The sequence below is a fragment of the Bombina bombina genome, chromosome 4 (assembly GCF_027579735.1).
Source record: "Bombina bombina isolate aBomBom1 chromosome 4, aBomBom1.pri, whole genome shotgun sequence".
Taxonomy (NCBI): Eukaryota; Metazoa; Chordata; class Amphibia; order Anura; family Bombinatoridae; genus Bombina; species Bombina bombina.
Window position 1 is genome coordinate 979,013,002 of NC_069502.1, and position 250,284 is coordinate 979,263,285.

The window sequence follows — 250,284 nt, forward strand, 5'->3', positions numbered from 1 at the left end:
TCCTCTGTCCAGAGTAAACGACAAACAGGGAAGAAGTTTGACGAAAATCTTTAGTTGCCTGCAAATAGAACTTCAGGGCATGGACTACGTCCAGATTATGCAAAAGTCGTTCCTTCTTTGAAGAAGGGTTAGGACACAATGATGGAACAACAATCTCTTGATTGATATTCCTGTTAGAAACTACCTTAGGTAAGAACCCAGGTTTAGTACGCAGAACTACCTTGTCTGAATGAAAAATCAGATAAGGAGAATCACAATGTAAGGCAGATAACTCAGACTCTTCGAGCCGAGGAAATAGCCATCAAAAACAGAACTTTCCAAGATAACAGCTTAATATCAATGGAATGAAGGGGTTCAAATGGAACGCCTTGCAGGACGTTAAGAACTAAGTTTAAGCTCCACGGAGGAGCAACAGTCTTAAACACAGGCTTAATCCTAGCCAAAGCCTGACAAAAAGCCTGAACGTCTGGAATTTCTGCCAGACGCTTGTGTAGAAGAATAGACAGAGCAGAAATCTGTCCTTTTAACGAAATAGCGGATAAGCCCTTTTCTAAACCCTCTTGTAGAAAAGACAATATCCTAGGAATCCTAACCTTACTCCATGAGTAACTCTTGGATTCGCACCAATACAAATATTTACGCCATATCTTATGGTAAATTCTTCTGGTAACAGGTTTCCTAGCCTTTTAACGAAATAGCGGATAAGCCCTTTTCTAAACCCTCTTGTAGAAAAGACAATATCCTAGGAATCCTAACCTTACTCCATGAGTAACTCTTGGATTCGCACCAATACAAATATTTACGCCATATCTTATGGTAAATTCTTCTGGTAACAGGTTTCCTAGCCTGTATTAAGGTATCAATAACCGACTCCGAGAATCCACGCTTTGATAGAATCAAGCGTTCAATCTCCATGCAGTCAGCCTCAGAGAAATTAGATTTGGATGGTTGAAAGGACCCTGAATTAGAAGGTCCTGCCTCAGAGGCAGAGACCATGGTGGACAGGATGACATGTCCACTAGGTCTGCATACCAGGTCCTGCGTGGCCACGCAGGCGCTATCAGAATCACCGATGCTCTCTCCTGTTTGATCTTGGCAATCAGTCGAGGAAGCATCGGAAATGGTGGAAACACATAAGCCATGTTGAAGACCCAAGGGGCTGTCAGAGCATCTATCAGCACCGCTCCCGGGTCCTTGGACCTGGATCCGTAGCAAGGAAGCTTGGCGTTCTGGCGAGACGCCATGAGATCCAGATCTGGTTTGCCCCAACGATGAATCAGTTGAGCGAAGACCTCCGGATGAAGTTCCCACTCCCCCGGATGAAAAGTCTGGCGACTTAGAAAATCCGCCTCCCAGTTCTCCACGCCTGGGATGTAGATTGCTGACAGGTGGCAAGAGTGAGACTCTGCCCAGTGAATTATCTTTGAGACTTCCAACATCGCTAGGGAACTCCTGGTTCCCCCTTGATGATTGATGTAAGCCCACAGTCGTGATGTTGTCCGACTGAAATCTGATGAACCTCAGAGTTGCTAACTGAGGCCAAGCTAGAAGAGCATTGAATATTGCTCTTAACTCCAGAATATTTATTGGGAGGAGTTTCTCCTCCTGAGTCCATGATCCCTGAGCCTTCAGGGAATTCCAGACTGCGCCCCAACCTAGAAGGCTGGCGTCTGTTACAATCGTCAAATCTGGCCTGCGAAAGGTCATCCCCTTGGACAGGTGGGGCCGAGAAAGCCACCATAGAAGAGAATCTCTGGTCTCTTGGTCCAGATTTAGTAGAGGGGACAAATCTGAATAATCCCCATTCCACTGACTTAGCAGGCACAATTGCAGCGGTCTGAGATGCAGTCGCGCAAATGGTACTATGTCCATTGCCGCTACCTTTAAGCCGATTACTTCCATGCACTGAGCTACTGACGGGTGTGGAATGGAATGAAGGGCACGGCAAGCATTTAGAAGTTTTGATAACCTGGCCTCCGTCAGGTAAATTTTCATCTCTACAGAATCTGTAAGAGTCCCTAGGAAGGGAACCCTTGTGAGTGGTAATAGAGAACTCTTTTCCACGTTCACCTTCCACCCATGCGACCTCAGAAATGCCAGAACTATCTCTGTATGAGACTTGGCAGTTTGAAAACTTGACGCTTGTATCAGAATGTCGTCTAGGTACGGAGCCACCGCTATGCCTCGCGGTCTTAGTACCGCCAGAAGTGAGCCCAGAACTTTTGTAAAGATTCTTGGAGCCGTAGCTAACCCGAAGGGAAGAGCTACAAACTGGTAATGCCTGTCTAGGAAGGCAAATCTTAGGTACCGATAATGATCCTTGTGAATCGGTATGTGAAGGTAGGCATCCTTTAAATCCACTGTGGTCATGTACTGACCCTCTTGGATCATGGGTAGGATGGTTCGAATAGTTTCCATTTTGAATGATGGAACTCTTAGGAATTTGTTTAGGATTTTTAAGTCCAAGATTGGTCTGAAGGTTCCCTCTTTCTTGGGAACCACAAACAGATTTGAATAGAATCCCTGCCCGTGTTCCGTCCGCGGAACTGGGTGGATCACCCCCATTAGTAAGAGGTCTTGTACACAGCGTAGAAACACCTCTTTCTTTATTTGGTTTGCTGATAACCTTGAAAGATGAAATCTCCCTTGTGGAGGAGAAGCTTTGAAGTCCAGAAGATATCCCTGAGATATGATCTCCAACGCCCAGGGATCCTGGACATCTCTTGCCCAAGCCTGGGCGAAGAGAGAAAGTCTGCCCCCCACTAGATCCGTTTCCGGATAGGGGGCCCTCTCTTCATGTTGTCTTAGGGGCAGCAGCAGGTTTTCTGGCCTGCTTGCCCTTGTTTCAGGACTGGTTAGTTTTCCAGCCCTGTCTGTAACGAGCAAAAGCTCCTTCCTGTTTTGGAGCGGAGGAAGTTGATGCTGCTCCTGCCTTGAGGTTACGAAAGGCACGAAAATTAGACTGTTTGGCCTTTGATTTGGCCCTGTCCTGAGGTAGAGCATGGCCCTTACCTCCCGTAATGTCAGCGATAATTTCTTTCAAGCCGGGCCCGAATAAGGTCTGCCCTTTGAAAGGAATATTAAGCAATTTAGATTTAGAAGTCACGTCAACTGACCATGATTTAAGCCATTGCGCTCTGCGCGCTTGGATGGCGAATCCGGAGTTCTTAGCCGTAAGTTTGGTTAAATGTACGACGGCATCAGAAACAAATGCGTTAGCTAGCTTAAGTGCTTTAAGCTTGTTCATAATTTCATCCAATGGAGCTGTGCGAATGGCCTTTTCCAGAGACTCAAACCAGAATGCCGCTGCAGCAGTGACAGGCACAATGCATGCAAGGGGCTCTAAGATAAAACCTTGTTGAACAAACATTTTCTTAAGGTAACCTAATTTTTTATCCATTGGATCTGAAAAGGCACAACTATCCTCCACCGGGATAGTGGTACGCTTAGCTAAAGTAGAAACCGCTCCCTCCACCTTAGGGACCGTCTGCCATAAGTCTCGTGTGGTGGGGTCTATAGGAAACATTTTCCTAAATATGGGAGGAGGGGAAAAAGGCACACCGGGTCTATCCCACTCCTTGCTAATAATCTCTGTAAGCCTTTTAGGTATAGGAAACACGTCAGTACACACCGGTACCGCATAGTATCTATCCAACCTACATAATTTTTCTGGAATTGCAACCGTGTTACAATCATTCAGAGCCGCTAATACCTCCCCTAGCAATATGCGGAGGTTCTCAAGCTTAAATTGAAAATTAGAAATCTCTGAATACAGTCTCCCTGGATCAGATCCGTCACCCACAGAATGAAGCTCTCAGTCTTCATGCTCTGCAAATTGTGACGCAGTATCGGACATGGCTCTCACATCATCAGCGCGCTCTGTCCTTAACCCAGAGCTATCACGCTTGCCTCTTAATTCTGGCAATTTAGATAATACTTCTGTCATAACAGTAGCCATGTCTTGCAAAGTGATTTGTAAGGGCCTCCCTGATGTACTTGGCGCCACAAAATCACGCACCTCCTGAGCGGGAGGCGAAGGTACTGACACGTGAGGAGAGTTAGTCGGCATAACTTCCCCCTCGTTGTCTGGTAATAATTTCTTTACATGTAAAGATTGACTTTTATTTAAAGTAACATCAATGCAATTAGTACACAAATTTCTATTGGGCTCCACATTGGCCTTTAAACATAGTGAACAAAGAGATTCATCTGAGTCAGACATGTTTAAACAGACTAGCAATGAGACTAGCAAGCTTGGAAATACTTTTCTAAATAAATTTACAAGCAATATAAAAAAACTCTACTGTGCCTTTAAGAAGCACAAAAAGCTGTTACAGTTGAAATAACAATGAACCAAAATAGTTATAGCAACCAAATTTTCACAGTAAATGTATTAAGTTAGCAAAGGATTGCACCCACCAGCAAATGGATGATTAACCCCTTAATACCCAAAAACTGATAACAATTTAATAATTAACGTTTTTATCACAGTCAAACACACTGTCACAGGTCTGCTGTGACTGATTACCTCCCTCAAAATGAATTTTGAAGACCCCTGAGCTCTCTAGAGACGCCCTGGATCATGGAGGATGAAGTAGGAAGATTGTGACTGAATTTTTACTGCGCAAAAAAGCGCTAAAATAGGCCCCTCCAACTCATATTACAACAGTGGGGAAGCTCAGTTAACTGTTTCTATGCAGAAACAAAAGTTAGCCATGTGGTAAAAATCATGCCCCAATAAGTTTTATCACCAAGTACCTCACAAAAAACGATTAACATGCCAGTAAACGTTTTGAACATACATTTTAAAAGTTATGAAGTGTTATTAATAAGCCTGCTACCAGTCGCTTTTACTGCAGTTAAGGCTCACACATTACTTCAGTATTAACAGTATATTCTGAGTCAAATTCCATTCCCTAGAAAAATACTTCAGTGTACACACACTCCTCAGCCTAATACCAGTCGCTACCACTGCATTTAAGGCTGAACTTATATTACATTGGTATCAGCAGTAATTTCTCAGTCAATTCCATTGCTTAGAAAAATAATTTACTGCACATACCTCGTTTGCAGGGGGGCCCTGCATGCTATTGCCCTTTTCTGAAGTTACCTCACTCCTCAGAATGTGCGAGAACAGCCAGCGGATCTTAGTTACGTCTGCTAAGAGCATAGAAAACTCAGGCAGATTCTTCTTCTAATGCTGCCTGAGAAACAAACAGCACACTCCGGTGCCATTTAAAATAACAAACTTTTGATTGAAGAAATAAACTAAGTTTAAAAACACCACAGACCTCTCACAACGACCTATCTTTAGTTAGGTTACAAGAGAATGACTGGGTATGACATGTGAGGGGAGGAGCTATATAGCAGCTCTGCTTGGGTGATCCTCTTGCAACTTCCTGTTGGGGAAGAGATATAATCCCATAAGTAATGGATGACCCGTGGACTGACTACACTTAAGAGAAAAACAAAACAGAATTTATGCTTACCTGATAAAATTACTCTCTCTTGCGGTGTATCCAGTCCACGGATTCATCCTTTACTTGTGGGATATTCTCATTCCCTACAGGAAGTGGCAAAGAGAGCACACAGCAAAGCTGTCCATATAGCTCCCCCTCTAGCTCCACCCCCCAGTCATTCGACCAAAGGTTAGGAAGAAAAAGGTGACTGTAGTTTAAACAAAAAAAAAATTACCTGACTTAAATGCCAGGGCGGGCCGTGGACTGGATACACCGCAAGAGAAAGTAACTTATCAGGTAAGCATAAATTCTGTTTTCTCTTGCAAGGTGTATCCAGTCCACAGATTCATCCTTTACTTGTGGGATACCAATACCAAAGCTTTAGGACACGGATGAAGGGAGGGAACAAGACAGGTACCTTAAACGGAAGGCACCACTGCTTGCAAAACCTCTCCCCCAAAAATAGCCTCCGAAGAAGCAAAAGTATCGAATTTATAAAATTTGGCAAAAGTATGCAGTGAAGACCAAGTCGCTGCCTTACAAATCTGTTCAACAGAAGCCTCATTTTTGAAAGCCCATGTGGAAGCCACTGCTCTGGTAGAATGAGCAGTAATTCTTTCAGAAGGCTGCTGGCCAGCAGTCTCATAGGACAAACGGATGATGCTTTTCAGCTAAAAGGAAAGAGGTAGCAGTCGCTTTCTGACCTCTCCTCTTACCAGAATAGATAACAAACAAAGAAGATGTTTGTCTGAAACCCTTAGTTTCTTGTAAATAGAACTTTAAAGCACGAACTACATCAAGATTGTGTAATAGACGTTCCTTCTTCGAAGATGGATTAGGACACAGGGAAGGAACAACTATTTCCTGGTTAATATTATTGTTAGAAACAACTTTAGGAAGAAAACCAGGCTTGGTACGCAAAACTGCCTTATCTGCGTGGAACACCAGGTAAGGTGAATCGCACTGTAAGGCAGATAATTCTGAAACTCTTCTAGCAGAAGAGATAGCTATCAAAAACAAAACTTTCCAAGATAACAACTTAATGTCTATGGAATGTAAAGGTTCAAACGGAACCCCTTGAATAACTTAAAGAACTAGATTCAAACTCCATGGCGGAGCCACAGGTTTATAGACCGGCTTGATTCTGACTAAAGCCTGAGCAAACGCTTGAACGTCTGGTACCTCTGCCAGACGCTTGTGTAACAGGATAGACAAAGCAGATATTTGTCCTTTTAAGGAACTAGCTGACAATCCTTTCTCCAATCCTTCTTGGAGAAAAGACAATATCCTGGGAATCCTAATCTTACTCCATGAGTAACCCTTCACACCAACAAAGATATTTCCGCCATATCTTATGGTAGATTTTCCTGGTGACAGGCTTTCTAGCCTGAATCAGAGTATCTATAACTGACTCAGAGAACCCCCACTTTGATAGAATTAAGCGTTCAATCTCCAAGCAGTCAGACGTAGAGAAACTAAATTTGGATGCTTGAACGGACCCTGTATCAGAAGATCATGCCTCATTGGCAATGTCCATGGTGGGACAGATGACATGTCCACTAGGTCTGCATACCAAGTCCTGCGTGGCCACGCAGGCGCTATCAGAATCACCAAAGCCTTCTCCTGCTTGATTCTGGCAACCAGACGCGGGAGGAAAGGAAACGGTGGAAAAATATAAGCCAGATTGAAGGACCAAGGCGCTGCTAAAGCATCTATCAATACCGCCTTGGGATCCCGGGACCCATAGAGAGGAAGTTTGGTGTTCTGATGGGACGCCATCAGATCCAACTCTGGAGTGCCCCAAAGCTGAGTCAGCTGGGCAAATGCCTCCGGGTGGAGTTCCCACTCCCCCGGGTGAAAAGTCTGACGACTTAGAAAATCTGCCTCCCAGTTGTCTACTCCTGGGATGTGAATTGCTGAGAGATGGCAGGAGTGATCCTCCGCCCACCTGATTATTTTGGTTACTTCCGTCATTGCTAGGGAACTCTTTGTTCCCCCCTGATGATTGACGTAAGCTACAGTCGTGATGTTGTCCGACTGAAATCTGATGAATTTGGCCGCAGCTAGTTGAGGCCATGCCTGAAGAGCATTGAATATCGCCCTCAGTTCCAGAATGTTTATCGGGAGAAGAGCTTCTTCCCGAGACCATAAGCCCTGAGCTTTCAGGGAGTCCCAGACCGCACCCCAGCCTAACAGACTGGCGTCGGTCGTTACAATGATCCACTCTGGTCTGCGGAAACATATTCCCTGAGACAAGTGATCCTGAGACAACCACCAGAGAAGAGAATCTCTGGTCTCCTGGTCCAACTGAATTTGAGGAGACAAATCTGCATAATCCCCATTCCACTGTTTGAGCATGCATAGTTGCAGTGGTCTGAGGTGTATCCGAGCAAAAGGGACTATGTCCATTGCCGCTACCATTAGTCCGATTGTCTCCATGCACTAAGCTACAGATGGCCGAGGAATGGAATGAAGAGCTCGGCAAGTAGATAACAGTTTTAACTTTCTGACCTCCGTCAGAAATATTTTCATTTCTACCGAGACTATCAGGGTTCCTAGGAATGGAACTCTTGTGAGGGGGAGAGAGAACTCTTTTTACGTTCACCTTCCACCCGTGAGACCTCAGAAAGGCCAATACGATCTCCGTGTGAGACTTGGTTCTTTGGAAAGTCGACGCCTGAATTAAGATGTCGTCTAAGGCGCCACTGCTATGCCCCGCGGTCTTAGAACCGCCAGGAGGGACCCTAGCACCTTTGTGAAAATTCTGGGAGCAGTGGCCAACCCGAAAGGAAGAGCCACAAACTGATAATGCTTGTCCAGAAAGGCGAACCTGAGAAACTGGTGATCTTTGTGGATAGGAATGTGCAGATACGCATCCTTTAGATCCACGGTAGTCATGTATTGACCCTCCTGGATCATTGGTAAAATTGTCCGAATGGTCTCCATCTTGAATGATGGGACTGAGGAATTGGTTTAGAATTTTGAGATCCAACACCACATTCACTTTACCCTCCCGTAGAGAGACCCTAGTGCTCAGAGCCGGCAAAGAGAATGACTGGGGGGTGGAGCTAGAGGGGGAGCTATATGGACAGCTTTGCTGTGTGCTCTCTTTGCCACTTCCTGTAGGGAATGAGAATATCCCACAAGTAAAGGATGAATCCGTGGACTGGATACACCTTGCAAGAGAAATAATAATTCTGCAGGTAATTGATAATAAAATGTTTTGGAATATATTTCCAGTGTTTTTGCACAAAATACAACACCTTAGAACCCCAGAAACCCTCAGAATTTATATGTTAATTTACCTACCCCCCTCAGCAGCTCCTATGAGGGTACTCCAACAAAAAAAGAAAAGTACTGGCGCTAAAGCAAGGGTTAAGAAATAACTCAATAAGTATAGAGCAAATGCTCACATAGGCAAAAAGCCTAATAGTTAAAGGGCCATTATACACATTTTTTATTTGCATAAATGTTTTGTAGATGATCTATTTATATATAGTCCATAAAGTTTTTGTTTTTACATGTATAGTTTTCCTTATTTTTAAATAACATTGTTCTGATTTGCAGACTCCTAACCAAGCCCCAAAGTTTTAGGAGACTACCGTCAGCTACCTTCTCCAGTTTGTTCCTGTTTGTGTAAAGGGTCTTTTCATACGCAAAAGAAGGGGGAGGGGGGAGTGTCTTATTTCCCACTTGCAGTGGGCTTTCCAGCTACCTTTTCAACACAGCTAAACTGAGAGCTTCTAAGTTTTTAAACAGTTTTATACTGGATTTTTATATCAGTATCTGTGCATCATATTCTTTATAGTAGTGTCTTTTACATGCAGTTATATGAAAATGAGTGTACACTGTTCCTTTAATAAACATGTATATATGGATAAATGTATAAAATTTACACACATTTCTAAAGATGAGCTCGAAAGAAGCAGATTACAATAGAAAATATGTAGCTTATTATATGTAATTTATATAAATATAAGAAGCTAAATAGCATATAATATTGGGATTAAAAGTACATATCACTTCACTTGAAATAAAAGTACATATCACACTTCACTTAAACGTATCTAGTAAAATCATAGCAATAAAAACGTAGCAATAAAAATCGGAGTATACTCAAATTTATAGTCTAGTTAAAAATTGCATAAGTAAAAAATAAAGTTAAAGTGAATGTAAATTTTGGTGCTAGAGTGCCCAGTTTTTAAAAAATTAGATTAAAAACAGGGGCATTTTGGTTCATCAAAATTAACATTTCACTCGTGTTGTGAAAAAATACTTACCTTTTAAACTTGACAGCCGTTCCAGCTTCCTCCGCCTGTCGCAAAGCCTTTTCCTGGGTCTAAAATGAGGAATCCGGCTTCCTCCAATTACGGCGTTAAACCAGACACTGATTCCCCTAGGGGGGAAGCCGTGATTGGAGGATGACCGATCCATCATTTCTGACGTCAGAAATGGCTTGCGACGACCGGGGGAAGCTGGAACGGCTGTCAAGTTTTAAAGGTAAGTATTTTTTCACGAGTGAAATGTAAATTTTGATGAATTAAAGTGCCCCTGTTTTTAATCGAATTTTTAAAAACCAGGGACTTTAGCACCAAAATTCACATTCACTTTAATATCATAGCATAAATGTCACAATGAAACAGTGTCTCGAATATACAGACAATCATGCTATATGGCATTGGATCGATCTGAAATCATATGAGAGCGGTACCTTGGTATATAGGGGGAGCAATGTCCGTGTCTCCAAATAAATAGCTATGCCCTGGAGTCACCACTTTATATTCAGGCGACCCCTATGTAGTGACTGTAGTGTCTACTGTTGCCGTGGTCTGGCGTATCGTGAAGTACCGATCACAGGGTTTTGACGAGTATTGCTGCTGGCGTCTTCAGCTAGTGTCTGTGCTTGCGGTGACATCCAGCTCTATTGCCCACGTCTGTTAAAGTCCTGCAAAGTCTTGGTCACTTGGTTCATCTAACCACGTGATATGACGACTGGTCCAGCCAACGTTTCCAGCTGACATTGCCGACGTTTACAGCTGATGTAGGAGCTTGTGGAAGTAACCTGCTCTAGACACAGGGGGTGGGCGGTGCATAGATCTGAGTGCCACTGCTCTGTAGAAAGTAAGATCCTTATGTTTAGGCAGCTGGTGTCTGAGCTTGTGGGAATAACCTGCTCTAGACACAGGTGGTGGGCGGTGTACAGATCTGAGTGCCACTGCTCTTTAAAAAGTGAGTCCTTTTGTAAAGGTGGATTCAAATACAACTTCTGAAGTCTCAGCTATAAACTATTCCCAGCAGATGCTTGGGTATAGATAATAGTCTAGAGGTGGGTGATAAAATAAATCACCTTGCTATAGTAACACAATTAACGCATTTCTCCCCTCTCTTGGGGCTTTTTCTAGGGCATAGCTATTTATTTGGCGACACGGACATAGATCCCCCTATATACCAAGGTACCACTCTCATGAGTTCAGATCGATCTTTCAGCATGATAGTCTGCATATGAGACACACTGTTTCATTGTGACATTTATGCAATATTAAAGGGACACTCAATCAAAATTAAACTGTCATGATTCAGATAGAGCATGCCATTTTAAACAACTTTCCAATTTACTTCCATTAACTAAATGTGCAGTCTTTTTATATTTAAAATTTTGAGTCACCAGCTCCTGCTGAGCATGTGCAAGAATAAATGTGTATGCATTTGTGATTGGCTGATGGCTGTCACATGGTACAGGGGGAGTGTAAAAAGACAACTTAAAATTGTCAGAAAAAAAAAAATCTACTCATGTGAAGTTCAGACTAAGTGCTAATGCATTGTCTTGTTATCTTGCATTTGTTGATTATGCAAATCTACTGTTTTGACTGGTCCTTTAACTTATTTTTTACTTATGCAATTTTTAACTGGACGTTTAGGGATTATTATACTATTCATTTGAGTATACTCCGATTTTACTAGATATGTTCAAGTGAAGAGTGATATGTACTTTTAATCCCAATATTATATACTATTTAGATATGTAGTTTATTATTTCTAATAATTTTTATATTTTCTATTGTAATCTGCTTCTTTCAAGCTCATTTTTAGAAATTATTGTGAATTTGCTATATTTATTTATCCATATATACCTGTTTATTAACTATTAGGCTTTTTGCCTACATGAGCATTTGCTCTATACTAAGAGTTATTTCTCAACCCTTGTTTTAGCGCCAGTACTTCTTTGTTTGTTATCCTATTTCTGGGGTCACAGAGAGGGGGCTCCACCTGTACTTGGCATTGGGTAGATTTTAGCACCAATCCTATTCCCTTCAATCACCCTATGAGGTTACTCGCTCACCTCCTGGGCATAAAGGGTTATAACTGGAGCAGATAGCTTGTAAGGTCTGGAGACAGGCCCAGAGTAAATTTCCAATCACTGGGAGATCTGGTGAAGGAGAAAGGGCACCAGGGGGGGGGGTGGCTAAGGGCCTGTGAGAAAAAACATTTTAATGAATAACCCCCCAACACACACACTTTGATCCCTTTGGGGTAATAAGGCAATGATAAAGAGAGGGATTTTAACAATGAATTCTATATTTTTTGGTGTTAAACACATAGGTAAAGTGCAATATGTAAATGCTGAAAACCCCCAACTATGTAGTACCTATATTAAAAAAAAAAAAAAAAAAAGGAGTACTAGAGATAGTTCGTGGACTGCAGCGCCCTTCCCACTTACCATCTTACCACCAAGAATGCTGATCCAGCAGAGAGCCAATCCATGCAACTAAATATACTGCAGATACTTGGGGATATACCAGCTACCCATCAGGGGCAGGCTAAGAGACGTGGTCCCTGTGACGCCTGATGGAAATTATGGCTGGGATATTTACCAGTGAGAGTACTGACATGCCATAATTTAGGTATTTCTTTACCCCTGCTTCACTCAGAATCTTTGAGAAATTATCCTGAAGTCTTTCATAAGTGAAGATGGAAGAGGGTTACTGGGTCTCAAGTCAGGTCTGAGCTCCCAATAAATAGGATAGAAAATAAAATCTTGCTTGCAGTGCACCTCTCTCCACAAAGGTCAAGAACAAAAGTGGAGAGAGGAGGTGGGAGGGATTAAAGATCTTGTGAGGGTTCTTGACCTCCTCCTGGTGGCAGGTAATATATCCCATATGTTATGGACACCCATGACTCATCTTATGAAAGAAAAATGTACTAATATAAATGGGTAATAAAGGGATTATTTATCTTTTTAAAACAAAAATGTTGAACTAGACTGTCCCTTTAAATTAGAATTATTTGAAATACATTGTTACATAAACTTGTAGCACACACACATTAAAAGAAAAGATGTTTCATTAAACTATTGCAACATGAATTGTTTTTTGCATTGAAAGAAAACCAGGTACCTTTTTTTGTTTCAATAAATTTTTCATAGCTGTCAGGAAAGTCATCGTCAGTCTTAGATTTTTCAATAGGAGGTACAACTACTTCTTCCTCTTCCTCCTCTTCATTAAACCACAGTTCCTCATCATCGTCTAACGCTCGTGCATCTCTACGAAATCTATTGCTTCGCAATATTGATGGTACACTACAGAAAAAGAAAAAAAAAAGTTAGAAACAAATTTTTACTATTGTTATGGTGTTCATAAAATCTAAACCCTATACCAAACTTTGGTCTGTTTAAAGGGCAATTATAGTTTTTAACTCTAAGGGTTAATTAACAGTTCATGGCAAGCTTACAATTTCTCCAAATACACATCTATTACACGTGTTACACGCCGTTTCAGAACAACAACTTTTTTTCAGTCATGGGACTGCTATTGAAATGCATTGAAAAGCAGTGCACTAATTAAAATAGCCAGTAGGTGGAGCTGTCCGCTTGTGTTTCAGCAAAGTTAAGCAAGTTTAACAGCGTGAAATTGATCTGTGTACACAGATCAGACAAGACCAATCTAGCAAGATCTTGCAGCCACTTCCCTATTATCTTGCTGTCTAGCTGCTTGAGGTGAGGGTGCCTAACTGTCTATCACTGCAGATTGAAATGCATATATATGCAATATTATCTAACATGCTAACAATACAGGGAACTGTTTGCAGAAAAATGCAAGTTAAAAAAACGTTTTTGTTCATTAAACTTAGTTTGATGATACAATCTATATTAAGTTTATAATGCTGTTTATTTTTAAAACTTTGAAATGAAGACTTTAAATGCTAATGTATTAGGTCTTACTTATGACAATTTTGAGAGGGACCTGCAACCCAACTCCCTCACTTCCCATTGACTTACATTATAAACTGGGTTTCAATTTACAACGGTTTCGATTTACAACCATTCCTCCTGGAACCTAACACAGGCGTAAACTGAGAGCTATAGATATATAACATAATTTATGCTTACCTGATAAATTTATTTCTCTTATAGTGTAGTCAGTCCACGGGTCATCCATTACTTATGGAATATATCTCTTCCTAACAGGAAGCTGCAAGAGGATCACCCAAGCAGAGCTGCTATATAGCTCCTCCCCTCACATGTCATATTCAGTCATTCGACCAAAACCAGACGAGAAAGGAGAAACCATAGGGTGCAGTGGTGACTGGAGTTTAATTAAAATTTATCTTAAATATAAGAAAAGAGTCTGGACACTATCTCACCCTCTTAGCCTTTCAAGTAAGACTAAGATCTCTCAACTTAGTCTAATTAATTTTTATTTAGGAACTACAGGAATACGAAAGGCGCTAGGAAGCTGAAGGTTAATATAGATGAGTCAAAAAAATATTTGTGACTATTCGTGAATTTTGGAGAATTAAAGATTCGTTGTTTAACAAGGTTTAAATATGGGTGAATTGTATCACATATGTAGTAGAAACAGTTATTCATATAGCAAATTCCGTTAGGATAATCAACCCAACAACTAGGTAAAATAAACAAATGAGATTTAATAAAAAGATTTTTTGCATATAAAAGATACAGTAAAATACGGTTGTGGCCACAACTACAATAAAAAATGATATTTCGAAGACAGTATCAGAAATATACACAGTGAATGTGTTGTCTTTTCAAAATATTCCTTATAGGCTTTGGACTGACAAATCGTTTAGGATTTATGATTTTGAACACTTAATAGTGGAAATAAACATTAGTAGCTAAAAAATTATGCAATCAATAGTGAAGTATAGTATTTGGTAATGTAGATATTTAAAAGTCTTATGAACGATAATCCTAAATTAATTTCTTGGTAATTCCGGTGGTGTTAGTGCTTTGTATCAACGTTCCAAACACTCCTATGCTGATAGCACAAGATGTTACAAGTGATGTGAGAACAAAAACAATTCTTCAGTGTCAGGTTTTTTTCAAGTGATGCAATTTGTATCCAAAATAAAAGGTGACTTTTCTCAATACAATTGTTACTTGTATCCAAGTGTAACTTTTTTTTCTAATGTGTAACTTTTTTTCCTAATGTGCAGTGTTGCTCCGGTTATATGATATATACAGCTGTGTGTTGCGTGGGAGACGATAGTTGGTTCAAAGTCAGTTGTTAATATTCCTATGAACGAAGTGCAATAGATATGGCTTGAGACAGACTTACCTGGCTGCGCTCCCTGGCCGGCGTTGTCCTTGCACGGCGGAAGTACTCGCAGCCGCTTCACTGTCGGATATAGCCCTGTTGATTCTCCGCTGGTTTCGTTAGGTGCTAATGCTGCGTGATATTCCTCCTGTAGTTGGCAGCTGGCAACTATCTTGGGATGGGTGAGTTGCAAACAACAACAACTAATCCACAGATACTTCTACGCGTTTCAGCACACTTGGTGCCTTTATCAAGATATTTTACTGTGGATTGTTTGGAGCCTTTTGAAGTGTTTTCGGTACCCGTATGTAGGACCCGTATGTAGAAAACATGGTCTTAAAGGTAGTTGTATCGTTATTTCTAAACAAGACTTATATGTTTAAAACAATATCAGTACTTAAAGGGACATTATGAATTTTCCTTAACTTAAAATTTCACATTTTTTGCTATTTGAATATTGTTTTGATTTCCTTTGTTAACCAACAATTCAAATATATTTGTTGAATAGAATAACTTTAAAATAAACTTTACTTGTATATTATGGTTTATATAAACGGGAAAAGATTGGTTTAAGATCGGGAATGGATGGTGTTAAATCGCAAACAAATGGTATATCTATAAACCTGTTTAATTGTTTATAGTGTATATATTTAAGAATTCTTACTTTGCCTAAGTTTTACTATTCAGAGGTTATAATCAATTTTGGCATATGTATCGGAGATGTATCCAGTTGTTATATGGAATTAATTTTTATTTTTTAGATGAATTCATTTGAAAGGGGTGATGAAGGACTAGTTCTATAATGCACCCTTCGCTTAAATAAAGGGATTGAGATCTAATTCTGTGTTGAGCCCTCCTGGTATTAGTGATGAAAAGTTTACTATCAATTCAGCTTCTACTAAGAGTAATTTTTTTGTTGTGTCCCCCCCTCTTTTAGATACTATTTTCCTAAGGCCCCAATATAATAACCCTTTGGTGCTCTGATTATGTTCTTTTTTGAAATGTAGGGATAGTTGGTGATCTTCAAAGCCTCTTTCAATATTATTCAGATGTTGTCTTATTCTATCTTTGAGGGGTTGTCCCGTTTGGCCTAAATATTGTTTTTTGCATGGACATTGGTTAAGTAGACCACATTTGTGTCAGTACATTTTATGGTGTCTTTAATTTTCAATTTGAAACTAGAGTTTGTAGATTCAACCATTTTGCTCCTCTTACTGAATTTACAGGCTTTACATTTATGGCAAGGATAATATCCTTCAAGATTATTCCCTAGAACATCTTTGTTCGATTTACCTTTATTATATTCACTAGGGGCTAGTATTGCCTTTAAATTTTTACATTTTCTATAAATGATTTTGGGTTTTGATTGTGCAATATCATTTAAAAATGGGTCTTTCTGGATATAATGCCAGTGTTTATACAGAATTTTTTTGACACTCTGGAAATCTGCAGTGTATTGGGTTATAAATGCTGTCTCATATGACTTGAGTACACCTTGTGGGGTGCTTCTGTCTTTTGTTGTTAATAGAACTTTTCTGTCAGTTATTAACGCAGTATTATGTGATTTCTTTATCAGTTCTTTGTCATAGCCTCTTTCAATGAATTTGTTTTCAAGAATAGTTGATTGTCTCTTGAAATCTTGTATATCAGAACAGTTTTTTCTAAGTCTCATAAATTGACTTTTGGGTATGTTGAGTTTCCAGAGATCGTTGTGGCAGCTATTGAAGTGTACATAATTATTAGAATCTACTGGTTTGAAGTAGGTTTTTGTTTTTATTTGATTTTCCATAATTTCAACTGTGATATCTAAGTAGTTTATAGATTTGGTATTGTATTCGTATGTAAAAGAGAGACCCCACAAGTTATTATTTAGGTCTTGCATGAATAAAATAAGTAGGTCTATACCACCAGCCCACACAAAAAAAAGGTCATCTATATATCTCTTGAAGAGTAAGAGGTTTGCGCTCCAGGGGGTTTCAAGAATATTAGTTTGTTCGAATTGACCCATAAATAAATTTGCGTAACTGGGCGCAAACCTCGTACCCATTGCTGTTCCCTTTTTTTGTAGGAAATAATTTCCATTGAAATTAAAGTAATTGTTTTTTTAAATAAATTCTATACATTTGAGAATGAAGTCTGATTGTTGAATTGGTATGGAATCATCATTATGAAGAAATTGTTTCACTGCATTTATTCCTAAATTATGTTGGATATTGGTATATAGTGAACTTACATCACAGGTTACCAGAAGTAAGTTCTCATTCCATTCTATATGATTTAGTATATTTAGAAAACGTGTAGAGTCTTTAAGATGTGTAGGGAGTTTTTTAACATATGGTTGTAGAAATCTGTCTACATACTGGGAAAGGTTGGATGTTAGAGAGTTGATACCTGAAATGATAGGCCTACCTGGGGGTTTACTGAGGGATTTGTGTATTTTAGGTAAATAGTAGAATATAGGGGTTACAGGATTGGTTTGTTTTATAAATTGTAGTTCTTTATTATTGAGTATGTTCTCTTTCTTTGCCTCAAATAGTATTTCGTCTAGTTTTATCATCATGTCTTTAATTGGATTTTGGTCTAGTTTTATATAGGTTTCTTTGTCGTTTAGGAGTCTATTGGCTTCCTCCACATAATCAGCAGTGTCTAGGATTACTACTCCTCCCCCTTTGTCCGCCATTTTTATTATAATGTCAGGGTTATTACTTAATTCCCTAATTACGTCGTTTTCTTTTTTAGTTAAGTTGAATTTTGTCCGATTTTTTCCATTGTATTTATAAATTTCATCTTTAAATGCTTTTTCAAACAATTCTATATATTTTCCTTTTTCTTGGGTTGGGTAAAAATTAGACTTTGCCTTCAAATCTGTATGTGTATAGGCATCTCTTAGAGTATTAGTGGGTATCCTATTCATCTGGTTTTCTATTGGATTTTTCATGAAATATCTTTTTAGGGTAAGTTTCCTTACATATTGATTTATGTTTACAAGAGTGTTGAATTTATTTAATTTGCTAGTGGGTGCAAATGAAAGTCCCTTACTTAAGACTCTTTCCTGTTCTCTATTTAAAGTTGTTTTACTAAGGTTGAAAATCCCTGCAGTGTTAACTATCTCCACCTTTTTTCCATTCTGTTTTCCTCTCCCTCTCTTTCCTCTAGTCTTCTTTTTCCTTTTTGAACCCAATTTCTCTCTGGGAAGTGTTCTGTATTTGTGCCCCAAGATGTACCCTCTGCGGCTGGGCCCTTGCCTAAAAAAAGAGTTGGAATTTTCCATGCCTTCATTATTGTCTTCAAACAGTTTAAATCTATTCTCTAATTCGATAGGTGCAGCTGTGATGTGTGGTTTATTTGTTTCTGTGTTAGGTTTGGTTTTCCTGCTATTATAGGTATTATCCCCTGTATTAGATTGCTGACCTCTGTATTGAATAGTGTTTTCTTGTTGTTTCCAAATTTGATTTTGTTGCCTCTTATTATAATTGGTCCTATTCCAATTTCTTTCCTGATTTCTATTCTCATTCCTATAGTCGTTTCTATAGTCATTTTTATAATCATTTCGATATTCGAAATTTTTATAATTATTATGATCGTTTCTGTAGTTATAATGATCTGTTCTCTCTCTTCTGAAAAAATCATTTTGATTGTTATGGTGATTAGTGTAATTGTGATAATTGTAGGGTCTATCATATCTAAATTGATTTCTATACTGATAATTTTCTGTGTACGTCGGTTTATGATGGAAATTGTGAGGAGGTCTTGTGTATGATGAATCTTCCTGATATCTCCAATTTCTTTTTTCTGGATTTATATTTTCATATGTTTTAGTATTAGATTTATTTGCTTTCTTAAATAAATGTCCTGTTGTGATATTTTCAGTTGTATCTAAATTTGTAGTATTGGTTTGTGTGTTGCTAGGTGTATAAGATTCTGAATAGTCTTGTTCATCTCTTTTAAATTTTCTCCATTTTGTCTCTAGAATATTATTCCTTACATTAGTTATATTTGTTATTATTTCTTTCTGCCTTTCTTTTATCCTTTGATCATCCATATGATTAATCAATTTTTCTTTGTACTCATTAATATTTTTCCCTATATTTTCCAACGATCTATTTCTAGATTTTATCAGTATTCTGAGAAGATCTAATGATGCTTTTTCTAGTGTTTCATACCATTCTTTATTGTGATCATCTTCTAATATGAATGTACAGTTTTTCTTTAACCTTAGGCCTCTTGGGACCATATCTTTGTCTATATATTTTTGTGTAAAAGTTAACTCAGCTTTCAGTTTGATCTCTTTTACTAAGGATTCCTCTAATTTGTCCATTATTTCTCCATTATTGCTAGGTATATTGTCTTGTATAGTACTGGGTTGTATACCCATACTGCCTAATATATCATCTCTAAGATTAAAAATATCCATTTTTGGATATTTAAGGAGAATGTGTCAGACAGACAAATGAGAGATACAATTCTATCTTAAATATAAGAAGAGAGTCTGGACACTATCTCACCCTCTTAGCCTTTCAAGTAAGACTAAGATCTCTCAACTTAGTCTAATTAATTTTTATTTAGGAACTACAGGAATACGAAAGGCGCTAGGAAGCTGAGGGTTAATATAGATGAGTCAAAAAAATATTTGTGACTATTCGTGAATTTTGGAGAATTAAAGATTAGTTGTTTAACAAGGTTTAAATATGGGTGAATTGTATCACATATGTAGTAGAAACAGTTATTCATATAGCAAATTCCGTTAGGATGATACACATTTTCTAAATATACTAAATCATATAGAATGGAATGAGAACTTACTTCTGGTAACCTGTGATGTAAGTTCACTATATACCAATATCCAACATAATTTAGGAATAAATGCAGTGAAACAATTTCTTCATAATGATGATTCCATACCAATTCAACAATCAGACTTCATTCTCAAATGTATAGAATTTATTTTAAAAAACAATTACTTTAATTTCAATGGAAATTATTTCCTACAAAAAAAGGGAACAGCAATGGGTACGAGGTTTGCGCCCAGTTACGCAAATTTATTTATGGGTCAATTCGAACAAACTAATATTCTTGAAACCCCCTGGAGCGCAAACCTCGTACTCTTCAAGAGATATATAGATGACTTTTGTGTGGGCTGGTGGTATAGACCTACTTATTTTATTCATGCAAGACCTAAATAATAACTCGTGGGGTCTCTCTTTTACATACGAATACAATACCAAATCTATAAACTACTTAGATATCACAGTTGAAATTATGGAAAATCAAATAAAAACAAAAACCTACTTCAAACCAGTAGATTCTAATAATTATGTACACTTCAATAGCTGCCACAACGATCTCTGGAAACTCAACATACCCAAAAGTAAATTTATGAGACTTAGAAAAAACTGTTCTGATATACAAGATTTCAAGAGACAATCAACTATTCTTGAAAACAAATTCATTGAAAGAGGCTATGACAAAGAACTGATAAAGAAATCACATAATACTGCGTTAATAACTGACAGAAAAGTTCTATTAACAACAAAAGACAGAAGCACCCCACAAGGTGTACTCAAGTCATATGAGACAGCATTTATAACCCAATACACTGCAGATTTCCAGAGTGTCAAAAAAATTCTGTATAAACACTGGCATTATATCCAGAAAGACCCATTTTTAAATGATATTGCACAATCAAAACCCAAAATCATTTATAGAAAATGTAAAAATTTAAAGGCAATACTAGCCCCTAGTGAATATAATAAAGGTAAATCGAACAAAGATGTTCTAGGGAATAATCTTGAAGGATATTATCCTTGCCATTAATGTAAAGCCTGTAAATTCAGTAAGAGGAGCAAAATGGTTGAATCTACAAACTCTAGTTTCAAATTGAAAATTAAAGACACCATAAAATGTACTGACACAAATGTGGTCTACTTAACCAATGTCCATGCAAAAAACAATATTTAGGCCAAACGGGACAACCCCTCAAAGATAGAATAAGACAACATCTGAATAATATTGAAAGAGGCTTTGAAGATCACCAACTATCCCTACATTTCAAAAAAGAACATAATCAGAGCACCAAAGGGTTATTATATTGGGGCCTTAGGAAAATAGTATCTAAAAGAGGGGGGGACACAACAAAAAAATTACTCTTAGTAGAAGCTGAATTGATAGTAAACTTTTCATCACTAATACCAGGAGGGCTCAACGCAGAATTAGATCTCAATCCCTTTATTTAAGCGAAGGGTGCATTATAGAACTAGTCCTTCATCACCCCTTTCAAATGAATTCATCTAAAAAATAAAAATTAATTCCAAATAACAACTGGATACATCTCCGATACATATGCCAAAATTGATTATAACCTCTGAATAGTAAAACTTAGGCAAAGTAAGAATTCTTACATATATACACTATAAACAATTAAACAGGTTTATAGATATGATACCATTTGTTTGCGATTTAACACCATCCATTCCCGATCTTAAACCAATCTTTTCCCGTTTATATAAACCATAATATACAAGTAAAGTTTACTTTAAAGTTATTCTATTCAACAAATATATTTGAATTGTTAATTAAAATTTAGATCTGCCTTAAAGACAGGGCGGGCCGTGGACTGACTACACTACAAGAGAAATAAATTTATCAGGTAAGCATAAATTATGTTTTCTCTTGTTAAGTGTAGTCAGTCCACGAGTCATCCATTACTTATGGAATACCAATACCAAAGCTAAAGTACACGGATGAAGGGAGGGACAAGGCAGGAACCTTAAACAGAAGGAACCACTGCCTGAAGCACCTTTCTCCCAAAAATAGCCTCCGAAGAAGCAAAAGTGTCAAATTTGTAAAATTTTGAAAAAGTGTGAAGTGAAGACCAAGTTGCAGCCTTGCAAATCTGTTCAACAGAGGCCTCATTTTTAAAGGCCCAGGTGGAAGCCACAGCTCTAGTAGAATGAGCTGTAATCCTTTCAGGAGGCTGCTGTCCAGCAGTCTCATAGGCTAAACGTATTATGCTACAAAGCCAAAAAGAGAGAGGTAGCCGAAGCCTTTTGACCTCTTCTCTGTCCAGAGTAAACGACAAACAGGGAAGAAGTTTGACGAAAATCTTTAGTTGCCTGCAAATAGAACTTCAGGGCACGGACTACGTCCAGATTATGCAAAAGTCGTTCCTTCTTTGAAGAAGGGTTTGGACACAGTGATGGAACAACAATCTCTTGATTGATATTCCTGTTAGTAACTACCTTAGGTAAGAACCCAGGTTTAGTACGCAGAACTACCTTGTCTGAATGAAAAATCAGATAAGGAGAATCACAATGTAAGGCAGATAACTCAGAGACTCTTCGAGCCGAGGAAATAGCCATCAAAAACAGAACCTTCCAGGATAACAGCTTGATATCAATGGAATGAAGGGGTTCAAATGGAACGCCTTGAAGAAAGTTAAGAACTAAGTTTAAGCTCCACGGCGGAGCAACAGTCTTAAACACAGGCTTAATCCTAGCTAAAGCCTGAACGTCTGGAACTTCTGCCAGACGTTTGTGTAGAAGAATAGACAGAGCAGAAATCTGTCCCTTTAACGAACTAGCAGATAAGCCCTTTTCTAAACCCTCTTGTAGAAAAGACAATATCCTAGGAATCCTAACCTTACTCCATGAGTAACTCTTGGATTCGCACCAATATAAATATTTACGCCATATCTTATGGTAAATTGTTCTGGTAACAGGCTTCCTAGCCTGTATTAAGGTATCAATAACCGACTCCGAGAAGCCACGCTTTGATAGAATCAAGCGTTCAATCTCCATGCAGTCAGCCTCAGAGAAATTAGATTTGGATGGTTGAAAGGACCCTGAATTAGAAGGTCCTGTCTCAGAGGCAGAGACCACGGTGGGCAGGACGACATGTCCACTAGGACTGCATACCAGGTCCTGCGCGGCCACGCAGGCGCTATCAGAATCACCGAAGCTCTCTCCTGTTTGATCTTGGCAATCAAACGAGGAAGCATCGGAAATGGTGGAAACACATAAGCCATGTTGAAGACCCAAGGGGCTGTCAGAGCATCTATCAGCACCGCTCCCGGGTCCCTGGACCTGGATCCGTAACAAGGAAGCTTAGCGTTCTGGCGAGACGCCATGAGATCCAGATCTGGTTTGCCCCAACGATGAATCAGTTGAGCAAAGACCTCCGGATGAAGTTCCCACTCCCCCGGATGAAAAGTCTGGCGACTTAGAAAATCTGCCTCCCAGTTCTCCACGCCTGGGATGTAAATCGCTGACAGGTGGCAAGAGTGAGACTCTGCCCAGCGAATTATCTTTGAGACTTCCAACATCGCTAGGGAACTTCTGGTTCCCCCTTGATGGTTGATGTAAGCCACAGTCGTGATGTTGCCCGACTGAAATCTGATGAACCTCAGAGTTGCTAACTGAGGCCAAGCTAGGAGAGCATTGAATATTGCTCTTAATTCCAGAATATTTATTGGGAGGAGTTTCTCCTCCTGAGTCCATAGTCCCTGAGCCTTCAGGGAGTTCCAGACTGCGCCCCAGCCTAGAAGGCTGGCGTCTGTTGTTACAATCGTCCAATCTGGCCTGCGAAAGGTAATCCCCTTGGACAGATGTGGCAGAGAAAGCCACCATAGAAGAGAATCTCTGGTCTCTTGATCCAGATTTAGCAGGGGGGACAAATCTGAGTAATCCCCATTCCACTGACTTAGCATGCACAATTGCAGCGGTCTGAGATGCAAGCGCGCAAATGGAACTATGTCCATTGCCGCTACCATTAAGCCGATTACTTCCATGCACTGAGCTACTGACGGGTGTGGAATGGAATGAAGGACACGGCAAGCATTTAGAAGTTTTGATAACCTGGCCTCCGTCAGGTAAATTTTCATCTCTACAGAATCTATAAAAGAGTCCCTAGAAAGGGAACCCTTGTAAGTGGTAATAGAGAACTCTTTTCCACGTTCACCTTCCACCCATTCGACCTCAGAAATGCCAGAACTATCTCTGTATGAGACTTGGCAGTTTGAAAACTTGACGCTTGTATCAGAATGTCGTCTAGGTACGGAGTCACCGCTATGCCTCGCGGTCTTAGTACCGCCAGAAGTGAGCCCAGAACTTTTGTAAAGATTCTTGGAGCCGTAGCTAATCTGAAGGGAAGAGCTACAAACTGGTAATGCCTGTCTAGGAAAGCAAATCTTAGGTACCGATAATGATCCTTGTGAATCGGTATGTGAAGGTAGGCATCCTTTAAATCCACTGTGGTCATGTACTGACCCTCTTGGATCATGGGAAGGATGGTTCGAATAGTTTCCATTTTGAATGATGGAACTCTTAGGAATTTGTTTAGGATTTTTAAGTCCAAGATTGGTCTGAAGGTTCCCTCTTTCTTGGGAACCACAAATAGATTTGAATAGAATCCTTGCCCGTGTTCCGTCCGCGGAACTGGGTGGATCACCCCCATTAGTAAGAGATCTTGTACACAGCGTAGAAACGCCTCTTTTTTTATTTGGTTTGCTGATAACCTTGAAAGATGAAATCTCCCTTGTGGAGGAGAAGCTTTGAAGTCCAGGAGATATCCCTGAGATATGATCTCCAACGCCCAGGGATCCTGGACATCTCTTGCCCAAGCCTGGGCGAAGAGAGAAAGTCTGCCCCCCACTAGATCCGTTTCCGGATAGGGGGCCCTCTCTTCATGCTGTCTTAGGGGCAGCAGCAGGTTTCTTGGCCTGCTTGCCCTTGTTCCAGGACTGGTTAACTTTCCAGCCCTGTCTGTAACGAGCAACAGCTCCTTCCTGTTTTGGAGCGGAGGAAGTTGATGCTGCTCCTGCCTTGAAGTTACGAAAGGCACGAAAATTAGACTGTTTGGCCTTTGATTTGGCCCTGTCCTGAGGTAGAGCATGGCCCTTACCTCCCGTAATGTCAGCTATAATTTCTTTCAAGCCGGGCCCGAATAAGGTCTGCCCTTTGAAAGGAATATTAAGCAATTTAGATTTAGAAGTCACGTCAGCTGACCAGGATTTAAGCCATAGCGCTCTGCGCGCTTGGATGGCGAATCCGGAGTTCTTAGCCGTAAGTTTGGTTAAATGTACGACGGCATCAGAAACAAATGCGTTAGCTAGCTTAAGTGCTTTAAGCTTGTTCATAATTTCATCCAATGGAGCTGTGCGAATGGCCTCTTCCAGAGACTCAAACCAGAATGCCGCCGCAGCAGTGACAGGCGCAATGCATGCAATGGGCTGTAAGATAAAACCTTGTTGAACAAACATTTTCTTAAGGTAACCCTCTAATTTCTTATCCATTGGATCTGAAAAGGCACAACTATCCTCCACCGGGATAGTGGTACGCTTAGCTAAAGTAGAAACTGCTCCCTCCACCTTAGGGACCGTCTGCCATAAGTCTCGTGTGGTGGCGTCTATAGGAAACATTTTCCTAAATATGGGAGGAGGGGAAAAAGGCACACCAGGTCTATCCCACTCCTTGCTAATAATCTCTGTAAGCCTTTTAGGTATAGGAAACACGTCAGTACACACTGGTACCGCATAGTATCTATCCAACCTACATAATTTTTCTGGAATTGCAACCGTGTTACAATCATTCAGAGCCGCTAATACCTCCCCAAGCAATATGCGGAGGTTCTCAAGCTTAAATTTAAAATTAGAAATCTCTGAATACAGTCTCCCTGGATCAGATCCATCACCCACAGAATGAAGCTCTCCGTCTTCATGTTCTGCAAACTGTGACGCAGTATCTGACATGGCTCTCACCTCATCTGCGCGCTCTGTCCTTAACCCAGAGCTATCGCGCTTGCCTCTTAATTCTGGCAATTTAGATAATACTTCCGTCATAACAGTAGCCATGTCTTGCAAAGTGATTTGTAAGGGCCTCCCTGATGTACTTGGCGCCCCAAAATCACGCACCTCCTGAGCGGGAGGCGAAGGTACTGACACGTGAGTTGAGTTAGTCGGCATAACTTCCCCCTCGTTGTCTGGTGATAATTTCTTTACATGTAAAGATTGACTTTTATTTAAACTAACATCAATGCAATTAGTACACAAATTTCTATTGGGCTCCACATTGGCCTTTAAACATAGTGAAGAAAGAGATTCATCTCAGTCAGACATGTTTAAACAGATTAGCAATGAGACTAGCAAGCTTGGAAATACTTTTCTAAATAAATTTACAAGCAATATAAAAAACGCTACTGTGCCTTTAAGAAGCACAAAAAGCTGTCACAGTTGAAATAACAATGAACCAAAATAGTTATAGCAACCAATTTTTCACAGTAAATGTATTAAGTTAGCAAAGGATTGCACCCACCAGCAAATGGATGATTAACCCCTTAATACCCAAAAACGGATAACATTTAATAATTAACGTTTTTAACACAGTCAAAACACACTGTCACAGGTCTGCTGTGACTGATTACCTCCCTCAAAATGAATTTTGAAGACCCCTGAGCTCTCTAGAGACGATCTGGATCATGGAGGATGAAGTAGACAGATTGTGACTGAATTTTTACTGCGCAAAAAAGCGCTAAAATAGGCCCCTCCCACTCATATTACAACAGTGGGGAAGCTCAGATAACTGTTTCTATGCAGAAAACAAAGATGGCCATGTGGTAAAAATCATGCCCCAATAAGTTTTATCACCAAGTACCTCACAAAAAACGATTAACATGCCATTAAACGTTTTGAACATACATTTTAAAGTTATGAAGTGTTATTAATAAGCCTGCTACCAGTCGCTTTTACTGCAGTTAAGGCTCATACATTATTTCAGTATTAACAGTATTTTCAGAGTCAATTCCATTCCTTAGAAAAATACATTCAGTGTACACACACTCATCAGCCTAATACCAGTCGCTATCACTGTATTTAAGGCTGAACTTACGTTACATTGGTATCAGCAGTATTTTCTCAGTCAATTCCATTCCTCAGAATAATAATTTACTGCACATATTCGTTTGCAGGGGGGCCCTGCATGCTATTCCCCTTTTCTGAAGTTACCTCACTCCTCAGATGAGAACAGCCAGTGGATCTTAGTTACGTCTGCTAAGATCATAAAAAAGCAGGCAGATTCTTCTTCTAATGCTGCCTGAGAACAAACAGCACACTCCGGTGCCATTTAAAATAACAAACTTTTGATTGAAGAAATAAACTAAGTTAAAAAACACCACAGACCTCTCACAGCGACCTATCTTTAGTTAAGCTGCAAGAGAATGACTGAATATGACATGTGAGGGGAGGAGCTATATAGCAGCTCTGCTTGGGCAATCCTCTTGCAGCTTCCTGTTAGGAAGAGATATATTCCATAAGTAATGGATGACCCGTGGACTGACTACACTTAACAAGAGAAATAGATATATTTTAAATATATTTTTCCACTGCCCTGCACACTGAAAGTGACAATTCAGCTTCCAATAATATCCTGTAAATCGTATGACCAACATGTAAGTCGAAGCATGCACAATCAAACGTTTCTCTAGCTCCTTACAGCTTCAGCAAAGAAGAGCAGGCTGCAAAATGTCAAAGGCCGATCCAGGCCCCTCTTAGCACGTTTACGAAGATGCTGATCGGCAATGGTTGCTATGGCAACATTTGAAGCGGCATCAGAGCTGATAACTCAGCAAAAAAGGAGCTTCACAGTGTCAAATTGAATCTTGTTTTTGAAATTGCCAAATTAATTGAAAAGCCTACAATTGCTGTTATACTTTCCTTTTGACTCTATTCTCCTTGGCTGACTTTACTTCGGATTAAATCCCTTTGCAGCAACACACAAATCTCATAACTAAAAGGCAGCTGTGTATATTTATAACCGTGTGCATTCATTTTATTTTTAATATTGTTAGCAATAAGCATCTGGCTCTTGAAGATTGTGAAACTGACACACTAACAGAGATGGTATAAACATTGCTAAGGGCAACCATTTCCCCTACTAACATCATTTGGCTTTCACCGAGTTCCACCGTCAGCTCGATATTATGTGCGCACACCCATGTCTGATAAGCAAGCAAATGCTGATTGGACTTGCAAAAAGAAGAAACATTTTTGAGGGTGTTTTGGTACAGCTCGTTGTGAGACTATTTTTCCAACTTTTAAGTTGGTTTTACAATATAAAAAAACAATTTATGTAAGAACTTACCTGATAAAGTCATTTATTTCATGGTGGTGAGAGTCCACAAGCTGTTACACGTATGGGATATACATTCCTACCAGAAAGAGGCAAAGTGTCCCAAACCTCAAAAGCCTATAAATAGCCCGCCCACCTCACATACCTCAGTTTATCATAAAGCCAAGTGGTGAGGTGTTTAAGGAGTAAAGCCAAAAAGGGGAGGAACAGGAAGAACAAAACTTTAAACAAAAAAAAACTAAAAAAACTAAAAAAACATCCCATAAATTATGTTTTCAATTTTTCCAAAATGCACAAAAAACGTTAAATTATTCCCAAATTTAACTCCATATCGTTGGTTAATCCAAAAATTACTGCACCCAGAAGCAAGGGCAGAAATAAGGCTTTAGAAGTACTTATATCAACATGTAGTCAAAAGATAGATAAAAATACACTCTGCACCTCGCCACAGCTCTGCTGTGGCGCCTACCTGCCCCCAGGGTACTTCGAATCAAGTTTCTAACCCTTCAGACCAGGAGCCCCCGAGTTACTGTTTGCTGCTGCGAAGCCTGAAGAAATTGCGCCAAAATAAGCCCCGCCCCTTAAGGTCAAAAGTCGGAGTAGGCCCAAACCCCACCACATGGAAATGCAGTTTTGCACTAAAGTAAAGATACACACACAATATAACCCTCAAGCATAAAACTAATAAGTTTTAAAAAAACATAAAACATTGTTTTTTATATTGTCTCCCATGTCACATAATGCCCAAATATCAACTAATGATAAATATAAAATAGGGACTCCAGTTACACCCCTCTTATTAAAATAGGTTTTACTGCTTACCCCATTCCCATACAGGGAAATAATGCCAGCCAGTTCTGATACACCAAGTCTCCTCAGAAAAAAAGGCTGCATATACCTTAAAGTGAATGTAAATTTTAATGCTAAAGTGCCCGGTTTTTAAAAAATTTGATTAAAAATAGGGGCACTTTAATTCATCAAAATTTACATTTCAATCATGTTGTGAAAAAAACCCTTACCTTTTAAACGTGACAGCAGCGCCAGCTTCCTTCGGTCGTTGCAAGCCATTTCTGATGTCAGAAATGATGGATAGGTCACCCTCCAATCACGGCTTCCCCCCGGGGGAATTAGTGTCTGATTCAATGCTGTGATTGGAGGAAGCCGGATTCCTCATTTTAAACCCAGGAAGAGTCTTTGCAATGGGTGGAGGAAGCTGGAGCTGCTGTCAAGATTAAAAGGTATTTTTTTTTCACAACAGGAGTGAAATGTAAATTTTGATGAATTAAAGAGCCCCTGTTTTTAATCAAATTTTTAAAAACCGGGCACTTTAGCATCAAAATTTACATTCACTTTAAAGGGACAGTCTAGAATAAATTAAACTTTCATTATTCAGATAGGACTTGTAATTTTAATCAAATTTCCAATTTACTTTTATCATCAAATTTGCTTTTTTCTCTTGGTATTCTTAGTTTAAACTAAACATAGGTAGGCTCATATGCTAATTTCTAAGCCTTTGAGGGCTGCCTCTTATCACATGCTTTTAAAATCTCTTTTCAACACAAAGACAGAAAGTACACGTGGGCCATATAGATAACACTGTGTTCAGGCACAGGGGGTTAAGATTTAGCACAAAACAATGCTAAATTTAAGACAACAGATAATAAACAGTCAGTGTCATGTGATCAGGGGGCTGGAAGAAGGTTCCTAGATACAAGGTAATCACAGAGGTAAAAAGTATGTTAATATAACTGTGTTGGTTATGCAAAACTGGGGAATGTGTAATAAAGGGATTGTCTATCTTTTAAAACAATAACAATTCTATGGTAGACTGTCCCTTTAATGCTGCTTGTAGCATGAAACCGGTCTCCACACTGAAAATGTCTCATGGTTACCTTCAGAAGTCTTGTGGGAACCAGCGTGGATCTTAGTTACAAATGCTAAGATCATCAAACCTCAGGGCAGAAATCTTCTTCCATATCCCCCTGAGGAAAACAGTACACACCGGTACCATTTAAAATAAAAATCTTCTTGATTGAAGAAACTAAAACTAACACCTCACTTTACCATGTCTTCCTAGTATAACAGGCAAAGAGAATGACTGGGGGTGGAGGGGAAGGGGAGGGGCTATATATACAGCTCTGCTGTGGTGCTCTTTGCCACTTCCTGTTAGCAGGAGGTTAATATCCCACAAGTAAGGATGAAATCCATGGACTCGTCATATCTTTGTAAAAGAAATGTATGCGCATTAATGCACATTCAATTTTTTTTGTTTTAATTCTTGATAATTGTTATATTTCTAATTTTAAATAAACTAAGTTACCTAGCAAACCCAGCAAGATATTTAAGCTATGATGTGGCAGGTGGAACAGCCAAACACCATATGCCTGCCCAAATTAAAAGGCAAAGAGAATGACTGGGGGTTATGGGAAGTTACACTTAACAGCTTTACTGGGGTGCTCTTTGCCTCCTCCTGCTGGCCAGGAGTTGAATATCCCACTAGTAATTGGAACAACGTCGTGGACTCTCCATGTCATAGAAAAGAAAGTATATTGCACACACCGGCATGCACTAATTGAATACAAATTTAGAATGTGCATGCAAGAGAAGCATTTTGCAATGAACAATGCAACAGGTTATCTAAGGTGTATAAATGCTTTTTTCCCTCCAATGATTTCTCAGAACAAAAATAACCTTTGCTAAGCAAGCACATCCCCACCCATATTATGGCAGGAGCATGCATGGTTCACACGCATATACAGTAGGAGAGAGATACAGTAACCTGCATTTAATCTACAAAGTTCGGCTCTTTGCTTTAGGTAATTTGGTATGTATTCTGACAATTTAAATTCTAAAACCATCTTTCAATAAGATATAAAATAATTTTAATCCCCACTTTGCGACCAAATATTTATACTGTAAACATGATTATGCAGCCATTTATGACAGCTGATACCTGGCTCAGTTTTTGAGTCTAATATAATATATAATTGTGGGTTGTTTTTTTTGTTGTTTTTTTTAAATGCCTCTCACATCCAACTGAACTTTCAAAAAGAAGTATAACTGCTGATCATATTTACTACCCTACTAAAACAAAAAAACAGACATGTAAACAGAAAATTACCTGGTCAATTTTTGACTTTGCCGATCTTTCTCTTGTTCATATTTAGTCTTCAACCCTTTAAATGTTTGAACATATTCAATGGATTCAAGTGCTTTATAAAAGTTTTCTACTATGTGTGATGTAAGAGATTTTATATCCTCCTGTAAAAGACAAAAATAACTACTCATGTAGATTATACTTTGTGTACAGGAGTTTAGTTGTTTTCTTAATATTCCTGAAAAGTTGAATTTGGTAACTCATTTAGCAACAAGGCTCTCAAATGAGTACTTTTATTATAAGAGTATTGGGCTACATTCAACTTGCAGGGTTTTGTGTGTGTTTTTTGTCTTGTTAAAAAGGTGCCAGGTAAAGTGGCACTGTAAAATGTTACAAATAAAATACACAGGAAAACAACAAAACAGGCTGAGGAGGGGCTGTCGCAGTTTGTTCATAACATGATATGATTGTAGGGAACTGTAGGCATATACTGCAGTGAAATGAAAGCCCAACATGGCTGCAGGTTGCAGCATTTGGCTATTTTCGGAGCTGGATTTGTTGTTTGCGTCAAAGTGCAAAACAAAGTTCTGTGAAAATCCAGATCTTTGTGTGTTGCACTTTCCCACGAATGATCACAGGTGAATGCAGCTGCCCACAGTCATATCCAGTATTCATTTCATAAATGAATAAATGCACATGCCCACTAAACAGAATATGGATTAATTACTGTATAGACACTATCATCTGCTAGATATTCTAATACACCGGTGCATCAGTGCTTTCCTTTTCACAACCTAGACATTTTCTGATTTTGTAGTTTTACTACATAAAGGAAACCTCAAACAGAAATGAACCAGATCCTACACAATTCACTGATTTAGGCATGTCTTAATCCCATCTCTGAGCTTCAAATAATTTTGGTGCATGGACACATTTCCTGACATCTTTAGGGAAAAGATAGAAATAAAAAAAATATCTTGATTTTCTATGTTCTCTCATTCCACCTACAAGAGATCGGGCCATTCACTTAGCTACAATAAAATAGACTATTAAAAAAAAAAAAAAAAAAAATGAATAATCACAGTACTTACCACTCTAATAAATTCAAAAAGCTCAATTATTGCAGAATTTAACAGGTTATATCTGGTGCCGTTGTCCAGAAGGGCATTAATAACTGGCTCAAAAAGGTTTCCTTTTATGATATAACGGTTATAAAATTCATCTTTCAAACCTATTATTCGCCTCATGAAACGTAAAGCACCTAGTTAATGAAAAGGGTAAAGTTAAATCTATTCATTTTATCAGTATCAAAAATACATTCAGTCTTGATGTAAGATTTGTAAGAGAAAGATAAAAAATAAAAAAATATATCAATACAAACTGTAATTACAATTATACAACAGATACTACCGTAAATGCTGGAATTGTCAGACAAAACTATACCTTACATGATTAATTGCATTAAAAGAGAATTAAACGGACACTGTATACAAACATAACTGACGGAACAGCAAATATATGATTTTTTTTAAATGTTTACAGAAATTCCTACACACATTTATATATAAATATGCAAAAAGGTTAGAGCATGTGCGATTTAACAGCAAGCTTGTCACTTTACCTCTTCCTAGTATAACACAGGCAAAGAGAATGACTGGGGTGGAGGGGAAGGGAGGAGCTATATATACACACAACTCTGCTGTGGTGCTCTTTGCCACTTCCTGTTAGAAGGATAATATCCCACAAGTAAGGATGAAATCCGTGGACTCGTATCTTGAAGAAGAATATATATATATATATATATATATATATATATATATATATATATATATATATATATATATATATATATATATATATATATATATATATATATATATATATATATATATATATATATATATATATATATATATATATATATATATATATATATATAAAAATTAGAGTCAATGGGAAAGGCACTCCATATACAAATGTAGCAACTTCCAGGGTGCACTTCAAAAAAATCATCAAATATGCATATGGAAAAAAAGGCACTCACTGGTTCAGAATAAAATATAACATTTAATAGTTTAAGTTAAGAATGCATGACGTTTCGGAGGCATTCCACCTCCTTTCTCAAATGCATGATACAAACAGTTTGAATGTATAAAAAGCAGTTTTCTGTGATGTAAAAAAATGACAAAGATAAATCATTTCAGAACTTTTCCACCTTTAATGTGACCTATAAACTGTACAACTCAATTGAAAAAAAAATGAAATCTTTTAGGTAGAGGGAAGAAAAAAATATAAAAATAAAATATGGTTGCATAAGTGTGCACACTTTGACGCACCTTTTGATTTTATTACAGCACTCAGTCTTTTTGGGTATGAGTCTATCAGCATGGCACATTTTGACTTGGCAAGATTTGCCCACTCTTTGCAAACACACTCCAAATCTGTCAGATTGCGAGGGTATCTCCTGTGCACAGCCCTCTTCAGATCACCCCACAGATTTTCAATCGGATTCAGGTCTGGGCCATTCCAAAAAACTTTAATCTTCTTCTGGTGAAGCCATTCCTTTATTAATTTGGATGTATGCTTTGGGTCGTTGTCATGCTGAAAGATGAAGTTCCTCTTCATGTTCAGCTTTCTAGCAGAAGCCTGAAGGTTTTGTGCCAATATTGACTGGTATTTGGAACTGTTCATAATTTCCTCTAGTTTAACTAATGCCCCAGTACCAGCTGAAGAAAAACAACCCCAAAGCATGATGCTGCCACCACCATGCTTCACTGTGGGTATGACGTTCTTTTGGTGATGTTCAACCAAACATATCTTTTGGAATTATGGCCAAAAAGTTCAACCTTAGTTTCATCAGACCATAACACCTTTTCCCACATGCTTTTGGGAGACTTCAGGTGTGTTTTTGCTAAATGTAGCCTGGCTTGAATGTTTTTCTTCGTAAGGAAAGGCTTTCATCTTGCCACTCTACCCCATAGCCAAGACATATGAAGAATACGGGAGATTGTTGTCACATGTACCACACAGCCAGTACTTGCCAGATATTCCTGCAGCTCCTTTAATGTTGCTGTAGGCCTCTTGGTAGCCTCCCAGACCAGTTTTATTCTCGTCTTCATCAATTTTCGAGGGGGGATGTCCAGTTCTTGGTAATGTCACTGTTGTGCCATATGTTCTCCACTTGATGACTGTTTTCACTGTGTTCCATGGTATATCCAATGCCTTGGAAATTCTTTTGTACCCTTCACCTGACTGATACCTTTTAACAATGAGATACCTCTGATGCTTTGGAAGCTCTCTTGAGACCATGGCTTTTGTTGTGGGATGAGACTAAGAAAATTTCAGGAAAGACCAACTAGAGCAGCTGAACTTTATTTGGGGTTAATCAGAGGTACTTTAAATGATGGCAGGTGTATTCTGACTCCTATTTAAACTTGATTTTGAATGCGATTGCTTAATTCTGAACACAGCTACATCTCCAGTTATAAGTGCACACTTATGCAACCATATTATTTTAGTTTGGGTTTTTTTTTTTTTCTTCCCTCCACCTAAAAGATTTCAGTTTGTTTTTCAATTGAGTTGTACAGTTTATAGGTCACATCAAAGGTGGAAAATGTTCTGAAATGATTTATCTTTGTCTCATTTTTTTACATCACAGAAACCTGACATTTTAACAGGGGTGTGTAGACTTTTTATATCCACTGTGTATGTGTGTATACATATATAATTTTATTATTATGGTGGTTTGCCCTGGTTTAAAGCATTTGAGGGGTACCTATCTGCCAGTTTGTACGTATGCTGCAGTACGACGTGTGTACGAAAGTATTATACTTTTTTTTTTTTTTAAAGAGAAAAAGTAGCTTGTAAGGTTAAGTTTAGCTGTAGTGTAGAGATTAACCTCCCATTTGACAACTCATACCCAAACAGTTCTCCAACCTCCCTCATTCCCCTGTGGTCACCATCATCTTAGGTACTGGCAGCCTGCCAATATGACGTGTTAGGGCAATTTTTTAAGTTTTTATTTTCTGCAGTGTAGGATCTCTACTTACCCTCCAACCTCATTGATCCCCTCCCCCACCCATAACTAGTGTGCGCCATCTTAGGCAAGTACCAAGCTTTTATATATTTTTAACTTTATTAAAAAAACATAATTTATGTAAGAACTTACCTTATAAATTAATTTCTTTCATATTAGCAAGAGTCCATGAGCTAGTGACGTATGGGATATACATTCCTACCAGGAGGGGCAAAGTTTCCCAAACCTCAAAATGCCTATAAATACACCCCTCACCACACCCACAATTCAGTTTAACGAATAGCCAAGAAGTGGGGTGATAAAGAAAGGAGCGAAAGCATCAAAAATAAGGAATTGGAATAATTGTGCTTTATACAAAAAAATCATAACCACCACAAAAAGGGTGGGCCTCATGGACTATGCTAATATGAAAGAAATGAATTTATCAGGTAAGTTCTTACATAAATTATGTTTTCTTTCATGTAATTAGCAAGAGTCCATGAGCTAGTGACTTATGGGATAGCAGATACCCAAGATGTGGAACTTCCACGCAAGAGTCACTAGAGACACAACACTCCAAATAGCAAATTCTTTATTTAGGACATAGTAAAACAGCGACGTTTCGGGATTAATTTCCCTTAATCATGCATGGGTTAATACACAGTGTTATGCAAACTTTTATACCCTTTGTATTGGCGCCAAATGGCAACTTTTCATCACTTAATGCCTCTCTGACACCATCTAGTGGTGACAACATGCATGACTATACAACATTAAAATAATTAGATTAAAAACAAAAAATGTTACAAAATTGTTACACTATTGGTACAGAATAATGCTACTTGAGGTAGCCCTCAGTTTACGCCGGGGTTAGGTTCCAGAAGGAATGGTTGTAAATCGAAAGCGTTGTAAATTGAAACCCAGTTTATAATGTAAGTCAATGGGAAGTGAGGGAGATAGGTTCCAGGCCCCTCTCAAAATTGTCATAAGTAACACCTAATTCATTATTTTTAAAGCTTTGAAATAAAGACTTTAAATGCTAAACAGCATTATAAACCTAATAAAATAATCACACAACACAGAATATATAATAAAACTAAGTTAAATGAACAAAAACATTTGCTAAACAGCATTATAAACCTAATAAAATAATCACACAACACAGACTTCACTTGCATTTTTCTGCAAACAGTTCTTTCTATGCATTCCAATCTGGACTGATTTATAGACAGGAAGATCTTGTTCCTTTGAAATCTGCTCGATAGCTCAGGTCTGGTTAAACTGATTAATTTCAGCTTCTTAGCTTTGCTGCAACACAAGCTGACAACTCCATCTACTGGCTATTTTAATAAATGCACTGCTTCTCAATGCTTATCAATAGCAGTCACATCACTGGAAAAAAAGGTTGTTATTCTGAAACTGTGTAAATTGAACCGTTGTAAAACGAGGGCCACCTGTATAAAACATATTATATGTGTACATACTATGTATCTTATTCAGAATTAAACGCTTATTGTGGGGTTTCCTAAGTATATCTCAATACTTTTTTACAGGTATACAGACATATCCAACTCTTTATTTAAACCTTTGGGGATCATGGTTTCCAATTTATGTATCCACCAGGATTCTCTTTGTTTGAGTACTTTCTCCCTATCCTGTCCGTTTCTCTGAATTTTTACATGGTCTATAATTTGCCACCTCATCTGGCTGATGTTATGCCATTTTGTAATAAAGTGGCTTGACACAGGGGCTTCAGTGTTACCGCAACGTATATTTGAGCGATGCTGGATCATTCCATCTTTTACCTTACGAGTGGTCTCGCCAATATAGAACAAAGAACATGGGCATTTAATGAGATATACCACGTAGGTGGTATCACAAGTATAATAGCCATTGAATTCATATTTTGTACCTTTATATGGGTGGTGAAAAAATTTACCTTTTATTATAGAACTACAACTCATGCAATTCAGACAGGGATATGAGCCCAAATTTTTCTTGGTGATACAGGAATGTACAATATTTTTACTAGGACCCACATCAGATTTTACCAAGTGGTCCCTTAAGTTTTTTACTCTCCTATGGGCTATAAGTGGAGGGTTCTTAAATATGGATACCTTCTCATTACAGTCCCTCAGCACGTGCCAATGCTTACGTATGCTTTTTGAAACCTCTTTACTGAGTGGACTGTATTGAGAAATGAAAACCATTCTATTATCCTTATCTTTAGGGTTACTCATTACTTGTTTTCTTTGAGAGATATCTATTTTCTTTTCTTCAATTAATTCTTTTGGATAGCCTCTATTCAAAAACGTATTGGACATCTCCTCAATCCTCAGATTGCATTTCTGCTCATTGCTCACAATTCTCTTTACTCTGAGCAATTGACTCTTTGGGAGAGATTCCACCAACGGCCTGGGATGAAAGCTGTCGAACCTTAAACGTCGCTGTTTTACTATGTCCTAAATAAAGAAATTGCTATTTGGAGTGCTGTGGACATTACCTGTTTGTGACTACTGTGAGGTGAATAGGCAGTTCATCGGTCTACACAAGTGTTTTCCAGAGTCACTAGAGAGGGAGGGATAAAAAAGACAGCCAATTCCGCTGAAAAATTAATCCACTACCCAAATCAAAAGTTTCAATTTTTATAATGAAAAAAACTGAAGTATAAGCAGAAGAATCAAACTGAAACAGCTGCCTGAAGTACTATTCTACCAAAAACTGCTTCTTGAAGAAGAGAAAACATCAAAATGGTAGAATTTAGTAAAAGTATGCAAAGAAGACCAAGTCGTTGCTTTGCAAATCTGATCAACAGAAGCTTCATTCTTAAAAGTCCAGGAAGAAGAAACTGACCTAGTAGAATGAGCCGTAATCCTCTGAGGCGGGGATTAACCCGACTCCAAATAAGCAAGATGAATCAAAAAGCTTTAACCAAGATGCCAAAGAAATGGCAGAAGCCTTCTGACCTTTCCTAAAACCAGAAAAGATAACAAATAGACTAGAAGTCTTTCTGAAATCTGAATAGCTTCAACATAATTTCAAAACTCTTACCACATCCAAAGAATGTAAGAATCTCTCCAAAGAATTCTTAGTATTAGGACACAAGGAAGGGACAAAAATTCCTCTACTAATGTTAAAATTCACAACTTTATGTAAAAATTGAAAAGAAGAAGACAGCAAAACCACCTTATCCTGATGAAAAATCAGAAAAAGGAGACTTCACAAGAAAGAGCAGATAATTAAAAAACTGTTCTAGCTGAAGAGATGTCTAAAAGGAACAATACTTTCCATGAAAGTAATTTAAATGTCCAAAGAAAGCATATGCTCAAACGGAAGAGCCTGTAAAGCCCTCAGAACCAAATTAAGACTCCAAGGAGGAGAAATTGGCTTAAATGACAGACTTGATACGAACCAAAGCCTGAACAAAACAATGAATAACAAAGATTAGCAAATTTTTCTGTGAAAACAGCACAGAAAAAGCAGAGATTTGTCCTTGCAAGGAACTTGTAGACAAAAACCCTTATCTAAACCATGCTGAAGAAACTATAAAATCCTAGGAATTCTAAAAGAATGCCAAGAGAATTTATGAAAAGAGCATCAAGAGATGTAAATGTTTCAAACTCGATAATAAATCTTACTAGACACAGATGTACGAGCCTGCAACATAGTATTAATCACTGAGTCAGAGAAACTTCTATGACTAAGTACTAAGCGTTAAATCTCCATACCATCAAATTAATAATTTAAGTTCCTGATGGAAAAAATGAATGTTAAGATATAAGGTCTGGCCTTAATGGAAGTGACCAAGATTGGCAACTGGACATCCGCACAAGAACCATATACCAAAACCTGTATGGCCATGCTGGAGCCACCAGCAACACAAAAGATTGCTCCCTGATGATTTTGAAAATCATTCTAAAAAGAAGAACCAGAGGCGAAAAAATATAGGCAGATTGAAAACTCCAAGGAAGTGTCAAATGCATACACTGCTTCCGCCAGAGGATCCCCGGACCTGAATAGGCCCCTGGGAAGTTCCTTGTTTAGATGAGATGCCATCAGATCTATTCCTGGAAGCCCACACATCTGAACAATTTGAAAAAACACATCTGGGTAAAGAGACCATTCTCCCGGATGTAAAGCTTGATTGACAGAGATAATCCGCTTCCCAATTGTCTATACCTGGGAAATGGACCGCAGAAATTAGACAGGAGCTGGATTTAGCCCAAGCAAGTATCCAAGATACTTCTTTCACAGCCTAAGGACTGAAAGTCCCACCCTGATGATTGACATATGCCACAGTTGTGACATTGTCTGTCTGAAAAACAATAAACGTCTCTTCAAAAAGAAGCCAAAACTTAAGAACTCTGAAAAATGCACGGAGTTCCAAAATATTGATTGGTAATCTCGCCTCCTGAGATTTCCAAACCCCTTGTGCTGACAGAGATCCCCAAACAGCCTCCCAACCTAAAAGACTCACATCTGTAGTGATCATGGTCTAGGTTGAATGAACCGAAGAGACCCGTAGAACTATATGATGGTGATCTAACCACCAAATCAAAGATAGTTGAACATTGGGATTCAAAGATATAAAAAGTGATATCCTAGAATCCCTGCACCATTAATTTAGTATAAAAAACTGGAAAGGTTTCTTATGAAAATGAGCAAAGGGAATCGAATCCTATGCTGCAGCCATAATACCAAAAACTTCCATGCATATAGCAACTGAAGGAAATAGAGACTGAAGTTTCTGACAAACGAAACCCAATAAAATTGTCACTTGTCTGCTAGAGACAAAGACATTGAAACAATCTATCTGGAAACCTAAAAAAAAAGGTGACCCTTGTCTGAGGAATCAAGGAGTTTTTGATAAAAAGATCCTCTAACCATGTCTTGAAGAAAAAACAAAAGTTGAATCATATGAGATTCCGCAGAACGAAAAGACTGAGCCAGTACCACGAGACCGTCCAAATAAGGAAACACTGAGAACCTTGAAAAGATTCTTAGAGCTGTCGCTAGACCAGAAGGAAAAGCAACAAATTGGTAATGCTTGTCAAAAAAAACATAATTTATGCTTACCTGATAAATTTATTTCTCTTGTAGTGTATCCAGTCCACGGATCATCCATTACTTATGGGATATTAACTCCTCCCCAACAGGAAGTGCAAGAGGATTCACCCAGCAGAGCTGCTATGTAGCTCCTCCCCTAACTGCCATTACCAGTCATTCGACCGAAAACATGCAGAGAAAGGAAAACCATAGGGTACAGTGGTGACTGTAGTTTAATGGAAAAATTACCTGCCTTAAAGTGACAGGGCGGGCCGTGGACTGGATACACTACAAGAGAAATAAATTTATCAGGTAAGCATAAATTATGTTTTCTCTTGTTAAGTGTATCCAGTCCACGGATCATCCATTACTTATGGGATACCAATACCAAAGCTAAAGTACACGGATGACGGGAGGGACAGGCAGGCTCTTTATACGGAAGGAACCACTGCCTGAAGAACCTTTCTCCCAAAAACAGCCTCCGAAGAAGCAAAAGTGTCAAATTTGTAAAATTTGGAAAAAGTATGAAGAGAAGACCAAGTTGCAGCCTTGCAAATCTGTTCAACAGAAGCCTCATTCTTAAAGGCCCAAGTGGAAGCCACAGCTCTAGTAGAATGTGCTGTCATTCTTTCAGGAGGCTGCTGTCCAGCAGTCTCATAGGCTAACCGTATTATGCTACGAAGCCAAAAGGAGAGAGGTGTAGCCGAAGCTTTTTGACCTCTCCTCTAACCAGAATAAACGACAAACAGGGAAGACGTTTGTCGAAAATCCTTAGTTGCCTGTAGATAAAATTTCAGGGCACGGACTACATCTAGATTGTGTAGCAGACGTTCCTTTTTCGAAGAAGGATTAGGACACAAAGATGTAACCACAATCTCTTGATTGATATTCCTGTTAGTGACCACCTTAGGTAGGAACCCAGGTTTAGTACGCAGAACTACCTTGTCTGAATGAAAAATCAGATAAGGAGAATCACAATGTAAGGCAGATAACTCAGACTCTTCGAGCCGAGGAAATCGCCATTAAAAACAGAACTTTCCAAGATAACTTGATATCAATGGAATGAAGGGGTTCAAACGGAACCCCCTGTAAAACATTAAGAACTAAGTTCAAACTCCATGGTGGAGCAACAGTTTTAAACACAGGCTTGATCCTAGCTAAAGCCTGACAAAAAGCTTGAACGTCCGGAACTTCTGACAGACGTTTGTGTAAAAGAATGGACAGAGCTGAAATCTGTCCCTTTAAGGAACTAGCGGATAAACCCTTTTCTAAACCTTCTTGTAGAAAAGACAATATCCTCGGAATCCTAACCTTACTCCATGAGTAACTCTTGGATTCGCACCAATATAAGTATTTGCGCCATATCTTATGGTAAATCTTTCTGGTAACAGGCTTCCTAGCCTGTATTAAGGTATCAATAACTGACTCAGAAAAACCACGTTTTGATAAAATCAAGCGTTCAATTTCCAAGCAGTCAGCTTCAGAGAAATTAGATTTTGATGTTTGAAGGGACCCTGGATCAGAAGGTCCTGTTTCAGAGGTAGCGGCCAAGGTGGACAGGATGACATGTCCACTAGATCTGCATACCAAGTCCTGCGTGGCCATGCAGGCGTTATTAGAATCACTGATGCTCTCTCCTGTTTGATTCTGGCAATCAATCGAGGAAGCATCGGGAAGGGTGGAAACACATAAGCCATCTCGAAGGTCCAAGGTGCTGTCAAAGCATCTATCAGAACCGCTCCCGGATCCCTGGATCTGGACCCGTAACGAGGAAGCTTGGCGTTCTGTCGAGACGCCATGAGATCTATCTCTGGTTTGCCCCAACGTCGAAGTATTTGGGCAAAGACCTCCGGATGAAGTTCCCACTCCCCCGGATGAAAAGTCTGACGACTTAAGAAATCCGCCTCCCAGTTCTCCACTCCCGGGATGTGGATTGCTGACAGGTGGCAAGAGTGAGACTCTGCCCAGCGAATTATCTTTGATACTTCCATCATTGCTAGGGAGCTTCTTGTCCCTCCCTGATGGTTGATGTAAGTTACAGTCGTGATGTTGTCCGACTGAAACCTGATGAACCCCCGAGTTGTTAACTGGGGCCAAGCCGGAAGGGCATTGAGAACTGCTCTCAATTCCAGAATGTTTATTGGTAGGAGACTCTCCTCCTGATTCCATTGTCCCTGAGCCTTCAGAGAATTCCAGACAGCGCCCCAACCTAGTAGGCTGGCGTCTGTTGTTACAATTGTCCAGTCCGGCCTGCTGAATGGCATCCCCCTGGACAGATGTGGCCGAGAAAGCCACCATAGAAGAGAATTTCTGGTCTCTTGATCCAGATTCAGAGTAGGGGACAAGTCTGAGTAATCCCCATTCCACTGACTTAGCATGCACAATTGCAGCGGTCTGAGATGTAGACGTGCAAAGGGTACTATGTCCATTGCTGCTACCATTAAGCCGATCACCTCCATGCATTGAGCTACTGAAGGGTGTTGAATGGAATGAAGGACACGGCATGCATTTTGAAACTTTGTTAACCTGTCTTCTGTCAGGTAAATCTTCATTTCTACAGAATCTATAAGAGTCCCCAAGAAGGGAACTCTTGTGAGTGGAAAGAGAGAACTCTTTTCGTTCACCTTCCATCCATGCGACCTTAGAAATGCCAGTACTAACTCTGTATGAGACTTGGCAGTTTGAAAGCTTGAAGCTTGTATCAGAATGTCGTCTAGGTACGGAGCTACCGCAATTCCTCGCGGTCTTAGTACCGCCAGAAGAGCACCCAGAACCTTTGTGAAGATTCTCGGAGCCGTAGCCAATCCGAATGGAAGAGCTACAAACTGGTAATGCCTGTCTAGAAAGGCAAACCTTAGATACCGGTAATGATCTTTGTGAATCGGTATGTGAAGGTAAGCATCCTTTAAATCCACTGTGGTCATGTACTGACCCTTTTGGATCATGGGTAAAATTTTCCGAATAGTTTCCATTTTGAACGATGGAACTCTTAGGAATTTGTTTAGGATCTTTAAATCGAAGATTGGCCTGAAAGTTCCCTCTTTTTTGGGAACCACAAACAGATTTGAGTAAAACCCTTGTCCTTGTTCCGACCGCAGAACCGGATGGATCACTCCCATTAATAAAAGATCTTTACGCAGCGTAGAAACGCCTCTTTCTTTATTTGGTTTGTTGACAACCTTGACAGATGAAATCTCCCTCTTGGGGGAGAGAATTTGAAGTCTAGAAGGTATCCCTGAGATATGATCTCTAACGCCCAGGGATCCTGGACATCTCTTGCCCAAGCCTGGGCGAAGAGAGAAAGTCTGCCCCCCACTAGATCCGTTCCCGGATCGGGGGCCCTCGATTCATGCTGTCTTAGGGGCAGCAGCAGGTTTCCTGGCCTGCTTGCCCTTGTTCCAGGACTGGTTAGGTCTCCAGCCTTGTCTGTAGCGAGCAACAGCTCCTTCCTGTTTTGGTGCAGAGGAAGTTGATGCTGCTCCTGCTTTGAAATTACGAAAGGAACGAAAATTAGACTGTCTAGCCTTAGGTTTGGCTCTGTCTTGAGGCAGGGCATGGCCTTTACCTCCTGTAATGTCAGCGATAATTTCTTTCAACCCGGGCCCGAATAAGGTCTGCCCTTTGAAAGGTATATTAAGCAATTTAGATTTAGAAGTAACGTCAGCTGACCAGGATTTTAGCCACAGTGCTCTGCGTGCCTGAATGGCGAATCCGGAATTCTTAGCCGTAAGTTTAGTTAAATGTACTACGGCATCTGAAATAAATGAGTTAGCTAACTTAAGGGCTTTAAGCTTGTGTGTAATCTCATCTAATGGAGCTGATTCAAGTGTCTCTTCCAGAGACTCAAACCAAAATGCTGCTGCAGCTGTGACAGGCGCAATGCATGCAAGAGGTTGCAATATAAAACCTTGTTGAACAAACATTTTCTTAAGGTAACCCTCTAACTTTTTATCCATTGGATCTGAAAAGGCACAGCTATCCTCCACCGGGATAGTGGTACGCTTAGCTAAAGTAGAAACTGCTCCCTCCACCTTAGGGACCGTTTGCCATAAGTCCCGTGTGGTGGCGTCTATTGGAAACATCTTTCTAAATATCGGAGGGGGTGAGAACGGCACACCGGGTCTATCCCACTCCTTAGTAACAATTTCAGTAAGTCTCTTAGGTATAGGAAAAACGTCAGTACTCGCCGGTACCGCAAAATATTTATCCAACCTACACATTTTCTCTGGTATTGCAACTGTGTTACAATCATTCAGAGCCGCTAACACCTCCCCTAGTAATACACGGAGGTTTTCCAGCTTAAATTTAAAATTTTAAATATCTGAATCCAGTTTGTTTGGATCAGAACCGTCACCCGCAGAATGAAGCTCTCCGTCCTCATGTTCTGCAAATTGTGACGCAGTGTCTGGCATGGCCCTAATATTATCAGCGCACTCTGTTCTCACCCCAGTGATCACGCTTACCTCTTAGTCCTGGTAATTTAGCCAAAACTTCAGTCATAACAGTAGCCATATCCTGTAATGTGATTTGTAATGGCCGCCCAGATGTACTCGGCGCTACAATATCACGCACCTCCCGAGCGGGAGATGCAGGTACTGACACGTGAGGCGAGTTAGTCGGCATAACTCTCCCCTCGTTGTTTGGTGAAATATGTTCAATTTGTACAGATTGACTTTTATTTAAAGTAGCATCAATACAGTTAGTACATAAATTTCTATTGGGCTCCACTTTGGCTTTAGCACAGATATCTTCCTCTGAATCAGACATGTTTAACACACTAGCAAATAAACTAGCAACTTGGAAATACTTTTCAAGTAATTTACTATAATATGAAAACGTACTGTGCCTATAAGAAGCACAGAAAAAGTTATGACAGTTGAAAATTAATAAACTGAAAAGTTATAGCATCAAATCTTTGTAAAAAACACAATTTTAGCAAAGGATTGCTCCCATTAGCAAAGGATAACTAACCCTGATAGCAGGAAAAAAAAAAAAAAAAATACAGAAATAAACTTTTTTTTATCACAGTCAACTACAATCTCACAGCTCTGCTGTGAGTGATTACCTCCCTCAAAACAAGTTTTGAAGACCCCTGAGTTCTGTAGAGATGAACCGGATCATGCAGGGAAGACAATAAACTTCTGACTGAATTTTTTGATGCGTAGCAAAAGCACCAAAAAAGGTCCCTCCCCCTCACACATAACAGTGAGAGAGATCAGTAAACTGTCATAAATTAAATAAAACGACTGCCAAGTGGAAAAAAATAGTGCCCAAAACATTTTTTCACCCAGTACCTCAGAAAATTAAACGATTTTACATGCCAGCAAAAAACGTTTAACATTAATAAATTGAGTGTTATTAAAAAGCCTGTTGCTAGTCCCTGCAAATTAGGCTAAAGTTTTATGCATACAGTATAATTCCAGTGAAGTGCCATTCCCCAGAATACTGAAGTGTAAAATATACATACATGACAGCCTGATACCAGTTGCTGCTACTGCATTTAAGGCTGAGTTTACATTATATCGGTATGGCAGAATTTTCTCATCAATTCCATTGTCAGAAAATAATAAGCTGCTACATACCTCTTTGCAGATTAATCTGCCTGCTGTCCCCTGATCTGAAGTTTACCTCTCCTCAGATGGCCGAGAAACAGCAATATGATCTTAACTACTCCGGCTAAAATCATAGAAAAACTCAGGTAGATTCTTCTTCAAATTCTACCAGAGAAGGAATAACACACTCCGGTGCTATTATAAAATAACAAACTTTTGATTGAAGGTATGAAACTAAGTATAATCACCACAGTCCTCTCACACATCCTATCTATTCGTTGGGTGCAAGAGAATGACTGGTAATGGCAGTTAGGGGAGGAGCTATATAGCAGCTCTGCTGGGTGAATCCTCTTGCACTTCCTGTTGGGGAGGAGTTAATATCCCATAAGTAATGGATGATCCGTGGACTGGATACACTTAACAAGAGAAAAGAGAATCTCAGAAAATGAAAATAATCTGAATGAAAACAGAAAATGAAGATATGCATCTATTGTAAACAAATAATGCCATCACTGACCAAAAAGGCAGAATAGACCATATAAACGCCATTCTAAAAGATGGTACTCTTATATGACAATTCAAAAAGATTTTCTATCTTTGGGATAATGAATAGTTTTGAATAAAACCCCCAAACCCTGTTCCTAAAAAGGAACTGGTATAAATACCCCAGAAAACTCCAGGTCTGAGCAGCGCCTTGAGCCCGAACGGGTGACCAGCTGCGCTTCACAAGTACCCAATACATACAGGACTGAAACACACTTCAGGAAAGTGTGAGCCTTTACTGGAATAGCTGGAATATGTTAGAGAAAAAATACTTCTCACAGACGGTTTTACTCTGAATCCAATTCTGTATCCAAATCTAAGAAGTTTGGACCGAATTGAACCAAACAAATTTAAAAAAAAAAAAAAAAAAAGTCTTAACCTGCCCCTTACCAGCTAAGCTGGAATAAGAACTGTACCTATTTGCAAATTTGGGGAGCTGACTTTGATTTTTTAAATGGCTTAAATTGAATGAAGAAAACTTCCAATTATAAACATGATACTTGGGGAAGAATTTAGAATTCCGTTTTTTAGTAAGAACAAAAACTAATAAAAGCTTAAAATTTAGCCTTAGAACTCAATCTTGAAGAATTTAATCCAATTGTGAACCAAATAATTGATTACCTTGGAAAAAAAGAAATATGGAATTTAGAAATCAAATTAGCATTCCAAGATTGAATCACAAAGTTCTTCTAGCTAAAAATAGCTAAAGACATAGATTAAACCTCATTTGCCAAAATATCAAAAAAATGATGACAAATGAAATTATTAGCATGTTGATCAACTTAACAATGCTAAACAAAACATAATCCGATACTTGTTGCACTAAAGTATCCAACTAGAAAGTTGAAGCAGTTGCAACATAAGCCAAATAAATTACAGGTCTAAGAAAAGTACCTGAAAATAAATAATTTTCCTTAAATAAAATACAAGTTTCCCAAGGAAAAAAATAAATACTATTTGCTATAGGAATAGTAGTATGTTTAGCAAGAGTAGAGATAGCCCCATTAACTTGGGGGATCTTCCTCAAAACTTAAAACTGCCGGCAAAGGATACAATTTAAAAACCTTAAAGAAGGAATAAAAGATTCCCGGCCTATTCCATTCCCTAGTATCAGGAACTGGAAAAAAAACCTCTGAAGAAACCACAGAAGGTTAATAAGCAGAATTTAAATGTTAGCTAGTCTTAAAATCAAAAGAACTAGTTACTTCAATATCCAAAATAATCAACACCTTTTCAACAAAGAACGAATGTACTCTATTTAAAAATAAAAAAGTAGATTTGTTAGTGTCAATATCTGATGAAGAATATTCTGAATGAGAAAACACACCATCAGAGAAGGATAATTCAGTATGTTGTTGGTCATTTAAAACTTCATCCACTAAATGGGAAGTTTAAAAAAAGACCTAAAATTTTTATTAGAAGGCGGGATAGCAGACAAAGCCTTTATAATAGAATCAGAAAAATATTCTTATAAATTCCTAAGTATATCTTGTACATAAGATGTAAAAAGAATAGCAATAGATAATGCATAAATACTAATGGACTCTGCATGTAAAAGTTTATCATAAAAACTTATTACAGACCATAGCTAAAGATAAACATTCATAATATTAAAATAAATGAACTTAGCTTTGGTAGGACTGATATTAGTCATCAGGAATCCCTCAGTATTTTCTGATACAGGAACAGTTTTTGAAATATCTTGCAATATGTAATAGAAAAAAACATATAAAGCAAAATTATCAAATTCCTTAAATGACAGTTTCAGGAATCGGAAAAAATGCAAAACAAGCCTCTAGCAACCAGAAGCAACAAAAAAGTGAGACTGAAATAATGTGAAAAAAACTGGAGCCAAGTAGGACTCCCACATTTTTTGGCGCCAAGTATGACGCACATATTTTTTGGCGCCAAAAAAGACGCCCACATTTTTTGGTGCAAAAAACGTCTAACACACATGCGTCAAAAAATGACGCAACCACGTGAAAACTTCCGGCGTCAACTACGGCGCCGGAAATGACAATTTTGCACCAAAAAAGGTCGCGCCAAAAAGGACGCAATAAATTGAAGCATTTTCTGCCCCGCGAGCCTAACAGCCCGCAAGGAAAAAGTCAATTTGACATTTTTAAAGGTAAGAAAAATATTTATCCATATGCATTTTCCCAAAAAATGAAACTGACAGTCTGAAAGAAGAAATACTGATTATCCTGAATCAAGGCAAATATAAGTTTAAAACATATTTAGAACTTTACATATAAAGTGCCCAACCATAGCTTTGAATGTCATAAATAGAAATAAGATTTACTTACCCCAAGACACTCATCTACATATAGTAGATAGCCAAACCAGTACTGAAACTGTAATCAGTAGAGGTAATGGTATATAAGAGTATATAGTCGATCTGAAAAGGGAGGTAGGAGAAGAAATCTCTACGACCGATAACAGAGAACCTATGAAATAGATCCCCTAGAGGAAGACCATGGTATTCAAATAGGCAATACTCTCTTCACATCCCTCTGACATTCACTGCACTCTGAAAGGAAAACCGGACTTCAGCCTGCAGCGAAGCACATAACGTAGAAATCTAGCACAAACTTACTTCACCACCTCCATGGGAGGCAAAGTTTGTAAAACTGATTTGTGGGTGTGGTGAGGGGTGTATTTATAGGCATTTTGAGGTTTGGGAAACTTTGCCCCTCCTGGTAGGAATGTATATCCCATATGTCACTAGCTCATGGACTCTTGCTAATTACATGAAAGAAATAACAATTCTGTAGTGTAGCGGGCCTGCTCCCCCTCAAAGCTATCATTTAGTAGGGCCCTTTCTCCCCTCTACTAACTTATTGTAGAGAAGCAGATCCCTCCCACTGCAACCTGATGCAGAGGGGAACACAGTACCTCTCTGCATGGATCTTCTGCACTGTCCCACTTGTGGGAGCATGCATAGAAAGCACAATTGCGCAGCTGTCAATGAGACTGACGCAGAAAGAGCCTGGGACATCAGTGCTGGTCGTTAAGGGCTTAACGACCAAAGTAATGGGGTTCATTACGAGTAGTAAAATCTTTTGCAATATAAAGGATAGATTTCAAATTTTTACTGTAATTTAAATCTGAAAATGTGTTTTTTCCAAATTCTTCAAAGGATTGAAAATGTACACTGCACACTCCACAAGCCAAACCCACATATCTGTTCCTAATAGTCTTCAGAAAGGGTTATCAGAAAAAGGGCAAAATATAGGCTTTGCTACAAAATGGCACTAACAAGCCTTGACTGCAAGTCCAGATTTAGCTCCTCCACATAAGAGTGGTGGAGGAAATTGCCCAGTTAAAAAAAAAAAAAAGGAAATTTATGCTTACCTGACAAATTTATTTCTTCTACGATTCGATGAGTCCACGGATTCATCCTTACTTGTGGGATATTATCCTCCTGCTAACAGGAAGTGGCAAAGAGCACCACGGCAGAGCTGTATATATAGCTCCTCCCTTCCCCTCCAGTCATTCGACCGAAGGTTACAGGAAGAGAAAGGAAAAGCTAAAAGGTGCAGAGGTGACTGAAGTTTTGGAAAAAAAAAAATAATCTGTCTAAAATAACAGGGAGGGCCGTGGACTTGTCGTATCGTAGAAGAAATCAATTTATCAGGTAAGCATAAATTTCCTTTTCTTCTACTAGATACGACGAGTCCACGGATTCATCCTTACTTGTGGGATACAATACCAAAGCAACAGGACACAGATGAATGGGAGGGACAAGGCAGATGTCTAAACGGAAGGCACCACTGCTTGAAGAACTTTTCTCCTAAAAATAGCCTCCGAAGAAGCAAAAGTATCAAATTTGTAAAATTTGGAAAAAGTATGAAGGGGGGACCAAGTCGCAGCCTTACAAATCTGTTCAACAGAAGCATCGTTCTTAAAAGCCCATGTGGAAGCCACTGCTCTAGTAGAATGAGCCGTAATTTTTTCAGAAGGCTGCTGTCCTGAAGTCTCGTATGCCCGGCGGATGATGCTTTTCAGCCAAAAAGAAAGAGGTAGCCGTAGCTTTTTGATCCGTACGCTTTCCAGAATAAACAACGAATAGAGAAGACATTTGACGGAAATCCTTGGTCGCTTGTAAGTAAAACTTCAAGGCACGAACCACGTCCAAGTTATGTAACAGACGTTCCTTCTTAGACGAAGGATTAGGACACAAGGAAGGAACAACAATTTCCCGATTAATATTCTTATTTGAAACAACCTTAGGAAGGAATCCAGGTTTAGTACGTAAAACCACCTTATAAGAATGGAATATAAGATAAGGCGAATCACATTGTAATGCAGAAAGCTCAGAAACCCTTTGAGCAGAAGAGATAGCAACTAAGAACAAACATTTCCAAGATAAAAGCTTAATATCCATGGAATGCATGGGTTCAAACGGAACCCCTTGAAGAACATTGAGAACTAAATTCAAACTCCATGGCGGAGCAATAGGTTTAAACACAGGCTTGATTCTGATTAAAGCCTGACAAAAAGACTGAACGTCTGGGACATCCGTCAAACGCTTGTGTAATAAAATTGACAAAGCAGAATATTTTCCCTTTAAGGAACTAGCTGATAATCCCTTCTCCAATCCTTCTTTGAGAAGGGACAAAATCCTAGGAATCCTAACCCACCAATAAAGATATTTATGCCATATCTTATGGTAAATCTTTCTAGTGACAGGCTTTTCGAGCCTGAATCAAAGTATCAATGACCGACTCAGAGAATCCCCGCTTAGATAAAATGAAGCGATCAATCTCCAGGCAGTCCGCTGCAGAGAATTTAGATTTGGATGTTGTTATGGATCTTGAATGAGAAGTTCCTGTCTCAATGGCAGTTTCCACGGTGGCAGAGATGACATCATGTCCACTAGATCTGCAAACCAAGTCCTGCGTGGCCACGCAGGCGCTATCAGGATTACTGAAGCTCTCTCCTGTTTGATTCTTGCAATCAGACGAGGTAGGAGAGGAAATAGAGGAAACACGTAAGCCAGGTTGAACGACCAAGGTTCTGCTAGAGCATCTATCAGTACAGCTTAGGGATCCCTTGACCTGGACCCGTAACGAGGAAGTTTGGCATTCTGACGAGATGCCATCAGATCCAATTCCGGTGTGCCCCATTGACGAATCAATAATGCAAACACCTCCAGATGGAGTTCCCACTCCCCCGGATGAAAAGTCTGACGACTTAGAAAATCCGCTTCCCAGTTCTCTACTCCTGGGATACAGATTGCAGATAGGTGGCAAGAGTGAGCCTCCGCCCATCGGATTATCTTTGAAACCTCTATCATCGCTAGAGAACTCTTTGTTCCCCCTTGATGATGGATATATGCTACAGTCGTAATATTGTCTTAGATATAGATGACACATCAGCAGACCAAGATTTAAGCCATAACGCTCTGCGCGCTAAAATGGCAAAGCCTGCATTTTTCGGCGCTAATTTAGCCATTTGAAAAGCAGCATCGGTAATAAAAGAATTAGCTAGTTTGAAAGCTTTAATTCTATCCAAAATATCATCTAATGGGGTCTCAACCTTAAGAGAGACTCCTCCAGAGCCTTGAACCAAAAAGCTGCTGCAGTAGCTGGAACAGTGCATGCTATAGGTTGTAGAAGAAAACCCTGATGAATAAACAATTTCTTTAAAAGACCCTCTAATATATTTTATCCATAGGATCTTTGAAAGCACAACTGTCCTCAATTGGTATAGCTCCCTCCACCTTAGGGACCGTTTGCCAAGAATCCCAAATGGTGCCAGATATGGGAAACATTTTCTTAAAAGTAGGAGGGGGAGAGAACGGAATGCCTGGTCTATCCCATTCCTTAGTAACAATGTCCGAAATTCTTTTAGGGAATGGAAAAACATTAGTGTAAGTAGGTACCTCTAGATATTTATCCATCTTACACAATTTCTCTGGTGGTATTACAATAGGGTCACAATCATCCAGAGTCGCTAAAACCTCCCGGAGTAACAGGCAGAGTTCAAGCTTAAATTTAAAGGACATCACGTCCGAGTCTGTCTGAGGTAACATTTCCTGAATATGAAAGCTCTCCCTCAGAATGCAATTCCCCGACCGCCAAATCCGTACACTGTGAGGGTACATCGGAAATGGCCAATAAAGCATCAGAGGGCTCAGCATTTACCTTAATACCAGACCTACTGTGCTTACCTTGTAAACCTGGCAGTTTAGATAATACCTCTGTAAGGGTAGTAGACATAACTGCAGCCATATCTTGCAGAGTAAAAGAATTAGACGCACTAGAAGTACTTGGCGTCGCTTGAGTGGGCGTTAAAGATTGTGACACTTGGGAAGAATTGGATGGCATAACCGGATTCTCTTCAGATTGAAAATCATCCTTAGACATACTTTTATCACGTAAAATAGGTTCTTTGCAATGTAAGGCCCTTTCAGTACATGAGGGACACAAAGTGGGGGTTCCATAATGGCTTCTAAACACAGAGTATTGACTTTCCTCAATGTCAGACATGTTGAACAGGCTAGTAATAACCACAAAAAGTCTTGAAAACACTTTATTGGGAAAAAAAAAACAATTTTGAAAAACAGTACTGCGCCTTTAAGAAGTAAAAAAGCGCACAATTTTTCCAAATCTGCTTTAAAATGCTATAACGCTCACAATTTTAGCATATATCTTATATTGTAGCCTAAGATTGCACCACAAGTAAAAGGACAAATTAACCCTTTATAAGCAAAACGTTATTCCAAAACGTTATAAAAAGCAAACAACCCCATGTGCCTACCTGTCCTCAGGGGTCTGAGAAATCTCCCTATGACTCCGTTAGCCTGTCTTCAGTTTGGGCCCAACCGGAGCCGAGTTTGCTGCCTTCATGTGAAAATCAACTGCGCATCTGAGGCGCGAAAATTAGGCCACTCCCATCATATGTGATGTCTCCCAGCCTAAAAAAACGCTATGAAGCAGTATAGGAACTAGCCATGTGGGTTCTTGTATCCCAAATAATATAAGCCATGTGAAAACCTCCAATACAATGCCCAGTAACAATGAACATAAAAACGTTTCTGCAATAAAACATTATGTTGCCCCAGTGTCTAACCATGCTGCCATCCTTTGCTGCATTTAGCCCAAAAAACATTCATACACAGGTCTCCAGTAATACCCTTTCTTATATATAGTATTACTGCTTACCCCTTCCCTCATGGGAACTATGTCAGCCTGTTCTGAAATATCACAGTCTCTCCAGAAATAAATGGCTGAACATACCTCAATGCTTGTAGCATGAAAAACGTTCCCCACACTGAAGCTTCTCTAGTACTCCTCAGCCATTCTGTGGGAATTCATCTGGATCTTAGTGACAACTGCCAAGATCATCAACCTCCAGGCAGAAATCTTCCAGTCAAAGTCAAAATAGTACTCACCGGTACCAGTTAAAACAAAAAAAAAAAAATCTTGCTTGAAAAAAATAGAAACTATCATTTTTAACACCTCTTTCACTTTACCTCTTCCTATTACTAGTATAGGTAAAGAGAATGACTGGGGGTGGAGAGAAGGGAGGAGATGGAGATAGATATAGATATATATATATATATATATATATATATATATATATATATATATATATATATATATATATATATATATATATATACACAGCTCTGCTGTGGTGCTCTTTGCCACTTTCTGTTAGCAGGAGGATATCCCCCCACAAGGATGAATCCGTGGACTCTTATCTAGTAGAAGAAAAAAAAATCATTTTCTGATAACATTAACATATTAGTAAAAACATGTAATAAAGGCTTTTTACTGATTAGCCTACAATTTTTTCACAAATTAATCCATATCCATAAACAGTTTACATTCTGCTACTTCATTTGTAGGGAGTGTAAAACTAAAAAAAGGTAATTTGTTTTAAAAAAAAAAAATGACAGATCATTTCATTTTTACACTATAAAGGTCTCTAGAACATTTAGAATGATGAAAGGCTGAACTGACACTTCCAGGAGCTGACTGAACATATTTACTGTACAATCATTTGTTGGTGATCTATCTTGTAAATGAAAATGTGTACAGGACTCACATTTAAGGAACCAATTATTAAATGCTATTTCAAAACACAAACTTACAAAGAGCCAAAAAAGTATGCTTTGAGTTCATAAGGATTAACACTCTTCTTAGCAAATCCTTGTTCATTATGTAGTTTTTGATGTGATAGGTATGATGTTCCACACAAAATGTGAGCAACTCCAAAATTAAGGCAAGCAACTGGGCTGTCTGGTAATTATCTGAAATAAACAAAAAGCTGAATTAGTGATAATTCTTAGGGTGGTTCACTATCTTTCACAAGCACCCACATTAGACTTCTATTTACCAAAATTCCTAAATTAATTTAAAGGGGCAATAAACAATTATTACCGTCCCCCTAATAACAGCTGGCCTCAGTAGAAGCAGCTCTCTTCTAAAAGTACATCACTAAGCTCAAATCCAATTAGAGTAATGCTTTCTGCTCTATTTACTATCAAGTAGCATGATCCTGCACTGGATCAGGGTTTCTGCTTAGGTGAAATGACTTCTACTGAGAAACAGGATGTTATTGGGGGGGGGGAAGACTCAACTCCTTGCGCCTAGGAGGCGGCAAAGAATCCCAAAAACTCGAGTATTTTATCCCTTCCACCTCATTAATAAGCAAGTCTTACGTATATAGCCAAGTACAGAGAAGTAAAAAGGTAGGAAAAAAGAGAGTAGGGAAATGAGGTACAAAACTAACTGCAGCCAGAAAAAAAAAAAAGATACAAAATAACAACTAAAATAAATAGGGCAGGCATGGTAGACTTTCACCACCTCAAAAGAATTAGGTAAGCATAAATGTAGTTTTCTTTTGTAATGTGGCGAGCCCACGAGTCCATTACTTCTGAAAACCAATACCCAAGCTGTGTTATCCACAAGTAATGAAAGGGGGGAGAGAAAATCAAAACTTTTGAAAAGGCAGTCATCTAAGGGTATAGAGGTGCGTGAGGACTAGACAAAAAAAACTGCCGTCTTAATTTGAATAAGGGTGGGTCGTGGACTCTCCATGCCCGGAAATAAATTTATCAGGTCAGCATACATTTTTTTTTTTTCCTTTCCTATGGCAAGGAGAGTCCACAAAACATTCTAAATTACTAGTGGGAACCAATACCCAAGCTAGAGGACACAGAATGAATAGGGAGGGAGAACAAGACAGGCAGACCTAAACTTAAGGCACCACCGCTTAAAGAACCCTTCGCCCAAAAGAAGACTCAACTAAGACAAAAGTATCAAATTTGTAGAATTTGGAAAAAGTATAGAGGACCAAGTGGAAGCTTCATTTTTGAAAGTCCATGAAGAAGAAACAGCTCTAGTGGAATGAGCCGTAATTATCTCAGGAGGCTGCTATCCAGCTGTCTCATAAGCTAAAACGGAAAACACTTCTCAGCCAGAGAGAAAGAGTGGTAGAAGTCCAAAAGACAAAAAGGAACAACAATTTCCAGATTAATATTGCGATCAGAGACTACCTTAGGGAGAAACTCCAGCTTAGTACAAAGGACCACCTTATCAGCATGAAAAATAAGGTGACGGGAATCACACTGCAGGGCCGAAAGTTCGGTAACTCTGCAAGCAGAAGAAATAGCAAGAAGAAATAAAACCCTCCAAGATAGTAATTTAATACTAACCAAATGCATCGGCTCAAACAGAGCCTGCTGCAAAACTCTAAGGACAAGGTTAAGACGCCAAGGAGGAGCAAAAGATTTAAACTCAGGCCTGATTCTGACCAAGGCCTGAACATCTGGCAGAACTGCAAGACGTTTATGCAGAAGAATAGACCAAGCAGAAATCTGACCCTTCAAAGTACTGACTGACATCTCCAGGCCCTCCTAAAGAAAAGTCAAAATTCAAGGAACCGTTACTTTGTTCCAAGAAAAAAATTTTGAATCACACCAATGGAGGTATCTAGACCATATCCCTATGATAAAATTCTGCGAGTAACCGGTTTACGAACCTGAAGCATAGTATCTATGACTGTCTCAGAGAAGTTACGTCTAGCCAAACTTAGACGGTCAATCCCCAAGCAGTCGGTTTTGAATGAAGAAAGGGACCCTGAAGTAGAAGGTCCTTCCTGAAAGGTAACCTCCATGGCGGAAGAGATGACTGTCCCCAGATCTGCGAACCAGATCCTGCGAGTAAAAAACAAAAACAAACACACACCCCCAGGAGGTTGAGAGGAACGGCAGGGTACTGCATGGGAAGCTTGAGGGGAAAGCTGAGGCGTAGCTAGGATAACACTATCCTGAGAGACAGGAGGCTCAGGGAGAGAGACATCTTATCTTTAAAGTCTTATTTAAAACATAAAGAGCAAAAATGTACAGAAGGAATTATCTTAGCCTCCAAACACAATAAGCATTTTTCAAATGAATCAACTTCAGTATTAGTGTACATAATTGGGTATTGGTTCACAAAAAAAAAAAAAAAAAGCCAAATTAAGTTTATTTATATGAAGCAACATAAATAAGCACTTAAAATCCTTAGCTCTGCTGTGGTCTTACCCCTCCAGAAGTTGCAATCCCACTAGCACAGAAAACCAGACACACCCGATAGCAATAAAACACCTCCTTGTTAACAGCACAGCCCAAAATACACTTGCCACTGTAGATAGAAGAAAATGCAGCCTCCACACTGGCCGCGGAAAACTCCGATCTGAACAGAGAAACCGAAAACCAGAAGTTCTGAGGAGCGGTCATGTGACCGTAATAAAAATTTTTTTATTTTTTTTAAATTGCGCTAAACAAAAAACGGCGCAAAAACCAACAGCAGCACAGCAAAAGTGATAAGCTGAACTGAAAAGTAATTGCAACAAGTAAGAAGTAAAACAAACACCCGTCAAACTTCATACACTCTCCCATCTCTGAGCCCCCAATAAAAAATTATACCTCTTCTCACATAAAAGCAGTGCCCCTAAAACAGATTCAAATACTGTCCACAAGGATTTAACCTATAGTGCCGGTACCTTGAAACCTAGAAGGGAAAACACTTTCCTGTGGATCCTGCTCTGTCAGGCACGAGCTGTTTTCTAAGGTGTGGCAGCTTCACCATATCTACCAGTGACCTATAGAAAAGAAAGAACAGAGTAACCAACCCTGGCTTTCTATAATAGGAGTAGCAATAATGTTAGAAGTTTAAGCAAAGACCACCTAGCCGTCTAACTGCTAATAGCCACCATTACTCTTACTAAAGAGATTGACACGGACACAGCATAGCCCCAATCCTTGCTTGCAGGGAAAAGTACCCATTAAAAGGATTAAAATCTTCACACACCATCTTCGCCATCCTCCCTTGATCAAGGCAAAGATGATGACTGGGGGTTATGGAAGTGATACTTAAAGGGACAGTCAACACCCACATTTTTGTTGTTTAAAAAGATAGATCCTTTTATTACCTATTCCACAGTTTTGCATAACCAACAGTTATAATACATGTTTTACCTCTGTAAATACTTTGTATCTGAGCCTCTGCAGACTGCCCCCTTATTTCAGTGCTTTTGACAGACTTGCATTTTAGCCAAACCGTGCTCACTCCTCGGTAGACACGCATGCGTGAGCTCAATATATGAAACATGAACACCCTCTAGTGGTGAAAAATTGTCAAAATACATTTACATTAGAGGCGGCCTTCAAGGTCTAAGAAATTAGCATATGAACCTCCTAGGATTAGCTTTCAACTAAGAATACCAAGAGAACAAAGCAAAATTGGTGACAAAAGTAAATTGGAAAGTTGTTTAACCCTTTGAGTGCTAAGCAATTCCCACCTGGGTGCTAAGATTTTTTTTATTTTTTTTTAACTTTTTTTTTTTTTAACTTTTTTTTTTTTTAGACCCCAAGACGTACACTGTTTGAAAGGTTAGGCGATTACCTTTCCAATGGTGGGTCTTGGGGGTCTGTAGCTGCTTAGATGCCTGAGATACAGGCTTCTAAGTAGCATGCCCCCTGCTCCTATACTTAAATAAATTTTCGCGGTGACATCACCACATTTGCGCGTGACGTCACCACACAAAACGGGAAGCCCCAGATCTCCCTCAAGGTGGGAGTGCGCTAGTGACGGCTCTGAGCCGTCATTAGCACTAAAGTGGGAAACTGAAGGCTCAGAGCTGTCATTAGCACTCAAAGGGTTAAAATCGCATGCCCTATTGAATCATTTAAGTATTTTTCGGACTTGACTGTCCTTTTAACCGCTTTGCTGGGGTACTCTTTGCTGCCTCCTGCTGGCCAGGAGTGAATATCCCACTAGTAATTAGAATGTTTCGTGGACTCTCCATGCCATAGGAAAAAAATTAGAGAAAAAAAAAAGTTATGCATAAAAAAAAAAAAAAAAAAAACACAATTTATGTAAGAAAACTTACCTGATAAATTCATTTCTTTCATATTGGCAAGAGTCCATGAGCTAGTGATGTATGGGATATACAATCCTACCAGGAGGGGCAAAGTTTCCCAAACCTCAAAATGCCTATAAATACACCCCTCGCCACACCCACAATTCAGTTTAACGAATAGCCAAGAAGTGGGGTGATAAAGAAAGGAGTAAAAAGCATCAAGAAATTTGGAAATAATTGTGCTTTATACAAAAAAATCATAACCACCACAAAAAAAGGGTGGGCCTCATGGACTCTTGCCAATATGAAAGAAATTAATCAGGTACGTTTCTTACATAAATTATGTTTTCTTTCATGTAATTGGCAAGAGTCCATGAGCTAGTGACGTATGGGATTGCAATACCCAAGATGTGGAACTCCACCCAAGAGTCACTAGAGAGGGAGGGATAAAAATATAAATAGCCATTTTTCTCTGAAGAAAATATCCACAACCCAAAATCTAAGTTAATTCTCATTAAATGAAAAGAAAAAAAAAAACTTAAAACATAAGCAGAAGAATCAAACTGAATCAGCTGCCTGAAAAACTTTTCTACCAAAAAACTGCTTCTGAAGAAGCGGATACATAAAAAACGGTAGAATCTAGTAAATGTATTCAAAGAAGAACAGGTTACTGCTTGCAAATCTGAACAACTGAAGCTTCATTCTTAAAAGCCCACGAAATGGAGACTAATCAAGTAGAATGAGCTGTAACTCTCTGAGGCGGGGCTTGACCCGACCACAAATAAGCTGAATGAATCAAAAGCTTAAAGGGACATAATACTCATATGATAAATCACTTGAAACTGATGCAGTATAACTGTAAAAAGCAGACAGGAAAATATCACCTGAGCATCTCTATGTAAAAAAGGAAGATATTTTACCTCACAATCTCCTCAGCAGAGTAAGTTCTGTGTAAAAAGTTATACTCAGCTGCTCCCAGCTGCAGGTAAAAAAGAATAAAAAAAAAAATGAAATTAACTGCAGCCAATCAGCATCAGCAGTGCTGAAGTCGTGAACTCTTACTGTGATCTCATGAGATTTGACTTAACTTTCATGAGATTTCATAGTAAGCTTCCTTTACCTGATAGGGGATGAGCTTTGTGAACTCTCATATTATTTCACCAAAGCTGTCCCAGGACAGACCTACTAATATGCTGCTTAGAAATCCTTTACAATGGGATGTGGCTACTGAGGAACTTTTGAGGTAAAATATCTTTCTTTTTTTTACATAGAGATGTTCAGGTGATATTTTCTAGTCAGCTTTTTACAGCTATACTGCATCACTTTCAAGTGTTTAAACATTTGGGTATTATGGCCCTTAAACGACGAAGCCAAGGAAAAAGCAAAAGCCTTCTGATATTTCCTAGAACCAGAAAAGATAACAAATAGACTAGAAGTCTTCCTGAAATCTTTAGTAACTTCAACATAATATTTCAAAACTCTTACCATATCCATAGAATGTAAGGATTTCTCCAAAGAATTCTTAGAATTAGGACACAAGGAAGGGACAACAATTTCTCTAAAAATGTTTTTAGAATTCACAACCTTAGGTAAGAATTTAAATGAAGTCTGCAAAACCACCTTATCCGGATGAAAAAAAAAAATCAGAAGAGGAGATTCACAAGAAAGAGCAGATAATTCAGAAACTCTTCTAGCAGAACAGATGGCCAAAAGGAACAACACTTTCCAAGAAAGTATTTTAAATGTCCATAGAGAGCATAGGCTCAAATGGAGGAGGCTGTAAAGCCTTCAAAACCAAAATAAGACTCCAAGGAGGCGAGATTGAATTAATGACAGACTTGATACAAACCAAAGCCTGCACAAAACAGTTTATATCAGGAAGCTTATCAATCTTTCTGTGAAAATGAGACAGAAAGAGCAGAGATTTGTCCCTTCAAGGATCTTGCAGACAACACCTTATTTAAACCATCCTGAAGAAACTGTAAAAATCTAGGAATTCTGAAAGAATGCCAAGTGGACATATGAGAAGGACACCATGCAAATTAATCTTCCAAACTCGATAATAAATCTTTCTAAAAATAGATTTACGAGCCTGTAACTTAGTATTAATCACTAAGTCAGAGAAACCTCTATGACTAAGCAATAGGCGTTTCATTTCCATACCTTCAAATTTAATGATTTGAAATCCTAACGGAAAAAAACCTGTGAGACCATGCTAGAACTACCAGCAATACAAATGACTGTTCCATGAAGATTATGGATATCACTCATGGAAGAAGAGCTAGAGGCAGGAAAATATAAGCAGGTTGGTAGCACCAAGAAAGTGTCAACGCATCCACTGCTTCCACCTGAAGATCCCTGGACCTGGACAGGTACCTGGAAAGTTTCCTTGTTTAGATGAGAAGCCATCAGAACTATTTCTGAAAGACCCCACCACTGAACAATCTGAGATAACACATCTGGAAGGAGAGACCACTCCCCTGAATGTAAAATCTGACGGTTGAAAAAAAATCTGCTTCCTAATTGTCTACACCTGGAATATGTACCAAAGAAACTAGACAAGAGCTGTATTCTGCCCAAAAAAAGTATTAGAGATACTTCTTTCATAGCTAGGAGACTGAGTCCCACCCAGATGATTGACATATGCCACAGCTGTGATATTGTCTGTCTTGAAATCAATTGAATGGTCTTCTCTTCAACAGAGGCCAAGCCTGGAGAGCCCTGAAAATTGCACGGAGTTCCAAATATTTATTGGCAATCTCGCCTCTTGAGATTACCAAACCCCTTGTGCTGACAGAGATCCTTAAACAGCTCCCCAACCTGAAAAGACTCACAACTGTTGTGATCACAGTCCAGGTTGGATGAACCAAAGAAAACCATAGAACTATACGATGGTGATCTAACCACCAAGTCAAAGATAGTTGAATATTGGGATTCAAGGATATTAAATGTGATATCCTAGAATAATCCCCGCACAATTGATTCAGCATACAAAGCTGGAGAGGTCTCATATGAAAACGAGCAAAGGGATCGAGACTGATGCTGCATACATGAGACCTAAAACTTCCATGTATATAACTACTGAAGGAAATAATAGAGACTGAAGGTTCCGACAAGCTGAACCCAATTTAAATTGTCTCTTGTCTGTTAGAGACAGACATTGACACAATCTATCTGGAAACCTAAAAAAGGTGACCCTTGTCTGAGGAATCAAGGAACTTTTTTGGTAAAATGATCCTCCAACCATGTCTTTGAAGGAACAACAGAAGTTGGATCATATGAGATTCTGCAGAACGAAAAGACTGAGCAAGTACCAAGATATCGTCCAAATAAGGAAACACCGAGAACCTTTGAAAAGATTCCTAGAGCTGTCGCTAGACCATAAAGGAAGAGCAACAAATTGGTAAAGCTTGTCTAAAAAAAAAAAAAAAAAAAAAAAAAAAAGGATCTCAGAAAATTAAAATAATCTGAATGAAACAGAATATGAAGATATACAACCTGTAAGTCTATTGTGGCCATATAATGCCCTTGTTGAACAAAAGGCAGAATAGACCTTATAGCCACCATTCTGAAAGATGGTACTCTTACATGAAAAATCAAAAAAAAATTAGATCCAAAACTGGTCTGAATGAATTTTCTTTCTTTAGGACAATGAATAGTTTTGAATAAAACCCCAGACCCTGTTCCTGAAACGGAACTTGGATGAAAACCCTAGATAACTCCAGGTCTGAAACACACTTCAGGAAAGTCTGAGCTTTTACTGGGATTGCTGGAATGCGTGAGAGGAAAAAACTTCACAGGCGGTCTTACTCTGAATCCTATTCTGTACCCCTGAGAAACAATATTCTGAATCTAAGGATTTTGGACCAAATTGATCCAAACAACTTAGAAAAATCTTAATCTGCCCCCTACCAGCTAAGCTGGAATATGGGATGCACCTTCATGCGGACTTGGGGGCTGGCTTTGATCTCTTAAATGGCTTGAAATTATTCCAACTTGAAGAAGGCTTCCAATTGGAAACATATACCTTGGAAGGAAAGAAAACAGAAATCTGGACTTAGAAATCAAATCAGCATTCCAAGATTTAAGCCACAAAAAACTCTTCTAGCTAAAATAGCAAAAGACATAGATTTTAACATCAATTTTGATATAAAAAAATGGCATCACAAATTAAATTATTATCATGTTGAATCAAGTTAACAATGCTAGACAAATAAGATACATGTTTCCCATCTAAAGGATCTTTAAAATAAATACTATTTTCCATAGGAATAGTAGAACGTTTAGCAAGAGTAGAGATGGCCCCATTAACTTTGGGGATCTTTTCCCAAAACTCAAATCTAACTGCTGGCAAAAGATACAATTTTAAAACCTTAAAGAAGGAATAAAAGTACCACCAAGCCTATTCCATTCCTTAGAAATATCAGAAATAGCATTAGGGACTGGAAAAGAACCTCTGAAGTAACCACAGGTGGTTTATAAACAGAATTTAAATGTTTACTAGCTTAAAAATCAAGAGGACTAGTCTCCTCAATACCCAATATAATCAACAGTTCATCAAAGAACAAATGTACTCCATTAAAAATAAATAAGTAGATTTGTTAGTGTCAATATCTGATGAAGGATCTTCTGAATCTGATAGATCCTCATCAGAGGATAATTCAGTATGTTGTTGGTCATTTAAAAATTCAACTATATGAGAAGTTTAAAAAAAAAAAAGACCTTTACATTTTATTAGAAGGCGGGATGGCAGACAAAGCCTTCTGAATAGAATCAGAAAAATATTCTTATAAATTCACAGGTATATCTTGTACATTAGATGTTAAAAGAATAGCAACAGACAATGCATTATTACTGATGGACACATTCTCTGCATGCAAAAGTTTATCATGATAACTTATTACAAACCAGAGCTAAAGATATAATCTCCAAAACATTACAATAAATGAACTTAGCTTTGGTAGGACTGATATCAGTCAGCAGGATTCCAACAGTGTTTTCTGATACAGGAACAGTTTGAGACATCTTGTAAATGTAAGAGAAAAAACAACATATAAAGCAAAACTATCAATTTCCTTATATGGCAGTTTCAGGAATGGGGGAAAAAAATGCAAACAGCATAGCCCTCCGACATAGAAAAAAAGGCCAGAGGCAAAAGAAATGGGGTCTTAAATAATTAATATATTTGGCGCCAAGTATGACGCACAACAGAAAAATATTTTTTGGCGCCAAAGACGTCCAGAAACTGGACATTAGCGTCATAGATGACGCAACCTTGTGAAGGACTCGGCGTCAACTAAGACGCCGGAAATGACGAATTTGCGTCACAAGCGCAACTTTCGCGCCAAAAAAATCTTGCGCCAAGAATGACGCAATAAATTTTGGCATTTTGCCCCTCGCGAGCCCAATATAGCCCGCAATTTAAAAAAAAGTTAATTTGAAAAAGACTAAACCACAGGTAAGAAAAAAAAAAAAACTTAAAAATGCATTTCCCAGATATGAAACTAACAGTCTGCAAAAAAAGGAAATATACTGAAACCTGAATCATGGCAAATGTAAGTACAATACATATATTTAGAACTTTAAATAAAGTGCCAAACCATAGCTGAGAATGTCTTAATGAAACATACTTACCAAAAGACACCCATCCAGATATAGCAGATAGCCAAACCAGTACTGAAACGAGAATCAGTAGAGGTAATGGTATATAAGAGTATATCGTCGATCTGAAAAGGGAGGTAGGAGATGAATCTCTATGACCGATAACAGAGAACCTATGAAATAGATCCATGTTAGGAAGACCATTGCATTCAACAGGTGATACTCCCTTCACATCCCTCTGACATTCACTGTACTCAGAAGAATCAGGCTTCAAAAAAGCTGAGAAGCGCATATCAACGTAGAAATCTTAGCACAAACTTACTTCACCACCTCCATAGGAGGCAACATTTGTAAAACGAAATTGTGGGTGTGGTGAGGGGTGTATTTATAGGCATTTTGAGGTTTGGGAAACTTTGCCCCTCCTGGTAGGATTGTATATACCATACGTCACTAGCTCATAGACTCTTGTCAATTACATGAAAGAAAAGGAAAGACTGAACATCACATGATAAATTTGTTAAAAATGGATTATATAGAGCATGTAATTTTAAGACAAAATCATTTGCATTTTAAAATGTACGCTCTCTGTATCTTATTGAAAAATAATATGCAAATATCTGACACTATTGGGAGCTAAGTCTTGATAGTGGCAACGCATTTGTGTGCCTTCATTGCCTCACCAGATGTGTTCAGCTAGCTCCCAGTAACGTAATGCTGCTTTGGAGTGGACTTTAACCCCTACAGAATTTAAACACATAGTGGTCGATCATAAGCCTTTAAGAAATGTTTATTAAATAACAGATCTACAAAAAACACCTGAAACATTAAATGGTGAATTTTGTAGAAAAATTTAAAAAAACTTTTCTAAAAGATTGTGATATAGCCCATAGTTATATACAAGCAATAGTGCAATAATAAAATGCTCTAACATTTTTATATTCCTTTACGAAATGATCAAGTAATTAAACTACACATAAGCACTTACCAGGACATATAGTGGTAGACTTGGTGGATCCAACTGTACCTAATTAAAAAAAAAAAAAAAAAAAAAAAAAAAAAAAAAAAAAAAATTTTTAGTAAAAGTGAGAGGGAAAAACTATTATAGTAAAAGCTATCCGCATATAAAGCAGATTTTGAAAATGTCACTACCAAAAGTAGTTTTTAAGTGTAACTATTGGCTGGCAGGCTAACAACAAACATTAACGGGACAGTCAACCACTTAGGAAGTGCCTGCTAGATTTTTTTAGAGACACCACTGAGTACTTGTGAAAGTGAAGGGCATCCTACAGACTCCTTTAAATTAACATGGGGGAAAAAAATATATATTAGCCAATTTGAACTTATTTTTGGCAAACATTTTAGCCGGGTAAAAAAATCCATTGGTATAACCGTGCAATTCTGAAGAAATGCAACAAGTAACAGGCTGCAAATTATATCATGCTGGTTCAGCTACCTCACCTTTTTCCAGTTTATCCTCGGAAGTGTTAGCCAAGAGTGGAGCAGTGAGGACGTGCATGCAATGATTGTAAAAGAAGTTTAAGAACTCACTCTTCTCTGTTTTCTACAGTATGGGGGGGAAAAAAGTTATTAAACACAAATACATTTCACCACAATCATTTTTGCTACAGAGCATTTTCTTACATTAGCAGTCGCCAACATATTTTCTGGGTCAATCAGTGTCCGTAGAAGTCCCATTAGCTGAACTGCACCACCAAGTTCAGGGTCTGTGTCACAGATCATTTGCTCAATGACAACATTAATAAGAAGAATGTCCTAAGGGGAGAAACAAACAAATTAGTCTATGAAAGTCGCTTTGGCTTCTAAATACTTTGAAAAAGCATTCAACTTTAAATGTGACTATTTCCTCTCTCATGTACACTTGGTGAAAAAAGCTAAGAAAAAAATAAGCCAAGCAGACTACATGATTCAGCACTCATTAAAAAAAAATTATCAGATAAAAAACTGTTCTTGCATTGGTTCTTTAAAGGTTTTTCTCTCGCTTTTCATACACCATATAAACCACATTACATACGTGAAATTACTCAAAAATTAAATAGGTAAAAGCTAATCGATTAATGCAACATTCCAACTGATAAATAAAATAAAAAGGAAGGTCATCACTTACATCATCACTCTGCTGAGCTTCTTGCATTACAAACTCACGAACCATAGAAGGACTAAATTCTACCAGATAAGAAAATATATCTGTGGCAGCCGACCTGACCTGCAAGTCATCCATGCCCTGTAAAAATGCAGAATCATTTGAGCATTCATTATTCCCAGATTTTACTAATAATATGATTATATTAAACATAAAAAAGCACAAGCACAAAATCAATTCAAGGATAAAAATATATTAAAACACATGTAAAAATCTCATTTACTAGAAGCACAAAGTGCAGACATATAAAATGCCAGATTCTGGACAGTCAGAGTGTGTCACAGTCTGGAGTCTGATTGTAATCTTATCTGGATACAGCAAACGATCTCCTGGTACTGCGAACCTTAAAACTTCATAGTTGACTTTTGTTTTGCAACGATGGTGGTGAAATTTAGGACGTTGGGGAAGGGATCTTGGAGAGGGAGGAAGGTAGGATATCGAGGGGGGGTGGGGCAGCTACACTACAGAAAATGTGTTGGTAATAAAAAACTGGGTGCCAGTACCCAAGATGGTGGCAAATAGGTAGAGGTGGGGAGGGTTAGAGAGATGTATTGGGGGGGGGGGGGATCAGGGAGGTTGGGGGCTAAGAGGGGATCCAACACTGCAGAATCAAAAGGGGGGGGGTTAAAAAAAGAAATGAAAATGCTTTTTTTTTTCGTACTGGCAGACTTTCTGCCAGTACTTAAGATGGCAGTGACAATTGTGAGGTGTGGGAGGGAAGAGAGCTGTTTGAGGGAGGTCAGGGGGTGGGATGCGTCAGGTGGGAGGCCGATCTCTACACTAAAAGCTAAAATTAACCCTACAAGCTACTTAATTAACCCCCTCAATGCTGGGCATAATACAAGTTTGGTGCGCAGCGGCCTTATTACCAAAAAGCAATGCCAAAGCCATATATGTCTGCTATTTCTGAACAAAGGGTATCACAGAAGCTTTTACAACCATTTGTGCCATAATTGCACAAGCTGTTTGTAAATAAATTTCAGTGAGAATTTTTTTATCGCATTTGGTAGGGAAAAGGTGGCATGAAATACACCAAAATGGGCCTAGATCAATACTTTGGGTTCTCTACTACACTACAGCTCAAATTAACCCTACAAGCTCCCTAATTAACCCCTTCACTGTTGGGCATAATACATGTGTGGTGCGCAGCGGCATTTAGCGTACTTCTAATTGTCAAAAAGCAAGCACAAGCAGTTTGTAAATAATTTCAGTGAGAAACCTAAAGTTTGTGAAAAAGTGAACAATTTTTTATTTGAGCGCATTTTGCGGTGAAATGGTGGCATGAAATATACCAAAATGGGCCTAGATCAATACTTTGTATAAATAATAAATACATACATACATACGTGAAGGGTTATTCAGGGATTCCTGACAGAAATCAGTGTTCCAATGTAACTATCGCTAATTTAGAAAGTCCATTTTATGGCCAAAAAAACGGTATATAATGTGTAGAATGAGTAGGAGAAAAATTACAGCTGAACACAAACACTGCAGAAATATAAATATAGCCCTGGTCCCAAACGGTCAGAAAATGGAAAAGTGCTGTGGTCCTTAAAGGACCAGTCAACACTGTAGATTTGCATAATCAACAAATGCAAGATAAGACAATGCAATAGCACTTAGTCTGAACTTCAAATGAGTAGTAGATTTTTTTCTGATAATTTTAAGCTGTCTTTTTCCACTCCCCCTGTACCATGTGACAGCCATAAGCCATTCACAAAAGCACACACACTTATTCTTGCACATCCTCAGTAGGAGCTGGTGACTCAAAAACTTTAAATATAAAAATGACTGTGCACATTTTGTTAATGGAAGTAAATTGGAAAGTTGTTTAACCCCTTAATGACCACAATGTACCCTGTATGTCACTTGTCGTTAAGGGTTTTTCAGGACATAATAGCACAAGTCTAGCAAGAACATGCTATTAATGCCCTCCCTCCAGCAGGCTTTGTGGAATAGAGCAGTCTCAACGCTGGTGGCAAGACCGCACTATAAAACAATCAAGTCCCAAAAAAAGGCCAGCGACATACAGGGTACGTCGCTGGTCCTTAAGGGGTTAAAACTGCATGCTCTATCTGAATAATGAAAGTTTAATTTTGATTGAGTGTCCCTTTAAGGGTTTAAGTAACATTTAAAAAAATAAACATTCTAAAGTATTACACTGCCCTTACCCCAGCTACTTCATAATGCCACCCCTGTCTTTTTTTTCCTGTGGAGAACACTGGGGTTTGTGGAGATGGGTTATTTATTCTGTGCACTAATTATTTTCTGGTTGGAATTTCATAATGTTTTTTAAAAAAATGCTAATAAATTAACAATGTTTTGTACAAATTATAATACAGACAACATGCGCGCGCACACACACACTCTTATATTACAGTAGTGTGCAAATTAATTTGTTTTATTTTTTTACATTTTCAGATATTTTATTTCTGTAAACGTATGTACACTTATATTACCTATCATTAAGAAATTGTGTCCTCTTGCTGAAATTACCTCCTGAATACATTTTGGCATTGACTCTACCACCAAATATTTTTTACTTCATTATCGTTGAACTACACTTATAACTTTTTAATCAAGCGTTCTTTTGTTCAACAGTTCATTTTACCAAGATGTTTGTTTGGAATGCTCCACAAATTTTCAATTGGGTTTATGTCTGGAGAATTGCCAGGCCAATCAAGCACATTGATTTGTGTGTTCTAGCATGAACTTCTTGACAGCTTTTGAATTCTGGCCTGGGGTTCAGGTGGTGTTGAAAAATCCCTGCAAAGATATGCAGGATTGGTACAACTCTCTCCAAGATTTCAAATGTAATTTGATGAATTTATCATACCATTAATTGGAACTAGGCTCCTAGTACCACTTGCTGTGAAAAAACAAACACACCAAAACATCAGTTTAGTGTCTGTTGGAGATGCATAGCTTTTATTGGTTCAAAATTCCTTCATATGACACTTTGGTTTGTAACCTTGAACAACAAAATGTGGCTCATCAGGGGTCCAGCCCAGGCCAAATGTTTTTTCTTTATGTTAGAGGTCAACATATGCTTTTTTTATTGGCTCTCTCGCATTCTGTCCAGCTTCAAGAAGCCTATTCCGTACAGTTGAAGCATCAATGTCAATTCCAGAAGTCAAATCTCTCTGAAGGTCCTTGCTAGATTTTGTTGGGTGAATTTTACTGTTCCAGAGTAGAATTGTATTAGTTCTAGGGGTGGTTTTTCCACATCTTCCATTCCCTATTCAAGGCAACGATCCTAAATCGTTGTGTACCCTAAGGATTCTGAAAATTCTAGTTTTCCCCACACCGAAGGCAGAAAAAAAATCTCGCAGTCACAGATGTGCTATGTTTGAGAGCAATACTTTTTGTCTGTTTCCGTGGAGTGATGCCCATTTTCACATAAACAAGAACAAAACATATCCCACAGAGAGCACAAAAACTAACATGCACCTGGTACAGACACCAGTCCTCATCTGAAGTCGCTATCCTTTGTCTAAAACCAGATAAATCAGTTTGAGCTAGTCCATGTCAGACTCCAACAGATCATGGCAGTTAAAACCAGTTTGAGCCAATACCTTTCAACCACCTTAAAAATCTGTGAGAATATGAGCTTGTCCCAATTAGTTTGCACACTACTGTATATAAAATAGGAAAAAAAATGTTGGTGCCGTAAGCATCGTAGTTGACACACAAATCCTAAATATTAAACATTGGCAAATTAGAGACATGGTGGAATTTGACAAAATCCAAAAGTACTAACCATCACAATTTCCAGGGCAGGAAGAATTCCTAGGTTTGCCAAAGTTTTGAAAAATGCATCTCTATTCTGTGGCTGTAATGTCTGAGAAAACGCACAGAACTCCTTAAAAAAGTTCACCTAAAACAATACCACAAAATGTTAATATGCAGCCAAAATGCACATGCGATAATAATGTAAATACATTAGAAGAAAAAAAAAAAAAAAAACATACCAGTTCTCGTCTCTTGTCATCATCTGTAGCTTCATCTGTTAATTGTGCAAAAACTTCAGATAAAAACTTTTCATCTTCCTGTAGTAAAATAAATACATTAAAAGATGAATAAGCAGCCTTTTCACAAACCCATACAAAAGCTTAGAAAAAAATTCCTTAAAATTCTTAAAAAATCCAAAAAAATAAAAAAAATGTCAGCATCAAAACTATGTATACAAGATATTCACTTTACATGTTTTTAAATGCATAAATCAATCCTATATGACTATACCCCTTTTATTGGAAATAAAAAAAAAACATTCAATTTTAAATAACTTTCTAATTTACTTCTATCAAACTTTAAGTTGCATGGTCTGTCTGAATTACAAAAACATAATTTATGCTTACCTGATAAATTTATTTCTCTTGTAGTGTAGTCAGTCCATGGGTCATCCATTACTTATGGAATATATCTCTTCGTAACAGGAAGCTGCAAGAGGATCACCCAAGCAGAGCTGCTATATAGCTCCTCCCCTCACATGTCATATTCAGTCATTCGACCAAAGCAGACGAGAAAGGAGAAACCATAGGGTGCAGTGGTGACTGTAGTTTAATTAAAATTTAGGTCTGCCTTAAAGACAGGGCGGGCCGTGGACTGACTACACTACAAGAGAAATAAATTTATCAGGTAAGCATAAATTATGTTTTCTCTTGTTAAGTGTAGTTAGTCCACGGGTCATCCATTACTTATGGAATACCAATACCAAAGCTAAAGTACACGGATGAAGGGAGGGACAAGGCAGGAACATTAAACAGAAGGAACCACTGCCTGAAGTACCTTTCTCCCAAAAATAGCCTCCGAAGAAGCAAAAGTGTCAAATTTGTAAAATTTTGAAAAGGTGTGAAGCGAAGACCAAGTCGCAGCCTTGCAAATCTGTTCAACAGAGGCCTCATTTTTAAAGGCCCAGGTGGAAGCCACAGCTCTAGTAGAATGAGCTGTAATCCTTTCAGGAGGCTGTTGTCCAGCAGTCTCATAGGCTAAACGTATTATGCTACGAAGCCAAAAAGAGAGAGAGGTAGCCGAAGCCTTTTGACCTCTTCTCTGTCCAGAGTAAACGACAAACAGGGAAGAAGTTTGACGAAAATCTTTAGTTGCCTGCAAATAGAACTTTAGGGCACGGACTACGTCCAAATTATGCAAAAGTCGTTCCTTCTTTGAAGAAGGGTTAGGACACAGTGATGGAACAACAATCTCTTGATTGATATTCCTGTTAGTAACTACCTTAGGTAAGAACCCAGGTTTAGTATGCAGAACTACCTTGTCTGAATGAAAAATCAGATAAGGAGAATCACAATGTAAGGCAGATAACTCAGAGACTCTTCGAGCCGAGGAAATAGCCATCAAAAACAAAACCTTCCAGGATAACAGCTTGATATCAATGGAATGAAGGGGTTCAAATGGAACGCCTTGAAGAACATTAAGAACTATGTTTAAGCTCCACGGCGGAGCAACAGTCTTAAACACAGGCTTAATCCTAGTTAAAGCCTGACAAAAAGCCTGAACGTCTGGAACTTCAGCCAGACGTTTGTGTAGAAGAATAGACAGAGCAGAAATCTGTCCCTTTAACGAACTAGCAGATAAGCCCTTTTCTAAACCCTCTTGTAGAAAGGACAATATCCTAGGAATCCTAACCTTACTCCATGAGTAACTCTTGGATTCGCACCAATATAAATATTTACGCCATATCTTATGGTAAATTTTTCTGGTAACAGGCTTCCTAGCCTGTATTAAGGTATCAATAACCGACTCCGAGAAGCCACGCTTTGATAGAATCAAGCGTTCAATCTCCATGCAGTCAGCCTCAGAGAAATTAGATTTGGATGGTTGAAAGGACCCTGAATTAGAAGGTCCTGTCTCAGAGGCAGAGACCACGGTGGACAGGACGACATGTCCACTAGGTCTGCATACCAGGTCCTGCGTGGCCACGCAGGCGCTATCAGAATCACCTAAGCTATCTCCTGGTTGATCTTGGCAATCAAACGAGGAAGCATCGAGAATGGTGGAAACACATAAGCCATGTTGAAGACCCAAGGGGCTGTCAGAGCATCTATCAGCACCGCTCCCGGGTCCCTGGACCTGGATCCGTAACAAGGAAGTTTGGCGTTCTGGCGAGACGCCATGAGATCCAGATCTGGTTTGCCCCAACGAAGAATCAGTTGAGCAAAGACCTCCGGATGAAGTTCCCACTCCCCCGGATGAAAAGTCTGGCGACTTAGAAAATCCGCCTCCCAGTTCTCTACGCCTGGGATGTAAATCGCTGACAGGTGGCAAGAGTGAGACTCTGCCCAGCGAATTATCTTTGAGACTTCCAACATCGCTAGGGAACTCCTGGTTCCCCCTTGATGGTTGATGTAAGCCACAGTCGTGATGTTGTCCGACTGAAATCTGATGAACCTCAGAGTTGCTAACTGAGGCCAAGCTAGGAGAGCATTGAATATTGCTCTTAATTCCAGAATATTTATTGGGAGGAGTTTCTCCTCCTGAGTCCATAATCCCTGAGCTTTCAGGGAGTTCCAGACTGCGCCCCAGCCTAGAAGGCTGGCGTCTGTTGTTACAATCGTCCAATCTGGCCTGCGAAAGGTCATCCCCTTGGACAGATGTGGCCGAGAGAGCCACCATAGAAGAGAATCTCTGGTCTCTTGATCCAGACTTAGGGGGGACAAATCTGAGTAATCCCCGTTCCACTGACTTAGCATGCACAATTGCAGCGGTCTGAGATGCAGGCGCACAAATGGTACTATGTCCATTGCCGCTACCATTAAGCCGATTACTTCCATGCACTGAGCTACTGACGGGTGTGGAATGGAATGAAGGACACGGCAAGCATTTAGAAGTTTTAATAACCTGGCCTCCGTCAGGTAAATTTTCATCTCTACAGAATCTATAAGAGTCCCTAGAAAGGGAACTCTTGTAAGTGGTAATAGAGAACTCTTTTCCACGTTCACCTTCCACCCATGCGACCTCAGAAATACCAGAACTATCTCTGTATGAGACTTGGCAGTTTGAAAACTTGACGCTTGTATCAGAATGTCGTCTAGGTACGGAGTCACCGCTATGCCTCGCGGTCTTAGTACCGCCAGAAGTGAGCCCAGAACTTTTGTAAAGATTCTTGGAGCCATAGCTAATCCGAAGGGAAGAGCTACAAACTGGTAATGCCTGTCTAGGAAAGCAAATCTTAGGTACCGATAATGATCCTTGTGAATCGGTATGTGAAGGTAGGCATCCTTTAAATCCACTGTGGTCATGTACTGACCCTCTTGGATCATGGGAAGGATGGTTCGAATAGTTTCCATTTTGAATGATGGAACTCTTAGAAATTTGTTTAGGATTTTTAAGTCCAAGATTGGTCTGAAGGTTCCCTCTTTCTTGGGCACCACAAATAGATTTGAATAGAATCCCTGCCCGTGTTCCGTCCGCGGAACTGGGTGGATCACCCCCATTAGTAAAAGGTCTTGTACACAGCATAGAAACGCCTCTTTCTTTATTTGGTTTGCTGATAACCTTGAAAGATGAAATCTCCCTCGTCGAGGAGAAGTTTTGAAGTCCAGGAGATATCCCTGAGATATGATCTCCAACGCCCAGGGATCCTGGACATCTCTTGCCCAAGCCTGGGCGAAGAGAGAAAGTCTGCCCCCCACTAGATCCGTTTCCGGATAGGGGGCCCTCTCTTCATGCTGTCTTGGAGGCAGCAGCATGTTTCTTGGCCTGCTTGCCCTTGTTCCAGGACTGGTTAACTTTCCAGCCCTGCCTGTAACGAGCAACAGCTCCTTCCTGTTTTGGAGCGGAGGAAGTTGATGCTGCTCCAGCCTTGAAGTTACGAAAGGCACGAAAATTAGACTGTTTGGCCTTTGATTTGGCCCTGTCCTGAGGTAGAGCATGGCCCTTACCTCCCGTAATGTCAGCTATAATTTCTTTCAAGCCGGGCCCGAATAAGGTCTGCCCTTTGAAAGGAATATTAAGCAATTTAGATTTAGAAGTCACGTCCGCTGACCAGGATTTAAGCCATAGCGCTCTGCGCGCTTGGATGGCGAATCCGGAGTTCTTAGCCGTAAGTTTGGTTAAATGTACGACGGCATCAGAAACAAATGCGTTAGCTAGCTTAAGTGCTTTAAGCTTGTTCCTAATATCATCCAATGGAGCTGTGCGAATGGCCTCTTCCAGAGACTCAAACCAGAATGCCGCCGCAGCAGTGACAGGCACAATGCATGCAAGGGGCTGTAAGATAAAACCTTGTTGAACAAACATTTTCTTAAGGTAACCCTCTAATTTCTTATCCATTGGATCTGAAAAGGCACAACTATCCTCCACCGGGATAGTGGTACGCTTAGCTAAAGTAGAAACTGCTCCCTCCACCTTAGGGACCGTCTGCCATAAGTCTCGTGTGGTGGCGTCTATTGGAAACATTTTCCTAAATATGGGAGGAGGGGAAAAGGGCACACCAGGTCTATCCCACTCCTTGCTAATAATCTCTGTAAGCCTTTTAGGTATAGGAAACACGTCAGTACACACCGGTACCGCATAGTATCTATCCAACCTACATAATTTTTCTGGAATTGCAACCGTGTTACAATCATTCAGAGCCGCTAATACCTCCCCTAACAATATGCGGAGGTTCTCAAGCTTAAATTTAAAATTAGAAATCTCTGAATCCAGTCTCCCTGGATCAGATCCGTCACCCACAGAATGAAGCTCTCCGTCTTCACGTTATGCAAACTGTGACGCAGTATCTGACATGGCTCTCACCTCATCCGCGCGCTCTGTCCTTAACCCAGAGCTATCACGCTTGCCTCTTAATTCTGGCAATTTAGATAATACTTCTGTCATAACAGTAGCCATGTCTTGCAAAGTGATTTGTAAGGGCCTCCCTGATGTACTTGGCGCCACAAAATCACGCACCTCCTGAGCGGGAGGCGAAGGTACTGACACGTGAGGAGAGTTAGTCGGCATAACTTCCCCCTCGTTGTCTGGTGATAATTTCTTTACATGTAAAGATTGACTTTTATTTAAAGTAGCATCAATGCAATTAGTACATAAATTTCTATTGGGCTCCACATTGGCCTTTAAACATAGTGAACAAAGAAATTCATCTGAGTCAGACATGTTTAAACAGACTAGCAATGAGACTAGCAAGCTTGGAAATACTTTTCTAAATAAATTTACAAGCAATATAAAAAACGCTACTGTGCCTTTAAGAAGCACAAAAAGCTGTCACAGTTGAAATAACAATGAACCAAAATAGTTATAGCAACCAATTTTTCACAGTAAATGTATTAAGTTAGCAAAGGATTGCACCCACCAGCAAATGGATGATTAACCCCTTAATACCCAAAAACGGATAACATTTAATAATTAACGTTTTTCTCACAGTCAAAACACACTGTCACAGGTCTGCTGTGACTGATTACCTCCCTCAAAATGAATTTTGAAGACCCCTGAGCTCTCTAGAGACGATCTGGATCATGGAGGATGAAGTAGACAGATTGTGACTTAATTTTTACTGCGCAAAAAAGCGCTAAAATAGGCCCCTCCCACTCATATTACAACAGTGGGGAAGCTCAGAAAACTGTTTCTATGCAGAAAACAAAGATGGCCATGTGGTAAAAATCATGCCCCAATAAGTTTCATCACCAAGTACCTCACAAAAAACGATTAACATGCCAGTAAACGTTTTAAACATACATTTGAAAAGTTATGAAGTGTTATTAATAAGCCTGCTACCAGTCGCTTTTACTGCAGTTAAGGCTCATACATTATTTCAGTATTAACAGTATTTTCAGTCAATTCCATTCCTTAGAAAAATACATTCAGTGTACACACACTCATCAGCCTAATACCAGTCGCTATCACTGCATTTAAGGCTGAACTTACTTTACATTGGTATCAGCAGTATTTTCTCAGTCAATTCCATTCCTCAGAAAAATAATTACTGCACATACCTCATTTGCAGGGGGGGCCTGCATGCTATTCCCCTTCTCTGAAGTTACCTCACTCCTCAGATGAGAACAGCCAGTGGATCTTAGTTACGTCTGCTAAGATAATAGAAAACGCAGGCAGATTCTTCTTCTAATGCTGCCTGAGAATAAACAGCACACTCCGGTGCTATTTAAAATAACAAACTTTTGATTGTAGAAATAAACGAAGTTAAAAAAACACCACAGACCTCTCACAGCGACCTATCTAGTTAGGCTGCAAGATAATGACTGAATATGACATGTGAGGGGAGGAGCTATATAGCAGCTCTGCTGGGTGATCCTCTTGCAGCTTCCTGTTAGGAAGAGATATATTCCATAAGTAATGGATGACCCGTGGACTGACTACACTTAACAAGAGAAATACATTTTTGGGGTTTCATATTCCTTTAAATATAAACGCCTGGCCACCTCTGCCAATACCCATACACTAGTCTAGAACCTTCTGATAATGTATTACTGGTGAGTGTTCAGGGGATTAAATTAGTTTTTTTTTCTTCCTAGAACATTTGTAGCATAATGTAGTGCCTTTTTCCATGTGCATTTGAATTGGCAATCCAATGACATATCCCTATACAGCCAACTTGTTTCTTGTTGCCCTTCTGCACCTGAGAGAGGAAGAAGCAGTGGGCATACCACAACCCCCCCAGGAGTACCATGGTCATCCTCCCGGACTTCATAGGACAAATAACATGAGCCTTACACACTGAAACTCATTTTGGTCAGATTTACACATCAAGTCACTGTGGAGCACTGCTTTACACAACCTTTAGAGCTCGATTTGTGAAGCCCTTCTCCTTCCTTTAACTGCAGGTTCTCACAAGAGAACCTGCAGTCACGATTTATCAAGCAGCGGTCATCAGACTGCTGCTTCCCTACCGTCTTCTTCACCTCTTAGGAGAATTTCAATCACCACGGTCTCGCCTCGACCAGGCTCCTGCCTGCGCGTGATTGGCTGTGTGCGCAGGATTTATGTGAGTGTACAATAGCGCTCGTGTGCAATGATAAATTCTGGCAATGGATTGCAGCTATCCAGGGGAGAGCTGGGGCGGACAGGAGCTAATATGTACACCCCTGTCTGCCCTTGATTGATAAACAGAGCCCTTAATGGCAACCTCTTACATTTAAAGGGGCATTAAACAAAAAATGTCAATCATGAATATGAGAAAATACTATATAAAATATGTGGAAAGCATGTTTTACATATCCACACTTTGTTAGTTCCTGGTTGCTAATTGACTGGTAAGGACCCTACTTGTAAACAACGGCATGCCTACAAACATAAAAATAGGGAAGTACTTTATTTTGTTATGAAAACCGCAGCACAGGAAGTATGAGGGAAGACAATCATCCTATCTACATAGGCGAAAGGAAACATTAAAAAATATATAGCATACACAACAGACTGCAAAATGTGAAACTAACATTTCAGCGAAATTAAATATATACAAAACTTTTTTTTTATCATCATTAGCAACAGGTGATAAATTATGGTTATGTATATGCAGTTTAAATTCAACTTAGTAGGAAATGCATGTTGTATACTTAGGTCACCTCACAGGTAGTGAATGTTTTTAAGAGTACACAAACTGGCAATAGTCTTTATTTAAAGTGAAAGTAAAGTCAGTGGTAGCGCTATTCAGAATTCAAAACTACATTCAAAATAAAAGGATGTATAATTCATCATTTTCTAACGTTTGTTTTTTTAAATACCTTTTTTTCCTTATCCCTTTTGCACAATTCTCTCTGCGTTCCTCCACCCGCGTTAAAAAAAAAAAAAATCCTGTTATAGTGATGAATGGATCGGTATCCAACCGACTGGTTCCCCCATTGGTGTCTCGGGCACCAAGAAAAAAGCGCACGGTTTGTAATACGCATGCAGCTAACTCAGAGCTCATTCTGTCTCTCAAAGCGTGTTCATGCTAGCCGCATGCACATTACCAAAAGGTAATCCCCTACTTTGGTCAGATGGTTAGTCTTTGGGGAATCCCGCAATGCAGACACTGTTCATACAATCTATGCTGAAATACTAAACAATGAATCAAGTGCTTCATTGTTCGTATGTATCTCAGCGTAGATCATAATACTGAGAATGCGCAACATTTTCGTTGTTGGGTACGAGCGCGCATCCTTACACAAATGAAGGGTCTGACCGTTGATCAGTTTATACAGCATAAACCTGGAAGAAAGCAAGGGGGCGGAGGAACAGACTGCATAATGCGATCTGTAAAAGTATTATCTAAATATACTTTAACTTTTCCAAAAAAAAAAAAGTTAGCGACTTAAATAGTTAATAGGCAGGTTAACTATTGCTCGATTCTAGTGCACCTACATTTACTTTCACTTTAAATAAAAAAAAAATGGCATAAGAATTTTTTAATTTATTTTAAAGGACCCCTCACTGCAGTAGAACTGCATAATTAACAAGTGCATACTAAAAAAAAAGACCATTATTTACTACCTACTCAATGTTTTTTCTGACATTTATTTTTTCTCCCATTTCACGGCCCCCTGCATCATGTGACAGACATCAGCCAATCACAGACTAGTATAAGTATACCCTGTGAGCTTGTGCACATGCCCAGTAGGATCTTCTTCCTCAGAAAGTGAATATAATAAGACTGTGCAAAATTTGATAATAAAAGTAAATTGGAAAGCGTCTTAAAACTGATGCTCTTTCTGAATCCTAAAAGGTTACTTTGACTTTAAAGGGACATTGGAGAAATTAACATTGATTTATAAACAGGTTTAAGAAATGGATGATTAACGATTTACTGCATTTACAGTGTGGATTCATAAGAAACAAAAAAAAAAAAACTAAAACAGATTCATTTTTTTCTTTTAAATACAGTAATAAAAGCATAATTGTTGAAACATAGTAAAGTTTCATAACAGAAAGAAAATAAAAACAAAGTGCAGTCAAGGGAACCAAACTGTTTGGTTATTCACCCTAAAGCAGAATGGCAGCGAATTTGTTATGAGTGGCCCGACAAGAACACTTAAGCCAAAAAAAATGCAAACCCACGCTAAAAATAAAAAACAATTGTTACCTTAACCTCTTCACACCCTTAGGACGTTCCATGCCATCATAACAGCACTGGGCTTTAAACGCCTTAAAGATGGCATGGAATGCCCTAGCTTTTTTGGCGTCCTGCAGCCTCCCCCTTTTGTTTTATGGGAAATTAGAATGGGGGGGGGGGCCTAGCATTGTAGGCAGTCCCCCATGACCTGATCCCAGCCTTGAAATCACACGATCGCATGATTTCATTATTCAAGTAAGTGTTTACATTGGAGAGTTAGAGATTGTTCTATTTTCAGAGCTACATTATATAGATTATGAAAAGGGAGCACAATAAATAATGAAACAACTTTGCAATGTATATTTATGTATAATTAAACATTTTATATAAAATCTCAAGGTGTTTACTGTCCCTTTAACTGCTGAGCATTTGCTAGAAGCTGTTTTTAGATGGTGCTCATATGTAGGTCCTACTGTAGGTTATTTTCAGTGAGAAACCCCCACATATTATATTTTTTTTCCAGGAGACCCAGCAGATTCAAACTACACCAATATTTTATGTATATATCATGATGTGTAAGAAACCTGCAACAAAAGTGTGAAAAATGCATTTTTGAAAATAAACAAAGGTTATAAACTGTGTGGGTTTGCATTCCCCCCCAATAAACATATAAACATAAATAAGCTCAGGGCCAGACTGGAAAATCAGACCGGCACCAGCAATCCTTCCCAGCCAATAGCCCAGGTTGCGACCATTCACCCCCCACGGCACTACTTACAAATCAGTCATAGTTCATACTTTGTGCACGAAGCGTGGCCGCGGCCTGCAGCTCGGCTCCCACCTCTCACTGCTCAGAGCACACGCATCATTCCCCACTCCTTGTGGTGCGGTGATAATGTTGAGCAGAGCAGCCGGCCATTTTTGTAAAATATGAGCGATGTGCACACAAAGCAGCGGGTCGTTCTGCGACACCAGCTGGGCACATTTATTCACGCAAGGTAACCATTACCACCACAAAGTGATCACCAGGCTATTAAAACATAGGGGCTTAGGGACTTTAAAACAAGGGGTCTTGGCAGTCTCTAGGCCTAAGCTTTGTTTAAAGGGACATAAAACCCATTTTTTTCCTTTCACAATTTAGATAGAATATGCAATTTTAAAAATGATTTACTGCTTTCAGAGGTCATTGTAGCCACCCTGTACTGTTCCCTAATTCCTGGTGGCCTAGGGCTCCGGCATCGCCTGGCATTAATAAACATGCATTTATTTGCTCAGAAGCTCATAGGAGTCCCTATGTGCAGACCAAAGTTAAATAACAATACCAAAATGCCCTTATTTATAATCAGGATAACTCCTTTTTACAACTTTTGAGGGAAAACATTTATTACTGAAAAATAAATTAATTAAAATTGAAGTTAACAGTTTTTGTTACCAGGTTACTTGCACAACATGATATATACATTGTATAAATGGTAGTTTGAATCTGCTGGGTCTCTTTAAAAAAAATAAAAAAATAATATATAGGATATATGTGTGGGTTTCCGACTGAAAAATGGTCTAAAGATCAGCACAGGGGTAGAAATGGCTCAGCAGTTAGACTGCAGAGACAGGCACACAACGTAACCTGACCTCCCGAGCATGTGCACATGCCAACACTTAGCCCCAGGGAAAATAACCACACCCTGAAAAGAACTCTCATGGTAACTGTATAAACCCAGGAGCAGCAGTGTTCATGTCTTTTAAAGTGCCTCCTTCATAAAACCCACATTTCTTTCCTGTAATTGGCAAGAGTCCATGAGCTAGTGACGTATAGGATATACAATCCTACCAGGAGGGGCAAAGTTTCCCAAACCTCAAAATGCCTATAAATACACCCCTCATTACATCCACAATTCAATTTACAAACTTTGCCTCCTATGGAGGTGGTGAAGTAAGTTTGTGCTAAGATTTCTACGTTGATATGCGCTTCTCAGCATTTTTGAAACCCGATTCCTCTCAGAGTACAGCGAATGTCAGAAGGATGTGAAGGGAGTATCACCTATTGAATACAACGGTTTTCCTCTATTTCATAGGTTCTCTGTTATCGGTCGTAGAGATTCATCTCCTACCTCCCTTTTCAGATCGACAATATACTCTCATATTCCATTACCTCTACTGATACTGTTTCAGTACTGGTTTGGCTATCTACTATACGTGGGTGGGTGTCTTCAGGTAAGTATGTTTTAATTACTTAAGACACTCAGCTATGGTTTGGCACTTTACATATTTATATAAAGTTTTAAATATATGTATTGTACTTATATTTGCCATGATTCAGGTTTCAGTATATTTCCTTTTGCAGACTGTCAGTTTCATATCTGGGAAATGCATTTTTTTAGAAATTTATTTCTTACCTGGGGTGTAGTCTTTTTTCAATTGACTGTCATTTTTCTAAATCGCGGGCAGAATTAGGCTCGAGAGGGCGCAAAATGCTAAAGGTTTATTGCGTCTTTCTTGGCGCAAGATTTTTTTGGGCGCGAAGTTACGTTCATTGACGCAAAATCATCATTTCCAGCGTCTTAGTTAACGCCGGGTCCTTTCACAAGGTTGTGTCATCTATAACGCGAGTGTGTCGTTTCCGGACGTTTTTGGAGCCAAAAAATATATATATTTTTCTGTTTGTTGCGAGTCATACTTGCTGCCAAATATTTTCATTATTTTAGACCCCATTCCTATTTGCCTCTTTCTATGTCAGGGGGCTATTCTGTTTGCATTTTTCCCATTCCTGAAACTGCCATATAAGGAAATTGATCATTTTGCTTTATATGTTGTTTTTTTCTCTTACATTTGCAAGATGTCTCAATCTGTTCCTGTCTCAGAATTCACTGATGGATCCCTGCTGCCTGATAACAGTTCTACCAAAGCTAAGTGCATTTGTTGTAAACTTGTGGAGATTATACCTCCAGCTGTGGTTTGTAATAGTCGTCATGATGAACTTTTACATGCAGATAATGCATCCATCAGTAGTAGTTCATTACCTGTTGCTGTTCCCTCAACATCTAATGCACAAGATATACCTGTAAAAGTAAAATAATTTATTTCTGATTCTATTCAGAAGGCTTTGTCTGCCATTCCACCTTCTAATAAACGTAAAAGGTCTTTTGAAACTTCTCATAAGGTTGATGAAATTTCAAAAATGACCAGTAACATACTGAATTATCCTTCTCTGATGAGGATCTGATTCAGAAGATCCTGCCTCAGATATTGACACTGATAAATCCTCTTATTTAAATTGGAGTATATTCGTTCTTTGTTAAAAGGAGCGTTTATTACATTGGATATGGAGGAAACTAGTCCTCTTGATATTAAAACTAGTAAACGTTTAAATTCTGTTTATAAACCTCCTGTAGTTATCCCAGAGGTTTTTCCAGTTCCTGATGCTATTTCTGATATGATTTCTAAGGAATGGAATAAGCCTGGTACTTCTTTTATTACTTCTTCAAGGTTTAAAAAAATGGTATCCTTTGCAAGCAGTTAGATTGGAGTTTTGGGAAAAGATCCCCAAAGTTGATGGGGCTCTCTCTACTCTTGCTAAACGTACTACTATTCCTACGGAAGATAGTACTTCTTTTAAAGATCCTTTAGATAGGAAACTTCTTTGGCCTGCAATTTCTTTGGCTGATGGTGCGCTAAAGTATCCAACCAAAAAGTTGAAGCAGCTGCAACAAGTATCGGATCATGATTTGTCTAGCATTGTTAAGTTGATTCAACATGCTAATAATTTCATTTGTGATGCCATTTTTGATATCAAAATTGATGTTAAAACTATGTCTTTAGCTATTTTAGCTAGAAGAGCTTTGTGGCTCAAATCTTGGAATGCTGATATGACTTCTAAGTCCAGATTGCTATCTCTTTCTTTCCAAGGAAATAAATTATTTGGTTCTCAGTTGGATTCAATAATTTCAAATGTTACTGGGGGGGAAGGGAGTTTTTTTTGCCTCAGTATAAAAAAACCTAAAGGGTAAATCTAAAGCTTTTAACCGTTTTCGTTACTTTCGTCAAAATAATGAACAGAAACCTAATACTTACCCAAGGAATCTGCTTCCAATTGGAAGCCTTCTTCAAATTGGAATAAATCCAAGCCATGTAAGAGATCATTCCAGCTCAGCTGGTAGGGGGCAGATTAAAAATGTTCAAAGATGTTTGGATCAATTAGTTCCAAAATCATTGGACTCAGAGTATTGTCTCTCAGGGGTACAGAATAGGATTCAGAGTAAGACCGCCTGTAAGAAGATTTTTTTTCTCACGCATTCCGGTAAACCCAGTAAAGGCTCAGACTTTTGTGAAGTGTGTTTCAGACCTGGAGTTATCAGGGGTAATCATGCCAGTTCCGTTTCAGGAACAGGGTCTGGGATTTTATTCAAATCTTTTCATTGTCACAAAGAAAGAGAATTCATTCAGACCAGTTTTGGATCTAAAGATTTTGAATCGATATGTAAGAGTACCAACTTTCAAAATGATGACTTATAAGGACTATTCTGCCTTTTGTTCAGCAAGGGCATTATATGTCCACAATAGACTTACAGGATGCATATCTTCATATTCCGATTCATCCAGTTCATTTTCAGTTCCTGAGATTCTCTTTTCTAGACAAGCATTACCAATTTGTTGCTCTTCCTTTTGGCCTAGCGACAGCTCCAAGAATCTTTTCAAAGGTTCTAGGTGTCCTACGCTCTGTAATCAGAGAGCGGGGTATTGCGGTTTTTCCTTATTTGTACAATATCTTGGTACTCACTCAGTCTTTACGTTCTGCAGAATATCACACAAATGAACTAGTGTTTCTTCGAAGACATGGTTGGAGGATCAATTTACCAAAAAGTTCTTTGATTCCTCAGACAAGGGTAACCTTTTTAGGTTTCCAGTTAGATTCAGTGTTTAAGACTTGTCTCTAACAGACAAGAGACATTTGAAATTGGTTGCAGCCTGCCGGAACCTTCAGTCTCAGTCATTCCCTTCAGTAGCTATGTGCATGGAAGTTTTAGGTCTCATGACTGCAGCATCGGACGCGATCCCCTTTGCTCGTTTTCATACGAGACCTCTCCAGCTTTGTATGCTGAAACAATGGTGCAGGGATTATACAAGGATATCACAATTAATATCCTTAAATCCCAATTTTCGACTTTCTCTGACTTGGTGGTTAGATCACCATTGTATAATTTTAGGGGCCTCTTTCGTCCGTCCAACCTGGACTGTGACCACAACAGATGCAGTCTTTCAGGTTGGGGAGCCGTTTGGGGATCTTTGAAATCTCAAGAGGCGAGATTACCAATCAATATTTTGGATCTTGGATACTTGTTTGGGCGGAATCCAGCTCCTGTCTAATTTCTGTGGTTCATATCCCAGGTATAGACAATTGGAAAGCGGATTATCTCAGTCGTCAGACTTTACATCAGTGATAATGGTCTCTCCAGCCAGATGTGTTTTCTCAAATTGTTCAGATGTGGGGGCTTCCAGAAAAAGATCTGATGGCATCTCATCTAAAACAAAAACCTTCCCAGGTACCTGTCCAAGTGCAAGGATCCTCAGGCGGAAGCATTGACAACTTCCTGCTTATATTTTCCCGCCTCTAGTTCTTCTTCCAAGAGTGATCTCCAAGATCATCATGAAGCAATCGTTTGTGCTGCTGGTAGCCCCAGCATGTCCTCACAGGTTTTGGTATGCGGATCTTGTCCGGATGTCCAGTTGCCAACCTTGGCCACTTCCACTAAGGTCAGACCTATCTCAAGGTCCATTTTTACATCAGGATCTCAAATCATTAAAGGGAAACTCAGGTCAAATTAAACTTTAGTGATTCATATAGAGCATGCATTTAAACAACTTTCCAATTTACATCCATTAAAAAAAAAAGTGCAGTCTTTTTATATTTACACTTTTTGAGTCACCAGCTCCTACTGAGCATGTACAAGAATTCACAGAATATACGTATATGCATTTGTGATTGGCTGATTGCTGTCACATGGTACATAACTTTAAAATGTGTTAGAAAAAAATCTAATACTTATTTGAAGTTCAGGCTAAGTGCTATTGCATTGTCTTTTAATCATTCATTTGTTGATTTAGCAAATCTGTTGTATTGACTGGTCCTTTAAATTTGAAGGTATGGAGATTGAACGCTTAGTGCTTACTCAGAGGTTTCTCTGACTCAGTGATTAATACTATGTTGCAGGCTCGTAAATCTGTTTCTAGAAAGATTTATTATCGAGTTTGGAAGACTTACATTTCATGGTGTTCCTCTCAAATTCTCTTGGCATTCTTTTAGAATTTTACAGTTTCTTCAGGATGGTTTGGATAAAGGTTTGTCTGCAAGTTCCTTGAAAGGACAAATCTCTGCTCTGTTTTATTTCACAGAAAGATTGCTAAACTTCTGATATTCATTGTTTTGTGCAGGCTTTGGTTCGTATCAAGTCTGTCATTAAATCACTCTCCTCCCTGGAGTCTTAATTTAGTTTTGAAGGCTTTACAGGCTCCTCCTTTTGAGCATATGCATTTTTTGGACATTAAACTACTTTCTTGGAAAGTGTTGTTTCTTTTGGCCATCTCTTTTGCTAGAAGAGTTTCTGAATTATCCGCTCTCTCTTGTGAATCTCATTTTCTGATTTTTCATCAGGATAAGGCGGTTTTGCGGACTTCATTTAAATTCTTACCTAAGGTTGTGAATTCTAATAACATTAATAGATAAATTGTTTTCCCTTCCCTATGTCCTAATCCTAAGAATTCTTTGGAGAGATCCTTACATTCTTTGGATGTGGTAAGAGCTTTGAAATATGTTGAAGCTACTAAAGATTTCAGGAAGACTTCTAGTCTATTTGTTATCTTTTCTGGTTCTAGGAAAGGTCAGAAGGCTTCTGCTGTTTCCTTGGCTTCGTGGTTAAAGTTTTTGATTCATCAAGCTTATTTGGAGTCGGGTCAAGCCCCGCCTCAGAGAATTACAGCTCATTCTACTAGATCAGTCTCTACTGCTTGGGCTTTTAAGAATGAAGCTTCAGTTGATCAGATTTGCAAAGTAGCAACTTGGTCTTCTTTGCATACATTTACTAAATTATACCGTTTTGATGTATTTGTTTCTTCAGAAGCAGTTTTTGGTAGAAATGTTCTTCAGGCAGCTGTTTGTTTGATTCTTCTGCTTTTGATTTAAGTTTTTTCACTTTCATTTATGAGAATACACTTATTTGGGTTGTGGATTAATTTTTTTTAACGAAAAATGGCTGTTTTTATTTTTATCCCTCCCCCCTCTCTAGTGACTCTTGCGTGGAGTTCCATATTTTGGGTATTGCTATCCCAATACGTCACTAGCTCATGGACTCTTGCCAATTACATGAAAGAAAACATAATTTATGTAAGAACTTACCTGATAAATTAATTTCTTTCATATTGGCAGGAGTCCATGAGGCCCACCCTTTTATGGTGGTTATGATTTTTTTGTATAAAGCACAATTATTTCCAAATTCCTTTGTTGATGCTTTTTACTCCTTTATCACCCCACTACTTGGCTATTCATTAAACTGAATTGTGGGTGTGGTGAGGGGTGTATTTATAGGCATTTTGAGGTTTGGGAAACTGTGCCCCTCCTGGTAGGATTGTATATCCCATACGTCACTAGCTCATGGACTCTTGCCAATATGAAAAATGAATTTATCAGGTAAGTTCTTACATAAATTATGTTTTTTTTCTTTTTGCCACCAATCAGCAAGCACTACCCAGGATCTGAACAAAAAAAAAACAAAAAAAAAACAAAAAAAAAAAAAAAAAAAAAAATCGGGCCGGCTCTTAAACTTACATTCCTGCTTTTCAAATAAAGATACCAAGAAAAAGAAAATTTAATAGGAGTAAATTAGAAAGTTGCTTAAAATTCTGTTCTTCATATATCCCTTTACTTTCATGATTCAGATAGAGCATGCAATTTTAACCAACTTTCCAATTCACTTCCATTATCTAAATGTGCACAATTTGTGATTGGCTGAAAGCTGTTCCGATGCAGCGGGATGAAAAATTTAAACTAACTTTGAATTTCAAATGAATAGTAGATTTATTTTTTTCTGACAAATTTTCAAAACAGTGATTTTGCTTTCTCTTATTATACATTTATGGTTTGTTATTCAACTGTCTTTAGTTGGCCTTTAACCCCTTCCCGCCATTAGGACACTGCGCTATCCTTAAGTCTCTGCAGCTTTCTAAATGGGATCAGGGACGGCGGGCGTGCCTAGCATCATAGGCAATCCCTGTTGACCAGATCCCATCATTGAAATCAAACAAATGCATGAATGATAGTGTGACATAAGCGACATATCAATATTTGTGTGATATACTTGTTAAGGATGGTGGTGTTTTTCTGTCCATCTCCCTAGAGGCTGGAGGGGTTTCACATGGCTAGTATAAGCACGGACAACTAGAAGATAATATATAATCAGCTAAGCTTTTCTTAAATATACAAATCAGCTAGGTTGTTTTTAATTACACAATGGCCAAAAATTATAAAAAAAGATGGCACTGGCATTGGAGGGTATACTACATTTGCCGGACATCTTATTCTTAAAAAGGACCAGTAAATACAGTAGATTTGCAGAATCAAAATGCATGATAAAAAGACAATGCAATAGCAATGTAATTTTCAAAGTTATGTTTATTTCCACTCCTCCAGTATAAGGTCAGTCATTAAAGAGACAGTATACACTCATTTTCATATAACTGCATGTAATAGACACTACTATAAAGAATAATAATATCTACCGAAACTGATATAAAAATCCAGTATAAAACCGTTTAAAAAAATAAATTTACTTAGAAGCTCAGTTTAGCTCTGTTGAAAAGGCAGTTGGAAAGCCCACTGCAAGTGGGAAATAAGACACTCCCCCCCCCCCTTCTTTTGCAAATGAAAAGACCCTTTACACAAACAGGAGCAAGCTGGAGTAGGTAGCTTACGGTATTCTCAAAACTTTGGGGCTTGGTTATGAGTCTGAAAATCAGAGCAATGTTATTTTAAAAAAAAAAAAAAAAAAAAAAAAAAAAACACTTTATGGGCTATATAAATAGATCTACAAAACATTTATGCAAAGAAAAAAAAAATATAGTGTATAATGTCCCTTTAATGCATATACGTATATTCTGTGAATTATTGCACATGCTCAGTAGGAGCTGGTGTCTCAAAGTTTAAATATGAAAATTATAAAAATACTGTGCACATTTTGTTAATGGAAGCATATTGGAAAGTTGTTTAAAAATTGCATGATTTATCTGAATCATGAAAGTTAAATTTTGACTTTAGTTTCCCTTTAACTATGAGAACTATGAGTAGAGATATGCTCTTACAAAGTTTCTCTTATTTAACCTGATTGGAGCTTTCCACTCTCTTTACAGCCCTTCCAAAAACCTAGGGCTGAAACTCTGCTGCTTGAACAATGTCCATACAGACTAACCTGGAAATCACAGGGCTAAATAGTTAAAAGGAAAAGTATACTATAAAATAGTTTTTCCCTTAATTTGTTACCAATTACTTTTTTTACCAGCCACAGAGTATAAAATATATGACATTTGCTCTTTTTAAGGTTTGTGTATATGAATTAGCCGACTGTTTTGAAGCCACAACCTAATACAATGGGTTGAGCTTGTAGGTATAATCCGATCTCATCACTTTACCCCATTGTGTAAATATACCTGCTTCTTTTTCTTATATCTGTCCATAAACCAATCACCAATACTTGGAGCGAACAATGTAAATTTAACATTGTATCACCTTATCTCTTATATAACCCACTGGGAGTGGGTATTTCTTCTACTGGCTGTGTAAATACAGCTTGGCCTGAAAGCCAAAAAAAACTTTCAGGATGGGTGGGGATACCACAGGCTAAATAAACTAATTCAAATGCCAATATAAGGGTAATGGAAACACTTGTAAACAATTTAATACAGTCCAGCAGGTAAAGTGGATAATTGGAAACAAATTAAAGGGGAGACATTTTTTGAGTAAACTGTCCCTTTAAAGTTAAAATTAAATGTAAAAATTAAACTTTCATGATCCAGATAGAACATGCAATTTTACACTCCTTTCCAATTTACTTATATTATCAAATTTACTTTGTTCTCTTGGTATCCTTTATTGAGAAGTAAATATAGGTAGGCTCTTAAGAGCTGAGGAGTGTGCATATGTCTTTAGTACTCTATAACAGAAGTGTTTTGCAACTTTTGTAACTGTTATTCAGTATCGCAAAACACTGCTGCCATAGAGTACTAAAGACATATGCACACTCCTGAGCTCTTATGAGCCTACCTAGTTATGGGTACCACCACTGAAATCTACCTTTCACTTCATTCCAGTGCTGACCAGTCTGCAAATGTGCAGTAACTCTCCTTCAGACAACTGCTGTGTAACCCAGGTTCCATAATGGCAGCAGAAGACACGGCTCAAAATGTAGTAACGGTAAAAGCAAACATTTAAAAAAGGGACTTTCTAAAGCAAACATTCCATGCTCTAAATGGTTAGAACATGCAATGTTTGTGTTACTGATCATAGTTAGCTATGTTCTAGTTTCTATTGTTGTTGTAAACTGGTGGCAACAGCATGCTTCTTCATTATACGAATGTTGTATTTTACCACCAGTTTACAACAGCAATGGAAATTAGGACTGTTTAACTCCTGGAAAGGAAGTTTAAAAATAGTTAACGTGCCAATTGGGAGATGAATAGACCAATGCATTCATTACATAGTCTATATTTCTACACCACCAGATCTAAAAGTCTAAAATGTATTAGGTGTATATTAAAAAAAAAAAAAAAAAAAAAAAAAAAGAAAAACCACACACCTTCCTTCAAAAGTAGTGATTTCATAGGGATAGAAAAAAGGACGTAGCACAAAACAGACATCTAGACAGTAAAACAATAACATTACCAAACCACTATGGTTTACTAGTAGTATGACAAACAGCTATTAAAATGTAAATAGCAACAATACAGCCACTGTGCAAAATGAGAGCTCTGAGCTTCCAGTAGCCACTGAAATTGTTAACCACAGAAAACTAAAACATAATGAAAGTATATTGCACACACACATTATATATATATATATATATATATATATATATATATATATATATATATATATATATATTTTCATATATTCAAAGTGCTTAATAATGTCACTTTAAAAGATAACACATTGGTTAATATCCTCTATTTTTCCGGCCCAATAGCCCTTGCAGCAGTGATTTCACCCCTTGATTGCCCATGTTTTCTTGACAAGCAAAGGTTGAGGATTACATGCAATAGTGTGCTATTCTGCAGGAACTTAATGTGTTAATGTGTTTTCATGGACTGCAAACCCTTATTTTTGCTAAGAAATCACCTATAATGCCAACAGCTTAACCCCTTGCTTAAAAAGGGATATCTAGTTAAAAAAAAAAAAATGAATTGCTCTTATGCTTTGCAGCATTTTATTTGTAGCAAAAATGACCCATAACTGCATCTAACCAACACAAAATGCATTAAACACACAAAGGCTGCACAGTCATGCTGTTGAACTGGTTGTGAGAAGGGCTAAGCTTGTAATTGGCAGCTACATATGAATGCCAGTCCAGATTGGTTAACTAGCTGTGCCCTGCTCAGAAAGATTTGTGTATGCTCTTTTCATATAGATACATATTTTAAAAGAAATGTATTAACAGAAGCAAACCTGAGCAACTGAAAGGAAGACATGCTTTCTTAGTTTAGTCAGCTGTAAAAAGCTGAAGTTAGAAACAAACATTTCCTTATTGATCTATTTTTACACGTCGTCATAAAATATTAAATTATTGATGGCAGATGTGTAAAAAAAAAAACAAAAAAAAAAAAAGATTTCACAAAGATTGTGTTAAACAAAATCATGATTACTTCCCAATAAATGCATACTTTTTTTTTTTTTTTAAACCCACTTACTTGCAACATGCTGACAATCTCCACTTTGTTGAAAAAAATGAACGAAGTTAGAGTAGAAAGAAAATTTTCTTCAAAGACTGAAGGGGTAGGCAAGATGACATCCTGAATGTACTGCACCCTGTACGTTTGATGGATTTTTTGCCTAAGTTCAGAGTCTGTTATGGGGATTACTTCCTTAAACTTTGCAGTTTTGGTCAAAAATTCCCGGTGTCTTTTTGGCTGAGCCAAGGCTGGATCATACTCTAGACACCCCACAACATCCATAATACACTCGTCCGAAAACATCACCTCAAACAGAGTTGCTTTATTGAGAAATAAAATTCCTCTTATAATTTCATATAAATGATGTAAGCCTTCAGCATTGTCCAAATTCTCACAGGTTTGGAAGAGTTGCAATAGTTTTTTGATGTAACCCTCATTTTCCAAGGCTAGAGCTAGCTTTTCTCTACGGATGGGTGACGAGAGAACAGAGGTAACTAGGTCAGCAATCTCTTCGAGTTTATCGAGTTCACAAGTAGGAAGATCGATTAAGTTACTAGTTTCAGGCATCTCCTCAAAGCGTTCTTCTTCTGACTCATCAATAGGATCTTGTGTAACTTCCACAGATGGATCCTTCCCTTGAACCTATCAGATAAAGGAAACAATTTATTTGGTTCAGTATGAATAGTTCACTTCCGATTACAGAATGATTTTATATTTTGCTACAACCAGAGATCATTAAGCGCTTAACACCGTTAGGAAGATGTGTGCAAACACATCAGCACTGGAATGCAGTGAAAGCAAGATTTTAATATGGTGGCATGACTAGAGGGAGGCAGGGAATAACATCAATACTTTGCTTATAACATGAATTTGGTGTTTAATTTCCCTTTAATTCATACATAAAATTTCACACATACCATGGCTCCTACAAGCACAAACTATTAAAGATCTTTATAGAAACGTTCAAAGGTGGCCCCTTATTTAGGCACATGAAAAAAAATCACCTGTATAAATTAAATTTTATAATATAAAGTTTGCTTTTAGTACAGTTTCTTGAGTTTCAAATATCAGAGTATTAGTTTAAACTTTGTGAGTTTTATGTTCATTTAGCTAAAAAATGCTTCTAATAGATGGATACAAGCTTCAGTACTTAAAAACGAATATGTAAATGCTAGTTTAGTTCTATTCTTAACTTAGGAGAAAAAAAAAAAAAAGTATACTCCCCAGCAGCAATTAGTGAGTTAGGATGACACTTGCCAGTTACAAGAAGTAGTCTTGTAAGACTTGATAGGCCATGGCTAAAAAGACCAGGTACTAAATGATTACCAGAGCATAAACAGGGCATTTAATTAATGCTGTTTATTGATATATTAAAACTGGTTACAAACCTACCCGCCACACTTAGGAGTTTCTTATCACCCTCTAATCTTGGTGCCACGCTGTTTGCTTATAGGTTCTATTCTGAATCCAAAGAAATGGAGAGCAGTTAGCATGTATCCCCCCTGCTACAAAAGGTAAAAATAAAGCACCAAGGTGAGCATGAGCTGCAACAGACAGAAGGGAAGGTGATACTTGGGATCAGATAAAACCTGTATACTAAACTGAATGGAGCGTGGTGTAGACGATCAATTTACTGTAATGCTACAACACAATATATTACAGAACAAATCTCAGTGGCTAGTGTCACCAGCATTTTTTATTAGATAACCTACTAGATATGAGTCAATAAAATGCATGAGTCAGTAAGCATAGGGTACACACACTCACCTGTAACCTCAACAGCACTCACTGCACATGATCCGAGTACTAAAGATTATATACCCAGGCTTACAAATGCACTTTACACTAACCGTTGCTACAAGAGACAACAAAATGTTACCATCCGTTGCCTTTAGCAGATATTTATTCTACATTAATTGAACATTAAGAATATTCTGTTTGCTGTATGATTTTATATAAACAGTTATATTTGTTACTTTAAAATGTACATATAGGTAAGGTTTATAAAACAACTGACATCCCAGCAGTAAAATGCATTTTATAAGCATTGCGTATATGCACAAACTCTCTAGTCATTTGTGCTGCCATCTTGTAATCTATCTTTCCTTAAAGTGCTGACCTGTTTGCAGTAACTCCAGATACCTGCAGTGTAACCTAGGTTCCATAATAGCAGTGCCCATGATTAGAGGGAAGTGCATAAAATGCATTTAGTGTTCAGTCTCCATTTAAAAACAGCTGAATGGGTGACATTCCTTATTCTATGTTCAGGAAAGGCTAAAACAACCAAAAATGCAGCGCCTCTCAGGGGATATTTTTCCCTAAACTTATTTTCTTCATCCTGCTGAGATTATGTAGAAATTAAAAAAGGGACAGTCTAGTCAAAATTATTAAACATTCGTGATTCAGAAAGCATGCAATTGTAAGCGACTTTCTAACTTCCGATTATCAATTTTCTTTGTTCTCTTAGTATCTTTATATGAAAAAGCAAGAATGTAAGCCTAGGAGCTGGCCGATTTTTGGTTCAGAACTTGGGTAGCGCTCGCCAATTGGTGGCTACATTTAGACACCAATTAGCAAGCACTACCCAGATGCTGAACCAAAAATGGGTTGGCTCGTAAGCTTACATTCTTGCTTTTGTGCACAAGAATGTGTCATTTGGTATATACGTTTAAATTGTGCGTACGTATTTGATGATTTTTTGCAATATGTTTAAAGGGATACTGAACACTTTTTCATTTATTTAAATTTTTCTTGTTATCTTGGTATCTTTATTTGAAAAAGCAGGAATGTAAGCTTACAAGCCGGCCCATCTTTGGTTCAGCACCTGGATAGCACTTGTTTATTGGTGGCTAAAAGGTAGCCACCAATCTGCAAGCGCTATCCAAGGTGAAACAAAAATGGTCCAGCTCGTAAGCTTACAATCCTGCTTTTTCAAAGATACCAAGAAAAAGTGAAAAAGTGATAATAGGAGTACATTAGAATGTTGCTTAGAATTTCATGCTCTATCTGAATCATGAAAGAAATTTGTTTTTCAGTATCCTTTTAAAAGGAAAAAAACTTTTATAATACACTGATCCATTTAACTGTCATTATGGTATATGTTATGCAGCTGTGTTAAGTCTGCAGTTCTAAACAAATCAAATGCACACCCATTAGCATTCAAAAGAAGAATCTCAAGTTAGCATGGCATATTAGCTGCACCAATACTATACTTTTGAAAATAAAAATACCTGGCAGATTTTTTCCCAGATCTCATCACAGCCAGCCTTTTCTTGAAAGCTTAGAGCCAAGTCATAGTTTTCTGCTTCGGACCAAACAATCAGGGTATCCTGGAATAAAGTGAACATTATTTAAAATAAAGCAATGCTAACAATGAAAGTATTAAAAAAAAATTCAGGTTTAGATAGATCATACAAATTAAAAAGACTCTTCAATTTACTTCTGTTCTCAAATTTACTTTGTACTCTTGGTATCTTTTCTAGGTAGGCACATACGCAGCAGTGCGCTACTGGAAGCTAACTGGTGAATTGTGGTTACTGCGTTTAGTTCGGTTCCAGTAGTGCATTGCTGCAGTGATAATGCTCCGATATTGTCCTTTGCGAGAGCAGGATTGCAAGAAAGAAGCAAAGCAAGCCAACCTGGATATGACACCCCCCCTTATGTAAAGGTTACAATCATGCATAAGATGCATTGGAAGGTGATTTCTGAATAAAGGTAGTGGCCAGCTCCAATCCTGTTTAGAAGTCGATAACATTCTTCAGTTAACCAAAATTAGATATGTTCGCTACGTTCAATGACTAAAAGTTATATTCCTCCGTTCAAAAAAGATCCTTATCTGCACATTTAGCATAGTACCCTGTGCTGCAAGCAGCACTGAGATCCTCAATTACTAATCTTACATTGTGACCATACAAAGTGCATTTGAACTAATATAGTAGAGGACTAACAAGCTTGTGAGTAGTTGACAAGCTGGCTGTATGCGTTTGTATTATTTAGGTTTCTGAACACATGCTTTATTCATTTCGAGTTTTCCACATCTTAGCCAATAGCCATGCGGGTCAGCTGGCGCCAAGCTGGATACCCCACACGGCTATTGGCTAAGAAGTAGAAAATTCACCGCACAGCAAAATAGCGTTCTGCCGTGGGGTGCCCGAGGAGCTCAATGCAAAGAATGCTTCAAACAAATAAAGGAACTTACAGTATGAAGTATTTTATACTTCGTGACTGAAAGTCCCCTTTATTTGTTCCACTGGTAAATTCTAGCGTTTCACAAACGCTAGGATTTACCATCACTTTAAGCAAACATTAGCTAATATTAAAAATGTTACATTTTTTATTGCACAAATTATCATTAAATGAATTTATGTTAAATAATGCAATTGAAAAAAATATTACACTGCCCCCCGGCTACTTCATAATGCCACCCAACTGACAAAAGAGAACACTGTGTAAGATGATAGAAAGATAGATCAGAGAGAGAAGTGCACTCACAGGAACGAACAACCGGCTAAATACTATTGTTAGCCTGTTCTAAGGCGTTTTACCACATAGGTGCAGCTTCTTTTAGCCCAGTAATGCTTTTCACAGAGTAGAACTTTCCTGTAGTATCAGTCTGATCCTGCCTATTACGGTCACTCCAGCGCCGAAATACCAGGCAATCCTCTCTGAACAAGGAACACAGCAACTCCAGACGATAGTTTCGGCCTTCATTGTGCCTCATCAGCGAGGTGTAGCCATATTCCTCTAAGCACACTGAGCAAGGAGTCCACGTCTGGTTTCCCGGGCTGAAACAATCGTCTGGGGTTGCCGTTTTCCTTGTTCAGAGAGAAATTGCCTGGTATTTTGGCGCTGGACTGACCGTAATAGGCGGGATCAGACTGATATACTACAGGAAAGTTCTACTCTGTAAAAAGCATTACTTGGCTAAAAGAAGATGCACCCAGGTGGTTGGTATGTATGTATATTTTTTTATTATTATTTATTAAAAATGTATATATTACCTATCTCCACCAATCAGCAGCTAGGACCCAATAGTGCATTGCAGCTATTAAGCCTACCAAGCTATGCTTTCAACAAAGGATACCACAAAAATAAAACAAATTAGAGAATAGAAGTAAATTTGATATGAATTTTGAAAAAAAAAAAAAAAAAAAAAAAGGAAGAACAATTTATCTCTTACCTAATAAATTCCTCTCATGATAAAGAGTCCGTCCATTACTCCTGGAAATTACCTTTCCTACCACAAGGAGGAAGCAAAGATTACCAAACCAAAGTCTCATGGAATTTATCAGATAAGAAAAAAAAAAATCTTTCAAATAGGTGATGAGACCATAATCCATTACTCCTTTCAACTATTACCCAAGCTGCAGCAGAGGCCACGAGTAATAAAAGACAAAAAGGGAGGAACAAATATCCCTTTACCAAAAGAAAAAACACCCAAAAACAGAAAACTCATTTTGATTATTTTTTTTAGAAATGTAATAAAAAAAATAAAAAAAAAACAATCCCAGAAGACTAGAATCCTAGACAGAAACAGCTGCCTGAAGAACTTTCCTACCAAAAGCAGCTTTAGATGAAGCAAAAACAAAAAATAGTAGAATTTAATAAAAGTATGCAAGAATGACCAAGTAGCTGCCTTGCAAATTTGTTCCGCAGAGGCCTAATTCTCCAATGCCCAGGAAGTGGCTACAGAGCCAGTAGAAGGAGCTGTCACACACTTAGATTAAACAATTCATGTGACTTATGTAAAAGCAGGTCAACTCCACTTAAGAGGCCAGAGCAACAGAAAAATGCCTTCTGCACCTTGTACTTACCAGTGCAAGTGACAGGAGCGAGCTGCACTTAGTGCTATGGCGCGGTCGGGCCGGGCTGTGACTATACAGCTGGCCCGATGCGCTGACTAAATATAACAGACCCGCTCAGCAGAGAGCGGGTCTGTAAAAGCTCCATTTTTTTAACAAATTAAAAGGTAAAAAAGGCATTTATAGCTATAGCACCTAAATAATGTTATATAATTCTGCACTATGTGCAGAATTATATAACATTATTTTTAAGGTTTACTGTCCCTTTAAGGCAGAAAAAAAGGAAGTTTTTAAACCAGCCTTATTCTTATGAAAAATTAAATGAGGATTAGAAGAACATGCAGATAACTTTTCCATCAGATGAAATAGCCAAAAGCAATAAAGTTTTCCAGGAAATAAGCTTAATATCCACCTTCCAAGCAGAGAAGTAGGTTTGATCACAGGCTTTAGTCTAGATAAACACAAAAAGTGTCTAACACTCACTCCTGCAAACGGTGCACACTGAGGGGGTTCTGTACTCACCCCAAAGGGAAAAAAAAAAAAAAAAGTCCAAACAGCAGCACTAATGATCTCATACAAATAGATTTATGCCATCAAAACCAAAGACCATCAGCACGACGTTTCAAACATTGTGCTGATGGTCTTTGGTTTTCATGGAATTAATCTATTTGTTTGAGATCATTGGTACTGCTGCTTTGACTCTTTATTCTAGGTAACACTTTAACAAAAATCTATGCGAATAAGGAAGATTGTTCCTTCACAGGAAAACTGCTAAAGAGAGCAGAAATCTGACCTTTTAAAGAACAGAGACCTTTCTGCAAGCCATCTTGAAGAAACTGAAGAATTCTAGGACTCCTAAAAGAATGCCAAGAATAATTATGAAGAGAACTAGAGATAAAGGCTTTACGAACCTTATAATAGATTCTTCTAGTAACCAATTTCCTAATTTGAACAAGAATACTAGACTCAGAAAAACCTCTCTATCCGTTAAAGCCATCAAAGCTTAGAGATTTAAGATCTGGATGGAAATCGGGACCTTGAGACAGAAGATCTTTTCTTAAAAGGGCTGATAACTGGACATCTGAACCAGATCTGCAAACCAAAACTTTGAGGCCATTTCGGAGCAATTAGAATCACTGATGCAGTCTCCTGCCTTATCTTGGCTATTACTCTGGATAACAGAACCAGGAGGAAACACATAAGCTAGTGGAAACGACCAAAGCATTATCAAAGCATGTGTCTCCAAAGCCCTTGGATCCATGGACCTGGAGAAATACTGAGGAAGTTTGTGGTTTAACCTGGAAGCCATGAGTAGGCCCCAAAGATTCACAATCCGACTGAATACATCTGGATGAAGAGACCATTCCCCTGGAAGGAGTCTCACAACTGAGAAAATCTGCTTCCTAATTGTCCACTATTGGAACATGAACAGCAGATATATGGCAATGATAATTCTCTGAACTTCCTTCATCGCCAAGAACTCCTAGCCCCCCCTTGACGATTGATATAAGCCACAGCTGAAACTTTGACTGAAACTATCCTTAACTGGGGCCAAAAAAAAAAAGGTCCTGTGAATTTGTGAATTGCACAATGTTATTAAATATTTATTGGCAACCTGGCCTCCCAGTGTGCCCAAACTCCTTCAGCACCCCAGTCGGACAGGCTTGCATCTGTCGAAATTAAGTCAGAGGAAGAGCAAAACTTGCTCCTTGAGAAATGTGCTGGGCAACTAACCACCACAGGAGAGACTGCCTTACAAGAGAACTCAGGGAAATAATTTGCAAAAACTGTGAGTGATCCCTGCTTCACTGAATAGCATCACCTACAAAATCATGAGAATTTTTAAGTAGCTCTAAAAGCTCTTAGATCAAACTCATCTAGAACCTAAAACAGTGATTCTCTAGAGATAGCAGCTGATACAGCAATAGCAACAGCAGGTTTAAAAATATAACCAGAATGGAGATAAGATTTTCTTAAAGAGGAATCAAGCTTCCTAGCTAAGGTAGAAATATCATCCACATTAGGGACAGTGTCAAAATGCTTATACTTTAGACTGAAAAGGACAAATTCTCCAAGATTTAAGAGAAGGACTAAAAATACTTAAAGGCTTAAGCCAATACTTAGAACAAATTTTAGAGACAGCCATAGAAATAGGAAAAAATTCAGACAATTTATCCTGATATTTTAAATAAGTATCTAGCTGACCCTTAGAAGTCTGCCCAGCAGAAGTATCTGAAGCCTTCAAAGTAAGCAATACTTCTTAAAGCAAAAAACAGATTAACTCTTGAATAAAAATAAAGAGGGAGATCAGTATTAAAAGCCTGACAAACTCCCCAAAAATCAGATAACACTTCCCCCTCAGATATAACTGACTTACAATGAGATTCATAAATACCAGCACTCGTAGAAGGCAAATCAGACACTGACCTTTTTCTTTTAAAGGACGAAGGAAAGGGAACCTATCAGATCTGCTAGAGTGGACTTTATGTACTCCCCTCAGATAAAGAGAGGGTCCATATGCTCCTGTAAAGGACAGAATGAGAAACAATCCCTTTAGAAGCCAGATGCAATAGGTTGGTCACTAGAGATACATTTTTGATGACAAGCATTACACAACTGTGCAGGAGGGAGAACCTCAGCCTGTTTGCATAAAACACATTAACATCCCTCTGTGCTCAAAGTATATGTGCTAATGAAGCTAGCACTAACAAGCTGGCCAAGGGCATTCTTGATGTTGCCATCATAAGATACAGCCGCCCACTAAAACAAACTGATAGCGTTATCAGTAGAAGGTTTTAAGCATGTCCTGGAGAAAGAAAAAGACAAAAGCAAAGAAAGTTTCCTGTACTAAAATGTCAGAAAATATCTTTATCCTTTTAGATAAAAAGGATAAAAATAAGCTTAATGCCCAATTCTAAAAATATGTTCCTTATGACTAAGTCAGTAATGAAGAGGGGAACTCCAGGGTCCTTACCAGAAAACCCCAAAATAAAAAAAGTCTTGCACATCTTCATTCTTCACCTACCTCCAGCGGAGGTAAAGACAAGATCACGATAGAGGTGGGAGGGTTTTTATAGAGCTGAAGTTTAATAGTCTTTTCCTCCTCCTAGTGGAAGGAAAGGTAATTGCTAGAAGTAATGGATTGTGGACTCTTATCACCTATATGAAAGAAAGGGTTTTACGTCCCTTTAAAGCGTTAAAGGACCAGTAAACACAGTAGATTTGCATAATCAACAAATGCAAGATAAGACAATACAATAGCATTTACTCTGAATTTCAAATGAGTAGATTTTTTTCAAACAAATTTTAAAGTTATGTATATTTCCACTCCCCCTGTACCATGTGATAGCAATCAGCCAATCACAAATGCATATACGTATAGTCAGTGAATTCTTGCACATGCTCAGTAGGAGCTGGTGACTCAAAAAGTGTAAATATAAAAGACTGTGCAATTTTTTTTAATGGAAGTAAATTGGAAAAATGTTTAAAATTACATGCTGTATCTGAATCATGAAAATTTAATTTGACCCTAAAGTGTCCCTTTAAGAAGAAAAAAAAATTGAGGGAAGTGATCAGTATAACCCGCAGGAAAAAACTTTCACTAATGTATGAAACTTGTCATGCACATTTTATTTTTTAACAGACGTTTTTCTAGGAGGGGAAAATGCCCCCCCATTTAGTTTGCACATGCTGATTAGAGAGAGAAAAGAAAAATGTACCCCCATAGTTTTTCCTCCACATGGAGCAGCAAAGAATTTGTAAAAATGGCTTATATTTCGGCTTCATATGTATCATACATACATTCCTTTCCAAAGTGCTGTAAACCTCAAGACTGTTTGGTAGGTTTAAATTCGATTTTAACAAAGAGGCACAAAAGCGCAATGATTACTACCAGACTTCTAATGCACAGCACATACATTTTTTGATTAATCAGTGGCACATTAGTGAAAATGACCAACTCATGTGTCCCTCAGCAGCCCCACACGTTTCACAGCTGATGCCGAAAGACCTACCAGCATTTACTGGAGGGTATCTCAGACCAGGAGACTGTACCTTCACAAGAACAGAGCACCATCACTAAAAACCTTGGAAATGCAGTCATTTGTTTCCAAACAAACACATTAAAACATTGGACATTTTGAAATTACACCTACTCATCTCATCCCAAAGTAAGTTAAAGGGACAGTCAAGTCCAAAAAATTTTTTTAAAATATGGCATGTAATTTTAAACAACTTTCCAATTTACTTTTATCAACAATTTTGCTTTGTTCTCTTGGTATTCTAGTTGAAAGCAAACCTAGGAAGGTGCATATGATAATTTCTAAGCCCTTGAAGACTGCCTCTATTTTATTTAGTTTTCACAGCAGGGGAGAGCAAGCTCATGTAGGCCATATAGATAGCATTGTGATCACGCCAATGGCTAGTGGCAGACACTGCACTAATTGGCTAAAATGCAAGTCAATAGATAATAACTAAAAGTCATGTGATTAGGGGCGGTCAGGAGATGCTTAGATACAAGTTAGTCACAGAAGTAAAAAGTGTATTAATATAACAGTGTTGGTTTTGCAAAACTGGGGAATGGGTAATAAAGGGATTATCTATATTTTTAAACAACAAAAATTCTAGTGTTGACTGTCCCTTTAAGTAATTACTATAAATCTCTGAACCTCATTTATAAAGAAAAAAAAAAAAAAGAAAAAAAATGTACTTTCACAGAAATCATTTTTTTTTAATCAAAAAAAAGAAAAAACAAATCCCTTAGAAGATAGCTATGTGCTTCCACATCTACAGGGAAGATACACCAAGACACAAGCTAAAAAATGCAATTAACATAAAATTAGTAATGTCTCATACACAAACTTTGTAATCTACTGTTATGTATTTTGTCCACTTTAATTTGGAACACTGACGAAAAAAAAAATTGTGTGTTTGTAATTGTCTCCAGCATACTGTACGATTCTTTAGCCTGAGTGTAACATAGTGAGCGCTTGATCAGATAAAATAATTATACTCTGGGTCATAACCCTGGACTGCAAATCCTCTTCCTGCCACACATCATGCTTATAAAGCAGTAAAAAAGAGAAAAAGGAGGGAATTTTGGTGCATTGTACTAGCTGAGAAGAATCACGGATTTAATTTGTTTTATGCAGAAAACATTGTTTAAAAATGTGTGGTAAAGTTGTTGAATTAAGATAACATATACAGTTGCAATAACACAAGGTAACGGGCAGAACAAGAGTGCGCTTTGCAGGCATTTAAAATGGATAACTAGGTCACATATTCCACACTTTTCAAGTGGTACTTTACAGACAACAAGATGTTAAATGCAGGGCCTTCTTTTCTGAGTAAAAGAGGTGCTGAATCATCTGGAGAACTCAGAGAATGAGACGAAGTAGAGGGAACAAATGAGAATAAACTGATTTTTTTTTCCCTGCTAATGTGGAGTCTCAAGCTGCGCTTGGTCTGAAAGGATATTACTAGGCCAGATCAAAAACTTGCACACTGAGAAAGAATGAAAAAAGTGTTTCTCCTTCACATCCAGGACACAATATAGCAAGAAACAACTCTGAAGCCAAAAATTGTCTTTATAAAGTCTGACATGACAATCTTGCCAAAGCGGAGAGCTTTAGGTGATCAAGCCCTAAAGTTAGATTTCGGCAAGTGTGTTTCTCAGAGAGGCCGATATCACAAGAACGTCATCTGACTAGTGATATATTTCCACACATTTAAGTTCTGCAATGGGTGGTCACTAAAGACTTATGTGAATGTTCTTAGTGCAGTGGAAAATCCAAAGTGCAGAGACAAAATTTAAAATGGTCATTCATATTCATTGGCGAAAAGGTTTATGTAGATTGGAAAACAGAATATGAATATATTCAGAATCATCTTTGAGGTCTACTATCCCAAAAAAACAACAAAAAAAACCAATTTAATAATAATCTTGGCGGAATCACACTGATGGATGTTCGTAAAGAATCTGTTTAACCTTTGTGTTTTCATACACTTATATGATGCATTGAAGTCCAGGGCTGTCTGCCATGAGAAACCTTTTTTGGAAATCTAGAAGTCAGGTATAGAATCCTGTTTGCTTTGCTGAGGCAGAATCTTATGAATGGTTTTGGCTTTGAGAAGCCATAATGCAAAATTGAGCATTAAAGGGATACTAACCCCAAATTTTTTATTTCACGATTCAGATAGAGCATGCAATTTTAAGCAACTTTCTAATTTACTCATATCATCAATTTTTCTTTATTCTCATGTTATCGTGATTTGAAAAAGCAGTAATAAAAAGGTTAGGAGCTGACCCATTTTTAGTTCAGCACCTCGGTAGCTCTTGATGATTGGTTTGCTACATTTAGCCACAAATCAGCAAGTGAAAAAATGGTCCGGCTCTAAAGCTTACAGTACTGCTTTTTCAAATCAAGATAACATGAGAACAAAAAAAATAATAGGAGTAAATTAGAAAGGTGCTTAAAATCTCATGCTCTATCTGAATCATGAAAGAAAAAAATTGGGTTTTGTATCCCTTTAATCTTTTTGTATAGGGATTGAAGGCTGGATAAAATTACTGGCAGAGAATTGAATTTGATCAATTAGACATTTTTTTATGAAAGCCACAACTTTAATTTCCAAAACTAAGGCTATGCCAACATTTTAAAACAAAGTTTAATGAAAAGGCCTGAGCAGGTATAATAATAGCATAGGCTTTAGAACAGGGCACAGACTTGTCACTTTTAGAAGATTTTTTTCTCTTGGATAGATAGGTTTCTCTGGATATTGAGAAAACAGAAGGAAAATGTTTGAACTCATACACTCAAGTTAATGATCCATTAGCATACTAGCCTTAATGGGGATACAAATCTTTAGTTTTATTAGAATTTTTTTTTTTTTTTTATTTTAAACGAAAGGTGCGCTTCTGGCATCATTAGCTGCTACCGTCTATTTATGGAGTTTTAATAGGTCCCATGTACCTTCAGCTATGAAAAAGAAAAGCAATATCAAGCACAGTCTGAATGCCTGCCCCAAGTTTGCTGCCAACATTCTGCAGCTTTAGTAAAAAGGACATAGCTTAAAAGAAATGATTTGTTGCACTATCATCTATATTGTTGCTAAACGTGAAACAGGTGTACCGAGTTTACCAAGTTTAGGTCAATGGCTCAATGCACATGAAAAACTAACAAAGGGATTGGACAAAACAGTGAATATTTAAATCTGGAACGAGCTATGGCTTTTCCATATTTGGCCTAAAACACTTCTTAGCAAAGCATAGGAAAATGAGAATATAAAAAGGGATGTTAAACAGTAAATAGATGTTAGACATATGATGTATTCAGAGTAAAGATTAGCCTTAGGATAGGTAAATGTATTTTTCACAATTATAGTAGCTTAAATATTGAAAATATAAGTATAAAAAGGTGTAGTTTCTATAAAGTAGTACAGCTATGTTTGAACTCGTTTTCTATGTATCTGTTTGTGCAAACAAAGCTGTGTGGAATCCCTTTTAGATTATCCTATGTTCCACACAGCTTTGTTTTGACAGTCTCTTATTGTCCCCGATTCTCTTCGGCAGTGGAAACAGATAAGGGGCAACTTAAGTTCAAATATAGAAGCTTAGTGGATTTTTAAAAGCCAAAATGTTCAGTCATTTATTTATTTTTTACTTCACAATCATTTTATAATACAATCTCATTCTATTGAATAACCAATTAAGAAGCTACAGTATAACAAATAGCATTATTTGAGGTATAAGGAACTGGCTCCATTATATGAAATGTGTCTCAGACTAGATAAAAAAAAAAAAAAAAAAAAAAAAAAAAAAAGCATATGCATGAATAAATCATAAGCAATTTGTTATTTTGTAATAAGGACATAATCTAATACAGTGCTTGACGAATATGTTCAAAAATTAGGAGCCAGGCATATTTTTAGGAGCCAGACATAGGAGCCAGTGGCTCCCAGGCTCCTGGGTTTGTCGAGCCCCGATCTAATATATCTTGCTCTGTCAGTAGATAAAGAAAGGCTGTACTTCTCATATTCAGACAAGCTATGTATAAGGCACATTTGTATCAAACAAGTGCCAATATAAAGGACTACAGAAGAGTCACAAATAGACAAAGCAGAGATCGAGGCTCATAATCATACACGATAGCAAAAGGAAAACCTGTTACTGTTTGTCAAACACTGTACTCAAGTAAAAACAGGCAATTGTTTTAAAAGATGTATTTTGTGACATATATAAAAAAAATCTTGCTTTGATGAGGATGCCAAAAATGTGGAATGGTGTCACCCCATAAATGGCCCCAGTCAGTGACATCATCAGATGCCTAATTCAAACTGGTCAAGCACTAGCCTGTTAAAAATACCAAAACACCACTGCCCTAAAATAAAAAAGAAATGCGCTATAGGTAGGTAGACAGGCAAAGTGTCTTTGCCCACCATGCCAGAAGGAAGAAAAAAAAAAATATGTTACAAAATCGAAGGGGTCTTATGCAAATTTGTGTCAACATATCTAGCTATCTGCATATGTTCATGCTTATTTAAAATAAATAATTCACGCAATTCAAACAAATGGATGTATTCTTGATTTTTGCAAAAACTTGTATAGTTGCTTGAAAGAAAAGATGCAATACACTTGTACCTTTGCTTTTAAAGCACATGAAAGGTTTATTTTAATATTTACACAGATTTGTTATAAAACATAAAATTTGTTTTAAAAATATGTTTAAAAACAAAAACAAGTTAAATAGCTCCTTTTTATACTTCAGTAATAAGTGATCACAAGAAAAAGCAGGGTCAAAACAAATGTAGATACTTTGTGTGCACTATAGTCTTGGCCGTTTCCCCCCCCCATTTCTTACAAGAGTTTGGCCGCAAGCAGATGGGAAACATTTGTAGGGTTTTTTGATCCCCATTAGCTCAAGCTTTCTTTTTTTTTTCAATAGAAATGTCATACAATATACTTAAAATGTTAGGTGGAAGTGTTAACACAAGCAGCTAGTGTTTCCATTAAAAAAAAAAAATACATGGCTGGTGAAGAGCAGCATTTGACAATGTTTTTTTGATGCTTTGTACGATTTTGAATAGCGGGTGCACATATTTCAAGCACATTTAACAAACAATAGGATTTACGCTTGGCTATTGGTCTAGGTGGAAACATCACATCAATGAAGAAAGAGATGTGCCGTGGGCGGCTGGTAGACACTAAGTTAGCGACCGTCTTTCCTTCAGATAGGGCGAGTTTAACATTGTTTTTTATGAAACAATGAGATAGAAAAAAAGTTATTTTTAGTGATGGTAAATCCTAGCTTTTGCTATATGCTTGGGTTTACCATCACTAACTTTAAATAGAGTTTGACAATGCCTGAGCCTGACAAGATGGTGGGGGGGGCAGTTTGTAGATGCTAGATGTGCATTTCTTGACCTTATAATACACATCTAAATGTAGGAAAGAGCAGATTTGGTCACTGTAATTTGTCCATGCAAAAAAAGAACTAGTTACTGATAATACATTTTTATTTGTCTAACCCTGCTCTATGCCATTGAGCTGCTATGTTAACCCCTTAATGACCAGAGCACTTTTCCATTTGTTCACCGTTTGGGACCAAGGCTATTTTTACATTTCTGCGGTGTTTGTGTTTAGCTGTAATTTTCCTCTTACTCATTTACTGTACCCACACATATTATATACCGTTTTTCTCGCCATTAAATGGACTTTCTAAAGATACCATTATTTTCATCATATCTTACAATTTACTATTAAAAAAATTATAAAATAAGAGGAAAAAATGGAAAAAAAAACTATTTTTTCAAACTTGGACCCCCAAAATCTGTTGCACATCTACAACCACCAATAAACACCCATGCTAAATAGTTTCTAAATTTTGTCCTGAGTTTAGAAATACCCAATGTTTACATGTTCTTTGCAAGTTATAGGGCACTAAATAAAAGTAGCACTTTGCTATTTCCAAACCACTTTTTTTCAAAATTAGCGCTAGTTACATTGGGACACTGATCTCTTTCAGGAATCCCTGAATATCCCTTGACATGTATATATATATATTTTTAGAAGACATCCCAAAGTATTGATCTAGGCCCATTTTGGTATATTTCATGCCACCATTTCACCGCCAAATGCGATCAAATAAAAAAAAATAAAAAAAAATGTTCACTTTTTCACAAATTTTTTCACAAACTTTAGGTTTCTCACTGAAATTATTTACAAACAGCTTGTGCAATTATTGCACAAATGGTTTTAAATGCTTCTCTGGGATCCCCTTTGTTCAAAAATAGCAGACATATATGGCTTTTACGTTGCTTTTTGGTAATTCGAAGGCCGCTAAATGCCACTGCGCACCACACGTGTATTATGCGCAGCAGTGAAGGGGTTAATTAGGGAGCATGTAGGGAGCTTGTAGGGTTAATTTTAGCTTTAGTGTAGTAAACAACCCCAAGTATTGATCTAGGCCCATTTTGGTATATTTCATGCCACCATTTCACCGCCAAATGCGATCAAATTAAAAAAAACTTTAAATATTTCACAATTTTAGGTTTCTCACTGAAATTATTTAGAAACAGCTTGTGCAATTATGGCACAAATTGTTGTAAATGCTTCTCTGGGATCCCCTTTGTTCAGAAAAAGCAGACATATATGGCTTTGGCGTTGCTTTTTGGTAGTTAGAAGGTCGCTAAATGCCGCTGCGCATCACACGTATATTATGTCTAGCAGTGAAGGAGTTAATTAGGTAGCTTGTAGGGAGCTGGCAGGGTTAATTTTAGCTTTAGTGTAGAGATCAGCCTCCCACATCCCACCCCCTGATCCCTCCCAAACAGCTCCCTTCCCTCCCCAACCCGACAATTGTCCCCGCCATCTTAAGTACTGGCAGAAAGTCTGCCAGTACTAAAATAAAAGTTTTTTGGGAGGTTTTAGGTTTTAAAAAAAAATAAAAAATTGTCTGCTGTGTAGGACCCCCCTTAGCCCCCAACCTCCCTGATCCCCCCCCCAAACAGCTCTTTAACCCCCTCTGCCTTTATTGTGCAGCATATTGGGTACTGGCAGCTGTCTGCCAGTACACAGTTTGAAAAATAATGCATTTTAATTTTTTCAAATCCCACCCTCCCCAGTCCTCTCTCCCACCCTCCAGATCTACAGCATATTGATGCTGAAACAGATCTCACCTGCACGGCTCTCTTGCACGCGCCCGCACAAGATCCCACCCCCCTACTCCACCAATGACTGCCCACCCGCCTCCCTGGATGAGCTCCCACCCACCAACGATAACGGCCATCGATAGCCGATGCAGAGAGGGCCACAGAGTGGCTCTCTCTGCATCGGATGGCTAAAAACAGTTATTGCAGGATGCCTCAATATTGAGGCATCACTGCAATAACATGAAAGCAGCTGGAAGCTATCAGGATCGCTTCCACTGCTTTCAAAGACCAACGAGGTATGGGGTACGTCCTTGGTCATTAACTGCATTTTTTTGCAGGACGTACCCCATACGTCGTTAAGGGGTTAAAGGGACATTGACCCCAATTTTTTTCTTTCAGGATTAAGATAGAGCATGCAATTTTAAGCAACTTTCTAATTTACTCCTATTATCAAATTTTCTTCATTCTCTTGGTATGTTTATTTGAAAAGCAATAATGTAAGTTTAGATGCAGGCCCATTTTTGGTTAACAACCTGGGTTGTCCTTTTGTTTAGACAGAACCAATAAACAAGTGCTGTCCATGGTTTTGAACCAAAAAATTGTTGGCTCCTTAGCTTAGATGCCTTCTTTTTCAAATAAAAGATAGCAAGAGAACAAAGAAAAATTGATAATAGGAGTAAATTAGAAAGTTGTCTAAAATTGCATGCTCTGAATCAAGAAAGAAAAAATTGGGTTCAGTGCCTCTTTAAGCAACTTCAAAAAGGCTTTTTCATCCCGCTCCCTTTATTATTTTGTATACCCCCCCCCAATTGGACCCATGTGCAGGAGCAATGATTGGTATATATGATTATTGCACTGTACACAAAGCATCAAAGTGTCCCGGTAGCCCTGAAAGAAACTGTTTAGTAGCAGTTCATGCTATAAAGCCCCAGCATGTTACCTCACTATGCCCCTTTTAACTAAAAAAGATCAAGCCAAATAAATAACATTTTCACATATGTAGTTTTTAACTGTGTGAGAATCTGCACAAGTACATACCTGCTGTTTCTGATATGCAGTATTTGGGTTTATTTTAGATTCTAAAAGCAGGGAACCTGAGGGAACAAAACAAATATTTATACAAGAGTTATTAGTATTAGGCAATCTAGCATTCTACAATACATATGAATGCATGGTACATAAAAAAAAAAGAGAAAAAAAATCCACAAGTGTCTTGAACATTAGCATTTCAAAAATGATTTTCTTCCCCACAGAAAAAATAATGCATCAAAATATCCAGTACAAATAGATATATTCAAAGTAATAGTTAACTTCTATGTTTTTAGTAACAATATTTGTAATCGTAAAGTAAAAAATGTGCACTTTCATTCCTAAAATGCATTGTAAATGCTTAATTTTTTTTTAAATAAAATTACCCTTTCACGTTTTTATATATTGAACCGTAGATACTCTATTTCTGTCTTTACTGACGATTCAGACTGTAGCCAATAGTATCGCGCCCACTTTGGCATCCAGCAACTTAAATGCCCCTGTTTTTTTAATGCATTTTGAGTTATTTAATTACTTAATCTAAAATTAATCACTGAGTCGTACAACCGATATGAACATTGGAGCATGCGCACTTCAGTAATTCTGAAGCTCCTCTCCCTCGTTTTTTTTAAAAAAGCACAGGTTGAACTTTCATAACAACATGTTAATCCAACACTGATAGGTCCCCTGTGCGCATGCACAATTTTTCGCACAAGCAAAGGTTGCTATAGCAACCTCTAAAGCATCTTCAGAGCAGAGAAAGCTCAGTATAAAAAGGAGCTTCGCTGAATCTAATTAGATCATCTTGACCAAAGCCTGCTGGTTGGATTTTTTTTTGGGGGGGGCCAACTGTTATATTGCCAGTCTTGGCTTTATGTTTTGTAATTTTATTTTTTTTAAGCTGTACTGCTCTCACACAGGCTGACTCAGTTTCCATTTGGATCTTGCTGTCTGGACCTTAGTATTAATGGTTTACCAAGGTATAGTCTTGAGATTTCTACATATATTTTTATGAATCAAAACAATTTCAATTTTTTTTTATGACTTTTCAAAAATTCAGTACTTCCAATTCTCTAGCTTATAGATAGTTATAGTGATTTCACACTGCATAGCCATGCTGATGCTGTTAAAATAAATAAATTAAGTTGCAGAGAGAACCAGGCTTTTCCAAGTAGCCGGATAGTTCACCTCACTAACACGCTAGCAGAAAGCCGATAAACGGTGCCAATTGATACCAGTCTCTCTGCTATTGCGTCACACATCGTCCCTCATCTGTGTCAGTTTGCTGGTACGAGCATGCAATCATGTCACATCAGGAATTCTGCTGATTGGACACGGATCAAGAAGGGGGGAGATTTTTGGGGTGTTTTAGAAGAACAGTGCGTGGGAATATTTTACAATATGTACGTTTTTAAATACTTTTACATTTTTGTTTACATTTTTCTCACGATACAGAAACTATTTAACTTAAATGATCAAATTTGCTTCATTCTCTTGGTATCCTTTGTTAAAGCAGCAAAGAACTACAGGGTGCTAGCTGAACATAGCAGTTTAGCCTATAACAAGAAGCATATGTGCAGCCACCAACTAGCAGCTAGCTCCCAGTATTGCATTCCTGCTTCTGAAATTACCTAGGTATACCTTTCAACAAAGGATACCAAAGAACAAAGCAAAATAGACGTAAATTTAAATGTTGCTTAAAATAGCATGCTCTATTTGAGTCATGAAAGAATAATTTTGGCTTTACTGTCCCTTTAAAAAGAGACATGAAACCTATTTTTTTTTTCATTTATGAGTCAGAGCAGGTGATTTTAAAAAACTTTTTAATTTACTTCTATTATCAATTTTTCTTCGTTCTCTAGGTATCTTTGTAGAGCACTATATGGCAGACTATTTCCTATTTAGTGATCCAGATGCCTACTTAGTTCCAATGATATTTTTTGTTGGAGCGATACCTAAGAAATTTTGATCAGAGGTAAACTGGAAATGTTTTGAAAATGGTATGCTTTGAATCACAAAGTAAAAATGTTGGGTTTCATATCTCTTTAAGACTTGCAGAAGTAGTCAGAATAAATTAAAGCTATACACAAATGCCACTGCCTGACTCCTGAATATTGTTACTGGCTCCTACATTTTTGTCAACAACATTAAGAAAAAAAAATAAAAAAAATTAAAACAGCACTCACTGGATTTATTCAGTGACGTTTCTGGGAATACACCCCTTCATCAGACCCTGATGAAGGGGTGTATTCCCCGAAACGTCACTGAATAAATCCAATATTTGTCAAGACCAGTGAGTGCTGTTTTTCATACATTTAACCTTACTCTAGCACCCTGGCATTGGAATTGAACGGTTTGTCAGAGTGCATCTGCCACGAATTGAGATGTATGTATATATATATATATATATATATATATATAGTCTGTGCTTGGGTTGGCGAGTGAGAGTGCACTTATTTGGAGCTCTGCGATAGATATATATATATATATATATATATATATATATATATATATATATATATATATATATATACACACACATACACACATACACACAAACATACATACATACACACTGACCAGTTATGTATGCATTCTAGGCATTACTTTATCATTGGATGATACTTATAACACGTAATTATGTGTTTTACTGTGTAATATGCTTAATAAGTTTCAGCTCTCTGAAAAATAAGTTAAGGCTTATTGAAAGAAAGCTTTGAAACTATATATCTGTTCATATGTAACAAAAAGGCCACAATTCTGCATTATGCAATTTAATACACAAAGAGCAGCACATATTGATAGTAATCAATTACCTCACTGTAAGAAGTAGTTGTATAAGATAAGTCAGACCATCAATGGCAAAAAAAAAAAATGACCATTCATGTAATCAGTGAAACATCTAGCTATTGAACAACTAACAATATTGTAACAAATGCAAAAAGCAGGGTCTTCCAGAAAGATTAAAATGTAACTCTGAAGTGTAGCACATTTGTGTATGAATCCTCATTATACACACACGTATTACTTACACACATTAAACACGACATAATAAAAGCATTACTCCAACAAATGTGTGTTGAAAGTACAGTCATAACAGATGTAGCTCCATAAGCATGATGTGTAACAACCGATAAAGTGTAAAGATTACAGTGTATTTAGTGAAATACAAATAACGAGCACTTATGCTCAGCCACACTAAACACATAAGTAAAATATTTTATAAACGTTATTTGCTCTTAATGAAGACCAATGCAGATGTCAATGTATAATGCCATGCACGTATTAACACACAGAAAAATACTACTCTAAATATATGCTGTACATATGTATGATATAATGTATACATCACGGGTGGCCACAAATGACGTATGCAACTATAAAATGATCACCATAATGCATGTACCCCCAGATATTAAGCAAGTGATATAAGCAGAACACGCTCCAGAAAGTTTTTAAACATATAATTAACCCGACGGGTTCCAGAGGGAGCAGCAACTTTCTGGAAGTAAAGGGAGTAAATACAAATGTGTGTAGTAAAATTACACAAAAGAAACAAACAGATTCACACTTTGGAGTAGCAAACGTAATGTGCGTACGTGCGTATCAACACGCCATCTTCGATCAATCAGCTAAATTGGAGCCCCGAGATATTGTAAATCCCCCCCCCCCCCCAATAAGTAAGTCCTCACCGTCTGACTCAGCCCGCACCAACAGGGACATTCCCTTCAACCGTTCCACGTAGGTGGAGGAAACGTGCCCGGTGCCCCTGTCGTCCCATTGGCGGTCCTCGTTTAGAGTGTAAACCTTCACGCGCCGTCTGGTGTCCGACATGATGAGGCTGCTGCCGGGCACCGCTGGTGGTTGACTCCCGTTTTACTTCACCCGCGGCTGCTTGTGGTCTCAGGCGTTATATTCCCGGAAAGCCCCCTCTGCAGCTCATCCTTTGCCGTTATCCAGCGGCTGGAGGGAGAAGTTCCACCGGAGGATGGGTCCGATCGTTTCCTGACCCTTCTAGTTGCCCTCCTCCCCCTCCTGGCTATGCTGTGCCGCCTCCTCCGCTTCGCTCGCAAATCACACGCCCGCCATCTTGTAACCTGATTCTCCCCTTTCTCTTCCTCCAACGATAAATGAAATGGGTTGTACAGAATGGTGTCGCAGGGGCTACGGCGTAGCGTTGTGGACAAAAGAATTATACATGACTTCCGCGAAGCAATAATTACAGGTAGGAGGCTGGGCTCTACTACTTCTCCAGTGTCGGGGAGTATACTGTGTAGGCAGTGAAGCACAGCCGTAACGTGATAATACCCATTATACGCGTCCAATAAATAAATTGCACACATTACTCAAAAAAATTTTTTCTCATTATTAAAAATATTTTTTTTGCCGTGTTTAGAGCTCATATGTATCAGTGAACAAATATGTACACATATAAAAGGAAATATGACATTTATTATATGGTTAATATAAAAACCTGATTGATTTGTATAGTCATACTATTACGCTACAGAAATATTTATGTACTTTGAACGTATGCAAATCTTTCTTGCCCTTTTCCCCCCGACCAAAAATGGTGCCCATAGCTTCTTCTTGTGTAGTTCTTATGTCACTTCGTCCTTAAATCACAGTACGCTTGCCTGGATGTATGTACACTGGTTATCTTCGTCATGACCGCCAGGGAAACAGAATGAAAACAAACAACATTAGCAACCAATCAATGCGAATCTTTTCTTTTCTAGGTTGACATTTATATCTGATGAAACTAACCAAGAGTACACTTTTTTTTGTGTTGAAATTTATTAACATTTTTAATTCTTTTTAAAAGGAAAACTTTATCACTAATGCAAAAATATTTTGCTATTTCTATCACACTGAGTTGAAAACGCCACCACAAAGTATGTTTTAATTATTTTGTTCTCGAGAAGTATTGGGTTGCAAAGGTTTTAGGTTTTTACTTTAAAGGGACAGTAAAGTCAAAATTAAACTTTCATGATTCATAAAGAGCATTCAATTTTAAACAACTTTCCAATTTACTTCTGTTTTCAATTTTGCTTTGTTCTCTTGGTATCCTTTATTGAAGACTAAAACTAGATAGGCTCATAAGGGCTCAGGAGTGTGCATGTGTCTTTAGTACTCTATAGCAGAAGTGTTTTGCAACATTGTATAACAAAGCTACAAATAATGTTGCAAAACACTGCAGCCGCAGAGTACTAAAGACACGTGCACACTACTAAGCTCTTATGGGCCTACTTAGTTTTACTCTTCAAATTTGCTTCGGCCTCTTGGTATCTTTTATTGGAAACAGAAGTAATTTGGAGAGTTGTTTAAAATTGTTTGCTCTATCCGAATCATAAAGGTTTTTAATATTGACTTTACTGTCCCTTAAAGCGCATTTATAGAAGTGTAGTGTGCTTATACTAACAAAGACTATACAGCATGAGTATAGATTAAGTGATATGGAATCTACTTTTTTTGTGGTTTGCCATTGTTTTACATTTGTGGAGGATCTCTAGAAATTAAGGAATCCAAAAAGTTAGAAGCCAACATCAACATTGTAGGCATACAGACTCCAAGGATGTGTCAAGCCTTGACTTAGGAACAGTGGTGTGGATTTAAATAAACATAAAACACTTTGAGGTTGTAATATACAATGTTCAATTATACATAGTAAACCACTTTGTAATATCAGCAGAAAAAGGAAACGATCCAGGCATCTTGTAAAATAACACTCTTTATTTTATAAAAAAACAAGTGCGGTGTGAAAAAACAGGTCGGTCTTACGCGTTTCGGCTTACAAATGTGCGGTAATCATAGACCATGCTTGAAATCCTAGCACCTGGGACTTTTAACCCCTTAATGACCACAGCACTTTTCCATTTTCTGTCCGTTTGGGACCAAGGCTATTTTTACATTTTTGCGGTCTTTGTGTTTAGCTGTAATTTCCCTCTTACTCATTTACTTTACCCACACATATTATATACCGTTTTTCTCGCCATTAAATGGACTTTCTAAAGATACCATTATTTTCATCATATCTTATAATTTACTATAAAAAAATTATAAAATATGAGGAAAAAATTGAAAAAAAACACACTTTTTCTAACTTTGACCCCCAAAATCTGTTACACATCTACAACCACCAAAAAACACCCATGCTAAATAGTTTCTAAATTTTGTCCAGAGTTTAGAAATACCCAATGTTTACATGTTCTTTGCTTTTTTTGCAAGTTATAGGGCCATAAATATAAGGAGCACTTTGCTATTTCCAAACCACTTTTTTTTCAAAATTAGCGCTAGTTACATTGGAACACTGATATCTTTCAGGAATCCCTGAATATCCCTTGACATGTATATATATTTTTTTAGAAGACATCCCAAAGTATTGATCTAGGCCCATTTTGGTATATTTCATGCCACCATTTCACCGCCAAATGCAATCAAATAAAAAAAAAGTTAAATTTTTCCAAATTTTAGGTTTCTCACTGAAATCATTAACAAACATTTTGTGCAATTATGGCACAAATGGTTGTAAATGCTTCTCTGGGATCCCCTTTGTTCAGAAATAGCAGACATATATCGCTTTGGCGTTGTTTTTAAGTAATTAGAAGTCCGCTAAATGCTGCTGCACACCACAAGTGTATTATGCTCAGCAGTGCAGGGGTTAATTAGGGAACTTGTAGGGAGCTTGTAGGGTTAATTTTAGCTTTAGTGTAGTGTAGTAGACAACCCCAAGTATTGATCTAGGCCCATTTTGGTATATTTCAGGCCACCATTTCACCGCCAAATACGATTAAATTAAAAAAAATAGAAACCTAAAGTTTGTGAAAAAGTTGACTAACTGAAATTATTTAGAAACAACTTGTGCAATTATGGCACAAATGGTTGTAAATGATTCTCTGGGATCCCCTTTGTTCAGAAATAGCAGACATATATGGCTTTGGTGTTGCTTTTTGGTAATTAAAAGGCCGCTAAATGCCACTGCGCACAAAACGTGAATTATGCCCAGCAGTGAAGGGGTTAATTAGGTAGTTTGTAGGGAGCTTGCAGGGTTAATTTTAGCTTTAGTGTAAAGATCAGCTTCCCACCTGACACATCAGACCCCATGATCCCTCCCATAGAGCTCTCTACCCTCCCCCACCCCACAATTGTCCCCGCCATCTTAAATACTGGCAGAAAGTCTGCCAGTACTAAAATAAAAGGTATTTTTTTTCTTTTCTTTTTTTTTTTAAGCATATTTACATATGCTGCTGTGTAGGATCCCCCCTTAGCCTCCAACCTCTCTCATCCCCCCCCAAACAGCTCTCTACTCCCCCCCCACTGCCTTATTGGGGGCCATCTTGGGTACTGGCAGCTGTCTGCCAGTACCCAGTTTGCATATAAAAATGTTTTTATACAATTTATTTTAGTTTTTTCTGTAGTGTAGCTCCCCCCCCAGATCAATCCCCCACCCCCTCCCAGATCCCTTAGATGATTTCCATTAGTTTTTTTTATTATTATTTTTTACAATAATAGCAAAATAGTTTCTGTAGTGTAAGCGGTTCCCACCCGCTCCCTAGCACGCGCCCTCCCGCCACCCCCTGTGCACGCGCCCGTGCGCGCCCCCGGCGATCCCGATCCCGCCCCCCTCTCTGACTAAGAAGCCATCGATGGCCGCCCACCCACCTCCCACTTCCGCTCCCACCCACCAACGAATGCGGCCATCGATGTCCGGTGCAGAGAGGGCCACAGAGTGGCTCTCTCTGCACCAGAGGGGCAAAAATTGTTATTGCAGGATGCCTCGATATCGAGGCATCCTGCAATAACCGGAAAGCAGCTGGAAGTGATCAGGATCGCTTCCAGCTGCTTTCCAAACCGAGGACGTGCAGGGTACGTCCTTGGTCGTTAAGTGACTTTTTTAAGAGGACGTACCCTGCACGTCCTCGGTCGTTAAGGGGTTAAACCCAGGTGAGTAGCAACACCACTCCCACTTAAAGTGAAGGTCAATTTTCATCAATGAGTGCCCGGTTTTTAAAAATACTTTTAAAAACAGGGGCACTTTCATTGTTGAAAATTAACATTGCACTGGATTTGAGGAAATACTTACCTTTTACTCCTGCAAAGCCGGATTGACAATTCCCCTCCTTCTTCTTCCTGCTGTAGACCACAGCAATGACGAAACTGGCTTCCTCCAATCACAGCCGGGCATCACGAGCTGGACGCTCTGGGGTGCAAGCCATGATTGGAGGAAGCCGGTTTTGTCATTTCTGACGTCAGTACAGAGGAACTGAGGCTGAGATCGGCGATCCGGTTTTGCAGAAGTAAAAGGTAAGTATTTCTTCAAATCCAATGCAATGTAAATTTTCATCAATGAAAGTGCCCCTGTTTTTAAAAATATTTTTAAAAACCGGGCACTCATTGATGAAAATTGACCTTCACTTTAACTCTATACACTCCTCACCCAAATGACTACTCTAATTTATACCACAGACACATAGACATTCTATAACAAGTGTGCTTAAACCTCTTCATATTTGTTATATATCAATATATTAAGACTATATTATAGGACTTGAACTTAAGCTTGATAACTTGACAATTATTCTGACACTATACAATTTTAATTTGCAAATCTGATCAATATGCTATTGCAATGTGTGGAAAGGCTTTTTTTCTGAAAATAAGGAGTAGAATGTAAAAACAATCGGCTAGATTACAAGTTTTGCGTTATGAGGGGTGCGGTGCTAACTTGAACGTTATTGACACCGCTCACTTACCTACAGCACTGGAATTACAGGTTTTTATAAACCCGGCATTAAAAGAAAAGAAGTGAGCGTAGAGCAAACTTGAGCTCCATACCGCACACCAATACCAGGTGCTTAAGTCAGCGGTGAGCTGGTTATACGTGCTCATGCATAATTTCCCCATAGACATCAATAGGGAAAGCCGGCTGAAAAAAAGCCTAACACCTGCAATAAAGCAGCGTAAAGCTCAGTAACGCAGCCCCATTGATTCCTATGGGGAAACAAAATTTATGTTTACACCTAACACCCTAACATAAACCCAGAGTCTAAACACCCCTAATCTTACACTTATTAACCCCTAATCTGCCGCCCCCGACATCGCCGACACCTACATTATACTTATTAACCCCTAATCTGCCGCCCCTAACATCGCCGCCACCTACCTACATTTATTAACCCCTAATCTGCCGCCCCTAACATCGCCGCCACCTATCTACATTTATTAACCCCTAATCTGCCACCCCCAACGTCGTCGCCACTATACTAAAGTTATTAACCCCTAAACCTAAGTCTAACCCTAACACCCCCTAACTTAAATATGATTAAAATAAATCTAAAGAAAACCTACTATTAATAAATAAATAAATTGGCATCAGCCAATAGGATTTTTTCAACCTTAATTCCGATTGGCTGATTGAATTCTATCAGCCAATCGGAATCTAAGAAACGCCATCTTGGATGACGTCATTTAGAGGAACCTTCATTCGTTGGGAGTCGTAAGAAGAGGATGCTCCGCACCGGATGTCTTGAAGATAGAGCCGCTCCGCGCCAGATGGATGAAGATACAAGATGCCGTCTGGATGAAGACTTCTGCCCGTCTGGAGGACCACTTCTGCTGGCTTGGTTGAAGACTTCTCCCGGCTTTGTTGAGGACTTCTTGCCGCTTCGGTGAGGACTTCTCCCGGCTTCGTTGAGGATGGATGTCGACTCTTCAAAACTGTAAGTGGATCTTCAGGGGTTACTGTTAGGTTTTTTAAGTGTTTATTGGGTGGATTTTATTTTTAGGTTAGGGTTTGGGCAGCAATAGAGCTAAATGCCCTTTTAAGGGCAATGCCCATCCAAATGCCCTTTTCAGGGCAATGGGGAGCTTAGATTTTTTTAGTTAGGGTTTTATTTGGGGGGTTTGGTTGTGTGGGTGGTGGGTTTTACTGTTGGGGGGTTGTTTGTATTTTTTTTTAACAGGTAAAAGAGCTGATTTCTTTGGGGCAATGCCCCACAAAAGACCCTTTTAAGGGCTATTGGTAGTTAAGTTTAGGCTAGGGTTTTTTATTTTGGGGGGCTTTTTTATTTTGATAGGGCTATTAGATTAGGTGTAATTAGTTTAAATATAATTAGTTAAAATATCGTGTAATTTGTTTTTTATTTTGTGTAATTTAGTGTTTTTGTTGGGTTTTTTTGTAATTTAGGTAATTTTATTTAATTTAGGTAATTTATTTAATTGTAGTGTAAGGTTAGGTGTTAGTGTAAGGCAGGTTAGGTTTTATTTTACAGGTAAATTTGTATTTATTTTAGCTAGGTAGTTAGTAAATAGTTAATAACTATTTAGTAACTATTCTACCTAGTTAAAATAAATACAAACTTGCCTGTAAAATAAAAATAAAACCTAAGCTAGAAACAATGTAACTATTAGTTATATTGTAGCTAGCTTAGGCTTTATTTTATAGGTAAGTATTCAGTTTTAAATAGGTATTATTTAGTTATTAATAGTAGGTTTGATTTAATTTAATTATATTTAAGTTATGGGGTGTTTGGGTTAGGGTTAGACTTGGGTTTAGGTGTTAATAACTTTAGTATAGTGGCGGCAACGTTGAGGGCGGCAGATTAGAGGTTAATAAATGTAGGTAGGTGGCGGTGAGGCTAGGGACGGCAGATTAGGGGTTAATACTATTTAACTAGTGTTTGTGATGCGGGAGTACGGCGGTTTAGGGGTTAATATGTTTATTATAGTGGCAGTGATGTCCGGAGAAGCAGATTAGGGGTTAATAATTTTATTATAGTGTTTGCGATGCGGGAGGACCTCGGTTTAGGGGTTAATAGGTAGTTTATGGGTGTTAGTGTACTTTTTAGCACTTTAGTTTTGAGTTTTATGTTACAGCTTGTAGCATAAAACTCATAACTACTCACTTTAAAATTGTCAGTATATTTATAAAAATCTTCAGTAGTGCTCTCCAAATAATATATCAGTCTATGGCAGGGCTATAATACAATACATTTAATAATTATCCTTTAAAATATAAACCCTCAATCAATATGCATCTACTAGAAACCATAAAATTAATATAAATATCTGAATTCTTTTATTAAGTTAATGTCTATGAACATATTGGAATATATTTGTAATACCAGAATATGACACAATATTATATACGTTTAAAAAGACTATTAAGATATGCTATACTTCTTACAAAACTCATAAAAATTTACCTTTAAAACCAGCCTTATTTACAAATAGCCTTTCATTCAATTAACACAATGGGATTTTAAGTAAAATACTCAGCTATTTACCCACGCTTTACTCTAACACAATTCTACTTTAAAATATCAACATTTTCACAGATAATTTACTTTAGCATCAATGATATATGTTTAACAATACATAGGCTATGAAATACTAACTTGAAATTCAATTTTTCTCTCTTCAATCTACCCCAAATCTTTTAATGCATTACCAGGATGATCACCAATGGATATCCAATATCTTTCAGCAGGTTTTAATCTCACCTCAGAAATACCAATAAGTATATATTGCAATCAATGAGAAAAGGTAGATTAGCTTTGCCAGAGTAAATGGTATCTCACGCCCAGCACACCAGTTATCAGTCACAGCTCAGCCGCATCTGTCCTGTTCCTCTCTGTTGCCTTACTTATATATCTTTTTCAGTCACTGGTGAGGTTGGAAACGCCCAAACGGAAACCTTGTCTCGGACTGGCCCTTTGAAATTTCATTTTTAAACAGCCAAAAAGCCTTCTGGCTGTAGTTCTCGCATTGCAGCACCGGGGGGCAGTATGTCAATACATACAGATTCATTTGAACATTTCTAACAGTGAAAGAAAATATTTCTTTAAAATATGTAATAACTGCCATAATTTCTTGTATTATTCTCTCACAATATTAATTATAGATGGAGCAGCATCATATCAATGTTCTGATTATTTTGATATGAAATATCATGTGCCTTTAGCATTATACTATATTTAAGCAAATCAATACTGCTAATTATTTTGAAATTAATGGCATTTATGCATCTGTTATACATGCATTTACACAAATATAGCCTGTTCTATATCTCCAACAAGTTCTGCCTGCATGAATTTTCCCATGGTCCACCTGAGATAAAAACAGTGTCATTAATCTTTTCTTTTTGCATACCCCCCCCCCCCCCAGATGTAGTGTCTGCATTACGTGTATCTAAGTGTCAGAGCCACACAGCAGGGGTTATTTGCATTTGAAACGTACAGGGTTACTTTCTCAAAAAAATGTCTCACCTAGGTCAGACTCTTAGGCAACATTTGTGAGGGGTAAGAGATTTTATCTCACATTTCCAGGCAGTCACACATATGGTCTCCTGAAATGGTTGTTAAATTTTAATTAAACCAAATGCTCTATTGTCCTCACTTGTGTGTTTAAAATAACTTTACATGCTGAGTGGGGGAGAACTAAACATGATTGAAGTCAGTTTTTCTGAATGAAATGAATCATTTTCTACTGACCAGTCAGATATCTGATTAAATATATATATTTATTAACCTTAAAATATATGATTAAAATATATATATATTTATTAACCTTACATATACCTTGACATAAATCCCCCTTCCAATTTTAAATAGATGTAGGACACATGTATTCAAATTGGCTCAAAGTCAATGGTATTTGGTGAGGATGTTGATTGTATGCATTATAGACAGTCTCTCATGCAGAGAGTCCGTCATTTTTGAGCCTTCATGTTTATCAGTTAGGCATCTTTAAACTACAGTATGTCTTTTTTCATTTGGGGATATGGCACTTCATTCTCCCTCTATGACTTGTAGTTGGGACCTAGGATGACATACTCGCAGCTGATTGATATGGACCCATTTATCTATGAAACTTTCATTTTTGGGGATCCTTATTTTATAGGCCACCGGAGATATTTTGTCAGTAACAACAAAAGGACCTTTCCATGATGGAAGAAATTTCTTCTCCCTAACCTGATCTCTTCCAAAGTTATAAAGATAAACTTTATCATTTATTTCATATTCCTTTTTGGACGTCTTGTGATCATAATAGGTTTTAGTGGCAGTTGCAGCTTTCTCTAAATTCCTTTGAGCAAATGCAAAGGCATATTGCAGGTGCTTTCTTAGGTTCTCCACATATTGGTGGGTATTAGCAGCGTTTATCAAGTTTTGGTCTGATGTACGGTACAGCAGATGCTGAGGTAGAACCATTCTTCTACCAGTCATCAGTTCAAAATGTGACATCTTGGTAGCACTACTTGGAATTGCTCTTAATGCCATTAGGACTAGAGGTAGTTTTACATCCTAGTCTTTACCCGTTTCACTCACAAACTTTTTGAGGATTTTAACAATGGACTGGTTGTAACGCTCTACATCACCACTTGAGGCAGCTCTATAAGCAGGGTTTGTTATTGCTTTTCTGCATGCCATTTCTTTTCCAAGTTGGCAGGTATTCAACAAAACTGTCACGCACATAATTTGAGTCAGTTATGATCACAATTTCATGAATACCATGTTCAATAGCCATTTCAATGGTTTTGAGAACAGCAGTGAGTTCTGGAACTTGACTGGATCTTGGTCCAATGTTAAAACCTATAGATATATTTGAGAATCCATTTGCCCAAGTTATACCAATGTCAGCGACTAGTCTGCACTCATTATCAATAGTGGCATGGTAAGAACAACCATCAACATATACCCAAGGTAATGTTTGGCAATTGTCCTCATTGTACATTTTATATGGGGAAAGTAATTGTTCTTCCAGGAAATCATCTTCTGATAATTCTTCCCCAGGATCTCTAGCAGTGCAGTCGTGGAGCTCAGCAAGCCCCTGTGCGACTGGATTCTTTTTATTCTGCTTGTAGCAAATTTCTAAAGGCCAGCCTTGTAAGGAAAGAGTCCACGCTGTTATGCGGCTATTAGACAAATTCCCATCTCTTATTCTCTCACTTTGCAAATATAGCAAAGGCTGGTGGGCCATCTCTACAATAATTTTCTCGCCCTGTATATAGCTGCGGAAATTTTGTAGAGCCCATACAGTAGATAAGAGGGCTTTTTTGCAATCGCTAAATTTTATTTCTACTGGGGATAGAGTTTTGCTCGCATAAGCAATGGCTTTGCTTAAATTATCATGCTTTTGGTATAAAACAGCACTCATGCTTACATCCGTGTATCCTGTCTCTAAGAAGAAAGGTTTACCACCTTCAGGGTATGCTAAGCAAAGTGCTTGAGTGAGTTTTCTTTTCAGCTCTTTTATGGCTGTCTCTTGAGACTCACTCCAGTGCCATTTCACATCCTTCTTTAGAAGAAGTAGTAGTGGTTTAGCTAATTCTGCATAATTATCAATGAATTTGCAAGAATAATTCGTCATACCCAGGAATGATCTCAATTCCTTTAAGTTAGTTGGGTTTTTAGAATTTAATATATCTTCCACCTTTTTTCTTCTGAGGATTTAGTCCTTCAGAAGTAACTTCATGTCCCAAGAAGTTTACAAGAGTGCGGCACCATTGAGCTTTTTGTAGGGATAATTTGACACCTGCCCTTTTAAGTTGGCTAAGGACATGTTTAAGCTCTGTTCTGTGTTTTTCAAAGTCTGTGCTTTTGATTAAGACATCATCAACATAAGATAAGGTCCCCCTTTCCAGTGCATCAGGCACAGCCTTGTGCATGAATACAGCAAATTCATGTCCAGAATTTATGTAACCAAAAGGAAGTCTCTGAAATGCATACTGGACCTTTTGGAATAAGAATGCCAGCTTATACTGGTCCTCCTCATGTACCTTTATGGTCCAATAAACTTTAGAACCAACAGTTTATGATATCATGCTCCGAGTTATACCCTAGAGGTATCTGCGTTTTGAGCTTAAAAATCCAGCAAGCCTCCTGCCTTTTTAATTGATTAAGCCTGTCATCTCCTCTTTGTGGTTTCTTTATGACCTCTATAGCGTTCCACCTGAACATTCTTACATTTTGGTTATGCTCATCAATAAAATGCTTGGCTAGGGAGGAGCAGGGGATATCATTTTCAATATATGTGGGATGCTCTCTAATACGTGTTCTCGCGTCTCGAGTTGTCATCCCAATATACTGATGTTTATAAAAAGAGAAGAGCGCAGGACACGCATCTAAGTGCAGAGGATAAGTAAGATAGCTTCCAATAGCCCCTAATGAAGAGTACTACTTACAGAAGTTTCGTGGATGTTGTTCACGTAAGTTGTACACAACTATGTCGCTTGTTCAGTTCTGGCGTCTGACGTGTATATGGCCCGCCTCCTCTTGACCGCTCTTAGCCAATCGGGTCTCTGGCTCTGCGACTGTATGTATTATCAGCTGTTCCCCGGGAAAGAGATATTCAGACAGCTCTGGCTTGGATCTCAAGGTGTGTCTGTTTCACCTCCCAAATTAATATATAGGACGATACCATGCAAAGGACACTGTTTATATTCTGAGCATTCTATCAAGTATACCACATATTCTGTGGTACAGTTGATACAGCCCTTAACATCAAACGCTTCACCAGTTGTATAGGACTTAAACTTTTTGGTCACTTTAATGAAGCCACATGCACAGCGCCTCCTGCTATCGCATCTGTAGGTTCCATTTGTCACTAGCCAGGCACTCCCTTGATCAGTGGTTTTATTTCTTAGCTGACTAGGAGACAACAGATTTCCTTGCGTTTTACCTCTTTTATACACAAAATTGCAGCCTCTTTCAATTGTCTCCATAAGAGCTGAATCTCCATACACCATGGGCAAATATTTTTTAATGTGAAAATGTGTAATTGTTAAAGGCGCCTAAAACAAGTGAAATAGTGATATATCACTAAAAAGTCGTATATCCCTCTAAAAGGACAACGAATCAAAAAGGTGTATTAGTTGATAACGTAAGTAATCAACTAAATATAAATGGATCTTGAAGTCTAATTAAAACAACAAAATCCCTGCTAACCAAGCAAATATAAGTGCTCAGTAATGAGGACAAAAAATAATTATAAATAAAAATATATGTGATACAACTTAAAAATAAACACATATAAATAAAATGCAGCAAAAAATATATAAACACAATGCTTGAATAAGCAACGTTATAATCATAAAACAATGCCTAAATAAGCAATGTCAAGGGTAAGATAATCTCAAACCACAGATAAAGTCCCCATCAGAGTATTCCAAACGAAAGACACCCTTGAGGTCGAAATAGGAGACAATCTCAAATGGCCCAATCAGTCCGTTTAGAAATCCGGCAGCAATCTTCTTCCAAGGTTGTTTGACAAAAACAAGCAGGAATCTAGAAATAGTGGAGAAAGCAGAGAAGAAGGCGCCACAATAGTGCTATATCAATGGGGTAATAAAGTCACGCACAAGTCAAATGTGAACTTACGAGATCCAAAGCACTTGAGAAGTGCCACAAGTGCGGGCTGAACTATTACAGCTGTCCAGCGAGCTTTCCTCTCCGTAAGAGTTTTAAAGCGACAGCCTCGCAGTCGTCAGTCCTAGGTAGCCGTAATTGCGGTATCAGCAAGAGTAACTGCAAAAGTAACCCGTGTAAGGGTAAATAAAATTAAAGCTTGTGATATCTGGATAAAATCAACTTAGTTTATTGTTGAAACACAACGCGTTTCCCGATCCTCCGACCGTTTCATCAGGTGTATACATATTAAAAGATATCACAGCTTATAAATCATTTGTTGGCGTCTAACAACATTGAATGCGCCTGCGTAAAAAAGTAACAAACCAATCAGTGCATAATATAAGTCGGCATTATACTCATTTGTCAAAACCATGGGTGTGTCTGTATAACGTCCAACGAGCAAATAACATCACTAGATGTATTCACACCCACAAATGTGAACCAATGAGAATACAGAGATTTGTGTCTCCGTATTCATGGTGCACAATATTGAAAATAGGTCAATATCAACATAGATTAATACATCCTAACAATTAAACATTCTAACATCCTTAAAAACATTCAACAATTGCATATATACAGAGTCATCAATTCTAACAAATTTGTTAAAAAATACTGATAACATTAGCGTACGAATGTAACAGACCTTGGTGATGTCGGCATGACTCTTATTAATCTAAACCGTGGGTGTATGCACACCTCTCAATTCCAACATATAGCAACCCTAGATGTATTAACACCCACACATGTGAACCAATAAAAATACAGAGATAAAAGGCTCCGTACTAACTGGTGCACAACAATGGGGGTCATTACCAACAGCGATACACACATATTAAAAAATCCTAACAGATAAACATTCTATCATACATATAGCAATGGTCAGTAAAAATACAACAAAAACATATATATTAAGTCGACAAAGTTAAAAACCTTATCAAACAATAACCTGAGTACTAAGTATCTCATGGACCCATGATTATAAAATGAACATATTCAAAGGAATTGAAGAACCAATGTGCATTAACCCCTTAATAAGAGTACTCCCGAATGAGAAGATGCTCATTATCAGATCTCATAGTAAACAAAACCAAAGGGAAAAAAACACATCGATCTTCAATAACCATAATCACAATAAAATCCATAGAACATATGTTTTGAAAACATTTCTTCCTCAAATTGATTGCGATCAGAGTCAGAGAAATATTATTAAAAAAGATGATCACAAAATATACCGCTACATGCGGACTCGAACTCACAACCTTAAGGGTGAGAGGCAACCTGTCTAACCACCAAACCGCCAAAGACCCAATGGAAAGGCGAACCCGACAGTCCAGATGGGCACTATTTTTGTCTCGGTTTAATTATGTGGTCTCCTACCTGCCTGGTAGTAAGAATGTTAGGGCTGATGCCCTCTCTCGACAATTTTCGCCTCTGTCCAAGGAGGAGTCTGTACCTACTCCTGTTATACCTCCTGACCATATTTTTGCTACCATATGTGCTAATTTGACTTCTCCCTTGGGGGAGGAGATCCTGGCTGCACAAACCAATGCACCTCCTGAGAAACCTAGTGGTAAGTGTTTTGTTCCTGAGAATCTTCAAACTAAACTTTTGCACACTTACCACTATGCTAAAGCCGCAGGTCACCCAGGCAAGAACCAAATGATTTGGTCTGTCACTCGACAATTCTGATGGCCAGGTCTTCGTTCTGATGTTGCTGCGTATGTTGCCTCCTGCTCAGTTTGTGCACAGAATAAGACTCCTCGACGTCTTCCTGTGGGTCTTCTTCAACCTATTACTAATGGTGAGCGTCCTTGGACACATATTTCCATGTACTTCATTGTCGAGCTCCCTGTTTCCAATGGCAATACTGTTATCCTTATGGTGGTTGACCGTTTTTTTCTAAAACGTCACATTGCATTCCCTTGATGAAGCTGCCTACCGCTCAGGAGCTTGATTCAATTTTTGTCCGGGAGGTCTTCCGTTTACATGGGTTACCCAAGGAGATAGTGTCGGACCGGGGTAGCCAGTTTGTCTCCAGATTTTGGCGTTCCTTTTGTGCTCAAGTGGGGATCCAGCTTTCCTTCTCCTCTGCATATCACCCTCAATCCAATGGGGCTGCGGAATGGTCTAATCAAGCTCTGGAACAGTTCCTCCGTTGCTATGTCTCAGATCAACACAATAATTGGTCTGAACTGTTACCTTGGGCAGAGTTTGCTCATAATATTGATATTAATGCTTCCTCCAAGTTATCCCAGTTCATGGTGAATTATGGGTTTCAACCATCCTTGTTGCCCAATTCATTCATGTCTCAGGGTATTCTGGCTTTGGAGGAGCATCTCCTGCAACTCCGTTCCACGTGGGTGCAGATTCAGGATTGCCTTCATCGTTCTATGCAGCGCCAAAAGTTCCAGGCTGATCATAGGCGTCTGCCCGCACCTTCCTACCAGGTTGGTGAGAGAGTTTGGCTGTCCTCCCGCAACTTGAACCTTCGTGTGCCTTCCAATAAATTGGCTCCCCGTTATGTTGGTCCTTTTCGAATACTCCGACGGGTTAATCCTGTGGCCTACGCTCTTGACCTTCCTCCTGCTATGCGCATCTCCAATGTTTTTCATGTCTCCCTCTTGAAACCATTGGTTTGTAATCGGTTTACCACTGTGTTGTCTCGTCCCCGTCCTATCTTTGTTGACAACCATGAGGAGTATGAGGTCAGCAGCATTATTGACTCTCGTATGTCCAGGGGCCGTGTACAGTATTTGGTTCACTGGAGGGGCTACGGTCCGGAGGAGCATTCTTGGGTTCCCTCCTCTGATGTTCATGCTCCCGCCCTCCTCCGTGCCTTCCATGTCCGTTTTCCCAATAAGCCTTTTGTCCTCCCGCGGGGGAGGGGTCGTTGAGGGGAGGGTACTGTCAGGGTTTTTTCCCTGTTGTGTTTGCCATGTGCTGCTGGCAGCCATTTTACTCATCTCTCTTCCTGACTATGGTGCATTGTGGGGGATGCTGCTCATTTCCTGCACTTCCTTTTATGGCCAGACTGGTGTGCATCATCCATGTGAGACTGGATGCAGTCTCAGAATTGTAATGTCATCACTTATTATTTAAAGGGCCTCTGTTCAGTATGCTTTGCCTTTGCATCTTCTCAGACCTGTTTGTGAGAGTTCTTGTGTATTACCTGGTTCCTGATCCCTGTCTTGTTCCTGACTCTGCTGTTTTCCTTGTTCTTGATTCCGGCTCGTCTGACTATTCGCTTTGGCTCCTGACTTGGCTCGTCTGACTACCAGCTCTGGTTTTGACTCCTGGCTTGTTATTTGACTTGTGGGCTTTTTTATTATTTTTTGCTATTAATAAAGGTGTGATTATTTTTGCACTTCTCGTCTCAGTCTGATTCCTGGCACCCTGACAAGACGTCCTGTAGTCTAGCATGGGAGGAGGTGATGGTAGAAGAGGCAAGGAGTAGATCATTGCTGGATCTTAGGGGACGGGCTGGAGTATATTTGTTGATGAGTGAGGACAGGTAGGGGGGGCTGCATTGGTAAGGGCTTTGTAGGTCAGAGTGAGAATTTTGAATTTAATTCTGCTGTGAATGAGGAGCCAGTGAAGGGACTCACAGAGGGGTGAAGCGGATACAGAGTGTCGGGAGAGGTGAATTAGCCTAGCAGAGGCATTTAGGATGGATTGAAGGGGGGAGAGGCAGGAGAGAGGAAGGCCAGTTAGTAGGTTGTTACAGTATTCAAGCCGGGAAATTACTAGGAAATGGATCAGCTGGTTAGTAGTTTCAGCACTCCAAAAATGACAAATTTTTTGAGATATTGCGTAGATGGTTCCGTCAGGATGAAGAGAGCGATTAGATGTGGGGTATGAAGGACATATTGGAGTCAAGTGTAACTCCTAGGCAGCGGACTTGGGGTGATGGTGAGATAGTGGTGTCACCAACAGTGATAGTAAAGTTAGAAACTGGAGTAGAATTAGATGGGGGGATTAGAAGAAGCTCAGTCTTGGACATTTTGATTTTTAGGTGGTGAGAGGCCATCCAGGAAGAAATGCCAGATAAGCAGTTGCTGATGTGGGAAAGGACAGAAGGAGAGAGTGCAGGGGTGGATAGGTAGATCTGAGTATCATCAGCATAGAGGTGATAGTTGAAGCCATAGCTACTGATAAGTTTACCAGTGAGGAAATATAAATAGAGAAGAGTAGAGGGCCTAGAACAGAGCCTTGAGGTACTGCAACAGACAGAGGCAATGGAGAGGAGGAGTCACCAGCAAATGAGACAGAAAAGGACCTATTAGAGAGATAAGAATGGATCCAGGAGAGGGCAATGTCACAGAGGCCAAGGGAGCTGAAAGTCCGTATGAGGAGGGGATGGTCAACAGTGTCAAAGGCAGCAGACAGGTCAAGTATGATAAGTATAGAATAGTGGCCATTGTTTTTAGCAGAAAGAAGATCGTTGGTAACCTTGGTGAGGGGCAGTCTCAGTTGAGTGTTGGGGACGGAAGCCAGATTGCAGGGGGTCAAGCAATGAGTTTGAGGATAGGAAGTGGGTTAGGCGATTGAAAACTAGTTTTTCCAGGACTTTTGAAACTAGCGGAAGCAGTGATATGGGGCGGTAGTTTGCAGGAGAATTGGGGTAGAGGGAGGGTTTTTTGAGGAAGGGGGTGACCTTTGCATGTTTGAAGGATCATGGAAATGAACCAGTAGTAAGGGATCGGTTGAATATGTGAGTAAGATCTGGGGTGAGGGTAGAAGACAGAGAAGGTATTAGATGTGAAGGGATAGGGTCCAGTGGGCAGGTAGTGAGGTGTGAGGAAGATATTAGGGAACTCACTTCATTCTCAGTGGTTGGGGGGAAGGTACTGAGAGTGGTGAAGGGGGTGAATGGGGGCGGAGATGGAAGGTTGCAGTCTTGTGGTGGGATGTTACTTCGGATGGTGTTTTGTTGAAAAAGTAGTCTGCCAAGTCTTGAGCACTAAAGGCAGATGAAGGGGGTGGTGCAGGTGGCTAGAGGAGAGTGCTGAAAATGGAGAAGAGACGTTTAGGGTTTGAGATGTGAGAAGATATGAGAGAAGAAAAGTAGTTTTGCTTGGCTAAGTGAAGGGCAGAGGAGTAAGAGTAAAGAATGAGCTTATAGTGTAGGAAATCGGGTTCAGATCGGGATTTCCTCCAGGCACGATCAGCAGCACGGGAGCATTTTTGTAGATAGCGTGTTTGCTGAGAGTGCCAGTGGGGTTTTGCGTATTTGTGGTGGAGCAAGGGTGTCGAGTGCAGAGGAGAGAGTATTGTTATAGTAGTTTGTAGCAAGGGCAGGGCAGGATACCGTGGAAGTGTGGGGAAGACGTTTTTGAATAAGGTTAGAAAATTGGAGAGGATCCACAGTGTGCAGATTTCTACAGGTGTGGAGGTGGGGGGGGAGAAATAGGTTTAGCATGTACATTGAGATTATAGGTGAGCAGATGGTGGTCTGAGATGGGAAATGGGTGACAGGTGACATCAGAAGGGGAGCAGAGGTAGGAGAATACCAGATCAAGAGAGTGTCTGTCGCAGTGAGTAGGGAATATGATGGATTGTGAGACTAAAGGTGTTTGTGAGTGAGAGAAGTTTAGAGGCAGCAGGGGCAGATGGGTTATCAATGGGGATGTTGAAGTCCCTGAGTATTAGAGCAGGTGTATTTGTAGAGAGAAAGTGAGAAAGCCAGGCAGCAAAGTTGTCGAGAAATTGGGAGGTTGGTCCAGGGGAGCGATAGATAACTGCCACCTTGAGGGATAGGGGGGAAAAAATGCGGGTGCAGTGCACTTCAAAGGAGGAGAAGGAGAGAGATGGATGAGGATGCAGGTGCTGATAGGAGCAGGAGGGGGATAGTAAGATTCCAACACCGCCACCATGTCTCTCACCTGGCCTAGGTGTGTGGCTAAAGTGGAGACCGCTGTGCGTTAGAGCAGCAATGAAAGCAGTGTCAGAGGAAGATAGCCAGGTTTCAGTAATTGCTAGAAGATTGAAAGCGTTAGAAACAAACAGGTCGTGAAAAGTTGTAAGTTTGTTACAGACAGAGCGTGCATTCCAGAGGGTACAAGAAAAGAGAGGGGGTATGGGTTAATGTAGATGAGATTGTTGGGATTGCGTGACCTTGAGTTTGTATTGTGGGAGATTAAGCGAGAGTGTAAAAGTGTAGTGATTGCTGCAGGGCCAGGGTTAGGAGAGATGTCACCAGCAGCAAGCAGTAGTAGTAGTGTGAGTGACAGAAGGTAAGAGTGAGACTTGTAGGAGCGTGTTGGATTAGAGACAGGAGAGTTAGATGGGGAAGTATTTCTAAGGAGGCAGAGTAGCTCATCAGAGGACAGCATAGGGGATGAGAGAAGGGAGGGAGAGATAATGATAGTGTGGAGATTGTTGATGTTATAAGGGCATGCATTGAGTTTTAGGAAGAAAGCATGTTTTGAATCTTTTTAAAGATTTCATTTGGAAAGACACATTCAGCTGGTTAACGGTTAATGTGGTCTCTTTATAAGCCACCATCCCACATGACCTTGGTTTAAGAGCTATTGCCCATTCTCTGGATTTGGATGGCATTTTTGATGATGGATTTAAAGATGGATTTAAAAAATTCATATTGGATCTGATTAAATTCCTCCTCAAACATAACTATTTCATGTTTGAGGGGGAATATTCCTTATAGAGGCAAGGCACTGCCATGGGGACACGGTTTGCGCCAACTTATTTATGGGGTGGCTTGAGCAGTGCCTGGTTCTGGGAGATGGTAACCCATTTAAGGACTCTATAATCCTTTATAAATGGTTTATAGATGACCTTATTGTGGTTTGGGATGGAGACAAAAAAGGATCTGATTTATTTGTCTCTTACCTGAATAGAAATGCTATGGGTATAAAGTTTACATACGAGTGGAACAAAGAAAAGATTAACTATCCTGACTTAGTGTTAAGTGCAGATACTACCAAAAATAGAGTTAAAACTGACTTGTACCAAAAGCCCATAGCAGGCAATGCACTTCTACATGCTACTAGTAATCACCCTAAACACATAGTCAGAAGTATTATCAAAGGGCAGCTGATGAGGGTGAAAAGGAATTGTTTCCAAGCCGAGGGATAAAAAAAAGCCAAAGAAGAACTTACAGACAGAATGGTAGCTTTTAGGTCCAAAAATACTGTCAAAAGATCAGAAACCTATGTTTGTTACCCAGTATTCAAACCAATATTCAGCTATATGTAACATCATTAAAGAATATTTGCCAATGATGTATGGAGACAATAGAAGGAGGCTGTAATTTTGTGTATAAAATAGGTAAAACGCTAGGAAATCTGTTGTTTCCTAGTCAGCTAAGAAATAAAACCACTGATCAAGGGAGTGCCTGGCTAGTGACAAATGAAACCTACAGATGCGGTAGCAGGAGGTGCCGTGCGTGTGGCTTCATTAAAGTAACCAAAAAGTTTAAGTCCTATACAACTGGTGAAGAGTTTGATGTTAATCGGCTGTATCAACTGTACCACAGAATATGTGGTATACTTGATAGAATGCTCAGAACCTAAAAGCAGTATATTTGGATGACAACTCTAGACGTGAGAGCACGTATTAGAGAGCATCCCACATACATTGAAAATGATATCCCCTGCTCCGCCCTAGCCAAGCATTTCATTGATGAGCATAACCAAGATTTAAGAATGTTCAGGTGGAACACTATAGAGGTCATAAAGAGACCACAAAGAGGAGATGACAGACTTACTCAATTAAAAAGGCAGGAGGCTTACTGGATTTTTAAGCTCAAAATGCAGATACCGCTAGGGTATAACTCGGAGCATGATATCATAAACAGTTAGTTCTAAGTTTTTGGTTTAAGGTTCTAGCTCTTGCCTGTTTATGTCACTATTGTAAAAAATCTTACTCAGTTGCTAAGAATGTAGAGCTGTAAATTGATATTGTAAAAGGTTAGAAATCCAGTTGTTTAGCTTGAGTTTAATTTCGGTAATATTGCTGCAATAAGATTGATATATAATGCATATGAAAAGGCATTAGCGTATTTATATAGCCCTTACATTTTGAACAAAAAATATACGGCTAGATTACGAGTTTTTGTCGGTAATGGTGTGCGTGACTAACGCACAGTTTTCCCTCACTGCTCACCTACAGACAACGCTGGTATTACGTTTTTTTTTTTTAAACCCGGCGTTAGCCGCAAAAAGGTGAGCGTAGAGCAGAATTTAGCTCCACATCTCACCTCAATACCGGCGCTGCTTATGGTAGCAGTAAGCTGGCTAAACGTGCTTGTGCACAATTTCCCCATAGGAATCAATGGGGCAGAGCCGACTGAAAAAAAACCTAACACCTGCAAAAAAGCAGCGTTCAGATCCTAACGCAGTCCCATTGATTCCTATGGGAAAATACTTTTATGTCTACACCTAACACCCTAACATGAACCCCGAGTCTAAACACCCCTAATATTACACTCATTAACCCCTAAGCTGCCGCCCCCGACATCGCCAACACCTACATTATATTATTATATTATTAACCCCTAATCTGCCGCTCCATAAACCGCCGCCACCTACATTATACTTATGAAACCCTAATCTGCTGCCCCCAACATCGCTGACACCTACTTTTTATTTATTAACGCCTAATCTGCCACCCCCAATGTCGCCACCACCTAACTACACTCATTAACCCCTAACATTACAACCCACCACCCACACACCCAACTCTACTCTAAAACCCACCCAATCCCGCCTTAATAAAACCTAACACTAACCCCTTGAAGATCACCCTACCTTGAGACGTCTTCACCCAACCGGGCAAAAGTGGTCCTCCAGATGGCCAAAAGTCTTCATCCGATACGGCCAGAAGAGGACCTCCAGACGGCCAGAAGTCTTCATCCAGGCGACATCTTCTATCTTCAACCATGCGGAGCGGAGCGGGTCCATCTTCAAGCCATCAGACGCGGAGCATCCTCTTCCATCCGACGACTAACACTAAATGACGGTATCTTTAAGTGACGTAATCCAAGATGGCGTCCCTTCAATTGAGATTGGCTGATAGAATTCTATCAGCCAATCGGCATTAAGGTAGAAAAAATCCTATTGGCTGATCCAATCAGCCAATAGGATTGAGCTTGCATTCTATTGGTTGTTCCAATCAGCCAATAGAATGCGAGCTCAATCCTATTGGCTGATTGGATCAGCCAATAGGATTGAACTTCAATCATATTGACTGATTGCATCAGCCAATAGGATTTTTTCTACCTTAATTCCGATTGGCTGATAGAATTTTATCAGCCAATCGGAATTGAAGGGACGCCATCTTGGATGACGTCACTTAAAGGTACCGTCATTTAGTGTTAGTCAGATGGAAGAGGATGCTTCCGCGTCGGATGGCTTGAAGATGGACCCGCTCCGCTCCGGATGGATGAAGATGGAAAATGCCGCCTGGATGAAGACTTCTGGCCCTCTGGAGGTCCTCTTCTGCCCGGATCGGATGAAGACTTCTGGCCGTCTGGAGGACCACTTCTGCCCGGTTGGGTGAAGACGTCTCAAGGTAGGGTGATCTTCAAGGGGTTAGTGTTAGGTTTTATTAGGGGGGGGTTGGGTGGGTTTTAGAATAGGGTTGGGTGTGTGGGTGGTGGGTTGTAATGTTGGGGGGGTATTGTCTTTTTTTTACAGGTAAAAGAGCTGATTACTTTGGGGCAATGCCCCGCAAAAGGCCCTTTTAAGAGCTATTTCTAATTTAGTATAGGGTAGGGATTTTTTTTATTTTGGGGGGCTTTTTTATTTTATTAGGGGGATTAGATTAGGTGTAATTAGTTTTAAAAAATTGTAATTATTTTATTATTTTCTGTAATTTAGTGGGGGGGGTTCGTACTTTAGTTTATTTAATTTAATTGTAATTAATTGTAGTTAGTTTAGGTAATTAATTTAATTACAGTGTAGTGTTAGGTGTAATTGTAACTTAGGTTAGGGTTTATTTTACAGGTAAATTTGTTCTTATTTTAACTAGGAAGTTATTAAATAGTTAAAATAAATCCTAAGATGGCTACAATGTAATTATATTGTAGCTATTTTAGGATTTATTTTACAGGTAAGTATTTAGTTTTAAATAGGAATTATTTAGTTAATAATAGTAATTTTATTTAGATGTATTTAAATTATATTTAAGTTAGGGGGTGTTAGGGTTAGGGTTAGACTTAGATTTTGGGGTTAATAAATTTAATATAGTTGCGGCGACGTTGGGGGCGGCAGATTAGGGGTTAATAAATGTAGGTAGGTGTCGGCGATGTTAGGGACGGCAGATTAGGGGTCAATAAAATTTAACTAATATTTCCGAGGCGGGAGTGCGGCGGTTTAGGGGTTAATATATTTATTGAAGTGGCGGCAATGTCCGGTCGGCAGATTAGGGGTTAAAAAATGTATTTAAGGGGGGGGACTTCCGGGAGGCGGCCATAATCGGTCGCACATTACCACTCTGCTCTTGCACTTTCGTTATTTTTACCTAAACTAGTATTCCAGACGGCTCCTGTATTTACCATATAGCTTGCTCTTTAAAGCACTACAGATCCTGCATTAAATGAGCCCATTACATGCTGGATGATCGCAACTTAGAGCACCCGGAGCACATTTTAGGGCTGAGGCCTTTTATTCAACCCCCGGCGAGGTCCATCTGGGCTTTGTCGTTAGGCAGCACGCTGTGCTGAACTCAAAGCATTCACCTACTAATCTGCATGATTACAGATAAAGGTTGAAGATTATGGAAGGGGCTACAGGCATCTTGAGGGAACTGAATCGCTTGTTAACGACACATCACGCTACACTCGAGATCATTCTACACAAAGCATTCAGACCTGAGGACAACCACTTACTACATACAACCACTTAGAGGGAGCCTGTATTGGCAGAGCGGGAGGAAGCAAACATTCCTGATAGCAATCTCAAACCCTGGAGCCCGCTACCCACTCCTAAAAGATTGACATGGGACCTGCAAAGTACAATTGTGATGCCCAGTGGGGCGGCTGGCAGTGATGGAACTAAACAACTAGACGGTGGTGTGCTCTGTTACATAACTCGGCCGGATGCTTGTGTGACCACTACATTGGCGAGCCGACTAACTGTCATATTGCAGCACTGGGCTTCAGATCACTTTTCAGTGCGCTCTCCAGCGAGCGACTCTTCCTGGATCATCCTGTACAAGCAGCTGGAAGGAACGCATTGTTTTTCAGTATCTGTCCTGCCTACCATCCTTCTTTGTGCAGCGTCGCTACATTTACAATGGGATCCTGGCGGTCTTAGGCAGAAGGAGAGACTGGTGTGAGCGGGACTACTTTTGTGCAAGTGACAATTCCATGACTGTTTTACTTGCTGGACATTCGTTCCATTAGGTCCTGCTGCACTCGGACTGGGTCCCTAGCAAATTGCGCTGGTCTGATCCGTGTGACGATGTAACTATACTTTAAGGACACAACTCCCCTTATTTACCAACTCTGAGCCTGGTATCTGACATGCTGTCACAACTAAGATTTTTTTAATTTTATTATTTTTTATGATATAGTTAGCAATTGTTTTATTGTAAAAATATGACTGTGGTTCCCTTGTTATAACGAACTGTAAGCCAGTAATTCATGCCAGTACACTTTAGGTTCTTATAGTGAACCTTTTAAAGTCAAATACCTATGGCACGTTAACTGTCTCACATCTGTTAACATTTTGAGATCTGTTTACAGTTTACCGCCATTCATCTGTATATACATACTACCTTTTGCTCTTAACAATGTCCTGATTTAGCATTGCGATACCGTTTATACCCATAGCTGTAGCCTTTAGGGCTCCTTTTTCACATATTTCTTTACTAAGATATAGTATGGTTATTTTTGATGTTACCGAAGAGATGTCAAGCTTAATAATGTGGCGGGAGCTTATCATATGAGAGGCATATTACATAGTTATTGCGTCCTGTAGGTAATGTATTTTACTTCTGACGCTTCATTTGAGCAATGTGTATGTTTTGCCCAAGAAAAGCTCTGTGGAGTCTTGATAGTACTTCCTACCTATACAAGGATACCAGACTCAGTTTCATAGTAGGAACTAACTAAATGGGTATTACATTTTATAGTTACTATGTCCAGTATCTCCTGTGTGTCCAATTTGTTTATTCTCAAGGTGCATATAGCAACTCAAGGACCATATACCCCCTATTTACAGGTCCCTCACATACTTATGTCTCATTTATTGCTTAAGACAATATACAGGGATATGTCCACTCCTTGATTGTTTCATTACTTATGTACTTCTTTACTGCTTCTGTATAGAATGTGTTTCTCAGCCACAAATTTATTTATGCTCTAGAATTTATTACAGCTTTTTGAACTTTACTTACACCTATAATGCTTATGTGAACCATTTTGAGATGGTGTCTTGTCCCCAGCGGCCGAGGTGGCAGGGCATCTATTTATCTTATTACTCCTTTGGTTCTTACTAACCATTTATAAAATATCAATATAGGTGGATATTTCCTCCAGAACATGTTCTAGGCATGGCTTATTATTTTAGACTTTGGCTGATTCATATGTACTCTACACTGGGTTTAGTGGTGGAGATTCCTCCTTTGTGGCTACCTTGCGTATAACCCCCTCTTATCTTTATTTTTTATAATAAGCTATAATCTTCAAGTTTAAAAGTAACTACACCTTCTGTTTAGCTCTTTAAGGATATATCTCATATTTCGGGCAGAATTCTACCTATAATCTTTTAGTACTATCCTACCTTGTTAAAGTGTTAATCATAAATATAGTTTCAAAAAGCAAGAAAACCAGAGGTTCTTCATCTGGGGTCCATGAGTGGCCCTGACACATCAATGTTCACCTACCTTATATCAGGGTTAATGCACGAGTGTGGTCCAAGAGTGGCCACTCAAATCATTTGGTGGGCATACAGTTTAAGCAGCACTTACTGCCTGTACTGACAGTGTAGGTTGTCATTGATTATTCTGTGCATTTCTCTGCTTTGTTTTAACAGCCTACCCTGTAACAAATTATTTTCTTCTATATGTATGTTTTTACAGCTACTAATTGTATGTTTTGAAGAGAACCTCAATAAAAAAAATAAAAAAAAATGTATTTAAGTGTTTGCAATGTGTGGGGGGGGCCTCGGTTTAGGGGTTAATAAGTAGTTTATGGGTGTTAGTGTACTTTTTAGCACTTTAGTTAAGAGTTTTATGTTACGGCGTTAGCCCATAAAACTCTTAACTACTGACTTTTAAATGCGGTAGGAGCCTTGACAGGAGAGGGTGTACTGCTCACTTTTCCCAAGACTCGTAATACCGACGTTAGGCAAATCCCATTAAAAAGATAGGATACGCAATTGACGTAAGTGGATTTGCGGTATGCGCGAGTCGCGGAAAAAAAAGTGAGCGGTACACCTGTACCTGCCAGAATCGTAATACCAGCGGGCGTTAAAAAGCAGCGTTGGGACCTCTCAACGCTGCTTTTTAAGGCTAACGCAAGACTCGTAATCTAGACTATAGTTTTTACATTCTACTCCTTATTTTCAGACAAAGAGCCTTTCCACACATTGCAATAGCATATTGATCAGATTTGCAAATAAAAATTGTATAGTGTCAGAATAATTGTCAAGTTATCAAGCTTAAAGGGACACTAAACCCAAATTGTTTCTTTAATGATTCAGATAGAGCATGCAATGTTAAGCAACTTTCTAATTTACTCCTATCAATTTTTTATTCGTTCTCCTGCTATCTTTTTTTCAAAAGTAGGAATTTAAAGCTTAGGAGCCAGACCATTTTAGTTTCAACACCATGGATAGCGCTTGCTTATTTGTGGATACTGTTAGCAAACCAATAAGCAAGCATAACCCAGGTTCTCAACCAAAAATGGGCTGGCTATTAAGCTTTACACTTCTGCTTTTTAAATAAAGATAGAAAGAGTACAAAGAAAAATTTATAATATGAGTAAATTAGAAAGTTGCCTAAAATTGCATGTTCTATCTTTATTGTTAAAGAAAAAATGTGGGTTTAGTGTCCCTTTAAGTTCAAGTCCTATAATATCGTCTTAATATATTGATGTATATCAAATATGAAGAAGTTAAAGAGAGAGGTATAAATTAGAGTAGTCTTTTGGGTGAGGAGTGTATAGCGTTAAGTGGGAGTGGTGTTGCTACTCACCTGTGTATAAAAGTCCCAGGTGCTAGGATTTCAAGTATGGTCTATGGTTACGGCACAGTTGTAAGCCGAAACGTGTAAGACCGACCTGGTTTTTCACACGCACTTGTTTTTTATAAAATAAAGAGTGTTATTTTACAAGACGCCTGGATCATTTACTTTTTCTGCTGAAATTTTCTTGGGAGTGAGGGGGGGAGCTCGCTATATGGATTTAGGTGCCAAGTAGTGATGTCCCGAACTGTTCGCCCGTGAACGGTTCACAGCGAACATAGGTTGTTTGATCCGCCCCTATGTGTCATCATTGTGGAAACTTTGACCCTTTATGTCACAGCCGCCTGACACATTAGAGCCAATCAACATCAGACACTCCCTCACAGACACTCCCAGCTACTCGGAAGCCGCCATTTTAGACTCATAACGACCTTGCTTTTTTAATGAGAGGACGTGTTGTGCTTTTGCTCCTGACATTAATAGGAAAAACATAGCTAGGCTAGTGTATTTACAGTCCAGAAGGACTCCACTCATCTCTGCTGCAAGCACAGCACCCCAAAAAGCCCTTTTTAGGGCTATATTTCGTGCCGTTTTTTTTTTTTTTTCTTTTTTTTTTATTAGCATTTGCCTGGCTTTCAGCTGTGTGTTTAAGGCTCACAGCATATGCTGTGACTACTGCCACCACTGATATCTCCCTAACAACATTAGTTTAAATTTAACTAACCCAAAAATATAATTATTTTTCTAGTGTAATTTTTTTTCATTTTCTATCAGGCCAGTGTCACACAACATATACTCTGGTTCATTGCTCTGTGCCAGCCAGCAGCCACCAGTGTTAATATCCGTTTATAACATTATTTTTTTTTTTTTTTTATTATATCTTTTTATTTTGCCAAAAAGAAAAAAACAATTAACAATAGGTGTTTCCAACAAAAAAGCAGATAACCAAATGCTTCCAAAAATAAACATTAATACAAAACAGAGTACAATCTCACTTAGAAATTAAAAGACACCTTAAGCGGGTAGAAATGTTCACCTAACCACTCGAAAAAGAAAAAGACAGTTCTGACATGGCATTTTTTCTTAATACATAAAAACCCTTACCAAAACTATAATCTCCATTAATGCTATATTCTCTAGATCCTATCCGACACACACCCAGAGAAGAGAAAGAAAAGAAGAAAGAGAGAAAGAAAAAAGAAAAAAACACACAACCCCCCTCCTCTCCCCTACCAGTTTCCACCACAATCTTTCAAGCAAGCAGCCACTCACCTCTAAGGTTAGCTTCCAATAAGAAAAGAGAGTTCTTAAACGGCTGCAGGATCAATTTTTGAGTTTCCTGATCTAAAGATTTGATAAAAATCCCCCATTTATTTAAGAAGAACCTTATATTATTATCTATCTGTGCCTGTACTGAGGCTTGTTCTAGAAACATTTGATATGTTATCCCATTTTTAAATTCAGAAAATCTGGGTTCTTTATTAGACTGCCAGTATTTTAGTACCAGTTTCCTACCAAGCAATATCATTGTATTTATTAATAAATGGCTAGGACCTGCTTCTTCCTGGTTTACTAGGAAAAAGACTACATGTTTACTTACTTGAAAGTGTTGATTTAAGATTTTAGTGACCCAGAATGAAATTTTCCCCCAGAATCTTTGAATTACAGGGCAGGACCAGAAAAGATGGAACATATCTGCTGCAAAGTACTTGCATTTACTACAAACTATCGTCTCATGTTTTTTATCCCACCGAGCCTGCCAGCTGGGTGTATAATAACATTGATACCAACTAACTGTTGTTCTTTAAAATATTCCCCTCTCATTGCCTTTGCTACCCTAACTCCAGAGTTCTTAAATAAGTCTGAATCTTGTGAGTTTTCACCTACTAAATCCCATTTAAGTTCCAAATATCTTTTATTGCTTTGTTCTTGAGAGGTGAGTAGGGCATAATAAGAGTGCGTGATAGAAAAATTTCCTGCTTGAAACATGCTAGTTATCTGCCTTAGTATGTCATTGTCCCATTCTATTGCCTCTATTTTCCTACACTGATCAGCATAGTGGCGTATTTGTAAATAAGAAAAGAAAAGGCGATTTGGTATATTGAATTCAGATTTGCATTCATTAAAAGTTTTAATCGAGTTATCTTCTTTTTTGAGTAACTGTAGCTAGGCTAGTGTATTTACAGTCCAGAAGGACTCCACTCATCTCTGCTGCAAGCACAGCACCCCAAAAAGCCCTTTTTAGGGCTATATTTCGTGCCGTTTTTTTTTTTTTTTTCTTTTTTTTTTATTAGCATTTGCCTGGCTTTCAGCTGTGTGTTTAAGGCTCACAGCATATGCTGTGACTACTGCCACCACTGATATCTCCCTAACAACATTAGTTTAAATTTAACTAACCCAAAAATATAATTATTTTTCTAGTGTAATTTTTTTTCATTTTCTATCAGGCCAGTGTCACACAACATATACTCTGGTTCATTGCTCTGTGCCAGCCAGCAGCCACCAGTGTTAATATCCGTTTATAACATTATTTTTTTTTTTTTTATTATATCTTTTTATTTTGCCAAAAAGAAAAAAACAATTAACAATAGGTGTTTCCAACAAAAAAGCAGATAACCAAATGCTTCCAAAAATAAACATTAATACAAAACAGAGTACAATCTCACTTAGAAATTAAAAGACACCTTAAGCGGGTAGAAATGTTCACCTAACCACTCGAAAAAGAAAAAGACAGTTCTGACATGGCATTTTTTCTTAATACATAAAAACCCTTACCAAAACTATAATCTCCATTAATGCTATATTCTCTAGATCCTATCCGACACACACCCAGAGAAGAGAAAGAAAAGAAGAAAGAGAGAAAGAAAAAAAAAAAAAAACACACAACCCCCCCCCCCTCTCCCCTACCAGTTTCCACCACAATCTTTCAAGCAAGCAGCCACTCACCTCTAAGGTTAGCTTCCAATAAGAAAAGAGAGTTCTTAAACGGCTGCAGGATCAATTTTTGAGTTTCCTGATCTAAAGATTTGATAAAAATCCCCCATTTATTTAAGAAGAACCTTATATTATTATCTATCTGTGCCTGTACTGAGGCTTGTTCTAGAAACATTTGATATGTTATCCCATTTTTAAATTCAGAAAATCTGGGTTCTTTATTAGACTGCCAGTATTTTAGTACCAGTTTCCTACCAAGCAATATCATTGTATTTATTAATAAATGGCTAGGACCTGCTTCTTCCTGGTTTACTAGGAAAAAGACTACATGTTTACTTACTTGAAAGTGTTGATTTAAGATTTTAGTGACCCAGAATGAAATTTTCCCCCAGAATCTTTGAATTACAGGGCAGGACCAGAAAAGATGGAACATATCTGCTGCAAAGTACTTGCATTTACTACAAACTATCGTCTCATGTTTTTTATCCCACCGAGCCTGCCAGCTGGGTGTATAATAACATTGATACCAACTAACTGTTGTTCTTTAAAATATTCCCCTCTCATTGCCTTTGCTACCCTAACTCCAGAGTTCTTAAATAAGTCTGAATCTTGTGAGTTTTCACCTACTAAATCCCATTTAAGTTCCAAATATCTTTTATTGCTTTGTTCTTGAGAGGTGAGTAGGGCATAATAAGAGTGCGTGATAGAAAAATTTCCTGCTTGAAACATGCTAGTTATCTGCCTTAGTATGTCATTGTCCCATTCTATTGCCTCTATTTTCCTACACTGATCAGCATAGTGGCGTATTTGTAAATAAGAAAAGAAAAGGCGATTTGGTATATTGAATTCAGATTTGCATTCATTAAAAGTTTTAATCGAGTTATCTTCTTTTTTGAGTAACTGTGCGATGTAGTTAATCCCTAAATCTGACCAGGCATTAAATCTAGCTGAGTCATAGCCTACCTCGAATTCAGGGTTACCTTTAATTGATAGAAAAGATGATCCTCTATGGCTGATCCCAATTTTAGCACAGAATTGACGCCAGGCCCGTATTAGTTGGTCTATGATTAGCATCCCCCTTGTTTCTATAGGGATTAGTTTTAAGGGCATGTGTGTTAATGCTTTAAAGGCATAAGGTGCTACTAGGGCTCCTTCAATTTCAAGCAAGGAGAAATGTCCTTTCTCAGAAAACCAGTCCCAAACAAATTTTAAATTGGAGGCTATATTGTACATCTCAAAATCGGGAAGAGCCATGCCTGCAGCCTCTTTCCTGGCACACAAACGTTTCAACGCTATCCTAGGCTTTTTTTTGCACCAAATGAATTGTGTTATTAGTTTATTGATTAACTGACAGTCTTTCCTCAGTAATAAGAGTGGGAGGGCCTGAAAAATATATAAAAATTTGGGGAGAGAGATCATTTTTATTAAATGTATTCGACCCATAAGAGATAGGGGCAGGTTCTTCCATGTGTGTTAATGCTTTAAAGGCATAAGGTGCTACTAGGGCTCCTTCAATTTCAAGCAAGGAGAAATGTCCTTTCTCAGAAAACCAGTCCCAAACAAATTTTAAATTGGAGGCTATATTGTACATCTCAAAATCGGGAAGAGCCATGCCTGCAGCCTCTTTCCTGGCACACAAACGTTTCAACGCTATCCTAGGCTTTTTTTTGCACCAAATGAATTGTGTTATTAGTTTATTGATTAACTGACAGTCTTTCCTCAGTAATAAGAGTGGGAGGGCCTGAAAAATATATAAAAATTTGGGGAGAGAGATCATTTTTATTAAATGTATTCGACCCATAAGAGATAGGGGCAGGTTCTTCCATCTTTCTAAATCTGCCTGGAGTGATGCAATAGCTGGTGCAAAATTTAAATTATACCATCTCTTGGAGTTAGATGCAAATTTTATCCCTAGATATGTAATATGATCTTTGGTCACTTTAAAAGGGATTTCTGGAGAACTTTTTAGTTTGATAAGCCACATAAGTTCCGATTTTTCTTTATTAATTGCAAAGCCGGAAAAGGCCTGGAAAGTTTCTAAGGCTTCCACAATTATAGGCAAATTATATTGGAGATTTTAAGCAAAGATAAGAAGATCATCAGCATATATAGCTTGAGTTATTCTGTGTCCTTCGATGTTTATCCCTAACAGTTCTTGTCTGAACAATATTGCCAGAGGCTCTAACGCCAGATTAAAAAGCAGCGGGGATAACGGACATCCTTGTCTCGTTCCTCGCTGAAGCCTGAATTGTTCTGAGGTTAAGGAGTTAACACTTAGAATCGCCCCTGGATTAGAATAAAGTGAGGCAATAATTTGGGAGAATTTACCCTGGATACCAAAATTATTAATAGTTGTCAGCATATGATCCCAGAGTAGCGTATCGAACGCTTTTTGTGTATCAATCGAAATAATTGCAGCATCTTCTGTGAGCTTTTCTCCCCTTTCTTTTTTTAGTTCACAATAATTAATTGCTATCTCTAGTTTCCTAAGATTTTTAATAAGTGTCCTTCCTTTAATAAAACCAGTTTGGTCAGGATGGACCAGTTCACTAATCACTTTTTGAAATCTGTCTGCTAAAATGTGGGTTAGGATTTTGTAATCCACATTTAGCAAAGAGATGGGTCTGTAAGACTCCATTAATTCTTTATTTTTACCTTGTTTATAGATTAAGATTATTCTAGATTCTGTGAAGTATTTAGAAGGTATTTGATTATCATGTAGGAAACCATTAAAAAGCTCACATAGAGTAGGGGTGATCGAATCTGCAAGAATTTTATATAATTCTCCAGGGAGATCATCCGGACCTGGCGCTTTGTTTAGCTTCAGTTTCATAATAGAGTTTTTAATCTCCTCTTCCTTAATTGGAGAGTTAAGGAGATCCAGGTCGTCTTTGGCTATTTGAGGTATTTTAATCCTATCCCAAAAGAGATCTTTTTTTATTTTATCTATAGGTTGAGCCTGATATAGTTGTTTAAAGTAGTGCGTAAATTCCTCTAAGATATCATGAGGGAGAGTGCAAGTTTTGTGTTTAGTTTTTATTATTGATATGATACTATTAGTTTTCCTAGTACTTAGCAATCTGGCTAAGAATTTCCCTATCTTATTACCGAATTGCATGTAATTACTATTTCTTTTCAGCTCGTGCTGAATTTCTTTTGATATATGCCAATTGTCTCTTTGTTTTTTGGCTTCCAGATAGTTTCGCCAGTTATCTTGACTGTTATCTGCAACATATTTTTGAAATTTATTAATAATCTGCTTAGAGAGTTGGATCCAGTAAGCGTCATTTTTCCTTTTGACTTTTATCATATAAGCCAGAATTTCTCCCCTTATCACGGCTTTGAAAGCTTGCCATAAAGATTCTATATTCAGTACTGATCCTCTATTCTCATTATAATAAAGGTTCCATTTCTCTAGCAAAAAGCCTCAAAATTTTAAATTATTATAAAAATATGTTGGAAAATATAATCTGTGGTTTCCTAGTTTAGGATTCAAGATTGACATAGAAATAGTAATAGGGGCGTGATCCGAAATTGTGATAGGCAAGATTTCGACTTTTTTTGCCAGAGAAAACAATTTGTCACTAATTAGGAACATATCAATTCGTGAAAGAGATTTATACACTTTAGATAGACACGTAAATTCTTTACTGTCTGGATAGATATTCCTCCAGATATCTAATAAGCCTAGATTGAAGCAGAATTTTTTTAAAATTTTTGTATCCTTACAGCCTGATATAGCCTCTTTCCCCCTCCGATTTCTATCTAAAATACTAGATGCTACCAGGTTCAGGTCTCCTCCTAGAATTTTGTTTTGGTTATATTCCAATAATTTGTTTTGAAGAGGTTCCCAGAACTCGTTTTTTTTTTGCATTTGGACCATAAACATTGCATAACACGAATCTTTTTGAGCCTAGTTCTACCTCTAGTATAATAAATCTCCCTTGTTGATCAATTTCTTGTTTCAGAATTTTATATTTTAATGATTTCCTAAAAATTATAGCTACCCCTCTTTTTCTCTGCACTCCTGCCGAATAGATAACTTCGCCCACCCATCCCCATTTAAGTTTTTGACTTTCTAACTCGTTTAGATGGGTCTCTTGTAAGAAGCCAATATCAATTTTAAGTTTATTAAAGTGTTGTAGTATTGCTTTCCTTTTGACCGGGGAGGTAAACCCTCCCACATTCCACGATCCTAATTTACATGATTCCGTCATAACTTATGCTTCTTTCCTGTTTCTAGGAAGAGACATAAGAGAACTAAGCGAGGGGGGGAGGGTGGGGGGGAAAGGAAGAAAGAAAGAAGAGAGAAAAAAAAAAGGAGAGTCCCATTCACACGTACACCTGACCTTCCTATATTGACCCCTACTTATAATATTTAGCTTCTTACTTGACCGCATTTCTACACCTAGAGATATATTTCCTTCCTCCTCCCTTCTCCTATTCCACTTTTTACTCAGCATGACTACCCATGATACAGAGCTTGTATCCCCCACCTGATCACTTTTACCTTTGCTCTGTTCTCAAGAAGTCCTCTAGGTCCTGAGGATTATCAAAAATCCTAAAACCTTCTTTAGTCTGTATACTGATTCTGGCTGGATATAGTAGCCTAACTACCCTACCTTCCTGGATCAGGCGTGAGCAGATGGGGGCACATAGCTTCCTTTTACTTGCTGTTTCAAATGCAAAATCTTGGAAAATTAATATTTTCTTATTTTGGAAGAGGACTGTTTTTTGTGCCCTATAAGCTTGCATAATCTTGACCTTTTCTTGAAAGTTCAGGTATTTGATAATAATTGGTCTAGGTCTACTCTTATCATCCTCTTGATCTCTTAACCTGCCTAACCTATGGGCTCTTTCTACTGTGAAAGTACATGTTGGCTCATTGATGTTTAATAAGGAGGGCAGTTGGTTTGAGGCAAAGTGAATTAACTCTCGTTCAGATACTGTTTCAGAGACTCCAATCACTCTTACATTATTCCTCCTGGATCTATTTTCTAGATCCTCAACTTTGTCACTAAGATATTTGACTTGTTTCTGAATATATGTTAAGTCCTTATCTTTCTCTATGTCTCTATCTTCCAGATCTGATATTCGCTGTTCTGCTAGACCAATTCTGGTAACCAACTGCTTGATATCCTATGACACTGAGTCTATGCTTATTTGGATTGCCTCAAATTTAGGAAGAAATAATTCACTTATTTGTTTCAATAAATCAGAGTTATTAACTGTTTCGACCACATTTTCTTGTGCTATCTCCTGACTGTTTTCAGTGCTGCGTCTTATTAGCTTTTTTTCCTGCTGCCTTCTACTCGCCATGCTTGTTGTTTTATTGTTAACTGAAGGAAGAAGGAATTTATCCATAAAGAATGGTTATGAGAGACTTAAAACTTTCTATTTACCCCTATTTACTCCTAGTCGAGAGACCTCACCTTAATTAACTAGTTTGAATTTGACTAAAGGCTTTTGCATTAGTGGTGACCTAAAACTATTGATCTTATCATTATCTCCTTCTCAACAATTCTTGTAACAAAATGCCATTAGTGAAAAATATCCAAAAAATGCAGAAATATGAAGAACAATACATAGAGGGAGACGAGAAAAAATAAAAACAAGAGTCAATCAGATATTCAAGTGAATTCACTTCCAAATCTTGCAAGGATTTTCCTATCTGTTACTTCTACACCTTATTTATCTAGTTTGAAATTGACTACAAACTTTTAAGTTAATGGTGACCTAGAACTGTTGATCATATCATTAACCCCTGCACAACCATGCTTATAACAAAATGCCATTAGTGAGAATTACCAAAAAATGCATAAATATGAAGAACAATACAGAAATAAAACAAAAGTCAATCAGATACTCAAGTTAATTCACTTCCAAATCTTGCAAGAATTTCCTATCTGTTGATTCTCCCCAGATTCCCCCTCTGAATTGGCAAAAGTTGAGGAGGCTATGTCCACTTGCTATCCGCAGGAAATTAGAGAGGTTCCAGACTTCAATATCCAATCTGTGCAGGGGGAGAAAGAAGACAAGGCCTCCTTATGTGTGTATCTGTCACTTCCCCTTTTATCCCATCATAGAATAAACACAGGATACTCACATTCTGATAAGGCACTCTCTTGTGCCGTTAGTTGCAGGCTGGACCTTCAGCAGCAGTCCAGCTCGCTGTTTCCCTGGGGTGTCTTTACAGATGACTTGCATCAGGCATGGAGTGCACGGCCATAGGGACGTAAAGTAAGACACAAAATACAAAAAAACATGTGTAAATCTGTTTAAAGTGCACCTGAAGATTCAGATTAAACTTTCACAGAATACTCACAAAAGTTGCGGCACCCAGATGTGCCTAGTAAGGCAGGCTAGGCCTTTTTCAGCAGCCCAGCTCGCTGTTTTCACGTTTATCTGCGTTATAGAAGTAAAGCAGCATCAAAAAATGCCAGGTTAGACAGTCTGAACCTTTTGCAGCGACCCAGCACGCTTTATAGCCCCGTCTCCTATTCGTGTTATCAGCGGAGGGGATAAAGTAAGATCACTCTTGCACATCCAGGCCACCTATCAGTTAGATTTTCCAGCACAGGAGTCCTTTTAATATAACTTTAAATATATGTGCAGTGGGCCATGGCATACTGAACTTACAATACCCTGTTTTCCACAGACCTAATAATGATAGGGGGTTTCAACACTGCTAGCTATTGCAGTGAGAATACGGCAAGCCTCTAGGATGTAAAAAATTAAGAGCCAGATCCTGGAAGGCTTCGCAAGGGGGACCAAACAGCTACATGGTGGTGTAAGGATTGTTGCTTGCAACACTTCAATAGAGAAAATCGGTTTGAATTTTACCTTGCGTTGTCCTCCCCCTTCTCGCCTCGCCTAAGGATCTGGGCTGATACGCCTGAGTAGATGGCCTTGTAGGTGGGACTGAGTCGACCGGCTGTGGATCCCGGTCCGTAGCCCACTTCCACCCCGCAGCCAAACTTTTTTAGCGGGCTCTAACTTGTGCGAGGACGCCTATCCAGTGGCGTCTCGCTCAGCCCGACTTGGCGCAGCTCTCAATGCGTCACGTCACGCGTACGTCAGTGCTTGCCGATGCCCTGACCGAACCTCCTAGGTTTAGCTTTCAACCTATAACATTATTTTTAATTTAAAAAAAAAAACACAAAATATTTTTCTAGTGTAATTAATTACATTTACTATCATGCCTGTGTCTGTCAGGCTCACTCAGCATTAATATACCTCTTTTTTTTCAGTCTTTTGGTTAATTGGTCTGTGCCAGGCAGCCACCCAGCACTCATATCTATTTTTCTTTCACCTTAATTTTAATATAAAAAAAAAAAAAGTTTAAATTTGTTTGCTAGTGTAATTTAATATAATTTTCTATCCGGTCTGTGTGTTTTGCTGACATAGAGAGCCTACTGTGTTTACTTGCTGCCCTCCCTAGTCTATGAGCCACGACTCATATGTGTTTAACCTTTTTTTAATTCCCCCCCCCAAAAAAATAATTTCAATCATTTTTCTAGTGTAATCTAATAGTATTTTCTATCAGGCGTGTGTGTATCCGACATACCGAGCCTACTGTTTTTAATAGCTGCCCTTCCAAGGCAATCAGCCACGACTCATATGTATGTGCTTAACCTTTTTCTTAAAATTTCCCAAAAAAAGTCTTTAAAAATCATTATGCTAGTGTAATCTAATTGTATTTTCTATCAGGCCTGTGTCTAACTGTCTATCTGACTTACACAGCATACTGTTGTTATAATTGCTACCCTACGTAGCAGCCAGCCAGTGCGACCACTCATAGAGTCATATGTGCATTGCACTTCTTAACATAATTTTAATATTAAAATCTAAAATTTTAAAATATTTTGCTAGTGTAATGTAACTTAATTTTCTATCAGTCCTGTGTTTTTGTCACTTACACAGCATACTATGTTAAATTGCTGCCCTACCTACCATCCACGACTCATATCTGCCAGCCTGTCTGCCAGGCCCAAGTAGCCAATTAGTGGCACCAATCACAATTCTTGTAACAGTAATAAAAAAAAAACCATAATTTTTTGGACTGCAAATATTCAGTCTCCTAGTGCCATTGAATTTCATTTACCTCCTGCCTGCCACTGCCAGCCTTTTGTGCCAGGCCGTCTAGCCAACTATTTACACCAATCATAATTGTTGTCACAGTCAGACAGTATAGTTATTAATTAAAATAAAAAAAAAATTTAGTGTTGATCTTAATCCTCAGTTTGCTCGTGCCTTTGAATTGCACTTTTCTACAGCCTTCCAAGCCTGTGTGCCAGGCCTACTTAAAAAATATTTACACCAATCATATTTGTTGTGACAGTATTCTAATAATTAAAAATTAAAATTTTTGGTAATAGTTGCTGTGATTTGAATCCTCAGTTTGCTGGTGCCATTGAATAGCACTTTCCTCCTGCCTTGCAGCCTGCTGTGAGCCAGGCCCCCACCTAGCCAATTGTTGTCAGCAATCATATTTCTGTTAACAGTATTTCAAAAATTGTCAATCATCACTGTTTAGACTCTCAGTAATCAGTCTCCTAGTTTCCTTGAATTGCATCTCCCTCCTGCCTGCCATCCTTTTGTGCCAGGCCGTCTTGCCAACTATTTACACCAATGCAAATATTTTGTCACAGTATAGTTACTAATTACAATTAAAAAAATCTTTATTGTTGATGATCTTAACCCTCAGTTTGCTCGTGCCTTTGAATTGCACTTTTCTACAGCCTTCCAAACCTGTGTGCCAGGCCTACTTAAAAAATATTTACACCAATCATATTTGTTGTGACAGTATTCTAATAATTAAAAATTAACATTTTTGGTAATAGTTGCTGGGATTTGAATCCTCAGTTTGCTGGTGCCATTGAATAGCACTTTCCTCCTGCCTTGCAGCCTGCTGTGAGCCAGGCCCCCACCTAGCCAATTGTTGTCAGCAATCATATTTCTGTTAACAGTATTTAAAAAATTGTCAATCATCACTGTTTAGAAACATAGAAACATAGAAACATAGATATTGACGGCAGATAAGAGCCATAGGCCCAGCAAGTCTGCCCGACCTTACCTAACAGTATAAACTTATCTAGTTCGTAGGATAGCCCTATGCTTGTCCCATGCATTTTTAAAGTCCCCCACAGTGTTTGTTGCTACTACCTCTTGAGGAAGTTTATTCCATAAATCAATCACTGTCAGTAATCAGTCTCCTAGTTTCCTTGAATTGCATCTCCCTCCTGCCTGCCATCCTTTTGTGCCAGGCCGTCTTGCCAACTATTTACACCAATCCAAATATTTTGTCACAGTATAGTTACTAATTACAATTAAAAAAATCTTTATTGTTGATGATCTTAACCCTCAGTTTGCTCGTGCCTTTGAATTGCACTTTTCTACAGCCTTCCAAGCCTGTGTGCCAGGCCTACTTAAAAAATATTTACACCAATCATATTTGTTGTGACAGTATTCTAATAATTAAAAATTAAAATTTTTGGTAATAGTTGCTGGGATTTGAATCCTCAGTTTGCTGGTGCCATTGAATAGCACTTTCCTCCTGCCTTGCAGCCTGCTGTGAGCCAGGCCCCCACCTAGCCAATTGTTGTCAGCAATCATATTTCTGTTAACAGTATTTCAAAAATTGTCAATCATCACTGTTTAGACTGTCAGTAATCAGTCTCCTAGTTTCCTTGAATTGCATCTCCCTCCTGCCTGCCATCCTTTTGTGCCAGGCCGTCTTGCCAACTATTTAGACCAATGCAAATATTTTGTCACAGTATAGTTACTAATTACAATTAAAAAAATCTTGATTGTTGATCTTAATCCTCTTTTTGCTTGTGCCATTGAATTGCACTTTTCTACTGCCTGCCAGCCTGTGTGCTAGCAATCATATTTCTTTTAACAGTATTGCAAAATTTGTCAATCAATACTGTTTTGACTGTCAATCTGCAGTCTACTAGTGCCCTTGAATTGCATTTTCCTCCTGCCTGCCTGCCTGTGTGCCAGTCCCAACTAGCCAATTAGTGCCACCACTCATATTTATTGTAACAGGATTGGAATTTTTTTTTTTTTTTTTTTAAATAATTTTTTATTGAGGTATTGAACAGTATCTACAAAACAGATAATGTGTCCAGGCACGGATCATAAGTAATAAAAATAAAAATTATACATGTCTCTTATAAAAAGGAAATTTGAACTAGAACATTAAAGTCTCTGTGTTACAATGTTGTCACTGTATTCAAGTAGTAGTATTACAGTACATTTATAGATGAGAACCGTAATAATATAGTAAAAAACATTCAATAGAGATAGCATGACTACTGAGATGAGTTGTAACACTACTTCTGAGACCATGAGCTTAAAGTGTAGAGTAGATTATAGTGAACAAGGGCGACTGAGACACATAATAATGAAACCTCGTTTTTTATATAATATAGCAAATGATCCCTACTCTGATATAGGAGGAACTCTATAATCTTATAACTGTATGATGTAGGGAATTGGCTTTTGTCTGGCCTCTCTTGGGCCAAAGTGTATAGAAGGGAGATTCAGCGGGCAAGAGCCGCTCGTTAAAAGGGGGGGGGGAATGAAGGGGGGGCAGAGCCTTTTAAGGTGGCTGAGCAGCACAATGAAGGATCAGGCAAATACCCACAAGCTAGAGGAGTGATACTTTGTGAAACTAGGGGAGACTGTAGAGAATTCAACTAACCACTTTAAAGTGACATACTCATATATATGTAGAGGCCAAATGTTAATGGCACAAGTATTAAAACTTTGACAGGAATGTAGTAGGAAATGTGTGTAGCATGGAATTAAGTACTTTTACCTCAGGTCTCATAAGTATACAGGAAAAGCCCTGTAAGGGAAACACCTTAAGTGTATGATATAGATCATCTATATGAATTAGATAGACTATGAAATACAGTACTATTACATATACATGAGACCATAATAACAATAAACTGGCTATTAGGCAATCTACATTTAGGTGGAGTAGTTGTTTGTATCTCGTCATCTAATACAGGTTAGTAACGTAAATAAAATATACTCAGCTGCCTCAAGGATTGCTTGGCCTCTAGAACTGTTAATATAAAAAAAAAAACTACTCATCCAGATAGATAAAGCTAAACAGTCATATAACATATGTCATTTTTATGTTAGGCGATAAACATTGAGAAAAAAAAAGAAAAACATAAGCTTTGAAGTCATTAAAGCTCCAGCATGTATCAGATAAACTGAAGTGACAATAAGAGCTTGCTATATAATGGTTTGCGGAAGCAGCTGGGTAGTGTCCCTTGGATAAGCATCACAGAACGAGGCCCCAGCAGTGAGAACAGAGTAACGTTACAATATAGAGAGGTGATAGGGGCTATAGGTATCTGTTCCTTGGCTATATTATTCAAATGGATAAACAAAAGACACTGGTACAGCAGCTAGTAGTAATCTTAACTTATATACCTAGGGGGTACCAGGGGTTACCGATATACAGATTTATGGCGTAAGGAAAGGAGATGTAAAATAATCAGCTATCGCTGCTTTGACATGAGAAGCACAGACAACATCCAGATGCAAGTTATGAACATATGTGAGTATGCTAATGTTAACAAACAGTGGGGCTGCCATTCATATATAGACATTCGACTTTCACATTGTAGCTGAACTAAATGAACATACCCCATAGCTGTTATGTCACAATTACAAAGCTACAGCAACTTATTTCATGAGAGACTCTAAGGGAAAAAAAAAAACCTCTGGGGTTAACACACATAACTGGAACAAGATCAAATTGTAGTTAATGAGAAGACCATACCTTCCTATATCTGAATATAATTGCATTTTAGCCCATTAAGAAGGAAGCTATTTATTATAGGTAACACTCCTTATCTAGACCATGCAGTTAAAGCTCACATTAGTGAGCAAATATATTGTAATATAAAGCACTCAGGTATTTAGTACATTAAAGAGTATGTGCACTAAAGAAACTGATCATACATATTGGAGGAGGTATGAGCAATTCCAATCTTATCTAAGATCAGTGGGAACTTAAGCCCAGGACCCCAGCAAGTACAGCTACTCATTTGGATGGGTAAAATCTTAAGTTAACATGATATGTGGGGGCAACTATATATTAATATTTAAGTAAAGCATATGTAGGAAAGCTCTAATGACGTTTAACCGTAGTGTTTGAGCAGAGCATCACATGAGGGCTGCTATAGGAGAATGTCATGCGTAACCTAACGGTGATTAATTCCTCTGGCACATAGAGGGGCAAAGATTGCTCAACTAACATGGAAGCTTAGGAGGTAAATTCAGAAGAGATTCAAGCTTGACAAATGCCCCCTATTTTAGTGGACTAGTGGGTACATGGGTATTTGGACCAGATATATGCTATTGAGTAGGTTACCAGCATGATCTAGCCCCTAAACCCACCAGAAGGGATAGAGAAGTACATGGGTCCAATAACAGTAATAGTGACATATTGGTAAAGGGATCTGAACAGTAGCAATTAGGACGGCTGCACAATGATTGATGTAACAGGGAGCCTAATTAAAATAACATAAAGTAATCCTATGAAATAATTAGAATGAAACCTTAATAACAAGCAACTATAACAATTTGAGGGTCTCATTAAGAGGTTGCTGCCTTTGAGCAGATTGCATCCAAACAGGAGATAAGTTAAGGGCAAAAGTTCAATACCTAGTCGCTCACTGAAAGAAGACTATTATAACAGCTAAATTTGCGTCTCCAGGTACATAAGAGAAATAAACAGTTGCATTAGAAAACATGCCCACATCTCAACAGTTTATATATAGATGTTGATAACGCTAAATATGTTCTAAAGTGTGGGGGGAAAATGTATGAAAATTGATGTCTAACAGGTAACAATCCTCAAATACAAGATAATAAAAATTAACTAGTAGCCCACGATATAACACAGTCATATAACATCCCAGGGGCAAAAGAACTGATAATGAGCAAGCTGTCCTCTAGCGTGTAGCAAGAGAGAGCTCAACTAGCCCACGCCACATCTGATTAGCTTGCTCCAATGTGCAGGTTTTAGCTCTCCTTAACTAACAATAAATGTTCTAAGTTTTAGCCGGACTTCTGAGAGCTAGATCTAGTTCCCAGTATGAGGGGTAGTCCCTGGTTTCCTAAAAACATCCATTACATGACCAGGCAACCAGCCGTATATCTTCTTCTGTCGATGTGAAGCTAACCCACACCTCTTTTCAGTAGCCGAACGGGTCCAGCAGAATAGCTCTCTTTCCCGGTAGGGAGGTGAATAACGTTAGTATTGCTGCCATAATTGTATACCCCAAATTGTGCCCACATATCAGTCTCATCTGCGTGGACGTGTGCTTGAGGATTGATGTTTAGGTACTTGGGATGTAAGGGTTCCTCTGCTAGATATATATATCTTATGGTCTGCGGGACAGCTGTTCTGTTAGTGTATAGAGATGGCAAGCACTCAGACATCCAGACCCGCTGTGTGAACATCGACAATGTGGATTCAAATGCTCCGCTATTCCAATCAAGTCGCTCACCTTCGCAAGAAAGCAAGGAGGGTATCCTCATAATGGAAGGGCATGATTCAGGCCTAGACGGCTGTTCCGACACAGCACTCTGTGGGGGCCGTTCCAGAATCATATCGGTGTGCTCTATAGCTGTCGAGTGACCTATGAGGCCCAGGCTATACCGGCTCTGCTCACAATTTGTATGAATTCGAGGGGGCTGTGCAGATGTCAGCAATGGGCATTCTAAAGGCAATATCCTCTGCGTGTCTTCGGCGTCCTGCAAAAGTGGTGCGTCACTGGTAGTTGCTCTCATTGTGGCCTCCAACGTGTCCGATAGGTCTGAGAAACAGCGTGTCATCTGGAGATCAAAGTCCTGTAGTAAAACTTGCAGAAGATCGTAATCCTCCTCTACCAGAGGGATATTTTCTGTAATTATCCCACAATTTTTTGAGCTGCAGATAGCAGAGTAGAGCTTACATGTTGTGTTTCTCTCTGTGCGGCGGGTCCCTCCTAAGGGGGTCACTAAGTCTTGTATTAGCGGCATTATTCGTTCTGAATAACAGACCCTTCAGAAAGGAGGTAATTGGCAATAGATCATATACAAATTTAGCTGAATTTTTGGCTGAGTATAGTTATTTTGATTAACAAGGCCTAGGAGCTCCAGAAATATGCGTCTGACTGCTTCGGCTGCCTGCTTCGCCCCCAGGATTGGAATTTTTGTTAATCATAACTGTTTTGACTGTGATTCTTCAGTCTCCTAGTGCCATTGAATTGCAGTTTCCTTTCTCCCATCGTGTGTGCCAGACAGGCCCATTTGCCAAATAGTGCCAAACAATCATATTTGTTGCCACAGTACTAGTAATATTTCAAAAAATTAACAATTTGTGATTTTTAAAACATCTGTCTTTTTTGTTGTTGTCAGTCTCACAGCGTATACTGTGCCCACTTTCACAGTGCCACCACTCAATTGGTGTAATAGTATTGTTAGTGTCCATTTAAAAAAAAATGACAGGCAGAGGCAGGCCACCCCGCAGGTTCCGTGGTCGTTGTCGTGGTGCTGTGATTCCTTTAGACCCTACAAATATGCACATTGTTCAGACGCCGGGTGCCAGGGGGGATGCAAAAACTTCTGAGGAGGACCTAGTTGAATGGCTAACACAGGAAACCCAATGTTCTTCAGCTTCCACTGCTAGTTCTCCTAACCTTGACGCACCATCTAAATCCAGCTGTGCTTTGGGCAGGTCTCAAGTGACCAGTGCCACTCCGCCGCCTGTCGCCACCACCAACACTAGCACCACAGCCGCTTCACTTGATCTGTCACAGGAGTTATTGACACATCATTTTGAAGAAATGAGTGATGCGCAACCATCATTGACAGAGGATGTAGATAATAGTTATCAGTCTCAGTCAGGCAGCATTACCGACATGGAGGTACGGTGTGATGATGATGATGATGATGTTGTACCCGCTGCTGCTTCCTTTCTTGATGTTTCAGATACAAGTGAAGCGGTTGATGATGATGTGTCGGTGGATGTCACGTGGGTGCCTGCTAGAAGAGAAGAAGAAGAGGGGGAAAGTTCAGATGGGGAGACAGAGAGGAGGAGATGATTTGGAAGCACTGGGAGGTTGTCTCAAGGAGCTAGTGGCACAGTCAGACAGCATGCATCGTCACCAGGGGTCAGCCAGACAGCCCGTCGACGCCCATCAACGCATGCTGTTGCCACCACCAGAATGCCGTCATCCCAGAGCTCAGCAGTGTGGCATTTTTTTGTGTGTCTGCCTCTGACAACAGCGATGTCATTTGCAACCTGTGCCAAAAGAAACTGAGTCGTGGGAAGTCCAACAGCCACCTAGGTACAACTGATTTGTGAAGGCACATGGTCTCCCATCACAAAGGCCGATGGGAAGAACACATGAGTAGAAGCAGCACACAAAGTGAAAGCCGCCCTCCTCCTCCTGCGGGAGAGTTGTGGTGTCCATCACCCCCGCAAACAGCCGAATCAGCATTGCTTGCTGGACCTGCGGCAACGCAGGAAGAGGATTGTGAGGAAGAGGAGTCAGAGGAGGAATGTGGCTTTGGGGAGGATGAGGAGGAGGAAGACCGAGCACAACAGTCATCCCAGGGTGCTCGTTGTTGTCACCTCTCTGGTACCCGTGGTGTTGTACGTGGCTGGGGGGAAGAAGATACCATCAGTGAGATCAGTGAGGAGGAGGAACGCGACATGATTAGCTCAGCATCCAACCTTGTTCAAATGGGTTCTTTCATGCTGTCGTGCCTGTTGAGGGACCCTCGTATAAAAAATTTGAAGGAGAACGACCTGTACTGGGTGTCCACGCTCCTCGACCCCCGGTATAAGCATAAAGTGCCTGAAATGTTACCAAATTCCCGCAAGTCGGAAAGGATGGAGCATTTTCATACTAAATTAAAAATTTGAAGGAGAACGACCTGTACTGGGTGTCCACGCTCCTCGACCCCCGGTATAAGCATAAAGTGCCTGAAATGTTACCAAATTCCCGCAAGTCGGAAAGGATGGAGCATTTTCATACTAAATTAAAAACTATGCTTTACACAGCGTATAAGGGTGATGTCACAGCACCACGGGAATGTAACAGGGGAAGAGATGAAATTAATCCTCCTCCTCCCACGACCACGGCGGCAAGGACCGGGCGCTTTCCTGACGTCTTGTTGAAGGAGGACATGCGTACCTTTTTAACTCCCATGCACCATCAGAGCCTTTCGGGATCCAGCCTTAGAGAAAGACTCAACCGACAGGTAGCAGACTACCTAGCTTTAACTGCGGATCTCGACACTCTCAGGAGCGATGGACCCCTTGACTACTGGGTGTGCAGGCTGGACTTGTGGCCTGAGCTATCCCAATTTGCAATGGAACTTCTGGCCTGCCCCGCTTCAAGTGTCCTGTCCGAAAGGACTTTTAGTGCAGCAGGAGGTTTTGTCACTGAGAAGAGAAGTCGCCTAGGTCAAAAAAGCCTTGACTATCTCACTTTTATAAAAATGAATGAGGGCTGGATCCCGAAGGGACTGACATTGAGCGATACATTTGAATAAAAAACTACTGATGATGATATGAGCTGGCTTGGGCTACAACTGGTACACAGGCTGGCCTTTTTTTTTTGGTTATAAAGACGGAGGACTTGCTTGACTTATCCGCCAACAACTAGTGTTCAAGCCACAAGCTTTTAGGGCACTTTATAAATGTTTTACAAACATCGATTTTTCTGGCCGCTGCTACAGCAGTTGCTACAACAATACCCCAATTTTTCAGTCATTTGTACATTCCTCCTAATTTTTCTGGCCTCTGCTGCATCTCTGTGGGTACAAAACTCAAATAAAAAAAATAAGGCACATAACACTAGTGATTAAACTGTTACGAATTGTACAACTTTACACACCACTCATATCCGGTGGACCATTCAATTGAAAGCAAAATGCAACAAATTTGAAAGAGTAGGACCGACCAAGCATCTTTATCCATCTCTTGGTTGCTCTAAATTATCTCTGTGTTCCATCTATGCCATACCTTTACTCTATTGTGCAAAAGGGTGGCATATGTTGTGTTTCATGCTGTTGTGCCTGTTGCGGGTCGTGGCCCATGATATAAAAAGGCTGAAGGAGAACGACCTGTAGTAATGGGTGCCCCATCCAGTTTTTAGAAAAATGTTCCTGGTTCCTCTCAATTATCTTTGGGTTTCTAAAATGAATGCCATGCCTGTACTCGCTTGTGCAAAAGGATGGCATATGTGGTGGTGTTTCCTGCAGTTGTTTCTGTTGAGGGTGCTGGACCCTCTTATAAAAAAGCTGAAGGAGAACGACCTGGAGTGGGAGTCCAAGCATGGTTTTTGTGGCTATTTCACTTTTACAAACAATTATCTGTGGGTTTCACAAATCAATGCCGTACCAGTACTCTATTGTTCCAAAGTATGCCATATGTTCTCTTTCCTGCTGGTATTTTGTTTGAGGGTCCTGGACACTCTTATAAAAAGGCCTAAGGTGAAAGAGGTGTACTGGGTGTCCACTCATTTTTATTTTCTATTTCTCATTTGACCAAAATTATCTCTGGTTTTATAAAATCAATGCCGTACCTGTACTCTATTGTTCAAAAGGATGCCATACGTCCTCTTTCCTGCTGGTGTTTTTTTTTTGGAGTGTCCAGGACCCTCTTATAAAAAGGCCTAAGGAGAAAGAGGTGTACTGGTTGGCCACTCATTTTTATTTTTCTATTTAACAATTGACCAAAATGATCTCTGGGTTTGTAAAATCAATGCTGTACCTGTACTCTATTGTTCAAAAGGATGCCATACGTCCTCTTTCCTGCTGGTGTTTTTTTTGAGGGTCCAGGACCCTCTTATAAAAAGGGCTAAGAAGAAAGAGGTGTACTGGGTGTCCATCGAATAATTTTTTTGATTCAAATTTACATTTGCAAAAAATTATCTATGGGTTTCTAAAATCAATGCCTTTCCTGTACTCTTACTCTATTGTTCAAAAGTATGCCATATGTCCCCTTTCCTGCTGGTGTTTTTTTTTAGGGTCCTGGACCCTCTTATAAAAAGGCCGAGGGAGAAAGAATTGTACTGGGTGTCCATCCAATCATTTTTTTTATTCAAATTCACGGTTGCAACAAATTTTCCCCGGGTTTCTAAAATCAATGCCTTTCCTATAATCTTTTTTTCACAAAGGATGCCATATGTCCTCTTTCCTACTGCTGGTTTTGTTGAGTGTCCTGGAGCCTCTGCTAAAAAGGCCTAAGGATAAAGAAGTGTAATGGGTGTCTATTCAATGTTTTTTTCGATTTCCCGGTTGTAACAAATTTTTTCTGTCTTTCAAAAATCAATGCCTTTCCTGTAATCTATTTTTCAAAAGGATGCCATATGTCCTCTTTCATGCTTTTCTTTCTGTTGAGGCTCCGGGACACTCTTCTAAAAAGGCCTAAGGATAAAGAAGTGTACTGGGTGTTTTTTTAGATTTCACGGTTGCAACTAATGATCTCTGTGTTTCTAAAATCAATGCCTTTCCTGTAATCTAATTTTCTAAAGGATGCCATATGTCCTCTTTCATGCTGCTGGTTTTGTGGAGGGTCCTGGAGCCTCTGCTAAAAAGGCCTAAGGATAAAGAAGTGTACTGGGTGTATAATCTATGTTTTTTTAGATTTCACGGTTGCAACTAATGATCTCTGTGTTTCTAAAATCAATGCCTTTCCTGTAATCTAATTTTCTAAAGGATGCCATATGTCCTCTTTCATGCTGCTGGTTTTGTGGAGGGTCCTGGAGCCTCTGCTAAAAAGGCCTAAGGATAAATAAGTGTACTTGGTGTATAATCGAAGTTTTTTGTGATTTCACGGTTGCAACTAATGATCTCTGTGTTTCTAAAATCAATGCCTTTCCTGTAATCTAATTTTCTAAAGGATGCCATATGTCCTCTTTCCTGCTGCTGGTTTTGTCGAGGGTCCTGGAGCCTCTGCTAAAAAGGCCTAAGGATAAAGAAGTGTACTGGGTGTATAATCTATGTTTTTTTAGATTTCACGTTTGCAAAAAATTATCCAAGGGTTTCTAAAATCAATGCCTTTCCAGTAATCTATTATTCACAAGGATGCCATATGTACTTTTTGATGCTGTTGTTTCAGGTGAGGCTCTGGGAGCCTCTTATTAAAAAGGCCTAATGAAAAATAAGTGTACTGGGTGTCTAATCAATGTTTTTTTCGATTTACCGTTTGCAACTAATGATCTCTGTGTTTCTGAAATCAATGCCTTTCCTATAATCATTTTTTCCAAAGGATGCCATATGTCCTCTTTCCTGCTGCTGGTTTTGTCGAGGGTCCTGGAGCCTCTGCTGCGCATAATAAAGAAAAAATTTTTTTTTAACTTGACTGTGCAATTGCCACAGCGTGCATAAAATGTGCGTCACTAGTCCAAATTTTAATTTTTTTTTTTTCATTCAGGATTAGTTTGGGGTACGGCGCAATATTGGAAAGGCAAAAAACAGGTCTCGGTACCCGTTGATATAAGGGGTGACTACTAGTGCTTTTACCAGGCTCCTCTTGGATAGCCCCAGAAAGTGTGACTATGAATCCCAAAAAGAAAATTAAATTAAGGTTGAAAACTAACTCCAAAGTAACTTGTAAGACCTGGAGCTCCTCAAACACACGTCCTACCGCAACAGCTATAGGCTCCCCAACCCACAAATCTTAACTTTTTCATGCCAATTGATATTGCCACAGCTGAAACAACAGTAAATAACATGTGCGTCACCACAGTCTCCGAAGCTGTTGTCGGATGTATACAAAAACACTGATAAAGTATTCCTTTAGGAGCGCAAAGAGATGGCTACCGGAACACTCCAGGAACTTCACAAGAGTGGCTGTATTGTGTTTTTGGTGATGTTTGAGACATCTGGGTAGTGTACAGGTAGGGCAAAAATCGTCTCCATCTCTGTGCACCAAAGGACATGACGTCCTTGTCATCCATAAGCACATGAAATTGCTGGCATTTTTGTTGCTTCAAGAAGTTCATTTTTTGTGGTGATAGATAGTACATAATTAAATAAACTTTGGTTTCCTACCATACTCAAGACAATCTTGTATTTCAAAATTCATACTTGCTGTTGGAAACAGTGGCCTGTCCATACCAGGAAGATCATTTAGACAGAAGTAACGAGCTCTGCTTGCAGGTGACACATGTTTATCGTCAATCATCAAAGGGGTTGCATGCAGAATATGGCTGATGGCCCCTTATTCACATGTTTGTCCAGAGCCACAACATTTGCAAACAGCCAGAAGAAAGGTCGTTTCTCACCAGCCTTAAGTTGAGCTTCATTTACCAAATGCTGATATTCAAAAAAATAGACAAACAGTGCCTTAAATAACACATTTGCGATATGGATTCACCAGAGCAAGGTCATTGCAAGTACTAAGTTCCCACGATAACAAAATTAAAATGCCACAACTATGCAATCTTCACCTTCAGATTATTATTGTCACACTCCATTGTACTCCTATGCCCAGCTCCCTGCTCTTGTTTTTGTTGAGGGTCCTGGAGCCTCTGCTGAAAAGGCCTATGGATAATAAAGTGTACTGGGTGTCTGTTCAATGTTTTTTTTTATTTCCCGGTTGCAAGTAATTATCTCAGTGTTTCTAAAATCAATGCCTTTACTGTAATCTTTTATTCAAAAGGATGACATATCTCCTCTTTCATGCTGTTGTTTCGGTTGAGGCTCCGGGACCCTCCTATTAAAAAGGCCTGAGCATAAATAAGTGTCACGGCTGTGTAATCAATGTTTTTTTCTAATTTCACGGTTGCAAATAATGAACTGTGGGTTTCTAAAATCAATGCCTTTACTGTAATCTTTTATTCAAAAGGATGACATATCTCCTCTTTCATGCTGTTGTTTCGGTTGAGGCTCCGGGACCCTCGTATTAAAAAGACCTGAGCATAAATAAGTGTCACGGGTGTGTAATCAATGTTTTTTTCTAATTTCACGGTTGCAAATAATGATCTGTGGGTTTCTAAAATCAATGCCTTTACTGTAATCTTTTATTCAAAAGGATGACATATCTCCTCTTTCATGCTGTTGTTTCGGTTCAGGCTCCGGGACCCTCGTATTAAAAAGGCCTGAGCATAAATAAGTGTCACGGGTGTGTAATCAATGTTTTTTTCTAATTTCACGGTTGCAAATAATGATCTGTGGGTTTCTAAAATCAATGCCTTTACTGTAATCTTTTATTCAAAAGCATGACATATCTCCTCTTTCATGCTGTTGTTTCGGTTGAGGCTCCGGGACCCTCGTATTAAAAAGGCCTGAGCCTAAATAAGTGTCACGGGTGTGTAATCAATGTTTTTTTCTAATTTCACGGTTGCAAATAATGAACTGTGGGTTTCTAAAATCAATGCCTTTACTGTAATCTTTTATTCAAAAGGATGACATATCTCCTCTTTCATGCTGTTGTTTCGGTTGAGGCTCCGGGACCCTCGTATTAAAAAGGCCTGAGCATAAATAAGTGTCACGGGTGTGTAATCAATGTTTTTTTCTAATTTCACGGTTGCAAATAATGATCTGTGGGTTTCTAAAATCAATGCCTTTACTGTAATCTTTTATTCAAAAGGATGACATATCTCCTCTTTTATGCTGTTGTTTCGTTTCAGGCTCCGGGACCCTCGTATTAAAAAGGCATGAGCATAAATAAGTGTCACGGGTGTGTAATCAATGTTTTTTTCTAATTTCACGGTTGCAAATAATGATCTGTGGGTTTCTAAAATCAATGCCTTTCCTGTAATCTATTATTCAAAAGGATGACATATCTCCTCTTTCATGCTGTTGTTTCGTTTGAGGCTCCGGGACCCTCGTATTAAAAAGGCCTGAGGATAAATAATTGTGTAACGGGTATCTAATGAATTTTTTTTTTTATTTCACGGGTCATATAAATGATCTCTGGGATTCTAAAATCAATGCCTTTCCTGTAATCTATTATTCAAAAGGATGACAGTACTACCAAAATACAGCCAATGAAGGGCCTTAGGAAGACTGAGCCAAGGTTGGATTGTAGTATTTGGTTAGGCTAATCATGATGGCCATGTAGACCACCACCACCACCGAGAGTCCTGGAAGTAACAGGGATGATGAGATGAAAGAGCTAAGAATAGTAGAACTTGAAACAACAGAGTTAGCCATGGATGTTAGTGCAAAACCGATTGGCTTTTTTTTGGCTTTGGGTGCGGCTATTCATGCAGGCCATATAGAGCTGACAACATTCGGTGTCGTATCAGCTATTAAACTAATAAGAACAGTACTACCAAAATACAGCCAATGAAGGGCCTTAGGAAGACTGAGCCAAGGTTGGATTGTAGTATTTGGTTAGGCTAATCATGATGGCCATGTAGACCACCACCACCGAGAGTCCTGGAAGTAACAGGGATGATGAGATGAAAGAGCTAAGAATAGTAGAACTTGAAACAACAGAGTTAGCCATGGGTGTTAGTGCAAAACCGCTTGGCTTTTTTTTGGCTTTGGATGCGGCTATTCATGCAGGCCATATAGAGCTGACAACATTCAGTGTCGTATCAGCTATTAAACTAATAAGAACAGTACTACCAAAATACAGCCAATGAAGGGCCTTAGGAAGACTGAGCCAAGGTTGGATTGTAGTATTTGGTTAGGCTAATCATGATGGCCATGTAGACCACCACCACCACCGAGAGTCCTGGAAGTAACAGGGATGATGAGATGAAAGAGCTAAGAATAGTAGAACTTGAAACAACAGAGTTAGCCATGGGTGTTAGTGCAAAACCGCTTGGCTTTTTTTTGGCTTTGGGTGCGGCTATTCATGCAGGCCATATAGAGCTGAAAACATTCAGTGTCATATCAGCTATTAAACTAATAAGAACAGTACTACCAAAATACAGCCAATGAAGGGCCTTAGGAAGACTGGGCCAAGGTTGGATTGTAGTATTTGGTTAGGCTAATCATGATGGCCATGTAGACCACCACCACCGAGAGTCCTGGAAGTAACAGGGATGATGAGATGAAAGAGCTAAGAATAGTAGAACTTGAAACAACAGAGTTAGCCATGGGTGTTAGTGCAAAACCGCTTGGCTTTTTTTTGGCTTTGGGTGCGGCTATTCATGCAGGCCATATAGAGCTGACAACATTCGGTGTCGTATCAGCTATTAAACTAATAAGAACAGTACTACCAAAATACAGCCAATGAAGGGCCTTAGGAAGACTGAGCCAAGGTTGGATTGTAGTATTTGGTTAGGCTAATCATGATAGCCATGTAGACCACCACCACCGAGAATCCTGGAAGTAACAGGATGATGAGATGAAAGAGCTAAGAATAGTAGAAATTGAAACAACAGAGTAAGCCATGGGTGTTAGTGCAAAACCACTTGGTTTTTTTTGGCTTTGGGTGCGGCTATTCATGCAGGCCATATAGAGCTGACAACATTCGATGTCGTATCAGCTATTAAACTAATAAGAACAGTACTACCAAAATACAGCCAATGAAGGGCCTTAGGAAGACTGAGCCAAGGTTGGATTGTAGTTTTTGGTTAGGCTAATCATGATGGCCATGTAGACCACCACCACCGAGAGTCTTGGAAGTAACAGGGATGATGAGATGAAAGTGCTAAGAATAGTACTACTTGAAACAACAGAGTTAGCCATGGGTGTTAATCCAAGACTGCTTGGATTTATTTTTGTATTGGGTGCGGCTAATCATGCAGGCCATATAGAGCTGCCACCATTCGGTGTTGTATCAGCTATAAAAATAATAAGAACTGTACTATCAAAATACAGACAATGAAGGGCCTATGAAGACTGAGCAAAGGTTGGATTGTAGTATTTTGTTTGGCTAATCATGATGGACATGTAGACCGCCCATAACAGGGATGAAAGTGGTAAGAATAGTACTAATTGAAACAACCGAGTTAGCCATGGGTGTTAGTCTAAGACCACTCAGCTTTTTTTTGGGTTTGGGTGCAGCTAATCATGAAGGCCAGATAGACCTGCCACCATTTGGTGTTGTAACAGGTATGAATATGCAAAGAACAGTACTACTTAACACAACCTACTTACCATGGGTCCCAGAGCATATGTTTGGTTGTTATATTTTGTAAGGGTAATCATGCAGGCCATATAGACCTCCACCGATAGGGTGAGTATGAGTAACAGCTATTAAAATGCGAAGGACATTACTAATTAACACAACATAGTTACCATGGGTCGCAGACCAAGAGCAGATGTCTTATTATTATATTTTGTATGGGTAATCCTCCAGGCCGTATAGACCTCACCAAATAGGGGGAGTTACAGAGATTAAAGTGCTAAGAATGGTAGTACTTAAAACACAACCTCGTTAAAATAGGTAGCAGACCACATGTCTTATTATTATAATTTTTAAGGGTAATCTGGCAGGCCATATAGAACTCCCCCGATAGGGGGGGGGGGGGCAGGGATTAAAGTGCTAAGAAAAGTACTAATTAACGCAAGCTAGTTGGGTCCAAGAACGCATGTTTGATTATTAGAATTTATTAGGGTAATTATATATCTAACAAATCTATCTATTTCTCTTCTATCGATTCGATCTAACTATCAATCTATGTATATCTATCTATCCTATCTATCACTATCAATCTATCTTCTGTCCGGGATGTTTTGAGACAGCCACTTTGGGAATGTTAGTTGATTTAGACCCATTATGGCTTAAAAGCAGACTCTGCATCAACTATGTAATTTTCCATGGGAGTTTTGCCAGGGATCCCCCTCCAGCATGCAACAGTCCAGGTGTTAGTACCCTTGAAACAACTTTTCCATCACTATTGTGGCCAGAAAGAGTCCTTGTAGGTTTTAAAGTTCGCCTGCCTATTGAATTCCATGGCGGTTCGTGCGTTCGCGAACAATACCGGAAGTTCGAGTCCGCCGTTTGTGAACCGAACATTTTAGGTTCGCGACATCACTAGTGCCAAGCTGTAAGGACACAGGACCAAAATCGAGACTGGATGGCTTTGTTGCAAGTTATACCAGATCTCTGATGATTTACAGCCGAAGAGGAGTGTTCTACCAGCTTGTCACAGTGCAGCAGCATATACAGAGGTGGAAGGAGACGGGTGCCACACTACAATGTAAGCCCTCAGGAGAGTGCAGGATAAGGATCCAATCCCAGGTAGGAGCCGTAATAGGCTGTGGGATAGGGTGCTTAAGAGGCTGCCATTTGTATGGAAGTAGATGTAGGCCTTAACCCACACACAGTGCTGCCAGTTGATTTGTGTTTCCGGTAGTTACTGGTCTCCGTGGGACATTGAGTGTCTAGCCGCTTTGTAATATATTTCAATATTTATTATGCCCCCTTTCCAGTAATTGAAGTATGCAAATTGTGTTTTTATTACTGATGAGAATTGTAACTGCACACTGCAGATTTTACAAGCCTAATCCTGCTACATACATGTCTTTAACCCTTTAACTGCTGAGCCATTTGCACCCCTATGCTGAGCTGTTTTGTCATTTTTAGATGCTGCTCACATTTAGGCCCTATGGTAGGCTATTTTTCAGTGAGAAACACACACATCTTTTTTTAGTACACCCAGCAGATTAAAATTATACCATTATTTTATATATATATATATATATATATATATATATATATATATATATATATATATAAAATGATATGTCAGATAAAATTTTATCAAAAAAGGTTATAAACAATATTGTGTGTGTTTTCCTCTAAACTCAATAGTAAAAAGAAGTGGTTATCCTGATAAATGAGAGCCCCTTGGTAATGTTATTTAACTTTGATCTGCACATAGGGATTCCATGAACCTCTGCAAATAAATGGACATTTATTCACGGCAGTTGATTACTATTTCTGCAGTAATAAGCCTTTTTTTTTTTTATAATGAGCTTTTATTCGGTTTTAAAATTAAAGGTAACACTTGGGGACACGCAGGACCCCTGTTCAAACATACACAAACATAAGGATCGGACACGCAGGTCCAGTTGCAATAGCTACATTGATACATCATAAGTAAATTGCAGGGATTTGTGGCGAAAATAATTCACCAAGATTGAACCCTGGTGTGGGCTCTAAATATGGGGGGGAGGTGGTACTTATAAATTAAGTTTAATGCTCAAAAGAGCAAGTCAGAATGCGTTGCTGTAATATATATTAACGGATTTATCCATATAAATTGAGGAGCAGGTTTTGTCAACATCTTGAAATGTAGGTAACACAAAAAAAAAGTCCAGAGACAAGTGAGATGTACATTATACCTGATACATATTGTACTTAGCACCCACTGTACCTAGCACTCACTGTGCCTAGCACACACTTAACCCAGCACTCATTGCACCAAGCACTCATTGCAACTGGCACACACTGTACCCAGCACACATTATGCCTAGCAAACACTGTACCTAACACTCATTGTACCCCCAGAGGCAGAACTTTTTTTCACTTACTGCGATGAGTTTGTTTTTATTGAAATTTTTTCTGCAGGTAATTTTGAAATTAAATAAATTACGTAGTTATAATAAAGCACCAGATCAATTGCAATGCATTGATTATCTGGAGCATAAAGCAATATATATTATATTGCATCAGCTGAAAATTGCATTATTTTTTTCAAATATCTATTTAATACATTTTTTTTCTGTTGCCTTTGGTCTAACATCACATAATTATAAAGTAAAAATTTAGTTATAGGTGCATTGCTCATAAGAACAATATTCAGGATTCACAGCTTCACAGACTGGGAAAGGCTAGGGACGGGGTTGACATAAATTAATGTGCTGCTGCTGTACAGTGCTGCTCTGTATTTGACTGTTCTCTTCAAACAGCGCTTCATTATGGCTGCACTGCTTTTAAGAAAACTTAAACAGTACAGTGTAGCCAGAGCAATGCACTATTTGAAGAGAACAACTTGATGAGGAGCAGGGCTGCAAAGCAAAAGAGCCAACAGTTCCTTCATGTCCCTATTCTTTCTGCAGACATGCTGCATTTTCTGCGATGACATCTCCGATTACAGCATGTTCTGCTATGGGGATTGTACCTAACACTCATTGTACCTAGCACGCGCTGTACCTAGCACACACTGTACCTAGCACACACTGTGCCCAGCACACGCTGTACCCAGCACACGCTGTACCTAGCACGCACTGTATCCAGCACACTCTGTGCCTAGCACGCATTATACCTAGCACACATTGTGCCTAGCACACATGATACCTAGCACCCACTGTACCTAGCTCACTCTATACCTAGCACACGCCGTACCCAGCACCCGCATTGCCTAGCACACGCGGTACCTAGCACACATTGAACCTAGCACACGCTGTGCCTCACACACACTGTGCCTAACACACATTATACCTGGCTCCCATTATACCTAGCACCCACTGTACCTAGCTCACGCTATACCTAGCACACGCCGTACCCAGCACCCACCTTGCCTAGCACTCGTAGTAACTAGCACACGTTGAACCTAGCACACATGGTACTTAGCACACATGACACCTAGCACACATGATACCTAGCTCACGCTATACCTAGCACACGCCGTACCCAGCACCAGCCATGCCTAGCACACACGGTACCTAGCACACATTGAAACCTAGCACACATTGTACCTAGCACACGCTATGCCTCGCACACACTGTGCCTAACACACATTATACCTAGCACCCATTATACCTAGCACACATTGTATCTAGCACACATTGTACCTATCACCTACTGTACCTAGCTCACGCTATACCTAGCACACGCCGTACCCAGCACCCACCTTACCTAGCACACGCAGTACCTAGCACACGTTGAACCTAGCACACATGGTACTTAGCACACATGACACCTAGCACACATGATACCTAGCACACATGTTACCTAGCACACATGATACCTAGCACCCACTGTACCTAGCTCACGCTATACCTAGCACACGCCGTACCCAGCACCCGCCTTGCCTAGCATAGCACACGCGGTACCTAGCACACATTGTACCTAGCACACGCTATGCCTCGCACACTCTGTGCCTAGCACCCATTATACCTAGCACCCATTATATGTAGCACACATTGTACCTAGCACACATTGTACTTAGCACCTACTGTACCTAGCTCACGCTATACCTAGCACACGCCGTACCCAGCACCCACCTTGCCTAGCACACGCAGTACCTAGCACACATGGTACTTAGCACACATGACACCTAGCACACATGATACCTAGCACACGTTACCTAGCACACACGATACCTAGCACACACGATACCTAGCACACATGATATCTAGCACACATGGTACCTAGCACACATGGTACCCAGCACACATGATACCCAGCACACATGATACCCAGCACACATGATAAAGTTATTTTCTCCCTTCCGTGTGTGTATTAGGATAAAGCTTCACCCCTCACCCTATACAGTAGGTGCATACATATAAATAATGAAGAGAGCGGTTATAACACCGGTTTTACTCACAAGTCCATGTCTGCGCTCGGTCCTGGGGAAGCAGTGCAGTACCTCTAACTGCTCCCCTGTTCAAGCATGCAGGTGTCCTCGACTTCAGTGAGACCGTGTAGCCGCTTCCAGTCGGCGTCTGACGTCACAGTGTAGATCCGCTGTGCAATCCAATAGGGCGGGTGAGGGGGCTTGGTCTGGAGTCCGTAAACGGTATCCTCATTGGCTTGGAGTAGACAACAAACATCAAAGGTACAGAGGAGAACCGATACAACTTGGTGCTTCACAAAAACGTTACTTTATTCCAATAAAAACAGCAACTCCAACGTTAACATGCAACGAACACACTTCAGCAAAGTGCATAGATACAGGATGGTGGCCACTAATGCTGCTGACGCGTTTCGGCTACCTGTGCCGTAGTCATAGCATAACCAGTGACCCGCATACCTGGCTTAAAAAGGTGTTGCTTGTATCTCATTGGTTAAGAACACAAGCACACCTCCTGTATGAGAGGCTTTAATTATGCCTCTTTTTATATGCACGATTATAACAAAATCTTCTAAGGATATATGTGATTTTCTGACCTGTCATGAATACAATAATATTTTACATAAAAAATCATGCATCTATATGTATATATATATGTCCGTATACATCGATAGAGAGTTATACATCATATTGAATATTGGAGATAGAGACATATATATAGCGTATCAATCAGATACATTCCATACGTGGCAAATGAAGTGTCTAGTAACTAAAAGCACCAAAAGCCAGATAAATGCATAGGTAAAACAGGTTTATAATAAAACACTATGTTATCCTATTTTATCGTAGTTTCAAAAGATGTTTTTAATAAGTGTTGTATTACTGTGTATATGTATATACAGTCTAAAAAGGGTATGTGACAGGGTGGGGAAGAACTGGGATACTACCCTCAATACCAGATTTTAGTGCCAGAAATTAATGAGATCAAACTCGCTATTTAATCCATATGGCTTTCTGGTTTTTAGCTTTAGGATCCAAAATACTTCCTCTCTTGCTAATAGTGAGTCTCTATTCCCTCCTCTTTGTGGGGGGAGGATATGTTTTATTATGGTCCAATGTAGTGAATCAGGATTTTTATTGTGGACAAACGAAAAATGATTTATTAAGGGTGTCGTTAGAATGCCTAGTTTGATATTGTTGACATGTTCGTGTATTCTCGACCTTACTTCACGTGAGGTCATACCCACGTATTGTAAATTGCAGTGATTGCATGTAAGAAGATATATCACATAGGATGCCCTACAGTTAAAGCATCTATCATGTTCAAAGGCTTCACCAGTAACAGTACTGGTGAAACCATTGCCTGGGGATAGGTGACTACATGCTATGCAATCTGCATAATGGCATCTAAAGACACCTTTTGTGCTTAACCAGGAACTAGGGGTTTCTCTTTTATTAGTAATGATTGTGGTTGGTGCTACCAGATTACCTATCGTTTTGCCTCGTTTAAAAGCAAAACGACAGCCCTTTTTGGCTATCTCAAGAGCAGCTCCTTCCCCAGATCACCGCCAGTCAGTGAATGAATTAGGTGCCGCACACCAGTAGCGAGTCACTAGTGCTAGTCTCGGAGGACAGTTTCCCCTCTAGGCACTGAAGTGATTGTATGGCGGTCTGCAGCCAACACCTTCACAGTCGCCTGATAGCTTTGAATCCGGGCTAATAAGTTCCTGACTGCTTTTAATAGTAATTGGGAGTCGAATTTTAAACACAAATTTAGATATAGGTGCAAATAAATGGCCAAATTAACACTCTTAGAGCAGAACCTCTCCATAACACGTCTGTTCAGAGTGGCCGTTAGCTCCGCCCCCCTATTTAAAACTTTTATGAGGGCTTTATTTCTCTTGTAAGGTGTATCCAGTCCACGGATTCATCCTTTACTTGTGGGATATTCTCCTTCCCAACAGGAAGTGGCAAAGAGAGCACACAGCAGAGCTGTCCATATAGCTCCCCCTCTAGCTCCACACCCCTGTCATTCTCTTTGCCGGCTCTAAGCAATCAGAAGGGTAAAGTGAATGTGGTGTTAGAATTGTAGTTTTTATTTTCTACAAGCAAGAGTTTGTTATTTTAAATGGTACCGGTGTGTACTATTTACTCTCTAGCAGATAGGAGATGAAGATTTCTGCAGGGAGGAAGATGATTTTAGCATGTTGTAACTAAAATCCACTGCTGTTCCCACACAGGACTGAGGAGTACATGAGAACTTCAGTTGGGGGGAACGGTTTGCAGGTTAGGCTGCAATAAGGTATGTTCAGTCATGTATTTCTAGACAGGACTGTGATAATGCTAGAAAAGACTGTTAATATCCCCATGAGGGAAGGGTAAGCTATATTCAGAGACTAAGTATGGAATTTCAAGCTTACATAACAAGGCTAGTTTTTGCTGGTTGACACTACTTCAGGGCAAACGTTTTTTTTTTTTAAATTTTAGTTATGACCAACAATGCATACAATCATACAGATTTCATGTCTTAACGCCACACAGGGCGAAGTATTGCGTAATGTGCAAAAGAGTGGGTGAGACCCAAATAGACCAATGTTAACAATATGCATGTTATGCTGATGCAGAGTCTTCAATTCTCAGCTACAGATTCAGTGATTACCTTTTGCGGGGTAATTGCATACAACGTTGGGGTTTTTTATTTTATAACATAACCTAACTAAACTAACATAATAACCAACTAAACTAAACTAAAACAGAACAAAACAAAACAGAACCCCCCACCTTTTCCCACCAAGAGCATAGAGGCATAAAACACCCTGCGGAGCAAGTGAATAGTATAACCTCATAATTAGAGTTTCAGTGCTGTGTAGAATGATAGCATTAATATTACGCTGGTTTCCGTCAGCCTGAAACACACAAAATCCTGTATATTTATAGCCAATTTTGTTAGGACTAACAACTGTACTGCACAGGTATTGTATAGGCACTGTGTGAATAAGAATCTTTTAGTAAACTTGAATATATAGATATACTCAAAGTGGAGTGGTGACATCTTAGCCTGTGCTTGGTATCGTCAATAACAAAAAGGCTGGTGCAACTGGGGTGAGCCCTCAAGCATAATAGTCAGGTGCGTGATATTCCATTGCCATAGTAGCTATTAAATTTTTTTTTTTTAAATATGCCTTGCAAGGTTCTGCACCTATCACAGGATCAGAAAGAGACTCTAGTATTACATTATATTAGGCATTAGTGGGATAGGACAGTGTAAATATAAAACAGTAAAGCCAGTAGAATAATAAGGGCACAACACAACTAGTTTCTAAGGTGGATTTGGTTAGTTAGACTTGCCTGGCTTTACCGTAGCTGAAGGGGGGGGGGGATCTCATGCGCAATTTTTGACAATAAAAAGGAAAACATAAAATCTGCCAAAGTATATCTAGGGGGGGTAACACTAATAGAGAAGGGGGCCATCCTATTAACTGCTAGGTTACATTGCCCACTAAACTTCCTGCGACAAATCTCAATCTAGTAACTGACTGAATAGCTGATCCGGGGCCACAGGTATGACTACCATAGTCTGAGATGTATGCGGGTACCTAATATATAGATGGTATATGCTAGTGCACCGACCGTTTAGAGTGCAGGAAGTATATGAGTAAGTGTTGGGACAACAGTTTGCAGAGACAGTTTGAGAGTGTGTAAAGGCATTCTAACGGCTATGTCCAACAAAAGCACCCTGGTCACACCGTTAGCTGCTAAAATATTCTGTTATTAATGTGTGGTGTCTCATTACCTAACAAACCTGGTAAAATAAACCATTATACGCAGTAAGAGAAGTGGGGCATCTACTGCTAGAATAATTGTAAACGTATAGCAGCAGCCTTCAGCGTCATGCAGTATAGTAAGACAACATACCTCCCAGTATGTAAAAAGAGCTGGAAATATGGAGCATACAATAAGCCACAATCAAATAGAAAGCAATATAACATTAGATGTGGGGAAAAGATAAATTATACAGTGAAATTGACTTTGATCTGATTAGATGACAATAAGTCTTAGTCCTGGAGTGGCCATCCATAATAGTGCAGATCCAGTGTTAGGTGCCGGCTCAGTATCTGCAGCTGTTAAAGTCATCAAAAATTGATCAGCCGATTCCAGCACGGACCCAGAACAAGTAACCGTACCTCATGGAAGCGCAGTGTCTCCTATGGGGTCGATAGCAAAGTGGATTTTGCATATCCTGCTGCTCTCTATTTGCATATGCCACATCTCTGTCAACAGGCCCCTCAGTTTCGGATTTGCTGGCTGAACATGTGAGCAAGCTTTTAGATCCATATGCGCAGAGATCACACCGTTCCTCCTGTGCAGTGATGGACATGCACCAAGTGCTAGAGGACTCGTTTGCAGCCTTTGCAGGGAAAGCAATGTTTTGGGCTAGTTCCTTTTCAGGGCTTGGTCTTAGATCCATGACCGGAGTCGCGGCGGCTGCCGAAAAAGCAGCAGGAGATTGCGACCAGTTTATGTAAGATGGGGTTGCTCCGGTCGCTAGCATTTTTACCACCTCACTCCTCTGTGAGGGAGCCGATGTCCACCCAGGGGTGTGATGTAATATTGCCCATCATACTCTGTAAGGTAAGGGCAGAGATGGGCTGCTTCTGTTGGCATGGTTGTTCTGTTGCTTTTATCATAGCACATAGGCTAGAACAGGAGAGGAGGAGCCGGTCTAGTTTAGGCAGGAATATGGTCTTTATTTCAGCCAGAATATGGATGCCAGTTTTTGCTTCTGTAGTGATGAGCTTCCTCTTTGCGTAAGGTCAGGAAGGGACACTTAGAAGTGCCGAGACAGAGTAAATTATATATAGCGTGGCGGGAAAAGACCTGTCACTTCGCCAAACAGCTTTTTAGCTTTAACTCACTTCTCGGGGGCCAAGTGGTGTTATCTCTTGATCCAGGAGAGTTCCCGGGCACAGTTGTTGCCAAGGGATAGTAGGATGGCGGTGTTTATAGCCACTTTTAGCTTCTAGCTGCACGTAGCCTCAGAAGTCAGTGGCCATCTTGGAGCGCCGCCCACCGGAAGTCGCCAGGGCAAATGGTTTTTATTGAAAAATTTGTTTTTTGAGACACTTTGAAGGTTACTTTGGGTTTCTTTCAGGGGTTGTTACCCGCATGGCTATTACTAAAACACTTTGGAGTGTTTCTTTAGGCCTCACAAGCACCGGAGTGAGGTGGGAGGGGCCTAATTTCGCGCTTCAGATGCGCAGTTATTTTGACTAGAAGTTCAGGCTGTTTTCACATGGAGGGTCCTGCTGCAGTTTGAGGGCCTATAAGAAGCCTTTTCCCCACAAATCTGGTCCCTAAGGGCAGGTAGGGCCACAGCAGAGCTGTGGCAAGGTGCTGTAGTTTCTTTAACCGTTTTTTTTGGCTTACTGTCGATCCGGTTTGGGCATTAAGGGGTTAATCGTTTTTATTGCTAGTTGTGCAATCTTGCTAATGCTTTAGGTACATACTGTAAAAATTTCTAAAAGTTTACTGCATTTTTTCACTGTTTTGCAAAATTGTGTGCCTTTTTTATTTCTTGAAGGCACAGTAACGTTTTTTTCAAAGTGTTTTTTTACTTGATTAAAGTGATTTCCGAGCCTGTTTATGTTACTACTAGTCTGTTAAACATGTCTGACACCAAGGAAAATCCTTGTTCAATGTGTTTAGAAGCCATGGTGGAACCCCCTCTCATAATGTGTCCCACTTGTACTGAAATGTCTATACACTTTAAAGAACATATTGTTGCACTTAAAAATGTGGCCCAAGACGATTCTCAGACAGAAGGTAACGAGGTTAGCCCGTCAACCTCTCCCCAAGTGTCACAACCAGTTACGCCCGCTCAAGCGACGCCTAGCACCTCTAGTGCGTCTAACTCTTTTACCTTGCAAGACTTGGCGGCAGTTATGAATAATAACCTCTCAGTGTTTTTATCTAAACTGCCCGTGCTACCTGCAAAGCGTGATGGCTCTGTTTTAAGAACAGATACTGAGCATTCTGACACTTTAGTTGCCGTATCCAATATACCCTCACAACACTCTGAAGTGGGGGCTAGGGATGTGCTGTCTGAGGGAGAAATTTCCGATTCAGGAAAGGTTTCTCCTCAGACAGATTCAGATACATTGGCTTTTAAATTTAAACTAGAACACCTCCGCGACCCTATGGTGGTTCCAGAGAAATTGTGTAAAATGGACAAGTACCTAGAAGTTCCTGTTTATACTGATGTGTTCCCGGTCCCTAAGAGGATTGCGGATATTGTTACTAGGGAGTGGGATAGACCAGGTATTCCCTTTGTTCCCCCTCCTGTTTTTAAGAAGATGTTCCCCATATCTAACCCCATGCGGGACTCGTGGCAGATGGTCCCTAAGGTGGAGGGGGCTGTTTCTTTACTTGCTAAACGCACAACTATACCAATCGAAGACAGTTGTGCTTTTAAACACCCTATGGATAAAAAATTAGAGGGTTTACTTAAGAAAATTTTTATTCAACAAGGTTTTCTTCTCCAACCTATTGCGTGCATTGTTCCTGTAACCACTGCAGCTGCTTTCTGGTTCGAGGCGCTGGAAGATGTGCTCCAGACGGAGACCTCATATGAGGACATTATGGACAGAATTAATGCTCTTAAGCTGGCTAATTCTTTTATCACAGATGCCACTTTCCAACTAGCTAAGTTAGCGGCAAAGAATTCAGGTTTTGCCATTTTGGCACGCAGGGCGCTGTGGCTAAAGTCCTGGTCGGCCGATGTGTCATCAAAATCCAAACTATTGAACATCCCTTTCAAAGGAAAGACCCTCTTCGAGCCTGAATTGAAAGAGATTATTTCAGAAATCACTGGGGGAAAAGGCCATGCTCTCCCCCAGGACAAGTCCTTCAAGACAAAGAACAAACAAAATAATTTTCGTTCCTTTCGGAATTTCAGGAGCGGTCTCACTTCATCCTCCCCCGCTGCAAAGCAAGAGGGTAACACTTCACAACCCAGGGCAGCCTGGAAACCTTACCAGGGCTGGAACAAGGGTAAACAGGCCAAGAAGCCTGCAGCTGCCTCCAAGACAGCATGATGGGGTAGCCCCAGATCCGGGACCGGATCTAGTAGGGGGCAGACTCTCTCTCTTCGCTCAGGCCTGGGCAAGAGACGTACACGATCCCTGGGCCTTAGAGATTGTATCCCAGGGATATCTTCTAGAATTCAAGGACTCCCCTCCAAGGGGAAGGTTCCACATTTCTCGTTTGTCTACAGACCAGACAAAGAAAGAGGCGTTCTTACGCTGTGTAGAAGACCTACATACAATGGGAGTGATCCACCCAGTTCCAATTGCGGAACAAGGGCTGGGTTTTTACTCAAACCTGTTTGTGGTTCCCAAGAAAGAAGGAACTTTCAGACCAATCCTGGATCTAAAAATTCTAAACAAATTCTTCAGAGTCCCATCATTCAAGATGGAGACCATTCGGACAATCTTACCAATAATCCAGGAGGGTCAATATATGACTACCGTGGATCTAAAGGATGCGTATCTGCACATTCCTATCCACAAAGATCATCACCAGTTTCTCAGGTTCGCCTTTCTGGACAAGCATTACCAGTTTGTGGCTCTTCCTTTCGGTTTGGCCACTGCTCCCAGAATTTTCACAAAGGTGCTAGGGTCCCTCCTGGCGGTACTAAGACCTCGGGGCATAGCAGTGGCGCCTTATCTAGACGACATCTTAATTCAGGCGTCGACTTTCCAAAGAGCCAAGTCTCACACGGAAATTGTAGTGGCCTTTCTGAGGTCTCACGGGTGGAAGGTGAACATCAAAAAGAGTTCTCTCTCCCCTCTCACAAGAGTTCCCTTCCTAGGAACCCTAATAGACTCGGTAGAAATGAAAATATTTCTGACGGAGGTCAGAAAGTTAAAACTTTTAACTACTTGCCGAGCTCTTCATTCCATTCCTCGGCCATCTGTAGCTCAGTGCATGGAGACAATCGGACTAATGGTAGCGGCAATAGACATAGTCCCTTTTGCACGGATACACCTCAGACCACTGCAACTATGCATGCTCAAACAGTGGAATGGGGATTATGCAGATTTGTCTCCTCAAATACTGTTGGACCAGGGGACCAGAGATTCTCTTCTCTGGTGGTTGTCTCAGGATCACCTGTCTCAGGGAATGTGTTTCCGCAGACCAGAGTGGATCATTGTAACGACCGACGCCAGTCTATTGGGCTGGGGTGCAGTCTGGGACTCCCTGAAAGCTCAGGGCTTATGGTCTCGGGAAGAAGCTCTTCTCCCGATAAACATTCTGGAACTGAGGGCGATATTCAACGCGCTTCAGGCATGGCCTCAGCTAGCTGCGGCCAAATTCATCAGCTTTCAGTCGGACAACATCACGACTGTAGCTTACGTCAATCATCAAGGCGGGACAAGGAGTTCCCTAGCAATGATGGAAGTAACCAAAATAATCAGATGGGTGGAGGATCACTCTTGCCATCTCTCAGCAATTCACATCCCAGGAGTAAACAACTGGGAGGCGGATTTTCTAAGTCGTCAGACTTTTCACCCAGGGGAGTGGGAACTCCACCCGGAGGTATTTGCCCAGCTGACTCAGCTATGGGGCACTCCAGAATTGGATCTGATGGCGTCCCGTCAGAGCACCAGGCGGTGCTGATAGATGCTCTCAATCTGGCCTATGTTTTTCCACCGTTTCCTCTCCTCCCTCGTCTAGTTGCCAGAATCAAGCAGGAGAGGGCTTCGGTGATTCTAATAGCGCCTGCGTGGCCACGCAGGACCTGGTATGCAGACCTAGTGGACATGTCATCTGTGCCACCATGGACACTACCAATGAGGCAGAACCTTCTAATACAAGGTCCTTTCAAACATCCAAATCTAATTTCTCTGCGTCTGACTGCTTGGAGATTGAACGCCTAATTCTATCAAAGCGTGGTTTCTCTGAGTCGGTTATTGATACCCTGATTCAGGCTAGAAAGCCTGTCACCAGGAAAATCTACCATAAGATTTGGCGAAAATATATTTTTTGGTGCGAATCCAAGGGTTACTCATGGAGTAAGGTTAGGATTCCCAGAATTTTGTCCTTTCTCCAAGACGGATTGGAGAAAAGATTATCAACTAGTTCCTTAAAGGGACAGATATCTGCTTTGTCTATTCTTTTTCACAAACGTCTGGCAGAGGTACCAGACGTTCAAACGTTTAGTCAGGCTTTAGTCAGAATCAAGCCTGTTTATAGATCTGTGGCTCCGCCATGGAGTCTGAATTTAGTTCTTTCAGTTCTGCTGGAAGGGTTCCGTTTGAACCTTTACATTCCATAGATATTAAGCTTTTATCTTGGAAAGTTTTGATTTTGGTAGCGATCTCTTCTGCTCGAAGAGTTTCAGAGTTATCTGCTTTACAGTATGATTCACCTTACCTGGTGTTCCATGCAGATAAGGTAGTTTTGCGTACCAAACCCGGTTTTCTTCCTAAGGTTGTGTCTAATAAGAATATTAATCAGGAAATTGTTGTTCCTTCTCTGTGTCCTAATCCTTCGTCGAAGAAGGAACATCTGTTACACAATCTTGATGTGGTTCGTGCTTTAAAGTTCTATTTACAAGCAACTAAGGATTTCAGACAAACAACTTCTTTGTTTGTTATCTATTCTGGTAAGAGGAGAGGTCAGAAGGCGACCGCTACCTCTCTTTCCTTTTGGCTGAAAAGCATCATCCGTTTGGCCTATGAGACTGCTGGCCAGCAGCCTCCTGAAATAATTACTGCTCATTCTACCAGAGCAGTGGCTTCCACATGGGCTTTTTAAAATAAGGCTTCTGTTGAACAGATTTGTAAGGCAGCGACTTGGTCTTCGCTGCATACTTTTTCCAAATTTTACAAATTCGATACTTTTGCTTCTTCGGAGGCTATTTTTGGGAGAAAGGTTTTACAAGCAGTGGTGTCTTCTGTTTAAGGTCTTGTTCCCTCCCTTCATCCATGTACTAAAGCTTTCGTATTGGTATCCCACAAGTAAAGGATGAATCCGTTATCTGGATACACCTTACAAGAGAAAACAGAATTTATGCTTACCTGATAAATTTATTTCTCTTGTGGTGTATCCAGTCCACGGCCCGCCCTGTCATTTTAAGACAGGTGGTTTTTATTTTTAAACTACAGTCACCACTGCACCCTATGGTTTCTCCTTTTTCTTCCTAACCTTCGGTCGAATGACTGGGGGGTGGAGCTAGAGGGGGAGCTATATGGACAGCTCTGCTGTGTGCTCTCTTTGCCACTTCCTGTTGGGAAGGAGAATATCCCACAAGTAAAGGATGAATCCGTGGACTGGATACACCACAAGAGAAATAAATTTATCAGGTAAGCATAAATTCTGTTTTTTAAGAGGGGCTTAGAGGCTTTAAAAAAGGTGCCTTGAGGGTCTCTAGGCCTTTTTGATGGCCTGTTATAAGGGTATATACAGTATCTCACAAAAGTGAGTACACCCCTCACATTTTTGTAAATATTTTATTATATCTTTTCATGTGACAACACTGAAGAAATGACACTTTGCTACAATGTAAAGTAGTGCGTGTACAGCCTGTATAACAGTGTAAATTTGCTGTCCCCTCAAAATATCTCAACACACAGCCAATAATGTCTAAACCGTTGGCAACAAAAGTGAGTACACCCCTAAGTGGAAATGCCCAAATTGGGCCCAAAGTGTCAATATTTTGTGTCGCCACCATTATTTTCAAGCACTGGCTTAACTCTCTTGGGCAAGGAGTTCACCAGAGCTTCACAGTTTGCCACTGGAGTCCTCTTCCACTCCTCCATGACAACATCACAGAGCTGGTGGATGTTAGACCTTGTGCTCCCCCACCTTCCGTTTGAGGATGCCCCACAGATGTTTAAAAGGGTTTAGGTCTGGAGACATGCTTGGCCAGTCCATCACCTTTACCCTCAGCTTATTTAGCAAGGCAGTGGTCGTCTTGGAGGTGTGTTTGGGTTTGTTATCATGTTGGAATACTGCCCTGCGGCCCAGTCTCTGAAGGGAGGGGATCATGCTCTGCTTCAGTATGTCACAGTACATGTTGGCATTCATGGTTCCCTCAATGAAATGTAGCTCCCCAGTGCCGGCAGCACTCATGCAGGCCCAGACCATGACAATCCCACCACCATGTTTTTCTGTAGGCAAGGCACACTTGTCTTTGTACTCCTCAACTGGTTGCCGCCTCACACACGCTTGACACCATCTGAACCAAATAAGTTTATCTTGGTCTCATCGGACCACAGGACATGGTTCCAGTTATCCATGTCCTTAGTCTGCTTGTCTTCAACAAACTGTTTGCAGGCTTTCTTGTGCATCATATTTAGATGAGAGGCTTCCTTCTGGGACAACAGGCATGCAGACCAATTTGATGCAGTGTGCCCAAAGACAACCTCTGGATATGACGCTGAGCACGTGCACTCAACTTCTTTGGTCGACCATGGCGAGGCCTGTTCTGAGTGGAACCTTGCCTTTGAAACCGCTGCATTGTCTCTCCCACCATGCTGCAGCTCAGTTTCAGGGTCTTGGCAATCTTTTTATAGCCTAGGCCATCTTTATGTAGAGCAACAATTCTTTTTTTTCAGATCCTCCGAGTTCTTTGCCATGAGGTGCCATGTTAAACTTCCAGTGACCAGTATGAGAGAGTGTAAGAGCGATAACACCATATTTAACACACCTGCTCCCCATTTACACCTGAGACCTTGTAACACTAACATGAGTCACATGACACTGCAGAGGGAAAATGGGCCCAATTTGGGCATTTCCACTTAGGTGTGTACTCACTTTTGTTGCCAATGGTTTAGACATTAATGACTTTGTGTTGAGTTATTTTGAGGGGACAGCAAATTTACCCTGTTATACAGGCTGTACACTCACTACTTTACATTGTAGCAAAGTGTCATTTCTTCAGTGTTGTCACATGAAAAGATATAATAAAATATTTACAAAAATGTGAGGGGTGTACTTACTTTTGTGAGATACTGTATGTTTAGTGCATTAAAGTGCTTTTTTATTCTTAAAGGGACAGTCAAGTTCAAAAAACTTTCATGATTCAAATAGGGCATGTCATTTTAAACAACTTTCCAATTTACTTTATCACCAATTTTGCTTTGTTCTCTTGGTATTTTTAGTTGAAAGCTTAACCTAGGAGGTTCATATGCTAATTTCTTAGACCTTGAAGGCCACTTCTAATCTAAATGCATTTTGACAGTTTTTCACCACTAGAGGGCGTTAGTTCATCTCTTTCATATAGATAACATTGAGCTCATGCACGTGAATTTACAGAGGAGTGAGCACTGATTGGCTAAAATGCAAGTCTGTCAAAAGAACTGAAATAAGGGGGCAGTCTGCAGAGACTTAGATACAAGGCAATTAAAAAGGTAAAATATTCTGGTGTTGACTGTCCCTTTAAGTGGTTAAACCCCAAAGAGACAAACTGTTTGAAAGAAAAGGTGAATCGCTTTCAAACAGTCAGCTAGATTATGAGTTTTGAGCGCTATAGGGAAATTAACGAGCGCCGCAAAAGCGTTGTTAATTCACCTCCCTATAGTGCTGAAATGACAAGTTTTTAAAAACCCGGCTTGCGTGGGCGAAATGGTGGCGTTGATCTCCATACCTCACCAAAATACAAGCAGTGTTTTGACGTGCTTGTGCACGGTTTCCCCATAGACATCAATGGGGAGAGCCGGCAAAAAAAAAGCCTAACACCTGCGATCACGAAAAAGCTCCGTAACGCAGCCCCATTGATATCTATGGGGAAAGAAAAGGTTACGTTTAAACCTAACACCCTAACATAAAACGTAAGTCTAAACACCCCTAATCTGCTGCCCCTAACATCGCCGCCACCTGCATTACAGTTATTAATTCCTAATCTTCTGCCCCCAACATTGCCGGCACCTAAATAAAACTATTAACCCCTAATCTGCCGCTCCTGATATCGCTGCCACCTACATTACAGTAATTAACCCCAATCTGCCTCCCCCAAATTTCGCCGCCACTATACTAAAGTTATTAACCCCTAAACCTCTGGCCTCCCACATCACTAACACTAAATAAATATATTAACCCCTAACTCTAACGTAACCCTAAGTCTAACCCCAAACCCCCTAACTTAAATATAATTAAAATAAATCTAAATTAAACTTACAATTGTTACTTAAATAATTCCTATTTGAAACTAAATACTTACCTGTAAAAAAAAAACCTAAGCTAGCTACAAAATAAATAATAGTTACATTGTAGCTATCTTAGGTTTTATTTTTATTTTACAGGTAAGTTTGTATTTATTTTACCAGGTAGACTAGTTAGTAAATAGTTATTAACTATTTACTAACTGCCTAGCTAAAATAAATACAAAGTTACCTGTAAAATAAAACCTAACCTGCCTTACAATAAAACCTCACATTACAATCAAATAAAATAAAATTAATTAATAAAATACAATTATCTAAATTACAACAAAAAAAACACTAAGGCCTAGATTTGGAGTTTGGCGGTAAAAGGGCTGTTAACGCTCCGCGGGCTTTTTTCTGGCCGCACCATAAATTTAACTCTGGTATCGAGAGTTAAAACAAATGCTGCGTTAGGCTCCAAAAAAGGAGCGTAGGGCATTTTTACCGCAAATGCAACTCTCGATACCAGAGTTGCTTACGGACGCGGCCGGCCTCAAAAACGTGCTTGTGCACGATTCCCCCATAGGAAACAATGGGGCTGTTTGAGCTGAAAAAAAACCTAACACCTGCAAAAAAGCAGCGTTCAGCTCCTAACGCAGCCCCATTGTTTCCTATGGGGAAACACTTCCTACGTCTGCACCTAACACTCTAACATGTACCCCGAGTCTAAACACCCCTAACCTTACACTTATTAACCCCTAATCTGCCGCCCCCGCTATCGCTGACCCCTGCATATTTTTTTTAAACCCTAATCTGCCGCTCCGTAAACCGCCGCAACCTACGTTATCCCTATGTACCCCTAATCTGCTGCCCTAACATCGCCGACCCCTATATTATATTTATTAACCCCTAATCTGCCCCCCACAACGTCGCCGATCAGCCAATAGAATGCGAGCTCAATCTGATTGGCTGATTGGATCGGCCAATCGGATTGAACTAGATTCTGATTGGCTGATTCCATCAGCCAATCAGAAAATTCCTACCTTAATTCCGATTGGCTGATAGAATCCTATCAGCCAATCGGAATTCGAGGGACGCCATCTTGGATGACGTCCCTTAAAGGAACCGTCATTCGTCGGGAGACATCGGAAGAAGAGGATGGATCCGCGTCGCCTGCTTCAACATGGACCCGCTCCGCACCGGATGGAAGAAGATCGAAGATGCCGCTTGGATGAAGATGTTTGCCGGTCCGGATGTCCTCTTCTTGCCGGATAGGAGGAAGACTTTGGACCCTCTTCTGGACTTCTTCAGTGGATATCTAGCCCCCGCTTGGGTTGGATGAAGATCTTGGAGCCAGGACGGATCGGTGATACCTGGATGGTGAAGACAAGGTAGGAAGATCTTCAGGGGCTTAGTGTTAGGTTTATTTAAGGGGGGTTTGGGTTAGATTAGGGGTATGTGGGTGGTGGGTTGTAATGTTGGGGGGGGGGGTATTGTATGTTTTTTTTTACAGGCAAAAGAGCTGAACTTCTTGGGGCATGCCCCGCAAAGGGCCCTGTTCAGGGCTGGTAAGGTAAAAGAGCTTGTAAATTTTTTAATTTAGAATAGGGTAGGGAATTTTTTATTTTGGGGGGCTTTGTTATTTTATTAGGGGGCTTAGAGTAGGTGTAATTAGTTTAAAATTGTTGTAATATATTTCTTATGTTTGTAAATATTTTTTTATTTTCTGTAACTTAGTTCTTTTTTATTTTTTGTACTTTAGCTAGTTTATTTAATTGTATTTATTGGTAGGAATTGTGTTTAATTAATTTATTGATAGTGTAGTGTTAGGTTAATTGTAGGTAATTGTAGGTGGTTTATTTAATTATTTTATTGATAGGGTAGTGTTAGGTTTAATTATAACTTAGGTTAGGATTTATTTTACAGGTAAATTTGTTATTATTTTAACTAGGTAGCTATTAAATAGTTCTTAACTATTTAATAGCTATTGTACCTAGTTAATATAAATACAAAGTTGCCTGTAAAATAAATATTAATCCTAAAATAGCTACAATATAATTATTATTTATATTGTAGCTATATTAGGGTTTATTTTACAGGTAAGTATTTATCTTTAAATAGGAATAATTTATTTAATAAGAGTTAATTTATTTCGTTAGATGTAAATTATATTTAACTTAGGGGGTGTTAGTGTTAGGGTTAGACTTAGCTTTAGGGGTTAATACATTTATTAGAATAGCGGTGAGCTCCGATCGGAAGATTAGGGGTTAATAATTGAAGGTAGGTGTCGGCGATGTTAGGGAGGGCAGATTAGGGGTTAATACTATTTATGATAGGGTTAGTGAGGCGGATTAGGGGTTAATAACTTTATTATAGTAGCGCTCAGGTCCGCTCGGCAGATTAGGGGTTAATAAGTGTAGGTAGGTGTCGGCGACGTTGTGGGGGGCAGATTAGGGGTTAATAAATATAATATAGGGGTCGGCGGTGTTAGGGGCAGCAGATTAGGGGTACATAGGGATAACGTAGGTGGCGGCGCTTTGCGGTCGGAAGATTAGGGGTTAATTATTTTAAGTAGCTGGCGGCGATGTTGTGGGGGGCAGATTAGGGGTTAATAAATGTAATATAGGGGTCGGCGGGGTTAGGGGCAGCAGATTAGGGGTACATAAGTATAACGTAGGTGGCGGTCGGCAGATTAGGGGTTAAAATTTTTAATCGAGTGTCGGCGATGTGGGGGGAGCTCGGTTTAGGGGTACATAGGTAGTTTATGGGTGTTAGTGTACTTTAGGGTACAGTAGTTAAGAGCTTTATAAACCGGCGTTAGCCAGAAAGCTCTTAACTCCTGCTATTTTCAGGCGGCTGGAATCTTGTCGTTAGAGCTCTAACGCTCACTGCAGAAACGACTCTAAATACCGGCGTTAGGAAGATCCCATTGAAAAGATAGGCTACGCAAATGGCGTAGGGGGATCTGCGGTATGGAAAAGTCGCGGCTGCAAAGTGAGCGTTAGACCCTTTAATCACTGACTCCAAATACCAGCGGGCGGCCAAAACCAGCGTTAGGAGCCTCTAACGCTGGTTTTGACGGCTACCGCCGAACTCCAAATCTAGGCCTTTATTACACAAAATAAAAAACTAAATTATCAAAAATAAAAATGAATTACTCCTAATCTAATAGCCCTATCAAAATAACCCCCCCTCAAAATAAAAAAACCCTAGCCTACACTAATCTACCAATAGCCCTTAAAAGGGCCTTTTGCGGGGCATTGCCCCAAAGTAATCAGCTCTTTTACCTGTAAAAATAAATACAAACAACCCCCCAACAGTAAAACCCACCACCCACACAACCAAACCCCCCCAAATAAAATTCTATCTAAATAAACCTAAGCTATCCATTGCCCTGAAAAGGGCTTTTGGATGGGCATTGCCCTTAAAAGGGCATTTAGCTCTTTTACATTGCCCAAACCCTAAGCTAAAAATAAAACCCACCCAATAAACCCTTAAAAAAATCCTAACACTAACCCCCAACGATCCACTTACAGTTTTCGAGGACCGGACATCCATCCTCATCCAGGTGGCAGAAGTCTTCATCCAAGCCAGCAGAAGTCTTCATCCAAGCGGGCAGAAGTCTTCATCCAGACGGCATCTTCTATCTTCATCCATCCGGCACGGCGATGTTCCATCTTCAAGACATCCGGTGCGGAGCATCCTCTTCTTCCGATGGTCGTTGAAGAATGAAGTTTCCCTTTAAGTGACATCATCCAAGATGGCGTCCCTTACATTCTGATTGGCTGATAGAATTCTATCAGCCAATAGGAATTAAAGGGGAAAAATCCTATTGGCTGTTGCAATCAGCCAATAGGATTGAGCTTTCATCCTATTGGCTGATCCAATCAGCCAATAGGATTGAGCTTACATTCTATTGGCTATTCCAATCAATTACATTTATTATAGTGTTTGTGATGCAGGAGGGCCTCGGTTTAGGGGTTAATAGGTAGTTTATGGGTTAGTGTACTTTTTAACAGTTTAGTTATGAGTTTTATGCTACAGCTTTGTAGCGTAAAACTCATAACTGCTGACTTTAGATGGCGGTACAGATCTTGTCATTTTAGGCTGTACCGCTGACTTTTTGGTCTCACAGCAAAACTCGTAATACCGGCGCAGCAAAACTCGTAATACCGGCGCTATGGGAGTCCCATTGAAACTGACGTTGCGTGACGGCCAAAAAGGTGTGCGGTACACCTATTCTGACAAGACTTGTAATAGCGGCGTTAGGAAAAAAGCATCGTTATGAATCATAACAATGTTTTTTCACTCATAACTCAAAACTCGTAATCTAGCTGAGTGTGTCTTGAGGGTTTCTAGGACTTAAAAAGACGTGAAACCCAAATATTTTCTTTCATGATTCAGATAGAACATACAATTTTAAACAACATTCTAATTTACTTCTATTATCTAATTTGTTTTGTTTTCTTGGTATCCTTTGTTGAAAAGTATATGTAGGTAGGCACAGGAGCTGCTGATTGATGGTTGTACGTATATGCCTCACGTTATTGGCTCATCTGGTGTTCAGCTAGCTTCCAGTAGTGCATTTATGTTTTTTTAACAAAAGAATACTAAGAGAATGTATCAAATTATATAACAGAAGTAAATTGGAAATTTGTTTAAAATTATATGTTCTTTCTGAATCATGAAAGAACATTTTTGTGTTTCATTATCCCTTTGAGGGAGCTGAGGTTGAGGGGTTTGAATACCAACCCCTCCATCCAACTGTTGTCCTTATTCTGGGGCTTGGTGATGTCACCAGGTTCCCCAGGCAATGTCGAAGCCCTACACAACAAGGGAGAGGTAAGTGCAGAAAGGGGGGGCGCTATGGGATCCAAAATAACCCCCCAAATGACATGTGGTCATCATACACTCTAAATATGTTGTGTGGATGACAACAATGTTGTCATTCACACTTAATGGGTTAATAGCCCATTAAACTTCAAAACAATGTAAATGTTGCTTACAAAACAAATAAGGCATCTAGATTGGGTCCTCCAAAATAATTCAGGTGGTGGGTGCCGTTTGGCCGTTGCAAAATTCTCTGAGCTAGAAACAGACACTGTAGATCTATGAAGGCTAACCCTGCTATTTATCTTTCCCTAACAAGTTTGCAGATAACAACTGCAAAACAATGTATTTTATTACAAACATGACAGCTGCTAGTCTTATCAGCTGCAGATTCAAGCTCAAATTCGCTCCTCCAGATGGTAGGTGGTCTTGACTCGTTTGATAGGTTGTTCCACAGCAAGGCAACTGAAATGTCTTGTAATTGTAAGGTGTTTACTGTCCCATTTAAGGGACTGGGTGTGCAGGAAAACAGAACCAGGCAGAGCCACAGTTTTCAAAGGGACATTCTAATGAAAAAATTACATAATTTAGAGGGACACTGAACCCAAATATTTTCTTTTGTGATTCTGATAGAACATGAAATTTTAAGTAACTTTCTAATTTACTCCTATTATCAATTTTTCTTCATTCTCTTGCTATCTTTATTTGAAAAAGAAGGCATCCAAGCTTTTTTTTTGGTTGAGACCTCTGGACAGCATTTTTCTATTGGTCGATGAATTGGTCGATGAATTCCACCAATCAGCAAGGACAACCCAGGTTGTTCACCAAAAATGGGCCGGCATCTAAACTTAAATTCTTGATTTTCAAATAAAGATACCAAGAGAATGAAGAAAATTTGATAATAGGAGTAAATTAGAAAGTTGCTTAAAATGACATGCTCTATCTGAATCATGAAAGAAAAAATTTGGCTTCAGTGTCCCTTTAATTTATTAGAGCATGTCATTTTTGCATTATAGACTCTAGCTTACTTTGTGTTTAACCCCAGCAAAACATGGCGCTCCCTAGCAGAAGGAATCTGATGTAAGGTAATCAGGAGCTTTAGTCACACACGCCTGCCAATCCCTGACCATATTCTGCTTGGGAGACTGGGAGCTGTAATACATTTAGGGTGTGCCAATTTTTGCATTAGAATTATCATCATTGTTTATTTGTAGGTCACCAACAGATTCTGTTGTTTTCTAAACATAGGTGCAATATACAATGGTAACATTTATAAAAGGCAATAACATACCAGATGAAAGGGCAGCGGGTAGGGTTGCCACCATGGCCAAGTTTTCCTGGACACTTATAAGTTACACAGGCTGTAGGGCGTGCAGGGAGGAACATGTGCTGTTCATCAGCACTATTCCTGTGATGTCCAGAGGCACAATACATGTTCTGCCCTGCTTACCCTGCAGCATGCATAACTCATAAGTGTCCAGGAAAACATGGCTGAGGTGGCAACCCTAGTAGCGGGCCCTGTCCCTGAGTTACCAACTGTTGTAGATCACCTTGCATGAATGTATTTACAGAACAGCTGGGCTTGTGAGTTCACATGCTAAATGGGTGCAAGGACAGCTGATAACAAAAGGAGAGGAACTGAGGCAAGAAAAGGTTAGTAGATTTTATGAATCCCTGCCCTTTTAATGGTAAAATGTTAGGGCAGTGTAGTTAACTGCAGTGGCATCACTAGGGGGGGGCGGGGGGGGCGGGCCGCACCCGGGTGACACCCTCCAGGGGGTGACACCAAAAAAAAAAAAAATTTTTTATTGAAATTCAAAGAAATACAATGTTGAGATGCATAGATTTTTTTTTTATTAGAGGGGCTGGCATTTGGGAACATTGGTGGGACTGGGGAAGTTGTAGACACACAATTGTTTGCCCCTTGAGCCAGTGCTGCAATTTCAACAAATAGTTTTCCCGGCTGCTTTTGCTTGTTTGTACTTTGCTTCTCCCCTGCCCAATTTCGCTATGAATGTTGTGGGCATGCCGTGGGGCTTGCAAAGCTGCGCTGCTAGCCTAAACCTGCCTGCCTATCTGTGCTCACTGCTCAGTGACATGTGGAGCAGTGGAGTCACTCACTGCTGTGCTGTCTCTCTAAACGGAAACTGGCAAATCATGAGGGGATGCCTGGCACCTGACCGCATGACTGTTTGACACTGTCTTTAAAGTGAAGGAGCCACGTATGATGCCCACCAGACCATTACGGTTACGGTACACTAAGTGCACACTGAACAGGTAGGAGGGTGGGCGGGGGTCTGGGGGTGGGCAGAGAGCAGAGGTGCTTGGCCATAAGAAGCGGTAGGCACGCGGCCCGGGGCTGTGCACTGACAGGCTTAGAACAGAGTCAGAGAGCAGAATTTTCATAGTTTGCGCCTAAACCTTTTCTTTAGTGATTTATTTTTAGAGTGCTCTGTTTATCTTTCATTTGATGCTCTGCTGAGCCAGGGAGCAGCTCTAGGCATGAGCTTCATAATTAATGCAGTGCAGTTTACATATTTTGTAAGTGTGTGTCTGAGTTTTTGTGTGTGTGTGTCTGAGTGTGTTTCCGAGTGTTTGTGTGTGCATCTGAGTATGTTTTTAAGTGTGTCTGAGTGTTTGTATGTGTGTGTGCCTGTGTTTTTGTGTGTGTCTGCTTTCCGGGGGGGGGGGGGGGTGACACCATAACTTACCGCACCGGGTGACACCAACCCTAGTGACGCCACTGGTTAACTGTATTTTTATTTAACATATCTTTTTAAAAAAGCTGAGGACATTTAAAACATTAAAGAAAAAAGAATAATGTAATACCTTATTATGCTTATCTTGACAATATTGTGTATGTAATCAAGAGCAAAAATGCAAAGCAGTGTCCTTTTTCTTTCATAAAGGTGGTTAGAGTTCATGAGCCATTACTCCTGGGAATTCAATTCCTGGTCACTATGAGGCGGCAAAGATTCCTAAAACTCCAAAAGCACTTAAACTCTCCCACCTCTCTGGTATGCCAGTCTTATCTTTTCCTTCACAGGAGTAAGGTGAAGAATTTAGGTGCTCCAGATTCTTAGTTGAGAGGGGTCCTCAGACCGATTTGAGGCCCATTTTCCCCCTCAGAGAGCTGATACTGAAAAAGATAGAGGGGAGATTGAAGTATTTTGCAGTGATACAATTACTTCCATTGAGGAGCAGGTCACAAGCCTGCCACAGGGACCAGTCCCTTAGATTCCTCCTATTGGATCCCTTATGGGGATCCTTTGCTGTGACATACATAGCACTGGGTGGGCTCTCTACTGGACGCAGCGGGTAAACACAGTAGAGTGGGTGCTAGTAAGGTAAGTAAGGACACTATACATGGCATTTACATAGCCCACATGCTATTAGCTGGTACACTTACATATTGTTATAGCCAGGGGACATTTTACAGGCATACCGCAATATTCACTAGACTTTATTTATTTACTGTCTAGGGGCTATTGGGAGACAAACTTCTGAAAAAAGATTGTGTTTTTTATTTTTATGTGCACTGTATTTGCTTCTTAATTATTATTTTTACTTAGGCTATTGTTGTTAGTCAGCATAGTAATGTGCTCTTGTTTAGATTACACTGCTGCTTTTAAATTCATTTGCCAGAACATGCCAGCTTACTATGTTGCAAAATTTTCAGGAGTGCTATAGAGCCACACTCTCGTATCGCAGTTAGTGCGCCTTGTACTTTTTTTAGGGGCTTGTTACTTGGAGCAGCACCGAGGGAGTTAAGCTTTTACCGCCTCGCTATTTCCCGCCCTTCTCTTCAGGGGGTCGATCCGATAAAAATCGTCGCCTGCAAAAGCCGGCGACGCCAATATTTACGCTGGTTTGGTATCACATATACGGCGTAACCTAGAAGTTACGCGCGTATATTTCTGCCGTCGCCCGTAGTTTTTTGGGCTATAGGCAGGTATACCAAACCAGTGCAGTTTGGTATCCAATATGCAGCGTAAGGACTTACGTGGCGAAAATTGAGAAAATTTACTCCATTTTCACTTCGCCACAAAAAGCAGCCGTAAGAAGCCTTACGCTGACTATTGGAGCCCCGTAACTCCCTAAACTGGCTGCTAAAATAAACCTAACACCTAACGCATGCGCAGTCTATCTCCCTGTCAACCGCGATCTTCTAAAATAAACCTAACACCTAGCGCATGCGCAATGTCTATCTACCTGTCAACCGCGATCCCCCCCCCAAAATCCCTAAAAAAGTTATTAACCCCTAAACCGCTGCTCCCAGACCCCGCCGCCATTAACATAAACTAACCCCCTACTGTGAGCCCCTAAAACCGCCGCCATCTACCTTATCTATCCCCTAATTAGAACCCCTTACACCGCTGTCATCTACCTTATCTATCCCCTAATCTGACCCCTTACACCGCCGCCACCTATATAAAAATTATTAACCCCTAATCTAATCCCCCTATACCGCCGCCAGCTATATTAATATTATTAACCCCTAATGTAAGCCCCTTACACCGCCGCCATCTCTATTAAAATGATTAACCCCTAATTTAATCTACCTACCCCGCCGCCAGCTATATTATCTATATTAACCCTAAGTATATTATAGTTAATATAGGTATTACATTATATATATTAACTATATTAACCCTAATTATATTAGGGTTAATATAGTTAATATAGTTACTATAGTATTTATATTAACTATATTAACTCTATCTAACCCTAACACCCCTAACTAAATTTATATTAAATTAATCTAATTCATTTATAAACTAAAAATATTCCTATTTAAATCTAAATACTTACCTATAAAATAAACCCTAAGATAGCTACAATATAATTAATAATTACATTGTAGCTATGTTAGGGTTAATATTTATTTTACAGGTAAATTGTTAATTATTTTTACTAGGTATAATAGCTATTAAATAGTTATTAACTATTTAATATCTACCTAGTTAAAATAATTACCCAATTACCTGTAAAATAAATCCTAACCTAAGTTACAAATACACCTACACTATCAATAAATTAAATAAACTACAAACATCTATCTAAAAATACAATTAAATTAACTAAACTAAATTACAAAAAAAAAAAAACACTAAATTACAAAAAATAAAAAAAAGATTACAAGATTTTTAAGCTAATTACACCTATTCTAAGCCCCCTAAGAAAATAATAAACCCCCAAAATAAAAAAATTCCCTGCCCTATTCTAAATTAAAAAAAGTTCAAAGCTCTTTACCTTACCAGCCCTTAAAAGGGCCTTTTGTGGGGCATGCCCCAAAGAATTCAGCTCTTTTGCATACAAATACAATACCCCCCCCCCATTACAACCCACCACCCACATACCCCTATTCTAAAACCACCCAAACCCCCCTTAAAAAAGCCTAACACTACCCCCCTGAAGATCTCCCTACCTTGTCTTCACCACACCGGGCCGAACTCCTGATCCGATCCAGGCGATGTCTTGCTCCAAGCGGCAAAGAAGAATTCTTCCTCCGGCGATGTCTTCCTCCAAGCGGCAAAGAAGAATTCTTCCTCCGGCGATGTCTTCCTCCAAGCGGCAAAGAAGAATTCTTCCTCTGGCGACGTCTTCCTCCAAGCGGCAGCAAAGTCTTCATTCTTCCGGCGGCATCTTCAATCTTCTTTCTTCGCTCCGCCGCCGCGGAGCATCCATCCCGGCCGACGACTGAACGACGAATGAGGTACCTTTAAATGACGTCATCCAAGATGGCGTCCGCCGAATTCCGATTGGCTGATTGGCCAATAGAATGCGAGCTCAATCTGATTGGCTGATTGGATCAGCCAATCGGATTGAACTTGAATCTGATTGGCTGATTCAATCAGCCAATCAGATTTTTCTAACTTAATTCCGATTGGCTGATAGAATCCTATCAGCTAATCGGAATTCGGCGGACGCCATCTTGGACGCCATCTTGGATGACGTCATTTAAAGGTACCTCATTCGTCGTTCAGTCGTCGGTCGGGATGGATGCTCCGCGGCGGCGGAGCGAAGAAAGAAGATTGAAGATGCCGCCGGAAGAATGAAGACTTTGCTGCCGCTTGGAGGAAGACGTCGCCGGAGGAAGAATTCTTCTTTGCCGCTTGGAGGAAGACATCGCCGGAGGAAAAATTCTTCTTTGCCGCTTGGAGGAAGACATCGCCGGAGGAAGAATTCTTCTTTGCCGCTTGGAGCAAGACATCGCCCGGATCGGATCAGGAGTTCGGCCTGGTGTGGTGAAGACAAGGTAGGGAGATCTTCAGGGGGGTAGTGTTAGGCTTTTTTAAGGGGGGTTTGGGTGGTTTTAGAATAGGGGTATGTGGGTGGTGGGTTGTAATGGGGGGGGTATTGTATTTGTATGCAAAAGAGCTGAATTCTTTGGGGCATGCCCCACAAAAGGCCCTTTTAAGGGCTGGTAAGGTAAAGAGCTTTGAACTTTTTTTAATTTAGAATAGGGCAGGGAATTTTTTTTATTTTGGGGGTTTATTATTTTCTTAGGGGGCTTAGAATAGGTGTAATTAGCTTAAAAATCTTGTAATCTTTTTTTTATTTTTTGTAATTTAGTGTTTCTTTGTTTTTGTAATTTAGTTTAGTTAATTTAATTGTATTTTTAGATAGATGTTTGTAGTTTATTTAATTTATTGATAGTGTAGGTGTATTTGTAACTTAGGTTAGGATTTATTTTACAGGTAATTGGGTAATTATTTTAACTAGGTAGATATTAAATAGTTAATAACTATTTAATAGCTATTATACCTAGTTAAAATAATTAACAATTTACCTGTAAAATAAATATTAACCCTAACATAGCTACAATGTAATTATTAATTATATTGTAGCTATCTTAGGGTTTATTTTATAGGTAAGTATTTAGATTTAAATAGGAATATTTTAGTTTATAAATGAATTAGATTAATTTAATATAAATTTAGTTAGGGGTGTTAGGGTTAGATAGAGTTAATATAGTTAATATAAATACTATAGTAACTATATTAACTATATTAACCCTAATATAATTAGGGTTAATATAGTTAATATATATAATGTAATACCTATATTAACTATAATATACTTAGGGTTAATATAGATAATATAGCTGGCGGCGGGGTAGGTAGATTAAATTAGGGGTTAATCATTTTAATAGAGATGGCGGCGGTGTTAGGGGCTTACATTAGGGGTTAATAATTTTAAGATAGATGGCGGCGGTGTTAGGGGCTCACTTTAGGGGGTTATAGATATAATATAGCTGGCGGCGGGGTACGGGAGCGACGGTTTAGGGGTTAATAACTTTATTAGGTTGCGGCGGGGTACGGGAATGGCGGTTTAGGGGTTAATAGCTTTTTTATTGTTAGGATAGTGAGGGGGGATAGCGGATAGAGGGTTAGACGTGTCGGGCTATGTTAGGGAGGCGTGTTAGACGTGTCGGGCTATGTTTAGGAGGCGTGTTAGACAGTGCGGGTGATTTAGACTTTAGTCAGGTTTTATAGGCGCCGGCAGTTTCTAACGTGGCGCAAGTCACTGGCGACTCCAAAAATCTGTACTTACGCAGATTTCTGGACATCGCTGGTTTGTGAGACTTGCGCCACTTTAGCAAGTGACGGCGCCGCATATTGGATGGCTCGAGTTGCAAGCTGAAACTGCGGGCGACGTGGGTTCCCTCGCTTGCGCCGCAAACTGCGATCTATATCGGATCGTGCCCCAGAGCTGCATTTGAGAATCAGTGTAATCTATCCTGCCTGTGTTTTTGGTTTCTCTCAGTTGAGGTGGTGAGATTTTTTAATGTGCAAGAGCAAAGGGATTTGTGTCTAGAAAACAAATTCCTATTATACTTGATGTTGTGCAGGAGTTTGGCTCTTTCTCAGGATACCAAGTTAATGCATCCAAGTCAGATTTTATGGATTATTAAATCTCTAACAGAAGATACGGACCCCCCTTAAAGAATTTCAGATATATATTATATATTTAGGTATAAATATCAATCCTAAACAATGGTATCAAATGAACTATATACCTTCTAGATTGTAAGTTCCCACTGGAATAGGGCCCTCAATTCCTCCTGTATGTGTTTGTAAATTTTGTCCTGTCTCTTAGAAGTTTTATATTATTGTTTTATTTAAATGAACTGTATCCATGGACAGCGCTGCGGAATATGATGGCGCTTCATAAATAAAGTATAATAATAATAATAAAATAATAATATACCAATGATAGCAAAAATTAAACAGGACTTGAATCTTTGGTCCTGATTACCACTTTCACGGACAGCAAAAACAAACTTAATTAAAATTATTTTATTACCAAAACTTTTATAGCTATTGCAGAATATCTCCCTGATTATGATGAAGAAAGATATTAAATACTTAAAACAGTTCTTTTAGATATATTCTTTGGGGTCCAAGCAAAAGATGTCTTGCCTTAGATAAACTAATGCAACTAAAATACTTTGGTGGTCTATCCTTCCCATCCCTTTATTTTTATAACAGTGTATGTTTAGGAAAAGTTGCAATGGACTGGCTGACAAATGGAAACTATATTACCTGCTTGAAAGCTGGAGAGAAAATAGTCCAACTGTTCTCCCTGCGGGCCTTAATCCACTGTCCGAATAAATATATCCCTCCTTAAATTAAGAATTTGATCACTTTCTATTATATCATTAAAGCAAGACAACATATATACAATCTTTTGGAAATAAACCCATTTATTTCAGATCATTTACCTATCGTAGGAAGCCCTAGGATTTACAGAACGTCTTCGCAATAATTTGTTTAAAAGATGGGGTTATTAAAGGGTTCAAATATGTAAGTCAGCTTAACAAAATAGACTCATATAGAGTGTTAAAGTTTGATGCTTTAAAAGCAGAATATGATCTCCCAAATTCAGACTTCTATGCATATTTACAAGTATGACAATGTTTTTTTTAGCTTACAAGAGGATGTGATCTTTCTTGGAAACATCCAGGGATACAGATTGGTCTCTCTCTCTCGCTCTTTAAATATGGAAAACATTCTTTATTAAGATATGGATAGTCCACAACGTCATTTAATTACTAGTGGGAATATCACTCCTGGCCAGCAAGAGGAGGCAAAGAGCACAACAGCAAAGCTGTTAAGTGTCACTCCCCTACCCATACCCATAATCCCCAGTCATTCTCTTTCCCTCTGTCAATAGAGGAGGTGAAGTTTGGTGTCTGAAGAAATTAATTCCTTTTTTGGGCACTTTTCCCAAGCAAGGATTTGGGTTTAGCTGAGTCCAGGTCAATCTCTTCAGTAGAGTAGTGATGGCTTTTAAGCAGTTAGGAAGTTGTGAGGTAGTCCTAACACATTGCTGCCCATGGTACAGAAAGCCAGAGTTGGTTACTCTGTTCTTTCTTTTTTTACAGGTCTCTGTAAGGAGTATGTGTCCTTTCACGCCTTGTGAGCTGTCTTCCTGCCTGACAGGTGGACTGCAGGTAAGTGCTTTTGTCTTCTAGGTCTTGGAGACTTGAACTTCAGAAGAATATTTCATATTCAGTAGATGGGGACAGTTTTTAAATAATTTATACAGAATTCTCTTTGGCAGTGGGCAGGCACATTATGTATGTTGAGACTAGGGGTTAATGTTTTTCCTCTTTGGGCTTATTTTGTTGAAATACTTAACTAGTATGTGTGTGGGGCTTATGTTTTATACAGGGATTTATGTATAAACTTAAAATTTGGCAGTTGGTTTTCTTTGCTTGCTTAGCTAGAACAGGCTAACTTACAGACCGCTTGAGCGTTTGTGTAAATTTAGCTCTGGTGTTGTAGGCAGAGGGAAACGCGCCTTTTACTTGCTGCGTAGTTTCCTTTCTCTGCCGGTCATGTGACTTCTCTCTGCTGTCGGATATTCACGGAGCGGAGCAGCGTCATTGAATTTCAGTGTCAATCTACTATACAATCATTTTAGAGACTTCTGGCAGCCAAATTGTGTATAAGTGTTACGGTAAGGCACCTCAGCCTGTCTGAGGTGTAGGGGGCCTAATTGGTTTATTATTTTAAAGAATTTTTGCATAATGTTAAGTGGCTGTGGTATTAAAAATTCTTAAAGTGACAGTTTATTTAAAAAAAATCTACAATTTGGGGAATTTTTTATTTAGCATTATGGACATGGAAGACTCTGTGTCTTTTGACAAATGCTTGTTATGCCTAGAGGCAGAAATTGTTTTGCCTATGCAATTCTGTGCTGCATGCTTAGCCAGAACACTTCAATTTAAAGATAACTTGTTGCCCGCTGAGCCCAATGTCTCTCAGGATGATGCTATTCAGGCAATGCCACAGCTTTCTCCTCAAACATCCCAAGCCTCTATGGCGTCACATACAGTGCCCTGCAGTTCCTCTCAGCCTCCTGGAGGAGTTTATTTGCCTTCAGATTTTGCTGCACAGGTATCTTCTGCGGTATTATCTGCTTTTCCTATGCTGTGAAAATGCAAGAGGAAAATTAAACATTCAGATAGCAAGGTTTCTCTTCCACCTACTGCTACGCAGGTTGCCCTCCCTCATAAGTCTGATGAGGAGGATACGTCAGTAGCCTCTGAGGGTGAAATCTCAGATTCAGACAGTATTATTCCTTCATCTGATACTGAATAAGTAAACTTTAGATTTAAGCTTGAACACCTACGTGTACTGTTAAAGAAGGTATTGGCTACTTTGGACAACTCCGATACTTCTGTCGTTGTCAACCCTAAGAAGTCTAGTAAACTTAATAAATACTATGATGTTCCTTCCTCTGTGGAAGTTTTTCCTGTCCCAGACCGTGTGACGGAGATTATTTCACAGGAATGGGAGAAGCCAGGGATTCCTTTCTCCCCATCTCCCGTATTTAAAAAAGATGTTTCCTGTTGCTGACTCCATTAAAGATTCTTGGCACACGGTGCCTAACGTAGAAGAGGCTATTTCTACTCTGGCTAAGAGAACTATGATCTCTATAGAAGCTAGCTGCTCCTTTAAGGATCCCATGGACAAAAAGCTGGAAGCTAATTTGAAGAAGATGTATGTTCATCAAGGTCTTTAATGGCAACCTGCAGTTTGTATTGCCATAGTAGCAAGTGTGGCATCTTATTTGTGCGACGCCTTGTCTGAATCAATTTTAGTAGAGACTCCATTGGAGGAGATACAAGATAGGATTAAGGCTCTTAAACTAGCCAATTCCTTTATTTCTGATGCTAACATGCAAGTTATTGGACTGGGAGCCAAGATGTCTGGCTTTACTGTCCTAGCCCGCAGGCCATTATGGCTAAAATCTTGCTCAGCTGATGTTATCTCTAAGTCCATTCTTCTGGAACTTCCTTACAATGGTAAGACCTTGTTCGGACCTGGTCTGGCAGAAATAATTTCTGATATTACTGGTGGAAAAGGGTCTTTTCTACCGCAAGACAAGAAGAAAAGACTCAAAGGACGTCAAAGTAATTTTCTTTTTGTTCGTAACTTCAAAGGTCAAAAGTCTTCCTCTCCCTCTTCCAAGCAGGTGCAGTTCAAGTCTTCTTGGAAGCCAAATCAGTCTAAGTCTGCATGAAGGGTCGGCCTCCAGTCCGGGATCAGATCAAGTGGGGGGGCAGACTTTCCCTGTTTTGTCAAGCATTGAGACGAAATGTCGCGAACCTAAAAATTTCAGTTTGCGAACGACGGACTCGAACTTCCACAACTGTTCGCGAACCGCCATTGACTTCAATAGGCAGGCGAACTTTAAAACCAACAGGGACTCTTTCTGGCCACAATAGTGATGGAAAAGTTGTTTCAAGGGAACACCTGGACTGTGGCATGCCGGAGGGGGATCCATGGCAAAACTCCCACGGAAAATTACATAGTTGATGCAGAGTCTGGTTTTAAGCCATAAAGGGCATAAATCACCTAACATTCCTAAATTGTTTGGAATAACGTGCTTTAAAACATCAGGTATGATGTTGTATCGATCAGGTAGTGTAAGGTTTACGCCTGCTTCACAGTGACAGACCAAACTCCCCGTGTAACGCACCGCAAACAACCGCAAACAACCGCAAACAATCCACTTGCACAACCACGAGATAGATAGATTTGATAGATAGATAGATACATAGATTACATAGATCAATAGATGCAATATACATTTGATAGATACGATTGATAGTTAGATAGATTTGATAGATAAATTGATAGATTTGATAGATATATAATTTCCCAGACAGAGAATTACAAGACGTGCGGTCTGGGACCCATGGTAAGGTTCCCAGAGGCAGTTGCGGTGCCAGGGGACGTGTATATGGCATGGATTGTAGGAACCGGGAGATGGAAAAAGATGCTTGGTTGGTCCTCCTACTTCAAATTTAGGGCAGTGTGCGTGCAATCTACTGTGGCACCAGATATGAGTGGTGTGTTAAGTAGTACTATTCTGATCAGTTTAATACCTGTTACTCCCCATATCGGGGGAGGTGTATATGGCATGGATTTTAGGAACCGGGAGATTGAAAAAGATGCTTGGTCGGTCCTCCTACTTCAAATTTGGGGCACTGCGCTTGCAATCGTGGCCGGACTTTTAGCGGACGCCCATTTGGCCGACGGACAAACTGCAATTAGATTACACTAGCAGACTGATGTTTCACAGTCAAAAAAGTTTTTTAAAAATATTTACACTACTGTTACAACAGATATGAGTGGTGGCACTAGTTGGCAAGTGGGCCTGGCACACACGCTGGCAGGCAGGCAACTGCAATTAGATTACACTAGCAGACTGATGTTTCACAGTCAAAAAAGTTTTTTTTAAAAAATTTTTACACTACTGTTACAACAGATATGAGTGGTGGCACTTAGCAAGTGGGCCTGGCACACACACTGGCAGGCAACTGCAATTAGATTACACTAGCAGACTGATGTTTCACAGTCAAAAAAGTTTTTTTTTTACAAAATTTACACTACTGTTACAACAGATATGAGTAGTGGCACTGCAGGCAGGCAACTGCAATTAGATTACACTAACAGACTGATGTTTCACAGTCAAAATTACACAGGCAAAAAAAAAAAAAAAAAGATGTTCTAGCCCTAAAAAGGGCTTTTTGGGGTGCTGGCCTTACAGCAGAGATCAGATGAGTCCTTCAGGGCTGTAGTGGACACTGAATACACTAGCCTAGCTATCAATTTCCCTATAAAATCAGCAGCAGCTATACTATCCCTCCTCTCACTAAGAATGCAGGATCAGAATTAATCTAAAATGGCTGCTGCACAGGAGCTGGGAGGGTCTGGGAGGGAGTGTCTGATGCTGATTGGCTGAAATGTGTCTGCAGACTGTGAGATACAGGGTCAAAGTTTACTCAATGATGACGAATAGGGGGGGATCGAACATCGCATATGTTCGCCGGGAACTATTCGCGACATCACTAATCCTTGGGCTGTGGACATAGTATCTCAGGGTTACAAAATAGAATTCAAAACTTTTTCTCCCAGGGGTAGATTCCACCTCTGTTACTACAGAGTTCCAGGTTACAGCATATGCAAGTATCCTGCCTGTTATTACAAAGAGCTGCATTCCTGTCTGTTACTACAGAGTTTCAATTTACAGCCTATGCAAGTATCCTGCCTGTTATTACAAAGATCTACATTTCTGCCTGTTACTACAGAGTTCCAGTCTACAGCATATGCAAGTATCCTGCCTGTTATTATAAAGTAACCTGATTACAGCATCTCTTCATACCCTGCCTGTTACAGCCACGTTTTGGTCTACGGCATATCTACGTATCCTGCCTGCTATTGCCAAGTTTCTTGTCTACAGTTTATTCACATTTTTACCTGCTTTAAGACTGTCTAAACCAAGTTACTTTGTATTCTTGTCTATACAGAGGCGTTGCTTTTTATCTAGTTTGCATCTCTCTGCATTGCTAATTAACCTATCAATAAAACCTTCACCTTTATTTTCTAAAACCCTTGTACCAGTTTAATTATGCCAAAAAGGAAAGACTCACGCAGACAAAACACAACTTTAACCCCAGAACCTGACACCTCTGCACAACAGCTCCCAACACCTGAACCTGCTCCCTTGAAGAGTGTGACAGAATGTCAAGGCCTTACATTGGAGCTTGTGAAGGTGATCCATTCTTTGACTGAAGTGTCAGAGAGAATTTTGTCTGTGGACTCTCATCTACTACAACTTAATTAAATTCTAAAGTCACTTACGGATGCATTGAAGTCACTTATCCAAGATTTCACTGCAGGATTCCAGACTTTACAGGATAGCCTGAAAGACTTTATCAATAAAAAAAATTCTGGGCTGGGCACTCCTACTCCTGTGTCCACTACCCCAAAGACTGTATCCTTAACAATCCAAAGGAGGATATCAACCCCTCTTACCACTCATGAAATGGCCAGAAGGAGAACTAATGGCTTATGTTTCTATTGTGGAGCTACTGGGCATGTAATATCCTTTTGTCCAGTGAGACCCCCTAAGAAGTCTGTTCTGGGGTCTCCACTTCTAAGTCCTGATTCATCAAATGGACAGGCTACAGAGAGGAAGTCAGACTTTAATCCCACTTCGGATTCCTCTGTCGATGAGCTCTGCATGGGTTCTATTTTACATCCCCCACTTGATCAGCCTAGGACTGCACCTTCCAAAGACTCTGATTCCTGTGAAGTACTAACATGTCATCCACAGAATCCTAGTACTACTAATCCAGATACTTGCCTACCAAATGCAGCTACATTCTTATCTTTGTGCATTTCAGAAGAAATGTCTAACTATTCTACCATTGAAGATGATACTGATTATGACACAGAAGGGACTGTGCTTCAAACTGCTGTTCGGAAAAATGGTCCTTTACCTTCTGTTCCTCAGACCCAACTCTTCAGAACCTACAAGCCTAGAACTGCACAGAAACCAAAGATCTGTCCTGTTGGGGCCCTCTATACTAATTCCAGTCCCCAGAATCCTCTTCTGAAGAACCCTTCAAAAAAGATAATACCCCCTGATTGTACTTATGCCTCTGATAGCACTTAGGTAGGCATCAAAGAGCTGGAGCTATACGAGAATGCTAAGTCTGCCCAGAGGTTGTCCTTGAGGAGGGGGTACTGTAATGATCCAGCCTAGAATTGAACCTGGGACCTGTTTCTATTTCTGCTGCTGTTCTTTCCCAGTTTGCTGACTTACCTCTTCGCCACCAGATGGCTTGGTCACAGGCTGAGAATATTTGGTTTTCTGTTTGCTGCAACTTTGGCTCTCTGGCTCCACCTGCCTACCAGCTGTAACAAATCATATAATCAGCAGCCTGCTATATTAGGCAGGTTTGCTTTCAGTTCTGGGCCTTGACATTGAGTGTTGCACTCTGACAGAGTTTCTGGTCCTGATTACTGTTTGAATACAGATTTGTTGGATTTCCTGGTGCCTGATTTCTGCTTCATTTTGAGACTACTCTTCTGGATTTTTCCTTGGCACTGCGTTTAGTTTCTGGACTGATTTCCTGGCAATTGACCTTGGCTAATTATCTGATATTTCCTAAGGACTGCCTCAGAGTTTCAGTCTGCAGTCTATGCAAGTATTCTGCCTGTTATCACAAAGATCTGCATTCCTGTCTGTTACTACAGAGTTCCAGTTTACAGCATATGCAAGTATCCTGCCTGTTATTACAAAGATCTGCATTCCTGTCTGTTACTACAGAGTTTCAGTCTAAAGCCTATGCAAGTATCCTGCCTGTTATTACAAAGATCTACATTCCTGCCTGTTACTACAGAGTTGTAGTTTACAGCCTATTCAAGTATCTTCCTGCCTATTATTATAAAGTTACCTGATTACAGCATCTCTTCATACCCTGCCTGTTATTGCCAAGTTTTGGTCTACAGCATATCTACGTATCCTGCCTGCTATTGCCAAGTTTCTTGTCTACAGTTTATTCACATTTTTGCCTGCTTTAAGACTGTCAAAACCAAGTTACTTTGTATTCTTGTCTACACAGAGACATTGCCTTTTATCTAGTTTGCATCTCTCTGCATTGCTAATTAACCTATCAATAAAACCTTCACCTTTATTTTCTAAAACCCTTGTACCAGTTTAATTATGCCAAAAAGGAAAGACTCACGCAGACAAAACACAACTTTAACTCCAGAACCTTGACACCTCTGCACAACAGCTCCCAACACCTAAACCTGCTCCCTTGAAGAGTGTGACAGGGAACAGGGTCTAGGATTCTATTCAAATCTGTTTGTGGTTCCCAAAAAAGAGGGAACTTTTTGACCCATTTTAGACCTAAAGTGCCTCAACAAGTTTCTTAGGGTACCGTCCTTTAAGATTGAAACCATTCGTTCCATTCTTCCTTTGGTCCAAGAGGGTCAGTTCATGATGACCATAGACCTGAAGGACGCGTATCTTCATTTTCCCATCCACAGGGATCATCACAAATCCCTGAGATTCGCCTTTCTAGACCAACACTTTCAGTTTGTGGCTCTTCCGTTTGGCCTGCCACAGCTCCCAGAATTTTCTCAAAGGTTCTGGGGGCTCTCTTGACAATGATCAGGTCTCGGGAATTGCAGTGCTGCCCTACCTGAACGACATATTGGTTCAGGCACCATCTTTTTAACAAGCAAACTCTCATACAGAGATCTTGACGTCTTTTCTACGTTTCTGCTCGGAAAGGTTTCTGTACTCTCGGCTTTGCAGTGTGATTCTCCTTACCTTATCTTTCATGCGAATAGGGCGGTTCTTTGTACTAAATTGGGGTTTCTTCCTAAAGTGGTTTCGGATAGCAATAATCAGGAAATTGTTGTTCCTTCTCTCTGTCCCAATCCTTTTTCTCATAAAGAACTCCACTGCACAACTTGTATGTTGTGCGTGCTCTAAAATTCTACATACAGACGACTAAGGATTTTCGCCAGTCTTCTGCCCTGTTTGTTTGTTTCTCAGGAAAGCGTAAGGGTCAAAAAGGCTACTGCTACTTCTCTTTCCCTCTGGTTGAGAAGTATAATTCGTTTTGCTTATGAGACTGCTGGACAGCAGCCTCCTGAGAGAATTACAGCTCATTCCACTAGGGCTGTCTCCTTTTCTTGGGCTTTAAAAAATGAAGCTTCTGTGGAACAGATTTGCAAGGCTGCAACTTGGTCCTCTCTGCATACTTTTTCCAAATTTTATACTTTTGAATTGGCTGAGGCCTCTTTTGGGAGAAAGGTTCTTCAAGCGGTGGTGCCTTCTGTTTAGGTCTGCCTGTCTTGTTCTCCCTCCCTGTTCATTCTGTGTCCTCTAGCTTGGGTATTGGTTCCCACTAGTAATTGAATGACGTTGTGGACTCTGCATATCTTAGGGGAAAAAAACAAAATGTATGCTTACCTGATAAATTTCTTTCTTTCCGGATATGGAGAGTCCATGACCCCACCCTTTATTAAGACAGTTATTATTGACAAAACCTCAGGCACCTCTACACCTTTGTGTTATTGCTTTTCTATTTCCCTTCAGTCAAATTACTGGGGATTATGGGTAGGGGAGTGACACTTAACAGCTTTGCTGTGGTGCTCTTTGCCTCCTCCTGCTGGCCAGGAGTGATATTCCCACTAGTAATTGAATGACATTGTGGACTCTCCATATCCGGAAAGAAAGACATTTATCAGGTAAGCATACATTTTGTTATTGACTATTGGTTTAAATTAATATTTAACCATGTAGGAGATCAAAATATACAAAAATTTGTCACAAAATAGCACCAAGACCTAGAGGAGGTAGATATGAAAATTATTTTAGAAAGCAGAGTAGAGTAGAGAATATTTTGGCCACAGCATTGTGTGAAAGTCATCTTAATTAATCGAATTTATGTTACACCAGCCAATATCTATAAATGGTACCCTAACATTCAAAAGGTATTAGATGCTGATCTGATACATATGTTCTGGAACTGCCCGAAAATGTTGGTGTCATGTAAGCTTCTGGATAAGTAGGGTTCTGCATACCAAAATTAAGCTGGAAAAACAACATATTTATTTTTCTCTATGAGAAAAACAATGGATGGGTTAATATCTGTTTTATTAATTTCATCATTTTATGAGAGAGAAATCTAATACTAAAAAGCTGAAAAAATAGAAGAGAGCCGTCTTTTAATAAATGTATTTATTTATTACAAAAACAAGCAGTAATAGAACAGTTTGATAGAAATATATATTCAGGAAAAAATATATTAAGAAATACTGTAGAAAATGGATGTCTTATTAAGATATATGCCAACGATATTCAAGCTCAATTTATCTCCATTTCCAAATTCTACCTTTGTCCGGAGACTACTGACAAGAGAACAAGGATAACATCTATGACACTTAGACTTTCTTCTAGGTATTAACTGTGATTGTGCCCCTCTCCCTCTCTCTCTTTGAAGAGTTCTAACTATAAGGAAAGTCTGTTTTTCCTCTCCTTTCGCCTTTTTTGTTTTTGTTTGGCTACATCTCCCAGAATCTTTACAAAGTTTCTGTTGTCTTTAATCAGAGCTCAAGGTATTGCAGTAGCTCCGTACCACCTTTACATATAGCTGTATCTCATACAGAAACACTTTTGTTGTTTCTTTGCAAGCAACGTTCCAAAGAGTTCTGTCTCCACAGACCAGGGTTTCCTTCCTAGAAGTAATTTTGACTCAATATCTATGGGACTTTAATTATCAAAACATAAGAATTTGAAGGGTCATACAGCTTGTGCAACTCTGAAATCTTTTTCCTATTGTACTGTATTTCAGTGCAGGGACGCATTACGTCTAAATATAACAGCATCAGACGATATTCCTTTTACACTGTTCCACATGAGACTTCTTCAGCTCTGCATGCTATGTCAATGGTTCAGGGATTATGCTCAGGTCTCCTAAAGAATCCTCTTGGATTTTAAAGTAAGACAGTCCCTCTCAGGGTTTACAAATCTCCATGCTATTTCTATAGGGATGTTCTTTCTACATTCGACCTGGGCAATAATCACAACAGACCCAAGTCTCTCTGGTTGGGGTGTATTATGGGAGTTTAGTTTTCTCAGGAGGCAAGGTTGCCAATACACATCCTAAAACTCTGTGCTATCTTCGGGGCCCTTCAGATATGGCCACTCCTGAAAAAAGAGACTACAATGTCACGGCAGTGGCCTATGTCAATCATCAAGGTGGAATTTGCAGTTCTCTAGCAATGAAGCAGGTTTCTCAAATGTTGACTTAAGCAGAGAACAATCTCTGTACTATCTCAGCAGTTCATATCCCAGATGTGAGCAACTGGGAAGCTGACATTTCTTAGTTATCAATCCCTTCATCCAGGGGAATTGTTGCTTTATCTGGATGACTTCAATTAGATTGTAGATCTGTAGGATTTACCACAGATAAACCTGATGGCTTCTCATTTGAACAACAGATATTTCGCAAGATCCAGGGACTCTTAGGTGAAGATTATATATGCTCTATCAGCTTCCTGATAATTTTATTTTGCTTAAATATTTCCTCCAACAATTCTGCTGCCAAGAGTGATAGCTCAGATCAAACAAAATATCTTAGCAGTAATTCTGGTTGCTCCTGCTTGGACACGCAGAACTTGGTTCACTGATCTGGTATAGATGCCCAGTTATCCACAATGGTCTCTACCTCTAAGACACAACCTGCTATCTCAAGGTCCTTTCTATCATGAAGATATAGAGTCTCGACTTGAAGGCTTGGAGAACGAACCCCAACATCTAAAACAAATACTTTTTTGATGCACTAGTTCAGTTATATAAAAAAATTTTGGAAAGATTTTCTTTTCTGGTGGGAGAAACATGATTTTATCTGGCACTCCTTTAGATTTCCTAGAATTCTACATTTTTACAAGAGGGCTCAGGATAACAGATTATCTGCTAGCCCTTTAAAGGGTCAGATTTCAGTGCTTTCTGTTTTATATAAAAAGAAAATGGCTAAACTTCCTAATATTCAGAGCTTTGTTCAAGCTTTAGTCAGGATAGGTCCAGTAATTAAACCAATTTCTCCTCATTGAAACCTTAATTTGGTTCTAAGAGTTTTGCAGGTTTCTCCTTTTGATCCTATGCATAATTTGGACATTCAGCTTCTGTCTTAGAAGGTAGTTTTTCAGAATCTCTTCTGGCAGAAGAGATTGCCAAAAGAATTGTCTACTCTTATAAACCTTCTTTTCTTGTTTTTCACTAGGATAATGCGGTTTCAAGGATAACATTTTGACTTTTTACCAAATGTGTTTCTTCTTTAAAGCATCAAGAGAGAATTTGTTGTTCCTTCTCTTTGTCCCAATTCACAAAAATTCAATAGCTATAGTGAGAGCATTGAAACTCTGCTTACATGCTACAAGGATTTTAGACAATCCTCTATTCTTTTTTTCAGGTCCACGCAAAGAGAAGAAGGCCTTAGCCATTACTTTTTAGCTAAAACTCTTGAATCACAAGGAGGTGGGACAGTCTACCCCAAAATGCATTACATCCCATTCTTCCAGATCAGTTTCCACTTCCTGGGTTTTAGACGAGGCTTCTATTAAACAAATTTGCAATGCAGCAGCATGGTTATCCTTACATACATTTACTATCTTCTAACATTTTTATGTGTTTGTGTCTTCTGAAGCGACTTTTGGTAGGAAAGTGCTCCAAGCAGCAGTGTCTGACAATTAAGTGCCTGCTTTTCAAAAAAAAATGTGTCCCGCCCAAATTACTCGTAGACTCTACAACTTGGGTATTAGTTCCCAGTTGTAATGGCTTGTGGATTCGCATAATGAAACTACTTTACAATATAATTTTCATTATTTATTTTGCCCCTTTATAATGGAAAATTTAGCAATTTCTAATTCTCAGAACTTAAACTACAGCCTACTGACTTTTCAAGGCTAACTCAATATCTCTCCCTAATTGGCATTAACTGATAATTGCAAATAAAATGTAGTTATACTAAGTTTATGACCGTGGTTAGCCTGGTAGTCTGCTGACTACAGCCCACATTGCCTCCTTCTTATAAGGCAAATGGTGCGTGGAGTTTGGCTGTTGAAAAATAATTGCAGAGAAAAGAATAATAATTTGTTTCAAAAACGTTAAGACTTGGCTGATATGTTATTCTTTAGCAGCACAAAAGAAATGTATTGTAATTACAGGGTGTTTACTGTCCCTTAAGTGCTCTTAGCGTTTTGGGAATCTTTGCCTCCTCCTAGTGGCCAGGAGTTGAATTCCCAGGAATAATGGCTCATGGACTCTTACCACCATGAAAAAAATGAATTTAACAGGTATAAATTATGTTGGTTTTTTTTCCTCTAAAGAAAAAGATGTGATAAGTAAAGCAACACTGGTTAATATCAGATGCCACAATGCTTGACCCAAGATCCATGCTCTGATTTGAACCAGATGGACTGTTAAATTGCTGGTGGCATCATGCACTCTTGTCAGTAAGAGTAGGCATACTTAAAGGGACACAAAAGTCAAAATTAAATTTGCATGATTCAGAGAGAGCATGCCATTTTAAGACAGTTTTAAGTTTGCATCTATTATCAAATTTGTCAGCTAGGTATCCTTTGTTGAAAAGCATATGTACATATCCTCAGCAGCAATTTACTACGAGGAGCTTGCTGGTGATAGGTGACTACACACTCATGCCTCTTGTCATTGGCTCACCAGTTGTGTTCAGCTAGCTCCTAGTAGCGCATTGGTGCTCTAGAGCTAATCTTAAATATGTGTTCAATTGTTTTGCAGGGGTTAAACACACAGTTATATGCAAGCAATAGTGCAACAATAAAATCCTGTAACATTAGGGCATTTTATTTTCATATTTTTATGTCTCTTTAATGGGGTGAAAGTGATTATTTCTATCAGTAGGTTTCACATATAGGTCAGTACATAAATTCCCATCTTTAAAATATACTGTTGTGTCCAAAAAGTTAATGTGTTCTTCTCTAGCATTTAGGGTAAATTGAATTAAATATTGGAACCAATTGCTGTACCCTGTAGTTGTAGCAGGGTCGGTCCAGAATGAATTAAATGGGGGGGGGCGGCATTTTTTTTAACGAGGGGGCACGCATTTACAAAGCATGTATGAGAGTCAAAATAAGAGCAGACCTACATATTCTGCAGGACAGTGTAGCTTCTGGCTGGCTTATCCCCCACTATTAACATTTGGAGAATATGTGCTAAATCACTAGATAAAAGAATGAAGTCTAAATCCTATGCAGTGCACTAAAACAGAGCCATTAAACTTGAGACCCCCAGTGCAATAGCTCCTTAAAAACAATTCACCCCTTAATCACCATGATCCAAAACCCTTAAACTCATTCTCAAATCTCAATCATGTCCCCTAAACAGCCATGCACCCCAAACCCCCCAAGCAATGAACCCCTTTGTTTGCAATAGCAGTGAGGATACTAGGTTTTCAGGTACTGGTAATTGTGTAGATTAGATTTAGCTATACCTGTTTCGCAATAACTAACGGATATCAGGCCACATAATACAACCTATGTACTGTGAACCTATAAGAATATGATTGTATCATAGAAATATAAGTCTATAAATGGCTACCGGCTTCTAATAACGCCTCAAAAGTGCACTGTGATCTTAGGCCCGGCCTAAGATCACAGTGCACTTTTGAGGCGTCAATAGAAGCCAGTAGCAATTTATAGACATATTTATATGATGCAATCATATTCTTATCATGGTCTATTGTTTAAGAAAATTAGTAACTCACAATAGTAAGGTAAAATTAATAGGGTTAAAGACAAGTCCAAAAAGTCTCTAACTTCCAATTCCAAATAAGAGGTAAAGACACGGAGCTCCTTGCAGATGCGTTATGCGACCTTACATTTAGGCAGCTAACTCCGCCCCCAGCATGCAGAATTACATAACAATTTATTATTTTATTTATTATTTTTAAAGCGTATGATCATATCAATATTTTTTGAGAGGGCACAGCATTCCATTTGTGTGGGGATTGCCCCCCAATGCCCCCCCTTGCAGCCGACCCTGAGTTGTAGAAAAAAAGAATACTGGAACAAACATAATTGTGATAGAGAACAAATCCCAAAATTTCCTCAAAACAATGTTTTTGTTTAGTAGAATCTCTACTGCCATGCAAAACCTTGGTAACTACACCAATGCCACTTTCATACTTAAACTGCTCACATCTAGTCTAACTCTAAATGAAATACATTTATCAGATTCTGATCACATAATTTAGCTATAAAGTCCCAAGTGTCTCTTATGTAGGAATTTGAAAGGGACACAAATGTCAGTAATACCTTATCCAACATAATAGCTATGTTTGAAAAGAAAGAGTCAATTCGGGCCACAATTGGTCTACCTGGAGGCTTATCCAGCCATTTGTGCACTTTAGGGAGGGTGTAAAAAACAGGCATACGTGGGTGATCTTTAAAAGGGACAGTAAACCCAAAAAACGCTATTGTTTAAAAAGATAGATAGTCCCTTTTATTTACCATTCCCCAGTTTTGCGTAACCAACACTGTTATATTAATATACTTTTTACCTCTGTGATTACCTTGTATCTAAACTTCTGCAGTCAGTCACCTTATCTGAGATCTTTTTACAGACTTGCATTTCAGGCAATTAGTGCTGACTCTTAAATAGCTTCACGGTCATGAGCACAATGTTATCTATATAGCACACATGAACTAACACCCTCTAGCAGTGAAAACTGTCAAATGCATTTAGATAAGAGGCAGCTTTCACTTAGCATATGAGCCTACCTAGGTTAAACTTTCAACTAAAAATACCAATAGAATAAAGCAAATTTGATGATAAAAGTAGATTGGAAAGTTGTTTAAAATGACATGCCCTATCTGAATCATGAAAGTTTAATTTGGACTTTACTGTCCTTTTAATTAACAACTGTTAGACATCAATTGTAATTATTCCCAACTGTACCCATTTATTTGCTATATGGGTTATTTCTTTTGTATCTGATAGATTAGATTACTTGATCATTCTCTATATACCTCCTTCTGTGATAATTGGTTCTTAATCTCAGTAACATACATACATTTATTCATCACAGTAATAGCTCCTCCCTAGTTCGCATTTTTTATTGTCAAAGCCTTATTTGTTTTAAGAACTTTTAAGGCTTCCACTTTACCCTTAGATAAATTATAGCCTTGTGGCATACATGAGATATTTTTCTTTGTCTATATCCCTTTTCATCTATATAAAGTATTAACACTATGGATAACATTACCGTGGGTGATCTTGTTCTTGCTCCTAGTTTCCTGTATCCTGTAGTACGTGTATCCCTAGGGGTACTTGGGGCATTGGCAAGGGGTACTCCAAGGACTGGCCTTCATTATTTTTTTCCCCCTGATATAGCTATAGTAAACATGACATAGCAAAGAAAGCTGTGTTTCTCATTTTTACCCTTCAGAACTTCTCACAGGGCAAAGTGTGATTATTTCCCTACCTGGGTTGAACCACTGCTCAATCACTGATTCACCTCAAATTGGTAAAACCTTAAATTCTGCCTTTTTAATGACATATGAGGGCTGAAGTTGAGCTTCACCGATATGAAAAGAGAAAGTCTATTAAGTGTCACAGAGACAAGTTCCAGATAAATGTGCCACTGCAAAATAGGTAAAGTGTATCATACTGAAGTGTGCCGCAGTAAAACAAGACAGATAAACTGTGCATGAAATAGTTCTTAAAAATAGAAAGATGGTACCATAAATATTACTTTCATCATCAAGCAAAGCAGAGTTTACCTTTTTTTTTTAATATATGAACCACATTAATTGCATATAAAATATTAATATCAGTTGACTATATATCTGTTTTATGTGTTTCTTATTCTCTGTGGTAATATCGCCAAATATTAAATTCCGGAAAACAAATTAAATTTCTGATTCCTATATATTTACTTCATTAACATATCTAATACAATTGTGTGAAATCAAGTGATTGTAAAAGATAAATCATATATGTGCTACAGTTGAGGTACATAGAAATCAAATAAAAGCCTACAGGGGTACTTGCTAAAAAAAGGTTGAGAAACACTGCAGTCTTGCTGGTCGCCAGATGGGGCGCGCAATGATTGGAGGAAGCTGGATTTGTTATTAATCTCCTAAATATAGTATGAGATGCGGGCGGAGGAACGGCGCAATGTTTACCATAACTCAGTGGTAATTATTTTAAAAATGATGCAGCTTTCAAAATGTTAATGAATTAAAATGCCCCTGTTCCAGTAATGTATTAAAGGTTACAATCACTTTAAGAATACCAACAAACAATTTGTCCACAAGTAGTGTAGAGCATATATTCACATATGTAGTCCTCTTGGAATCCGTTTAACTTTGCAATATTCAGTGAGTGTTAACGCATGTCCAAGGCTGTCTGTTTTTTTGTCAGTCTCATATAATTTGCTGTTTACCTCTGTCTCAGCAGTCTTTAAAAACTCACTGGAACCTTTTACTGAAGTAACAATCTTGGCTGCATATGTGTAGCACGACACGGGCAACCCATTTTAATCTTGTTTTTCCATTTCACATATCTTGACACAGGGTGCAAGTTGCTAACGACTGTCAAATACAATATATCAATCACCAAAAAGCAGAGGTGATTAAAGTTAGATGCAGGGAAAATAAAAATAAAGGAGTCCTCATCCACTCTCTACAAGTCCCTAACATGTTTCACCACTGAGAGGCTTTCTCAAAGGGTACGGGCGCTACCAATCCTATGTCAAACAGTATTCCTCTAAGCACACTGAGCAAGGAGTCAACGTCTGGTTGCCCCTTTTTCCCTTAGGAAGACATAATACACACACAGAGAAGAGCAGCTCACTGACGAGGCCCAATGAAGGGCAAAATGAATGTCTGGGGTTGCTCTGTTCCTTATTCAGAAAATAATTGCCTGGTATTTTGGCGCTGGGCTGACCTTAATAGGCAGGATTATACTGATATACTACAGGAAAGTTCTACTCTGTGAAAAGCTTTACTAGGCTAAAAGGAATCTGCACCCAGGTGGTACATCGCCATAGAACAAGCTGTAAAGTTGTTGAGCTGTTTTTTCTTTCTTGAGAGTGCACTTCTCTCTATGTGTATTATGTCTCCCTATGGGAAAAAGGGGCAACCAGACGTGGATTCCTTGCTCAGTGTGCTTATCAGAATATGGCTGCACCTCACTGACGAGGTCCAATGAGGGCTGAAACGCTCATCTTGGGTTGCCGTGTTTCTTGTTCAGAGAGGAATTGCCTGCTATTTTGGTGCTGGGCTGACCTTAATAAGCGGGATCAGACTGATATACTACAGGAAAGTTCTTCACTGTGAAAAGGATTACTGGGCTAAAAAGAAGCTGCACCCAGTGGTAAATTGCCATAGAACAAGCTAACAAGTTATTTAGCTGGTTGTTTGTTCCTGAGAGTGCACTTCTCTCTGTGTATTTTATATATACACACATATATAAACATTTATATATACAATGCATTCAGAAACTAGACCCCTTAATTTCACATTTTGTTATGTTGCAGTCTTATGCTAAATTTGGTTAAAGGGACAGTCTAGTCCAAAATAAACTTTCATGATTCAGATAGAGAAAGTAATTTTAAACAATTTTCTAAATTACTTTTATCACCAATTTTGCTTTGTTCTCTTGAAATTCTTAGTTGAAAGCTAAACCTAAGAGGTTCATATGCTAATTTCAAAGCCCCTGTTCTCTCAGGGAATTTTGACAGTTTTTCACCACTAGCGGGCGTTAGTTCATATGTGTCATATAGATAACACTGTGCTCACGCACTTGGAGTTCAGGTGAGCCAGCTCTGATTGGCTAAAATGGATGTCTGCAAACTGCCTCCTTATTTCAGTTAATTTGACAGAGGATTAAATACAAGGTAATCACAGAGGTAAAAACATAATTTATGTAAGAACTTACCTGATAAATTCATTTCTTTCATATTGGCAAGAGTCCATGAGCTAGTGACGTATGGGACACACACTCCCACGAGCAGGGGCAAAGTTTCCCAAACCTCAAAACGCCCACAAATACACCCCTCACCACACCCACAATTCAGTTTAACGAATAGCCAAGAAGTGGGGTGATAAGAAAGGAGTGAAAGCATCAACAAGGAATTGGAATAATTGTGCTTTATACAAAAAAATCATAACCACCACAAAAAACATAATTTATGTAAGAACTTACCTGATAAATTCATTTCTTTCATATTAGCAAGAGTCCATGAGCTAGTGACGTATGGGATATACATTCCTACCAGGAGGGGCAAAGTTTCCCAAACCTCAAAATGCCTATAAATACACCCCTCACCACACCCACAATTCAGTTTAACGAATAGCCAAGAAGTGGGGTGATAAGAAAGGAGCGAAAGCATCAAAAATAAGGAATTGGAACAATTGTGCTTTATGCAAAAATCATAACCACCACAAAAAGGGTGGGCCTCATGGACTCTTGCTAATATGAAATAAATGAATTTATCAGGTAAGTTCTTACATAAATTATGTTTTTGTTCATGTAATTAGCAAGAGTCCATGAGCTAGTGACGTATGGGATAGCAGATACCCAAGATGTGGAACTTCCACGCAAGAGTCACTAGAGAGGGAGGGATACATAAAGACAGCCAATTCCGCTGAAAAAATAATCCACAACCCAAATCAAAAAGTTTTAATCTTATAAAGAAAAAAACTGAAATCATAAGCAGAAGAATCAAACTGAAACAGCTGCCTGAAGTACTTTTCTACCAAAAAATGCTTCAGAAGAAGAAAACACATCAAAATGGTAGAATTTAGTAAAAATAAGCAAAGAAGACCAAATTGCTGCTTTGCAAATCTGATCAACAGAAGCTTCATTCCTAAAAGCCCAGGAAGTAGAAACTGACCTAGTAGAATGAGCCGTAATCCTCTGAGGCGGGGTTTTACCCGATTCCACATAAGCATGATGAATCAAAGATTAAAACCAGGACGCCAAAGAAAAGGCAGAAACCTTCTGACCTTTCCTAGAACCAGAAAAGATAACAAATAGACTAGAAATCGTTCTGAAATCTTTAGAAGTTTCAACATAATATTTCAAAACTCTAACTATATCCAAAGAATGCAAAGACCTCTCTAGAGAATTCTTAGGATTTGGACACAATGAAGGGACAACAATTTCTCTACTAATGTCGTTAGAATTCACAACCTTAGGAAGAAATTAAAATGAAGTCCGTAACACTGCCTTATCCTGATGAAAAATCAGAAAAGGAGATTCACAAGAAAGAGTAGATAACTCAGAAACTCTTCTAGGAGAAGAGATAGCCAAAAGGAACAATACTTTCCAAGAAAGTAAATTAATGTCCAGAGAATGCAAAGGTTCAAACGGAGGAGCCTGTAAAGCCCTCAGCACCAAATTGAGACTCCAAGGAGGAGAGATTGACTTAATGACATGCTTGATACGAACCAAAGCCTGTACAAAACAATGAATATCAGGATGATTAACAATCTTTCTGTGAAAAAGAACAGAAAGAGCAGAGATTTGTCCTTCAAAAAACTTGCAGACAAACCCTTATCCAAACCATCTTGAAGAAATTGTAAAATTCTAGGAATTCTTAAAGAATGCCAAGAGAATTTATGTGAAGAACACCAAGAAATGAAAATCTTCCAGACTCGGTAATAGATCTTCCTAGACACAAATTTACGAGCCTGTAACATAGTATTAATTACTGAGTCAGAAAAACCTCTATGACTAAGAATTAAGGGTTCAATTTCCATACCTTCAAATTTAATGATTTGAGATCCTGATGGAAAAATGGGCCTTGAGACAGAAGGTCTGGCCTTAACGGAAGTGTCCAAGGTTGGCAATTGGCCATCCGAACGAGATCCGCATACCAAAACCTGTGTGGCCATGCTGGAGCCACCAGCAGTACAAACGAACGCTCCATTAGGATTTTGGAAATCACTCTTGGAAGAAGAACTAGAGGCGGAAAGATATAAGCAGGTTGATAATTCCAAGGAAGTGACAACGCATCCACTGCTTCCGCCTGAGGATCCCTGGATCTGGACAGATACCTGGAAAGTTTCTTGTTTAGATGAGAGGCCATCAGATCTATTTCTGGAAGCCCCCAGATTTGAACAATCTGAAGAAATACCTCTGGGTGAAGAGACCATTTGCCCAGATGTAACGTCTGGCGACTGAGATAATCCGCTTCCCAATTGTCTATACCTGGGATGTGAACCGCAGAAATTAGACAGGAGCTGGATTCCGCCCATACAAGTATCCGAGATACTTCTTTCATAGCCTGAGGACTGTGAGTCCCGCCTTGATGATTGACATATGCCACGGTTGTGACATTGTCTGTCTGAAAACAAATAAACGATTCTCTCTTCAGAAGAGGCCAGAACTGAAGAGCTCTGAAAATCGCACGGAGTTCCAAAATGTTGATTGGTAATCTCGCCTCCTGAGAGTCCCAAACCCCCTGCACTGTCAGAGATCCCCATACAGCTCCCCAACCTGAAAGACTCGCATCTGTTGAGATCACAGTCCAGGTTGGATGAACAAAAGAGGCCCCTTGAACTAAACGATGGTGATCTAACCACCAAGTCAGAGAAGATTGAACATTGGGATTTAAGGATATTAATTGTGATATCTTTGTATAATCCCTGCACCATTGGTTCAGCATACAAAGCTGAAGAGATCTCATGTGAAAACGAGCAAAAAGGATTACGTCCGATGCAGCAGTCATGAGACCTAAAATTTCCATGCACAAAGCTACCGAAGGGAAAGATTGAGACTGAAGGTTTCGACAAGCTGAAACCAATTTCAGACGTCTCTTTTCTGTTAGAGAAAAGGTCATGGACACTGAATCTATTTGGAAAAGCCAAAAAGGTTACCCTTGTCAGAGGAATCAAGGAACTTTTTGGTAAATTGATCCTCCAACCATGTCTTTGAAGAAACAACACAAGTTGATTAGTGTGAGATTCTGCAGAATGTAAAGACTGAGCAAGTACCAAGATATCGTCCAAATAAGGAAATACCGCAATACCCTGCTCCCTGATTACAGAAAGAAGGGCACCGAGAACCTTCAAAAAGATCCTTGGAGCTGTTGCTAGGCCAAAAGGAAGAGCAACAAACTGGTAATGCTTGTCTAGAAAAGAGAATCTCAGGAACTGATAATGGTCCGGATGAATTGGAATATGAAGATATGCATCTTGTAGTCTGTAGTGGACATATAATGCCCTTGCTGAACAAAAGGCAGAATAGTCCTTATAGTCACCATCTTGAATGTTGGTATCCTTACATAACGATTCAATATTTTTAGATCCAAAACTGGTCTGAAAGAATTCTCTTTCTTTGGAACAATGAACAGATTTGAATAAAACCCCAAGCCCTGTTCCAGAACTGGAACTGGCACAATTACCCCAGCTGACTCCAGATCTGAAACACATTTCAGAAATGCTTGAGCCTTTACTGGGTTTACTGGAATGCGTGAAAGAAAGAATCTTCTCACAGGCGGTCTTACCTTGAAACCTATTCTGTACCATTGTGAAACAATGTTCTAAATCCAAAGACTTTGAATCGAATTGATCCAAACATCTTTGAAAAATCATAGCCTGCCCCCTACCAGCTGTGCTGGAATGAGGGCCGCACCTTCACGTGGATTTGGGAGCTGGTTTTGACTTTCTAAAAGGCTTGGACTTATTCCAGACTGGAGAAGGTTTCCAAACGGAAACTGTTCCTTTAGAGGAAGGGTCAAGCTTTTGTTCCTTATTCTGACGAAAGGAACGAAAACGATTAGCAGCCCTATATTTACCTTTAGATTTTTTTATCCGGAGGTAAAAAGGCTCCCTTCCCCCCAGTAAAAGTTGAAATTATTGAGTCTAACTGAGAACCAAATAATTTATTACCTTGGAAAGAAAGAGAAAGCAACGTTGACTTAGAAGTCATATCTGCATTCCAAGACTTTAGCTATTTTAGCCAGAAGAGCTTTATGGCTTAAGACATATACCTGACATCAATTCTAATGATATCGAAAATGGCATCACAAATAAAGTTATTAGCATGTTGAAGGAGTTTAACAATGCTATAAGCATTATGGTCTGACACTTGTTGCGCTAAAGCCTCCAACCAGAAAGTTGAAGCTGCAGCAACATCAGCCAAAGAAATAGCAGGTCTAAGAAGATTACCTGAACATAAATAAGCCTTCCTTAGAAAGGATTAAAGCTTCCTATCTAAAGGATCCTTAAACGAAGTACTATCTGCCGTAGGAATAGTAGTACGTTTAGCAAGAGTAGAGATAGCCCCATCAACTTTGGGGATTTTCTCCCAAAACTCTAATATATCAGATGGCAATGGGTACAATTTCTTAAAACTTGGAGAAGGAGTAAAGTAAAGTACCCAGACTATTCCATTCCCAAGAAATTACTTCTGAAATAGCATCAGGAACTGGAAAAACTTTTGGAATAACTACATGAGGTTTAAAAACTGAATTTAAACGCTTAGTAGTTTTAATATCAAGAGGACTAGACTCTTCCATATCTAATGCAATCAACACTTCTTTAAGTAAAGAACGAATAAACTCCATCTTAAACAAATATGAAGATTTATCAGTGTCAATATCTGAGGTAGAATCTTCTGAACCAGATAGATGCTCATCAGAAATAGATAAGTCAGAATGATGGCGGTCATTTAAAAATTCATCTGAAATATGTGAAGTTTTAAAAGACCTCTTACGTTTACTAGAAGGAGGAATAAGAGACAGAGCCTTCCGAATAGAATTAGAAACAAATTCTTTAACATTAACAGGAACATCCTGAACATTAGATGTTGAAGGAACAACAACAGGTAATGGATTATTACTAATGGAAATATTATCAGCGTTGGATAGCTTATCATGACAACTAACACAAACTACAGCCGGAGGAACAGTTACCAAAAGTTTACAACAAATGCATGTAGCTTTGGTAGAACCGACATCAGGCAGTGCTTTTCCAGAAGTAGATTCTGATCCAGGGTCAGGTAGTGACATCTTGCAATATGTAAAAGAAAAAACAACATATAAAGCAAAATGATCAAATTCCTTAAATGGCAGTTTCAGGAATGGGAAAAAAATGCAAAATGAAACAAGCCTCTAGAAAACCAGAAGCAACTAAAAATTGAGACTGAAATAATGTGAAAAAAACTGGCGCCAAGTATGACGCCCACATTTTTGGCGCCAAGTATAACGCCCACATATTTTGGTGCCAAGAATGACGCCAATATTTTTTGGCGCCAAAAAAACATCCGCAATACACATACGTAAAAAAAATGACGCAATTACGTGAAAACCTCCGGCGCCAACTATGAAGCCGGAAATGACAAATTTTTTTGTGCCAAAAAGTCTCGCGCCAAGAATGACGCAATAAATAGAAGCATTTTCTGCACCCGCGAGCCTAACAGCCTGCAATTTTTGAAAAAAAGTCAATTGAAAATTTTAAGGTAAGAAAAATAAAATATATATGCATTTTCCCAAAAAAATTAAACTGACAGTCTGAATAAAGGAATACTGATTATCCTGAATCATGGCAAATATACGTTTAAACACATATATTTAGAACTTTACATATAAAGTGCCCAACCATAGCTTTGAGTGTCATAAATAGAAATAAGACTTACTTACCCTAAGACACTCCTCTACCTATAGTAGATAGCCACACCAGTACTGAAACGAGAATCAGTAGAGGTAATGGTATATAAGAGTATATCGTCGATCTGAAAAGGGAGGTAGGAGAAGATATCTCTACGACCGATAACAGAGAACCTATGAAATAGATCCCCTAGAGGAAGATATGGTATTCAAATAGGCAATACTCTCTTCACATCCCTCTGACATTCACTGCACTCTGAGAGGAAAACCGGGCTTCAGTCTGCTGCGAAGCGCATATCAACGTAGAATCTAGCACAAACTTACTTCACCACCTCCATGGGAGGCAAAGTTTGTAAAACTGAATCGTGGGTGTGGTGAGGGGTGTATTTATAGGCATTTTGAGGTTTGGGAAACTTTGCCCCTCCTGGTAGGAATGTATATCCCATACGTCACTAGCTCATGGACTCTTGCTAATTACATGAAAGAAAGAAAATTTATGCTTACCTGAGAAATGTATTTCTTTTTTGACACGATGAGTCCACGGATCATCTTAATTACTAATGGGATATTCACCTCCTGGTCAGCAGGAGGAGGTAAAGAGCACCACAGCAGAGCTGTTAAATAGCTCCTCCCTTCCCTCCCACTCCAGTCATTCGACCGAAGTTAGGAAGAGAAAGGAAAAGCCAAGGTGCAGAGGTGTCTGAAGTTTACAATAACCCACAACCTGTCTTAAAAGAACAGGGCGGGCCGTGGACTCATCGTGTCAAAAAAGAAATAAATTTATCTGGTAAGCATAAATTTTCTTTTCTTTTTTAAGACACGATGAGTCCACGCATAATCTTAATTACTAATGGGATTCAATACCCAAGCTAGAGTACACAGATGATACGGGAGGGACAAGACAGGAAACCTAAACGAAAGGCACCACTGCTTGAAGAACTCTTTCTCCCAACAGCGGCCTCAGTCGAGACAAAAGTATCAAATTTGTAAAACTTTTAAAAAATGTGAAGAGAAGACCAAGTCGCAGCCTTGCAAATCTGTTCAAACAAAGGAATTGGAATAATTGTGCTTTATACAAAAAAAATCATAACCACCATAAAAAGGGTGGGCCTCATGGACTCTTGCCAATATGAAAGAAATTAATCAGGTAAATTCTTTTTTTTTTTTTTTTTTTTCCAAAACAGTTTTATTAAAGAAATTAAGTTTGCATACATTCAGTAGACAAGTATAACTTAGGCATGTCAACAAACTATGTATACAATATTTGAACATACAATAGTGGAGAACATTTCTCGATATCTCAGTGCACGATATATTAATGAATGCATATATAGACTACAAGGACTACTAACGTACCAGAGTATCGGCCCTAACCCAGGATAGCTTATCTCACCTTTGTAGCTGAAGGTTATAGCTAGATACGTGCTGTAAAGAATAAGACAGACACCTGACTTCATATAAGGCAATATGCGTTAAAGTGAGTACATGTGTCTTGACGTTTGCACATGTTATGTGTAATCTAGGGGTCGGCAGCAATCCTATTCAGATATTCCTCCCACAGAAAGTGCATTGAGTGATAATCGTCCTGTCGATATGTTTGTGTGTAATAGTATTTTTCTAACACAAGATTATGAGTGACTGTATGCCTCCAAACCGCTATAGTAGGGAGGTCTAAACTTTTCCAATGTAATGGTATTAATCTTTTAGCTGTATTTACCATTATTGTCAATAATGAAAGTCTCAACTTACACTTTATCTTAGGGAAATGATTAAAAAGCAAAATCTGTATCTCGAGAGGGATGGGTATATTCAACACCTGCTCCACCTCTTTCTGAATGGTTTCCCAGTAGCATGTAGCTTTTGGGCAATGCCACCAGATATGGAGTGGGGTTCCACTTTATTGGCAACCCCTCCAGCAATTTGCGGGGGTATTAGGGAATAATTGATGCAGGCGTGCCGGTGTGTAGTACCACCTGCACAGCAGTTTGAGGTTCATTTCCAACATGGAAATTGAAGAGGAGGATTTGCTCATGTGTTTAAATATGTCATACCATGTTTGTTCTGGGATCGAGCTATTAAGTTCTTTTTCCCATTTTCTAACATAAGATGGCAGAGTTTTATAGTGGGACAGTTGGAGCTGTTTATGTACAATAGAGAGTATCCCTTTGTTTGGCAACGGGTTAACGCACAGATTTTCAAAAGGGGTCAGAGAACGGGTAAAAAGCACTTTATATGGGTGTTGTGATAGAAAGTGTACTAATTGTGAGTATACCAACCAATTTTGCAGTCTAGGTCCCCACCTGGCGGTAAGGTCCGCTTGTGATTGGACCCTTCCATCCTTGAATAGAGTATAGACTGGAAAAGTGTCAATAATGGTTACCGCTTGTGATTCATGTATGTTAATAGTAAGTGGAGAGGTTATATTGCCTACAATCGGGGTTAAGGGGGAGGGTAATGTAGAGATACTCTTATAGTGGCATATGATTTTATCCCATATTTTATAAGTTTCTCGAGTTGGGGTTGAGATGGCGTCTGGAAGCGATCTCTGGTTAGGAGGAATCCAGCAGTTCCCACATATGTTATTGTTATTGGTATTGGTCAAATGGTTTTCCAGTTGGACCCACTCTTTATTCATAGCATGTTTACACCAGTCTACCACCCTGGACAGGAAAGTAGCTGTTCTATAAAGCTGTATGTTAGGTGCTCCTATACCTCCTAGTTCTCTTGGTCTATATAGTGTAGCTATAGCTATGCGAGGGTGTTTATTTGCCCAAATGAAATTATTTAGTGCTTTCTGTAGTTTGTGGATGAGCGAGTCGGGAAGGGGTATCGGTAAGGTCTGTAATAAGTATAGTATTTTGGGTAATATAATCATTTCTAGTGCATTAAGTCTTCCTAACCATGATAGGAACTTATTATTCCAGCTTCTCAATAATGAGTTTATATTTAAGATAAGGCTGTCGTAGTTTAAAGTTATAACATCTTGTATTAGTGGGGTTATGTATACTCCTAAGTATTTAATTGCTTTGCTCTGTGCTTTGAATTGAAACTGTTGCTGTAGACTTGCTAAGGTATTTGGTGTGAGATTTATATGTAGTAATTCCGATTTTGTGATGTTTATGCTAAAGTTAGAGTATTTCCCGTATGCCTCTAATGTATCAATCAGAGCAGGGATTGTGGAGTCTAGGTTCGTAAGGGTAAGAAACACGTCATCCGCATATAGTGTGATCTTATATTCTACTGGGCCTATTTGGAGTCCTGCAATAGTGTTGTTATTCCTTACATAAGAAGCAAGGATTTCCATTTATAGGACAAAGAGTAGTAGTGATAAGGGGCATCCTTGTCTTTTTCCATTATTAATTTGAAAGGGGTGTGAAAAGGAGTCATTTAACGTAACTTTCGCTTGGGGTGCGTTATATAGCGCAAATATTTTCATAATTAGTTCTTGGTCAAATCCAAATTTAGATAGGGTTTGTTTAAAAAATGTCCAATCAAGCCTGTCAAAGGCTTTCTCCGCGTCCATAGAAATGAACACGGAGGGGGTCTGGTATTTGTGGGCGTCCCATGAGAGTCAGAATTTTAGTGGTGGTGTCTCTAGATTCACGGGTAGGTGTAAACCCTGCTTGATTTGTGTGTATCAGGGTTGGAAGAATTAAATTAATACGGGTCGCGAAGATCTTTGCATATATTTTAATGTCTACATTAAGTAGGGAAATCGGGCGAAAATTTGATGGTGTGTTTGGGGGTTTGCCTGGTTTTGGGAGTACCGTTACTTGTGCTTCAAGCATTGAGGGCGGGGAATGGGTTTTCTTCAGTCACCCCATTAAAGAGTTGGACAAGGTGTGGGACTAGAAGTGAGGAGAATGATTTATAATATTTGGCCGATAGGCCATCAGGGCCCGGGCTTTTCCCATTAGGTAAGTTGGTTATTGCATACAGAAGTTCCTGTGTGGTTATGGGCCTTTTCAGAGTCTGTAACTGTTCTGAGGTGATTTTGGGGACCTGGCAGCGGTCTACATAGTTACTAAGATTAAGGAGATGCTCCTTAGGGTTTTTTTTGAGATATTATAGAGCTCCTTATAGTAGTCTTGAAAGACCTGGAGAATTTCTTTGGTGGTGTACAAGAGTGATTTACATTTTGGCTTCTGTATCTCATATATATGATTTAAATCTTTTCTTTTTTAGCGCACGTGCTAATAATTTGCCTGCCCTATTGTTCTTATAATAAAACTTACTATTAGTTTTTTTATGGAGTGTTTGGTACTCTATTTCTAGGAAATTATCTAACGCTTTGCGGGCTGCTTGGTAATCTCGAGCTAGTGTCAGGTCATTTGGATTGCGCTTTAAAGCATGGTCTAGTTTTGTGAATGTGTCTGTGAGATTTGTGTACTGTTGGCGGGTTTGTCGTTGTTGTATGGCTTTGAGTTTTATCAACTCTCCTCTGACTACACATTTATGTGCTTCCCATAAGACATAGTTATCTGCGACTGAGTTATGAGTAAAATAATCTGCTATGAGTGACGATAGTTTGTTTGGAGAATTTGAGTTATTTAATAAAGTTTCGTTTAATTTCCAGTGAAAGGGTTCTAGCTGCGTTTCAGGCCATACAAAATGCAAGATTACCGCTGAGTGATCAGACCATGAAGTAGGTGAGATCTCGCAGCGGCGCAGATTAGCCAGGCCTTTCTGGTTAGTGAATACGTAATCTAATCTGCTGTAAGATTTATTAGGGTTTGAAAAGAAAGTATAATCCCTTTTATCTAAGTGTATAAAACGCCAGACGTCATATAGATTAAGATTTCTCAAATTTTTCCATAGAGTCATGGAAACTTTTTTGATACCGAAATTTTAGGGTTGGAGCTGTCTTTCTGTGGTTGTAAAGGAAAATTTAATTCACCAGCTAAATATATGGGGCCAACTGCAAGGTCTAAAATTTTCTTAAATATGCTCTGAAAAAAGGAAGCTTGCTTAAGGTTTGGGGCATATATGTTCACTAGAGTCACAGGTCTGCCATATAGGAGACCCATTAGTCCCAGGAACCTGCCATCCCTGTCTTTACTTACATTAGTTATAGTAAATGGAAGATCTTTTCTAAGTAAAATACTAACTCCTGCTTTTTTGTTAGGCCCAGAGCTGTGGTAATGTGTTGTGAATGTTTTCCCAAAATACTTGGGTTCCTTGTTATGTTGAATGTGTGCTTCCTGTAGGAAAAGGATATCTACTCGTCTTTTGGACAAATCTGATAGTGCCTTAGAGCGTTTGTGGGGTGACTTTAGACCTTTGGCGTTCTGTGTCAATAGTGTGAGTGAACGTGTGTTCTTACCTACAGACTGCGACATCTTAACTTATATAAGGGACATAGATGCCTGGAATTCAGCACGATACCTGGTACGTAGTCTATGCACTGCAACGCTAGAGAAGTAACGATTCTGGAAAACAAATCCACTGTGATATAGGCATTGTAAACAGTAAATGCAATCAACATAAACAAACAAACATAGTATGAAATTATAACGAACATAAATTCAAAACTCTCTTCCTAATATACGGCATATTGAGAGTGGTATTTGGGGGTTTCAACAACAAATTGTAATCGCAAGCCCCTTTGTCATAGCTAACTGACAATTATCTATTCTGGCAACAACATTATGGACTAATAAGTCACGCATTTTAGAAACTCATGCAACTGGCAAACAAACAACATGGGAACTCAAGTTTTCATTCAAACCCTCCCTAGACATTTCCTAAACTCCCATAAATGCGTTCATACAAGATCAGGGGGATGTGCTAGGGTGATTTGGGCTAGGGACATTAGTCCTTTGTGGCGTGTTAGCGGTAGTCTTTCCTTTCTTGGCAGATACCAGACGCCAAGCTGGAGTTTTTCCAAGCGGTCTCTTGGCAGTAGGCAAAATCGTGTCTACCACAGGTTTTGTCTCTATAGGATCCAGTCCCAAGGATGGACAAAAAGCAGAAATGTCCTCTGGTGATTTGCAGATGAGTCTAGTGTTATTGCTAAGGACCCATATTTGTGCTGGGAAACCCCATCTGTACGGGATCTTTTTGTTCCTCAGGTATGTCGTGAGGGGTGCAAATTCTTTCCTCTTTTGTAGGGTTTCATAGGATAGGTCCTGATAAAACTGGACTACTTGTGCCTCTGAACCTGATCGGTTGGTTCTTTTGAGATTGATTCAACAGCATTTCCTTCTCCAAGAAATTTTTAAACCTGATAACTATGTCCCTAGGTGGTGCCGTGGCTGGAGGATTGGGGCGAAGGGACCGATGTGCTCTCACCCACTGTATATCGGTCGTATGTGAAGATTCCTTGATGTGCTGGAACAATGCTTGTAGGTATACTGGGAAGTCTCGGGGCAGAATATCCTCAGGCACCCCTCGGATTCTTAAATTCTTTTGCTGACTGCGATTCTCCAGATCCTCTAACTTTTCCTGTAGGCTGTGTATAATATCATGCTGTGATGCAACTTGTTCTGTCAAAACGTGCACTTCCTCTTTTAGTTGATCATGGTTGTTTTCCAATGATTCCATTTGGAATCCAAGAGTATGAATGACCTGCGCCATGGTGGCTAGCTCCTCTCTGATGCATGTGCGTACTATATTCGCTATATCTTGCTTAGATGGTACATTATGTAACAGCGATACAGAAAGTTGTGACTCAGGAGTTTGAGGGTTAATATTATCATCTTGTAGGGAACCTGAGTTAGGGTATTTTTCTCCCGTGTTGGTAGGTACTCGCACATTGTCTACTGGGTCTGTGGCATGTAAGAAAGAGGACATAGTCAGTGTTTTAATAGTAGTAGATTTTGTGGCTTTGTCAGGTTTTACTGAGCGCCTAGAAGCCATGATTGATGCTAGAAATGTTCAGAGAGCTACAGAATGTCCGTTGCAAGCGGATGTCGTCAAGGCTGTCAAGTGCCCAAATTTTCAACGCCTTGGTGTATACGTATATATACCCAGTTACAGTATATGGCTAAAGTGCATGGTGTAATTATGTAAGTCAAAAATTATAACCCACAGAACTGGTAGGACAGCAAATGCAGTTAAAGGCAATGTCTTTCTTGAATCCTGCAGTATAAAGGTGCTTTTGCACAAGCCTATGAATTGAGTGGTAAGTCCCCTAGTTCAAAAAGGTTCAGCTGGCTGAGCGGAGGAACATCTCAATTGCAGGTTCTTTCTCTGAGCTTGTGCTATGTTCAACTACCTCCACCTTTTCCAGGCTTTGTGTCTTTAAGGGGGTTATTTGAGTGACGCAGTGTTTATGACGCAGTTGTCTTAATTGGGCACCAAAAGCAATTCTGTGAATCTCTCCCTCCTAACCCCACTAATATGTGGCTTGTTCAGATTGCTATATGAAGATGAGGCACCCGTTCTTTCTAGAGTGATAGGGTTTATGTCCCACTGCTTATGTGTCTCCTCGGGTTTAAGAAGTGCGGGTGCCGCGGGAATTGTGATCACCACGTGGCTTGCTTGCTTACCCCTTAGCGTGGACACAATTTTCTGTGCCGGGCGGGTCTCCTGCTGTGGACAGTCGATGGGGCAGCTTGACAGCGTATAGAAATACTTTGACGAGTGGGTCACAATTGCTGGCCGTGCTCTTGTGCTGTTCAGAGTTTTCCGACGGCGGTCGGGCTGCACTTCCGGTTTAGAGCTCTATGCATAAGAGACAATGGGCTCGGTGTTAAATGCAGTATTCACCTACATTTTTTGCCATTTCACAGAACAAGGCACCTTATCATGCACACCAGGGTTTCAGCAGATATGTCCCATGCTTTGTCGCTGAAATATCTACTTGTTTGCCAGAATATTAGAAGTTTGCAGGGCTGCTTATACGGAGCTCCCGTTTTACACTGCTCTCATGGCAGCTTCCGGCTCCACCCCCAATCAGGTAAATTCTTACATAAATTATGTTTTCTTTCATGTAATTGGCAAGAGTCCATGAGCTAGTGACGTATGGGATAGCAATACCCAAGAGTCACTAGAGAGGGAGGGATAAAAAATAAAGACAGCCAATTCTGCTGAAAAAATTAATCCACAACCCAAATCATAAGTTTTAATCTTATACAAAAAAAACTGAAATTATAAGCAGAAGAATTAAACTAAAACAGCTGCCTGAAGAACTTTTCTACCAAAAACTGCTTCTGAAGAAGAAAAAACATCAAAATGGTAGAACTTAGTAAATGAATGCAAAGAAGACCAAGTTGCTGCTTTGCAAATCTGATCAACTGAAGCTTCATTCTTAAAATCCCAGGAAGTGGAAACTGACCTAGTAGAATGAGCTGTAATCATCTGAGGCGGGGATTTACCCGACTCCAAATAAGCGTGATGAATCAAAAGCTTTAACCAAGATGCCAAAGAAATGGCAGAAGCCTTCTGACCTTTCCTAGAACCAGAAAAGATAAATAGACTAGAAGTCTTCCTGAAAACTTTAGTAGCTTCAACATAATATTTCAAAGCTCTCACCACATCCAAATAATGTAAAGATCTTTCCAAAGAATTCTTAGGATGGGGACACAAAGAAGGGACAACAATTTCCCTACTAATTTTGTTGGAATTCACAACTTTAGGTAAGAATTTAAATGAAGTCCGCAAAACTGCCTTATCCAGATGAAAAATCAGAAAAGGAGACTCACAAGAAAGAGCAGATAATTCAGAAACTCTTTTAGCAGAAGAGATGGCCAAAAGAAACAACACTTTCCAAGAAAGCAATTTAATGTCCAAAGAATGCATAGGCTCAAATGGAGGAGCCTGTAAAGTCTTCAAAACCAAATTAAGACTCTAAGGAGGAGAGATTGATTTAATGACAGGCTTGATACGAACCAAAGCATGTACAAAACAATGAATATCAGGGAGTTTAGCAATTTTTCTGTGGAATAAAACAGAAAGAGCAGAGATTTGTCCTTTCAAGAACTCACAGACAAACCCTTTTTTAAACCATCCTGAAGAAACTGTAAAATTCTAGGAATTCTAAAAGAATGCCAACAGAATTTATGAGAACACCACGAAATGCAAATCTTTCAAACTCGATAATAAATCTTTCTAGAAACAGATTTACGAGCCTGCAACATAGTATTAATCACTGAGTCATAGAAACCTCTATGACTAAGCACTAAGCATTCAATTTCCATACCTTCAAATTTAACAATTTGAGATCCTGGTGGAAAAACGGACCTTGAGATAGAAGATCTGGCCTTAGTGGAAGTGGCCATGGTTGGCAACTGGACATCTGAACAAGATCCGCATACCAAAACCTGTGAGCCCATGCTGGAGCCACCAGCAGTACAAACGATTGCTCCATGATGATCTTGGAAATCACTCTTGGAAGAAGAACTAGAGGCGGAGAAATATAGGCAGGTTGATAACTCCAAGGAAGTGTCAATGCATCCACTGCTTCTGCCTGAGGATCCCTGGACCTGGACAGGTAACTGGGAAGTTTGTTGTTTAGATGAGATGCCATCAGATCTATTTCTGGAAGCCCCCACATCTGAACAATTTGAGAAAAACACATCTGGATGAAGAGACCACTCTCCCGGATGTAAAGCTTGACGACTGAGATAATCTGCTTCCCAATTGTCTATACCTGGGATATGGACCGCAGAAATTAGACAGGAGCTGGATTCTGCCCAAACAAGTATCCGGGATACTTCTTTCATAGCTTGAGGACTGCGAGTCTCACCCTGATGATTGACATACGCCACAGTTGTGACATTGTCTGTCTGAAAACAAATAAACGGCTCTCTCTTCAATAGAGGCCAAAACTGAAGAGCTCTGAGAAACGCACGGAGTTCCAAAATATTGATTGGTAATCTCGCCTCTTGAGATTTCCAAACCCCTTGTGCTGTCAGAGATCCCCAGACAGCTCCCCAACTTGAAACACTTGCATCTATTGTGATCACAGTCCAGGTTGGACGAACAAAAGAAGCCCCTTGAACTATACGATGGTGATTTAACCACCAAGTCAGAGATAGTCGAACATTGGGATCTAAGGATATTAATTGTGATATCCTTGTATAATCCCTGCACTATTGGTTCAGCATACAAAGCTGAAGAGATCTCATGTGAAAACGAGCAAAGAGTATTGCGTCCGATGCTGCAGTCATGAGACCTAAAACCTCCATGCACATAGCTACTGAAGGGAATGATTGAGACTGAAGGTTCCGACAGGCTGCAACCAATTTCAGACGTCTCTTGTCTGTTAGAGACAAAGTCATGGATACTGAATCTATTTGGAAACCTAAAAAGGTTACCCTTGTCTGAGGAATCAACAAACGTTTTGGTAAATTGATCCTCCAACCATGTCTTTGAAGAAACAACACTAGTTGCTTCGTGTGAGATTCTGCAGAACGTAAAGACCGAGCAAGTACCAAGATATTTTCCAAATAAGGAAACACTGCAATACCCCGCTCTCTGATTACAGAGAGTAAGGCACCGAGAACCTTTGAAAAGATCCTTGGAGCTGTCGCTAGGCCAAAAGGAAGAGCAACAAATTGGTAATGTTTGTCTAGAAAAGAGAATCTCAGGAACTGATAGTGATCTGGATGAATCGGAATATGAAGATATGCATCCTGTAAGTCTATTGCGGACATATAATGCCCTTGCTGAACAAAAGGCAGAATAGTCCTTATAGTCACCATTTTGAATGTTGGTACTCTTACATAACGATTCAAGACTTTTAGATCTAGAACTGGTCTGAATGAATTTTCTTTCTTTGGGACAATGAACAGATTTGAATAAAACCCCAGACCCTGTTCTTGCAAAGGAACTGGCACGATTACCCCAGATAACTCCAAGTCTGAAACACACTTCAGGAAAGCCTGCGCTTTCTCTGGGTTCACTGGAATGCGTGAGAGAAAGAAACTTCTCACAGGCGGTCTTACTCTGAAACCTATTCTGTACCCCTGAGAAACAATGTTCTGAATCCAATGATTTTGGAATGAAATTATCCAAACATCCTTGAAAAATTTTAATCTGCCCCCTACCAGCTGAGCTGGAATGAGGGCCGCACCTTAATGCGGACTTGGGGGCTGGTTTAGATCTCTAAAATGGCTTGGATTTATTCCAGATTGAGGAAGGCTTCGAATTGGAGACAGATTCCTTAGAGGAAGATTTGGGTTTCTGTTCCTTATTTTGTCGAAAGGAATGAAAACAGAAGCTTTAAATTTACCCTTAGATTTTTTTATCCTGAGGCAAAAAAGCTCCCATCCCCCCAGTGACAGTTGAAATTATAGAATCCAACTGAGAACCAAATAATTTATTACCTTGGAAAGAAAGAGATAGCAATGTCGATTTAGAAGTCATATCAGCATTCCAAGATTTAAGCCATAAAGCTATTCTAGCTAAAATAGCTAAAGACATATCTAACATCAATTCTGACGATATAAAAAATGGCATCACAAATGAAATTATTAGCATGTTGAATTAATTTAAAAATGCTATACACATTATGATCTAATACTTGTTGCGCTAAAATTTCCAACCAAAAAGTTGAAGCAGCTGCAACATCAGCCAAAGAAATAACAGGCCTAAGAAGATGGCTTGAACATAAATAAGCTTTCCTTAGATAAGATTCAAGCTTCCTATCTAAAGGATCCTTAAAAGAAGTACTATCTTCCGTAGGGATAGTTGTATGTTTAGCAAGAGTAGAGATGGCCCCATCAACTTTGGGGATCTTTTCCCAAAACTCCAATCTATCAGTAGGCAAAGGATACAATTTTCTAAACCTTGAAGGAGTAAAAGAAGTACCCAGTCTATTGCATTCCTTAGAAATCATATCTGAAATAGCATAAGGAACTGGAAAAACCTCTGGAATAACTACATGAGGTTTATAAACCAAATTTAAACGTTTACTAGTTTTAGTATCAAGAGGACTAGTCTCCTCCATATCTAATGCAATCAACACTTTTAATAAAGAACAAATATACTCCATTTTAAATAAATAAGAGGATTTGTCAGTGTCAATATCTGAGGCAGGATCCTCTGAATCAGACAGATCCTCATCAGAGATAGATAAATCAGTGTGTTGTCGGTCATTAGAAAATTAATCAACTCCGAGAAGTTTTAAAAGACCTTTTACGTTTATTAGAAGGCGGAATGGCAGAGAAAGCCTTCTGAATGGAATCAGAAATAAATTCTCTTAAATTTACAGGAATATCCTGAGCATTAGATGTTGATGGACCAGCAACATGTAATGAACTACTACTGATGGAAATATTCTCTGCATGTAAAAGTTTATCATGACAACTATTACAAACCACAGCTGGATGAACAGTTACCACAAGTTTACAACAAATGCACTTAGCTTTGGTAGAACCAATATCAGGCAGCAGGATTCCAGTAGTAGATTCTGAGACAGGATCAGATTGAGACATCTTGCAGTATGTAAAAGAAAAAACAACATATAAAGCAAAATTATCAATTTCCTTCCTTATATGACAGTTTCAGGAATGGGAAAAAATGCAAACAGAATAGGCCTCTGACATAGAAAAAAAGACCAGAGGCAAAAGGAATGAGGTCTTAAATAATGAAAAAATGTTTGGCGCCAAGTACAACGCACCACAAACTGAAAAACATTTTTTGGCGCCAAAAAACGTCCGTAACGAAACTCGAGCGTCATAGATGACGCAACCTTATGAAAAGACCCGGCGCCAACTAAGACGCCGGAAATTACGAATTTGCGTCAAGAAACGTAATTTTCGCGCCAAAAAAGTCTTGCGCCAAGAATGACGCAATAAATTATAGCATTTTGTGCTCTCGCAAGCCTAATACATCTCGCAATTTAGAAAGAGTCAATTTGAAAACCTCAGGTAAGATTTTTTTGTTTGATATAAAGCATTTCCCAGATATGAAACCGACAGTCTGCAAAAAGGAAATATACTGATAAACCTGAATCATGGCAAATATAAGTAAAAACATATATTTAGAACTTTATATATAAAGTGCCAAACCATAGCTGAGAGTGTCTTAAGTAAATGAAACATACTTACCAAAAGACACCCATCCACATATAGCAGATAGCCATACCAGTACTGAAACGAGAATTAGTAAGGTAATGGTATACAGGTGGCCCTCGTTTTACAACGGTTCAATTTACACCGTTTCAGAATAACAACCTTTTTTTCCAGTCATGTGACTGCTATTGAAAAGCAGTGCATTTATTAAAATGGCCAGTAGCTGGAGCTGTCCGCTTGTGTTGCAGCAAAGCCAAGCAAGCTGAAATTAATCAGTTTAACCAGACCTGAGCTATTGAGCAGATTTCAAAGGAACAAGATCTTCCTGTCTATAAATCAGTCTAGATTGGAATGCATAGAAAGAACTGTTTTTAGAAAAATGCAAGTGAAGTCTGTGTTGTGTGATTATTGTATTAGGTTTATAATGCTGTTTAGCAAATGTTTTTGTTCATTTAACTTAGTTTAATTATATATTCTGTGTTGTGTGATTATTTTATAAGGTATTTAATGCTGTTTAGCATTTAAAGTCTTCATTTCAAAGCTTTACAAATAATGTATTAGGTGTTACTTATGACAATTTTGAAAGGGGCCTGGAACCTATCTCCCTCACTTCCCATTGACTTACATTATAAACTGGGTTTCGATTTACAACCATTCCTTCTGGAACCTAACCCTGGCGTAAACTGAGGGCTACCTGTATAAGAGTATATCGTCGATCTGAAAAGGGAGGTAGGAGATGAATCTCTATGATCGATAACAGAGAGCCTATGAAATAGATCCCTGTTAGGAAGACCATTGTATTCAATAGGTGATACTCCCTTCACATCCCTCTGACATTCACTGTACTCTGAGAGGAACCGGGCTTCAACATGCTGAGAAGCGCATATCAACGTAGAAATCTAGTATAAATTTACTTCACCACCTCCACAGGAGGCATCGTTTGTAAAACTGAATTGTGGGTGTGGTAAGGGGTGTATTTGTGGGCATTTTGAGGTTTGGGAAACTTTGCCCCTCTTGGTAGGATTGTATATTCCATACGTCACTAGCTCATGGACTCTAGCCAATTACATGAAAGAAACACAGATTTGGGTGAAGGAGGGGCCCTTGATTAGTAAGTCCCTCTTCACAGAACTCTTAAAAGGTGGCAGAGATGACATGGCCACCAGATCTGCATACCAAACCCTGCAAGGTTAAGCCGGTGCTATGAGAGTCACCGATGCCCCCTCCCCCTTGATTCGAGCAATCACCCGAGGAACAAAGCAAACTGAGGAAAAAACTGGTGAACACTTCCAGATGAATTCCCACTCCCCCAGATGAAAAGTCTGCTTACTCAGGAAATCTAGCTCCCAGTTGTCCACCCCTGGGATGGAGATCGCCGACAGGCAGCAAGAATGGCCTCCGCCCACTGAGTATTTTGGATATTTCTGTCATCACTAATGGAACTCTTCGTTCCTCCCCGATGACTGATGTAAGCCACTGACGTTATTCTAACCGACTGGAACCTGACAAACTGGACTGAGGCTAACTGCAGCCAGGCCAGCAGAACATTGTAGATCGCTCTCAGCTCCAGAATATTTAAAGGAAGAACAGCCTCTGACTGAGACCAAACCCCCAGAGCCCTTAGAGAGCCCCAGCATGCTCCCCAACCTAGAAGGTTGGCGTCTGTTGTCACAATCACCCAAGATGGTCTGCAAATGCAAGTTCCCTAGGAGAGATGATTCCAGTAGAATTTGAGGAGAGAAATCCGTATAATCTCCGATCCAATGCCTGAGCATGCTTAACTGCCGAGGTCTGAGATGGAACCGAGCAAACGTGATGATGTCCATTGCCGCCACCATCAGCCCAAATGCTACCATGCACTTAGTCCCTGAAGGCCAAGGAGAGGACTGAATGACTAGACAATGATCGAAAATCTCTGATTTCCTGACATTCTGTCAGAAGAATCTTCATTGATAAGGAAACTACTATAGTTCCCAGAAAGTTACCCCTTGTACATGGGACAAAGGAACCTTTTCCAAATTTACCTTCCCTCCGTGATATCGCGGGAAAGATAATATGTCCATGTGAAATCTTGCCTGCTGAAAGGATGGCGCCTGGACTAGGGTGCTGATGCAATGCCCCGTAACCGAAGCACTGCCCACAGCGACCTCAGAACCTTTGTGAAAACTCTGAGAGCTGTTCAAAAAGCCAAACCACGAACTGGAAAAGTTTGCCCAAAAAGACAATCCTTAGCACTTGAGACGATTCTTGAGATGGCACATGAAAGTACACATCCTTGAAATCCACAGTTGTCAAAAATTGACCCTCTTGGAGCAAGGGAAGAGTGGAACGATAGTTCCCCTCTTGAAGGACAGTACACTAAGAAAATTGTCTAGACTCTTGAGATCTAAAAAGTGGTCTGGTGTAGAAAAAAACAAGATCCTGAACCAGTATTGGAACTGGAACAATCACATATCTGAGAGGTCTTCTACGAAGTGTAAGACCGCCTCTCCTTTTGTCTGATCTGCAAATAATCTTGAAAACAGACAAATACCTCTGGGAGGAAACTTTTGAACTCTACTTTGTATCCCTGGGATACTCTGTTCTATCGTTCAGGAACCCTGAACATCTTGAACCCAAGCCTGAATGAAGACGGAAAGTTTGCCCCCTACAAGGTTTGGTCCCGGATCGAGGGCATGACCTTCATGCTGTCCTTGATTTAACAACAAGCTATTTGCATTTTTTTTAAAAATTCTTTCAAATGTCAAAAGAATCATTTCCGCCAAGCCAGATCCCAACAAGGTCTCCCTTGAAAGAAATCGCTAAAAGCTTAGACCTGGAGCGTACATCCGTAGAACAAGGCTCTAACCAAAAGGCTCTGAAAGCTGGAACAAAGAAACCTTATAAAGATGTATGTAATGGGTACTTGTAAAGCGCGGTTAATACTCACACTGCTCATGTTATCGACCTCAGAAGGATAAAAGGCTGAGTGGACCTCGCTGGGGATTAAACCTGCAACCCTTGGGTTATTACAGAATTCAGCCACAATGCCTTAGTAGGTTGAGCTGTCTGTCGAAACCTATGATCCCAGTTTGATAACTTGAAGGAGAAAAATTCTAAAGAAAACATAATTTATGCTTACCTGATAAATTTATTTCTCTTGTAGTGTAGTCAGTCCACGGGTCATCCATTACTTATGGGATTATATCTCTTCCCCAACAGGAAGTTGCAAGAGGATCACCCAAGCAGAGCTGCTATATAGCTCCTCCCCTCACATGTCATATCCAGTCATTCGACCGAAACAAGACGAGAAAGGAGAAACCATAGGGTGCAGTGGTGACTGGAGTTTAATTAAAAATTTAGATCTGCCTTTAAAGACAGGGCGGGCCGTGGACTGACTACACTACAAGAGAAATAAATTTATCAGGTAAGCATAAATTATGTTTTCTCTTGTTAAGTGTAGTCAGTCCACGGGTCATCCATTACTTATGGGATACTAATACCAAAGCTAAAGTACACGGATGAAGGGAGGGACAAGGCAGGAACTTTAAACGGAGGGAACCACTGCCTGAAGTACCTTTCTCCCAAAAATAGCCTCCGAAGAAGCAAAAGTGTCAAATTTGTAAAACTTTGAAAAAGTGTGAAGTGAAGACCAAGTCGCAGCCTTGCAAATCTGTTCAACAGAAGCCTCATTTTTAAAGGCCCAGGTGGAAGCCACAGCTCTAGTAGAATGAGCTGTAATTCTTTCAGGAGGCTGCTGTCCAGCAGTCTCATAGGCTAAACGTATTATGCTACGAAGCCAAAAAGAGAGAGAGGTAGCCGAAGCCTTTTGACCTCTCCTCTGTCCAGAGTAAACGACAAACAGGGAAGAAGTTTGACGAAAATCTTTAGTTGCCTGCAAATAGAACTTCAGGGCACGGACTACGTCCAGATTATGCAAAAGTCGTTCCTTCTTTGAAGAAGGGTTAGGACACAATGATGGAACAACAATCTCTTGATTGATATTCCTGTTAGAAACTACCTTAGGTAAGAACCCAGGTTTAGTACGCAGAACTACCTTGTCTGAATGAAAAATCAGATAAGGAGAATCACAATGTAAGGCAGATAACTCAGAGACTCTTCAAGCCGAGGAAATAGCCATCAAAAACAGAACTTTCCAAGATAACAGCTTAATATCAATGGAATGAAGGGGTTCAAATGGAACGCCTTGCAGGACGTTAAGAACTAAGTTTAAGCTCCACGGCGGAGCAACAGTCTTAAACACAGGCTTAATCCTAGCCAAAGCCTGACAAAAAGCCTGAACGTCTGGAATTTCTGCCAGAAGCTTGTGTAGAAGAATAGACAGAGCAGAAATCTGTCCTTTTAACGAACTAGCGGATAAGCCCTTTTCTAAACCCTCTTGTAGAAAAGACAATATCCTAGGAATCCTAACCTTACTCCATGAGTAACTCTTGGATTCGCACCAATACAAATATTTACGCCATATCTTATGGTAAATTCTTCTGGTAACAGGTTTCCTAGCCTGTATTAAGGTATCAATAACCGACTCCGAGAAGCCACGCTTTGATAGAATCAAGCGTTCAATCTCCATGCAGTCAGCCTCAGAGAAATTAGATTTGGATGGTTGAAAGGACCCTGAATTAGAAGGTCCTGCCTCAGAGGCAGAGACCATGGTGGACAGGACGACATGTCCACTAGGTCTGCATACCAGGTCCTGCGTGGCCACGCAGGAGCTATCAGAATCACCGATGCTCTCTCCTGTTTGATCTTGGCAATCAGTCGAGGAAGCATCGGAAATGGTGGAAACACATAAGCCATATTGAAGACCCAAGGGGCTGTCAGAGCATCTATCAGCACCGCTCCCGGGTCCCTGGACCTGGATCCGTAGCAAGGAAGCTTGGCGTTCTGGCGAGACGCCATGAGATCCAGATCTGGTTTGCCCCAACGATGAATCAGTTGAGCGAAGACCTCCGGATGAAGTTCCCACTCCCCCGGATGAAAAGTCTGGCGACTTAGAAAATCCGCCTCCCAGTTCTCCACGCCTGGGATGTAGATTGCTGACAGGTGGCAAGAGTGAGACTCTGCCCAGCGAATTATCTTTGAGACTTCCAACATCGCTAGGGAACTCCTGGTTCCCCTTGATGATTGATATAAGCCACAGTCGTGATGTTGTCCGACTGAAATCTGATGAACCTCAGAGTTGCTAACTGAGGCCAAGCTAGAAGAGCATTGAATATTGCTCTTAACTCCAGAATATTTATTGGGAGGAGTTTCTCCTCCTGAGTCCATGATCCCTGAGCCGTCAGGGAATTCCAGACTGCGCCCCAACCTAGAAGGCTGGCATCTGTTGTTACAATCGTCCAATCTGGCCTGCGAAAGTTCATCCCCTTGGACAGGTGGGGCCGAGAAAGCCACCATAGAAGAGAATCTCTGGTCTCTTGGTCCAGATTTAGTAGAGGGGACAAATCTGAATAATCCCCATTCCACTGACTTAGCATGCACAATTGCAGCGGTCTGAGATGCAGTCGCGCAAATGGTACTATGTCCATTGCCGCTACCATTAAGCCGATTACTTCCATGCACTGAGCTACTGACGGGTGTGGAATGGAATGAAGGGCACGGCAAGCATTTAGAAGTTTTGATAACCTGGCCTCCGTCAGGTAAATTTTCATCTCTACAGAATCTATAAGAGTCCCTAGGAAGGGAACCCTTGTGAGTGGTAATAGGGAACTCTTTTCCACGTTCACCTTCCACCCATGCGACCTCAGAAATGCCAGAACTATCTCTGTATGAGACTTGGCAGTTTGAAAACTTGACGCTTGTATCAGAATGTCGTCTAGGTACGGAGCCACCGCTATGCCTCGCGGTCTTAGTACCGCCAGAAGTGAGCCCAGAACTTTTTTAAAGATTCTTGGAGCCGTAGCTAACCCGAAGGGAAGAGCTACAAACTGGTAATGCCTGTCTAGGAAGGCAAATCTTAGGTACCGATAATGATCCTTGTGAATCGGTATGTGAAGGTAGGCATCCTTTAAGTCCACAGTGGTCATGTACTGACCCTCTTGGATCATGGGTAGGATGGTTCGAATAGTTTCCATTTTGAATGATGGAACTCTTAGGAATTTGTTCCAGGACTGGTTAGTTTTCCAGCCCTGTCTGTAACGAGCAACAGCTCCTTCCTTTTTTGGAGCGGAGGAAGTTGATGCTGCTCCTGCCTTGAGGTTACGAAAGGCACGAAAATTAGACTGTTTGGCCTTTGATTTGACCCTGTCCTGAGGTAGAGCATGGCCCTTACCTCCCGTAATGTCAGCGATAATTTCTTTCAAGCCGGGCCCGAATAAGGTCTGCCCTTTGAAAGGAATATTAAGCAATTTAGATTTAGAAGTCACGTCAGCTGACCAGGATTTAAGCCATAGCGCTCTGCGCGCTTGGATGGCGAATCCGGAGTTCTTAGCCGTAAGTTTGGTTAAATGTACGACAGCATCAGAAACAAATGCGTTAGCTAGCTTAAGTGCTTTAAGCTTGTTCATAATTTCATCCAATGGAGCTGTGCGAATGGCCTCTTCCAGAGACTCAAACCAGAATGCCGCCGCAGCAGTGACAGGCGCAATGCATGCAAGGGGCTGTAAGATAAAACCTTGTTGAACAAACATTTTCTTAAGGTAACCTTCTAATTTTTTATCCATTGGATCTGAAAAGGCACAACTATCCTCCACCGGAATAGTGGTACGCTTAGCTAAAGTAGAAACTGCTCCCTCCACCTTAGGGACCGTCTGCCATAAGTCTCGTGTGGTGGGGTCTATAGGAAACATTTTCCTAAATATGGGAGGAGGGGAAAAAGGCACACCGGGTCTATCCCACTCCTTGCTAATAATCTCTGTAAGCCTTTTAGGTATAGGAAACACGTCAGTACACACCGGTACCGCATAGTATCTATCCAACCTACATAATTTTTCTGGAATTGCAACCGTGTTACAATCATTCAGAGCCGCTAATACCTCCCCTAGCAATATGCAGAGGTTCTCGAGCTTAAATTTAAAATGAGAAATCTCTGAATCCAGTCTCCCTGGATCAGATCCGTCACCCACAGAATGAAGCTCTCCGTCTTCATGTTCTGCAAATTGTGACGCAGTATCGGACATGGCTCTCACATCATCAGCGCGCTCTGTCCTTAACCCAGAGCTATCACGCTTGCCTCTTAATTCTGGCAATTTAGATAATACTTCTGTCATAACAGTAGCCATGTCTTGCAAAGTGATTTGTAAGGGCCTCCCTGATGTACTTGGCGCCACAAAATCACTCACCTCCTGAGCGGGAGGCGAAGGTACTGACACGTGAGGAGAGTTAGTCGGCATAACTTCCCCCTCGTTGTCTGGTAATAATTTCTTTGCATGTAAAGAGTGACTTTTATTTAAAGTTACATCAATGCATTTAGTACACAACCTTCTATGGGGCTCCACATTGGCCTTTATACATAGTGAACAAACAGATTCATCTGTGTCAGACATGCTTAAACAGACTAGCAATGAGACTAGCAAGCTTGGAAAATACTTTTCAAATAAATTTACAAGCAATATAAAAAACGCTACTGTGCCTTTAAGAAGCACAAAAAGCTGTCACAGTTGAAATAACAATGAACCAAATTAGTTATAGCAACCAAATTTTCACAGTAAATGTATTAAGTTAGCAAAGGATTGCACCCACCAGCAAATGGATGATTAACCCCTTAATACCCAAAAACGGATAATAATTTAATAATTAACGTTTTTATCACAGTCAAACACACTGTCACAGGTCTGCTGTGACTGATTACCTCTCTCAAAATGAATTTTGAAGACCCCTGAGCTCTCTAGAGACGTCCTGGATCATGGAGGATGAAGTAGGAAGATTGTGACTGAATTTTTACTGCGCAAAAAAGCGCTAAAATAGGCCCCTCCCACTCATATTACAACAGTGGGGAAGCTCAGTTAACTGTTTCTATGCAGAAACAAAAGTTAGCCATGTGGTAAAAATCATGCCCCAATAAGTTTTATCACCAAGTACCTCACAAAAAACGATTAACATGCCAGTAAACGTTTTGAACATACATTTTAAAAGTTATGAAGTGCTATTAATAAGCCTGCTACCAGTCGCTTTTACTGCAGTTAAGGCTCACACATTATCACACACTATTTTCTGAGTCAAATTCCATTCCCTAGAAAAATACTTCAGTGTACACACACTCCTCAGCCTAATACCAGTCGCTACCACTGCATTTAAGGCTGAACTTACATTACATTGGTATCAGCAGTAATTTCTCAGTCAATTCCATTGCTTAGAAAAATAATTTACTGCACATACCTCATTTGCAGGGGGGCCCTGCATGCTATTCCCCTTTTCTGAAGTTACCTCACTCCTCAGAATGTGCGAGAACAGCCAGTGGATCTTAGTTACGTCTGCTAAGATCATAGAAAACGCAGGCAGATTCTTCTTCTAATGCTGCCTGAGAAACAAACAGCACACTCCGGTGCCATTTAAAATAACAAACTTTTGATTGAAGAAATAAACTAAGTTTAAAAACACCACAGACCTCTCACAACGACCTATCTTTAGTTAGCTTGCAAGAGAATGACTGGGTATGACATGTGAGGGGAGGAGCTATATAGCAGCTCTGCTTGGGTGATCCTCTTGCAACTTCCTGTTGGGGAAGAGATATAATCCCATAAGTAATGGATGACCCGTGGACTGACTACACTTAACAAGAGAAAGTAATTAGCCAATTTAAAAGCCTTTATCCTATCCTGGATCTTATCTAGGGAAGTTACTGACGTAGTACCATCAGACAACGCATCAAACCAATATGCCGTCACACCAGTGACGGTAGCAAAGTACACAGCTGGTTGTCATGTAAGTCCTGATGTACATCCCTATGCTGATTTTTGCCCATAGGACCTTTGAAAAACCCAACTATCCTCTAAGGGTATAAGTAGGACTCCTAGCTAAGCTGGAAACTACTCCTTCCATTCGAGGAAATGATTGCCCAGCCTCCTTAGCCGAGTGTTGAAGTCGCCCAGGGTAGCTAAAACCTCCTAAATTAACAAATGGAGGAGATCAAGCTAAAAAACAACCTTAGGATCAAATAAAGATACTATTCCATCTGAGACTGGAAATCTCTCTCCGATAATCCCTAAGTATCTTCCTCCTTCAGGTAGCCAGGAAGAACCATTCGGGATAGCATGTACTGAATCAATCAATTTTCTATTCTAAAGGATTGAAAATAATTTCTCTAGTAATGTTTTCTATCTTGTGTAAAAACATATAATGTCTGAAATGCAGAGTAACTGCAAGTGGGGTTGAAAAGAAGCGCAGAGCACTGCATGTGGGCCATAATTTGTGATACTATAGGTGAAATCGAGGCATAGCTTGACCATTTGGTAATTAACTCCCGAACAGCAGGAGTCTTAGAAAACATAATTTATGTAAGAACTTACCTGATAAATTCATTTCTTTCATATTAGCAAGAGTCCATGAGCTAGTGACGTATGGGATATACATTCCTACCAGGAGGGGCAAAGTTTCCCAAACCTCAAAATGCCTATAAATACACCCCTCACCACACCCACAATTCAGTTTAACGAATAGCCAAGAAGTGGGGTGATAAAAAAGTGCGAAAGCATATAAAATAAGGAATTGGAATAATTGTGCTTTATACAAAATCATAACCACCACAAAAAAAGGGCGGGCCTCATGGACTCTTGCTAATATGAAAGAAATGAATTTATCAGGTAAGTTCTTACATAAATTATGTTTTCTTTCATGTAATTAGCAAGAGTCCATGAGCTAGTGACGTATGGGATAATGACTACCCAAGATGTGGATCTTTCCACACAAGAGTCACTAGAGAGGGAGGGACAAAATAAAGACAGCCAATTCCTGCTGAAAATAATCCACACCCAAAATAAAGTTTAATGAAAAACATAAGCAGAAGATTCAAACTGAAACCGCTGCCTGAAGTACTTTTCTACCAAAAACTGCTTCAGAAGAAGAAAATACATCAAAATGGTAGAATTTAGTAAAAGTATGCAAAGAGGACCAAGTTGCTGCTTTGCAAATCTGATCAACCGAAGCATCATTCCTAAACGCCCAGGAAGTAGAAACTGACCTAGTAGAATGAGCTGTAATTTTCTGAGGCGGAGTTTTACCCGACTCAACATAGGCAAGATGAATTAAAGATTTCAACCAAGATGCCAAAGAAATGGCAGAAGCTTTCTGGCCTTTTCTAGAACCGGAAAAGATAACAAATAGACTAGGGGGTCGATCCGATATAAAGCGTCGCCCGCAAAAGCCGGCGACGCCAATAATTGCGCGGATTTGGTATCCTATATACGGCGTAAGCTAGAAGTTACGCCCGTATATTTCTGCCGTCGCCCGCAGTTTTTTGGGCCATAGGCAGGTATACCAAACCCGCGCAATTTGGTATCCAATATGCAGCGTAAGGACTTACGTGGCGAAAATGGAGACAACTTACTCCATTTTCACCTCGCCACAAAAAGCAGCCGTAAGAAGCCTTACGCTGACTATTGGAGCCCCGTAACTCCCTAAACTAGCTGCTAAAATAAACCTAACACCTAACGCATGCGCAATGTCTATCTCCCTGTCAACCGCGATCTGCTAAAATAAACCTAACACCTAACGCATGCGCAATGTCTATCTCCCTGTCAACCGCAATCTTCTAAAATAAACCTAACACCTAACGCATGCGCAATGTCTATCTCCCTGTCAACCGCGATCCCCCCCCCCGAAATCCCTAATAAAGTTATTACCCCCTAAAACGCCGCTCCCCGACCCCGCCGCCATCTACATAAACTAACCCCCTACTGTGAGCCCCTAAAACCGCCGCCATCTACCTTATCTATCCCGTAATCTGACCCCTTACACCGCCGCCACCTATATAAAAATGATTAACCCCTAATTTAATCTACCTACCCCGCCGCCAGCTATGTTATCTATATTAACCCTAAGTATATTATAGTTAATATAGTTATTACATTATATATATTAACTATATTAACCCTAATTATATTAGGGTTAATATAGTTAATATAGTTACTATAGTATTTATATTAACTATATTAACTCTATCTAACCCTAACACCCCTAACTATATTTATATTAAATTAATCTAATTAATTTATAAACTAAAATATTCCTATTTAAATCTAAATACTTACCTATAAAATAAACCCTAAGATAGCTACAATATAATTAATAATTACATTGTAGCTATGTTAGGGTTAATATTTATTTTACAGGTAAATAGTTAATTATTTTAACTAGGTATAATAGATATTAAATAGTTATTAACTATTTAATATCTACCTAGTTAAAATAATTACCCAATTACCTGTAAAATAAATACACCTACACTATCAATAAATGTAATAAACTACAAACATCTATCTAAAAATACAATTAAATTAACTAAACTAAATTACAAAAAAAAACAAACACTAAATTACAAAAAAATAAAAAAAAGATTAAAAGATTTTTAAGCTAATTACACCTATTCTAAGCCCCCATATAAAATAATAAACCCCCAAAATAACAAAAATTCCCTGCCCTATTCTAAATTAAACAAATTTCAAAGCTCTTTACCTTACCAGCCCTTAAAAGGGCCTTTTGTGGGGCATGCCCCAAAGAATTCAGCTCTTTTGCATTCAATAAATACAATCCCCCCCCCCCCATTACAACCCACCACCCACATACCCCTATTCTAAACCCACCCAAACCCCCCTTAATAAATCCTAACACTACCCCCCTGAAGATCTCCCTACCTTGTCTTCACCACACCGGGCCGAACTCCTGATCCGATCCGGGCGATGTCGTCCTCCAAGCGGCAAAGAAGAAATCTTCCTCCGGCGACGTCTTCCTCCAAGCGGCAGCAAAGTCTTCAGTCTTCCGGCGGCATCTTCAATCTTCTTTCTTCGCTCCGCCGCCGCGGAGCATCCATCCCGGCCGATCGCTAAACTTGGAATGAGGTACCTTTAAATGACGTCATCCAAGATGGCGTCCGCCGAATTCCGATTGGCTGATAGGATTCTATCAGCCAATCGGAATTAAGTTAAAAAAATCTGATTGGCTGATTGAATCAGCCAATCAGATTCAGGTTCAATCCGATTGGCTGATCCAATCAGCCAATCAGATTGAGCTCGCATTCTATTGGCTGATCGGAACAGCCAATAGAATGCGAGCTCAATCTGATTGGCTGATTGGATCAGCCAATCGGATTGAACCTGAATCTGATTGGCTGATTCAATCAGCCAATCAGATTTTTTTAACTTAATTCCGATTGGCTGATAGAATCCTATCAGCCAATCGGAATTCGGCGGACGCCATCTTGGATGACGTCATTTAAAGGTAGAAAGAAGATTGAAGATGCCGCCGGAAGACTGAAGACTTTGCTGCCGCTTGGAGGAAGACGTCGCCGGAGGAAGATTTCTTCTTTGCCGCTTGGAGGAAGACGTCGCCGGAGGAAGAATTCTTCTTTGCCGCTTGGAGGACGACATCGCCCGGATCGGATCAGGAGTTCGGCCCGGTGTGGTGAAGACAAGGTAGGGAGATCTTCAGGGGGGTAGTGTTAGGATTTATTAAGGGGGGTTTGGGTGGGTTTAGAATAGGGGTATGTGGGTGGTGGGTTGTAATGGGGGGGGGGGGATTGTATTTATTGAATGCAAAAGAGCTGAATTCTTTGGGGCATGCCCCACAAAAGGCCCTTTTAAGGGCTGGTAAGGTAAAGAGCTTTGAAATTTGTTTAATTTAGAATAGGGCAGGGAATTTTTGTTATTTTGGGGGTTTATTATTTTATTAGGGGGCTTAGAATAGGTGTAATTAGCTTAAAAATCTTTTAATCTTTTTTTTATTTTTTGTAATTTAGTGTTTGTTTTTTTTTGTAATTTAGTTTAGTTAATTTAATTGTATTTTTAGATAGATGTTTGTAGTTTATTACATTTATTGATAGTGTAGGTGTATTTATTTTACAGGTAATTGGGTAATTATTTTAACTAGGTAGATATTAAATAGTTAATAACTATTTAATATCTATTATACCTAGTTAAAATAATTAACTATTTACCTGTAAAATAAATATTAACCCTAACATAGCTACAATGTAATTATTAATTATATTGTAGCTATCTTAGGGTTTATTTTATAGGTAAGTATTTAGATTTAAATAGGAATATTTTAGTTTATAAATGAATTAGATTAATTTAATATAAATTTAGTTAGGGGTGTTAGGGTTAGATAGAGTTAATATAGTTAATATAAATACTATAGTAACTATATTAACTATATTAACCCTAATATAATTAGGGTTAATATAGTTAATATATATAATATAATAACTATATTAACTATAATATACTTAGGGTTAATATAGATAATATAGCTGGCGGCAGGGTAGGTAGATTAAATTAGGGGTTAATCATTTTAATAGAGATGGCGGCGGTGTAAGGGGCTTAGATTAGGGGTTAATAATTTTAATATAGATGGCGGCGGTGTTAGGGGCTCACTTTAGGGGGTTATAGATATAATATAGCTGGCGGCGGGGTACGGGAGCGGCGGTTTAGGGGTTAATAATTTTATTAGGTTGCGGCGGGGTAAAGGAGCGGCGGTTTAGGGGTTAATAGCATTTTTATTGTTAGGCTAGTGAGGGGGGATAGCGGATAGAGGGTTAGACAGTGCGGGCTATGTTAGGGAGGCGTGTTAGACAGTGCGGGCTATGTTAGGGAGGCGTGTTAGACAGTGCGGGTGTTTTAGACTTTAGTCAGGTTTTATAGGCGCCGGCAGATTCTAACGTGGCGCAAGTCACTGGCGACGCCAGAAATTTGTACTTACGCAGATTTCTGGACATCGCTGGTTTGTGAGACTTACGGCACGTTAGCATCTGACGGCGACCTATATGGGATAGCTCGAGTTGCGAGCTGAAACTGCGGGAGACGCCGGTTCCCTCGCTTGCGCCGCAAACTGCGATCGATATCGGATCGCGCCCTAGAAGTCTTTCGGAAAGATTTAGTAGCTTCAACATAATATTTCAAAGCTCTAACAACATCCAAAGAATACAACGATTTCTCCTTAGAATTCTTAGGATTAGGACATAATGAAGGAACCACAATTTCTCTACTAATGTTGTTGGAATTCACAACTTTAGGTAAAAATTCAAAAGAAGTTCGCAACACCGCCTTATCCTGATGAAAAATCAGAAAAGGAGACTCACAAGAAAGAGCAGATAATTCAGAAACTCTTCTGGCAGAAGAGATGGCCAAAAGGAACAAAACTTTCCAAGAAAGTAATTTAATGTCCAATGAATGCATAGGTTCAAATGGAGGAGCTTGAAGCGCCCCCAGAACCAAATTCAAACTCCAAGGAGGAGAAATTGACTTAATGACAGGCTTTATACGAACCAAAGCTTGTACAAAAACATAATTTATGTAAGAACTTACCTGATAAATTCATTTCTTTCATATTAACAAGAGTCCATGAGCTAGTGACGTATGGGATATACATTCCTACCAGGAGGGGCAAAGTTTCCCAAACCTTAAAATGCCTATAAATACACCCCTCACCACACCCACAAATCAGTTTAACTAATAGCCAAGAAGTGGGGTGATAAGAAAAAAAGTGCGAAGCATATAAAATAAGGAATTGGAATAATTGTGCTTTATACAAAAAAATCATAACCACCACAAAAAAGGGTGGGCCTCATGGACTCTTGTTAATATGAAAGAAATGAATTTATCAGGTAAGTTCTTACATAAATTATGTTTTCTTTCATGTAATTAACAAGAGTCCATGAGCTAGTGACGTATGGGATAATGACTACCCAAGATGTGGATCTTTCCACACAAGAGTCACTAGAGAGGGAGGGATAAAATAAAGACAGCCAATTCCTGCTGAAAATAATCCACACCCAAAATAAAGTTTAACAAAAAACATAAGCAGAAGATTCAAACTGAAACCGCTGCCTGAAGAACTTTTCTACCAAAAACTGCTTCAGAAGAAGAAAATACATCAAAATGGTAGAATTTAGTAAAAGTATGCAAAGAGGACCAAGTTGCTGCTTTGCAGATCTGGTCAACCGAAGCTTCATTCCTAAACGCCCAGGAAGTAGATACTGACCTAGTAGAATGAGCTGTAATTCTCTGAGGCGGAATTTTACCCGACTCAACATAGGCAAGATGAATTAAAGATTTCAACCAAGATGCCAAAGAAATGGCAGAAGCTTTCTGGCCTTTCCTAGAACCGGAAAAGATAACAAATAGACTAGAAGTCTTACGGAAAGATTTCGTAGCTTCAACATAATATTTCAAAGCTCTAACAACATCCAAAGAATGCAACGATTTCTCCTTAGAATTCTTAGGATTAGGACATAATGAAGGAACCACAATTTCTCTACTAATGTTGTTGGAATTCACAACTTTAGGTAAAAATTCAAAAGAAGTTCGCAACACCGCCTTATCCTGATGAAAAATCAGAAAAG

General features: G+C 39.4%; 1 protein-coding gene across 2 annotated transcripts; it reads right to left on the bottom strand.

Moving 5' to 3' along the window:
* Positions 1-12,767: 12,767 nt before the first annotated feature.
* PPP4R3B (protein phosphatase 4 regulatory subunit 3B) lies at positions 12,768-113,541 on the bottom strand. Of its 2 annotated transcripts, none has more exons than XM_053712021.1 (14): positions 113,102-113,541; positions 109,419-109,474; positions 94,662-94,760; positions 91,450-92,073; positions 70,478-70,555; positions 70,267-70,383; positions 66,471-66,587; positions 65,987-66,118; positions 65,804-65,906; positions 65,331-65,363; positions 54,489-54,647; positions 32,320-32,489; positions 31,253-31,392; positions 12,768-13,035 (listed from the first exon to the last, which is right to left on the bottom strand). In XM_053712021.1, exons 1-14 carry the CDS (start codon positions 113,241-113,243, stop codon positions 12,783-12,785), a joined length of 2,223 nt encoding a protein of 740 aa, XP_053567996.1. In that variant the 5' UTR covers positions 113,244-113,541; the 3' UTR covers positions 12,768-12,782. The 2 variants fall into 2 exon arrangements, with proteins under 2 accessions (XP_053567996.1, XP_053567995.1); XM_053712020.1 differs by having other exon boundaries at positions 65,331-65,369.
* Positions 113,542-250,284: the final 136,743 nt, after the last annotated feature.

Bases quoted from the DNA above. Each gene is read 5' to 3' on its own strand.
- PPP4R3B (XM_053712020.1), bottom strand. From the start codon at position 113,243: ATGTCGGACACCAGACGGCGCGTGAAGGTTTACACTCTAAACGAGGAC. The intron at 70,556-91,449 runs GTAAGTGGGTTT...ATTTTACTACAG, and splicing joins AGATTGTCAGCATGTTGCAA to GAAGATGAAAAGTTTTTATC. The intron at 54,648-65,330 runs GTAAGTGCTTAT...TGTTTATTTCAG, and splicing joins GTCTACCACTATATGTCCTG to ATAATTACCAGACAGCCCAG.